The 288358-nt window shown below is 44.2% G+C and overlaps 4 protein-coding genes across 9 annotated transcripts; 3 read left to right on the forward strand and 1 right to left on the reverse strand.

Moving 5' to 3' along the window:
- The first annotated feature begins 30173 nt into the window (after positions 1–30173).
- On the forward strand, positions 30174–119026 carry CSNK1G1 (casein kinase 1 gamma 1). 3 transcript variants are annotated; one of them, XM_069765734.1, is made up of 13 exons: positions 30174–30547; positions 62560–62949; positions 68299–68339; positions 75094–75163; positions 77871–78022; positions 83762–83996; positions 102340–102425; positions 103877–103961; positions 105537–105685; positions 107729–107836; positions 112438–112548; positions 113587–113693; positions 117006–119026. In XM_069765734.1, the coding sequence occupies exons 2-13, from the start codon at positions 62769–62771 to the stop codon at positions 117061–117063; spliced, it is 1383 nt and encodes a 460-aa protein (XP_069621835.1). In that variant the 5' UTR covers positions 30174–30547; positions 62560–62768; the 3' UTR covers positions 117064–119026. The 3 variants fall into 3 exon arrangements, with proteins under 3 accessions (XP_069621835.1, XP_069621837.1, XP_069621836.1); XM_069765736.1 differs by lacking the exon at positions 112438–112548 and adding an exon at positions 52416–52539 and having other exon boundaries at positions 30177–30547; XM_069765735.1 differs by lacking the exon at positions 112438–112548 and having other exon boundaries at positions 30202–30547.
- Positions 119027–130535: 11509 nt separating this feature from the next.
- On the forward strand, positions 130536–158146 carry STOML1 (stomatin like 1). Of its 2 annotated transcripts, none has more exons than XM_069765738.1 (7): positions 130536–130753; positions 134156–134262; positions 136422–136571; positions 138488–138601; positions 140026–140236; positions 157134–157274; positions 157363–158146. In XM_069765738.1, exons 1-7 carry the CDS (start codon positions 130678–130680, stop codon positions 157560–157562), a joined length of 999 nt encoding a protein of 332 aa, XP_069621839.1. In that variant the 5' UTR covers positions 130536–130677; the 3' UTR covers positions 157563–158146. The 2 variants fall into 2 exon arrangements, with proteins under 2 accessions (XP_069621839.1, XP_069621838.1); XM_069765737.1 differs by having other exon boundaries at positions 130537–130753; positions 138398–138601.
- A 3031-nt stretch (positions 158147–161177) lies between these two features.
- On the forward strand, positions 161178–178768 carry PPIB (peptidylprolyl isomerase B). Its single transcript, XM_069765739.1, has 5 exons — positions 161178–161379; positions 173814–173927; positions 176488–176581; positions 177448–177632; positions 178335–178768. The coding sequence occupies exons 1-5, from the start codon at positions 161245–161247 to the stop codon at positions 178455–178457; spliced, it is 651 nt and encodes a 216-aa protein (XP_069621840.1). The 5' UTR covers positions 161178–161244; the 3' UTR covers positions 178458–178768.
- A 5584-nt stretch (positions 178769–184352) lies between these two features.
- SNX22 (sorting nexin 22) lies at positions 184353–228412 on the reverse strand. 3 transcript variants are annotated; one of them, XM_069765741.1, is made up of 7 exons: positions 228062–228412; positions 213381–213464; positions 211915–212019; positions 206621–206715; positions 192564–192593; positions 186833–186900; positions 184353–185154 (listed from the first exon to the last, which is right to left on the reverse strand). In XM_069765741.1, the coding sequence occupies exons 1-7, from the start codon at positions 228122–228124 to the stop codon at positions 185042–185044; spliced, it is 558 nt and encodes a 185-aa protein (XP_069621842.1). In that variant the 5' UTR covers positions 228125–228412; the 3' UTR covers positions 184353–185041. The 3 variants fall into 3 exon arrangements, with proteins under 3 accessions (XP_069621842.1, XP_069621843.1, XP_069621841.1); XM_069765740.1 differs by having other exon boundaries at positions 184899–185154; positions 192564–192596; positions 228062–228257; XM_069765742.1 differs by lacking the exon at positions 206621–206715 and having other exon boundaries at positions 192564–192596; positions 228062–228296.
- Positions 228413–288358: the final 59946 nt, after the last annotated feature.

The raw sequence follows: 288358 nt of genomic DNA on the forward strand, positions 1-288358 counted from the left end.
TTTTTTTCTTTAATGGTTGAAGGAAAGTACCATACATCCATAACTGGTCTGAGTTGGTGTAATATATAGATTTGCCTTTCATAAAAAGTTAAGTCAAAATAACCTCTGAACTCATGACATGCTGCCTGCATGGTGTTTCATGCATGTCTAGATTCAGCATAATCTGTGGTAGGGAAGGAGTAATCACCATATTAGCAGGAAAGAATCAGACAACCACTCAACCTTCAGTTTATATTATGTAGTGTCTTCCCTTCCCCAATGATGGCACACCTGAGGGAGGGGATCCGCCCAGTAAGGACAAAAAACCCTACTGAAAATTAAAAGGGTGGTACCTGTCGCTTCAGTTGGGTTTCCTGTCCTGACGGGGACCCTCGTGCTGAACATGGCGGTGATTCCACTTACCCAGCTCCCATCCCGACGTGGAAGAACAGGCAGCGCCTGTGCGTCGGAGTTAGGGTCCTGGATGCGCCGTCCTCCGGGTCTTTGCGTCCGAGCGGGCGTCGGTGCAGCATGGTTGGATAGCCGGGTTCCTTCCATGGCTGCCCTCTGCCGGTGTCCAGGTGCGGCGGCCACTTCTGGGTCGCCCGTCTGACGTCATGCGCAAGGTACGCTGGGAATGGGCGTGTCCGCGTCACATCAGAGGCGGGTGCCGGATCCAAGATTGCTGCGCCCATGAAGATGGCGCTGGCCAGTGGAAAAGGACTTTGGCGGGAGGGGCCACTATTGGGCACCGGAGGAGGCGGGGAGTGCAGTGGATCCCCCATAAAAGGGGGTGATAACCACAGAAGACGCACTCGTGCCCAGAAACTTCATTATGGAAGTGGGGCAGCTGCAGCAGGAGCTCGTCAGATGCCTTGCCGATCCACCAGCATACCAGGAGCAGCCGCTCAAGTGGTGGGACCAGCAGTCGTCCTGTCCGGCAAGACTCTTCGGCGTCCAGAAGGGATGCTACACGTGTATCTGTTGAGCCTCCAAAACCGGTACCCTTGACTGTTGGCGGTGGTGAGTGATCTACGTGAATGCCACCCTTATGGTAACGGGGTCTGTTTTATTTTATTTTTTTATTTTTTTTTTAAAATCACTAGGGGTCGAGGAAGTCTATAAAACAAAGAACGGAGAGTGTGCCCTTTGTAAAGTCCCGCTTGCAGTTCAGTGGCAGAAGGATCTCTGTGCTGACTGCATTAATAAGACCATTCAGGAAGTAACTCTTAATTTCGCCACTAGCATTAAAGCATAATACAGGCTGAAATAAGACTCCTTAAAAATGGCCCTTAATAAACAGGAGGAAAAGCCTCAAGGCATCTACTGAGTCGGATACCTCTCAAACAGGAGTCCTAAATCATCCCGGTCTCCCTCTACCTCCTCTGCCTCTATCCAGTCTTCAGATTCCTCCTCAGTGATTCAGGAGGTCGTCCATGTTTTCCAACCGAGGACGTAGACAAGTTAAAGCAGTTAGATCTGCATTGGGTCTAAAGAAGACACCTAGGTCACTAGAAGATGTCATGTTTGGTGGCTTAGAAGAGAACCGGAAACGTGCGTTTCCGGTCAATGCGAAAATCAAAGCATTAATTGAGAGAGAATGGAAAGAACTTGTACTTTGCCTTCATCCAAAAGGAGATATCCTTTTGAGGGAAAAGACTGAATCCTAAAATTGACGGTGCAGTGGCTAAATGTTTAAAAAGATCGTCCCTTCCATTAGAAGACTCGGGTGTTCTAAAAGACTCGCTTGATTAAAAAAGCAGATAATTTTCTGAGACACATCTGGGAAGCCTCAGCGGGGGGCCTAAAGCCAGCGATTGCTTGAACATGTACAGCCTGTGCTCTCATGGTGTGGCTACAGCAGATAGAGGATCAGCTAAGGGACAAGGTACCCAGAGACGACATTCTTGCAAACATATTCTTAGTGCAAGGAGCAGCAGCTTTTTTGGCAGACTTCCACAGATTCCGCAAGACTAACAGCCAGAGCAGCAAGCTTGTCCAACGCGGCAGGAAGGGCCCTTTGGCTCAAGGGTTGTCTGGAGGATTTGCCATCTAAACATAAGCTGTGCTCCATTCCATGTGACAGCTAACTCCTCTTTGGCAAAAAACTAGAAGAAATCCTGGAACATGCAGGGAATAAAGAAAGTCTTTCCTAATATCCCTAAAGATTCCAAAAAACCTTTCTTTCGGAGAAGGTTTATCAGAGGTCGCCCCCCTGGGGAGAGGAAAAATTGGGACTTTAAGGATAAAAGAGGATAAGGCTACCTGTTTAAAGGGCCCTCTACATCAGCAAAAAAATCCCCCCCCCCAATGACATTACACCAGAGGTGGGAAAAGGCTCTCCCTCTTCTTCCCGGTCTGGATAAACATCTCCCCCAATGCCTGGATCTTAAATATTATCAAAGACGGACTAAAAATAAAATTAATTTGTCCACCCAGGCAAAACTTCATGTACCTTGAAGAAGGTCTCTGCAGGAGCAATCGGCCCTGAAGACGGAGGTCTTGGGACTCATTCAAAAAAAAAAAAATGTTCTTCAGGAAGTTCTGGCTTGGGAAGAGAGAGGCGGCTTTTACTCCCCCCTCTTTTTAATCCAGAAATCGGATGGCTCTTGGAGAGCTATAGTCAACCTAAGGAAGCTCAACCAATTGGTAGAGAACTACTTCAAGATGGAGTCTATCAACACGACCACAAAACTTTTTTCTTTCAACACTGCTTCATGGCAGTAATAGATTTAAGAGATGCGTATTACCATATCCCAATACATCAGGAATATCTGAAATACTTGAGTAGCTCTAAATTCAAAATCAGATGAAGCATTACCAATATACAGCCCTTCCATTTGGCCTGGCTACAGCTCCCAGGGTCTTCACCAAAGTGATGGCAGTAATGTCATACCTCCGGTCCCGGGATGGAGTAATTGTCCCATACCTGGACGATTTCCTTGTAATAGGGAGATCAGAGTCCCACTGCAACAATCAGGTAACCGTGGTAACATCAACTTTAAAAGAGCTAGGTTGGAGAATAAATATCCCCAAATCAAGATTGGTACCAGTAAAACTACAGTCCTTCCTGGGGTTGATGCTGAACTCCGAGCATCAGCTCTGCCTCCTTCTAGAAAACAAAGTAGCCAAGATGATAAACCTGGCTGGTACAGCAATGCATTAACCAGCAATGACTAAGAAAGGCAATGTCCCTACTAGGCTTGTTAACATCGTGTATTCCAGCAGTAGGATGGGCACAATTCCATCTAAGACAACTGCAGTGGAAGGTTCTCTCAGCTCAAAGACTGTTAAGAGGGCATTTTGAAGGAAATCTCTCCCTGGGCGTAAGGGATTCCCTAGTCTGGTGGACGGTGGAAGACCATCTGACAATGGGGGTCCAGTGGCAAAAACCGGTCGATGACATCACGACCGACGCAAGTGGTACATGTTGGGGGGCTCACCTGAGGTCTCACTCAGTACACGGAACATGGTCCTTGCTAGAAAGGAACCATGGTTCAAACGAAAAAGAACTTTGAGCAGTGGAAAAAGCCCTAAGACATTTTCTCCCTTTGCTCTGGGGCAGTCATACTCGAATCATGACGGACAATCGAGCAGTGGTGGCGTATATCAATCATCGGGGGGACGAGGTCCAGAGGCCTCATGGAAATATCAAATCTACTGTCAGTTGGCAGAATAACACCTGTCATCCCTGATGGCACTACACATCAGGGGCCTAGAAAACACAAGCAGACTTCCTGAGTCGCAGAGGCCTGAAACGGAGAATGGTCCCTAAACCCTCAGGTAATCCATCAAATAGTTCAAGCCTGGGGCACACCAGAAATAGACTTGTTTGCCAACTCGCACAACAAAGTCAAAAGGTTCTGCTCCTTAAATCCAAGAGAACATCCTTTTGCAGTAGATGCCCTACTGATACCCTAGAAGTTCTCTCTGGCCTACGCATTTCCCCCGATAATGATGATTCCAGCTGTGGTCCGGAAGATCAGAGGATCGATTGAAAATTATCCTCATAGCTCCATTTGGACCAAGGAGACCATGGTTCTCCCTTCTAAGGCAGATGTCGTTAACAGACCCATGGATTCTGCCGGAAGTTCCGGACCTGCTAACCGAGGGCCCAGTGACCCACTCTCAGGTGAACGGCTTCTATCTGGCAGCCTGGAATTTGAGAGGGCGTTACTAAGACGGCAAGGATTCTCACCAGGGTTAATCTCCACCCTATTGAAAAGCAGAAAGCCTGTATCCTCTAGGATCTATGGTAGGACATGGAAAACATTTCTTAACTTCTTGGGTGAACCATTGGGGGAGGAGGCTCCTGTTGGTCCCATCCTAGAATTTCTGCAAGCAGGATTACATCTTGGGTTAGCAACCCGCACCCTTAGGGTTCAGGTTTTAGCCTTGGGGGCCCTATATAACTGTAATCTTCCCTCAAATAGATGGGTTTCACGGTTCATAAAATCTTGTAGATCTCGACCAGTCATTATGCCAAAAATCCCTCCTTGGGATCTAAATTTGGTCTTAGAAGCCATAACTAAAGACCCTTTTGAGCCTTTACAGGGGTTATCACCTAAGTTACTTACCCTACGCGCCAATGTTAAGGCTACCAGTAGAACTGTTTTAAAGGGAAGGTGCCACCAGTTTTCTTGTATTTTTTATTTTTTTTTGTGAAATGAAGCTTAAAATAGTAATTAAAATGTATTAATGCAATGTTTGCATTGTTTGCAAACATTTCTATATGAAAAATATTATATATTTTTCTACAAATATACATATTTACCACTAGGGGGAGCATTGCTGCTGCAATGTTACAGATGGGGTCTGCGCCTGTCTATTATCTCCTATGTCCATGGGGTGCCGTAATCTGACACTGATAGTGCCCTGCTACTGCTGCAAAACCAAGATGTCAGCCCCCAGTTCATTCTTTAAACTCATAGAACACATGAAATCTGTTTCACATGCATTTCAAACTTGCTTATAGCAGCATGTTATGCTACATTACAGTGATTTATTAATGACCTACAAACGCGGTACCTTCCTTTTAAGGGTAAGTGATTTACAGGCCCTGTCAATATGCCCTCCTTATACTTAGGTTTTTGATGACAGGACCGTTCTAAGATCAGATCCGGCGTATCTCCCCAAGGTGGTTCAAAAGTTCCATAGGAGTCAAGAGATTACTTTACCATCATTCTGTAGTAATCCTAGAAATCCAGGGGAACAAAAGTTCCACATGTTGGATGTAAGAAGATCTATGTTACAGTACATATCTTTGACTAGTCAGTGGAGGAAAGACCAAACCCTCTTCGAAGCCTTTCAGGGTAGCAAAAGAGGGTGTGGGGTAGCTAAAAGTACTATTGCTAGATGGAGCAGGGAGGCCATTAGTTTATCCTACTCTGCGGGTGGCACGCCGGTTCCTGAAGGCATCAAGGCTCACTCCACCAGAGCTGTGGCTACCTCCTGGGCAGAAAAGGCTGAGGTATCAATTGATCAAATTTGCAAGGCCGCTACCTGGTCCTCACCCTCAACTTTCTTCAAACCCTACCGGCTAGATCTATCCTCTGCTGACCTAACCTTTGGTAGAAGGGTGCTGCAAGCGGTGGTCCCTCCCTAAGGTTTCATTCTACAAAAGTCTCTCAGGTGTGCCATCATGGGGGAAGAGCAAACACCAAGGTTACTTACTGGTAGCCGGTTTTTCCGGCACCCATGACGGCACATGTGTATTTCCCTTTATCACCACTTCAGTGTGCACTATTGCAGGGGTGTCAAGCTGCATTCCTCGAGGGCGTCAAACCATGCGTGTTTTCAAGATTTCCTTAGCATTGCACAAGGTGCTGCAATCATTGTGTGTAGGTGATTAAATTATCACCTGTGCAGTACAAGGAAATCCTGAAAACATGACCTGATTGCAGCCCTCGAGGAATGCAGTTTGACACCCCTGCACTATTGTTTTTGGTGCTTTTTAGTTAATATGATGTGGTGATGGATTGCCATGTGTACTAACCAGGAGGGCCTCTCATGCTCTGAAAACCAACTGAAGCAACAGGGAGATACCGCCCTTTTATTTTCAGTAGGGTTTCCTGTCCTGAATGGGCAGATCCCCTCTCTCAGGTGTTCCTGAAAAACCGGCTACCGGTAAGTAACCTTGGTGTTTCCTCCCCTCCTTCCATGCAACAGTGCCATGGAGAGAGGAGCTGCTACCAAGCCCAGGAATCCTACAGCTTTAAAAGGCAGAGCCTCCCCTTTTTAATGGTTTCCTTCAGATAAAGTTCCTTAGTGTTTGTCGGAGGGATGGGAAGGCTTGCCTTATGCGTGACGTGGTGTGGTTCAGTGCAGCTGCGATTTAATTTCTGGTGAGGCACACAGCCTGATATGGCACAGTTTATCTCTTGGAGGAAACGGTACAGCATCATATATACCTGGTGGAATTCTGGAGAGGACAGCATGGCATGGTACTCACTGCAGCCTCTGAAGGCTGTAAAAGGATGTGGAAAGATCACTTCGGGAGTCCATGTGATAATAACTCGACAAAAAATAAAAATCCATCTAGTCATGGCAACTCATCCCAACTGCAGAAACATTCCAAAATGGGTGACTGCAATTAGCCAGGAGAGACTGGAAAAAGCTGTATGGTTGGCCTTTGTAGTTCATGTGTCCGGCAGGGTGAGTCCTTGGGTTCCCCTGCACAAACTATCCTAATGCCTTTATTTTTACTTATGTGTTATAGGACAGGCCTAGGAATGCAAAAGTTAAATGTGTAAAAGTTGTCAGCTGCATACAGTAAAAACTGTCAAAAGTTGTATTTGAACTCTTGCTGAGGAATCCCCCTACACTTATGGAAGGAATGAAAGACCTGATCAAGGATGAGATTAAAATGTCATTAGACTCTCAACCTGAAAATGAAGTTGAAGATTGGGAACGAGTGGGTTATAATCAGATTAGTTATCCTAGGATGAGATCTGGGATTAAGTTCCTAAAGTAGATGTTGCAGTCTCTAAAGTGTCTTGAAATACTACACTCACCTTTGCAGGTAAGGTTAACCCCTTCATGACATGAGCAGTACTATTACTGCGCATGTCGTGTCTCCCCCTTTTGATGTGGGCTCCGGCGGTGAGCCCACATCAAAGTCGCGACATGTCAACTGTTTTGTACAGCTGACATGTGCGCGCAATAGCGGCGGGTGAAATCGCGATTCACCCACCGCTATTAACCTGTTAAATGCCGCTGTCAAACGCTGACAGTGGCATTTAACGGCCGCGTGGCCGGAAATGAGCGCATCGCCGACCCCCGTCACATGATCGGGGGTCGGCGATGCGTCAGGATGGTAACCATAGAGGTCCTTGAGACCTCTATGGTTACTGATGCCTGCCTGCTGTGAGTGCCCCACTATGGTCAGCACTCATAGGACACCTGCAATTCAGCTACATAGCAGCGATCTGATGTTCGCTGCTATGTAGCTGAGCCGATCGTGTGGTGCCAGCTTCTAGCCTCCCATAGAGGCTATTGAAGCATGGCAAAAGTAAAAAAAAAAAAATGTTTTTAAAAATATGAAATAAAATATGAAAGTTTAAATCACCGCCCTTTCGCCCCATCCAAAATATAACAATAAAAAAAATCAAACCTACACATATTTGGTATCGCCGCGTTCAGAATCGCCCAATCTATCAGTAACAAAATGCATTAACCTGATCGCTAAACAGCGTAGCGAGAAAAAAATTTGAAACGCCAGAATTACGTTTTTTTGGGTCGCCGCGACATTGCATTCAAATGCAATAATGGGCGATCAAAAGAACATATCTGCACAAATGTATCATTAAAAACGTCAGCTCGGCACGCAAAAAACAAGCCCTCACATGGCCATATTGACGGAAAAATAAAAAAGTTATGGCTCTGGGAAGGAGGGGAGCGAAAAACAAAAACACAAAAATGAAAAAAGGGCCGCGGCATGAAGGGGGAGGACCCATTAGTTAGGAAAACAGAAGCTTTTCTAAATAAGGCTTGGGAATCTGGTTCAGCAGCCTTTATGCCCCAACATAACCTGTGCAGGAAGATTAGTGTGTGGTTTAACTACAATCCCAGATCAGGAACAAGTGTCCGAGGAACCAACTGCTAGCAAGCATCCCAACTATCGTGAAAGCAGATTTGTTTTCGCAGACTTGTCTGCAGTTAAGACTTATGGCTCACATATGCTCCTTTTCGAACATGGCCAGAAGGGCTCTTAGACTTAACTGGATGGGGGATTTTCATTCTAAATCCAGCCTCTGTGGTATCCCATGTGAGGGCAAGTTCCTATTCGTCAATGGTTGAGCCGAAATCCTGGGCAAGGCTTCAGACTCAAAAGTGGTTACCGCTGACCAGCGTTCCAGAATTCAAAAGGCCTTTTCAATCGTCAGAAGCAGAGAAGTTATAAACCTAAGACAAAAGGACCAGAAATGGTAGGGGTCCAGAAACAGGAAAGAATTCCCAAAGGAATATATATATATATATATATATATATTTTTTTTTAACTGGGTTCCGATGTCTTTGTCCCGATTAAAGTGGGGATACTAAAAGTACACTGCTCAAAAAAAAAAAAAAAGGAACACTTAAAGGGAACCGGTCACCCCCCACAGGCATTTGAAACTAAAAGAGCCAACTTGTGCAGCACTAATGCTGCATTCTGACAAGGTGGCTCTTTTAGTTATTGTTCGTTGCACTGCAGAAATAATCACTTTTGAATTTGGTCCCTCATACCTGTGAAATCACCAGGGAGGCAGGTCTTTCTCCCCTCATCCAAACGCCTCCCAGCCGTCATTCTGTGAGAAGGGTGCCGCCTCATCGGTGTTATTCAGTTGTCCAGGTGCCTGCGCAGTCATATTCTGCCTTGGGCATGCGCAGTTCGTGTTGCCTGACAACTGACATCACTTGATGTCTTGTTTACTGCTCCTGCGTTCACACGCGGCCCGAGATCCCAATCGCACTTCTGTGAAATCAGCCTGTCCAGTTATTAAGCAATACATGATTGTGAATCAATTTCTCCTGTTGTGCAAATGGAACAGACAACAGATAGAAATGATAGGCAATTAGCAAGACAACCTCTATAAAGGAGACCATTTCTCTGTTCTCCTTTTTGGCTGCTGTTTTGGTTACTTTTGCATTTTGCCATTGCCTTCACCCTTAGATGTACAGTAGCAACCCATAGAAGTTGCTCAGGTAGTGCATCTCATCCAGGATGGCACATCAATATGAGCTGTGGCAAGGAGGGTAATTGTCAGTACAGTGTCCAGAGCATGGAGCAGATACCAGGAGACGTGGAGAGGGCTGTAGGAGGGCAACAACCCAGCAGCAGGACCGCTACCTCCTTTGTGCAGGGAGGAATAGGAGGAGCAGCCCCACAGCCCTGCAAAATGACCTCCAGCAAGCCACTAACATCCATGTGTTTGCACAAACTGTCAGAAACTGACATCCCCAAGTGGGTGTTTAGCGATTGGCATTTGCCAGAGAACACCAAGATTGTCAGATTTTACATTAGCGTCCTGTGCTCTTCACGGGTGAGAACAGGTTCACAATGAGCACGTGTCAGACGTTACAGAGTCTGGAGATGGTGCGGAAAATGTTCTGCTGCGTGTAACATCCTCCAGCATGATCGGTTTGGAAGTGGGCCAGTAATGTGGGGAGGCATTTCTTTGGAGTGCTGAGATCCTCACACCCATTGTGTTACCATATACAGGTGCAATGGGCCCTGGGTTCTTTCTAGTGCATGACAATGCTAGGCCTATTGTGGCTGAAATGAGTTAGCAGTTACTGCATGATGAAGGCATTGATGGTACGGACTTGCTTGCCAGTTCACCAGACCTGAATCCAATCTAGCACATCTTGGGACAACATGTCTCTTTCCATCCACCAACGCCAGGTTGCACCACAGACTGTCCAGAAGTTGACTGATGCTTTAATCCGAGTCTGGGAGAAGATCCCTCAGGAGAACATCTTCCGCCTCATCAGGAGCATGCCCAGGCATTGTAGGGAGATCATACAGGCACGCGGAGGCCACACACACTACTGAGCATCATTTCCTTGTCTTGAGGCATTTCCACTGAAGTTCGATCGGCCTGTAATTTGATTTTCCACTTTGATTTTGAGTATAATTCCAAATCCAGACCTCCATGGGATATTCATTTTGATTTACATTGATCATTTTTATGTTTTACTAGATGGTGGCCCGATTCTAACGCATCAGGTATTCTAAAATAAGCATGTTCACGTAGTATATTGCCCAGCCACGTAGTATATTGCCCAGTCACGTAGTATATTGCCCAGCCAAGTAGTATATTGCACAGCGACGTAGTATATTGCCCAGTCACGTAATATATTGCCCAGTCACGTAGTATATTGCCCAGCCACGTAGTATATTGCCCAGTCACATAGTATATTGCACAGCCACATAGTATATTGCACAGCTGTCAAGGTGACAAGATATATCTTTATACACTTTTTGTACTTTTATATTCTTATGCTGTGAAACAATAAGTTTTCCCCTTTTGCTTGCTGATGCAAATGTAACTATTTAAGATGGCTGCCAGTATTCACCTTTGCCCTAGTTTTGTTTCTGTTGAGAAGCTAGTTTTGTTTTTGAGAAGCTAAGTATCATTTCTACTGAAATTGAAACCTGAGTGACGTGGAGAGAGGAGGATCCACCAGATGACGTCAGGACCAACCAGAAAGACTGGATACTAGACACATATTGCTTAACCCCGCCTATTGCACGCCTTCCCCTCATAGAGCATATAATGTTGTGTATCAGGAAATAAAGTCAGTGATTTTTACTCACTCTCTAGCCCCCACCGCAGCTTCAAGGAGCAGGAGCCGCAGCTTCAAGGACACAACTCCCTTCCTTATCAGTGGCCCAGACTCTAGCTCCTCCCACCTTACACAAATCCAGTCCCATACTCCAATATCCATTTTAACCCTATGTCTGGGAATCTCCCTCGCCATGTTAATTCTCAGATCAAGAGCTTGTTTTAATTAGAGTAGATGGCAGACCCAATAAATATACTCTCACAAAACCCATCCCTGTGGGACCTTTCCCTGAAGTTACTGCTAAGTTCGTAATCTCTCCCTCATGTCCGGTAAATTTACTGAGGGCAGATTTATTATCACAGTTCCGCTCCAGAATATAATTCCAAGATTATGGTCACATGGTCCTTACGTTATATAACCCCTATGCAGATGAACATAATGAGATGTATATCTTACATGCCCTTCCCACGGTTATGATGGCCCTGATAGGCCCAGATTCACCCCCAATAATGCCTGTAGAACCAGTAAAAGTGTTTCTCCCAGATTGCCAGTTTCTGTTTGCATTCACTTATCAGGGACGACAATTGATGTGGACAGTTAAGTCACAAGGGGCCCAAAACAGTCCCAATCAGTTTGCAAAAAAATATGGGCGAGTGTCTTTTACCCTGGCAGTTAGAATATCCTTATGTCACGCTGCTTCAGTATGTGGGTAACCTTTTGTTGTGTGCACGAACAGAGCGGGAAGCCATTGTTGCCACTGTTAGCCTCCTCAAGTATTTGGCAGATCTAAAATGTCGGGTTTCGGCCTCGAAACTTCGGTTCTGCCTTGGTCAAGTGATATTTTTGGGTCACTGTCTCCTTCAGGGTGCCAGACACCTCACAGAAGAAAGAAAAGTAGCCGTCAGCTCCTTTCCTTTCCCAAAAGATGAGACTGCACTCCAGCGTTTTCTTGGACTATGTACTTATTGTTGTCAGTGGATACCGGACGCATCCCGCATAATGCTACCTCTCTACAATGCCCTGAAAGACGGTTCAAGATATGATGAGTTTGGCAGACTCCACACAGGATACTCTGTTACTATGGAAGACACTGTAGTGCCCGGAGCTGCACTCCCTCCCTCCCTCCCTCACAGTCAGCACAAGAAGTAGAACTTCAGGCTCTGTCTACTGCATGTGTTCTGGCCAAAGACAGGCGGGCTAATATATACACGGACTCACAGTATGCATTTGGTATTGCTCATGGTTTCGGAGCCCTATGGGCCAATCGAGGGTTTGTTACTACTGCCGGAACTCCAGTGAAGAATGCTGAAGCTGTTAAAACCCTCATGGATTCAATCAAATTACCTACCAAGGTGGCCATTATCAAAGTTAAGGAGCACGGTCCTAGGAACAGTCCACAGACTGTTAGTAATACCTTTGCGGATATGCAAGCAAAAGCTGCTGCTCTCCTAACCGTTGAACTGACCATACCAACTATGGTGACCACACGCTCTCAGCGTAAACAGTTACAAGAAACACTGACTCTACAGGAACCTGATGATCTATGCCAGACTGAGGTTTTCTGTCGGACCCCACGAGACCTCTTAATGACGATGTAGAGAATGTCTCCAAAGGAAGAAGTGAAGCAGTGGAAAGCTGATGGAGCATGTATGGACAATGGTCTCAGGAAAAAGGACCAACTTGTGTGTTTCCCTAAGCGGATGTACCCTGCTATTGTCACGTGGGCACATGGGCCCACACATCGAGGAAAAAAAACAAAAAACAGGCCCTTGCCCTGGTACAAAAATTCTACTGGACTCCAGGTGTTTCTACAGTCCTGACAGCACTCAACCATGCATGTAACATCTGTCAGATCTGCAATCCCGGTCAACTTCAACGTGTACCCAAGAAGCACCTTGCTAAGCCCGACTATCCTTTCCAAAGGCTCCAGGTGGACCATATCACGTTGCCTAAGTCTGGAAGGTATGAAGGTATGAATATTGTCTGGTGGTTGTCGACATGTTCTCCAGTTGGCCAGAAGTATTCCCCGTTACCAACGTGACTGCAAAGACCACAGCAAAGAAACTGGTGATGGAAGTCAAATGCAGATATGGTGTTCCAGAAGTCATTGAAAGTGACCAAGGCCCGGCCTTTTCTTCTCATGTGTATCAGGAGGTTCTGACAATGCTTGGATCCACTGTAGCCCTCCATACTCTGTACCATCCACAATTTAGTGGGAAAGTTAAGAGGCTGAACGGCACACTGAAGGGACAATTGACCAAAATGATGCAGGAGACTACGGCTCCAAGGCCAGGGCTCTTACACATTCGTACTGCCCCTATTGCAAAACATGGCCTGTCCCCATATGAGATATTGTTTGGTGCTAGGTTCTCAGTTGCAAATTTCCAGTCTCAATAGTTATCAGGAGAAACTGACCGTGCTGTTCAATATGTTATTCAGCTTAGTAAAAATCTTGCTAACACCCATGTTTTAGTTTATTCCCTTCCAGATTCAGCAGAAACCGACACTTGTCACAACTTGAAGTCTGGTGATTTTGTGGTCGTGAAAAAGCTATGTCAGAAAACACGGACTAGAACCCTTGTATGACGGTCCCTACCAGGTCCTCCTCATCACTCCTATGTCAGTAAAGCTGGAAGGAAGGCCGATGTGGATCCACGCATCGCATTGCAAGCTGGTCAAACAGACTAGTAGCAAATAAGGGGACATAATGTTTTAGTTTTTCGTATTTCCATTTAATAATATTGGTAACCGCATGGGACAGCCTAAATTCTCCAATATCCTTGAATAATAAGTTTGTACAATATCATGAAAGATTAGTAGTAGAGATGGGTATAGCCAATAAAATTGTCAGTTACACAAATGTGGGATAAATTGGTTAGGGCCACAGATTATCCAGATGATCAAATCTGGGCTATATCGGATATACTTAATACTACTGTCGCTGTCCAAAACCAACTTATCATAGTCACTAATCAATACACTGTAGTACTGGACTACTTAACAGCAGCACAGGGTGGTATGTGTCAGGTTATTGGACCCACTAGAGTATGATGGCACTGATCCAGGTGAGATCCCCAAGTACGTCCCCCTCAAGAAATTAGACAATACCCTCTATTCTCAGATGACACTAAGAGATTTAGTCTAGGGACAGCGGGAGAACTTCATGTGAAGCTAGTGAAGGGTTCAGCTGCCTGGAGGCCTCTCGCAAGGGGAGAGCTTCTGAGGTGTCTGGATGAAGAAGTCCACCTCCCCTTTCCCCATCACATGGACAGTCTCGAAGGATCTTTTAAGGGAAAAACTTAGTGTTTAGGGGGGATTGTCAAGGTGAAAAGATATATCTTTATACACTTTTTGTACTTTTATATTCTTATGCTGTGAAACAATAAGTTTCCCCTTTTGCTTGCTGATGCAACTGTAACTGTATTTAAGATGGCTGCCAGTATTCACCTTTGCCATAGTTTTGTTTCTGTTGAGAAGCTAGTTTCGTTTTTGAGAAGCTAAGTATCATTTCTACTGAAATTGAAACCTGAGTGACGTGGAGAGAGGAGGATCCACCAGATGACGTCAGGACCAACCAGAAAGACTGGATACTAGACACATATTGCTTAACCCCGCCTATTGCACGCCTTCCCCTCATAGAGCATATAATGTTGTGTATCAGGAAATAAAGTCAGTTGCTGCGATCGTTGCTAAACTTGTAGAAGCACGAGCATGCACTGAGATTGAACCAGCACTTTGTCTGACTCATTCTTACCCGGTACCAATGCTCTTAGTCTAATTTGGAATGACTGGTGAAGGAAGGGTATTGTCGTGACGACCCCGACACAGCGACATAGTATACAGCACAGAGCCACGTAGTATACAGCACAGACACGTAGTATACTGCCCAGTCACATAGTATATTGGCCAGTCACGTAGTATATTGCCCAGCCATGTAGTATATTGCCCAGCTACGTATGTAACAGGTTAAAAAAGACTTAAAATAAACATATACTCACCTTCTGAAGGGCTCTTGTAGTCCTGGCGCCTGTGTGCGCTGCACGCGGCAGCTTCCGGTCCCAGGGTTGGTATGAGCGCAGGACCTGTGATGACATCGCGGTCACATGACCGTGACGTCATGGCAGGTCCTTCTCGCTTAGCATCCTTAGCACCGGAACCTGCCGGTTACACTGCCGAGGACAGCGCCACGTCGAAGGGTGAGAATAACGTTTTTTTTTGTAACCGATCTTTTTACTATTGATGCTGCATGCACAGCATCAATAGTAAAAACTTAGTCACACAGGGTTAAAAGCAGCGGTTATGGAGTGTGGTACCCACGGCCCCCTACTGCTGGCATTAACCCTGTGTGAGCGGTGAGTGGAGGGGAGTATGCGGGCGCCGGACACTGACTGCAGGGGAGTAGTGAGGGACTAATCGGACTGTGGCCGTCGCTGCTTGGTCATGGCAGCCATGACAGGCAGCTGGCGAGACCAATCAACGACGCGGGATTTCCGTGACGGAAGTTGCCGACAGACAGAAAGACAGACGGAAGTACCCCTTAGACAATTATATATATAGATTGTTCTCAACGCATTCCGCTATTTAATGAATGAAGATTTTCACCTGGAATATTTCACTCAGTGATGTCTAGGATGTGGGATTTTAGTGTCTTGCACACCATAGGCGAGGGGTAGAAGCTAGAGTTTGGTACCCTCTCCCCAGAAAGGTCCATGATCACGGAAGACCTGAGATCAAAGATAGGTCAACAAGCCTTAAGGTACCTTCACACTGAACGATATCGCTAGCGATCCGTGACGTTGCAGCGTCCTGGCTAGCGATATCGTTGAGTTTGACATGCAGCAGCGATCAGGATCCTGCTGTGCCATCGTTGGTCGGAGCAGAAAGTCCAGAACTTTATTTCGTCGCTGGACTCCCGCAGACATCGCTGAATCGGCGTGTGTGACGCCGATTCAGCGATGTCTTCACTGGTAACCAGGGTAAACATCGGGTTACTAAGCGCAGGGCCGCGCTTAGTAACCCGATGTTTACCCTGGTTACCAGGGGACTTCGCATAGTTGGTCGCTGGAGACCTGTCTGTGTGACAGCTCTCCAGCGACCACACAGCGACGCTGCAGCGATCGGGATCGTTGTCTAGATCGCTGCAGCGTCGCTGAAAGCGGCGGTACCTTTAGAATGGGAGGTTTTGGCACTAATGGAAATAGAAGTACTCCCTCGGTTCCCACAGGAACACATAGGGAAAAGTTTTTAAAGTCCTCTCATTTTAAGGAGAAAACCATACCTATAATTCAGGATGATTATAAACCTAAAAAATATAAACCAATTCTTAATAACATTTCAAAATGGCGACAATTGGGTTGGCAGTAAAACTCCTGTTTCTGGGACGTTTTATGACCACCATAGATATCCAGGATGCTTATTATCAATAGTTGAGAAACACCAAAAAATATCTGAGTGGAGATCAACTTTCAGGGACGTCTAATCCACCTGCAAACACCGGTGGGTGAATCTGGCCTTATGTCTAATTCACACGTCTGTTTTGCACTTACTGTACATCTTCTGTCATTGTTTTCCACTGATAGAACGCATATGCATTATAGTCTACGGGGCTGTTCACGTGTCTGTTTTTTTTTTCTGGACCATATGCCCACATTTATATCACGGCTACATGTCTGTTTTTGGGCAAACTGTCTCTTCACAGAGGGAGAGTACTGGAACTCTAGTGCCACCTACTGGAAGTTTGTGGGCAGCATGGTGATTTAGTAGTTAGCGTTGGGGTCCAAAGACATACTGATAACCCCAATGGGGACAGTAACGATGTCCATAAAGCGATGTGGAATTATTGTCGCTAAAGAAGTGAGTAAATTAATAGTGCATTTTGAGCCAAGTCATCAAAATCACCCACATAAGTCTATGGATCTGTGAAAATCACGCAGAGCAGCACATGGATGCCATCTGTGTCTTGCCTTTTTAACATAACAGAAAAAGTTTTCCATTTTTTCTTAGCGTACAAAAAAAATCATTGATGGTAAAAAAGACAGTGACAAAACAATAAAGAAAATTGATACGCTTTTTCCATGTACATGAAAAATACGAATATGTGAATGAGGTCTTAGGATGGGTCTGCACCGCAACATATTATGCTCAGAGCTCATTTAATATTACAGGGCATCCATTCCATGGAAGTGATATTTTAGCCAGCAGTAGAGGAGGGTATTCATACATAAAAAAACACCATAAAAAGACAGTTTTGAAGCAGTTAATGTGTAATATTTGTCTTCTAAGAAAATCTGTCCAATAACTTGGTGAACCTACTTTTAACCACTTAATGAGGGATTAATCCATAATTGGACGCCTCTCCCTGTTTGGTGCGGGCTCCGGCAGTGAGCCCGCACCTTTTCCAGCACATGTCAGCTGTTTTGAACAGCTGACATCTGCCGCTAACATCCGCAGGAGGAATCGCGATCCTAATGCTGCTGTTAACCCATTAAATGCCGCTGTGAAACGCTGCCAGCAATATTTAACATGCATTTCTGGCAATCATGCCAGAAATCCGCCCATCGGTGACCCCGTCACGTGATCGCAGGTCACTGATGTGTTGGCATGACAACCACAGGTCTCATGGAGACCTCTATGGTTGTCACCGCCGGATTGCTATGAGCGCCACCCGGTAGTCGGCGCTCATAGCTAGTGAGGTATTCTGCTACATGCAGGCGATCTGATCATTGCCTGTGTGTAGCAGAGCCGATCGGGTTATGGTAGCTTCTAGTCTCCCATAGAGACTATTGAAGCATGCCAAAAGTAAAAAAAAAACGTTTTTAAAAATATTAAAGTTCAAATCACCCCCTTTTGTCCCATTCAAAATAAAACAAAAAAATGAAACATACACATATTTGGTATTGCTACGTTCAGAATCGCCCGATCTATCAATAAAAAAAGGATTAACCTGATCGCTAAACAGCATAGCGAGAAAAAAGTCAAAATGCCAGAATTACTTTTTTTGGTTGCCATGACATTGCATTAAAATGTGATAACAGGCGATCAAAAGAACGTATCTGCACCAAAATGGTATTAAAACGTTTGTTCGGCAAGCAAAAAATAAGCCGTCACCTGACTCCAGATCACGAAAAATGGAGACGCTATGGGTATCGGAAAATGGCGCAATTTATTTATTTACTTTTTTAACAAAGTTTGGAACTTTTTTTCGCCACGTAGATAAAAAATAACCTAGACATGTTTGGTGTAAATGAACTCGTATTGACCTGGAGAATCATAATGGCAGGTCAGTTTTAGCATTTAGTGAACCTAGTAAAAATGCCAACCAAAAAACAGTTGTGGAATTGCTATTTTTTTTTGCAATTTCACTGCACATGGCCATATTGACGGAAAATTTAAAAAGTTATGGCTCTGGGGAGAAGGTTAGCAAAAAACGAAAACGCAAAACTAAAAATACCTCCGGTCATGAAGGGGTTAATGGTATATATAAATGCTGTGGTGCAGGCTACAGATAGTCCACCTACCACTGACTGTGAGCTTGAGTTTACAGTCCAGCAAATTCATTATTTTTTGGCAAAAATGTTTCAACCCTACTGTGATTGTGGAGAAAAAAAAAACTCCCAACACTTTTGCAAAGTGTGAATGCAGCCTTAGGGTGTGTGCACACAACTTATTTTTCAGGCAGACACCACCTATAAATCTAAAAGCATGATCATATGCATCTTTATGTAAAAAATGAATTGCTGTGCATATGTTCTGACTTTTGAGCGTCTTTTAACCACTTCAGGTTTCTAAAATTGCCAAGCGGTTAAAAGAAGTCCAATCATCTGGTGTTTTACACTCAGAAGACGTTCTGTAATTTACAATACAAATCAATGTGAAAGCTCGGACTTCTTTTCGAGTGGTTTACCTTCGCTTTTGCTTAAAAACACACGTTTTTTTTTTCATTAAATAAAATGAAAAAAAATCATGGACAATGACTGTAAAAAAAAGACGTCATATAAACCATGGAAAAAACTGTAGGAAAAAGGTCAGTAAATTACAGTATAGCAATACAAAAGAGGCTTTAGGAAAAAAAACTGTAATTTCTCTATCGCCTCTCATTGGGGGACACAGGAACCATGGGTGTATGCTGCTGCCACTAGGAGGCTGACACTATGTACAAAAAAAGTTAGCTCCTCCTCTGCAGTGTACTGGCATTATGCATTATGCGACTGGCATTATGCACTTCAGTTTAGCTTAGTGTCAGTAGGAGGTGGACATGAGTCTTTGATTAGACCCTTATATACCTCAATGTACGTCGTTTCTTTTCAGGTTTTTCCGGAAGGGATACAGGGTGAACAGTCACACCTGTATTCCCACAAGGCGGACTATGAGTACTGCCACCCCGTATCCTCATAGATCCCTCTCCAGGACCAAGAGCCTAGCACACAAGCGTGCTCAGAAGTCCGGTCCTGACTCCGTCCCTCACCCACTAGCCCACCAGAGCCTGTCGGTTGGAGGAGATGAGGACGTCCATCACCAGCTCCATGGACGTCTGATACCTTTCCCAAGGTTTGAAGTTAGTAACGGACGACGTGGGATGTTTTTAGGTGAGTATTCCTCTAGTCCTACAGTGTTCCAGGCCACCTTTAGGCCTGGTCGGCGAGGGGTCCCAGGAATCGGCAGGGGTCTTCGCTGCATTTGCAGCACTTTCTTCCCTGCACGGTGGCCCTGTCAGGCCGCCACGCTACCTTTCCTGCGACCGTGAGCACAGCGCCGTTTTTCCTAATTTAGACCCTGGCTTCCCCCGGGGCCTACGTCCGGCCACACACTGGCCTGTGGCAGCACTCCCCTCTTCTTTGCAGCGGCCTTGCAGGCTGCCACGCCGCTCACCTTGCAGCTGGGCAGCGCCAGCACCGCGGTTTTCTCTGGCGGTCTCCGGCTTCTAATTTAGGCCCCGGTTTTTCCCGGGGCCTACTTCCGGCGACGCCGCTCCGCCCACTTCTCCCCTTTACTCGGGTGGGCTTTTTTCCCGCTGACTATCCCCACAATATTGTACAGTTTCACCTGTCTTTCACTAGGGGGACTTGTCAGGGAGTCACAAAAACACTGAACTTTAGGAAGGCAAAGTTTGACCAGCTTAGAGATGCCCTTAATCTGGTAGACTGGGACAATATCCTCAGAAATAAGAATACAGATATTAAATGGAAAATGTTTAAGAACATCCTAAATAGGCACTGTAAGCGGTTTATACCTTGTGGGAATAAAAGGACTAGAAATAGGAAAAACCCAATGTGGCTAAACAAAGAAGTAAGGCTATAAAGGCACAGATGATTGGCCTCGGGGAGACCAAAACATCCAATACTGCGGAGACTCCATCACGTGTTTCTCAACGCAGTGATTCCAGAACACTGCCCCCATCCCTTATGGGAAATATGCAGATGCAGGTAAAGAAGCTGCGGAGACACCATCACGTGTTTCTCGACGCAAGTTGTTCCTTCCCGGGGAAAGGCCTGGCTATTCACTGCTTGCGTCGAGAAACACGTGATGATGTCTCCGCAGCTTCTTTACCTGCATAAACAAAGAAGTAAGACAGGCAATTAACAGTAAAAAGAAAGCATTTGCACTACTAAAGCAGGATGGCACCATTGAAGCTCTAAAAAGGGAGCAAAATACTTTATCTAAAAAACTAATTAAAGCTGCCAAAAAGGAAACAGAGAAGCACATTGCTAAGGAGAGTAAAACTAATCCCAAACTGTTCTTCAACTATATCAATAGTAAAAGAATAAAAACTGAAAATGTAGGCCCCTTAAAAAATAGTGAGGAAAGAATGGTTGTAGATGACGAGGAAAAAGCTAACATATTAAACACCTTCTTCTCCACGGTATTCACTGTGGAAAATGAAATGCTAGGTGAAATCCCAAGAAACAATGAAAACCCTATATTAAGGGTCACCAATCTAACCCAAGAAGAGGTGCGAAACCGGCTAAATAAGATCAAAATAGATAAATCTCCGGGTCCGGATGGCATACACCCACGAGTACTAAGAGAACTAAGTAATGTAATAGATAAACCATTATTTCTTATTTTTAGGGACTCTATAGCAACGGGGTCTGTTCCGCAGGACTGGGGCATAGCAAATGTGGTGCCAATATTCAAAAAGGGCTCTAAAAGTGAACCTGGAAATTATAAGCCAGTAAGTCTAACCTCTATTGTTGGTAAATATTTGAAGGGTTTCTGAGGGATGTTATTCTGGATTATCTCAATGAGAATAACTGTTTAACTCCATATCAGCATGGGTTTATGAGAAATCGCTCCTGTCAAACCAATCTAATCAGTTTTTATGAAGAGGTAAGCTATAGGCTGGACCACGGTGAGTCATTGGACGTGGTATATCTCGATTTTTCCAAAACGTTTGATACCGTGCCGCACAAGAGGTTGGTACACAAAATGAGAATGCTTGGTCTGGGGGAAAATGTGTGTAAATGGGTTAGTAACTGGCTTAGTGATAGAAAGCAGAGGGTGGTTATAAATGGTATAGTCTCTAACTGGGTCGCTGTGACCAGTGGGGTACCGCAGGGGTCGGTATTGGGACCTGTTCTCTTCAACATATTCATTAATGATCTGGTAGAAGGTTTACACAGTAAAATATCGATATTTGCAGATGATACAAAACTATGTAAAGCAGTTAATACAAGAGAAGATAGTATTCTGCTACAGATGGATCTGGATAGATTGGAAACTTGGGCTGAAAGGTGGCAGATGAGGTTTAACAATGATAAATGTAAGGTTATACACATGGGAAGAAGGAATCAATATCACCATTACACACTGAACGGGAAACCACTGGGTAAATCTGACAGGGAGAAGGACTTGGGGATCCTAGTTAATGATAAACTTACCTGGAGCAGCCAGTGCCAGGCAGCAGCTGCCAAGGCAAACAGGCTCATGGGGTGCATTAAAAGAGGTCTGGATACACATGATGAGAGCATTATACTGCCTCTGTACAAATCCCTAGTTAGACCGCACATGGAGTACTGTGTCCAGTTTTGGGCACCGGTGCTCAGGAAGGATATAATGGAACTAGAGAGAGTACAAAGGAGGGCAACAAAATTAATAAAGGGGATGGGAGAACTACAATACCCAGATAGATTAGCGAAATTAGGATTATTTAGTCTAGAAAAAAGACGACTGAGGGGCGATCTAATAACCATGTATAAGTATATAAGGGGACAATACAAATATCTCGCTGAGGATTTGTTTATACCAAGGAAGGTGACGGGCACAAGGGGGCATTCTTTGCGTCTGGAGGAGGGAAGGTTTTTCCACCAACATAGAAGAGGATTCTTTACTGTTAGGGCAGTGAGAATCTGGAATTGCTTGCCTGAGGAGGTGGTGATGGCGAACTCAGTCGAGGGGTTCAAGAGAGGCCTGGATGTCTTCCTGGAGCAGAACAATATTGTATCATACAATTATTAGGTTCTGTAGAAGGACGTAAATCTGGGGATTTACTATGATGGAATAGAGGCTGAACTGGATGGACAAATGTCTTTTTTCAGCCTTACTAACTATGTTACTAGTAGAATGTTACTATGTTACCTCGGCATGAGGTGTTGCTCCGCCCACCGGCGCCATCTTAGTACTCCTGGCCACGCACGTCCCTTATATCCGTGCGCTGCAGGGGATGACTAGGGTTTCATATTCCCCTGGCTGGACTGCTGCAGGGGAGTCTACAACTTGGGCTGCGTCTTCTGTCTGGAATTTCATCGGCCGTGAGTAGCTCTGCACTGCAGACTGACATCCCCCCCCCTCTCTGCTCCCCTGTCCATGACCCCGGGATCGTTTCTTCGAATCCCCTTCCTCCAAGAGATCCCGCTCTAGTTCCGGGTTTCTTCACAGCTATCGCTTCTCTCCTCAAAGCCGGGGTAATCGTTCCCGTTCCAGAGAAAGAACGGTTCACAGGTTTCTATTCAAACCTTTTTGTGGTACCGAAAAAAGATGGCAAGGTTCGTCCCATTCTGGACCTCAAATTACTGAACAAGAGAGTTCGTCTGAAGTACTTCAGGATGGAATCCCTTCGTTCAGTAATTGCTTCCATGGAGGCTCAGGAATTTGTGTTCCATAGATATTCAGGACGCCTACCTCCATGTCCCGATATTCCCCGGACATCACCGATTCCCGCGCTTTGCGGTGCTCCAGGAACATTTTCAGTTCGTCGCCCTGCCGTTCGGTCTTGCAACCGCCCCAAGAGTTTTCACGAAGGTCATGGCAGCGCTGATGACCTTCTTGAGGGTCAGAGGCCTGGTTCTGTTTCCATACCTCGACGACATCCTCATCAAGGCTCCGTCCATTTCTCAGGCTCACGAAAGTCTGTCCATCGTTCTCGACACCCTAGCCCGTTTCGGGTGGCTGGTCAACCGGAAGAAGTCCTGCCTTATTCCTTCTCAGCGCATCATCTTTCTGGGCATGCTCTTCGACACTCGTCAGACCAAAGTCTTCCTTCCCAAAGACAAGAGATCCATCCTTCGTCGGGACATACGCTTGCTCCAGTGTCCTCGGCTTCCCTCCCTCTGATCGACCATGAAGGTTCTGGGGAGGATGGCAACAACATTAGAAGCGATTCCCTTCGCCCAATTTCATTCGCGACCCCTTCAGCAAGCCATTCTCTCTCAGTGGGACAGGTCTGTCTTCTCCCTGGATCGTCCGATCCGACTCTCTTCTCGGGTCAAACGGTCTCTCAACTGGTGGCTGATGTCACCCCTCATCTCCCAGGGCAGGTCCTTCCTCCCAGTTCACTGGCAAGTGGTGACGACGGACGCCAGCCTGCTCGGCTGGGGTGCGGTTTTTCATCACCTGACGGTTCAGGGCCGTTGGTCGGCGCAGGAGTCAACCCTGCTGATCAATGTCCTCGAGATTCAGGCCATCTTTCTGTCTCTCCACCACTGGGAAAGGATTCTCAGGGACCTACCAATTCAAATCCAGACGGACAACGCCACGGCTGTGGCATATGTCAATCATCAGAGGGGACTCGGAGCTCCTTGGCCCTGGCCGAGGTATCCAAGATCCTCCTTTGGGCAGAGGCAACGGTTCCGGTGATATCCGCAGTGCATATCCCCAGCGTGGACAATTGGGCCGCTGACTTCCTCAGCCGCGAGGGCCTCGCGGCAGGAGAATGGGCCTTGCACCAGGAAGTCTTCCATCAGATTTGTCTTCGATGGGGAACTCCGGACGTGGACCTCACGGCGTTTCGAATGAACAGGAAGGTTCCGCAGTTCGTCTCCAGGTCTCGCGATCCTCTTGCAGTGGGCGTCGACGCTCTGGCCATTCCTTGGTCACAGTTCGTGCTACCCTACCTGTTCCCACCCCTTACATTGCTTCCCAAACTGTTGAAAAAGATCAAAGCGGAAGGGGTGCCGGTCATTCTGATCGCCCCGGATTGGCCCAGGAGAGCTTGGTTTGCAGAGCTCGTCAACCTTCTCGCGGATGCTCCCTGGCACCTTCCAGACAGGCCGGATCTGCTGTCTCAGGATTCGATCTGCCACCCAAATTCTCAGTCGCTCAGTTTAACGGCGTGGCTGTTGAGACTGCAGTTCTAAGAGCGTCTGGCCTTTCGGACCGGGTGATTCACACCATGATCCCGGCATGGAAGCCTTCGTCTTCCAGGATCTACTATCGTACCTGGAAGGCTTACTTCCGTTGGTGCGAGTCCAACCGTGTTTCATCTATGTCCTTTTCCCTGCCTTCCATCTTGGCCTTCCTTCAGGCAGGACTGGATTTGGGCCTTGCTCTGAGTTCCCTAAAGGGCCAGGTTTCTGTGCTTTCCATCCTTTTCCAGAAGACTTTAGCTTCTTGGCCACAGGTTAAGACCTTCCTTCAAGGAGCAGCCCATGCTGTCCCTCCGTATAGGGCCCCGGTGGATTCATGGGATTTAAATCTGGTACTGGATGTTCTGATGGTTTCCCCCTTTGAGCCTCTCAGGGAGATTCCCCTGTCAGTTCTATCTTGGAAGGTGGCCTTTCTTGTGGCCATCACTTCTATCCGCCGCGTTTCCGAGTCGGCGGCCCTGTCTTGCCGACCTCCGTTCTTGGTCATTCACCAGGACAAGGTGGTCCTCAGGCCTCCGCCTTCATTCCTTCCTAAGGTGGTTTCCACCTTCCACCTCAACAATGACATCGTTCTACCTTCCTTTTGTCCAGCTCCAACTCATCCTCTGGAGCGATCGATGAACAAGCTGGACCTCGTCAGGGCAGTGAGGATCTACCTGGATAGAACGTCCGCTTTCCGGAAGACGGATTCTTTTTTCGTCATTCCTGATGGCACGCGCAGAGGCCTACCGGCTTCTAAGGTGACTATTGCTCGCTTTATCAGAACGGCAATTCTGGAGGCTTACCGGGTCAAGAACAGAGTGCCCCCTCCTGGGATAAAGGCTCATTCTACCCGGGCAGTCGGTGCCTCCTGGACGGTGCACCACAGGGCTTCCGCCCTACAGCTTTGCAAAGCGGCAACCTGGTCTTCCATCCACACGTTCGCCAAATTTTACAAGGTCCATACCTACGCTTCGGTGGACGCCAGCCTAGGCAGAAGGATCTTGCAGGCGGCAGTGGTGAGTCCTCTGGCCTGATGGAAGTCTGTTTTTCCCACCCCAGGGACTGCTTTGGGACGTCCCATGGTTCCTGTGTCCCCCAATGAGAGGCGATAGAGAAAACAGGATTTTTGGTTGCTTACCGTAAAATCTGTTTCTCAGAGCCTCCATTGGGGGACACAGCACCCTCCCAATGTTTCTCAGTTTTTGTTGTTCTATAACTGTTCTCACGTTTACAGTTTTCATGTTTGTGGTTATGTTTTCAACCTTGTTGTTTTTTCTCCTACTGCTTTTCCACTAACTGAAGTGCATAATGCCAGTCGGTGGGGTGTACACTGCAGAGGAGAAGTTAACTTTTTTTGTGCATAGTGTCAGCCTCCTAGTGGCAGCAGCATACACCCATGGTTCCTATGTCCCCCAATGGAGGCTCCGAGAAACAGATTTTACGGTAAGCAACCAAAAATCCTGTTTTCCTGAAGTGTCTTCTGCATTGAAAACCCGGCAATTTCACAGGCTTGTAAAAGATGTTGTATGCACATAGTCGTAATGTTACTTATCATGAGAGCGTGATATTTCTTTCAATGGGATGTGTCTATATGGCTGTCTGGATAATATGGAGCGGATTTAAGCCTATGTATAGGGCATATGTGAAAATCAAGCAAAAGGTTTGTTACCAGATAAAATTAAAGTCAGTGGCTGACATATGCAACTGTATTGATGTATCAGAAGCATAACAGAAAAAGAAACATAGCAAACCTTCCTACCGTACAGGATTCAGCGGGACATGTCTAAACTTGGGGAGCTGTCTCATGAAGTCGGGGCTATGTTCTGACCCCAGGACACAGATAGAGTTAAATACATGGGTAAAGCATTTAGCTGTCAGTTGTCTACTGAAGGAAGTCTGCAAGGAATTGAAGATCATGTGACAGGCAGCAGACACCAACTAGGTAGAGAAGCAGGATCCACAGGTGAGCATCAGATTGTGTTGGAGGCACTGGGAGCATCATACTGTGTGTGGGTGACACTGGGGGCATCATACTGTGTGTGTGGGTTACACTGGGGGCATCATACAGTGTGTGGGTGACACTGGGGCATCATACTTTGTGTGGGTGACGCTGGGGGCATCATACTGTGTGTGGGTGACACTGGGGGCATCATACTGTGTGCGTGGGTGACACTGGGAGCATCATACTGTGTGCATGGGTGACACTGGGGGCTTCTGTCATGATTCCAATGGCAGGGAATCACAAAAGGACAAGCACCAACGAGCTCTAGGGTGATGGAACCTGAGCTGACCGCGACCCTAAACCTGAACACACAAATAACAATAGCCGGGGAACGTGCCTACGTTGATCCTAGACGTCTCGCACCAGCCGAAGATCTAACTTCCCCTATTAGAAGAAACACAGACCTCTCTTGCCTCCAGAGAAATACCCCACAGAAATAGCAGCCCCCCACATATAATGACGGTGAAATGAGAGGAAGGCACATACACAGTATGAAATCAGATTCAGCAAAATGAGGCCCGCTAAAACTAGATAGCAGAGGATACAAAAGTAAACTGCGCGGTCAGCAAAAAACCCTTCAAAAAACCATCCTGTAATTACTTGAACTCATGTTCCAACTCATGGAACATGAGGAGCAATTACAGCCCGCTAGAGCAACCAGCAGCAAAGAAACAATTATATGCAAGCTGGACAAGACAAAAATAAATCAAAACGTGGAACAAGAAAATCAAAAACTTAGCTTGTCCTGAAGATTACTGAAGCCAGAAGCTGAGGTAACAAAACACTCTGATAACCTTGATAGCCGGCGGGGAAATGACAAGAAAGCCCGGTTAAATAGGAAACTCCCAAATCCTAATAGAACAGGCGGACACCAGAGACAGCAGAACACAAATCACCCAGTACCATCAGTAACCACCAGAGGGAGCCCAAAAACAGAACTCACAACAGGCTTCATACTATGTGCGTGGGTGACACTGGGAGCATCATACTGTGTGTGTGGGTGTCACTGGGGGCATCATACTGTGTGTGGGTGACACTGAGGGCATCATACTGTGTGTGTGGGTGACACTGGGGGCATCATACAGTGTGTGTGGGTGATACTGGGGGCATCATACTGTGTGTGTGGGTGACACTGGGGGCATCATACAGTGTGTGGGTGACACTGGGGGCATCATACTTTGTGTGGGTGACGCTGGGCGCATCATACTGTGTGTGGTTGACACTGGGGGCATCATACTGTGTGCGTGGGTGACACTGGGAGCATCATACTGTGTGCGTGGGTGACACTGGGGGCATCATACTGTGTGCGTGGGTGACACTGTGAGCATCATACTGTGTGTGTGGGTGTCACTGGGGGCATCATACTGTGTGTGGGTGACACTGGGGGCATCATACAGTGTGTGGGTGACACTGGGGGCATCATACTGTGTGCAGGTATAATACTTTATGTGGTGGCATCATGACTTTGCGACCTTACCCAAAGTGACCGTTAAGGCCTGGTCGTGGCTTGAAGTCCTGGCCAATAGTGAAGAACAGGCAGATGAGGTGCCAGAAGGCTAAAATAAGAGGCCCTGAAGAGTGGGTGATGGAGTTAGGCTGGTGTCCCACTTGCAACTGCAATGCGAGAAACTCGCCGCCGGCAGTTTGGAGCGGAGTGCTCAGCTGCATAGAAATACAGGCAGCCGCACACTCTGGTCACGAGTGTCGTGTATTGAGCAAGACATTAGTGTGAGTTTCTCGCATTGCAGTTGCAAGTGGGACACCGGCCTTAAGCAAAGTAGTTGGTTTTTTACCATTTACCAGCCCTTTAAGGTGCATCAAAATGGTAGCTGGGCTTATTTTTTTTTTTTTAAATCATTGCAAGCTTCATGAATCGAATCGCAAATTGTTCACATTCACTTTGAATCAAGAATTTCAAAATAGATCCTCTCATCTCTAATGTGTGCACATTCCAAAATGGTGTCACTTATGGGGGGTTTCAATGTTTAGGCACATCAGTGGCTCTCCAAACGCGACATGGCGTCCGATCTCAATTCCAGTCAATTTTGCAATGAAAAGTCAAATGGTGCTCCTTCCCTTCCGAGCTCTCCCATGCGCCCAAACAGTGGTTTACCCCCACATATGGGGTATCGGTGTACTCAGGATAAATTGTACAACAACTTTTGGGGTCCATTTTCTCCTGTTACCCTTGGTAAAATAAAACAAATTGGAGCTGAAGTAAATTTTTTGTGAAAAAAGTTAAATGTTCATTTTTATTTAAACATTCCAAAAATTCCTGTGAAGCACCAGAAGGGTTAATAAACTTCTTGAATGTGGTTTTGAGCACCTTGAGGGGTGCAGTTTTAGAATGGTGTCACACTTGGGTATTTTCTATCATATAGACCCCTCAAAATGACTTCAAATATGACGTTTCCCTAAAAAAAAATGGTTTTGTAAAAATGAGAAATTGCTGGTCAACTTTTAACCCTTATAACTCCCTAACAAAAAAAATGTTGTTTCCAAAATTGTGCTGACGTAAAGTAGACATGTGGGAAATGTTAATTATTAAGTATTTTGTGTGACATATCTCTGTGATTTAATTGCATAAAAATTCAAAGTTGGAAAATTGCAAAATTTTCTCCATATTTCCGTTTTTTTCACAAATAAATGCAGGTAATATCAAAGAAATTTTACCACTATCATGAAGTACAATACGTCACGAGAAAACAATGTCAGAATCACCAGGATCCGTTGAAGCGTTCCAGAGTTATAACCTCATAAAGGGACAGTGGTCAGAATTGTAAAAATTGGCCCGATCATTAAGGCTATGTGCACACGTTGCGGATTCGCAGCAGTTTTCCATGCGTTGTACCTTACCATGTAAACCTAAGGAAAACAAAATCCACAGTGCACATGCTGCGGAAAAAACGCGTGGAAACGTAGTGGTGTTATTCTGCAGAATGTCAATTCTTTGTGCAGATTCCGCAGCGGTTTACACCTGCTCCTCAATAGGAATCCGCACAAAAACCGCAATAAATCCGCTGTAATTCCGCAGTGTGGAATAATCCGCACACCATTCCGCAACGTGTGCGCATAGCCTAACGTGCAAACCACCCTTGGGGGTAAAGCGGTTGGGGTTCACCAAAATGGTAGCTGGGCTTTTTTTTTATCATTGCAAGCTTCATGAATCGAATCGCGAAGTGTTCACATTCGCTTTGAATCAAGAATTTCAAACTAGATCCTCTCATCGCTGACATGTGCACGTTGTCACTGCGGGGGAAGCACGGGTACAGCTCCTTGTGTGGTTTGGAGTGAAATCTTCCCCCAAGAGACTGAGATGTGGCCGAGACTCAGCCCACCTAATAGCTGCAGTCCCCCAGACCAGCCCTACTAGCACAGGACTCCTAATTACCGGGGGCTTATAGTGTCCGACATGAGGCATGCCGGGTGTAATCAGCGTTTAGTAGCTGTCCTGTAATTCTCCAGCAGGAACACAAGGTGGCACTGCGCTATTAGAGCTCACACTTCCGCATAGCAACCATAGAAGCGGTCGCTAAGGAAAAGGCCGGACGTGTACGTGGTTCTGACACAACACTACGTAATGTGTGCAGTAAGCTGTCTCGCCATCTTCCGTGCTGGCAGCCCACTCTGCAACTAAAACAAATGCACGTTTCTAGGAGCATGTTGTCAGCGCTGCTGTCTACGGGGCTGTGAGTACGGACGTCACCGATAGCTCCGTGTACGGACACACAGGTGAAGCGCGCAGACCGGCTCCGCACACAACGTGCGTAGCACACAGGAGCGCCCGCACCCGAGACACTGACCAGCGGAGCGCGTCGCGTGACGTCACGCCGTCTCCCCATGTGACCACGCCCCCTTCCCTTGTTGTGCGGGCGGTAGGGCGGAGCTGGCAGCCGAGTTTCCGGTTCGGCCCCGTTGTGTGTGGGGAAAGAAACCGGGACACCGGGGCGGAGCGAGTAACCGGAAACAGCGGAGTTTGGGATTGTGTTTAGGCACCTGTCTAGTTAGTAGCTTCCGGGGCCATTGGCTGCCGTAGGATGTTGTAGCCCCGGCATCCGCCACCGCCCTGTGTGCTGGAGACGGACAGAGCCAGGAAGTGCGGAGCCAGCGCCGGTGTGGAGGCCCGGGCTCTGACTGCGGACATCTATGAGCGCTGCACGGGAGACATAGCAGGCAGCCGAGCCATTGTCCCCGGACACTCCCCATCCAGCCCTGGACTGACACCGCAGGAGACGAGGTGAGCGCTGTGTGAGCCGCCATCTATTGTCTGTGCCACCTGGGTGCGAGGTTCAGCGGCTGTGGGCATCGGGGTACCCTACATGCCAGCTGTGGGCATCTGGGTAAGCGGGGTACCCTACGTGTCACCTGTGGGCATCTGGGTAAGTGGGGTACGGTGTACCCTCCATGTCAGCTGTGGGCATCTGGGTAAGCGGGGTACCCTACGTGTCAGCTGTGGGCATCTGGGTAAGCGGGGTACCCTGTGTGTCAGCTGTGGGCATCTGGGTAAGCGGGGTACCCTACGTGTCAGCTGTGGGCATCTGGGTAAGCGGGGTACCCTACGTGTCAGCTGTGGGCATCTGGGTAAGCGGGGTACCCTGTGTGTCAGCTGTGGGCATCTGGGTAAGCGGGGTACCCTGTGTGTCAGCTGTGGGCATCTGGGTAAGCGGGGTACCCTGTGTGTCAGCTGTGGGCATCTGGGTAAGCGGGGTACCCTGTGTGTCAGCTGTGGGCATCTGGGTAAGCGGGGTACCCTACGTGTCAGCTGTGGGCATCTGGGTAAGCGGGGTACCCTACGTGTCAGCTGTGGGCATCTGGGTAAGCGGGGTACCCTACGTGTCAGCTGTGGGCATCTGGGTAAGCGGGGTACCCTACGTGTCAGCTGTGGGCATCTGGGTAAGCGGGGTACCCTACGTGTCAGCTGTGGGCATCTGGGTAAGCGGGGTACCCTGTGTGTCAGCTGTGGGCATCTGGGTAAGTGGGGTACCTCACGTGTCAGCTGTGGGCATCACAGCCGGGGTAAGCAGAGTACCCCACTTGTCATCCCTAATATTGTAGTGGTCAGTTGCTGTCATCTCTGGTCACACCAGGGTTAATATTTCACCAGAGCTTGGATAACCCGGTTACCCCACATGTGGTCCCTAATATACAGGGCAGCGGCTGTCACCTGTGGTCTCAGAGGGGGTACTGGCACATCACAGCCTGGATGACGCTGTTACCACCCATGTGAGCGGCCATCCTGACTCCCCCTGATGTGCACTGATCAGACGCTCCTACCACTGCAGGGAGTTCTGTGTCTCCCAGAGTTTGGCTATGTAGCCAGGTCTGTAAACCACAGGGGGCCCAGTGTATGGCCCGTCATCAGTTTCTGAACCGCGGAGCTCAGGACTGGCTGCAGCCATGGGGTCGTGCTTCCTAGTCATTGGGGATATACTACACCATCAACACCTCTCACTGTGGCAATAAGAAAGATAAACCGCAAAGCAGAGAAGCGCTGTGATGCTTTTCAATAAGACGGAGCTCTACCTGCTCTACAACAACCTTCTTTTGCAGGGCTGGCAGTGGGATTTGTGCCTATTTCAGGTGTTTCACAGTAATGTTTGGGTTTGGTCCAGGCCCCTGAGGAGCTACATCAGAAATTGCCTTTGTTAGGCTGCTGTCACACTAGCAGTATTTGGTCAGTATTTTACCTCAGTATTTGTAAGTGAAAACCAGGAGTGGAACAATTAGAGGAAAAGTATAATAGAAACATTTGCACCACGTCTGTATTTATCACCCACTCCTGGTTTTGGCTTACAAATACTGATGTAAAATACTGACCAAATACTGCTAGTGTGACGGCAGCCTTAGGCTACTTTCACACTGGCGTTTTTTGCAATACGTCGCAATGCGTCGTTTAGGGGAAAAAACGCATCCTGCAAAGTTGTTTGCAGGATGTGTTTTTGCCCCATAGATTAACATTAGCGACGCATTGACACACATTGCAACCGTCGTGCGACGGTTGCGCCGTGTTGTGGCGGACCGCCGGGAGCAAAAAATGTTACATGTAACGTTTTTTGCTGCCGACGGACCACTTTTTCCGACCGCGCATGCACGGCCGGAACTCCGCCCCCACCTCCCCGCACCTTGCAATGGGGCAGCAGATGCGCAGGAAAAATGCATCGCTGCCTCTGTTGTGCCTCCGTTTCACTGCTAGCGTCGGAACCTCGGCCCGACGCACTGCGACGGGCCGAGTCCGACGCTAATGTGAAAGTAGCCTTAGAAGTATACATAGTGGGGAGCTTTCTATAGAAGTTGCATGGGATCTTCAGGCTGAGTCTGGGTTGGGTGATCATCCATGTATGTCTCTTGACAGTGTGACCTTGAATTTCAACATTTTTATTTTTAGCCAAACTGATGAACCAAGTTTTCCGAGTTCTTGGTTGAGTTTATAATTTTTTTCTGTAATCTACCTGGGCTGTTACGTCGCAGCTGTGCATGCAAATAATGGATGACCTCAGCGATCCTCAGTCACGCCATGTGATCACCTGGCACTGGGGTCCTCCAGATCATGTAGATGATGAGCAATCTCTGCTGTAGTCCTATATTTTCCACCTTCTGGTGGAGTCTTCCGCTCTGCTTATGCCCTGCCCTCCTGATTCACCCTCACGATCTGGAGAATGAAGGCACGACAGTGCTGAATCATAAAGTGATGGCCTATCCTATCAATCTGCCATCACTTGGAGATGGGAATACCCTTATGTGCTGCCTACAAGCAGTGTGTAGACATAAGGTTGATTGCTTTGGAGCAGTATGCTGCTGCAGAAAGGAGGCTCTCGCTCTGTAGGGCTCAATGCAAACATTTACCTAGTCACCCATTGGCTTTAGTAGGGAGCCATTTGCTACTACAAAGGTGTAGGCATTGATTTTTTTTTTTTTTTTCTGTAGCATCAGCAGATACAGACCCTTTATTTTTGGGATAAAGGGAAGTGATGGCATATCTCAGTGCCTTGTGTTCTTGTAATACCCTCCTAGGGCATGGCAGTACTCTGATTAGTTAGGCTACGTTCACATTAGCGTCGCGTCGCTGTTGCGTCGGCGACGCAGCGGCGACGCACGGAAAAACGCGCGCAAAAACGCGCGCGTTTTGCGATGCGTGCGTCGTTTTTTGACGAAATCGGACGCAAGAAAAATGCAACTTGTAGCGTTTTCTTGCGTCCGACGCTAGCGTCTAAAACAACGCACGTGTCGGATAACGCGTGCAAAAAGACGCACGCGTCCCCTATGTTAAACATAGGGGCGCGTCGCCGACGCAACAGCGACGCTAATGTGAACGTAGCCTAACAAACACCAGTGATGTCAGTGCTTCCATTCTAGTTTCTCTCTGTAGTTCCACCTCCAGTTTTGGTTTACAAATATAGAAGCACATTGCTGATCAAATCACAAAAGTGACCTAACGGGTTCTTCCATTAGGCAATTATATTGTGTATGGATTTGATAAGACATAAATGAGTGATCGATTGTGGTCAGACGGGTAGAGCAGAGCGTGTTACTAGAGACTGTGATTTTTCACTTTGTTTTGTGCTTCTGAATGTGGTGTATTCAGGCCGGGCTTGTTGGCCAACCTCTTACAGAACATGCTCTCCTACATCCATCTCTGCTGGACATTTCTGTGCATTCGTGGCGGGGACCAATGGAGGGTCTTGCTCTCCTTTTGTTTCTCAGGCTGACCAGTTTTATTAAAAGCGTCCTCTGGAGCTTCTCCTTGGATTGATCTACTGTAGCTAGCACTGTACCTGCTATTATAGCTCAGCACCTTCACTGGATGAATCCATAATACCAGGCACACACACTGCTAAAAGTACAAAACTGTGGCTGGTGAGCGTTGAAATGAACACCCTCTGTGGAGAAGTGGGGGTGCCCAGTGTCAGAGCCCCCACTGATGGAATAATAATGACCCATCCTATAGATAAGTCCTAGGTAACCCCTGTTATCCGTTTGCAGGTACTAGACATATCCATGCAGGAAATGGCTTGCCTGGATTAGCCCTAAGGGCTAGTTCGGATGAAAACTTAAGCTGTCTTTAGCAGCAACATGCTTACACAGGGATCCTGGGGAACATATTAGCTCACACTCCAGAGGAGATGAAAATCAGTAGGTTCATGGACCTCCGCTGTTCTCCATATTAATACGTTTACCAGAAGTGCCATTGTCAGCATGTCCTCTTCCAACATATCTACTGGCCCGAGGCCATAATATCAATGAGTGGAGTCTGTAATCACTTTCCATTTACTCCTAGTCAGTACAGATCGTTCCTGGTCATGTCATATTATCGGTCCTGCATCTGGGGCTCCTCCAAGTATTTTATAGAATTGTACAATGTTTCCTTATATCAAAAGTATGATATATTTGCAGTAAATGGAATACTCCTGTAAAGAGGACCTTTCACCTGTTTGAGCATATTATACTGGCTACATCATGGAATAGTGGCAGCGTGGCTGAGAAAAACATATATATATATTTTTTTCTCTTCTGTTGCGGATATATTGGTTTGTAACATCTTAAAGTACTATAAAGTGGTTGTCCACTACTCGGGACAACCTCCTTCTGAATCACTGTCTACCCCAATAAAAAATTAGCATCCACAAATTGGACATGCTACAGCTCTCACTTCCTGCAGATATCTGTTACATTCAAAGTAGGGGAGATATGAAGCTGCCGCTGATTATGTCACACAATCACTGCAGCCAATGTTATGTGAGCCCCGGGAGAGCCAGTGCCGACACTGCAGGAACGGCGCCACCACCGGAGAGGAGTATATGTGTTCTTATTTTACTTGGGGGAATCATAGTGATTGAGAGGAGTTGTCTGAATAGTGGACAGTCCCTTTGAAGTCAACTTGGTGTTAGAAGATATTAGTCTCTGGGGGGGTGTACTTCTTCCTCTGCGTGTGGTTGACCAGTCATAATCAGGCAGCTACACATAAGGGAGAAAAGAACATGCCTTCCTTTCTCTGCTGTTCTGTGTAGCTACTGGGTAGAGATACGTGAGACCTGAGTTGTGTAGGCCACAGGGGTTGGGTGTTGCAGCTGTAGTATGGGTGTGATCACACAGCCTGGGGCCTTGTGTGTGCTGGCATACAATGGACACCCTGTGAGCCGCATACTATGCTCTGTACTGATAGTAATGTCCTTCACCTTGCCATAATATAACCAGATTTTAATATCTGTAGCATAGCCAGAATCCGTATTCAGGTTCTTGGTTCTAAGGTGTGTAGCCTCCAGCAAGTTTCGGTGCTCACAGCCAATGGTGTCCCACTTCAGGATTTCCATTTCTGTGGGACATTTGTCAGTAGCTGCTTTGGCATTCCAGTAACCTTTCCTAGTTAATAGCGGACACGTGTCCTCTCTTTTGATACTCCCCACGAAATATCCATTCTGGAGAAGCTTGTGCTGTTCCTTTGCCATTTTTCCTGTAAGAATAAATTGACGTCTGTTAACGTTTCCTTTGTCAGTATGGCGTGAATATACAGTGTGACAACGTAGAACAGATCGGTGATTGTCAGCTCTGTATTGACGAGGGAAATTGTGATTCCCAGTCGTCCTTTTATTGATGCAGTTTCAGGAGTAATAAAGGGTGAATATTGTGTTGTAAGGAAAAATGCCCCAGAACTGTAATTTTATGAGAAATAATAAGTATTTATTAGAGCAGACATGTAGGGGGGTGACAGATCGCTCTTGAATTGTTTGTCCATTCCGAGCTTTGCTATAAGAACATGCGTTACAGCAACCATTTATGTTGTGGCCTGTCTAGTATGTATCCAGTCGGCATTGCTGCTGTTCTCCCCTTGAAGAAATACTTGTAGGGGGAACAAATAAGTCTTACGGCATCAGACTGTCATTTTCTGTGCACAGGGGTTGGGTATACCACCAATTTCTAATTGGTGGGATTCTGAGCCCCCACTATACAGGCGGGCAGTTATTCTTGTTCTCTACAGTGTGGTCTTGCCAGGCAGGGGGTGAATGTATGGCGCTGGAGGGTGCTCAGACGTCAGCAGTCGTGCATGAGTTAAGGCTGTAGTTACATTGCAGAACAGGAGAAGGTGACTCACAAAGGGGAGCTTTTTGTTTCCTCCATTCTCTGCCCACACCCATGTGTTAATGTAAAACAAACCATCATGTCGAAGATGAAATTGTTTTATTCATTTTCATGTCACAAATGACTTTTTTTTTCTTCTCTAAAAATTGTCAAAGAATATAGCCAGCTACCTTTTCCTATTAACCTTTACTGTGGATTGTCCACTGCTGCGTGGTCCCATTAAAGTTGTAGTCTATCCTATGAGGGTCCGACCGCTGGAACCCGCACTGATCAGCTGACTGTGGCACTTTACCCCCCTTACCGCCACTTGGGGGTACAGGCAGGAATGCTTCTTCATTTAGTGTCTATGGGGCTTTTGGTTCTGCGCTCAGTTTTTTTCTGGCAACTTCCTACAGAATGAACGGAGAAGCAGTCAGACATATGCACTGCTCTGCACTCCAAATGGTGGGTTACCTGAGTAAAGGTGCTCAGGAGTCGGACCCCCGCCAATCTATACGTCATCACTAGTGATGAGCGAGCGCGCCGACGATCCTCTGTGTGAGTCCCCGCGTCTGTGCGACAGCCGCCTGGTTGTTAGACCATCCCTGCATATGTTGGGGCTGTTAAATAGCTGTGAGACATAAAGCCATGCTGAAGATGCTTTATTAGCACACAAATGTGCCCTCATAACCTTACCCAAGCACTCCGCTCATCACTAGTTATCACCCTTCTTCATTGGGTAACTTGTTTAAAGGGGTTGTCCAGTCTTGACTCTTACCATGCTGTGTGATTGCAGACTTGTGAATCCTCTGTGTGCACTAGATTCTCCAGCATCGGGGCTGGTGGTCATGTGACTGCAAGTATACAATTTGCTTTCTTCCAGCCACATTAAGACTAGACGTGTCCAGCCTCGTTAAATTCACTTGTATTGCGCAAGGCTGTGCATGTCTAGTGGGCACATGAACGCATGCATGCAAGTATCATACTTAACCAAACCGAAGGGAAAACAGTCAAAAGTCCAAATAATAATAATAATAATAATACCAGATAAAAACATAACAAGAGAAAGCAATCCCCGTGCTATCCATGGCATGCACCTGAAAAGGGCAGGGGAGGGGGTAAGTGCCTCTAATATATAAAGGTCCACGCACCAACCGTACAGAAAAATCAGTAATCATGTAGAACAAATAAAATATCGCTGCATGTCAGAAGTAATAGAGTTTACAATTTAGCAGCAAAGTCCACTCACAATATTAGTAATAGTGCAGTAGTATCACTTGTGCAAACAGGCACCTCACCCCTGTCCACCCCGACGCGCGTTTCGCCTGATGCCTTTCTCAAGGGGATATATATATATATATATATATATATATATATATATATATATATATATATATATATATATATATATATATATATATATATATATATATATATATATATATATATAATATAATGAATTGCGCAGGACACCAAGAAAAAAAAAAGTCCACGGAGAATGCCTTGGGTAAAAATCAAAAGCTCATCATCTTTGGATACTGTACCTGGACCTGGAGGTCTGTCATTCACATACAAGCATGGTCTGTGTTTCATGGACCTGTGAAATCTGCATCAGGAGTTTTCCCACAATACACATTTATTGCCTGTTCACAGCATAGGTGACAAATGCATGATCACGGCGATCCCTCCCAATCCTCAGTAAATGAGCTCCTGAGCCTCCATTCCTCCGCTCTGCACCACCACAGTGGAGGAGGCATGGAAAGGGGCAGCAGTAGAGCATGCTGATGGGGCTGGGTCATTTAAAGGGAATCTGCCAATATGGGCATGCAGGTCCCACCTTTTATATCTTCTACTTGCTGCTGCATCCCCCAGTAATTAGTGGTTTTACTGATATGCAAATGATGTGTTAAGTGCTTTGAATGTCAAAGGTCGCCTAACAAGGTTGTTTTCCCGCCCAGCACCAGTTGCTTTAGCTGGATTGATGGCTCACTGGCAAGGCTGGTGCTGGGCACAGATACAACCACAGGGAGGCAGTGGCTCCTTAAGTGCTCTCTCACACCCAGAGCATTTACCACCTCCTGTGAATGAAAATGCTAATTACTGAGGAATGCAGCAACTGATATAAAAGGTGCTGATGAATTTACATACATATGCGGAGGTGGGCCGGGGGTGTTGATCTTACTGACAGAGAAACCACTTGCAATTACCAGGAAATCTATTACTCTGCCTGTATCATATTGTAAAATATCTTTTTAGCCTTCCTGCTATAGAGATGACTAAATTGGTGGAATAAATACAGGCTTTTCCAGGATTCTGGTGATGCACTAATGTCGGCAGAAGTGAAATTGTACATGTCAGATAAGTTTTATATGCGGCGGCGGCTGCCAAACACCGATATTTACTAGGGGCGAGACATGCACGGTAGTAATATTCAGGCTGTATTGAACGCTGCTGCTTTTGGCATAATCTATTGATTTCTGGCTAGGCTTGAGTTTGAGTATTTGTGTTCATAGCCGACCTGCTTTAAAAGAAATACATCTCTTTAAAATTGGATAAAAAAGTGATTTTTCCTGGGTGTCACCAACACAAATTACAAAAGGTTTAGGAGCCACAGGATCAAACATTCATGTGAAGGATGAAACGTTAGAAAGTGCTGTGTAATGAAGTTGGGGGAGGGGATGTTTCTGAATTGAGAGTATTCTATACCTTTGCTGTCTTGCTTTATTTCTCTCTTATGGCGCCCGGCTGGCGTTCTGCGCTGTGGGCACCGTGTGTGGTGTCAGTTGGCAGCAGGATGGTAACGTACCTGTAAGGAGCGCTGCGTCTGATCTTCCTTCCATACTTTAATCTTTGGGCCAGGCCATGTAAATGTGTAGTAATCTTCCCTAATTATGTTATTGCCGTGCCTCGGCGGCTCGTGAATCATCACATTTTTTTGATGATATAGGAAAGTATAGCAGTGTGCAGTTTTCTACATAGAGGGCGAATGTGATCAATGTAGCGTGCCGCAGACGGGGGATCAGCATGGCGGTGGGACCTCGGCCACACATAGGGGGAGGCTGGTCAAACCTTGTGCACGGAAAGCATGAAAATGAGTCCGCGGCTCATAGCGGTTTATTTTGTTGCTTTTATTTTTCCAAGAAAATACAAGGTTCCAGCAGTCTGATTTCTGTGTGGCCACTCCGAATATCTATTCTAAGACTCGCATGTCCTGACTTGTTCTTGTACACAGCTTACATTTTTTTTAAAGGGGCAGTCCACTTTGTTTTTGGGGGGCATAATTCAGTATCCCTTCCATGTGCTCCTGCGTTGAGGCGCCGGCTGCTTGTTAATGCAGCTTTCTCTCTTCAGTTACAAGGACCTTTCTACCAAAACTGACATCGGAAGTGCAGCCATATTGGTTGTCACCTGGATCTGGCATTTCTGTAAGTTGTCTCGCTGGTATAGCTTGTGCATTAGTGACGGGTGGGTATCTGTTTTGGGGAAGTAAATTCAGCCGTGATAACCAGTATGTACCGTACTTCCTTCTTTTATGCATGTTGACATTAAAGGGAATCCGTCAGCAGGAGTGATGGGTGAACGTGCTGGGATAAGGTGCTCTCTGAGCATGCTCGGGTGCTAAGTGTCTCCAAAGTCTCCGCGCCTGCATGTCTCGCGGCAGTCCAGCACGTTAGCTCATCACTAGTGAGCAGGTTTTTGCTATTTAATCTAAGGGCACCAGGGCAGAGAGCCTAATTCCAGCGATGTGCCACTTTTTAGGCTATGTACGCTAGATTCAGTACAATCAGTGTTTTATCAGCTGAAGATTATTACTACAGGACTAGGTCTCCTGTGCAGGACAGTCTGGCTAATCTGTGTCACCCCACCCCAGCACTGGTTGGCAGCCTGCTGACAATTCACACTTGGCACAGGAAGCTGCCAATCAGGGGTGTGGGTGGGGTTATGCAGGCTTAAAGGGCACCTGTCGGCTGATGCATGCTGCTTAGTCTGTGGGCAGCATGCATTGGGCACTGGCTGCATTTTCTCAGCCCGGTGTGTTTGACCCTGAAATGCTGTGGTGATTTAGAGAAAAATATACTTTAAAAGCCTTGGGGGGGGGGGGGGGGGGCTCTAGTGACTTCTCTATGGCTGCAATGACAGGCCTCTTCTTACACTCTCACGTAGGCAGCGACCTGTCGGCCACTAGCAGCGGGCAGGAAGTGACCCCGGGGACCACCTGTCCAATTAGTCTACAGTCCTGTTTTGGTCTCTGTTGGCATTTATAGTACTTCTTTCCCTGAAAGGCTGCAGCGGTTTTTGTAAAAAAAGTTTTTTTATTTTTGCAGAACTGAGTTTATAGTGGCCAAGTACTCCATATGGGTATGTCCTCAGTTTAAAATGTTTTTTTTTTTTTAATGTTGACAGACTCCTTTTTAATGGGAGCTGCACCTTAAAAAAAAAAAAAATAAATTTTTTTTTAAAAAAAGCAAAAAAAAAAAACCACGCTCTGTACCTGCATAGATGGTGATAATCTGCAGGTAATGATGCAACTATGTCTGGTGGGCTTACAGGAGCAGCAGCTACAGGGAGAAAATGATCTGTTCTCCCTGCCGGCAATCTTGGGGCGGTGCAGAGAGCCGTCACAGTCACCGCTCACCACACAGTGAGGGCGCTATACTGTCACAGTATGGCAGGTTATTACAGTGTGCTCACGGTATAGCGACTGACCAACTGATCCGAGCCCCAAAGACAAAGTGAGGGGTTTCAGGGAGAATAGACTTTCATTTTCAAGCCTGCCATACATGACCAACAGTATTTACCTGTAGATTACTACTATATCTTCGGGTATCTTGCGTCTTTACAGGTGACAAGTTCCCTTTTAGATGGATCATTAATATCTATGTACTTAACAATCTTACGTCAGACTTTCATTTTATTTATTTTTTAATAACTATCGCTGTCTGAAATAGCTTTTATGGTAAACATGATTAGCAAACGTGATGTGAGCCCAGCCTATATTTTACACAGTAAACTTTCACTTAGGTAGGAGAAAAAAGGATCATCCCCGCGCTGCCGCAAGAATTCCAAAAATTGTAGAGGTTTCAACGTGGTTTATTCTACGCGTTTCAGGGTTCAGGTGACCCCTTCATCAGGTACAATATTTGTGGTATGTCCTGATGAAGGGGTCACCTGAACCCTGAAACGTGTAGAATAAACCACGTTGAAACCTCTACAATTTTTGGAATTCTTCTTGCGGCAGCGCGGGGATGATCCTTTTTTCTCCTACCTAAGTGTGTGTTTCAATCAGGTCCTGCACTGACCTGTGGATCTGCGGCAGCCGCCATTAATAAATATATGTCCTTCCTTCACGCTCACTAGGTGAGTAGTTTTCTTGGTGGGCAACTTTGTGTAACGTTTGATAAGACCCTATTTGCGCTTTTGTGTCTCCCTCTTTTCTCTGACACAGTAAACTTTGCAATATTCTTATTTAAGAGAATCGGTCACTGGTTTTTTGCCACCTAATTTGAGAGCAGCATATTGTAGCGGCAGAGATCCTCATACTAGTGATAACACTTACCGTATGTGGCTGCATGCTGTAGTTTATAAACTTCCTGCCTGGTAGACCTCCATATTGATGAGATCGGAGTAACCCGGCCCCCACCTATGATAGGTAATTTTCTGCCTATGTACAGTATTCAGAGAACTGGGAGATCTGCAGCAGATAAAACAGGGATTTTATCAAAATTGCGGCAAGCAGCCCAGTAAATGACACATCGCTGGGATCTGGGTCTCGGCCCCTACATCATCCTGCTCTCAGATGGGTAGTAAAAACTTAATCACAAGTTTCTTATTAAAGAAATGAAAAATGGCTTCCCATCTAAGACACCCAATGAACTAAGCAGAGCTAAGCCCTCGTTACCTGGCAAGAGTCTTTCCCTGATTATTTTAATTTCTTTTTCTCTAGTAACCCCCCACGACAGCACACCTGGAGGATGTTACCCCTTTCCTAATAGGGACAGGAAATGACAAGAGGTTAAATAACCCCTCCCTCATCCTCCCCTCAGTGTTCTTTCCTGTCCCTACTAGGGATGAAGAGGTCATCCCAGGTGCACTGTGCCGGCAGCGGTCACCGGGGGGAATACAGATAATCTGGGCGGGCAGCTGGGATCAGACTTACGTCCATTCCCTGTCGCTGCTCCCGTCTCCTCCGACTCGGGACTCCTTCGCCACCATTCCGCGCCTGCGGGTAAGGTCTGGGGCGTTCTTCGGCTGGAGGCCTCTCGGAGCTCTCCAGCCCTTCTCCTCCTCCGCACCGCGCGCGCGTGTGTGGGTACTTCCGGTCTGAAGCCGGCGGCCGGATGTGAGAATAAGGGGAAGAAGACTTCCAGATCCACAATTGCAAATTGGATCAAAAGAGCAATCCTGGAGGCTTATCAAATTCAAGGCCTTCCACCACCAGGAAAGCTTACAGCCCATTCTACTAGAGCAACAGCTGTCTCCTGGGCCGAGAAAGCCAGTGCTTCCATCGAGCAAATATGCAGAGCGGCCACGTGGTCCTCGGTCCATACGTTCTCCAAACATTACAGGCTTGACCTGATGTCAAAAGAAGACTTAGCCTTCGGAGAAAAAGTCCTTAGTGCTGTAGTCCCTCCCTAAAAATTACTCCTGGGTACTGCTCCAGGTGTGCTGTCGTGGGGGGTTACTAGAGAAAATAGAATTATTCTTACCGTTAATTCGGTTTCTAGTAACCCACCACGACAGCAGGAGTAATCCCTCCCTTTGCTTAATATACGTTCTGAAAAGAATAAATATAATTTGAAGCATTCATTCTCCTGTGGTCCTTTATAATAACACTGAGGGGAGGATGAGGGAGGGGTTATTTAACCTCTTGTCATTTCCTGTCCCTATTAGGAAAGGGGTAACATCCTCCAGGTGCGCTGTCGTGGTGGGTTACTAGAAACCGAATTAACGGTAAGAATAATTCTATTTTTTGTATAAAGAAAAAGCTTCATAAAGTACTACTCCAGTGTTGTTTTTTAAATTTTTATTATAATTACCATTCTGGTCCCACAACGCCATCTTACGACTGCAACTCTGGACTGACCAGAAGTCAGAGGTGAGGGTCACAAGCTCTAAGTGTAAGGGCTTGTTTCCACTTGCGAGAAACACGTCCGTGTCTCGCATGTGGAAACGAAGCTCTGGCGCCAGCACTCCGGAGCAGAACGTGCGGCTGCATGTGTTGCTATGAGGCCGCACGCTCCGCTCCGGAGTGCCGGCGCCAGAGCTTCGTTTCCACATGCGAGACACGGACGTGTTTCTCGCAAGTGGCAAATAGGCCTAAGTCTGAGGGTCTCGGTCTGCCTCTCATAGACTTGCCAATGTAAGTTGTGACTTCCCGATTAGCCAGCAAACACTGGAGCCATCAGACAGGTCACAACCTACAGAGGAGCGCCAGAGCGGCACTGGTGACAGGTAAAGACAGCGGCTGGTAAGTATAAGGGTATGTTCACACGTTCAGGATTTCCATCCTTTTTTTTTCCTGACTGTTTTTTAAAAAACTGCAGCTCTTGGCAGAAAACGCAGGTCCTTTTTTTGGTCCTTTTTTGGTCCGTTTTTGATGCGTTTTTTGATGCGTTTTTTTGATGCAGTTTTCTAGCCAGAGTCTGTGTGTTTTCTAGGAATTTTTTTAGGGTTAAAATGGCTGAAAATACCCTAACCCTAACCCTAACCCTACCCCTAACCCTAACCCTACCCCTACCCCTAACCCTAACCCTACCCCTAACCCTACCCCTAACCCTACCCCTACCCCTATTCTAACCTTAGTGAAAAAAAAAAAAAAAAAATTCTTTATTTTTTTTATTGTCCCTACCTATGGGGGTGACAAAGGGGGGGGGGTGTCATTTACTATTTTTTTATTTTGATCACTGAGATAGGTTATATCTCAGTGATCAAGATGCACTTTGGAACGAATCTGCCGGCCGGCAGATTCGGCGGGCGCACTGCGCATGCGCCCGCCATTTTGCAAGATGGCGGCGCCCAGGGAGAAGACGGCCGGACGGACACCGGGACGCCGGGTGAGTATAAGGGGGGGAGATTAGGGCACGGGGGGGGGGCATCGGAGCACTGGGGGGGGCATCGGAGCACTGGGGGGGGCATCGGAGCACGGGGGGGCGGGATCGGAGCACGGGGGGGCAGCCACACTCCGCCCACGCACTTCCGCCCGCTCCCCGCACTTCCTGCTGCAGCGGTTCTGCACATCAAATCGCAGTAAAACCAGCAGATATATTTTTGATCTGCGGGTTTTACTGCGGTTTGGACCTCACAATGGAGGTCTATGGGTGCAGAACCGCTGCGGCTCCGGAAAAAGAATTGACATGCTCCTTCTTTTTTCCGGGAGCTATTCAGCGCATCTTTTTTTTAACAATTTCCGGACCATGTGCACAGTGTGTCCTGTTTTCCATAGGGTACAGTGTACTGTACCCTGCATGGAAAACAGCTGCGGAACCGCAGCGGCAAAACCGCCGCGGTTCCGCGGTAAAAAACGCACTGTGTGAACATGGCCTTAGACTTGGCTCAGAGAACTTATGTTTGTGGCAACACTCCAGCTGTAAAATAACAATACAAAAAAATTGTGTAAGTTCTGCAGCTCTAGTAAAGACTTTCAGTTCCATCAGTCAATAGGGGGAAAACAATTCTTGTTTTGATTTCGACACCCATGCCAAGTCGCGACCTAGTTCTGCTGGGGGGCACAGTCTGCAGTCTTCTGCACTAGCACAGTCCTCTTCTATACTGACAGGCTGCAGCGAAGCAGGTGAGTAAAATGCGTCAGTCGGGGTCGCAGCTTTGTTCTCAGTCACTGGCTGCATGGAAGAGCTTGAAAATGGTTTTCTGTAAGATTTTAATAACTGATTCAGGATCTGCTCAGTCTGTCCAGCCCTCTTATTTACTAGCGGAAGTATGGTGTAACTTCTGCATATGGTTTGGGCATGAAGCCCCATGCATTTCACATAAATATCTGATGCTGAGTTTTAGCTCGTCTCTTGCCTGGTTAGTCCACGGTGCACTGTCATGTTATACAGTCTTGTAATATTAATGAGGGCCAGTCCTAGCGAGTTAAAAATGGTTGTATTGATTGTGTCATGTGTGCACACTAGGCCTTTTCTCCTCCGCTTTGCTTTCTGCAGGGTGGGGGTGCTTTGTTCCAGGCAGGGAGCTCGTGCTGCGCTTTCTGCGCTCGTCACAATGTTCCTCCTCTCCTGAATTCATGTGGGTAACATAATTGCTTGACACCCACTCATGTAAGCTTTTCCTTGCTTGCCTCTACCCAGTAATGAGCATGGGAGGTAATTCCACTGTCTTCTGGATGTATGGATGCAGTCTAAGACTCGCCAGCATACCTGTGTTATTCTGCACCCCGCTAGCTTCCTTTCATGTATATTGATTACACAATGCATTAGTGGTTATCAACAAAATGACATCATCGCTTTTGTATCACGTGACTGGTGGGTTACGCCAAGGTCACATTTCCAAAGTGATATCATCAAAGCTGTAATAGTAATCATTGCAGTTTATGGGTCACTAGCACATTCTGCAGCCGCTGCCCTTTAAATCACTGGTGTTCTGTTATTTCCAAGCCGATCAGCAGTCGTTTAATGGCCTGGTTAAGCAGATCGCATGGGATTGTTTGCTTAAAATGATCATTAATACAATCCTTCTGTGCACATAAAATATTGTAATCAGCAGTACATTTCCTGTTCACAGGATGATGAGCTGCTGCTAATTTACTATTTTAATGTGGATGATCGGCTCGTGTAAACATGCTGGCAGTGAGTATTATGCTTGTTCCTGATTATCAGCTCTTCTAAACGGACCTTTATTCTGATTGTCTGGGGTAATGCATTCTGCAAAGCTGGTGCAGCACAAATATTTTTAAAAAGGGGAATGGAAGATATGAGGGAGAAGATATAAGGAGGTGTAGTGTTGAGTACTATTTAGACTAGCTCACAATTTAGAACGAGCATTCATTAGAATGCTGATTTGACAGTTAACTTGTATAAACATGTCGGCAATCGCCCATTTATTGGGTGAATGAATGTGCATTGTTCATGCTGGCATTAAAATCATTGTCCTCGGCAGCACATGGTCCCGTTTATACAGGTGATGTTCTGCTGATCACGTGTCCACACATAATTGTGGACGACCTGTCTATACAGACCATCAACTGCCAATGGGCTATATTCATGCCAATCTGCAGTCGTTAATGACCGTAGTCGGCGGGTGTAAACGAGCCTTTACAGGCAACAGTTTAGATCAGAACTTCTCACTTGGTGTTTCCAAACCAGCACCATTAGTGTTCTGCATGGCATTGGATCTATCTGCCTGTCTCATTACAAATTGTGCATTGTTTATAGAACACGTATAGAGCGTGCTAATTACCCCTCAAGTCATTAGCTGATAAGTAAAAATATCAAAAATCTCTGCTGTCCTAAAACACATTGTTAATTTTATGTTGCACTTTGGAATAATTATAAGTTTATCCACATTGTTTTGATTTCTTTCTATGTGTGTGCGTCAAGTAAATCCTTTTTGGCAGTGTTCTAGTGCAGTGTCTGTCCGTCTGCTTCGTGATGTCCAGTCTCCTTAATGCGCTACTTAATCACTCATCTGTCCTTTTAGGCTGTTCAATAATAAATGGGCCGATTACTGTATGAGCTCATTTCTACACAGTGGCGCTGGATGAAAGGGTCTTCTCGCCATCATCTGGTACAATTGATTTTCAAACCAAAGCTTTGACTTGGAAATCTGCCCTATGCTATTTACTGATGATACCTTACTGGACAACAAATAGGCTCATTGACCATTTCTGTAGGAAAGTGTTGTGTAATTTAGCATCTTCCTTTATTGGTGTTGTAGCAGAACAATTCAGACTTTGTTGTTGCTGCCCATACAATCTCTAATAATAGAGAGATAATAGAGAGATAGCCCATAGTTTGTAAGCTTGCGAGCAGGGCCCTCACTCCTCCTGGTATCTGTTTTGAACTGTATTTCTGTTATGCTGTAATGTCTATTGTCTGTACAAGTCCCCTCTATAATTTGTAAAGCGCTGCGGAATATGTTGGCGCTATATAAATAAAATTATTATTATTATTATAATAAAATGTGTGTGTGTGTGTTTTAAAATAAAGGGAACACTTAAACAACAGAATATAACTCCAGGTAAATCAAACTTCTGTGAAATCAAATTGTCCACTTAGGAAGCAAATATATATATATATATATATATATATATATATATATATATATATATATATATATATATATATATATATATATATATATATATATATATATATTTATTTATTTTTTATATAAATAATCTGTGTATGTGTGTGTGTATATATATACACACACACACACACACACACACACACACAATGGTGACCCAATTCTAACGCATCGGGTATTCTAGAATATGTATGTCCACGTAGTATATTGCACAGCCACGTAGTATACAGCACAGAGCCACGCAGTATATTGCCTATATATAGCAGCCATGTAGTATATAGTACTGCCCACGTAGTATATAGCAGCCATGTAGTATATAGCAGCCATGTAGCCCACGCAATATTAAGCAGTGTGGGCACATATCCCTGTTAAAAAAAAAAAAAAATAGTTATATACTCACCCCCTGGAATCCAACAGCGCTGTGGCGATGGGCGCGAGGCTGCCGCCATCTTCCGTTCCCAGGATGCATTGCGAAATTACCCAGAAGACTTAGCGGTCTCGCGAGACCGCTAAGTCTTTTGGGTAATTTCGCAATGCATTGCTGGGAACAGGAGATGGAGGCAGGCGCGAGCGACTCGGCGGACTACGGAGGGTGAGTATAGCAGGTTTTTTGTTTTTTTATTATTTTTAACATTACATTTTTTTTACTATTGATGCCGCATAGGCAGCATCAATAGTAAAAAGTTGGGGACACACAGTGTTAATAGCGGCGTTAACTGAGTGCGTTACCCGCGGCATAACGCGGTCCGTTACCGCCAGCATTAACCCTGTGTGAGCGGTGACCGGAGGGGGAGTATGCGGGCGCCGGGCACTGACTTCGGGGAGTAAGGAGCGTCCATTTTCTTCCGGACTGTGCCCGTCGCTGATTGGTCGTGGCAAAATCAGTGACTTGGATTTCCATGACAGACAGAGGCCACGACCAATGAATATCCGTGAAAGACGGACAGAAAGACGGAAGTGACCCTTAGACAATTATATAGTAGATGTATGTGTATATATACGGTATGTGTATGTATATATACATACATAGTCAGTCAGTCAGTTGTGGCCAAAAGTATTGACACCCCTGCAATTCTGTCAAATGCTCAGTTTCTTCCTGAAAATTACTGCATTCACAAATTCTTTATTATCTTCATTTAATTTGTCTTAAATGAAAAAACACAAAAAGAATTGTCCTAAAGCCAAATTGGATATAATTCCACACCAAACATAAAAAAGGGGGTGGACAAAAGTAATGGCACTGTTCGAAAAATCATGTGATGCTTCTCTAATTTGTGTAATTAACAGCACCTGTAACTTACCTGTGGCACCTAATAGGTGTTGGCAATAACTAAATCACACTTGCAGCCAGTTGACATGGATTAAAGTTCTCAACCTCTGTCCTGTGTCCTTGTGTGTACCACATTGAGCATGGAGAAAAGAAAGACGACCAAAGAACTGTCTGAGGACTTGAGAAACCAAATTGGGAGTAAGCATGAGCAATCTCAAGGCTACAAGTCCATCTCCAAAGACTTCAATGTTCCTGTGTCTACCATGCGCAGTGTCATCAAGAAGTTTAAAGCCCATGGCACTGTGGCTAACCTCCCTAGATGTGGACGGAAAAGAAAAATTGACGAGATTTCAGCGCAAGATTGTGCGGATGTTGGATAAAGAACCTCGACTAACATCCAAACAAGTTCAAGCTGCCCTGCAGTCCGAGGGTACAACAGTGTCAACCCGTACTATTCGTCGGCGTCTGAATGAAAAGGGACTGTATGGTAGGAGACCCAGGAAGACCCCACTTCTTACCCCGAGACATAAAAAAGCCAGACTGAAGTTTGCCAAAACTTACCTGAAAAAGCCTAAAATGTTTTGGAACAATGTTCTCTAGTCAGATGAGACAAAAGTAGAGCTTTTTGGGCAAAGGCATCACCATAGAGTTAAAGGGACTCTGTCACCTGAATTTGGCGGGACTGGTTTTGGGTCATATGGGCGGAGTTTTCGGGTGTTTGATTCACCCTTTCCTTACCTGCTGGTTGCATGCTGGCTGCAATATTGGATTGAAGTTCATTCTATGTTCTCCGTAGTACATGCCTGCGCAAAGCAATCTTGCCTTGTGCAGGCATGTACTACGGAGGACAGAGAATGAACTTCAATCCAATATTGCAGCCAGCATGCAGCCAGCGAGTAAGGAAAGGGTGAATCAAACACCCGAAAACTCCGCCCATATGACCCAAAACCAGTCCCGCCAAATTCAGGTGACAGGTTCCCTTTTAACAGGAGATAAAAAAGAGGCATTCAAAGAAAAGAACACGGTCCCTACAGTCAAACATGGCGGAGGTTCCCTGATGTTTTGGGGTTGCTTTGCTGCCTCTGGCACTGGACTGCTTGACCGTGTGCATGGCATTATGAAGTCTGAAGACTACCAACAAATTTTGCAGCATAATGTAGGTCCCAGTGTGAGAAAGCTGGGTCTCCCTCAGAGGTCATGGGTTTTCCAGCAGGACAATGACCCAAAACACACTTCAAAAAGCACTAGAAAATGGTTTGAGAGAAAGCACTGGAGACTTCTAAGGTGGCCAGCAATGAGTCCAGACCTGAATCCCATAGAACACCTGTGGAGAGATCTAAAAATGGCAGTTTGGAGAAGGCACCCTTTAAATATCAGGGACCTGGAGCAGTTTGCCAAAGAAGAATGGTCTAAAATTCCAGCAGAGCATTGTAAGAAACTCATTGATGGTTACCGGAAGCGGTTGGTCGCAGTTATTTTGGCTAAAGGTTGTGCAACCAAGTATTAGGCTGAGGGTGCCAATACTTTTGTCTGGCCCATTTTTGGAGTTTTGTGTGAAATGATCAATGTTTTGCTTTTTGCTTCATTCTCTTTTGTGTTTTTTCATTTAAGACAAATTAAATGAAGATAATAATACCAAAGAATTTGTGATTGCAATCATTTTCAGGAAGAAACTGAGTATTATCTGACAGAATTGCAGGGGTGTCAATACTTTAGGCCACAACTGTATTTAATTTGACATATATATATACGGTATGTTTTTAAAATTTAAATGGAACCTGTTGCTATGAAATTACAGTTCAATCTCCAAGGCATCATGATGTAGAACAGTGGATGGAGCTGCGTGGCTTGATGTGAGTTTTGCTGTCAGTCACTGTTAGGACCACACACTGCAATGCAAATCTCAGAGCAGAGGTTTAGATGATGAAATACGGTTTATACTGCATGTTTTCTCATAAAACTATGTATCAATCTTGACAGGTTTCCTTTAATCTTTACAGGAGACTTGCACCCGCAATTGTTGGATCGCTTGTCCTATGTAATACAAAACTAATGTATTAGGCTGTGTGCAGACGTTCAGGATTTCTTGCAGAAATTTCCTGAGAAAAAACCTGAAATTTTCTGCAAGAAATCTGCATGCGTTTTTTGCGTGGGTTTTTTTTGCCGATTTTTCCGGACATTTCCCAATGCATTATATAGTGGGAAATCCGCAAAATTAATGAACATGCTGTGTTTTTTACCGCGATGTGTTTTTTTTTTTTTGCGGAAAAAAACGCATCATGTGCACAAAAATTGTGGAATTCATTCTAAATGATGGGATGCATAATGTAGGCTGTTTTTTTCGGTTTTATAGCGAAAAAACGCGAAAAATCGGCAACGTGTGCACACAGCCTTACAGTAAATAGTGACTTCACAGGAGTACCAAGATAGTAGTGTTGGCGGCCTTCAGCTGCCATGGGAAATCATTAGTGTCCCACGATCATGTGGTGTGATGGCCAAGGGCGAGCCAGTGAACTTTAGCACTGAAATTCGCTCCATTTAAACGTAGCTGTCAGAGATCAAAAGTGGAATCTAAATGGTTAAGAGCAGCAATAGGAACACCGCTCCAGCCTCTTCTTTTGTATGCAGATGCCAGTTACGTAACGTAACCTGCCATCACCCGGGTGGAGGGAGCTCAGCTCTTGAGCGTCCTCTACATGTGGTCTCCTACGCAATCACATACATGTATGTGATTTTGTGTTAAAGGGGTTGTCCACATTTGAACATCCCCATTAAAATCCCTATGTTTGCCCCCCAGTAAAATACAACACTATCACCACCTATGGTGCCAGCGCTCTTCCATCAGTGTCTGCTCTTCCTCTCTGCGGCAGTCAGCGCTGGCCTCACTGTCCTCCTTCAGACAAGTTGAGACATCAGGAGAAAGTGGAGCTTCAGCTGCTTTCACTTCTTCCAAATGTCCATTCTGTCCGTAGGAGAGTGAGGCCAGAGGTGATTGGCCGAAGAGGGACCGTGCCGACACTGATGGAAGAGCGCTGGCACTGTAGAGCGTGGACAGTTTGGTGGAAGGTCCAGATGATTAGAAGCATACAGGAAAATCCAACACATCTGACTCATGGTTCGTTTACCCCACTAATGACTGCTTGATTTTTATGTATCGTCAGTGTTCCTGGGCTGAAGACTGGAAGCCTTTTTTTTTCTTATTTTCTCTTATCTTTTGCTGCGAAAAGTCTTTTCAATTGTACGTATAAAGCGTTGTTCATTTCTTACCAATATTTTTATTGATTTTAATAATTTGCGTGTTAATGCTCTTCCTTCACATATGTGTTAAATCGGAACATTTTAGCATTTTGCCATCCTGCGGTTTAGTATCCTCCACCCTGCCCTTCTGGTCTGTTGTAATAGGTTGCTGCTACTGTTGTGGCTGGTTAATATGTAAAGTAGAACAGGATTTTCAAGAAATCCATGACGTACTGCACATGTCTGATTTTATGCTAATGAGAACTTTTTTTGGCTCTAGAATTATCTGCCCTGCGACATTTAGAATTTGCACCAGAAGTTTGTTTATAAAGCTACAAATGAGGAAAGTGCGCCACTCTTAATGGAGTAGAAAAGGGAACACCGCACTCAAATACTGCTGCAAGGTGCTCACATAGGGTCCTTATGTCATAGTAAAAAGAATTCTGCACTTATTTCCTTTTTTTTTTTTTTTTGGTAAATTTCCAACTTGTGATCATACAACCACTCACTGCCCTTCTCATTTACATTCTGAGTAGCTCATGCATTCTGGTGTTGGGAGAAAAGACGTGTAATCCGTCTGAAATGTCACTATTTTGGATTGCTTAACCCAGTAAAAACACCTAAAATTATATTATTTTTTTCTTTGTGCAACTACTGCTTGCTCAAAATTCACCATTTTTTCAAACTGATAAATTAGCTGCATGGTTCCAGCATTTTTGCCTTTCTAAAACCGAATAGCGAGTTATCGCTGGATGCTCCTTGTTTGATAAACTTATCTCCATTATTTATGTCCATAAATTAGCTGAACGTTTTGTGGTTGTGTATGTTAGTACCAAATATAAAAATACATTGATCTTCTGCGCATGCAAGGCTTTGCTTTTGAGCAGTGACTCGCCTGCGCAGAAGATTGATGAAGTGGACAGCGCATGCGCGGATGTACATGTAACAACCCTGCTGGCATCACTGCATGGCCTCCCATCCCCCACCTGCATTACACTCAAACTCACTTATTTCTCTGGGCCTTGTTGTGACTTCTCTCTGCAGCCAGCTCCATGCTGTGTGCCTCAGGTCTGCTGCTTGCTCTGTGCATGCTCTCTGTGTGCATAGGGGGGCGGCGCCTGCAATTCCTGTGTCTTATTGAGTCTGTGTGCACCTTGCTAAGGTGTCCCCGGCCAATAGCCATGAGGCTTCCTGTATTTAAGAGATCCCCACCCATTGGTGGGGCCTGTGCAACTTACTCCCTCAGTCAGTTCTTAGCTGCTGAGGTGCCAGGCCATGTCTCTGTTACTCCTGTGTCCGTCATCCAGTGGGGCGTTGTACCCTTGTCTCTGTCCTGTGTTTGCCACCCAGTGGGGCTTAGTACCCTGGCTTGTGTCCTTGTGTAGCCACCCATTGGGGCTTCGTACCCTGGCCTATGTCCGCCACCCAGAGGGGCGTTGTACCCTGGCTTGTGTCCGTGTTTCTGTGCCTTGCTCATTCCTGACTCTCTTAGTCTAGTCCTGTTCCTGTGTTTGTTTATATCCGTGTCTTGGTTTGCTTCCTCTGCTGTGCGCACTGTCTTGCTTTGCTCTGCTCTGCACTCTGTATCTAGCTTTGCTCTGCTCTGCACTCTGTATCTAGCTTTGCTCTGCACTCTGTATCTAGCTTTGCTCTGCTCTGCACTCTGTATCTAGCTTTGCTCTGCTTTCAGCTCTACTCTCTGCGACCTTGCTTTGCTCCTTACTCTGCACTCTGGCTTTGCTCTGCTTTCAGCTCTGCACTCTGTCTTGCTTTGCTCTGCTTTCGGCTCTGCTCTCTGTGACCTTGCTCTGCACTCTGTGGTTTTGCACTCAGCTCTGCACTCTGACTTTGCTCTGCTCTCAGCTCTGCACTCTGTGGCTTTGCTCTGTAGCTCCGCTCCTTGCAGTTCAACCTTGCTCCACTTCTTGCCGGTGTTCTCTGTTCTGCCTCCTGCGTCTCTGCACTTGGCTCCACCTCCTGCTCTTGGCTCCGCCTCCTGCGTTTCTGTGATTGTCTCTAGCTCCTGTGCTTCCGCTTTGCATCCGCTCTTGCAGTCTTTCTCTACCTATTCATAAGTCCTCTTACCGGTTTTACATACCTGCCTGCAGATGGTCCCTACCGGTTCTTCCAGTGTACCAGCCTTGTCTGCCTGTCCTGCCAGAGAGCCAGCCGTACCTGCCTGCCAACCAGAGAGCCAGCCGTGCCCGCCTGCCTGCCAGTGTCTGTTGCACCCGTCCGCTTGCCTGTGTCCCAGCCGTGTCTGCCAGAGTGCCAGCCGTGCCCGCTTGCCTGTCTATGTTCCGTTCCCCGGTGGGATCAGCAGCCACAGCCAGACACCACCCTGGAGTGGTACCTGGTAGCTTCCTGCCGCACAAGTCTGACCTCACCATCTGAGGCTCTAGCGAACACCAAGGAAGCTACTTAGTTACACCCCTTCCAGGGTAGTCTGGTCTGTGGCACAGTGGGGCCACATGCCCACGCCAACCAGTCTGGGCGCGATCGTGACAGTACAGCACTGCAACTGCACATAACATGTCAGTGTGACATGCATGGGAGAAGGGTGTCATTATAATGAAGAGGAGGCAGAGATTTCTTCAAGGCACTGGAGCCTGGAAGAAATCATTAGCATATAACATTAGAAATGAATTTCTCAAGCTATGAGGCATACAGGTAAGACTAGCTGAACCATCCTATTACCTGTATGCCAATAGTAATTGCTCAAGATCATCCAGGGGGTGACGGTGACTTGTGGGGAAAGTCTGCAGTTTCTCTGTGACTGCAGGCTTCTAAATCCTTACAACGTGCGCACCACCGCACGCTGTTCAGATGTCAATGAGCGCAGGTGGTCATGTGACGGCAAGTATAATATTTCCATTTTGAGTCACATGCCGACAATAGAATTGAATTGAGCGAGGCGAGCACATCTAGTCGGAATGTGGCCGGAATTATGCAAATTGCAGTCTCTTGCCTGCAACACTGAAGAATCCTGGCAGTGTCTGGTATTATTATTATTGTGCCATGTATTCCATGGCGTTTTACATGTGAGGAGGGTATACATAATAAAGTACAGTTAACTTACACAATACAAGTCACAACTGGTACAGGAGGAGAGCGGATCCTGCCCGTATTCGACTCTGCAAGGGATGGGTGAGGATACAGTAGGTGAGGGTAGAGCTGGTCGTGCAGTGGTTTGCTGAATCGGTTACTGCAGGTTGTAGGCTTGTTGATAGAGGTAGGTCTTCAGGTTCCTTTTGAAGGATTCCACGGTAGACAAGAGTCTATGTTTGGGTAGAGAGTTCCAGAGTAGGGGAGGATGCGTGGGAGAAAGCTTGTATGCAATTGTGGGAAGAGGAGAGAAGATGGGAGTAGAAGAGGAGATCTTGTGAGGATCGGAGGTGGAGTGCAGGTAAGTACCAGGAGACAAGGTCATAGATGTATGGAGGAGACAGGTTGTGGATGGCTATGTATGCCATGGTTAGGGTAGGCAGAATTAAGGATAGATTGGAGAGGCGTGAGTGTTGGAGGGGAGGCCACAAAGTAGGAGGTTGCAGTAGTCAAGGCGGGATAATGAGGGCACGCACTACAGTTTTTGCAGATTCTAGGTTGAGGAATGTACGGATCCGGGAAATATTTTTGTGTTTGAAGTCGTCAGGAAGTGGAAAGGGCTTGGATATGTGGTTTGAAGGAGAGATCAGAGTTAAGGATTACCCCGAGGCTGCGAGCTTGTGGGACTGGGGAGAGTGAGCGGCCATTTACTGTAATGGATGAGCTGTCCCAGGCCAAAGGTGTAAATGGAGAAGAGCAGGGGCTCTAGGACTGAACCTTGCAGGACTCTGACAGATAGGGGCGAGGTGAGGACGTGGTGTGTAAGTGGGAGACGCTGATTGTCCGGTCTGTTAGGTATGACACAATCCAAGATGGGGCCAAGTCAGTGATGCCAAGAGATTAGAGGGTCTGTAGTTATAGGGAGTGGTCCGCTGTGTCAAAGGCAGAGAACAGGTCCAGCAGGAGGAGGACAGAGTGGTGTTTCTTGGCTTTGGCAGTCAGTAGTTCATTGGTGACTTTTGTTAGAGCAGTTTCAGTGGAGTGACGCCGTCGGAAGATTGTAAGTGGTCGAAGAGGGAGCAGGAAGAGCGGTGGAAGGACATTTTGAGATGGACATATTGCTCCGGTAGTTTTGAGGCATAGGGGAGAAGTGATGTGGGGTGATAACTAGATACAGATGGGTCAAGCAAGTGCTTTTTAAGGATGGCTGTGATTGAGGCATGTTTGAAGCATGAGGGGAAAACACCAGTTGTTCGTGATAGGTTGAAAAGATGGGTTTGGGCTGGGATGAAGACTGTGGTGAGGTTTGGGATGAAATGGGATCAGGTCAAGTGCACAGGTGGTGAGATGTGAGCTCAAGAGTAGGGCGTAAAGTTGGTCTTCTGTAATGGTGGAGAATCTTGTTTTGGAGGAGGGCTGAGTAGTTAGGAGGAGAGACTGGGTTTTGTAGGCCAAAGTTTTTTCTGATGTTATCCATATACTGTTTGAAGAATGAGGCAAAGTCTTCAGCTGAGATAAATGGAGAGGGAGGAGGTGCTGGGGGACGGAGGAGAGAATTGAAGGTGTTGACTAGCTGTTTAGGGTTTTGAGATAGGGAGGATATGAGAGATGAGAAGTAGGTTTGTTTTTCTGTGGGCAGTGTGGCTTGAAAGTAGTGAGGGACAGTTTGAATGCGATGAAGTCCTCGTTGGAGTGTGATCTTTTCCATCTCCGCTCAACAACCGTGGAAGCCCACCTTAGTTCTTTGGTCAGGCTGGTGTGCCAGGGTTGTCTGTTGATTTTGCGCCCTTTGGTATGTGTGAGAGGGGCGACCGATTCAAGAGCTGCAGCTGTATAAAGCGGCAGCGTCATCCACATTGTGTAGGGAGCTTATATCTGCAAGAGGGAGAAGGGATTCAGAGAGGGAGTGAAGATCGAGGTGTTTGAGATTTCTGCCAGCGTGTACAAGTTTGTGTGGTGGGGATTGAGGACCTAGAGAGGAAAGGGAAGAGAAGAAGTAGGGAGCAGAGGTAGGTGAAGAAGAGGTCCAGTGTGTGTCCATCTTTGCGAGTGGCTGAAGGAGGAAGTGAGAGATAGAAGTTTAGTCTCAGCTGAGTGGGCTGTGTCAATGGGGATGTTGAAGTCACCCATGATGATAGTGGGGATATCAGCGGAGAGAAAATGAAGTAGCCCATGTGGTGAAGTGGTCGTACAAAGGATTCAGAATACTGCTGTCACCTAAAGTTTTTGCAGGCTTTCACTACAAGACTCGACTTGAAAATTCTAATGGCCAGAGCACTGAATCTGCTCTTAAAGATATCTGTGTACAAGAAGACAGATTTAATAAACTTCTACAATGGTTTTTCTTGTCTTTCTAGTATTTATGATGATCTGAACAATGCTGGAAATAACAGAATTCTTGCCATCAGAAATACCCAAAACACTTTGGAGAAAATATCCTTTAAAGGGAACCTGTCACCCCGTTTTTTCAGATTGAGATAAAAATACTGTTAAATAGGACCTGCGCTGTGCGTTACAATAGTGTATGTAGTGTACCCTGATTCCCCACCTATGCTGCGAAATACATTACCAAAGTCGCCGTTTTCGCCTGTCAATCAGGCTGGTCAGGTCAGGTGGGCGTGGTGACATCGCTCTTTTCTTCCCCAGCTTTCCGTTTTTGGCGTAGTGGTGTGCGCATGTCCAAGTGCCGAATCCACTGCGCGCACGTGAAGAAACAGCGCGCGATCTGCGCTATTACCCCTGTCATCGGTGGGGGCGGCCATTTTCCTGGGGCCGCGCGTGCGCAGATGGAGTGCTCTGCTGCACGGGGCTTCAGGAAAATGGCCGCGGGATGCCGCGCGTGCGCAGATGGAGATCGCGGCGGCCATTTTCCTGAAGCCGAGATGCAAACTCGGCTTTGGGAAAATGGCCGCCACGATCTCCATCTGCGCACGTGCGGCATCCCGCAGCCATTTTCCTGAAGCCCCGTGGAGCAGAGCACTCCATCTGCGCACGCGCGGCCCCAGGAAGATGGCCGCCCCCACCGATGACAGGGGTAAAAGCGCAGATCGCGCGCTGTTTCTTCACGTGCGCGCAGTGGATTCGGCACTTGGACATGCGCACACCACTACGCCACCAACGGAAAGCTGGGGAAGAAAAGAGCGATGTCACCACGCCCACCTGACCTGACCAGCCTGATTGACAGGCGAAAACGGCGACTTTGGTAATGTATTTCGCAGCATATGTGGGGAATCAGGGTACACTACATACAAGTCCTTCTCAAAAAATTAGCATATAGTGTTAAATTTCATTATTTACCATAATGTAATGATTACAATTAAACTTTCATATATTATAGATTCATTATCCACCAACTGAAATTTGTCAGGTCTTTTATTGTTTTAATACTGATGATTTTGGCATACAACTCCTGATAACCCAAAAAACCTCTCCCAATAAATTAGCATATCAAGAAAAGGTTCTCTAAACGACCTATTACCCTAATCTTCTGAATCAACTAATTAACTCTAAACACATGCAAAAGATACCTGAGGCTTTTATAAACTCCCTGCCTGGTTCATTACTCAAAACCCCCATCATGGTTAAAGGCCCCTTCACATTTAGCGACGCTGCAGCGATACCGACAACGATCCGGATCGCTGCAGCGTCGCTGTTTGGTCGCTGGAGAGCTGTCACACAGACCGCTCTCCAGCGACCAACGATGCCGGTAACCAGGGTAAACATCGGGTAACTAAGCGCAGGGCCGCGCTTAGTAACCCGATGTTTACCCTGGTTACCATGCTAAAAGTAAAAAAAAACAAACACTAGATACTTACCTACCGCTGTCTGTCCTCCAGCGCTGCGCTCTGCTTCTCTGCTCTCCTCTTGTACTGTCTGGGAGCCGGAAAGCAGAGCGGTGACGTCACCGCTCTGCTTTCCGGCTGACCGACGCTCACAGCCAGTACAGGAGGAGTGCAGAGCGCAGCGCTGGAGGACAGACAGCGGTAGGTAAGTATGTAGTGTTTGTTTTTTTTTACTTTTAGCATGGTAACCAGGGTAAACATCGGGTTACTAAGCGCGGCCCTGCGCTTAGTTACCCGATGTTTACCCTGGTTACCAGTGAAGACATCGCTGGATCGGTGTCACACACGCCGATCCAGCGATGTCAGCAGGAGTCCAGCGACGAAATAAAGTTCTGGACTTTCCTCAGCGACCAACGATCTCCCAGCAGGGGCCTGATCGTTGGTCGCTGTCACACATAACGATTTCATTAACGATATCGTTGCTACGTCACAAATAGCAACGATATCGTTAACAATATCGTTATGTGTGAAGGTACCTTAAGACTAGCGACCTGACAGATGTCAAGAAGGCCATCATTGCACCCTCAAGCAAGAGGGTAAGACCCAGAAAGAAATTTCTCAACAAATAGGCTGTTCCCAGAGTGCTGTATCAAGGCACCTCAATGGTAAGTCTGTTGGAAGGAAACAATGTGGCAGAAAACGCTGTACAACGAGAAGAGGAGACCGGACCCTGAGGAAGATTGTGGAGAAGGACCGATTCCAGACCTTGGGGAACCTGAGGAAGCAGTGGACTGAGTCTGGTGTGGAAACATCCAGAGCCACCGTGCACAGGCGTGTGCAGGAAATGGGCTACAGGTGCCGCATTCCCCAGGTAAAGCCACTTTTGAACCATAAACAGCGGCAGAGGCGCCTGACCTGGGCTACAGAGAAGCAGCACTGGACTGTTGCTAAGTGGTCCCAAGTACTTTTTTCTGATGAAAGCAAATTTTGCATGTCATTCGGAAATCAAGGTGCCAGAGTCTGGAGGAAGACTGGGGAGAAGGAAATGCCAAAATGCCTGAAGTCCAGTGTCAAGTACCCACAGTCAGTGATGGTGTGGGGTGCCATGTCAGCTGCTGGTGTTGGTCCACTGTGTTTCATCAAGGGCAGGGTCAATGCAGCTAGCTATCAGGAGATTTTGGAGCACTTCATGCTTCCATCGGCTGAAATGCTTTATGGAGATGAAGATTTCATTTTTCAGCACGACCTGGCACCTGCTCACAGTGCCAAAACCACTGGTAAATGGTTTACTGACCATGGTATTACTGTGCTCAATTGGCCTGCCAACTCTCCTGACCTGAACCCCATAGAGAATCTGTGGGATATTGTGAAGAGAAAGTTGAGAGACGCAAGACCCAACACTCTGGATGAGCTTAAGGCCGCTATTGAAGCATCCTGGGCCTCCATAACATCTCAGCAGTGTCACAGGCTGATTGCCTCCATGCCACGCCGCATTGAAGCAGTCATTTCTGCCAAAGGATTCCCGACCAAGTATTGAGTGCATAACTGAACATTATTATTTGATGGTTTTTTTGTTTGTTATTAAAAAACACTTTTATTTGATTGGATGGGTGAAATATGCTAATTTATTGAGACAGGTTTTTTGGGTTATCAGGAGTTGTATGCCAAAATCATCAGTATTAAAACAATAAAAGACCTGACAAATTTCAATTGGTGGATAATGAATCTATAATATATGAAAGTTTAATTGTAATCATTACATTATGGTAAATAATGAAATTTAACACTATATGCTAATTTTTTGAGAAGGACCTGTACACTATTGTAACGCACAGCGCAGGCCCTATTTAACAATATTTTTATCTCAATCTGAAAAAAACGGGGTGGCAGGTTCCCTTTAACCACAGTGTTGCTCTTTTCTTACTAAGCTGTGAAGTGCCCTTCTATCCCCAAGGGTGGCAGATCGGAGACTGCAGCGTGTTCTTTCTGTGCTTTGCCTGTTGGGTTCCCGTTTTGTGTTTGCCTCTCCTGCCTTTTTCCTTGTATTCTGGGCTGGCATCTTCTTGTACATTTTTTTTTTTTGTGTTGTCAGCAGTGAATGCTGGCTGTGGGTCGGTACAGGGTTGAGACATTCATCAAGGAAATGGATAGATCTGGGAAACCACCACCCAGGTTAATAAGTGCTTTGATGTGTGGAGTCGGCCAGCAGCAGGCAGGGGTAGGATGCAGGCGATATTTATAGCAGCACACGGGGAGGAAGCTTTCCTCTGGAACAGGCATTGATATATGACAGTGTACACCCACCAGGCTGATTAATACTATGCCTTAAGATTTTATCATTTCAGATTTTAAGATTTCAGCCTAAAGAACGATCGAAGGCTACAAAACAATTTTGTTTCTTATTTTGCATAGTAACTAAATGTAAAGTACACACGAGTCAAAAACGGCAATGAAACATTTTCCAGAATGTTTGTAAACATGGAAGCTAGTTTACTGAATGCCGAAAACATGGATGATACATCACAAGTTAACCTTGCAGAATAAGGTGTGCACACGTCAGGATTTCTTGCAGAAATTTTCCTGACAAAAAACAGACATTTCTGCCAGAAATCCGCATGCGTTTTGTTTCGCGTTTTTTCGTGCGTTTTTTGTGCGTTTTTTCCCAAATGCATAGAATAGCGTGAAAAACACAGAAAATCCGCAAAATTAATGAACATGCTGCTTTTTTTTACCGCGTGCATCATGTGCACAAAACATGCAGAATGCATTCTAAATGATAGGATGCATAATGTATGCGTTTTTAATGAGTTTTTATAGCGTTTTTACCGTGAAAAAAACCCTGAGCATGTGCACATAGCCTAACTGTAATTGCAATGTTTGGATTTTTTTCCCTGTTTTTTTTTATTTTTTTTTTTATACCAATGTTATGATCCCCTTATCCGATTTAATCCATTATATTGTGAGATGCCTCATAAATCTCTCATAAAAGGGGTTTCTCATGTTATTACATGGGTACAATTACAAAGTCCTTGTAAGATAAAGAAAGTTTGCTGTTTTACCTCTCTTTAAAAATGGTCTCAAGAGCAAAGGGATTTTTTTAATTCTGTTGTATGTTGCCTAGGTTACCTGCCCCTGCTGGAGTCTGTGGCTGCCCCCTTTCTAGGCTAGGAAGAATGGCTTGTATGCTTTGTTAGTGCTTGCAAGCAGTTCTCTGAAGTCTGAAGTGGGATATAGCCAGTTTGTGTATCTAAGCTTTTCCATTGTTGCAGAGGCAAAGCTGCCTCTGCTTGCGGTATTGGAGAGCGCTCCGTTTGGAACGGCGGTGCACCATGCCCCCCGGTCAGAACTGTCTGTCTCCAGAAGGTTCACTACCACCCTGGCAAGCAGGCATCTGGGCGGCAGGGGAGTAGTGCTCTCCAGAAGAAAGATGTGTCCAATCAGTGTGACTCACATAAACTATTAAGAATATGCTGGTGTAATTTTAATGGAGTTTCGTGGAAGGTAGTCTTTACTTTTCCGTCCACTCTCTTTAAAACAATTGATGTTATTAAAAATGGGTGGGTATACTAACAGTTTATGTTTTCTTTCTTCCCAAAGGATACAATGAGAAGCCTCCATCATGAAGTTGCTGTGTGGATGTGAGATGGTACCTTGGCAGATCTGTGCTGTGATGTGATCAGCTTCTTTGGCCCTGGGGATACTCTGCGGGGTCATTTTTGGTCCACCATTGTTTTTCTGCTTCTGTGGATTGGCAGTCTCCTAGCATCAGCTGGGATTTAGAGGAATAGCTCTTATGGTATATTAACATGGACCATAGCAACAGGGAGAAGGATGACCGACCACGAGCAACTAAAGCTTTGCCAGTACGGACTGGTCATAGCTCCCGGCCGTCCAGCTCGACCACCTCCTCAGGAGTTCTTATGGTGGGACCCAACTTTAGGGTGGGAAAGAAGATTGGCTGTGGAAACTTCGGGGAACTACGGTTAGGTAAGGTGACATGAACCCTAGGCACATTATTCTTGTAGCCCTCTTCTTCTTCTGCTATACTTGAAATCATTGAACTACCAGGTCTAGCTTGGATGGAGCTATATATGTGTATATACAGTATTGTGTAAAAGTTTTGGACAGGTGTTGAAAAAATGTTGCAAAATAAGCTTTAAAAAAAGTAATATGTTTATTATCAATTGACAAAACACAAAAGTGCATTAAGAAACAAAAACCCTAAGGGTATGTGCACACGTTCAGGATTTCTTGCAGAAATTTCCTGACAAAAAACGGACATTTCTGCCAGGAATCCGCATGCTTTTTTTTCCGCATTTTTCCCAATGCATTAAATAGCGGGAAAAACGCAAAAAATCTGCAAAATTAATGAACATGCTGCTTTTTTTATCGCGATGCGTTTTTTTTCGCAGAAAAAAATGCATCATGTGCACAAAAATTGCAGAATGCATTCTAAATGATAGGATGCATATGTATGCGGTTTTTATCGCGAAAAAACCTGAACGTGTGCACATAGCCCTTATCAAGTCAGTTTGGCGTTTCCACCTTTTGCCTTCAAAACATCATGAGAAGATTAAGGGTAAGTTCACACAGGGCGTTTTTGCTCCATTTTTTTTATGCTAATTTTCAGCTGCTTTTTAGAGTACCAGCAAAGCCTATAAGATTTCAGAAATCTCATGCACACACATTGGTTTTTGTGTGATCAGTATTTTGTGCTTTGCTGCGTTTTTTGGACATAGAGCATGTCACTTCTTTCAGCGGTTTTGCTGTGTTTTTCACCCATTGACTTGAATGGATGGTGAAAAAACGCTGCAAATACGCTAGGTTGACTTTTCTTGCAGCGTATTTGCTGCAGAAAAGTCAAGCAGAGTCGGATGTGATGTCACTCGGCTCTGTTACATCTAGATGGCAGGCTGCATGATGCGTCCTTGCATCCTGTCATTCAGCAGAGCGGGCCCGATCCCCATTCACTTGAATGGGGGGTCCGACAATACAGTGTTTGACACGGTCATATACCTGACAGCACAGCAAACACCGCTTCTGATCGGAGGGGAAATCATCCCCGCTGGTCAGAGAGCCGCGGTTCCCACGCTGTCGGAAGACAGCGGGAGCGCTCAGCTGTGATCAGAGGTATAAACTTCACCTCCAATCACTGGTGTCAGCTGATGGGACTACTGCTCCCATCATCTGATACCTACCCGCTAATTACAGTGAGAGCAGGAAGGGTGGATGGGAGTTTTCATCTGCCGCTCCGGCGCTATAAAGAAATAATTGAAAAAAAAAACTGTGTGGGCCCCCCCCCCCACCCCCACCCCCCTAATTTTGACAAAACTCACAGTTGGGGGCTGCAACCCCCAGCTATCAGTTTCAGCAAGGCTAGTTATTTTAACAACCAGCCTTGCTAAAGCTCACAGCTGGGGGCTGGTATTCTCAGGCTGGTAAGGGGCCATTGATATAGGCCCCCCAGCCTAAAAATAGCAGCTCCCCAGAAAAGGTGCAACTATTAGATGCGCCAATTCTGGCGCTTTGCCCAGCATTTCCCACCTGCCCTGTAGTGGTGGCAAGCGGGGTAATGAGGGGTTAATGTCACCTTCCTATTGAAAGGAGACATTAAGCTGGCTTCATAATGGAGAGGCGTCAATAAGACACCTATCCATTACTAATCCTATAGTAATTAAAGGGTTAAATAAACACACACACACACAGTATGAAAAAAAGTCTTTTAATGAAATAAAATGCCACAGTTTTGCAATCTTTTTATTGTTCTGCCATTCCAAAGCGAAGCCATTGATCTTAAGTAATAAAAATAAAAAAGCAAAAGTATACTCCCTGACCATCGTAGTCCAATATACTGAGTGTCCCACGCAGTATCTGGGGGAGATAAAGCTTACAACAGGGAGCGCTGCTAATGCGACCGCTCCCGGCTGTAAACAACTGGGGAATGAAGGAGCCGGAGCCGGCGCAGGCTCAGTAACTAGCAGTGACGTCACCGAGCCTGTGCTCCCTCACAGCCTGACCGGAGGTAACCTCTGCACTGTGGGAAAATGCCGGGGAAGAAGTTACCGCAGGTAATGTATCTGTTCTATCAATGTATCTATTCTATCAATGTATCTATTCTATCAATCTATCTGCTCTATCAATCTGCTCTATCTGCTCTATCAATATATGTGTTCTACCTATCTATTCTATCTATCTATCTACAGGAAGTTTTTTTTTTTCTCTGTGTGAACTCAACTTTATTGGCATTCACTAAGCAAAAAAAAAAAAACACGACAAAAAAGCACACCTAAACCTGCATTCTTGGCGCAGCTTCTTTCCTGCCAAGATGACCAGGTTTTGCTGCAGAAAAAAAAAAACGCCCTGTGTAACCTTACCCTATTTCTTCTAGGTACACTTGCACACAGTTTTTGAAGGAACTCAGCAGAGCTGTTGTCCCAAACCTCTTAGAGAAGTGACCACAGATTTGTGGATGTAGACGTGAGCAAATCCATGTAATTCCAAACTGACTTGATGACGTCAAGATCAGGGCATTGTGGAGGCCATATCCCTTCTCTGATTTTTATTTAATTTTTCACCTTTTGCAAACATGTTGAAGGCCATAAAAAATGAATAAAAGAACAGTCTGTAAACAAACAATACATTTTATTTATGAAACTAGCTGTCCCTCCATCAGGATACAAATTTTAGGACAAGGCTCTCTTTAGCTTTGACTGTTTCATGTCTTATTATTTTTTCTTTTTAATAAAACAAGTGTGCTTTTGTCACCCTCCCTGGGTCCAGCGATGAGTCTCTGCCACTGCTCTTGGCTGCTTTTGTCTGTGCTGATGTCCCGCCGACAGCGCTGCAGCCAGTAAGTGAGCTCCGCGGCTCTGCCGGCGTAGACAGCAGAGCTCACTAGGCCGAGACGATGTGACCCTTACAGTGCAGACAGGAACAGACCGGGGGCAGCGGTCAAGACTCGCACCGGACCTTAGAAGGGTGAGGGAAGGGCTGTTTGTATATTTTTATTTTTTTATTTTAACCATTCTCCAGTGGTGGAACAGTGATTTATGTAACCAGAATACACCTTTTAATGTTTAGAGAGAATATTTCTGTCAATTTCAGCAGCCAGAAGTTATCTTTTGTTTTATTCTGGAGATTTTTTTTTTTTTCCCCGTTATGATAAAACTATTAACGAGTCAATCTAAATAACCTATGGAATGTTCCTTCTGCTTATCATGGTCATGTGGATATCTCACATATATACATATACATATACATATATATATATATATATATATATATATATATATATATATATATATATATATATATATATATTATATATTATATATATATATATATATATATATATATATATATATATATATATATATATATATTATATGTGTATATGTATGTTTTTGTTTTGTAGTAACTCAATGAAATGTTTCAGAAGAAATATTGTCATTTTAATTTCATAGAGTTGTATTTTTGTTTTTGATTTTTTTTTTTATAATATTTATTTTTTATTTTTTTGCCTATGTTTACATTTTACTTACATTTGTGTTATATATTCCCCAAAACATTACTGGGGGATATTAAAATGTTTTTATTTCTGTTTCTTACTGTAGCTGGGGCATTCAGAGGTTCCCCAGTCACAGGAAAAATGACAACCTGATGTGCCACACCTCACTGGCACAGGTTATCTAGGCCTACTAAACACAACCCTTTGCCCTCAAGGAACCCGGCAGTCATGTGGTTGTTGCGTCTTATGGGCACATTGGCATTCCTGGTGCTTCTATTCACTAGATAGCGCTAATTAAACTTTGTAGCCTTTAAACAGAAATGGCAGAAGTGGTAAGAAACTGTCTTCTCCCCAAGGTCATCAGATATCTGAGAGAATTGATTTTTCGAGATGAGCGAATTTGCTTGGGTCCCTGCTTATTCGGCAAGCTATAAGCTGCAGAGAGGACCTGGATACATGGAGCGCGCCGGCTGATCAGTGCTGCAGCTGCATGTGTCGCGGCTGTGTGACAGGCACAGCACAAGCAGCTGTCTTATGGATAGCCTACATTGTGACCAAGCAGGGGTGTCGCTGAATACGATGTCCCAATGGACGAAGTATAGAAACAGCAGGGATTTAAAGGGTTAAGCCCCCTCGCCAAAATACTAAAATATAGGGGATGACTCACTGATTTGTTGGGTTCTAATCGCTGTGACCTCCAGCCTTCCCCAGAACCCCAAGAACAGTACACCACGGGGAGCTGAGGTGTTTGATATGCCTCTGATCTATTCATTGTCTATTGGAGTAGCCAAGTGCTGCTCTCAGCTGTCCCATAGACAATGGAGCAGAGGCCATGCTTGGGCACCTCCACTCCATTCAGGATGGGTTGGCAGAACACTGTTCTTGGGCTTCTAAAGCCCTAATTTCAGGATTGCTGTGGGATCCCCAACAATCAAGTGATCTCTAAGGCTACTTTCACACATCAGTTTTTTTCCGTCAGGCACAATCCGGCGAACTTTGAAAAAAAAAAAAATGAATCTGGCAAAAGTCGCCGCCGGATCCGGTTTTTCCTCATAGACTTGTATTAGCGCCGCATTGTGACGGATGGCCTCATGTTTCATGTTTTTTTTGACGGATCCATCGAAAATTCTTTTTCTGGCGGCCAGAAAAAACGGACATAGTAACGCTTTTTAATGTCCGGCGAAAAAATGCACAGCGACGGATCCCGCGTGGTAAAAAAATTAAAAAATCCATCGCATCCATTTTTCACAATTTGCGCTGGATCTGTTTTTTTTTTTTTTTTCACAATTCGCCGGATTGTGCCTGATGGCAAAATCCTGATGTGTGAAAGTAGCCTAACTTGCTATAGTAAAAAGAATTTGTAAAGTGTAGTTTGACTTTGCCCTTTAAAGCGATAATAAATCTAATGACTCCTCTGCTATGCTATTCCTTTATTTTACGTTGTGATTCCTTTAAGACCCCAATGCAGTGGCTAGGTTTAGTGCCCCTGTAAATGGATCTATGGTATAGCCGTTACGACCCGGGCCTGTACTGCTTTATTCTACTGTTACATTGTCTGTGCTTGTAAAACGTGACAAGCGGCATGAGAATTCCCAGTGCCGAGGATGGCTCCACTGCCAGCGCCCGTGACCTTCAGGGAAGAATCCACCACGCTTTCTGGAATTCATGTCAGTGCTTTCTGTTTTTGGTTTTGTGCTTTTCATCATTTTATACTTTTTTTCTGAACTTTATAAAATCCTCATTGTATCTTCTATAATTTGCAAGTAGCAAGACTGGAGGGGTGACTGAGTTTCTGCAAACTTGTAACTCTTCTGTTCTCCCTCCTTCAGGCAAGAACCTCTACACAAATGAGTATGTGGCGATTAAACTGGTGAGTATCTTTCCAGTTTCCTGACTTAAACCCTGTCTTCCTTCCTTTTCCTACTGCTACGCGCGTGTATAAACTATGGCTGGCTTCCTGGTTCAGCGTGTCTGGGTTCACAGGTGACTGGCTCCGACACCTGTGAATTAATTTGGATTAATTAAATCATGCCTTTTTTTTTTATTTATTTATTTTTTTAATAGACATTTGCTACCTGACCCCTTAAAGGGGTTGTCCAGTCAAAACCGATAAGTCTGCAGTCAATCTGTGTGATTACAGACCTATGAATCCCCCCGTACACAAGTTATACATACTCCCGGCCAGTGAGTACAGCCTTGCCCTCCGTACACTTGAATCGAGCTGAGGCCGCGCCCCGTGTAGTAATGCTGCCGGCCAGGGGGGCATATGCGACCAGAGGGCACAACCTAGCTACATAAGTGTATGGCGAGCGAGGCTGCGCCCACTGGCCGGGGGTATGTTTATCTCGTACATACCCTCCAGTCCCAGGTCTGAGACCCATGAACCCCTACAGCGCACAGTGCATGCACTGGGGGGGGGGGGGCACGTAAGTCTGCAATCACACAGATTAACTGCAGACTTAATGGTTTTGACTGGACAACCCCTTTAAAGCTGTGCTACGTATTCTTTAAATAGAGACCACGTAAAAGTCCGTGATTGAAAACCTGAGCAAGAATATTCCACATAATTATGCCTGCCTAAGAAAACCTAGTGCGCCAGCGCAAACACTTTTCTCCTTTTTTAGGTGGGGGGATTTTTGGCATAAGACAAAAAATTATTCAACCCAAACAATAGTAAAGCAGAAAGCTTGGAAGTATTGTAGTGATAGAGGAAACTCCACCCATGTCTTTAATGCCAGCCAGCGGATTTGCTACGAAGAAGCTAAAAGGAAGTCGTTAACTTTGTGCTTTGTTTACCTGACCTTGATTCCTTCATTCCATTTACTATAGAGTAGTTATCATGTGTTAGCCAGCAGCGGGGGCTGCTTTTGTGCACATTTTATTCACTGCATGCCCTGTTGTAACAGAGAAACCTGCATTTTGAGATTTTGTTGTTTTGTTCTTTTTTAAGTTAAGTGCAATGGGAGATTATTGGTTTTGTCTTGCTCAGATGATCTATCACTAGGTTTTTTGCTACCCTATCTGAGAGCAGCATGATCTAGAGGCAGAGACCCTGATTCTAATGATGTGTTAGTTCTTTTACTGGGTGCTGCAGTTTTTATTCTGCTGCAAAGCTCGGAATGTTGAGCCCTGGTTGCTCCGCCCACATGACTGATCAGCAGCTTTCTGTGTGCACTGAGAGAAAGATGCTAATCAGTGCTGGGGTGGAGTTAGTCCTCTACTGATCAAACTGATTGTATTGGACCTATTGCAAACAGCCCATTAAGTGACACACAGCAAACACCTGCTAACAGATTCTCATTAATTTCATTTTCGAATGTTACTGTGGTTTCTAAGCTGCGGATTATCCCTTTTAACTAAAGGCCCCTTCACATTAAAGGTACTGTCACACTAGACGATATCGCTAGCGATCCGTGACGTTGCAGCGTCCTCGCTAGCGATATCGTCCAGTGTGACAGGCAGCAGTGATCAGGCCCCTGCTGGGAGATCGCTGGTCGGGGAAGAAAGTCCAGAACTTTATTTCGTCGCTGGACTCCCCGTAGACATCGCTGAATCGGCGTGTGTGACACCGATTCAGCGATGTCTTCGCTGGTAACCAGGGTAAACATCGGGTAACTAAGCGCAGGGCCGCGCTTAGTAACCCGATGTTTACCCTGGTTACCATCCTAAAAGTAAAAAAACAAACACTACATACTTACCTACCGCTCTCTGTCCTCTAGCGCTGTGCTCTGCACTCCTGCTCTGGCTGTGAGCGTCGGTCAGCCGGAAAGCAGAGCGGTGACGTCACCGCTCTGCTTTCTGGCTGCCCGGCGCTCACAGCCAGACCAGAGAAGCAGAGCGCCGAGGACAGACGGCTGTAGGTAAGTGTGTAGCGTTTGTTTTTTTACTTTTTAGGATGGTAACCAGGGTAAACATCGGGTTACTAAGCGCGGCCCTGCGCTTAGTTACCCGATGTTTACCCTGGTTACCGGGGACCTCGGGATCGTTGGTCGCTGGAGAGCTGTCTGTGTGACAGCTCTCCAGCGACCAAACAGCGGCGCTGCAGCGATCCGGATCGTTGTCGGTATCGCTGCAGCGTCGCTATGTGTGACGGTACCTTAAGCGACGCTGCAGCGATACCGACAACGATCCGGATCGCTGCAGCGTCGCTGTTTGGTCGCTGGAGAGCTGTCACACAGACCGCTCTCCAGCGACCAACGATGCCGGTAACCAGGGTAAACATCGGGTAACTAAGCGCAGGGCCGCGCTTAGTAACCCGATGTTTACCCTGGATACCATGCTAAAAGTAAAAAAAAACAAACACTAGATACTTACCTGCCGCTGTCTGTCCTCCAGCGCTGCGCTCTGCTTCTCTGCTCTCCTCCTGTACTGTCTGTGAGCCGGAAAGCAGAGCGGTGACGTCACCGCTCTGCTTTCCGGCTCACAGCCAGTACAGGAGGAGGACAGACGGCTGTAGGTAAGTATCTAGTGTTTGTTTTTTTTTTACTTTTAGCATGGTAACCAGGGTAAACATCGGGTTACTAAGCGCGGCCCTGCGCTTATTTACCCGATGTTTACCCTGGTTACCAGTGAAGACATCGCTGGATCGGTGTCACACACGCCGATCCAGCGATGTCTCCAGGGAGTCCAGCGACGAAATAAAGTTCTGGACTTTGTTCAGCGACCAACGATCTCCCAGCAGGGGCCTGATCGTTGGTCGCTGTCACACATAACGATTTCATTAACGATATCGTTGCTACGTCACAAATAGCAACGATATCGTTAACAATATCGTTATGTGTGAAGGTACCTTAGAGGAATTGCCTGGTGAAGATAAGTAATCTATCCATTCCATAGGTGATAACTTGCTGATTAGTGGGGAGGGACACACCAATTGGCGGAATGGGGAACTTTCATCTTAGAATGGAGTGGCATTACGCAGGTTCGACCAGTGCTCCTTTCATCCCCTATGCAGCTGCACAGCACTGTGTTCGGCTTTTTCCAGCCGCCCCATTGAGAATCAATAGACCAACGGTCAGACGTTCATCCCGCCACGCCATTTTGCAATAGGTATAACATTTCCCTGATCAGTGTGGGATACCCATCTATCAGTAAGTTATCACTTTTCCAAGGAATAGGTTGTAACATGACTTAATGGAACAACCCCCTTTAAGAATTTATTTAGTAAATAAATGTCCGCTTCCAAAAACATACAGAACAAACTCCAACCCACCCTTCTTCCCATAGAAAACCGAAAAATACTCTCCTCCCGTATAAAAAAAACAAACAGGGTGCATATTGTTCATGGTCAAATTGGAAAACATTAGACTGTAAAATGAATTGGGTTATGTCGACGTTGACATTTCCTCCACAGGTCCATCCTCCACTCCCAAGACACTGTATGCCTCGATTTACCGCAGGATATAGAGTATCGCTCTTAGTCTTGGTCTCTGAAGGCAATTAGGAGTGAAGTCCTATATATGCGGAAGTCCTTACTAGTATTCTCCTGCTGTAACAGCTCCAGACGGAATCTAGTTGGCACTCTAAATGCCATAATATCATTTTCCTCTTGCTGTATGTGGCAAAACAACAATCATGAAATCAAAATAAAGTCGTGTCCACATACAGTGGCATGTAAAAGTTTGGGCACCCCTAGTCAAAATGACTGTTATTGTGAACAATTAAGCAAGTCGAAGATGGAATGATCTCTAAATGGGCTAAAGTTTAAGATTACATTTTCTTTGTATTTTGGGCAGAAAATTAATATTGCACATATTTTACATTTTTAAAAATTACAAAAAAGGAAAATGTGCCTATGCAAAAATTTGCAAGGTGTGAAAGAACGCGGTCCAAGGAGCGCTAGGAGATATCGCAGAAATTAACTCTTTATTCCACAACGCGTTTTGACGGCCAAATGCCGTCTTCATCAGGTGGCACCTGAAGATGCCGGTTGGCCATCGAAACGCGTTGTGGAATAAATAATTTCTGCAATATCTCCTAGCGCTCCTTGGACCCGCGTTCTTTTGCACCTTGTAAGTTCTATCCCTCTCAGAGGGCTCACGGCTGGTGCGGCCACGGATATATTTCTTCTTCAATCAACTTGCTCTCTGTGGCTCTATGCTCAGCGCTCCCCAGAGACAACTTATCTCCTTCCTATGCAAAAATTTGAGCACCCTTGGGGATTTGTGTGCCAAGAATTTTGACCAAGGTGTCAAGATTAGCCTGTTAGTTATGGCTTGTTCACGATCATTAGGAAAGGCCAAGTGATGCAAATATCCCAGCTTTATAAAAGTCCTGCCTTCTCTAACCTTTTGCCAAAGAACAGCATCCATGGGTTCTTCTAAGCAGCTGCCTAGCACTCTGAAAATTTTGGAGGCCCCAGAAAGCAGGAGAAGGCTATAAGAAGATAACAAAGTATTTTAAGTTACCCTTTCCTCAGTTAGAAATGTATTTAGGAAATGGCAGATAACATGAAAAGTGGAGGTCAAGATAAGGTCTGGAAGACCAAGCAAAGTTTGTCAGAGCAACTTGTAGGATTCCTTAGAGAGGCAAATCAAAATCTCCACTTGACTGCAAAAGACCTTCAGAAAGATTTAGCAGACTCTGGAGTTGTGTACATTGTTCTACTGTACAGAGACACCTGCATAAATGTGGCCTTCATTGAAGAATCATCAGAAGAAAGCCTCTCCTGCATCCTCACCATAAAATTCAGTGCCAGAAGTATACAAAAGAACATCTAAACAAGCGTGATGCATTTTGGAAACAAGTCCTGTGGAGCGATGAGGTTAAAATAGTATTCTTTTTCGACACTGATCAAAAGATGTGTGGCAAAAAAAGGGCATAGAATTTCAGGAAGGGCAGTCCCACATGTCCAGATAATTCCGGTACCGGAAAAATCGATACCGGAATTATCCGTGTCCGTGTGCCCGTGCGTTTCTATGGCGCCCGTGTGCCCACTGGGTACCACACGCACTAGCATCTGGTGCTGAAGCCGCCATTGATATCTTCCCTGCAGCAGCGTTTGCTGTAGAGAAGATATGAATATTCAATTTTTTTTTTTTTAAGTTTCTCGTGTTTAAAATAAAGCTCCATGTCCCCACCCCCCTCCCACCCCCTGTGCGCCCCCCCGCTGTTCTTAAAATATTCACCCGGCTCGCTCCCTCGCTGGCGCTGCTTCCTGTCCTGGCCGCACCTTCTACTGTATGCGGTCACATGGGGCCGCTCATTTACAGTAATGAATATGCGGCTCCATCTCTATGGGAGGTGGAGCCGCATATTCATGACTGTAATCGGCGGCCCCACGTGACCGCTCATACAGTAGAAGGTGCGGCCAGGACAGGAAGCAGCGCCAGCGAAGGAGCGAGCCGGGTGAATATTTTAAGAACAGCGGGGGGCGCACAGGGGGTGGGAGGGGGGTGGGGACATGGAGCTTTATTTTAAACACGAGAAACTTAAAAAAAAAATTGAATATTCATATCTTCTCTACAGCAAACGCTGCTGCAGAGAAGATATCAATGGCGGCTTCAGCACCAGTGGGGGGGACAGCGCTTACTGCAGCGCTGTCTCCTGCACGGCACTCGGACTGCACGCGGACAAAGTCCGTGTGCGGTACGTGTTATACACGGACCCATTGACTTTAATGGGTCCGTGTAATCCGTTTGCTCCCACAAACACTGACATGTCTCCGTGTTTGGCACACGGAGACACGGTCCGCAAAAAAATCAATGACATCTGCACAGATGCATTGATTTTAATGTCTACGTGTGTCAGTGGCTCCGGTACGTGAGGAAACTGTCACCTCACGTACCGGAGCCACTGACGTGTGAAACCGGCCGAATAGAACATCTTGCCAACCATTAAGCATGGTGGTGGATCAATCATGCTTTGGTGTTGTGTTGAAACCCATGGCACAGGGAACATTTCACAGGTAGAGGGAAGAATGGATTCAATGAAACTTCAACAAATTCTTGATGCAAACAAAACACCCTCTAAAAGAGGTGAAGTTGAAAAAAGGATGGCTTCTATTAATGGTAATGATCCTAAGCACATGAGAGGCGCAAGCTGAAGGTATTACAATGGCCCTCACTGTCACCTGATCAGAGCATCATTGAAATTCTGTGGCTAAACCTCAAAATTGCAGTGCATGCAAGAATGGATGAAAATCCCTCAAACAAGAATTGAAAGACTCTCTTGTCTGGCTGCAAAAAGCATTTCCAAGCTGTGATACTTGCAAAAGGCTGTGCTACAATTTACTAACCATGCAGGGTGCCCAAACTTTTGATAGGCCCATTTTCACTTTTGTAATTTTTAAAATTTAAAAGATGATACATTGTTTTGCCTAAAATAAAAAGGAAATGTCACCTTTTAGGTCTTTTAGAGATCATTTCATCTTCAACTTGCTTAACTGTTCACAACAACAGTAATTTTGACCAGGGGTGCCCAAACTTTCACATTTCAGTGTACATGATTTTAAGTGGCTGAGACCCTGTCCTCTCTGCAGTGTCTTGTGGTAAGGTTTGTGAGTGCAGTCTGTTGTGAAGCTTCTTTGGGTGACTGGTGTCGGGTCTTGTGACTGCATATCCTCCTCTCATGTGCACATCCCAAAATATCATTTTAAAGCACTATTTTTCTTTTTTTATTATTAGGAACCAATTAAGTCTCGTGCTCCTCAGCTTCATCTGGAATATCGGTTTTACAAGCAACTTGGGAGTACAGGTAATAAAATATGTATGCCAATCTAGGGTTCCTGGAAGTTATTAGCGTAGCAAAAAACAAACAAACACACAAACCCTTTAAGGGGTTGTCCCACTAATAAAGTACATTTTAATTAATAGGTCTTGGAATAATAATAAGGTAAGTTCCACAACTGGATATGTTAAAAAAAAAAAAAATGTCCCTGTGCTGAGGTAACCTTATAAATGTGCCCCTGCTGTGTACTGTGTAATGGCTGTGTCTGACCGTGCAGGGACATGGTCTGATCATTCCACATGTCCTGGGCAGGGGAGGAAGCAAAAGAATTAATACAGACAGACAGGACAGCACGGGATCATATAATTCCTTCTGTGAGGTAATATTTCTCTGCCTGTTTAAAAAAAAACAAACAATGTTTTACCTCAGGGAGAATCACTTGCAATCTCGTGCTGTCCTGTCTGGAGCTGAGGTATGATCAGACCATGTCTCTGCATGGTGAGACACAGACATTACACAGTTCACAGCAGGGCCACATTTATAAGATTACCTCAGCACAGGAACATTTTATTTAACACATCCAATTGTGGAAATTATTATTATTCCAAGATCTATTGATTAAAATATACTTTGTAGGACAATTCCTTCTAAGGCCCCATACGCGTAACACTAACATCAGCCGAACCTCCCGATTATCGCCGGGGTAGGCCAACAGTCTAATGTTTATAGGGGCCCTGACTCTTCCTACCAATGATGTAAGGGGAAATAAGAGAATAAAAGCATCGGGAGTATGAAATCCGAAATGTCCGATCCTTAAGCGATAAGTTAGCGGACGCCCGAGATACCCGCTAGTGGCTGTATCATACAGAATACAGGAGCGCTTAGTACTGCGATTGCTTCATTTGTATGGGAAAGTCAAGTTAGCTGCTGGCCGAACCATCATTCGGTCAATGGCCATATAAAGTTTATGGGGGTCTGTAGGTTAATATTTGGGAACAGTGGTTACTCCACATACAGTATCCTGTGGTGGTCTCTGCATCTGAGGTTGTCCCCGTATCATACAATACGTAATCCTACAATGTAAAGGACTATTCTTGAGTTCAGTCTTGATTAGGTTAATGGGAACCTGTCGGCAGGATCCCCAAACTGACACCTTTCAGGACAGTGACGGGTTCATAATGACTATCCTCTTTGGGAACATTCATATTAAGGGAGAAAAATAACTTTTATAGCATTATTCATAAACACTGATAAAACCCCTTGGAGGTGGATATCCCTACCAAATAGTCCTGCTGTTCTGGCCATACCCTGTAGGCTCAGCGCCACTGTGGTGGGTTTACACACTGGCCCTTTGGGACTTCAATTAAGCCATAAGGGGGACTAGGACACTTTATTATTTCGGAGAGCCGCTAAACCCCTGTGAAATGAAAGAACATCTGTGTGAACCTGTCGGTGGTCTGGAGTACAGGCTGGTGGCGTTCTGGGACTTAAATCCTGCCAGGTTCCTTTTTAAAGACTGCTGCAGACTATCACAAACATGGAGAGGGGGTTGAAATACCATATTATACTACCAAAAGTGTCATTTGTGCTAAATACAGCCAGTATCTTATTCTATAAAATGGCTCCAACGAATGAAATTCCTTTTTAATAATGGATCTAAACACAATAGTCATTTACTCCTTGTGTTTCCTCAGCTGTTCAGGAACCATTTTGGGAAATGGTGACCTTATGGTGGTATATCTCTGTATTGTTGTCCGTGTATATACTAGCATAGTTAGTGCATGTAAATCAGTGGTCCCAATTCTTGCTTTTGTGCTAGTTTACTTGCTGTTGATTAGGTATTTTGTAATTACTATACCTTTTAGTAAATTGAATCTGTTTTCTGGACTGTTCTATGTTATTGTGGTGCTGGTTTCTCAACGTTTCTACATGAATATTCAGTATTGCATATTCGTATGATAACCAGGCGTTTTAGATATTCATGTATTTGCGTTCAGCCTACAGCTTAGTTAACGAACCAGAGACTAAAACATAAAGTCCCTATAAAGTGGATTTGTAACCAGATTGTGTATCCTACGCCGTATATAGTATTGACTGAATCTCCGACCTGGTGAGGCTGGTGTACTGGCTGGTTCATAGAATGCGCATCTTGGTATTTGAAGGACCGTATAATCCTTTTGAAAAGTTTTCCTTCCTGGTATCAGTGTAACTACACCATCCTCATAAGGTCTAAAAAATGTTTTGGGGTTGAATATATAGCCAAAAGTAGATCTCCTCCTGTTTTTGACCTGCGCTTGTGAAGTTATACTTGTATAATGCAACCTTATACCAGTATGATTGTCTTTCTAATTCACTCTATTCGAGGTTTTTGCTGTAAACCCACAGCACGGACCGCCCAAAGCCTGCACTGTGGGCTACAACAAATAAGGCAGCGTCCTTCTGCTTCTAGGAGGCACCAACTCCATTGGATTTTACAGTGCTCACTCCCGCGCCGAAAACAGAGGCAGAACGCTGCTCAGTGGTCTTCGGGTGGTCCGCGCTGCGGGTTCACACAAGAGACTCTGAGTAATTTACAAAGACAATTCAACTGCATCGGAATAGATTCTTCTTGAGTGGAGCTATGCTTTAAACCGGTGTTCTCATCAGTTACTGCAAATATCTGTATGAATAGAACACATGATATATTGATGGGATCTGCACTTTCCTGCCTCTGATTTACATATCTGTTTTCCAGCTGATGGACTTCCCCAGGTTTTTTACTTTGGCCCATGTGGAAAATACAATGCCATGGTACTGGAGCTTCTAGGTCCAAGCTTAGAAGACCTGTTTGACCTGTGTGACCGGACTTTTACCTTGAAGACTGTGCTTATGATAGCAATTCAGCTGGTGAGCAGACCGTTTGCTTTTTGTTTGTCTTTCTAATTGCCATTTTGTCCAACACAGCTTTTTCATATTGCATGATATAGTATTAGCGATCAAAAGATCCCATGTCAGGGGACTAAAAATAATGTGTATATATTTATGTAAAAAAAAAAAAAAACAAAATATATAGCAAAGGAAAAGCTAAACCTGTTTGGTATCGCAGCGTCTGAATATACCGGACTCTTTGAGACAGAAAATTTAATTTAACCCTTTGGTAAACACTGTTAAGAATAAAATATGCCAGACTTGTGCTTTTATTGCTTTTTGACATGGGTGAAGGTGGGTCGCCTCATCTTCCTTGAAGTGAACCTGTCAGCAGGATTGTGCACAGTAACCTACAGACAGTGTCAGGTCGGCGCCGTTATACTGAATAAAAGGATGAAATCCGTCTTGTGGTTGTTAAATAATCATTTTGTTCATTTCTGACCGACCCCGATTGTATGGCAAAGTGAATATTTTTATTCAGAACCTCGGCTTGTCCCAGAAAAACAAGCTCTCAGCGTCTGCTGGCTCTAAAATAAGTTATGCCTGGAGGGAAAAAAAAGTGAAAGTGTAAAATAAAACCTGAAAAATTCCCTTGTATAGGGTTAAACAGGATGTTATTTTACAGCAAATGTAAATAAGATCTAAACTGTGTTCTGATTTTTTTTTTTTCTTTTTTTTTTCTATTGTGTAACTCCATTTTCACGCTTTGGTTCTTTGTCGTATCCATTGCACTTATATGACCAGTAGCAAAGTGTTAAAGGGAAGATGCCGGAAGGTCACATGGCCCTAACCACGAGCGGCATGGTTTAGTTTCTTCAGCCAGCGCTGTCTGATTTCCAGGCCTTTTGCTGGTTTATTGGTTGGCTCGGCTGCCTTTCTTTCATTCTGATTAAAGGGAATCTGTCAGGTAATTTTTATGTAGTATGATAATAGTATGCTGAGATGGGGCTTAGGCTGGCCTTTCAGGTTATGTAATTTTTATTTCTGTACATTTCCCCCTTGTGTTGCTGTAGGCCCAGGTAAATGTATTGTCTCGCGCTGGCAAGTCAAGCATATGTAAATGTTAAATGAATATTCTCCCTTTCCCCCACCCATAATCCCGCCCAGCCCTCTGTGTGTGTGCCACGGATTCAGTCAGACTGCGGAGTTACTCCCCCGAGGATCACATCGCAGACCTCGGACTGGCCGTCTGCTTTCCTGAACCGAGCATGACAGCTGCTTAGAAATACATCAACACCAATAAGCGAACCTAATGATAAATACCAACGTAAGGCAAAAACTACAAAAACTACCGCCCACAATGCTGGTTTAAAAAATATAAACTTTATTATCAAATATATAACAATAAAAGCACAAAATACAAAAAATTAAAAAAACAAGAATCAAGTACAGGAAAAAGACCGGTGGGTATGGCTACAAAATGGCTAAATTTATATCAAATACATAACGGGACTAAACAATTGATTGTTCACACGATTATAAATTGATATATATTGTATCAGTTCAAGTTGCGGCAGCAGCACTCAAGCATATAATAAATATAAAGTGCATTATCATAGTATACGTAGTCAAACTACAAACTGTAGTATAAGAGTATAAGTAAGAAAGTGCCAGAATGCAACTGCCCGCAGTATTTAACATATATCACCAAGAAAGCCCATATGTAAAATATATAGCATATGCTTACCAAGTAAGAGCCAGGAGCCAGGGACTCACCACACCCGACGCGCGTTTCGCTATGGAAAGCTTCGTCCAGGGGTGGTGGGTAGCTGAAAACGAGGCAATTTATATTAGTCATTGGCCAATGACTGAGAGGCGCATTGACTCTCACGTTAGAATTAACATGTTCAATACACGAGCAAAGTCCCTAATACTAGATCAGTACCTAACGCTTATAAATAATCACCATACATAGAAAAAGAAGAGAACATAAAATATATCAGCCGCGATATTAATTCCTGCAACCGGAAGAACATCTCCCAGATCGCACAAAGAACATCCGGATAGCGCGCTCAGACAATAGATGCAGGCTCTTCTGTGTCCATGGTAACAAACAACGTCCGCGCATCCCGCAACCGGAAGTGCATCTCCTGGAGCGCACAAAAGAACTACCGGGTAGTGCGCTTGAGGAATAAACGCAGACTCCGCTGTGTCCATGGCAACCAACAACATCCAAACCAAAGAGGTTACGTAGATCAGTTCCAGGCTGATAAAATCATGAGCACTTCCCAATTATGGTAATCAAAACAGCAAACGCAGTTTCCGATTATATTGTATTTTGAAATAGAGGGACTTCTCTAAAGCGCAGATACATTTCCAAAAGCACGAGTCTGACATTCAGGCTCATCACATGACCCCACAGGGATAGCCGTAGTCTATGAAAAAATGTTGTAAAGAGACCCAAAGAAATATACATATGCGCATAAAAAACATGTGTATACATATAAAAAGTGCAAATATTCACAAATAGCGATATTAACTATTACTATTACCATTACAAATTACTATTATTATTAATAAAAAAGTGTATATGACAATCTTAATAATAAGAAATATGAAAAATTGAACTTATAATATGTAAATAAGTGAGAAACAAAATCTAAATGTGTGCACAAACCATGTGTACAAAAAGTGTAACGATGAATATACAATACTACTTGTAGTACTATGAAATAAAAAAAATAATGAAAAATAAAAACAGAAAAGAAAATAATAATAATCATAATAGTAATAATAATAATGGAAAAAAATAGAAAATAATAATAATGAATAAACAATAAAAAAAAATAAACAAACAAATAAGGTCACTCCAGTCTCGGATGCAAAACGGCTCCCATGGTAGGATCAGAATAAGAAGAATTAAGGCCTAAGGCAACAAAACCTCTGTAAAAAGAAAAAAGTATAAAATAAATATACCACATAAACACTAAGAACTACCCAACGAACAGAAGACAGGCAAATAAAATCACAACCATTTATTTATATACATACTTATTCTTTTTTTTTTCCAAACTGTTTTTATTAAACATTTTCAATTAAACATTTTCAACATTAGTATATTAACATGCAAACATAGGTACAAGGAATTACCTCCCTCTTTCCGGTATTACAGAAGCCCATTATTAAAGACGGTAACTATTTTAGCGTTCCAATTTGCAAATTAAGGCAAAGTACCTCTCAATCAAGATAAACATAAGGCTAAAAACATAGAATTCAACATGGAAATACAATACGAGTGGACTACCACTCTGTAACTAGATAACCCCAAATGATGAGAGAGGGGAAGTTATAGCTAGAGAAAAAATGAAAAACAAAAAAGAGGGGGGAGGGGTCAACATACATACTTATTCTAATATTAAAATATTAAAACTCATCGCATCATGGTAAATGGAACAGGACCAGCTCAAGAAAAGCAACCGCCAAAAGGTCAGAGTAAATCAATTTGGAAGAAACTGTACAAAACTATTACGATCATTTAGACCATTTGGAGCAATTGTATTTAGTTTGAATATCCATAAGGATTCTTTTTGCGCTAGGAGCCTTTTCCAATTACCACCACGTATTCCTGGGAAAACTCTATCAATACCCCGAATTTGAAATTTTGAGGAATCACAGCCGTGATGGACCTAAAAATGGCGTGCGATTGCTTTTTAAAGTGTTTGTCATCTACTTTACTAGCAGCTTCGATATCCAAAACGTGCTCACGCACACGGTGGCGTAACTCCCTTGATGTCATACCAATATAAATAAGGTTACAGGGACAGGTACCATAATAAATGACACCCTTTGTAGTGCAATTGATAGAATGTGTAATAATATATTTCTTGTCATCGGAGGAATTGGTAAAATCTTTTGCCAGGCAGGTATTTTTACATGCAACACATTTACCACATGTTGTACACCCCCAAAGGCGTCCTTTAGAATTGAATAGATATTTTTCTTTATCCTTCTTGTGCTAACTGTGTACAAATTTGTCGCGGAGGTTACTAGACCTCCTATAAGTCACACATGGGGTTTTATCAACTATTTTTGCAATGGTTTTATCCAATCGTAAAACCATCAAATGTTTCTCTAATATTTTATACACTTCATAGCTCCTAGAATGAAAATCTGCAATAAACCTCACCTTGGGATCCAAATTTGATCTATTGGTTCTGTTCTTTAGTAGTTCAGTCCGACTGCTCGTTTGTGCACGCTTATAGGCCCGACGGATACAGTGTGTCCCATACCCACGATCAGAGAAGCGTTGTCGAAGATCTGTGGCTTGTTTTTCAAAATTAGATTCACTAGAACATATCCTCCTAGCTCTTAGAAATTGTCCTGTTGGAATATTCCGGATTAGATGTCTTGGATGTTGTGATGAAGCATGTATCAGGGTATTTGTGGAAGTGGGTTTTCGATAAAGATCTGTTTGTAAGTATCCGTTTTCATCAACCTGAATGAGTCCTACTCAATTTATGTGTCAGTCTGAGATTGATGCTATTGCAATTTAGATCCACATAAAAAATCCTCCAACTTGTTTTGGGACCCGTGCCATATCATCACTACATGTATCTTCCCCAAAAAATTGCCTTATCACATAAGGCAACCGGGTCTGTTTTGGAAGATGGCCCTCTCCCACAGCCCCAGGAAAAGATTAGCATACGAGGGCGTACAAGGCGCCCCCATAGCTGTTCCCTGGAGCTGTAGGTAGAGGGCCTCCCTAAACATAAAAAAGTTATGGGTCAGAATGAAATTCAATGCGGGTAAAATAGTCACATAGACCACCATCCAATCCACTAGTGTCCAAGTAAAATTTAACTGCATGAAGGCCATCTTCATGGTGAATGGATGTGTAGAGCGACTCTACGTCACAGGTCACCAGATACATATCAGGTTCCAGCTGAATACCATCCAGTCTTTTTAACACATCGGTTGTATCCCGGAGGTATGATGGCAAAGTATCCACTAGTGGTCTTAAATAATGATAAACCAATTTACATAAGGGATCACAGATGCTATTGATCCCTGCAACTATCGGCCTACCTGGTGGTGTGTATAAATCCTTATGGATCTTCGGGAGAAGATAGATAGTTGCAATGGTAGGTTCATCAATCCATAAGCTATTTCTTTGTTCACTCGTTAATATGCCATTCTTAACAGCCTCTGATAAGATTATTTGCAGTTCTGTCCTGAATTTAGACAGAGGATTGAATGTAAGCTTACGGTAACAATCAGTCTTCAATTGTCTGTTCATCTCCCTTTCGTACATACTCGTCGGCCAAATAACGATATTCCCACCTTTATCCGACGATTTGATGGTCACTTAGAAATACATGTCACACTAAGGTCAGGAGAGCAGGCGGCCAGTCCGAGGATTGCAGTGTGATCCTTCAGCATGAAGCAGACACCGGGGGGGGGGAAAGGGTGTATATTCATTTACCATTTACATATGCTTGACTTGCTTGTGTGAGACAATAAATTTGTTCGGGGCTTACAGCAAGACAAAGGCGCAACGTTGAGAAATAAGAATGACACAACCTGAAATTACTTGGGCGACACTATTTCTGGATTTTATTAGTATACTACAAAGAAATGACAGAGAAAGTTCAGATTTTTTTGCTTGTTTGTATTTTAGGAGACAATTTAGGTTTCTTACAGTTTGGCTTTATTTTATTTTTTTTTGCCTTAATATATTTTAATTGCATTATCTTTTTTTTTTTTTTTTTTTTTTTCCAGATCTCAAGAATGGAATATGTTCATTCGAAGAACCTCATTTACAGAGATGTAAAGCCGGAGAACTTCTTAATTGGTCGCCAAGGAAATAAGAAAGAACATGTCATCCACATCATTGACTTTGGCCTGGCCAAGGAATATATAGACCCAGAAACCAAAAAGCACATACCTTATCGGGAACACAAGAGTTTAACTGGAACAGCCAGATACATGTCCATAAATACCCACTTGGGAAAAGGTTGGCATGCTTGTCTCCTTCTTATTTTGTTTGGTGCATAGATCTTTGCAAATATCTCATTTGTGTGAATGAGATTTGCTGAAATCCATATGTTCTGCAGGAGTTTTTTAGTAGCAGAGCTTTCTTCGCAGATTCCGCATATAAATATACGCTGCTAATGTGCAAGTAAAACTCTTCATTACATCAAGTGCCAATACTCTTCTGATTTATGTCTGGGATTTAATGGCATGAAGTCTCGCCACTATAGAGATTTAAAGCTGCATGTCTATGGCAAGCAGTATGTCTGGGATTGGTCTTAAAGGTAATAGGTCATCAGTAAACGACTGCTTGTTTTCCTGCTGTGGTCTGATGACAGGGCGGGACTACCAATGTCATGCTGATTGACAGCAGGCTCCCCAGCGGGGATCAGGCAATCAATCAAAATGATATCAGCGTTCATGCCCTGTCGACGGAGCAGGGCGGAAATGAATCTGCTGCTCTGTCGACGTGATGTCAGCAGAGGCCACTGAATCGTTGGCAGGACTGGTCTGTGACCGCTCTACGCCAGTGAAGAATGGCGCTGGGCAAAACACAGGTTGGTATCAACTACTTGCCGGTTAGTGCTTAGGCACATGTTATAATTTTTTTTTTTACTTTTACAAAGTCCTAGATATCCCTTTTAAATGCTTCTGTCAAGCTCTACAGCTTCATTTGAAGGGTTAAACAGATGCAATCAGAGTTCGCTCCATTTGCATCAGTTACTGTGGGGTGCTGGCTGTATAACACAGCTGTCATCCATGCTGCATGGAGTAGGCTTAACTCCTGAGCTCACTGTATACAGTGATAGCGCAACAGCACAAAGGACAGCTGTCGTTGCCAAGGTATTAATGGGCATTGCCACGTGGTTTAGGCTAGAAGGCTAAGCCAGAAACTGCATTTGCATACCTGGGTTTGGGGTTCTTTTTGCCCTTCATCTGTGCAAAGCTGGATAACTGCTTGGCAGTCTCCATAATGGGGAACTTTACAGTTTAGAAACCCTGTCAAAAGCCTCTCCCTCAGCCAACCTTTTCTCCGGATTTGCACTGATGAGGGGCTAAGGCACCGAAACACTTGTGGACATTTACTTTTATAGAGCTTTTTTAATATATCAGAATGTCTCGATTTTTGCTCAGATTGTATGCACACACTCTGCTTAGTCTCAGTTAGTTTACAGGATCCTGCTACAGAATAGAGTGTTGTGCTTGCAGTGGGTTTTCAGATTCGCAGCGTGTCTGTAGGGCTGCGTTCAGACATCCGTTTGCTGTTCATGGTTTAAGCCAACGGCGCAGGGACCTATAGCATGTCATTGATGCGTTCACTCCGTGTAAAAACTGATTCGTACACCAGATCCATTCGGAGCATGTTCTGTTCTCCATTTTTCGGATCCGATTCTGCCAATAAAGTCTTTGAAGATCAATATAAAACGGGCGACTCATGGAAACCATACTTTGTAGTTCAGAGTTTTACCATTTTTCTTTAACTGATTCGCTATTAAGGCTTTGTGCACACCACATCTTTACACTTGGCAGAACCAAGTTTATCAAGCAGAAGACGCTGAAGGAAAACGGTCATTATATTTCCTGAAGCGTCTTTGCAGCTGTTTTTGTTTTTTGGTGGATCTGTTATTTACGTTTTTTTTGTGTATGTATAAAAGGTTGAGTGGCCTCACCAGGTTAGCGTACCTTTTTCCTGCTTCAGTTTTTAAAAATGAACTAAACTAAGGCAAAATGGCTGACCCAAGGGTCGCTTTTACACACCTTTATAAATGGATATGGATGGGTGAATGTAGCCCTGTAGTAGGAATTTTGTCGTTTTCAATGAAGTGACTGAAAAATTAATTTCTCCAGATTTAAGGCAAAAAAATCCTGTTAAATGCATAGTGATTGCATAGGAGCATTTACGCCGGCATATACCTAGCTCTGCAGAAGTGCCGAGTCTTGTATGAATACAGACTGAGAACGCATTACAAGGGGGCTGCACTCGCAGTGATAAAGGATATTACAGTCGAGCCGTACCCTCTTACCCTGTTACTGGCATCCTCAGTGGGATGTCAACCCAAAATGCATACCGTTCCCAGAGAACTTTCAATGGCCATTGTCCACTTTCCAGAGTGTACCTAGTGGAAACCAATGGGAGCAATATTTTCTTCTACTGTGTGCATTTAGCTCCTTAGTTTTTGAGTATGGAGATGTTCGTGTGGACCCTCCTAAATGGCTGTGCTTTACAGACTAAGCATGTGGTCACCCATTACCCAGAACTGACACAGGAGGGATCTTTTAGGATTTGATGGGTGTTTGGTGTCTTTCACATCTGCATCTTGAAGAGTATGGTCCTGAAGTCACTGCCCCATACACCTGCAGGGGTAAGAGGGCGCCTCCTCCCAATCGTGCAGGTATGTGGGGCACAGCGTTATCCTTGCCAGCCTCCTGTTGATACAGAAGTAAATGGCTCAGACCAACCTCAGCCCAGACGACCTCTCTGCTCTGTATACCACTTTTGGGGCAGCGGTTAACCTTACACTTGTCAAGTTTAAAAAGGGAGATCTTCTGGTGTGAAAGCCAGAGTAGTTCTTCAGGTTTATGCTGTATTTCTGGAAACCAGTAGTGTTACTTTGTTGTAGGTTACCGCTGTGGTTCAGAAGGCTGTTGAACCTTTGCATAGTCCATCAATGTTTTATTGGCTGGGACGTCTGTTCCCTGAATGAAGAGGCTGTAGCACTGAATAGACCCTTTTAAACAAAAAAAACAACAAAACCTTTCATTTTCCTTTTTTTTAATGCAATACCAATATTAACAGCAATTATTAGAATCCTATACGTATCTTGAATGTCCACGGAAGCCACATCAATAAGGAGATGGAAGATCATTGAAACACTTCAATACTGGAGAATAATATTATCAGTAACTTACTCCTCTGAATAGACTCCTTTTAATCACCTTGGTTGCCAGGGGTCGTATTCCATTGACCAAACATTAATAGTCTTTCCTAAGGTTACAATGGCTGCTTTAAAGTTCTGGGAAAAACGCTATTACCAAATATAAGTTGGGGAAGGGGGTTGCCTTTAAAGTGGAAACCTGTCTTGTTTAGTTAGCTGCCATATGCAGATGATGGGACCTAAGGAGTTGCATTTTTTTCTATTATTAAATAGTCCAGTGTAACTTGCATTCTGTGTCAGTCTTTGCTCATTGTGGGATTAGTGGGGGGGCGGGGCTGGTCTTGTTTGGGGGGTGGCTGGTCCTGTTTGGGAGGGGCTGGTCTTGTTTGGGGGGTGGCTGGTCCTGTTTGGGGGAGGGGCTGGTCCTGTTTGGGGGAGGGGCTGGTCCTGTTTGGGGGAGGGGCTGGTCCTGTTTGGGGGGGGGGTGCTGGCCCTGTTTGGGGGGGGGGTGCTGGCCCTGTTTGGGGGGGGTTGGCCCTGTTTGGGGGGGGGCTGGTCCTGTTTGGGGGGGCTGGTCCGGTTTGGGGGGGGGCCGGTTCTGTTTGGGGTGCTTTCAACTCTCTAACTATGCGCACTAATACATTAAAGCCTGTAAATTGTTGACACCACCCCCTGGACTCCTAAGCTTAGAGTGAGCAAGCTGGACTGAATCTTTCCCAATAACACTGTATTTATCTGTTTGACACTTTCTTTATTACATTCAGTATCTTCACATTGACTGGTTCACTATAAGGACGTTAACGAATTCATCATTATTTATTTGTTTTGGTGCAATGAGGAATAAACAAGCGATATATTGCTTTGCTGCTTTAGTAGAAAGCTACAGAGAAGATCAATTGCTGGATTTAATAATGCTCCCTGCACACAAGGACATCCACTATGCTCATACATTATTCATCCCTGGACATTATTAGCTTGACAAGTGCTGGGTTATGGGCATTTTCTATTCCATGCCTGAGCTGAAAGCTTCCTTTAGGCTTTACTTTATCTAGTTTCATAATAAGGCAAAACGTTTGGTGTTTTTTGGACAACTGCTGCACTTGTCTCACTGCCCAGTGAGGAAGAGCTTTGGTCTTTATTTAATCATCATAAGTGTTCACGTTACATGGGGGGAAAAGAGCTAATCTGACCCTTGTCATGGGAACAATATGTGCTGTTCTAATCTTCTACTCACCAAATTAAGGTTATTTACTAATCAGTTATACATTCTCCCAATATTTCCATAAGATTGATACTGCACAATGTTTAAGATCTGTGCTTGTAGTCCTGTCTCTTATCAACAAATTTGGCACCTTTATGGTCCTGTCGTGAGCAGTACTGGAAGTGATGGAAGTTTATAATATTTCCTTAAGGCCGTGTTCCATTTTCGTAAACTCTGCATTTTTCTTACCACGGTTTACACAGATGTCTAGCGACAAAATATGCTCTAGCAATTTGTTCTGTTTGTTTTTTTTAGTGTGGATTTGACACAGCATTTTCTAGTGTTACTTTAATATGTCTTTCCCCAGTCTATGGGGAACAACAGAGTTCTGAATCTATTGCCAGGTTTTTAGTTTTTTGTTGTGTTATCTGAGAGCACCGTAATGTAGTGGAAGAGACCCCAATTCCAGCAATGTGTCACTTACTGAGCTTTGTGTTGCTATTTCAATACAATCAGTGTTTTAACAGCAGGACATTATCATTACAGGACAACTGGCCTCGTGCATCCTAGTCCAACCACGCCCCGACACTGATCAGCAGCTTGCTGTCACTATACAGAAAGCTGTGGTGTAGCTGAGCCCTGCTAGATCTGCAGCACTGAAAACTATGACTCGATCATAAAAGCTGCACCTGGTAAACTAAGTAATGCATCGCTGGATTCCAGGTCTCTGTCCCTACCTCATGCTGCTGTCGGATTACATATCATAAGCCTGCTGACAGATTCCCTTTACATGCACATTGTGTATAAGTTTTCCTGAATATGCATCTGATCTGCAGGAACTCTTAGGTCTTGTTCCCATGTAATGTAAACGGTGTTTTTTTTTCTGTAGATGTATACACCGAACACACAATAGCAATCTGCCTATTTTTTGTGGTTTTTGGATTGGATTTTACGCAGACATTTAATGCATTTTTAGTGCAGATACTACATGAGTCCAGGCTGAAATCATGTCAATGATTGAGTTCAGATAAGTCTATCAATATTGTTAGTTTTATATTTTTTGATCTACTTTGGGCATGGTGCAGTAGTTGACTATTTTGTGCGTACTGCTTCTTGCTTGATCCCGGTTTGGGTGCTTCACTTGGGCAGTGGTTGGTGTTTAGTGACATGCTATTGGGCACTAGAACCAAGCCTTCAAAAGATATGAACACATCGAGCTGCTATATTTTTGCTTGCTTTTTGATAAAGTTGTGATTATAATGTGTATTGGAGCACCTTTTTTTTGCTGATCAATTTCTGGAGTCTCGTGATCCTTTAACTCCAGATTCTCTTTAAATTGGTTTCTGAGGAATGAAATCAATTCCTGATCAGTTCCAACAAGGGACATCCCAATGTTCCACCTCTCCACCTCTCTGGTACCCCTTGTGTAGGCACTTCTTGTAGGGAATGATTTAAGGGTCAGTGAGGGAGAGTCTTCGGTGAGCGGGGGTGCCACTTGCGTTCTATTTAGGGTGCCAACCTCTGCAGCAAGGAAGAGACCCCTTTAATAGGGATTCCAGATGGTGAGTTATCGTTAACATCTCTCCACCTGCTTTAAAACCAAAAAGGTAAATCAAGTATCTTTTCTTTGGACAATTTTATAATTGTGATGTGGTTTTTGGACCTGGTAGTACATTCTTCTTGTTTGGTTGGCATTTGATCGTTGGCTGCTTTTATATAAAGTCCCACCACAGTCCCTTATTTATGTTGGAGCGCTCGTCCAGGCCCGAATACGTATCATTGGTCTGCTAACGGGTGTCTTGCATTTATTGTGTTAAGTCTGGTCCTACAAGTTACTCCTGGGGATATCCGGGCGAGCAGGGGTGCCATCCTCCGCTGGGTGAGTTACACCCAGCCCCCTTCCCCTCCTACTACTGTGTGTCCATTTACGTTTTGTTGCCTGGTAGGCGTTTTATGTTTTGTTGGTCGTTTAATAACATTCTAATAAAAGTAATTTTTAATGGTATTAGTCTTTTTGGTGAGCACTTTCTAATCTAATCCAATCCCATGAATCAAAATATTCTACCTTTTCTGAGCTTTTACTATAAGAGTCCACCCTTAAATAAGCAATAGAAATTTAGAGATGGCAGTGAAGATTTTTCATGCATTTTATTATTTATCATAGAAATTTAAGGGAAAAAAGGTCTAACAAAAAAAGTCCAGCGACTTCATTAAAGGGGTTGTCCACCTCATACTAAAATGCCCCCAGTGATTTAAACCTTGTACAGGGCGCTCTCCCTTTCTCCTCTGCTTTCATTAGCCACAAGCGTGCCCTGGGTACTGGGCTGTGACGTGCGGTGACACTTCACCCACTGACCAGTCACTCAGGAGGGGTGCACGCGACTGGGTCACATCCGGGGGATGCAAGGGATTCTGGAACTTGGTGTGACATTAGCGGTTGTCGGCTGCAGCCGGGGTCACGTGGTGCCTGTGAGCGGTCAGATAATAGCGCCTCTCACAGGCACAGATGGCAACAAGAGGCATTTACGAAAATACTTCTGTACAAAGTTTAAAACAGTGGGGGTGTTATAGAATGTAGTGGACAGCCGTCCCATATGTAACCTTCCCGAACGCTTGGCACTGTGGTTTTTCGGTGAAGGCATGGCTGCCGTCCCATATGGGTCTTTAGGCTCGGAGCAGTGGTCTTCTCCCGGCTTCTAGTCTCCTCTGCAGTCTGTGAGGTTCTATGGCGGCTGTTAATAAGCATTAGCCATTGATTATAGTGTGAGGCTGTGATTGGCTGTTGGTTATGGAGATTGCATTGTTAAACCTCTTATTATTCTCTGTTGCTAGCAGTTTGACACTCTGTACAGGAACATTGCATAATGGCATGATTTCTATGGCAACTCCAGTGTAAAATGTTATTATATCCATGCTCTGCGTTCTTCTCGCCTCCACACATTTGCATTTACATAGATCCATCTATAAAGTGGGTCTCTCTGGCATATGCCGGCCGTATAGTCGTCAGTGCATGAAGGGGCAGAGTCCTGCCAGGCCCACATGTAATAACTCTCCTGCCGGCAGGCTATAATGCACTGTCCCACATGTAAGAACTCTCCTGCCGGCAGGCTTTAATACACTGTCCCACATGTAATAACTCTCCTGCCGGCAGGCTATAATGCACTGTCCCACATGTAAGAACTCTCCTGCCGGCAGGCTTTAATACACTGTCCCACATGTAAGAACTCTCCTGCCGGCAGGCTTTAATACACTGTCCCACATGTAATAACTCTCCTGCCGGCAGGCTTTAATACACTGTCCCACATGTAATAACTCTCCTGCCGGCAGGCTATAATGCACTGTCCCACATGTAATAACTCTCCTGCCGGCAGGCTATAATGCACTGTCCCACATGTAATAACTCTCCTGCCGGCAGGCTATAATGCACTGTCCCACATGTAATAACTCTCCTGCCGGCAGGCTATAATGCACTGTCCCACATGTAAGAACTCTCCTGCCGGCAGGCTATAATGCACTGTCCCACATGTAATAACTCTCCTGCCGGCAGGCTATAATGCACTGTCCCACATGTAATAACTCTCCTGCCGGCAGGCTATAATGCACTGTCCCACATGTAATAACTCTCCTGCCGGCAGGCTATAATGCACTGTCCCACATGTAATAACTCTCCTGCCGGCAGGCTATAATGCACTGTCCCACATGTAATACCTCTCCTGCCGGCAGGCTATAATACACTGTTTCACATGAAATAACTCTCCTGCCGGCAGGCTATAATACACTGTCCCACATGCAATAACTCTCCTGCCGGCAGGCTATAATGCACTGTCCCACATGTAATAACTCTCCTGCTGGCAGGCTATAATACTGTCCCACATGTAATAACTCTCCTGCCGGCAGGCTATAATGCACTGTCCCACATGTAATAACTCTCCTGCCGGCAGGCTATAATGCACTGTCCAACATGCAATAACTCTCCTGCCGGCAGGCTATAATGCACTCTTTCACATGTAATAACTCTCCTGCCGGCAGGCTATAATACATTGTCCCACATGTAATAACTCTCCTGCCGGCAGGTTATAATACACTGTCCCACATGCAATAACTCTCCTGCCGGCAGGCTATAATGCACTGTCCCACATGTAATAACTCTCCTGCCGGCAGGCTATAATGCACTGTCCCACATGTAATAACTCTCCTGCCGGCAGGCTATAATGCACTGTCCAACATGCAATAACTCTCCTGCCGGCAGGCTATAATGCACTCTTTCACATGTAATAACTCTCCTGCCGGCAGGCTATAATACATTGTCCCACATGTAATAACTCTCCTGCCGGCAGGTTATAATACACTGTCCCACATGCAATAACTCTCCTGCCGGCAGGCTATAATGCACTGTCCCACATGTAATAACTCTCCTGCTGGCAGGCTATAATACTGTCCCACATGTAATAACTCTCCTGCCGGCAGGCTATGATACACTGTCCCACATGTAATAACTCTCCTGCCAGCATGCTATAATACTGTCCCACATGCAATAACTCTCCTGCCGGCAGGCTATGATACTGTCCCACATGTAATAACTCTCCTGCTAGCAGGCTATAATACTGTCCCACATGTAATAACTCTCCTGCCAACAGGCTATAATGCACTGTCCCACATGTAACAATTCTCCTGCCGGCAGGATATAATGCACTGTCCCACATGTAATAACTCTCCTGCCAACAGGCTATAATACATTGTCCCACATGTAATAACTCTCCTGCCGGCAGGCTATAATGCACTGTCCCACATGTAATAACTCTCCTGCCGGCAGGCTATAATGCACTGTCCCACATGTAATAACTCTCCTGCCGGCAGGCTATAATGCACTGTCCCACATGCAATAACTCTCCTGCTACAGGCTATAATGCACTGTCCCACATGGAATAACTCTCCTGCCGGCAGGCTATAATACACTGTTTCACATGTAATAACTCTCCTGCCGGCAGGCTATAATGCACTGTCCCACATGTAATAACTCTCCTGCTGGCAGGCTATAATACTGTCCCACATGTAATAACTCTCCTGCCGACAGGCTATAATGCACTGTCCCACATGTAATAACTCTCCTGCCGGCAGGCTTTAATACACTGTCCCACATGTAATAACTCTCCTGCCGGCAGGCTATAATGCACTGTCCCACATGTAATAACTCTCCTGCCGGCAGGCTATAATGCACTGTCCCACATGTAATGACTCTCCTGCCGGCAGGCTATAATGCACTGTCCCACATGTAATAACTCTCCTGCCGACAGGCTATAATGCACTGTCCCACATGTAATAACTCTCCTGCCGGCAGGCTATAATGCACTGTCCCACATGTAAGAACTCTCCTGCCGGCAGGCTTTAATACACTGTCCCACATGTAATAACTCTCCTGCCGGCAGGCTATAATGCACTGTCCCACATGTAATAACTCTCCTGCCGGCAGGCTATAATGCACTGTCCCACATGTAATAACTCTCCTGCCGGCAGGCTATAATGCACTGTCCCACATGTAAGAACTCTCCTGCCGGCAGGCTATAATGCACTGTCCCACATGTAATAACTCTCCTGCCGGCAGGCTATAATGCACTGTCCCACATGTAATAACTCTCCTGCCGGCAGGCTATAATGCACTGTCCCACATGTAATAACTCTCCTGCCGGCAGGCTATAATGCACTGTCCCACATGTAATAACTCTCCTGCCGGCAGGCTATAATGCACTGTCCCACATGTAATACCTCTCCTGCCGGCAGGCTATAATACACTGTTTCACATGAAATAACTCTCCTGCCGGCAGGCTATAATACACTGTCCCACATGCAATAACTCTCCTGCCGGCAGGCTATAATGCACTGTCCCACATGTAATAACTCTCCTGCTGGCAGGCTATAATACTGTCCCACATGTAATAACTCTCCTGCCGGCAGGCTATAATGCACTGTCCCACATGTAATAACTCTCCTGCCGGCAGGCTATAATGCACTGTCCAACATGCAATAACTCTCCTGCCGGCAGGCTATAATGCACTCTTTCACATGTAATAACTCTCCTGCCGGCAGGCTATAATACATTGTCCCACATGTAATAACTCTCCTGCCGGCAGGTTATAATACACTGTCCCACATGCAATAACTCTCCTGCCGGCAGGCTATAATGCACTGTCCCACATGTAATAACTCTCCTGCCGGCAGGCTATAATGCACTGTCCCACATGTAATAACTCTCCTGCCGGCAGGCTATAATGCACTGTCCAACATGCAATAACTCTCCTGCCGGCAGGCTATAATGCACTCTTTCACATGTAATAACTCTCCTGCCGGCAGGCTATAATACATTGTCCCACATGTAATAACTCTCCTGCCGGCAGGTTATAATACACTGTCCCACATGCAATAACTCTCCTGCCGGCAGGCTATAATGCACTGTCCCACATGTAATAACTCTCCTGCTGGCAGGCTATAATACTGTCCCACATGTAATAACTCTCCTGCCGGCAGGCTATGATACACTGTCCCACATGTAATAACTCTCCTGCCAGCATGCTATAATACTGTCCCACATGCAATAACTCTCCTGCCGGCAGGCTATGATACTGTCCCACATGTAATAACTCTCCTGCTAGCAGGCTATAATACTGTCCCACATGTAATAACTCTCCTGCCAACAGGCTATAATGCACTGTCCCACATGTAACAATTCTCCTGCCGGCAGGATATAATGCACTGTCCCACATGTAATAACTCTCCTGCCAACAGGCTATAATACATTGTCCCACATGTAATAACTCTCCTGCCGGCAGGCTATAATGCACTGTCCCACATGTAATAACTCTCCTGCCGGCAGGCTATAATGCACTGTCCCACATGTAATAACTCTCCTGCCGGCAGGCTATAATGCACTGTCCCACATGCAATAACTCTCCTGCTACAGGCTATAATGCACTGTCCCACATGGAATAACTCTCCTGCCGGCAGGCTATAATACACTGTTTCACATGTAATAACTCTCCTGCCGGCAGGCTATAATGCACTGTCCCACATGTAATAACTCTCCTGCTGGCAGGCTATAATACTGTCCCACATGTAATAACTCTCCTGCCGACAGGCTATAATGCACTGTCCCACATGTAATAACTCTCCTGCCGGCAGGCTTTAATACACTGTCCCACATGTAATAACTCTCCTGCCGGCAGGCTATAATGCACTGTCCCACATGTAATAACTCTCCTGCCGGCAGGCTATAATGCACTGTCCCACATGTAATGACTCTCCTGCCGGCAGGCTATAATGCACTGTCCCACATGTAATAACTCTCCTGCCGACAGGCTATAATGCACTGTCCCACATGTAATAACTCTCCTGCCGGCAGGCTTTAATACACTGTCCCACATGTAATAACTCTCCTGCCGGCAGGCTATAATGCACTGTCCCACATGTAATAACTCTCCTGCCGGCAGGCTATAATGCACTGTCCCACATGTAATAACTCTCCTGCCGGCAGGCTATAATGCACTGTCCCACATGTAATAACTCTCCTGCCAGCAGGCTATAATGCACTGTCCCACATGTAATAACTCTCCTGCCGGCAGGCTATAATACACTGTTTCACATGAAATAACTCTCCTGCCGGCAGGCTATAATACACTGTCCCACATGCAATAACTCTCCTGCCGGCAGGCTATAATGCACTGTCCCACATGTAATAACTCTCCTGCTGGCAGGCTATAATACTGTCCCACATGTAATAACTCTCCTGCCGGCAGGCTATAATGCACTGTCCCACATGTAATAACTCTCCTGCCGGCAGGCTATAATGCACTGTCCCACATGTAATAACTCTCCTGCCGGCAGGCTATAATGCACTGTCCCACATGTAATAACTCTCCTGCCGGCAGGCTATAATGCACTGTCCAACATGCAATAACTCTCCTGCCGGCAGGCTATAATGCACTCTTTCACATGTAATAACTCTCCTGCCGGCAGGCTATAATACATTGTCCCACATGTAATAACTCTCCTGCCGGCAGGTTATAATACACTGTCCCACATGCAATAACTCTCCTGCCGGCAGGCTATAATGCACTGTCCCACATGTAATAACTCTCCTGCTAGCAGGCTATAATACTGTCCCACATGTAATAACTCTCCTGCCGGCAGGCTATGATACACTGTCCCACATGCAATAACTCTCCTGCCGGCAGGCTATGATACACTGTCCCACATGTAATAACTCTCCTGCTAGCAGGCTATAATACTGTCCCACATGTAATAACTCTCCTGCCAACAGGCTATAATACACTGTCCCACATGTAACAACTCTCCTGCCGGCAGGATATAATGCACTGTCCCACATGTAATAACTCTCCTGCCAACAGGCTATAATACATTGTCCCACATGTAATAACTCTCCTGCCGGCAGGCTATAATGCACTGTCCCACATGTAATAACTTTCCTGCCGGCAGGCTATAATGCACTGTCCCACATGTAATAACTCTCCTGCCGGCAGGCTATAATGCACTGTCCCACATGCAATAACTCTCCTGCTACAGGCTATAATGCACTGTCCCACATGGAATAACTCTCCTGCCGGCAGGCTATAATACACTGTTTCACATGTAATAACTCTCCTGCCGGCAGGCTATAATACACTGTCCCACATGCAATAACTCTCCTGCCGGCAGGCTATAATGCACTGTCCCACATGTAATAACTCTCCTGCTGGCAGGCTATAATACTGTCCCACATGTAATAACTCTCCTGCCGACAGGCTATAATGCACTGTTTCACATGTAATAACTCTCCTGCCGGCAGGCTATAATACACTGTCCCACATGCAATAACTCTCCTGCCGGCAGGCTATAATGCACTGTCCCACATGTAATAACTCTCCTGCTGGCAGGCTATAATACTGTCCCACATGTAATAACTCTCCTGCCGACAGGCTATAATGCACTGTCCCACATGTAATAACTCTCCTGCCGGCAGGCTTTAATACACTGTCCCACATGTAATAACTCTCCTGCCGGCAGGCTATAATGCACTGTCCCACATGTAATAACTCTCCTGCCGGCAGGCTATAATGCACTGTCCCACATGTAATAACTCTCCTGCCGGCAGGCTATAATGCACTGTCCCACATGTAATAACTCTCCTGCCGGCAGGCTATAATACACTGTTTCACATGTAACAACTCTCCTGCCGGCAGGCTATAATACACTGTCCCACATGCAACAACTCTCCTGCCGGCAGGCTATAATGCACTGTCCCACATGTAATAACTCTCCTGCTGGCAGGCTATAATACTGTCCCACATGTAATAATTCTCCTGCCGGCAGGCTATAATGCACTGTCCCACATGCAATAACTCTCCTGCCGGCAGGCTATAATGCACTGTCCCACATGTAATAACTCTCCTGCCGGCAGGCTATAATGCACTGTCCCACATGCAATAACTCTCCTGCCGGCAGGCTATAATGCACTGTCCCACATGTAATAACTCTCCTGCCGGCAGGCTATAATGCACTCTTTCACATGTAATAACTCTCCTGCCGGCAGGCTATAATACATTGTCCCACATGTAATAACTCTCCTGCCGGCAGGTTATAATACACTGTCCTACATGCAATAACTCTCCTGCCGGCAGGCTATAATGCACTGTCCCACATGTAATAACTCTCCTGCTGGCAGGCTATAATACTGTCCCACATGTAATAACTCTCCTGCCGGCAGGATATAATGCACTGTCCCACATGTAATAACTCTCCTGCCAACAGGCTATAATACATTGTCCCACATGTAATAACTCTCCTGCCGGCAGGCTATAATGCACTGTCCCACATGTAATAACTCTCCTGCCGGCAGGCTATAATGCACTGTCCCACATGTAATAACTCTCCTGCCGGCAGGCTATAATGCACTGTCCCACATGCAATAACTCTCCTGCTACAGGCTATAATGCACTGTCCCACATGTAATAACTCTCCTGCCGGCAGGCTATAATGCACTGTCCCACATGCAATAACTCTCCTGCTACAGGCTATAATACATTGTCCCACATGTAATAACTCTCCTGCCGGCAGGCTATAATACACTGTCCCACATGCAATAACTCTCCTGCCGGCAGGCTATAATGCACTGTCCCACATGTAATAACTCTCCTGCTGGCAGGCTATAATACTGTCCCACATGTAATAACTCTCCTGCCGGCAGGCTATGATACACTGTCCCACATGTAATAACTCTCCTGCCGGCATGCTATAATACTGTCCCACATGTAATAACTCTCCTGCCGGCAGGCTATGATACTGTCCCACATGTAATAACTCTCCTGCCAACAGGCTATAATACATTGTCCCACATGTAATAACTCTCCTGCCGGCAGGCTATAATGCACTGTCCCACATGTAATAACTCTCCTGCCGGCAGGCTATAATGCACTGTCCCACATGTAATAACTCTCCTGCCGGCAGGCTATAATGCACTGTCCCACATGCAATAACTCTCCTGCTACAGGCTATAATGCACTGTCCCACATGGAATAACTCTCCTGCCGGCAGGCTATAATACACTGTTTCACATGTAATAACTCTCCTGCCGGCAGGCTATAATGCACTGTCCCACATGTAATAACTCTCCTGCTGGCAGGCTATAATACTGTCCCACATGTAATAACTCTCCTGCCGACAGGCTATAATGCACTGTCCCACATGTAATAACTCTCCTGCCGGCAGGCTTTAATACACTGTCCCACATGTAATAACTCTCCTGCCGGCAGGCTATAATGCACTGTCCCACATGTAATAACTCTCCTGCCGGCAGGCTATAATGCACTGTCCCACATGTAATGACTCTCCTGCCGGCAGGCTATAATGCACTGTCCCACATGTAATAACTCTCCTGCCGACAGGCTATAATGCACTGTCCCACATGTAATAACTCTCCTGCCGGCAGGCTTTAATACACTGTCCCACATGTAATAACTCTCCTGCCGGCAGGCTATAATGCACTGTCCCACATGTAATAACTCTCCTGCCGGCAGGCTATAATGCACTGTCCCACATGTAATAACTCTCCTGCCGGCAGGCTATAATGCACTGTCCCACATGTAATAACTCTCCTGCCGGCAGGCTATAATGCACTGTCCCACATGTAATAACTCTCCTGCCGGCAGGCTATAATACACTGTTTCACATGAAATAACTCTCCTGCCGGCAGGCTATAATACACTGTCCCACATGCAATAACTCTCCTGCCGGCAGGCTATAATGCACTGTCCCACATGTAATAACTCTCCTGCTGGCAGGCTATAATACTGTCCCACATGTAATAACTCTCCTGCCGGCAGGCTATAATGCACTGTCCCACATGTAATAACTCTCCTGCCGGCAGGCTATAATGCACTGTCCCACATGTAATAACTCTCCTGCCGGCAGGCTATAATGCACTGTCCCACATGTAATAACTCTCCTGCCGGCAGGCTATAATGCACTGTCCAACATGCAATAACTCTCCTGCCGGCAGGCTATAATGCACTCTTTCACATGTAATAACTCTCCTGCCGGCAGGCTATAATACATTGTCCCACATGTAATAACTCTCCTGCCGGCAGGTTATAATACACTGTCCCACATGCAATAACTCTCCTGCCGGCAGGCTATAATGCACTGTCCCACATGTAATAACTCTCCTGCTAGCAGGCTATAATACTGTCCCACATGTAATAACTCTCCTGCCGGCAGGCTATGATACACTGTCCCACATGCAATAACTCTCCTGCCGGCAGGCTATGATACACTGTCCCACATGTAATAACTCTCCTGCTAGCAGGCTATAATACTGTCCCACATGTAATAACTCTCCTGCCAACAGGCTATAATACACTGTCCCACATGTAACAACTCTCCTGCCGGCAGGATATAATGCACTGTCCCACATGTAATAACTCTCCTGCCAACAGGCTATAATACATTGTCCCACATGTAATAACTCTCCTGCCGGCAGGCTATAATGCACTGTCCCACATGTAATAACTCTCCTGCCGGCAGGCTATAATGCACTGTCCCACATGTAATAACTCTCCTGCCGGCAGGCTATAATGCACTGTCCCACATGCAATAACTCTCCTGCTACAGGCTATAATGCACTGTCCCACATGGAATAACTCTCCTGCCGGCAGGCTATAATACACTGTTTCACATGTAATAACTCTCCTGCCGGCAGGCTATAATACACTGTCCCACATGCAATAACTCTCCTGCCGGCAGGCTATAATGCACTGTCCCACATGTAATAACTCTCCTGCTGGCAGGCTATAATACTGTCCCACATGTAATAACTCTCCTGCCGACAGGCTATAATGCACTGTTTCACATGTAATAACTCTCCTGCCGGCAGGCTATAATACACTGTCCCACATGTAATAACTCTCCTGCCGGCAGGCTATAATGCACTGTCCCACATGTAATAACTCTCCTGCTGGCAGGCTATAATACTGTCCCACATGTAATAACTCTCCTGCCGACAGGCTATAATGCACTGTCCCACATGTAATAACTCTCCTGCCGGCAGGCTTTAATACACTGTCCCACATGTAATAACTCTCCTGCCGGCAGGCTATAATGCACTGTCCCACATGTAATAACTCTCCTGCCGGCAGGCTATAATGCACTGTCCCACATGTAATAACTCTCCTGCCGGCAGGCTATAATGCACTGTCCCACATGTAATAACTCTCCTGCCGGCAGGCTATAATACACTGTTTCACATGTAACAACTCTCCTGCCGGCAGGCTATAATACACTGTCCCACATGCAACAACTCTCCTGCCGGCAGGCTATAATGCACTGTCCCACATGTAATAACTCTCCTGCTGGCAGGCTATAATACTGTCCCACATGTAATAATTCTCCTGCCGGCAGGCTATAATGCACTGTCCCACATGCAATAACTCTCCTGCCGGCAGGCTATAATGCACTGTCCCACATGTAATAACTCTCCTGCCGGCAGGCTATAATGCACTGTCCCACATGCAATAACTCTCCTGCCGGCAGGCTATAATGCACTGTCCCACATGTAATAACTCTCCTGCCGGCAGGCTATAATGCACTCTTTCACATGTAATAACTCTCCTGCCGGCAGGCTATAATACATTGTCCCACATGTAATAACTCTCCTGCCGGCAGGTTATAATACACTGTCCTACATGCAATAACTCTCCTGCCGGCAGGCTATAATGCACTGTCCCACATGTAATAACTCTCCTGCTGGCAGGCTATAATACTGTCCCACATGTAATAACTCTCCTGCCGGCAGGATATAATGCACTGTCCCACATGTAATAACTCTCCTGCCAACAGGCTATAATACATTGTCCCACATGTAATAACTCTCCTGCCGGCAGGCTATAATGCACTGTCCCACATGTAATAACTCTCCTGCCGGCAGGCTATAATGCACTGTCCCACATGTAATAACTCTCCTGCCGGCAGGCTATAATGCACTGTCCCACATGCAATAACTCTCCTGCTACAGGCTATAATGCACTGTCCCACATGTAATAACTCTCCTGCCGGCAGGCTATAATGCACTGTCCCACATGCAATAACTCTCCTGCTACAGGCTATAATACATTGTCCCACATGTAATAACTCTCCTGCCGGCAGGCTATAATACACTGTCCCACATGCAATAACTCTCCTGCCGGCAGGCTATAATGCACTGTCCCACATGTAATAACTCTCCTGCTGGCAGGCTATAATACTGTCCCACATGTAATAACTCTCCTGCCGGCAGGCTATGATACACTGTCCCACATGTAATAACTCTCCTGCCGGCATGCTATAATACTGTCCCACATGTAATAACTCTCCTGCCGGCAGGCTATGATACTGTCCCACATGTAATAACTCTCCTGCTGGCAGGCTATGATACTGTCCCACATGTAATAACTCTCCTGCCGGCAGGCTATAATGCACTGTCCCACATGTTAGTAGGAAGGAAGTGCTTTATCTGCTCTGTAGAAATCTCATCTGTGTAACTTTACCCTATAAAATATGGCTTTTTTTATGGTTATTGATTGGATCCTAAAGCAGCAGGGTCGTAGTGTTCTGCTAGGATGTTGAATAGTTTATGACTACAGTCGAGGCGCCCGGCTTTATTTAATGTACGGTGCAGTTAACGTCGATATGTTTTTTAACTAAATGTAATTTTTCTTTTACCTGCTAAGAGCAAAGTCGAAGAGATGACCTGGAGGCCTTGGGACATATGTTTATGTATTTTTTACGGGGAAGCCTTCCATGGCAAGGCCTAAAGGTAAGACCTTTTTTGTTGCAGCTCCTATAATTTTCATTAAAATGCTTTGAGGAATAGTTTGGATAATCCGCAGCAGAAACATCCTGTGCGGATAGAAGTGGGAAATGTGCAGCGAGTTGTCGTGTGGGTTTGGCTGCAGATTTACTGTGGCAGATATAAACCAACTGCTGGTGACAAAGCCGAAGCGTAAACTTTCCCCCACAATGGTGATTATTTACTACACATTGGATCCCAAATGGTTATTGGCCCCCATACAGATAGGGTTGTGCATCTACACTGTGGGGCTCGCAACCATTGCCTAACATAAAAAAATCCATTATCCCCATCCAGGCCCATAGTTAAGTAATGTACAGAAATGATCCTTACGCTATGCCCTACCACCTGTGTAATGTGCAGGACTAGAGATTTGTTTGGTTGGCTCCATGACGTTTTTGTAGTGATTACAGCTGAAACTCGTGGTGTATTGAGCTATCACTGTAATCGCTTTCTGCACCACCCTAATACCTGTACGCCCGCAGCTACAGGGATGATGTAAGATAATTTTCTACCTGTGGCCGCTGCTCTAATAACGCAAGCAAGGCATCATTTCAATACTATTTACCTGTAGATTAACCCTATATATGCAGCTAGATGGGAGTTTCTGGACATGAAAGTCAGTGTGTCAGTTTGCCTTTAACTTATCTGTGATCGATGATTGAGAATCTAGAAACGATTCTTGGCTTTCTCCAGTCTTCGGTGACCTCTAACATGTTTTCACTCGACAGGTGCCATAGCACGATAACATTATGAATGTGTCAGGTTCTACATGTTTTAAATGTCAGCCTATGGCAACTCTCCAGATTCTATTCATGTATTCCGAGGCGACTGGAATTGTTCCCTGTGTTCTTTGAAATGCTGTAGAGTCACAGCCCAAAATAAAGAGGCACTGCAGTCATCTGACTTTGTTAGAAAAGATGAATATTTCGGTTGGATTTTTTTTTTTTCATAATACAGACCTCATAATATATTTGTACTGAGTATTTATCATGGAAACTCAGAGCATGTTTTTTACAGAACGAAATAATGCATGTTTTTTTTCTTTATCTTTTTAGAGCCAATGTGCTGGTCATGAGAAATGTAACATAAAATCCATTTGTAAATCGGGCTGGGGGAAAGGGGCTGTGTAGCCCAAATGTAGTCTGATCGGCTCGTGGGTTCTACACTAGATTTCTCATGACACAAATATCAGATTCCCCTCCCTCCCCCCGAAAAAAAAAAAATGGGGAGAAGTGCCTACATGACCAATTCCTGTTTGTGTTTATATATTGTGCAGGTTATTTTAGTTTTTTTGCTCTTCCAGTTAGCAAAACTGAATTTGAACCAAATTTGCCTATGCATCTGAACATTTTTTTTTTCTTTTGTGTAATACATTTTTGCCTTTTTCATTATATATTACCCTTTGACACTTGCAGGCGGATACACTTAAGGAGCGCTACCAGAAGATCGGAGACACAAAACGTAACACTCCCGTAGAAGTCCTCTGTGAGAATTTCCCAGGTAGGAGCATCACGTCCCTACATGCTGGCTACCTGCTGAGTAATGCAACTTCTCGGGAACAGATTAAGGCAATGTCCTCAAATCAGAGCATTCATGTTTATTGTTTTACAGCAGCTCTTATTAATAATTTACAAGATTATTTCAAGACCACTTACAGTTTCTTATGTTAAGAATTGTAAGGTATCCATAAGAAAACAGATGCAAAACTGATGTTCAGTATGAGATGTTTTTTTTTCTGCACACCCATAAACTTGAATGGGCCATTATGACCGGACATGCAGAAATAACTAGTGCAGGCTGTTATTTTTTTTTCTTGTGCTTTTTTTTCACATGCAGAGTCAGCCAGTGGGGAAAAAAATCCATTCTAACACCCCAATTAAATAAAATTGGTCTTAGCCCTTGTTGTTTTTTTTTTTTGTTTTTTTCCATGGACAGCACTTGAACTGGAAATACACTTGTGTGAACTAATCCTCAAAGTGAATTCTGCAAATGAATATTGCATATGTCCAGGGCTGTAGATTCAGTATAATCCTCGGATTGCCCAGTGTATAAATGAAACCTAGGAAAAAAGTCATGAACTGATCTCGAAACATGTATAAAATCAGATTTCTTTGTGATAACTGATGGCATTTATGTACGAATGGATAATGGCTCACATTCACCTGCTGCGATGGACAGACCATGCATATTAAAGGGGTTGTCCGGTCAAAACAGATAAGTCTGAAGTCACTGTGTAGCTGCACATTATTAGGAATCCCCCTTCAGGGCATGCATTGTCCGCTGCAGGGATTCACCTGTTTCAGACTGGGGACCGGTGAGTACATATGAGTTATACATATCCCCGGCCAGTGGGCGCAGCTTTGTTCCCCATACACTGGTATAGAGTGAGGATGCGCCCTGCAGTCACCCACACCCACTGGCCGGCTGTGTCACTAGATGAGGCGCAGCCTCGGCTCAATATAAGTCTATGGAGGATGCGCCCACATGCCGGGGTAAGTATAACTCATACATACCCTCCATTCCCCGGTCTGAAACCGGCGAGTCCCTGCAGCGCACAGTGCGCTGATAAGTCTGCAGTCACATAGAGTAACTGCAGACTTATCTTTTTTGACCATCCAACCCTTTAAAGACTCACTCCCATTAAGTTTTTGTGTTTTAATATACTCACCCTTCCGTCATCTTTTCCAGTATCCAGCACCATTCTGCTTCTCTTCTCACTGACTTCACTGCACTTCAGACTCCCTGGATTTCCCTATGCGTGAGCCGGGCGTCTTTTACAATGTAAGCCTATGGAGCTTCATTATGATGCTTTCTAGACTTACATTGTAAAAGTCCCTCAGAACGCAGTGTGACCCGGAGGGTCTGAAGAGCGGCGATGTCACTGAGAAGAGGACTGGCGTGGTGCTGGATACTGGAGATGACTGGTGCTAATGTAAACACTCAGCCAGTACTCGACATCCGCACATACACCTGTTTTGTGGAGAAAAAAGAAAGTTTCAAGTAGGGCTTCGTTAATGGCCCTGTTAGGTAGCGCTGAAGACCACACATTGTAATTGTTGTTTTTGCTCTCTTCAGAGGAGATGGCAACTTACTTAAGATACGTAAGAAGATTGGATTTCTTTGAGAAGCCAGATTATGATTACTTGCGGACACTATTTTCCGAGCTATTCGAACGGAAAGGATACACTTTTGACTATGTTTACGACTGGGTTGGCAGGCCAATTGTAAGTAATTGGGTCCTTTCATCATTTCTCATAGTGAGAACTCACAAAACCTGCCTGATTCTAGACACAGATGAAGAGGTTTCTAAAGCTGCTCATACAACTTGGCTTGGTGGTTGGCCTCTCGAAGAGCCAACGTCTATCTCCTGACTCCCCCACAAAGACCAACACTACACTTTGCCAGCCATTCTTGTCTTCAATGAGGAGAGTGGATTAAGCCGCTGCTAGATATCAATGTCAGACGTTTAGCGCCTAAAGTAACAAAACAATTGAGAGTAGTTACCCGTCAAGTTCTTTTAAAATCTGCCTTGTTGTCGGACTTAAATCTGATATGGACAGGACCTTAAATGTTTATGGTGTCATTTATGTTACACTCTAGTGGGCACACTTCTTTATCAAAAAGATCTGCAGGACCCTGGTCCAGTGGCTGCGTTGGAAGTCCATGGCTGCTGGACCAGGACCCTGCGACCTTCTAGCATCCCCAGCACCTCTTTGGATTAGTAGGTCCTGCGCTATGTCAGGCATGCGTCACACCACAATGCTGAACCAACGCCAGGCCTAGTTAGCAAATGAGGTGTTGGGGATGCTGGCAGGTAGGTGGAGGTTTGCAGGTCCAGCAGCCTCAGCTACCTACTGACGTGGCCACTGGACCATTGTCCGGCAAATCTTTTTGATCATTTCTAATGCCATGCAAAAAGTATTGTCCTTCAGCATTAAGGAGGAACGTTGGGATCGCCCCTTGTTGACTTGTGTAGAGATGTGCGTGTGACAATTCCCTGATGGCCTGTTCCTCATTGGGAGTGCAGCTACTTGTAGTTTAGTCCTCGTATGTGGTATAATCAGGCGCCATACACTGGCATATTGGAAGCAGTTTTAATAATAATAATAATAATAATAATCTTTATTTTTATATAGCTCTAACATATTCCGCAGCGCTTTACAGGTTGCACACATTATCATCGCTGTCCCCGTCGGGGCTCACAATCTACATTCCCTATCAGTATGTCTTTGGAATGTGGGAGTAAACCGGAGTGCCCGGAGGAAACCCACGCAAACACGGAGAGAACATACAAACTCTTTGCAGATGTTGTCCTGGGTGGGATTAGAACCCAGGACTCCAGTGCTGCAAGGCTGCAGTGCTAACCACTGCGCCACCGTGCTGCCCATGTGCAGTGTTGCAGTGGGTTTCCATTAATAACAGCAAATAAAGGCATACAGTCATGGAATAAAACAAAGAACACTGAATGCTATGGTTTTACGTGTTAGGTTTTGTAAAAAAAAAAACAAAGAACAATTCTGGTCCTCAGAAGGTCTTCAGTTGGGTAAATGCAACCTCTGATGTAGAACAACACATAACTTATGGGGTGTACTAACCTTGTCATACACCGCTTCTGCATTTTTATTTAGTTTTTATTAAATAATAACAATGTGCAGTTTAATAGCTTGTTGGACCAACCTAGTGGTTAGAGAGTGGCTACACGACACGATTTAAGCCAGATATATTTTTCTTTGAAATGCTCTGGCACTAAAGAGAAAATATAGGTTGAAAATCCTGCCGAGAAGCATAGCCAGGGAAGAGTGTAGCCCGGCGCTGCCCTTGGCTTCTCCCCACACCGGGAGATGGACAGTTCTCTCCCATGTGCGTGCTTAGGGAGAAACCTGTCATTCATCTGGAGCGGAGTTGGGAGACGCTGGCCACTAGATTAGTGCCCAGCTATAATTCCCAGCCAGACAACACTGGAGTGTGCTGTGAGAAACTCGCGCATCAATACCCGGCACTGCGACCGGAGCATGCGGCTGCATGTATTTCTATGCGCCATGTATTTCTATGCAGTCGCACACTCCGGTCCCGAGTGCCGGCGGCAGTGCCGGGTATTGATGCGCGAGTTTCTCACATCACACTCGCAAGTGTGACCCCGGCCTTTGGGGCATGCTGCCTGCGGTTTGAGCAGAATCAATCAGACGACACGTTCTCTTTAATTAAATTTAAAGTTCATGAATGACTCCCTTTTTATTGTCAAGTAATCTGTACTTTTCCTCCTGCAGCCTACTCCTGTGGGATCCATCCATGTAGATTCTGGAACCTCTGCGATAACGAGGGACAGCCATGCCCACCGGGAGCGACCGTCGCAGACCCAGCCCCTGAGAAACCAGGTGAGCTTCCTTACTTTTGGACTAAGGGATTAGCTTTAGCAACATGTACTTTTTTGATTGTTGTACAAGATTTTGATGTTTTACTGCAAATTAACTCTTTTTAATTTGTTACAATATTACATTAAGATATTGCATTTGTTCAGTGATTATTTTTATCCTAAAGTATCTTCCCTGTATAAATTCTTGAATCATGCTGCCCTTTTTATTTTTCATTCTGTATTTCCTTAACTCCATAAGCATCAGTCCAAAGGTCATATGATAATACGTCAGGCTTACTGTGAGAACTGAAAGTCCATAAATGAAAACACTGTTGGCCTATTTCTAAGTGCTCATTTAATGAATACTCTCAGTTGATTTTTTTACATAGTAGTCCTTTTAATGTATTTTATGTATTTAGCAAGAACATCCTATGTATTTTTCAACCATGTGGGTGTAAAAAACAAACTTAAATAGCACTGTAGCGCCATCTAGTGACCAAATAATAGAACTGATATGAGTAGTTGCTAAAACTAAGCAGAGTCCTTCTGATCATCTCAATAACCTCAAAATAAGGATGGCATCAGAAGAGCGTATGAAAGACGTCTGCTTTTCATCCAGAAAACGGATGATTTTCATATGTATTGTCATCTGTATGCCCTCTTGTGTGTCCGTATTTACCTATTTTTGGTATCAGTATTTCTACAACTTTTTCTAATGTATTTGAGTCCTGTGTTAATAATGGCAGTGTCGGTTTCTAAACAGTTGACTTGTATCGTTTTTTTTTTTTTGTTTGTTTTTGCACACTCATAGACTCAAATATGTGGGTCTCATCCAAAATACAGAAAAGAATGGTGCTGACTTTTTTTTTTTCTTTATACGGACACTTGTTTCTTGTGTAGTTAAAAAAAAAAAAAAAAAAAAAAAATCTTAACAGCTCTAGTCAATGATGTTGGCCAGTGTGCCATCTGACTTTTTACTTTGACAGCACTCATCCATATAATATGTTCTTTTGAACAAGCCCTAAGCTGCAAATTTATTTAAAAGTTGCATATTCTTTCTGTGAAAATCCCTATTACACCTCCTGGGGCATGTGTAGAATTCACCCGAAGATTTGATTGCCATTATACCTATATACAAAAACCTAGTTTGGGTCTGTGTAACCGGACGGTAGGTATCAGGAGACTTATCTGTAAGGAACGCTAAGGAATGGAAAGGCCGGCAGGCCAAGCTGAATTGCTTTATCTAATCGCAAGGTCTTAGTTATGTTCTCCTTTATTTTTACTATAGATCAAAATTGCTGGTTTTATAGTATTTTTCAATGTAATCTAAAAAGTGCATCTATAAAGTGTACTCTTATTTTCCTTTTACTTTATCCCATCCCTTTATCCAAAATGTCACTAATTTCTACAATGTGCCTCTGGTGAGTGCAGAACATCTCGGCAAATGTTCTCGCCATTTCCGAAGGCAGCTTCCATGGCCACATCCTAAGTGATGGGTCCGGGGAAAGCGAGTGGAGCTAGACTCATCTGCAGGGGGCATTGGCATTTTTCTGTTCTTTAAAAAAAAATTCACTTAGATCAAATTATTCTAATAAAAAAAAAAATTGTGATTTATTTGAACGGATTTCCACATAAGATCTAAACATGGTATTTTCACATGGGCAGGGATTGTCTTTATGAGGTTCTCCATTGTTTGTTTGTTTTTTTTGTTTAGTTTTTTTTTTTTCATCCATAATCTTTTGAGAGCAAAACATAGCTGTACACTAAATGCATAGTCGCAGATTTACAACACATCAAATTAAAACCACGGAAATGTGAGCTAAGCAGTTTGACCTGCAACAACTTGCCGAGTCGAGGTTCTCCATTGTTAAAACTCACATTGGCGTAATACTAGTACATGCAAAGGGAAGTGGGGGTACACGTTTTTCCAAGTCATCCTTGCTGCAGGGAAGTAGCGCAGTCACTATGCCATTCCCCATTCGTATTCCCAAGAGGATTCAGATTTTTTTTTTTTAAATACATTTGATTGGAGATTCTGTTTTCTCACCACAGACATACCTTTTTAATATGGATGCAGCCATAGTGATCTGCCTGTTTTTGCACGACTGGACCATTTCCTCTGCAATAATTACAAGGGATGTGTAGTATTAAACGTAGTGACCATGGAAGCCAGCAGTCTAGCAGGGGGAGAGCCGCTGCTTGTTAGCACCTCTTGTGCTCCGAGGGGTCTCCTTTATCTGTGTCATCCTTAGGCCCTAAAGCCCTAATTAGAAATTGATATCCTCTCTGTTGGCCTTGTTACCGTTTCACTCTTGATCCACCATTAAAGAAGCACTCCTCCTCCCATCCAAGGTTTTATCTTCCTACTTTATTGCACTCATCATATTCTACACCACTCTGTACTAACTATTGCTTATTTTATCTTTTTACCCAGTTAATGTTTTTACATAGTTACATAGAGCAGAGAAAAGCGAAGTCTCTCTTCCCTGCAAAAACTTTCCCCATTTCAATTCCTGACCCAGCTGCTCAACCTTTCCCTGTCAGGGACTTTTGCAGTGAACTTTTGCAGTGACTCATGACTCATGCAGGGAAAATAGACCTCCTGTTTCTACATAGAGCTTAAAAGGATACAAGTAGTCTGTTTTTAATCTCGTGATGTCATAGACCTAATGGAAAAGAGAAGAATTAATTGGTAGAAAGAAAAATGAGGAATTGTAGGTACACAGTGCTGTATAATATGCTGACTGCAATATATTAAGACCAAAACTTTGATGGGAGGAGGCATCCTCCTTTAATAGACTACATTGCAAAGAAATGATTTTAACTTTATGTCCTAGTAATAGAATGAATTCAACACGTCCTAATATTCAATAATTCCAACAAATGACCCAGGTGTGAGTGACCACATAGGTAACAAAAAGAGTTACTAAAAACGTAAGCACAATAAAAGAATCCTTTTATTAGAAATTCAAAAAATTTTGTAAAAAGAAAGGTGCAGAAAAAGATAAAGAAAGAGGTACCGGAATTTGTAGGATAATTTTAGCCTTGAGGTAAATTATAAACAATCATAAATTGTACATAAATACATTTAAATGGGACAAAGGTTCATGATAAAGGAATTTCATTAAATACCGGAGTCCACAATAGAATAAGAAATCTATGTAAAAACAAATAGTTCCTGATCAATAATGACTATTGCATAGAATCCTAAGAACAAGTCTATATCATGATAGTGTTGTCCGTTAATTTCCTTTCAGTTCATGCCACTGATTTATCATTCTATTGTGGACTCCAATATTTAATGAAATTCCTTTATGTACCTTTGTCCCATATAAATATATTAAGCTATATGCACACTTTCAGGAAAGTGTGCAGAGTTTTCCTGAGAAAATCCGGACTTTTTCTGCAAGAAATCCGCATGCGTTTTTTCATGTTTTTACCGCGTTGTTTGCTAGTTTTTTTTTTTTTTTTTGCAGATTTTTCGCGTTTTTTCCCCGGAGCTTCTCAATGCAATAATATAGCGACAAAACCACGAAAAATCCGCAAAATTAATAAACATGCTGCTGTTTTTACCACGATGCGGTTTTTGTTTTGCGGAAAAAGCGGCAGCATGTGCACAAAAATTGCGGAATGCATTAAAAATGGTGGGATGCTTATGTATGCGTTTTTTTAGCGTTTTTTTTCTGCAGACAACGGTCGGAAAAACGCGAAAAATCCTGAACGTGTGCACATAGCCTTAATGTACAATTTATGATAGTTTACAATTTACCTCAAGGCCAAAATTATCCTACAAATTTTTCTGCACCTTTCTTTTGACAAAAAAATACTTTTTGAATATCTAATTTAATAAACGGCTTCTTTTATTGGACTTATTTTAGTAACACTTTTTTTTGTTCCCTATGGTCCACTCACACCTGGGTCATTCGTTGTACTTGTAAAGAAATGGTAAGAATGCAGTGCTGGCTTCTGCTGGATACGGTGACCCGCTAAAAAACTAGACCTACTGAAACTGAATGGTTCCCGACAAATTGGAGAATGAACTTCTTTAACATGTAGAATAAGGTAACATGCTCCTGTAATTACTATAATACCACAAATGGCATCTCTGAAGATCTGTCTTTAGTACTGATGCTGATGGGCACATTGTTTTCGGAATCGGTGGGTTCTTACTAATGCAGAGTTGTCTCACTTTTGGACTGATGCCTTGGAGTTCTGTTAAACAAATGCATCTCTCTGTTTTAAGTAAAATTTATACTTGGCTTGGACTGCATTGCCAGCCCTCTCTTGTAGGAAAAAGGGCAAGCTGGCCTAGATGGCGTTGGGGCAGACTGACTGGTGCAGACATGGCAACCAGACCCTTTTTTCCCCACATAATCTGCTTGCTGTGTAGGCACCACATTGTCTTTTGTAGTTCTCCTTCTTGAGGCCACTTGCATTTTTCCGTACAGAGAAGTGCTGAGTATTTAGCTCTGCTTGCAGCACGCGACCATAGCTTGGCTTTCTACTCACCTTCACTAACACAGTGATCTGTTTCCATTGCTTTGGCGTGGCTGATCTCCTTCTCCCCAAATACCCCTCTCCTCCACACCTCGCAATCGCATGCTTCCTAACGCCTCTGCGCAGACGGGCGCTCCAGACCGCCGAGGAGCCTGGGAGTTACAGGCCAGCCGACAGGCTCATCCCGCTTACCTGGCACCTCACCTGGCATCAGACCGGCATGGGGGATCTGTGCAGGTATTAGAGCATGTTGGGCTGACGTTTATGATTGAGAACATGTTTAGTGCACAGATGTTGTGAATGTCGTCATTTTCTCAGCTTTTAGACCATGAATTCTTATGTGAGCCCTCCGAATTTTTAACGTTTAGCAAACATTGGCCCATGTTTGTCACGTATCGTAACTCTAGTAGATTTATGACTGCATTGTTCTATTTGCTACACTTCTCACATTATACTTCACCGACATTACCATGCACCCTGCCGGGGTGGAGGTGTGACTGTCTCATCTCATAAGGGTTTGCCCAATAGTAAACCACACCAAATTTTTACTCCACTTTTACAGTTTGGAACAGATGGCTGGTACAAATGCTTATTAATTATGAAAGGGCAGATAAGGAGTAAAATGCACCCAAAAAAGTCTCACTTCTAATTGTAAGCATGCATAAGCCATCCTCGCCACCTTCTGTGCCGAAAACAGCACCATAGCTCCTGTCAAGTAAACGGGATCACTCTGTAGAGCCCCCAATTATCTGCTGTCACCGGAACTTGGAAAGGGGCCCCGTGCTGCAGGCTTTCATTGTCACACCTCTACAGATCACAGAATGTGATGTTAATAACCCTTTAAGGCCATATTCAGACGTGATGGTGGAAAAGCCACTTCACATGTAGAGGAAACATTTGGATCAGCCGTTAGAGCATTCTGTAGGTTATGACATGCACCAGTTCTCGAAGATGTCACAGATTTTGGCTGCAATTCTCCCAAAATCTGCAGCATCTGAACTTGGTTTTTAAAACACTAGCTGGGCTTGACAAAATAGTTAACCTTTACTCAGTTTTTTTTCCATTATTTCATCTGTATAAAAGTGTCCATCAAGCCCAATTCTCTATATTAGTGTATTTAGATTGACCTGAGTTTGTCTTTTCCATGACTGATGGGTAGACAGCTGTATGTTAGTGCTTCATATATTGGGAGTCCAGAGACTGCAGTACTGTGTCCTAGTTTCTAGTTCACTATTACTAATATATCTACATTTGTTAAATCTATTTTTGCCATAGGTGATGAGTTCAACAAATGGGCAGCTGAATGCTGATGACCAAACGGGTGGTCACTCCAATGCACCAATCACAGCGCAGGCCGACGTGGATGTTATTGAAGAAGCTAAGTATGTGTCCGACCTTTGTACCCATCCACAATCCTACCCCAGCACGTATGCCCACTTAATCCGTTCTCATGTGCCTCATCTACTTTCTTGTCTTCCATATTGTGCCCTATTTCAATACTGCTGCTACAGCACAAATCACAGCCCTCATTGCCGCCACTCCTGCATGCAGTCAGTGTTCAGAGACCACCCCGTCACCACTGTCCTTGCCCAGCACTACATTCTGCCACCTGTTCTGCTTTAGGCTATGGGCACACGTTGTGGAATGGGGTGCAGAATTTTCTGCACAAAATCCGCATCTCCTGGCAGAAACCACAGGTGCAGATTTGCTGTGGATTTTGTGCGGATTTTCTACGTTTTTTAGCACTGCTGATTTCTATAATGGAAGGGTGCAGAAACGCTGCAGATCCGCACAAAAGAAGTGACATGCACTTCTTTTAAATCTGCAGCGTTTCTGGGCGGATTTTTCCGCACCATCTGCACAACTTTTTTTTTTCCAATTGATTTACATTGTGAAAAATCCGCTGCGGATCCGCACTAAATCCGCATCATGTGCACATAGCCTTAACATCATTGTGTGTTAAAGGGAACCTGTCACCCCGAAAATCGCGGGTGAGGTAAGCCCACCGGCATCAGGGGCTTATCTACAGCATTCTGTAATGCTGTAGATAAGCCCCCGATGTTACCTGAAAGAGGAGAAAAAGACGTTATATTATACTCACCCAGGGGCGGTCCCGATGCTGGTCAAGTCGGATGGGCGTCTCCGGTCCGCTCCGGCGCCTCCCATCTTCATTACAAGACGTCCTCTTCTGATCTTCAGCCACGGCTCCGGCGCAGGCGTACTTTGCTCTGCCCTGTTGAGGGCAGAGGATAGTACTGCAGTGCGCAGGTGCCGGAAAGGTCAGAGGCCTGGCGCCTGCGCACTGCAGTACTTTGTCTGCCCTCAACAGGGCAGAGCAAAGTACGCCTGCGCCGGAGCCGTGGCTGAAGATCAGAAGAGGACGTCTTGTAATGAAGATGGGAGGCGCCGCAGCGGACCGGAGACGCCCATCCGACCTGACCAGCAGCGGGACCGCCCCTGGGTGAGTATAATATAACGTCTTTTTCTCCTCTTTCAGGTAACATCGGGGGCTTATCTACAGCATTACAGAATGCTGCAGATAAGCCCCTGATGCCGGTGGGCTTACCTCACCCGCGATTTTGGGGGTGACAGGTTCCCTTTAAGAACTGAACTGCCCATTTCTGGGTTGTGGACTTTGTAGAGCAGATCTATGTTACAAGTATATTCACATCACAGATTAATAGACGTTCAGCTTTTTCTCCATCATACGTGTTTGGTCTGCGTAACATGTCTGCTCTTATTTGCATTCATATATTTTTTAATTATATCTAGCAAATTATCTCAATTTAAAAGACAAGTAAAGGAGCTTTTCTGCCTTTTGAAAGTTTTTGTTAAAATCTTAAAGTAGTAGATAATATGTAACCGAGTAATACTCCTCTTAGTTTGTTCACCTTTCCCATGGCAGCACGTGCCGGTCTCTGCATCGTGACCGCCACTGGTTGAGCGTGTGATCACTCCAGCCAAGCGGTGATATGTCATCACTGGAGGCCAGGATACAGAGACCTGGGACAACATGGCGGGGTCAGTAAGGGGCGTATTATTCAGTCATTCCAATCTTTTTGTAAAATATTTCAGGTGACTGAGCAAACCCCTTAACACAACATATGAGCATTTTATAGTTTCTGCTTCCAATCAATCAGCGGTAAAGCGCAAGGCTTTTGCTAGGAGACATCAACATTAGCGTTTTGATGATGCGTTTCTTTGCCTAAAACCACGTCAAGATTTACGATTATATATGATTTTGTCAGTGTCATGTATTTGACTTAAAAAAAAAAAAAAAATCAAATTAGGAAAGCCATCAATTTCCAAGTTTCAGTCACCACCTCTTTTGACGTTAATGTAATATTCCCATTCTTTAACCTGCTGGGCATGTTGTCTGCATGGCTGCATTCCCCATCCTCTCCCTAGTGTCTCTTGGGTGTATTAATATTTCTCTCTCTTTCTTTCTGTCTTTTAACACACTGTAGCTGCGTGAAAATGCTCAACTTGTGGTGAGTGTCTCTCTTTGAGGAGCGCACACCATGGAGAGGACCCCATGTTCAGTTACCCTCTGGGATTAGCTTGTGTCCCTCTTTAATTACCTGCAGAATAGACTGCTTATCTCAGTTATAAAAACCCTTTGGAAATGTATTAAGAAAGAAGTGGGACAGTCCACATTTTTTGCACTATAGTACACCGCAATATCTGCACATGTTCCAGTAGCCATCTCCTGAGGAACGCTGCTTCATAATTATCCCCAGTGTAAACATGATGGCAGCTACCCGACAAATGAGCAAAACTCCTGTTGGCAATTTTATTTTTTGCACACCTGAAAATAGTTACTGACTGCACAATGTCCCGTGTAAACAGGAGCTGTGCTGCCGATAACTTAATATACATGGGGACATCAGTGCTCGTCAAACTGTGTAAATGAGTGCCACTTGGCACTCGTTACTGGTCTTCCATCGGCCCATATAAAAGAAAGAAGTTATCTGTTTGGGTGCCATGCTCCACACTGATTCTCTTACATTGAGTTGGCTACAACTAATGTCCCTTGAGAAGAAAATCATCAGGCTTGTTGAAATCAAGGATTCTCAAAGATCTGCTATTGGGGAGAATCAAGACACCCCAATACATATTAGATGGTCAATTAGTCCCACTAATATTGTTGAGTTTGGTAGACCTTCAGCTAATGTGTGGGACCACGATATGGCACATCTAGGGTTTTTGGTAACGTATTGGCAGGGATGCCAATTTGCTCCTTTCAGAACTATGGCTGGCCACTCGAGGTCCTATCCTTTTACCCAAACTCCCACTTTGTCTGGCTCAGTTGTTGTCCACTTATCACCTTGTATATTGTCTGCATGCGACACACCAGTGCGTTTCTTGCTCCTCGTCATCCCTCAGATGTCTGTGACCACCCCATGGTGCATTCAGCCTCCACTTACCTTCTGGTTTAGACTTCTCGTCAGTTTAAGGGACAAGCACCTTTGCAGTGATACTAAAAAAGAAACTTGTTTAATGCCAATATCTCTCCTACAAAGCTGTCTGGCCCTTCTGCAGAATCCTCTCTGTGCATTTTGGTGTTTTGTACACTGCCTTTTATTTTAGCATCCCCCTTAATGTAGTTATTAAGCAGCATTTGGTGCACACATCTTTAGCAAATAGTGATCGCAAAATAATTGACCTCTTCTTTTTTTTTTTTTTCATGGCAGGTGCTGCTGTTTTTTTAAAAGAAAAAGGAAGAACCACTCTCAGAGACACCACAAGTGAACTCCATTATCCACTGGGGAGAAAATGATCAGATTAGCGTCTACAGTGTCGCTGTGTCAATGACTCTAGGGCATTGGGGGTGAGGATGTAGGTTCTCTATGGTATAAGTCTTCAGGGGGATATCACCAGAAATTGAATGTCATCGACTATATGTAAGGCCGGCCCAGAAGTGTTTCCTGAGTCCAGGTGCAATAATGCCGATCCTTCATGGCTAAGAGCCCCGAGACAAAGGGCCATGCCTACGGCTCAGAACAGGGACTGCCGGGGGACCACTCTTCCTCTTCCTCTTCCAGTTCATTTGTATTAACTGCATAGGTTACTGCACTCCCTCATTGCTTGAATGCAAAAAAGTCCTAACCACCAACAACCAATATCCCCCCTAAATAGCCATGGTTGGGGGTTGCATCTCACAGCTCCTTACATTTCCCTCATCCAAGTATTTTGGACTGGAGGGAATAGAAACTTGACTACATTTTATTTAGAAACAAAATGATCCCAATCCTTCTTCTTTTGTTCCCCTTCTACACTCCTCTTTTTTTAAATTTCCTTAGAAATAAAGTCTAGACGATTTAAAGCATTCCACAGTAGATGGGCCGCTTCCTGCATGGGTAAATGCCTCTCGGAGTCTGTGTTGCACTACTGGCTTTAAACTAAATATACCTTTTCTTTTCTTCTTTTATTGCTATGACGTGTACATTCTCTTGCTCTGCTGCACGTTCACCTCCGAGCGAGGCTTGGGCTCAGGTTTTAGAATGATGAAGCCTTGTCTCCCTGCTTAGCTTTATGTAAACAGCAGACCACAGCGGATTAAACTGAGGAGAAGTATTTAGTGTTGCTGCTTCAGGGGAAATAAATTCCGAACGGAACTGATAAATGGACTAAATACTATGGGAATACCTCTCTATGCTTGAATTCTTACTGTAGACCTTCTTGCAATGTTATACTTTTATTAGAAACCATCAAGAATCCATCAGTTTATTTTAGCATGGTATTTTAGACTTTACCTTTCCTACAAAACAATACTTTTGTGTTTTGGTTTTCAATTACTGTGGCAGGTAACCAATGTTCTCCTGTGTTCTAGCATACACTGATTTTGGCTGCAAAAAAACTGTGAATTCATTTTTTTTTTGTGCAACTATTTAATCTATATCATGGCTGATTCTATTTTTTTTTTTTATATGGACATGGTTTCATTTGTCAGTCCACGTTTTTTTTTTTTTTTTCTTCCGAAATCATGACATCTAGAACTTTGTATCAATGCAATGAGAAAGCAAGCTTCAATATGGCCATACACGATAATGCAGTAAGCCAACCATGCACAAGTCAGACATGCCACAGTGACTGGTTTCATCCCAAGGTCGGCCAATATGATTTCTGCATCCTATTTCTGTCGTCTCACCCCCCACCCCACTTAGATCCAGTAATGAATCATTTCTTTTCTGTTTTGAGATTGTGAATTATTGCTAATTCAGCGCTCTATAGTTTCTACTGCAGTTTTTTCCGGTTATTGGTGAGCCTTTGATTGCCAGAAGTGACGTTTTCTCATGCACTGATGAGACTGAGATACCTGCTGGTATACAAAACCAAGGTTTCCCTATTGCTCCAGTGCCTTTTATTTGATTCTGATCAGTCTTCATTTCAAGCTTCCAGACACTGAAAACCATTGCCACAAGGAAATGCTTTGTGTGGATGTTCTATTTTTTTTTTTTTGTTTTTGGAGGTAAACAAGGACTTAAGTTATTCCTCCTTCCGTTTCTTACACTTGTCCACATGGATGGATGAATCCCTTCCCCTCAGGAAACTTCAACATTATCCCTTCATTGTACAAAGATCACTTTTTTTTGTATTTTTAAAGGTATATTTAATTTAGAGTATTGCATTGCACTGTAGCTAAAGGGGAATTTTTTTAAGCTGTTTTGTGTTTCTTTTAAGAACTTTAATAAATGTTTGTCTGTTAAATGTTTCTGCCTGAGATGTGTGAATTTTCTATCCTGGAGGGATATGGGTTCGGGACACTGGATGATATCATTTAGTCATGGCTGTAATTAGGCTAGCAAAATACCTACAATGACTGCATTAAAAAAATGTTTTCCATAGATATATTTAATACACATCGGAATAAACTAAGCTAGGAAAAAAATTCTACATTTTTACTCTTTGGTTAAAAACATGTTTGCTGTTTCCTATTACTTGGTTGGTGCACATCTATCGGCTTGGGTGTTTTTCAGGGAAGAAAAGCTACTAATAAAATGTTAAATTATAAAACACAAACCTAATTCCAGATGACAATGCTCACAAATGTCCAAGATAGAACATTGTAGCTGAGCAAATAAATTTGAGTGTAATTGAATTTTACTAGAATTTTTAAAAAAATCCGCATCTGCCAAAATGCAGATTATTTTTTTATTTTATTTTTTATATTTCGCTTCCATAGATTCAGCAAAATAGCGGCCATTGCCACCATGTTTCTGAACCGTAAAAAGCAATTAAAAAAATCCTTATACTTTTAGCACTGCTCATTTCCCCTGCACTCTTCATATCTTCAGATTGCCGTAGGCCTTGGTGAAATCCCCAGCCTTCTCATGCTGGGCAGGGGCTTTTCGGTTTGATGAGCATAGAAGGGTTCCACAAGTGCCTGCAAAGGTCATGTCCCACTCCGAGACGCCAGGACGGTGACTTTTGCAGGTGCATGTGCTGACCCCTGCCAGGCCTAATGAGAATGGCCCTGGAACGTCAGCGCAGCAGACAGATATCTGTAGGCGCGATGAGGAGCGGAGATGCTTGAGAGGTAAGTGGTGAGGATTTTTTTCATATTTTACATATTACTTTTATTATGCTCTGTAGTCTGGAAACAAACCCTGGACATAATAAAAGGACATTGAATTTGGAGATAATAATTTCTCCACTAATCGATTTTCCAGGGAAAATCCACCCAAACAGGCAAATTTTAATTTTGCTTGATAAGCTCTAGAGTAAACATCTAAACTTTGTACTGCCAGTGGTTCAGGACAATTTTAACACTTTTTTTTGTTATAAGTTTTATTTGTATAAATTGAAAAGTTTGAAAACCCCTAACTGAGCAAGGATTAGAGTGGTGCTCCATTCTGAGACATTCATAGCATAGCCATAGGCTATACTGTAAATATTTGATAAATTCAGCACATTAACGAGATGACAAGATGAAGAGATGGCTGTAGATGCTAGCAACTCTCTATTAGACCACATTTAGTATTTGGTCAGTATTTTACATCTGTATTTGTTAGCCAAAATCACTGGAAAAGTATAATAGAAATACGTGTACCACTTTTGCAAAAAATTTTTTTTACCCCCTCCTGGTTGTGATTTACAAATACTGAACGTGTCAACGTGGCCTTATTGTGCATGGGAGTTATGAAATCAGCTGACAGGTTCTGCAAGTTGTGAACTCATGTGCATTTGGAGTTCCTGGCATGACCCCATCCTGCTGACTGGTTAGAGTCACAGAACTGGAACCTCTGTATACTGCTCACACTGCTGCCCACCCTGTCCTTCTGATCAAATACTAGAGATACCAGGGGTGATGAGGGAAGAAGCTGCTCACACTGCTGTCCACCCTGTCCTTCTGATCGAACGCTGGAGATACCAGGGGTGCTGAGATAAGAGGCTGCTCACACTGCTGTCCACCCTGTCGTTCTGATCGAACACTGGAGATACCAGGGGTGATGAGGTAAGAAGAGGCAGCTCACACTGCTGTTCACCCTGTCCTTCTGATCAAATACTAGAGATACCAGGGGTGCTAGGGTAAGTAGAGGCTGCTCACACTGTTGTTCACCTTATATCCTCTTATACTGAAGATATCGGGGGTCCTGAGGTAATGGGCTGCTCATACTGTAGTCTACCCGGCCTTTTTCATCCAATACCAGAGATATATCTGGTACACAGAGGTAAGAGCCTGTTCACATTGCTGTCCACCCTTTCTGATCTTACCTCAGCACCCCTGGTATCTTTATCAGGGAGAAACATTTGATTACAACAAAGACACATTCCCAACCTGCAGACACTCCTCATCCTGCTGTCACCACCAATGCACAGGCGCTGCTGCAGTTAGTGTCCCTATTACTGCACCTGCTGTTTGGCACAATATTAGTGCTCCTCTTAGTGCCACGCATAATAATGCCCACCACTCTACCCCTTACATAGCAATAATGCATCCTTTGTGCCCACTAGATGGTAAAAATGCCCTTAAAAATGAATGCCCTAATATAAGTGTCCACATTTCTCCCCTATGACGGCCACAATACTAAGTGCCCACTTAACCCCCATAGCTTTTTCGGTTTTGCGTTTTTGGCTCCCCTCCTTCCCAGAGCCATACTTTTTTATTTTTCCGTCAGTATGGCCATGTGAGGGATTATTTTTTGCGGGAAGAGTTGTACTTTTGAACGACACCATTGGTTTTACCATGTCGTGTACTAGAAAATGGGGAGACAAAATCCAAGTGCTGTGAAATTGCAAAAAAAAGTGCAATCCCACCCTTGTTTATTTATTTTTTTGCTAGGTTCATGAAATGCTCAAACTGACATACCATTATGATTCTCCAGGTCATTGCGAGTTCATAGACACCAAACATGTCTAGGTTCTTTTTTATTTAAGTAGTGAAAAAAATTGCGCAATTTTCCGTTACCCATAGCGTCTCCATTTCTCGTGATCTGGGGTCGGTTCAGGGCTTATTTTTTGCGTGCCGAGCTGACGTTTTTAGTGATACCTTTTTGGTGCAGATACGTTCTTTTGATCGCCCGTTATTGCATTTTAATGCAATGTCACAGCGACCAAAAAAAACTTGTTATAGGTAGCTTCTCTTTGGGTGGGCCCATCTGAGTGCGGAGCACAGGGGTGACAGCACCTTCTGCCCAATCGCTAGCAAAGCTACTGAGAGTAAAGGTACCGTCACATTTAGCGACGCTGCTGCGATCTAGACAACGATCCCGATCGCTGCAGCGTTGCTGTGTGGTCGCTGGAGAGCTGTCACACAGACAGGTCTCCAGCGACCATCTATGCGAAGTCCCCTGGTAACCAGGGTAAACATTGGGTTACTAAGCGCAGGGCCGCGCTTAGTAACCCGATGTTTACCCTGGTTACCAGCGTAAACGTAAAAAAAACAAGCACTACATACTTACATTCCGGTGTCTGTCCCCCGGCGCTGTGCTTCTCTGCACTGACTGTTAGCGCCGGCCGGAAAGCACAGCGGTGATGTCACCGCTGTGCTCTGCTTTCCGGCCGGCGCTTACACAGTGCAGAGAAGCACAGCGCCGGGGGACAGACACCGGAATGTAAGTATGTAGTGTTTGGTTTTTTTTACGTTTACGCTGGTAACCAGGGTAAACATCGGGTTACTAAGCGCGGCCCTGCGCTTAGTAACCCGATGTTTACCCTGGTTACCAGTGAAGACATCGCTGAATCGGCGTCGCACACGCCGATTCAGCGATGTCTGCGGGAGTCCAGCGACGAAATAAAGTTCTGGACTTTCTGCTCCGACCAACGATGGCACAGCAGGATCCTGATCGCTGCTGCCTAGGTCAAACTCAACTATATCGCTAGCCCGGACGCTGCAACGTCACGGATCGCTAGCGATATCGTTCAGTGTGAAGGTACCTTTAATGTTTTCTTGTCAGTAGATAGGTCTGTTGCAGTGTGGCATTCAGGCATACTCTTGTAGAGTCAGCTGGCAGCAGCCCAAGAAATCTAAAGTGAGATATACTGTTGGGAAAATAAATATTTGATACACTGTTGATTTAGCAAGTTTTCTCACTTACAAAGAATAGAGAGGTTCTATGCCAGCCTCATTGGTGTGCATTTTTTCTACTAGGCAGCCAACCCCTCCATAATCTCGTAGGTGTGGGGGTGGCTGTTTCTAGCAGTAGTTTGCACCTGTGCTGCCCCTGCCTTTATTAGTGGGGGCCTGCTGCATCCTGCTCATGCATTTGTCATCTGACAGGTTTTGGTAAGGCTTTTTCCTTACGGCATGTTTTTCTCAATTTTTCTATATTACCTGTTTTCGCCATCACTTCATCCAGCAAGGACTCGTCTCTGCAGAAAATAAGTTATCTAGAGCAGGGGTCCCCAACTCCAGTCCTCAAGGCCCACCAACATGTCATGTTTTCAGGATTTCCTTAGTTTTGCCCAGGTAATAATTGCACCACCTGTGCAATGCAAAGGAAATCCTGAAAACATGACCTGTTGGTGGGCCTTGAGGACTGGAGTTGGGGACCTCTGATCTAGAGCACATTCCCCAATTTCCCCCCCAACCTCTATACTATGCCAGATGAAAAAAAAAAAGCAACTGTCACCCTGCACAGTAACAGGACCTCTCCTCCCCCGCACTGAAAACCGTATCCTCAAAAATATCCTTTAATTAGCCCCTACAGTAATAATATCCCACATTCTGTACCCCATGGGTCCAGCCATTCTGCCTCATGTGTTTCCATACTGACCCATGTGCTCCATATTCCCATAGTCATCCATAATATAATGCATCCCATAGTCATAGCCCCATAGCGGTATAATGCCAAAAGTATTTAAAAAAAAAAAAAAGTTACTAAAAAAAAATTAAATCTCCCCCCTTTTGCCCCATTCAAAATGAAACAAAAAATATCAAACCTACACAAGTGGTATTGCTGAGTTCAGAATTGCCCAATCTATCTATAAAAAAAAAAAAAAGATTAACCTCATCACTAAACAGCGTAGCGAGGGAAAAAAGTCAAAATGCCAGAATTGTTTTTTTTTTGTTGCCGCGACATTGCATTAAAATGCAATAAAGGGCGATCAAAACAACATATCTGCACCAAAATGGTATAATTGAAAACGTAAGCTCGGCACGCAAAAAATAAGCCCTCACCCAACCCGAGATCACGAAAAATGGAGACGCTACGGGTATCGGAAAATGGCGCAATTTATTTTTATTTTATACAAAGTTTGGAATTTCTTTTTACCACTTAAATAAAAAAGAACCTACACATGTTAGGTGTCTATGAACTCGTAATGACCTGGAGAATCCTAATGGCAGGTCACTTTTAGCATTTGGTGAACATGGTAAATAGAAATCCAAAACAACTTTTGACATTGCACTTTTTTTTGCAATTTCACCGCACTTGGAATTTCTTTCTCGTTTTTGAGTAAATGATATAGTAAAACCAATGGTGTCGTTCAAAAGTACAACTCGTCCCGCAAAAAACAAGCCCTCACATGGCCATAGTGACGGAATAATAAAAAAGTTATGGCTCTGGGAAGAAGGGAAGCAAAAAATGAAAAAGGGCAAGGTCTTGATGGGGTTAATGGCCTATTTATGGTTTAACCCATTACCTTCCTGTGCCATGTTACATCAGACACCTGCTCCCTGAATGGACAGAGTCAAAACATGAAAACACAAGCTCTCATGTGACTGTGGATGGAAGATATAAAAGTTATGACTATTTGAGGGAAAAAAAGCACAAGTAAAAATGGAAATTGCAGCATAAATATTGTGCAAGTCATGAAAGACAGGTGTGGACAGATATTGGGCAAGAATTCTTAGCTTGCATGATATCGGCCACAGTTCATAAGCGTCTACAAGCCTAAGGGTACCGTCATACACTGCCATTTCGATCGCTACGACGGTACGATTCGTGACGTTCCATCGATATCGTTACGATATCGCTGTGTCTGACACGCAGCAGCGATCAGGGATCCTGCTGAGAATCATACGTCGTAGCAGATCGTTTAGAACTTTCTTTCGTCGCTGGATCTCCCGCTGTCATCGCTAGATCGGTGTGTGTGACACCGATCTAGCGATGCGTTCGCTTGTAACCAGGGTAAACATCGGGTTATTAAGCGAAGGGCCGCGCTTAGTAACCCGATGTTTACCCTGGTTACAAGCGTAAAACTAAAAAAAAAAAAACAGCACATACTTACATTCCGGTGTCCGTCAGGTCCCTTGCCGTCTGCTTCCCGCACTCAGTGACTGCCGGCCGTAAAGTGAAAGTAGAGCACAGCGGTGACGTCACCGCTGTGCTTTCACTTTCACTTTACGGCCGACAGTCACTGAGTGCGGGAAGCAGACGGCAAGGGACCTGACGGACACCGGAATGTAAGTATGTGCTGTTTGTTTTTTTTTACGCTGGTAACCAGGGTAAACATCGGGTTACTAAGCGCGGTCCTGCGCTTAGTAACCCGATGTTTACCCTGGTTACCCAGGGACCTCGGCATCGTTGGTCGCTGGAGAGCTGTCTGTGTGACAGCTCCCCAGCGACCACACTACGATTTACCTACGATCACGGCCAGGTCATTTCGCTGGTCGTGATCGTAGGTAAATCGTATAGTGTGACGGTACCCTAAGGATGGAGTCACACTAGTGTATGCCATCGGATGCGATATGCTAATGACCCTCGGCTCCTGCTCTGCTGTCAGCGGGAGCCGAGTGTTATGTGTCTGTGCTCCGAGCCTCTCGCACAGAAAGGATCGGAGCACAGCTGTGGAGGAGGCAGAGAAAGTCATTTCTCAATCTCCTCCATTGCCAGGGTCCGCCTATAACGCACAGCACTCAAGTGATATCCGAGTGCTGTGCGTTGTCACTCGCACCCATATAAGGGCTCCTTCTCGCGTGAAATACGGCCGAGTCTCGCAGGTTAAAACCCGGCTCTGCCGCCGGCACTCCAGAGCGGAACGTGCAGCTCCGTGTATTGCTGCACGCTCCGCTCTGGAGTGCCGGCAGCAGAGCCGGGTTTTAACCTGCGAGACTCGGCCGTATTTCATGCAAGTGAGGAGCCTTAAGCCTATGGGTGCGAGTGAGACATTTCTCGTGAGTGTTGGTGACAATTGCTGCATGCTGTGATTTCACTCGCACACTGAAAACGGCTGAGAAAAAAAACGGTGATGTGAGCTGCCCCATAGCAGAATACTGGTCCGAGTGCTATGTGATTTTTTTTATTTTTTATCACATAGCACTCGTCCGTATTGCGGTCTAGTGTGACTCCGGCCTTATGCAGGTGTCTTCTAGACATGGAGTCCGTGTGTCGCCATAACGGCTCTTTTCCACTTGCAAGATATACAGTACGTCCGAGCAGGGCCGGCGTCAGCACCCGGGCAAGTGCCGAGGCCCTGAGCAGGCAGGGGGCCCACTCGCCGTCAGGGACACTGGTGCGCTATGGCGCCGGCCCCCGTGAGTGGACCCCCCGCCTGCTCCAAGCCCCGGCACTTGCGATACTTACCTCTCCCGGTTCCAGCACTGCAGCGTCTTCCATCCCCTGACTGTGACGTTCAGGTCAGAGGGCGCGATGACGTCACCAGTGCGCGCCCTCTGCCTGAGCAGTCGCAGCACTGAGAGCAGGAAGACGCCGACAGTGAGGAGTCCGGAGCAGAGCAGCGACACGCAACGAGAGGTGAGTATTTCTTTTTTTTTTTTTTTTTTGTATTTGGAGCAATTTATGGGGACCATCAGAAGGGGCCCATATATTGAGCATTATATGGGGCTAATTTAATATGGAGCATCTTATGGGGCCAATTTAATAGGGAGCATCTTATGGGGCCAATTACATAAGGAGCAGTATATGGGGCCAATAATATATGAAGCATCTTATGGGACTAATTATATATGGAGCATTATATGGGGCCCATTATACATGGAGCAACTTTTGGGGCAAATTATTTTTGGAGCATTACGATATGGGACCCATTCTGTATGGAGCAATATATGGGACTCTATACTGTATGGGGCCAATCATATACTGTATGGAGCATTATATGCGGCTCGTTATATATGGAGCAATAGATGGCGCTCATCATATACTGTATGGAGAATTATATGTGGCTCAATATACTGTATGGAGCATTATATGGGGTCAATTCTGTATGGAGCAATATACAGGTCCTTCTCAAAAAATTAGCATATAGTGTTAAATTTCATTATTTACCATAATGTAATGATTACAATTAAACTTTCATATATTATAGATTCATTATCCACCAACTGAAATTTGTCAGGTCTTTTATTGTTTTAATACTGATGATTTTGGCATACAACTCCTGATAACCCAAAAAACCTGTCTCAATAAATTAGCATATTTCACCCATCCAATCAAATAAAAGTGTTTTTTAATAACAAACAAAAAAAAACATCAAATAATAATGTTCAGTTATGCACTCAATACTTGGTCGGGAATCCTTTGGCAGAAATGACTGCTTCAATGCGGCGTGGCATGGAGGCAATCAGCCTGTGACACTGCTGAGATGTTATGGAGGCCCAGGATGCTTCAATAGCGGCCTTAAGCTCATCCAGAGTGTTGGGTCTTGCGTCTCTCAACTTTCTCTTCACAATATCCCACTGATTCTCTATGGGGTTCAGGTCAGGAGAGTTGGCAGGCCAATTGAGCACAGTAATACCATGGTCAGTAAACCATTTACCAGTGGTTTTGGCACTGTGAGCAGGTGCCAGGTCGTGCTGAAAAATGAAATCTTCATCTCCATAAAGCATTTCAGCCGATGGAAGCATGAAGTGCTCCAAAATCTCCTGATAGCTAGCTGCATTGACCCTGCCCTTGATGAAACACAGTGGACCAACACCAGCAGCTGACATGGCACCCCACACCATCACTGACTGTGGGTACTTGACACTGGACTTCAGGCATTTTTGCATTTCCTTCTCCCCAGTCTTCCTCCAGACTCTGGCACCTTGATTTCCGAATGACATGCAAAATTTGCTTTCATCAGAAAAAAGTACTTGGGACCACTTAGCAACAGTCCAGTGCTGCTTCTCTGTAGCCCAGGTCAGGCGCCTCTGCCGCTGTTTATGGTTCAAAAGTGGCTTTACCTGGGGAATGCGGCACCTGTAGCCCATTTCCTGCACACGCCTGTGCACGGTGGCTCTGGATGTTTCCACACCAGACTCAGTCCACTGCTTCCTCAGGTTCCCCAAGGTCTGGAATCGGTCCTTCTCCACAATCTTCCTCAGGGTCCGGTCTCCTCTTCTCGTTGTACAGCGTTTTCTGCCACATTGTTTCCTTCCAACAGACTTACCATTGAGGTGCCTTGATACAGCACTCTGGGAACAGCCTATTTGTTGAGAAATTTCTTTCTGGGTCTTACCCTCTTGCTTGAGGGTGTCAATGATGGCCTTCTTGACATCTGTCAGGTCGCTAGTCTTACCCATGATGGGGGTTTTGAGTAATGAACCAGGCAGGGAGTTTATAAAAGCCTCAGGTATCTTTTGCATGTGTTTAGAGTTAATTAGTTGATTCAGAAGATTAGGGTAATAGGTCGTTTAGAGAACCTTTTCTTGATATGCTAATTTATTGAGACAGGTTTTTTGGGTTATCAGGAGTTGTATGCCAAAATCATCAGTATTAAAACAATCAGGGTATGTTCACACGGTGCGGTTTTTGCTGCGGATCCGCAGCGGATTTGCAGCCGTTTTCCATGTGGTGTACAGTACAATGTAACCCTATGGAAAACAAAACCCGCTGTGCACATGATCCTGAATTTCCCTTAAAAAAACGCGCGGAAACGCTGCGCAAAAAAAGAAGTACCATGTCAATTCTTTCTGCGGATTCTGCAGCGGTTTTCAGCCTGCACCAATAGGAAAGTGCAGTTGAAAACCCGCAGAGGAATCCGCAGAAGAAACCGCATGAAAATCCGCAGTGAAAACCGCACTGATTATTCACTGCGGATTTTCCAAAAAAGGTCCGGAAAAATCCGCAGGGAAATCAGGAACGTGTGAACATACCCTCAAAGACCTGACAAATTTCAGTTGGTGGATAATGAATCTATAATATATGAAAGTTTAATTGTAATCATTACATTATGGTAAATAATGAAATTTAACACTATATGCTAATTTTTTGAGAAGGACCTGTATGCGGCTCATTCTGTATGCAGCACTCTGTGGTGCCCATTATACTGTATGGAGCATTATATGGGGCTCATTATTCTGTATGGAGTACTACGTGCTGCCCATTATACTGTATGGAGCAATTTATGGGGCTAATTATTCTGTTTGGAGCAATGTATGGGGCTCATTATTCTGTATAGAGGACTATGTGGTGCCAATTATACTGTATTAGATGGTGGCCCGATTCTAACACATCGGGTATTCTAGAATATGCATGTCCACGTAGTATATTGCCGTCACATAGTACATTGCCCAGCCCACGTAGTATATAGCAATGTGGGCATCATATCCCTGTTAAAAAAAATAATTAAAATAAAAAATAGTTATATACTCACCCTCCGTTGGCCCCTGGATCCAGGAAACGTTTACCGGCGCTCCGGTCTCAAGAGTGCATTGCGGTCTCGCAAGACCGTTGTCATCATCTCACGAGATCGCAATGCATGGACCGGTCACCGGAGCGTCGCGAGCGGGAAAGGCGCCGGAAGGTGAGTATATTATTTTTTATTTTTAACATTAGATCTTTTTACTATTGAGGCTGCTCACGCAGCCTCAATAGTAAAAACTTGGTCACACAGGGTTAATAGCGGCGGTAATGGAGTGAGTTACCCGTGGCATAATGCGGTCCGTTACCGCTGGCATTAACCCTGTGTGAGCGTTGACTGGAGGGGAGTATGGAGCGGGCGCCAGGCACTGACTGCAGGGAGTACGGAGCGGGCGCCGGACACTGACTGCGGGGAGTACGGAGCGGGTGTCGGGCACTGACTGCAAGGGAGTAGGGAGGGACTAATCGGACTGTGGCCGTCGCTGATTGGTTGCGGCAGCCATTGACAGGCAGCTGGCGAGACCAATCAGCGACTTGGATTCCATGACAGACAAGAGGCCACGACCAATGAATATCCGTGACAGACAGACAGACAGACAGACGTAAGTGACCCTTAGACAATTATATAGTAGATGGAGCAATATATGGGGCTCATTATTCTGTATGGAGCAATATATGGGGCTCATTATTCTGTATAGAGGACTTTACTGTCTGCTTTCTGAGCTAATGTAGAATGTACACTAGATATCACTCATGTAATGTAAGAAGTGACATCTTTGGCAATGTACTATACCTGTATTTCTCTGCCGTATCGGTGCATTATGACTTGTGTTTTGTGGGGCCCACCGGGACTCTTTCGCCCAGGGCCCATGACAACTTGGAGCCGGTCCTGCGTCCGAGTCTCGCAGGATAAAACCCTCTTCTGGCGCCGGCGCTGTGGAGCGGAGCGTGCGGCCGTACAGCAATACATGGGGCCGCACGCTCCGCTCTGAAGTGCCGGCGCCAGAAGAGGGTTTTATCCTGCGAGACTCGGACGTATGTCTCGCAAGAGGAACCCTCGGCGCACCGGCAGGGTGCACTGCTCACACGGCCAGAGAGCCCGCCCGCCTCCTCACCTGCTCCGCCCACTAGCCGCCAGTGAACTAGTACTAGTAGCCACTGCCTGCGCGTACAGCTCTGCACGGTACACAAGCCTGTCTCAGGGAGTCCCGCCCACTCCAGTCACGTGTCTGTGTTGTCATTGGCTGCCCGTGCTGTCACTCCTCCTGTGCTCCCTACTAACTGACCAGGAAGAGCTGTCGTTTACGTTTACCGTCCTGGCCGCAGGATGGAGGGGCCTCCAGCTGTCATGGTTTCCGGTGCTGTCCCCGCACTACGCTGTGTGTAAGCAGCAGGCACCATGTGGGAGCAGTACAGGTACGCGGCCTTACCTCCCACAATAGAGGGACCCGCAGCATCGCAGTCTGCAAAGTCAGGTAATGTGTCCTGTGCCAGGAGTAATGGGCAGCTGGGAGGGAGCCATCCAGGAGCCCCGAGCGCCCACGGACGGGGCCACACCTGCACATTGCCCCTGTAGGGGCCTTATGTCTGGGGTGTCATTCTCTACTGTATCTGTAAGTGCAGGCCACAATGATTGCTCTCCTTCCTGGGTCCCTCTGCCACCTCTGACCGTTCAGGAGGTGGTCGGGGAGATTTGCTACAAATTCTAATCCATTCTAGAAACAAAAATAAACGTGTGTGAAGGCGGCCGAAGGCTGGAGGTGCATTCCTGTACAGCGTGTGCGCTAAATATCTGCTGGGTGTGGATCCCACCAACCTTAAGATGTCACCGTAATATCCCTTTTATTTCAAAAATCAATAGTTCACATGAAAATCAGCAACTTTGTAATAGATCTTATCAGAGAAGTTGGCTCCTTTCTCCTCCAGGACTGATCAGTCATTATCAATCTGCAGCCAGTGAAGACTCACCCATTACTGAGATAGGAGCTGGCGGCTGCTACTGGTGAGTCTATGTAGATGGGAGTCAGGAGCTCTGTCTCTACCGCCTCCTGTCATACATAGACTCATCAGTAGCAGCCGCCATCTCCTATGTAGATGGGAGTCAGGAGCTCTGTCTCTACCGCCTCCTGTCATACATGGACTCATCAGTAGCAGGCGCCATCTCCTATGTAGATGGGAGTCAGGAGCTCTGTCTCTACCGCCTCCTGTCATACATGGACTCATCAGTAGCAGGCGCCATCTCCTGTCGCCTCCTACTCATCAGTAGCAGCCGCCATCTCCTATGTAGATGGGAGTCAGGAGCTCTGTCTCTACCGCCTCCTGTCATACATAGACTCATCAGTAGCAGCCGCCATCTCCTATGTAGATGGGAGTCAGGAGCTCTGTCTCTACCGCCTCCCGTCTACATAGACTCATCAGTAGCAGCCGCCATCTCCTATCCGTAATGGGAGAGTCTTCACTGGCTGCAGATTGATAAAGAACAATCAGATTTCCCTGATAAGATATATTACAAAGTTGCTGATTTTCATGTGAACTATTGATTTTTGAAAAGAAAATTAAAATGACGGTGACTGTTTATATTGTACATTCCAGTGGATTGTGTCATTGTACCTGAGTGCTTCCTCCAAACGCCGCTGTTTTACTGATTCTGAAACTGCCTTTGCCTTCTAATAAGGGATCATGCAAACATCCGTGGATTTCAGTCCAATCACGACCGTAGCATGTATTTCTATGAGGCTGACACTCTTGGGTCGGGAGATTGGACCGATTTGCACTGATGTCTGAATGAGTCCATGTGGTGCAAATTTTCCCTTCAACCATATACCCCATAAATGATGTCATAGAGGACAAGGCCCACAGATAAGTCCCGTGGTATACACCCAGTTGATTGAAGGGGAAATTTGCATCTTTATTGCAGGGGAGCATAGCTTTGGAACAGAACTGTATGGAGGAACAAGAAGCACTGCTCCAGAATAAGGCCATGTTCACACGTTCCTGATTTCCCTGCTGTTTTTTCTGCACTAAAAACCGCAGCTCTTGGCAGAAAACGCAGGTGCGTTTTTTGATGCGGTTTTTTATGCAGTTTTCTCTGCAGAGTCTGTGTGTTTTTCTAGGAAGTTTTTTGTAGGTTTAAAATGGCTGAAAATACCCTACCCCTAACCCTAGTTCTAACTGTAGTGGGGGGGAAAAAAAAAAATAAATTCTTTATTTTATTATTGTTACTACCTATGGGGGTGATAAAGGGGGGGTCATTTACCTTTTTTTTTATTTTGATCACTGTGAGGTTATCACAGTGATCAAAATGTGCCTGGAACGAATCTGCCGGCCGGCAGATTCGGCGGGCGCACTGCGCATGCGCCCGCCATTTTGGAAGATGGCGGCGCCCAGGGAGAAGGCGGCCAGACGGACACCGGGAGGCCCGGTAAGTATAATGGGGGGCGTCGGAGCACGGGGGGGGGGTGGGATTGGAGCACGGGGGGGCAGCCACACTCCGCCCACGCACTTCCTGCTGCAGCGGTTCTGCACCACAAACCGCAGAAAACCCGCAGATATTTTTACTGCGGGTTTGACCTCACAATGGAGGTCTATGGGTGCAGAACCGCTGCAGTTCTGCACAAAGAAGTGACATGGTACTACTTTTTTACCGCAGCTATTCAGCGCGGCTTTTTTTTAGTGCATTTCCGCATCATGTGCACACTGGTTCCTGTTTTCCATAGGGTACATTGTACTGTACCCTGCATGGAAAACAGCTGCGGACCCACAGTGGCAAAATCGCGGCGGTTCCGCAGTTAAAAACGCACTGTGTGAACATGGCCTTAGAGAAATAGCGGCAGTAGGATTAGGTAGTTCCGTTAAAAAAAATGTGAAAGGACCATTTTATAGTGAATCTGTCTGTCTTAAAGACAAATACAGAAATACCTTTATCATGGCAGTACTGAGAAATCCACATTTGGGTTGATATGAAAATGAGGCAAAAGGGCTATAGTAGATCTGAAGTCTCTGTCACTCCAGCTCTATGCCACGTCCTGCACTGCCTCCTTCTGTTTGAGGCCGATGAGCTGTCAGTCAAGCAGGGGGAGGCAGAGCTGGGTAGAAAATAGAGCTGGAGTGACAGAGGCTTCAGATCCACACAGCCCTTCAGCCACACTTGCATGTCAGATCAATCACTGATTCCTCAGTAATGGAGGAGCAGACTGGCTATGTATAGTTACTGATGGATTTGTCTGTGAAATAGCTACACGTGCATTTAGTGTGAAATCCTGCTGACAGATTCCATATAAGAACTAGGCCTGTCATGCACTAATGTAAGGGACAAAGATAGCCGCACACATTCGCTCTATTTTCTGCTTCATTTGAATAGAGAGGGCTCACATACATGACAACCTCTTTTTTGCATTGGTGCGGGACAGGGACCATTTCTTGAAATACGAGCAGATTCCTGAGGTGCAAGTACATTTTAAGAATAAAAAGCTTTTAAATTGGGTACCCAAAAAAGAGGTTCTCCGCTGGGGCTGTCACATTGAATGACTTGAGCACAGTTTGGGATTCATTTTGTCTTCTCTTCTGGGTAAATCAGAAACAGACAGAAATGTTGCATGGGCATGTCGAATAAAAGGCATTTTCGTACTCGATACCATAAGACTCCTGCGTGGACGTAATTCCGTGGAGAAGAAATTGACTGCATGACTTACCGGTAATTGTCTTGCTGGCAAACCTCCTGTAATGTTTCGGCAGAGGCATGAACCCATTATAAGAGCCACAACTCGAGAAGCTCTTGCCGTTCGGTTTATTAATAGAGTTTCGGAGGCGTTAGTATGATGCAGATGCTCATTCTTGTGTAGATATAGGTGTAATTGGAACAACTTGCTTCTCCACAGATCCTTCTAACTCATGGTTGACGTGGTGCTGTCACATTTGGATTACCTGCCTTTCCTTTGTAGTTCTTCTCATCACCTTCCCCATATCCATCTGGTGGCTCCTTAAGGTAAAGCAAACCAGGATCTTACCCGGAGCAGAACTGCGTCTGTTCTATGCCGGCACCCTCAGTCTACACATCAGAAAGTGACATGTAGCAATATAAACTCAATTGTGTTATAATAATGTTATATTATGAAAATGTCAGCAATGTTATAGGCAATAGACTTCTAGCAATAAATCCTCATCATTTGTTGTGCTGCTTTCTGATAAAATTTGGTTACATTTCTCAAAATTTCTAATGTTGCGTTTGGATCACAGCAGTGGTCCGCGGAGTTGTGTTGAGCTCAGTTAAAGGGAATCTGTCACCCCATTTTAGGCCTATAAGCTAATCTGGGTCCGGCGCCTCCCGTCTTCATATGATGACGTCCCCTTCTTTGCTTCCTGTCGCGGCGCAGGCGTACTTTGTCTTCCCTGTTGCGGGCAGCGCAAAGTACTGACCTTTCCCGGCGCCTGCGCACTGCAGTACTTTGCACTGCCCTCAACAGGACAGGGCAGATAAAGTACACCTGCGCAGGAGCCGCGGCAGGAAGCAAAGAACAGGACGTCATCATATGAAGATGGGAGGCGCCAGCATGGACCTACGTCGCCCATCAGACCGGACAGCATCGGGACCGCCCCTGGGTGAGTATAATATAACCTCTTTTTCTTATCTTTTAGGTTACATCGGAGGCTTATCTACAGCATTACAGAATGCTGTAGATAAGCCCCTGATGGCGGTGGCCTTATTTAGCTTATAGGCCTAAAATGGGGTGACCGATTCCCTTTAAAGGGACTCTGCTTGAACAGATATTCTGTGCTGACAAAGTCCAGACACTCGGTGCATCACGGTGGGGTCAAACATTTAGGTGCACTTTCCCATCTGCTTGTTTTCCTTATCCCCCTTCTTTGATTTATAGTTCTGGCTTCATAGAGGCAGAGAGAGATGGAAAGTAGTAGATGGGATGATGCACTTAAATGATTGGCCCCGCAATGATGCACTGAGAGTCCGTACTTAGTTTGAACAGTCGTTCTGTGCTGTCCCTTTAAATTGTATAGACTGTAGCTGTCACTCAATCGGAAATTCACTCTAGAAAATGTCTCCTGTTACAGGTTCATCCTCTGAGTAGTCCTCACACATTCGGCCTCTACTGTAGATGTGGGCATTGAATTACATTCCCTGAACAGAATGTCCTTGGCAGCTTTCTGTTGTGGCCCCTCTGACAACCCTGTCAGCAACAATGGAGTGTCTGAGATCCGGAGAGAGACCCTGGCTGCCGTCTGAGCATCCTTCTCCGACAGGGACTGAATGTCAGATGCATTATGATAGAGGGTGCGGTGGTTCTAGGGATGACCATCCGGAGCCATGGATATGGAGGGAAGAGACCGGCCCTCTATGCCAACCGTGCCCACCAGAGCCCTCCCATGATTGCCTGGAAAGTATTACGTGCAGTCAAAAACCTAGCTAGGCCTCAATGACGCTTATAAGGTGTTTTTGTGCCCTCTGTCTTCTTGTAGCAATCCCTCCATATCATGCAAAGTATGAAAACGTGATGCAGATAATTAGCCACCACTGTTTTGTCTCTCCGACCCGCCATTCCTGCCTTTTAGCATTTAAAAATAAAAAATATTGTACGCAGCCATTTATGTATATTATATACTAGCTTATAATGAGGGCCAAGCTAGAGAACATATGGTCACATTTGTTCTGGGGCATTATAAAAAAAATCTATGTTGGGCAAAGGGTATATATTGGGTATGAATATACACAGTAAAGTGTGAGGATTATACTGTGCTACAAAGTTTGTGTTAGTTAAAGTAATATATATATATATATATATATATATATATATATATATATATATATATATATATATATATATTAGGAAAAAGTAGAAGTTAAGTTTTTAATTTTTTTAAAAATAGGTCTTGTTTTGGTACCACATTAAAGGGCTAGTCCCATTTTCTGTCTTCAGTAGGGCACGTTTTCCTAGCCTCCTGTCTTTCTCATTGCTGGGGGGTGTGGGTCTGCCTGTCTACAGGTGTATGGGAGAAAGTGGGGAAAATAGCTGTTGAACAAATGAGTGTTGAGCCAGCGACCTTCTACGATTGATGTGTATCTTAATAGCCACAATGGCATTCTATCCTAAGAATAGAGAACGTGAATTTAGCATAATTTTATATCAACAGATCGTTCCAGATTATGAGAGGGTAGTGACATTCCGCCTTGGTCGGGTACGACCACCCAAAGGTCCTGGACTTGTCCTGCTGCTCCCTCTCATTGACCAATTTCAGAGAATAGACATGAGAACAAGAGCATTCAGCATACAGCAGTGTAAGGTGAGAACTCCAGGATTATATCTGTTTGAATACCAATTTGTAGAATGTGGTCCCAATTCATCAAAGCTTTTACGCTAGGATTCTGGCATACAAAGTCTTAAAAAGTTGCAAACTTTCGTCGCAGTGTAAGATTGTATTCAAATTTTGTGACTTAATGGTCCCATGCAATTGCCGCTCAGATAATGCAGGTGGCACTGTATGAGGTGTGGCAACCCTTGCCCATCAAATTCATGACCAGCGTCCGCATTCCTTACTTTACAAATCTTACTCAAGTCCCCGAATGGAGTAAGATTTGTGGCAATGTGTACACTACTTTTTAGACGTTCCGGATTCATGAAGAGGCATGCCTCTTAATAAATTGGGAGCGTCTGGCTCCAGCACGCCTCCTTATCAAGACTGGCTGACAAAACACCAGTCTTTATCAATGGGACCATTATCTTTAAAATACTCATGGATGTACTCTTACAAGATATATTTTCTACTGGGCACATAGAAATAGGAAAAACAGATTAATTAAACCAAAAAAAAAAATTTCCCCAATGGGATCATGAAATGTTTTGGAAATTAGAAAGTAAAGGCAGTTGTATATAACCAAGAGGAAACCCCTAATAAGTGTTACTTAAACAGAGTGATGCATAATTTGTACAACTTTTCTGTACACAAACAATTATATACCGTATTTTTCGGACTATAAGACGCACCGGACCATAAGAAGGAAAATAAGAAAAAATATATATATATCATATCATACATACATACATGCATACATACATACATACATACATACATACATACATACATACATACATACATACATACATACAGGGGTCCGTCTTAGGCCGGGGTCACATTTGCAAGTGCCATGCGCGAAACTCGCGCATCAATACCCAGCACTGCCGTCGGCACTCGGAACAGGAGCGTTCAGCTGCATTGAAATACATTCAGCCGCACGCTCCGGTCCTGAGTGCCGGTGGCAGTGCTGGGTATTGATGCGAGAGACTCGCACAAGTTTCTCGCATGGCACTCACAAGTGTGACCCCGGCCTTATAGTCCGAATTTAAGGTACCTTACCTGGGGGGTGTGGTGAAGCTGGGTTACAGGAGGCATGGTCCCTACCTCAGGAACCCCGGCAGTGGAAGAAGTGGAGCAATGCTGTGGGCACTGAGTGGGAGAAGTGGGTGCCCCAGTGGTGCGATGCTGCAGGCCTGGTGTCGGCGGTGAGGCAGAGCAAAGTGCTTTGCTTTTCCGGCAGCCATTTTCTTGAAGCTGTGGGCCACTTATGGCGGCGCATGCACAGACTGGCATCTCTGCTCAGGGCAAGTGCAGACTCCATGGGCTTCAGGAAAATGACCGTCAGAGGCAGCACATGCGCAGACTGGGATCTCAGCTGGACCAAGATCCCAGTCTGCGTATGTGCCACCTCTGGCGGCCCATGGCTTCAGGAAAATGGCCACCTTGAAAGCAATTCACTCTGCTCTGCCTCACTGCCGACACCAGGCCCGCAGCATCGTACTGCTTCTGCCTCATCCGGCTTCTTGAGGAAGGGAGCCTGCCTACTGTGAACCCGCTCCACCACCAACACACCACCAATTATCCCCCCCAAAATTGGAAGGGGGGGGAGTGCGTCTTATAGTTTGAAAAATATGCTACTTAGAAAGGAGATGAAGAGAAAATGTGTTTAGCTTGTGTTGGTTATTTAAAAAATAAACAAAAAAAATGAGGATCAAATACAGAACTGTGAACACTTCAGGGTTCTCAGAAGGACGTGTTTTTAAAATTGTAGATTTGAATGACTTTAGATGATGCAGAGATTCTTATATTTTCAGGTAAAGTCTCGGGATGATGTGTCGGTATCTGTAGGAGCTGATGTCCAGTTTAGAGTGTGTGATCCTATACTGTCTGTGCTGTCTGTCCAGGACCTTAATGTTGTTATCCAAAACTCGGCAGAAAACCTGTTGGCGCAGAGCTTAGGCCGCAAGTATCTCAGAGAGATCTATGGTGACCGTATGAGACTTGGAGAACATTTTAAGGTTAGTTGATGTGAAAACTAAAATAAATTTATAATCCTTAAAGGAACCTGTCACCCCCCAAAATTGAAGGTGAGCTAAGCCCACCAGCATCAGGGGCTTAACTACAGCATTCTGGATCCCCGATGTATCCTAAAAGAGGTTAGATTATACTCACCCAGGGGCGGTCCCGCTGCGGTCCGGTCCGATGGGTGTCGCGGTCTGGTCCGGGGCCTCCCATCTTCATCAGATGACGTCCTCTTCTTGTCTTCACGCTCCGGCGCAGGCGTGCTTTGTCAGCCCTGTTGAGGGCAGAGCAAAGTACTGCAGTGTGCAGGTGCTGGGCCTCTCTGACCTTTCCCTGCGCACTTCAGTACTTTGCTCTGCCCTCAACAGGGCAGATAAAGTACGCCTACGTCGGAGCCGCAGCGTGAAGACAAGAAGAGGACGTCATCTGATGAAGATAGGAGGCACCGGACCTGGACCTCCCCTGGGTGCGTATAATCTAACCTCTTTCTCATCTTTTAGGATACATGAGGGGCTTATCTACAGCATTACAGAATACTGTAGATAAGCCTCTGATGCTGGTGGGCTTAGCTCTTCTTCGATTTTGGGGGTGACTGGTTCCCTTTAACAATCAAGAATTTGCTGCATATGCTAAATTTACAAGTTGCAGAACTTCCTCCAAATCAATAACTTAATTTAATTATAAATGTATATAGTGTATATGTGAAAGCAATGTAATCAGCATTAAGGCATTTGGTTCCCAAGGTGGCCATAGCCTTCACACTAAGGTCGGTCAAACTCACAGATTTTTTGGAGGGTGGGTCAATCATGTTTGGCCACTGTTGTGGGGTGATATGGATCATGTGGATGTTCCACATGCTAGATCCTTTGTTCTGAAGACAGATCAGCCATCAGTGGTGGTGTGCAGTAACTGCGTAGGTCCTCTCCCCATTATTAATATAAGCACACTCAGCCAAACCAAGCGTGCATGTGCATTGAAAGGTAAGAGGAGGGAGAACTGTTCTGCTGCAGTTTAATGCAAGTCTTAAATCTAAGCGAGCTGAGGGAAAACTTGTCCAGCATCAGTAGGATTAAGTGCAGTAAAAACCAAAAGCATTTTCCTATTCTCAGTCCTGACGTTGGCCACCTTTTTATTCTTCTTGCTTAATTGGACCCTGAACTGAAGTGTGGTGTGTGAATCTGAGAGCCATCTGATTGCCCTCCTATGTCAATGAAATCTAACCTAACCGCTCTCTTTCCCCTCACTGCTGTGCGAACATTGGAATGACAAGTGCGGCTGATTTTTAGCACCACTGTAAATCCACAGCTGTATGGAGCAGCCATGTTGCTAAACAACTTGTGCTCAGGAATTGCAAACACAATAATTTGTGCTTAAAAATATCCAGAATTTTTCTTCTGACGTCTGGTCCTGTGCTTTCTAGGAGGACATAAATGAGCAGGTGAAGCAGTTTGGAGTTTTTGTAGAGTGCGTGGACCTCCGAGTAGAAACTGTCCCACGACCTCAAGAAGAGCATGTGAATGTTCCCCTCTACCCCCAAGTTGTAAATCCCAATGGTGGATTTGAGCAACTGATCATGCAGGTTGTGTCAATGGCCAAGGAGGTTTCAGCTACAGATGAACAGCCATCTACAGGTGTGACGGTTCTTGGGTATTTCTATATGTTCTACTATAATCTATATATATAATTGTCTAAGGGGTACTTCCATCTTTCTGTCCTCAACTTCCGTAACGGAAATCCCGTGTCGCTGATTGGTCTCGGCAGCTGCCTGTCATGGCTGCCGCTACCAATCCGCAATGGGCACAGTCCGATTAGTCCCCCCCTACTCCCCTGCAGTCAGTGCCCGGCGCCCGCTCCATAATCCCCTCCAGTCACCGCTCACACAGGGTTAATGGCAGCGGTAACGGGCCGCGGTGTAACTCACTCCATTACTGCCGCTATTAACCCTGTGTGTCCCCAACTATTTACTATTGATAGCAGAAAAAAGAAAAAAATATATACCAGCTCACCTGTCGGCATGTATTGTGGGGAAGCACGGATAACGTGTAGTCATCACGTGAGCAAGCAATCCAAAAAAGAGAAAAAAATCCAGCTTCCAAAAACTTACAAATTTATTCAGGATAACAGGCAAAGTTCAGTCCAATCCAATAAATTACATAGTGAAGAGTAGCAAGCAACGCGTTTTGAACAATGGTATGTTCTTTCTCAAAGCTACTGCATACATGTGGCAGCAAGGTTAAATACCAGCTGTCACCAATGAGAATTACTCTGTCGATCACATGATAAACAGAGCAAATCATCTAGTTAAAAATCTTGTATTTACAAAAAAACAAAGAATAACTTGAACAACTTACAACAAAATAAACAAAGAAAAACGCAAGAAAAACATAATAGTAACATAGTTAGTAAGGCCGAAAAAAGACATTTGTCCATCCAGTTCAGCCTATATTCCATCATAATAAATCCCCAGATCTACGTCCTTCTACAGAACCTAATTGTATGATACAATATTGTTCTGCTCCAGGAAGACATCCAGGCCTCTCTTGAACCCCTCGACTGAGTTCGCCATCACCACCTCCTCAGGCAAGCAATTCCAGATTCTCACTGCCCTAACAGTAAAGAATCCTCTTCTATGTTGGTGGAAAAACCTTCTCTCCTCCAGACGCAAAGAATGCCCCCTTGTGCCCGTCACCTTCCTTGGTATAAACAGATCCTCAGCGAGATATTTGTATTGTCCCCTTATATACTTATACATGGTTATTAGATAGCCCCTCAGTCGTCTTTTTTCTAGACTAAATAATCCTAATTTCGCTAATCTATCTGGGTATTGTAGTTCTCCCATCCCCTTTATTAATTTTGTTGCCCTCCTTTGTACTCTCTCTAGTTCTATTATATCCTTCCTGAGCACCGGTGCCCAAAACTGGACACAGTACTCCATGTGCGGTCTAACTAGGGATTTGTACAGAGGCAGTATAATGCTCTCATCATGTGTATCCAGACCTCTTTTAATGCACCCCATGATCCTGTTTGCCTTGGCAGCTGCTGCCTGGCACTGGCTGCTCCAGGTAAGTTTATCATTAACTAGGATCCCCAAGTCCTTCTCCCTGTCAGATTTACCCAGTGGTTTCCCATTCAGTGTGTAATGGTGATATTGATTCCTTCTTCCCATGTGTATAACCTTACATTTATCATTGTTAAACCTCATCTGCCACCTTTCAGCCCAAGTTTCCAACTTATCCAGATCCATCTGTAGCAGAATACTATCTTCTCTTGTATTAACTGCTTTACATAGTTTTGTATCATCTGCAAATATCGATATTTTACTGTGTAAACCTTCTACCAGATCATTAATGAATATGTTGAAGAGAACAGGTCCCAATACTGACCCCTGCGGTACCCCACTGGTCACAGCGACCCAGTTAGAGACTATACCATTTATAACCAACCTCTGCTTTCTATCACTAAGCCAGTTACTAACCCATTTACACACATTTTCCCCCAGACCAAGCATTCTCATTTTGTGTACCAACCTCTTGTGTGGCACGGTATCAAACGCTTTGGAAAAATCGAGATATACCACGTCCAATGACTCACCGTGGTCCAGCCTATAGCTTACCTCTTCATAAAAACTGATTAGATTGGTTTGACAGGAGCGATTTCTCATAAACCCATGCTGATATGGAGTTAAACAGTTATTCTCATTGAGATAATCCAGAATAACATCCCTCAGAAACCCTTCAAATATTTTACCAACAATAGAGGTTAGACTTACTGGCCTATAATTTCCAGGTTCACTTTTAGAGCCCTTTTTGAATATTGGCACCACATTTGCTATGCGCCAATCCTGCGGAACAGACCCTGTCCCTATAGAGTCCCTAAAAATAAGAAATAATGGTTTATCTATTACATTACTTAGTTCTCTTAGTACTCGTGGGTGTATGCCATCCGGACCCGGAGATTTATCTATTTTAATCTTATTTAGCCGGTTTAATAATACATATTATAGTTGCAATTCAGTAGTGGAAGATGATCTCTCTCCGCGCATTCAGACCTGCAGGGTAGCAGGTATTCAGGCAGAACATCCAGTATGCTTCACGGGTCATTAAACGTCTCTTGAAATCTCCCCCTCTCGCTGATAGTTTAAGTTTCTCAATGCCGATGACTCGCAGAGATGCCGTGCTCCTCTGATGACAGGTAATAAAGTGCTTAGATGCAAATGACATAGGATTGATTATCATTAACAGAAGTAATAATATCTGTAATATGTTCAGAAATGCGAGTTTTGAGCATTCTTGTGGTGCATCCTATATAACTCAAATTACATTCTATACATTTAATCATGTAAATTAAATTTTTACTACTACAATTAATGAACTGTTGTATTTTAAATTGTTGTTTGTCTTCACTGTCGTAGAAAAAATGTGCAGTGTTAGAATGGGCACACGTCCTGCATCTAGAAGCACCACAGCGATAAAACCCACTGGAATGTAACCAGGTGCACAATGGGTTAACGGAGTTGAAAAAACTTGGAGAAAGAGTATCTGAAAGAGTGGTGGCTTTTTTTGCTACTACCTGACACCCTGACGATAAAATGGTAGAAAGTGTCTCATCTTCATACAGAATGGGAATATTTTTAAGAATCAATGATTTAATATTGTTGTATTGAGGGCTATATTGAATAGAGCAAATCACTTTTTGATTCTCAGTATTGCTACTATTTTTTTTCTTTTGGTCTTATATCACATCGTTTTTTCTTTTGAACAATTTTCCTAGCCCTATTTAGCGACCAATTAGGATATCCCCTCTTTTTAACTTTTCACAACATGTATCTATCTCTTGTCTTAAAGCCACAGCATCACTACAATTTCTGGTGATTCTATTTAATTCACCTACTGGTATTGACTTAATAGTGTGACTTGGGTGGCTACTAGAAGCATGTAAAATGCTGTTACCAGATAGAGGTTTGTAATACGTAGAAGTGGTGATGGTCTCATCAACAGTGCCACATAGTGCAAGATCCAAAAATGCAATCATATGGGGATCAGTACTGCATGTAAAACGAAGATTGAGCGCATTTGAATTAAAGTAGCTCAGAAGCTCTGGTATGGCAGATACATTACCACTCCAGATAAGGAGCGTATCATCTATGTATCTGCCATACCAGAACACATAAGACAGAAAAGGGTTGTCATCAGAATACAAAAACAGTTCCTCCCAGTAGGACATAACCAAATTGGCTATCGAAGGTGAGTGCTTACCGCCCATAGAGACTCCCTTACATTGAAGATAAAACTGTCGGTCAAAAGAAAAATAGTTATGATTCATCAGAAAAAATACAGCTTGCGTTATAAAATTACATAGATCATTAGTGTAATTACTGTATTTATCTAGATGGAATTCTAACGCCTGAATAATGACTTTCTGTGGTATGGACATGTAAAGAGAAATGACATCACACCCAATCCAATGAAAATTCTCCTTCCATGTAATATTAGAGAGTTGATATAAAACATCTTTAGAATCTCTCAAAAAACCTGGAACTCTCATAACTAAAGGCTGCAGCAACGAATCCACCCATTGACTAAGGTGCTCAGTCAGAGATCCTACACTAGAAATAATAGGACGCATTGGAGGGGGTACAATTTCCTTGTGGACTTTGGGTAAACCGTATATAGTGGGGATGACAGGATGGTTAACTTTTAAATATTCCATCTGTGTTTTAGTCAGCACACCCAGTGCTACACCATCATCCACCAAACAAAGCAGCTCTTTTTTAAAAGAGACTGTGGGATCTGTAGATAGTTTTTTTTTATATGTGGTTTTATCATTTAGTAAATCATTCATCTGATCTCTATATGTAGCAGTGTCCATCACCACAATTAAGCCACCTTTGTCTGCTTTTTTTACAACTATTTCTTTCATATTTTTGATCTCTTGAATAGCTTTGCGCTGCTTATAATTAAGATTGCCAGTATGCACCTTTTGTTTAACACACATGTCTAGAGATCTTAGTTCCCATTCAATAACAGTTTGAAATCTGTCCATGCACTCTACTCTTGATTGGACAGGATAAAACCTGGGATTTTTTGTGCATAATTGATCAGCTTGATGTACATCTTTATGATTGGATAAATTGATCATATTTAGCTCATTTAAATTTTTTAAAACACATTGTTCATTAAACCTCAAACCACGATATTCATTCTGAATGTTGGGATTCCATAGTTGTAGCTCCAGATTCACTATAAAAAAAATTTCTCTTAACAGTTAAATTGCAGATGAATCTATTAATATCCAACAGTGTGTGAAACAGATCAAATCGTCGATCCGGTGCAAATTTCAATACTAGAGAGAGAACTTGTAACTGTTCCACTGTGAGATTGCAACTTGAAATATTTAAAACATTAGAAAAATCACCTTGAGAAGATGGTATTATTTCCTGTTGCGGGTAGCCATTCTTGTGTTTACTGCTATGCTTGCGGCCCCCGCGCCTCTTGCGTTTTTTGAATGCTGTCTTGTTGATCTACGGTAATATGTATTGTTCTCAGTATAATAATAAATAATAATCTTTATTTTTATATAGCGCTAACATATTACGCAGCGCTTTACAGTTTGCACACATTATCATCGCTGTCCCCGATGGGGCTCACAATCTAAATTCCCTATCAGTATGTCTTTGGAATGTGGGAGGAAACCGGAGTGCCCGGAGGAAACCCACGCAAACACGGAGAGAACATACAAACTCTTTGCAGATGTTGTCCAAGGTGGGATTAGAACCCAGGACCCCAGCGCTGCAAGGCTGCTGTGCTAACCACTAAGCCACCGTGCTCAGTATTGTAACTTGTACTCACATCTTCATTAGCGCTCTTAACGGCAGAATCCATATCTGAGGAACTAAAAGAGACTCGACGCTCAGATGCATCGGAGGAGTAGTTAGTACGTTTGAGAATCGGGCGAGGGTTTTTAGATGATTTTTGCCACCTGCCCCACTCATACACCTGATCCATTTGATAGTCTCCCAGATCTCGCTGGAATTTACTCCCTTTGCTATTCATAATTGCATCTTCTAATTTGGAAACAGGCTTTTTTATATTTAAAAGTTCATCATTAAATTTCACATTATTTTCACTTTCCAAACTAGTTTTTAAGTCATTCATCTCTGATTGGATGTTTTTTAGTCTCAAGTCATCATGTTTCATAATTAGTTGCATGAGTTGAATGGAACAATTACCGTATATACTCGAGTATAAGCCGAGATTTTCAGCCCAAATTTTTGGGCTGAAAGTGCCCCCCTCGGCTTATACTCGAGTCACGGTAGTGGTGGGGTCGGCGGGTGAGGGGCTGAGGGCGCTGGGGTATACTTACCTAGTCCCAGCGATCCTCGCGCTGTCCCTGCCGTCCCACGGGCTTCGGCGCTGCAGTTTCTTCCTCTCTTCAGCGGTCACGTGGGACCGCTCATTACAGAAATGAATAAGCGGCTCCACCTCCCATAGGGGCGGAGCCGCTTATTCATTTCTCTAATCAGCGGTGCCGGTGACCGCTGATAGAGAAAGAAGCTGCAGCGCCGAAGACAGGAGGGGACAGCGCGAGGATCGCCAGGACTAGGTGAGTATAGCATATTCACCTGTCCACGTTCCAGCCGCCGGGCGCCGATCCATCTTCCCGGCCGGCGCCTCCATCTTCCCGGCGTCTCTGCTCTCTGACTGTTCAGGCAGAGGGCGCGATGACGCATATAGTGTGCGCGGCGCCCTCTGCCTGATCAGTCAGAGCAGAGACGCCGGGAAGATGGAGGCGCCGGAACGAGACGCCGGGAGCTGCAATCAAGGGAGGTGAGTATGTGTTTTTTTTTCTTTATTGCGGCAGCGGCGGCACAAATTTATGTGGAACATCTATGGGGCACAGTGAACGGTGCAGAGCACCGTATATGGCACAGCACAGCTATGGGGCACAGTGAACGGTGCAGAGCACCGTATAAGGCACAGCACAGCTATGGGGCACAGTGAACGGTGCAGAGCACCGTATATGGCACAGCACAGCTATGGGGCACAGTGAACGGTGCAGAGCACCGTATATGGCACATCTATGGAGCACAGTGAACGGTGCAGAGCACCGTATATGGCACAGCACAGCTATGGGGCACAGTGAACGGTGCAGAGCACCGTATATGGCACAGCACAGCTATGGGGCACAGTGAACGGTGCAGAGCACCGTATATGGCACAGCACAGCTATGGGGTACAGTGAACGGTGCAGAGCACCGTATATGGCACAGCACAGCTATGTATGGGGCACAGTGAACGGTGCAGAGCACCGTATAGGGCACAGCACAGCTATGGGGCACAGTGAACGGTGCAGAGCACCGTATATGGCACAGCTATGGGGCACAGTGAACGGTGCAGAGCACCGTATATGGCACAGCACAGCTATGGGGCACAGTGAACGGTGCAGAGCACCGTATATGGCACAGCACAGCTATGGGGCACAGTGAACGGTGCAGAGCACCGTATATGGCACAGCACAGCTATGGGGCACAGTGAACGGTGCAGAGCACCGTATATGGCACAGCACAGCTATGGGGCACAGTGAACGGTGCAGAGCACCGTATATGGCACAGCACAGCTATGGGGCACAGTGAACGGTGCAGAGCACCGTATATGGCACAGCACAGCTATGGGGCACAGTGAACGGTGCAGAGCACCGTATATGGCACAGCGCAGCTATGGGGCACAGTGAACGGTGCAGAGCACCGTATATGGCACAGCGCAGCTATGGGGCACAGTGAACGGTGCAGAGCACCGTATATGGCACAGCGCAGCTATGGGGCACAGTGAACGGTGCAGAGCACCGTATATGGCACAGCACAGCTATGGGGCACAGTGAACGGTGCAGAGCACCGTATATGGCACAGCAATGGGGCACAGTGAACGGTGCAGAGCACCGTATATGGCACAGCACAGCTATGGGGCACAGTGAACGGTGCAGAGCACCGTATATGGCACAGCTATGGGGCACAGTGAACGGTGCAGAGCACCGTATATGGCACAGCACAGCTATGGGGCATAGTGAACGGTGCAGAGCACCGTATATGGCACAGCACAGCTATGGGGCACAGTGAACGGTGCAGAGCACCGTATATGGCACAGCAATGGGGCACAGTGAACGGTGCAGAGCACCGTATATGGCACAGCAATGGGGCACAGTGAACGGTGCAGAGCACCGTATATGGCACATCTATGGGGCACAATGAACGGTGCAGAGCACCGTATATGGCACAGCTAGGGGGCACAATGAACGGTGCAGAGCACTATATGGGGCACACCTATGGGGAAATATGAACGGTGCAGAACACTATATGGCACAGCTATGGGGAAATAATGATCTATTTTTATTTTTGAAATTCACCGGTAAATGCTGCATTTCCACCCTAGGCTTATACTCGAGTCAATAAGTTTTCCCAGTTTTTTGTGGCAAAATTAGGGGGGTCGGCTTATACTCGGGTCGGCTTATACTCGAGTATATACGGTACTTAAAATTGAATTCCACTCTTTCACAAATTCCTGAGAAAATATAGTAGTGGGAATTTTCTTTAACCGCAATCCTCTTGGGATCATGTCTTTGCGTACATAGTTATCCAGTGTAGTAAAGTCCCACCATATTTTCATTTCATTAGTCATCAGTTTTTCCGGTTTCAAAATGTCCAAACTGAATGTATCTGATTCAGAATTTACAGCTGCAGAAGATGCATCTAATGTAAATAGTTGAGCAGCTTTACGTGCTCTTTCTGGACTTTCACTCATAATCTGGAGTGGTAATGTATCTGCCATACCAGAGCTTCTGAGCTACTTTAATTCAAATGCGCTCAATCTTCGTTTTACATGCAGTACTGATCCTCATATGATTGCATTTTTGGATCTTGCACTATGTGGTACTGTTGATGAGACCATCACCACTTCTACGTATTACAAACCTATATCTGGTAACAGCATTTCACATGCTTCTAGTAGCCACCCAAGTCACACTATTAAGTCAATACCAGTAGGTGAATTAAATAGAATCACCAGAAATTGTAGTGATGCTGTGGCTTTAACCCCTTCCCGACCCATGACGCCACGTAGGCGTCATGAAAGTCGGTGCCAATCCGACCCATGACGCCTATGTGGCGTCATGGAAAGATCGCGTCCCTGCAGATCGGGTGAAAGGGTTAACTCCCATTTCACCCGATCTGCAGGGACAGGGGGAGTGGTAGTTTAGCCCAGGGGGGTGGCTTCACCCCCTCGTGGCTACGATCGCTCTGATTGGCTGTTGAAAGTGAAACTGCCAATCAGAGCGATTTGTAATATTTCACCTATTATAACGGGTGAAATATTACAATCCAGCCATGGCCGATGCTGAAATATCATCGGCCATGGCTGGAAATACTAATGTGCCCCCACCCCACCCCACCGATCGCCCCCCCCAGCCCCCCGATCTGGCCGGTACACTGCTCCGGCTCCCCTCCGTCCAGTGCTCCGCTCCCCCCCCCCCGTGCTCTTGTCCGCTCCCCCCGTGCTCCAATCACCCCCCCGTGCTCCAATCACCCCCCCTGCACTCCGATCCACCCCCCCCGTGCTCCGTTCCACGCCCCCCGTGCTCCGTTCCACCCCTCCCGCGCTCCGATTTCCCCCCCCCCCCCCGTGCTCCGATTTCCCCCCCCGTGGTCCCCCCCCACCCCATCATACTTACCGATCCAGCCGGGGTCCCGTCCGTCTTCTCCCTGGGCGCCGCCATCTTCCAAAATGGCGGGCGCATGCGCAGTGCGCCCGCCGAATCTGCCGGCCGGCAGATTCGTTCCAAAGTGCATTTTGATCACTGAGAGAGATTATATCTCAGTGATCAAAATAAAAAAAATAATAAATGACCCCCCCCCCCCCCCCTTTGTCACCCCCATAGGTAGGGACAATAAAAAAATAAAGAAATTTTTTTTTTCCCACTAATGTTAGGGTTAGGGCTAGGGTTAGGGTACGGTATGTGCACACGTATTCTGGTCCTCTGCGGATTTTTCCGCTGCGGATTTGATAAATCTGCAGTGCTAAACTGCTGCGGATTTATGGCGGATTTACCGCGGTTTTTCTGCGCATTTCACTGCGGTTTTACAACTGCGATTTTCTATTGGAGCAGTTGTAAAACCGCTGCGGAATCCGCACAAAGAAGTGACATGCTGCGGAATGTAAACTGCTGCGTTTCCGTGCAGTTTTTCTGCAGCATGTGTACAGCGATTTTTGTTTCTCATAGGTTTACATTGAACTGTAAACTCATGGGAAACTGCTGCGGATCCGCAGCGTTTTCCACAGCGTGTGCACATACCTTTAGAATTAGGCTATGTGCACACGGTGCGGATTTGGCTGCGGATCCGCAGCGGATTGGCCGCTGCGGATTCGCAGCAGAGTTCCATCAGGTTTACAGTACCATGTAAACATATGAAAAACCAAATCCGCTGTGCCCATGGTGCGGAAAATACCGCGCGGAAACGCTGCGTTGTATTTTCCGCAGCATGTCAATTCTTTGTGCGGATTCCGCAGCATTTTACATCTGTTCCTCAATAGGAATCCGCAGGTGAAATCCGCACAAAAAACACTGGAAATCCGCGGAAAATCCGCAGGTAAAACGCAGTGCCTTTTACCCGCGGATTTTTCAAAAATGGTGCAGAAATATCTCACACGAATCCGCAACGTGGGCACATAGCCTTAGGGTTAGGGTTGGAATTAGGGTTGTGATTAGGGTTATGGCTACAGTTGGGATTAGGGTTAGGGGTGTGGGGGGGTTAGTGTTGGAGTTAGAATTGAGGGGTTTCCACTGTTTAGGCACATCAGGGGTCTCCAAACGCAACATGGCGCCACCATTGATTCCAGCCAATCTTGTATTCATAAAGTCAAATGGTGCTCCCTCACTTCCGAGCCCTGACGTGTGCCCAAACAGTGGTTTACTCCCACATATGGGGTATCAGTGTACTCAGGATAAACTGCGCAACAATTACTGGGGTCCAATTTCTCCTGATACCCTTGTGAATCTAAAAAAATGCTTGCTAAAACATAATTTTTGAGGAAAGAAAAATAGTAACATAGTAACATAGTTAGTAAGGCCGAAAAAAGACATTTGTCCATCCAGTTCAGCCTATATTCCATCATAATAAATACCCAGATCTACGTCCTTCTACAGAACCTAATAATTGTATGATACAATATTGTTCTGCTCCAGGAAGACATCCAGGCCTCTCTTGAACCCCTCGACTGAGTTCGCCATCACCACCTCCTCAGGCAAGCAATTCCAGATTCTCACTGCCCTAACAGTAAAGAATCCTCTTCTATGTTGGTGGAAAAACCTTCTCTCCTCCAGACGCAAAGAATGCCCCCTTGTGCCCGTCACCTTCCTTGGTATAAACAGATCCTCAGCGAGATATTTGTATTGTCCCCTTATATACTTATACATGGTTATTAGATCGCCCCTCAGTCGTCTTTTTTCTAGACTAAATAATCCTAATTTCGCTAATCTATCTGGGTATTGTAGTTCTCCCATCCCCTTTATTAATTTTGTTGCCCTCCTTTGTACTCTCTCTAGTTCCATTATATCCTTCCTGAGCACCGGTGCCCAAAACTGGACACAGTACTCCATGTGCGGTCTAACTAGGGATTTGTACAGAGGCCTGTACAAATGATTTTTTATTTTCACGGCTCTGCGTTGTAAACGTCTGTGAAGCACTTGGGGGTTCAAAGTGCTCACCACATATCTAGATAAGTTCCTTGGGGGGTCTAGTTTCTAAAATGGGGTCACTTGTGGGGGTTTCTACTGTTTAGGCACACCAGGGGCTCTGCAAACGCAACGTGACACCCGCAGACCATTCCATCAAAGTCTGCATTTCAAAAGTCACTACTTCCTTCTGAGCCCCGACGTGTGCCCAAACAGTGGTTTACCCCCACTCATGGGGTATCAGCGTACTCAGGAGAAACTGGACAACAACTTTTGGGGTCCAATTTCTCCTGTAACCCTTGGGAAAATAAAAAATTCTGGGCTAAATAATTATTTTTGAGGAAAGAAAACGTATTTATTATTTTCACGGCTCTGCATTATAAACTTCTGTGAAGCACTTGGGGGTTCAAAGTGCTCACCACACATCTAGATAAGTTCCTTTCGGGGTCTAGTTTCCAAAATGGGGTCACTTGTGGGGGGTTTCTACTGTTAAGCCACATCAGGGGCTCTGCAAACGCAACGTGACGCCCACAGAGCATTCCATCAAAGTCTGCATTTCAAAACGTCACTACTTCACTTCCGAGCCCCAGCATGTGCCTAAACAGTGGTTTACCCCCACATATGGGGTATCAGCGTACTCAGGAGAAACTGGACAACAACTTTTGGGGTCAAATTTCTCCTGTTTCCCTTGGGAAAATAAAAAATTGCAGGCTAAAAGATCATTTTTGAGAAAATAATTTTTATTTTTTTATTTTCATGGCTCTGCGTTATAAACTTCTGTGAAGCACTTGGGGGTTCAAAGTCCTCACCACACATCTAGATTAGTTCCTTTGGGGGTCTAGTTTCCAAAATGGTGTCATTTCTGGGGGATCTCCAATGTTTAGGCACACAGGGGCTCTCCAAACGTGACATGGTGTCCGCTAATGATTGGAGCTAATTTTCCATTTAAAAAGCTAAATGGCGTGCCATCCCTTCCGAGCCCTGCCGTGCGCCAAAACAGTGGTTTACCCCCACATATGGGGTATCAGCGTACTCAGGACAAACTGGACAACAATATTTGGGGTCCAATTTCTCCTATTATCCTTGGCAAAATAGGAAATTCCAGGCTAAAAAATCATTTTTGAGGAAAGAAAAATTATTTTTTATTTTCATGGCTCTGCGTTATAAACTTCTGTGAAGCACCTGGGGTTTAAAGTGCTCAATATGCATCTAGATAAGTTCCTTGGGGGGTCTAGTTTCCAAAATGGGGTCACTTGTGGGGGAGTGCCAATGTTTAGGCACACAGGAGCTATCCAAACGCGACATGGTGTCCGCTAAAGAGTGGAGCCAATTTTTGATTCAAAAAGTCAAATGGCGCTCCTTCCCTTCCAAGCCCTGCCGTGCGCCCAAACAGTGGTTTACCCCCACATATGAGGTATCAGCGTACTCAGGACAAATTGGACAACAACTTTCGTGGTTCAGTTTCTCCTTTTACCATTGGGAAAATAAAAAAATTGTTGCTAAAAGATAATTTTTGTGACTAAAAAGTTAAATGTTCATTTTTTCCTTCCATGTTGCTTCTGCTGCTGTGAAGCACCTGAAGGGTTAATAAACTTCTTGAATGTGGTTTTGAGTACCTTGAGGGGTGCAGTTTTTAGAATGGTGTCACTTTTGGGTATTTTCAGCCATATAGACCCCTCAAACGGACTTCAAATGTGAGGTGGTCCCTAAAAAAAATGGTTTTGTAAATTTCGTTGTAAAAATGACAAATCGCTGGTCAAATTTTAACCCTATAACTTCCTAACAAAAAAAAAATTTTGTTTCCAAAATTGTGCTGATGTAAAGTAAACATGTGGGAAATGTTATTTATTAACTATTTTGTGTCACATATCTCTCTGCTTTAACAGAATAAAAATTCAAAATGTGAAAATTGCGAAATTTTCAAAATTTTCGCCAAATTTCCGTTTTTATCACAAATAAACGCAGAATTTATTGACCTAAATTTACCACTAACATGAAGCCCAATATGTCACGAAAAAACAATCTCAGAACCGCTAGGATCCGTTGAAGCGTTCCTGAGTTATTACCTCATAAAGGGACACTGATCAGAATTGCAAAAAACGGCAAGGTCTTTAAGGTCAAAATAGGCTGGGTCATGAAGGGGTTAAGACAAGAGATAGATACATGTCCAAGTTTTTTCAACTCGGTTAACCCATTGTGCACCTGGTTACATTCCAGTGGGTTTTATCGCTGTGGTGCTTCTAGATGCAGGACGTGTGCCCATTCTAACACTGAAGACACAAAAGAGAATAGTAAAACCAAAAACACTCAGTTTGAAAAAAATGTTGCAGTAATCCGCAAGTGCTAGTAAAAGATGTAAAAAACAGGGTATTTGGTTGATACGTTTTTTGCAAAAAATGTATACTAAGCTGCTCTACCAATCTTCACGGTATACCCTTATCAGAGCAGTCCTAACTAATGTATGCAATCCCTATCTGATGTATTTAAAAACCTGATCATCTGTATATAACCTGTGTGAACAGGGTTCAGAGAGGAAAAATCCATGTGTGCATACAGGGTAGAACAGCTATTGTGCAGATAGCCCAAGAGGAGTGGTGGAACTCCCCAGTCTTGTAGACACGAGAACAATTATGGAAACATGAAAACATGTTTACCCTTATCGGGGTATACCGTGAAGATTGGTAGAGCAGCTTAGTATACATTTTTTGCAAAAAACGTATCAACCAAATACCCTGTTTTTTACATCTTTTACTAGCACTTGCGGATTACTGCAACATTTTTTTCAAACTGAGTGTTTTTGGTTTTACTATTCTCTTTTGTGTCTTCAGGTTTCTTGGTGGTGTGTGAACATGATCCTACAGACTTGTTCACTGTGCAAGTAGCCCATGTGTTCATGTTTCCATTCTAACACTGCACATTTTTTCTACGACAGTGAAGACAAACAACAATATAAAATACAACAGTTCATTAATTGTAGTAGTAAAAATGTAATTTACATGATTAAATGTATAGAATGTAATTTGAGTTATATAGGATGCACCACAAGAATGCTCAAAACTCGCATTTCTGAACATATTACAGATATTATTACTTCTGTTAATGATAATCAATCCTATGTCATTTGCATCTAAGCACTTTATTACCTGTCATCAGAGGAGCACGGCATCTCTGCGAGTCATCGGCATTGAGAAACTTAAGCCCCCGTCACACACAGCGAGATCGCTAGCGAGATCGCTGAGTTTTGTGACGCAACAGCGATCTCAGTAGCGATCTCGCTATGTGTGACACGTACCAGCGATCAGGCCCCTGCTGTGAGATCGCTGGTCGTGTCGGAATGGCCTGGGCCATTTTTTGATCGTTGAGGTCCCGCTGACATCGCTGAATCGGCGTGTGTGACGCCGATTCAGCGATGTCTTCGCTGGTAACCAGGGTAAACATCGGGTAACTAAGCGCAGGGCCGCGCTTAGTAACCCGATGTTTACCCTGGTTACCAGCGTAAAAAAACAAACAGTACATACTTACATTCAGCTGTCTGTCCCTTGCCGTCTGCTCCTGCACTGACTGCTGGCCGTAAAGTGAAAGTGAAAGCACAGCACAGCGGTGAGTCACACAGCGGTGAGTCACCGCTGTGGCTGTGCTCTGCTTTCACTTTACGGCCAGCAGTCAGTGCAGGAGCAGACGGCAAGGGACAGACAGCTGAATGTGAGTATGTACTGTTTGTTTTTTTACGCTGGTAACCAGGGTAAACATCGGGTTACTAAGCGCGGCCCTGCGCTTAGTTACCCGATGTTTACCCTGGTTACCAGCGTAAAAAAACAAACAGTACATACTTACATTCAGCTGTCTGTCCCTTGCCGTCTGCTCCTGCACTGACTGCTGGCCGTAAAGTGAAAGTGAAAGCACAGCACAGCGGTGAGTCACACAGCGGTGAGTCACCGCTGTGGCTGTGCTCTGCTTTCACTTTACGGCCAGCAGTCAGTGCAGGAGCAGACGGCAAGGGACAGACAGCTGAATGTGAGTATGTACTGTTTGTTTTTTTACGCTGGTAACCAGGGTAAACATCGGGTTACTAAGCGCGGCCCTGCGCTTAGTTACCCGATGTTTACCCTGGTTACCGGGGACCTCGGGATCGTTGGTCGCTGGAGAGCTGTCTGTGTGACAGCTCCCCAGCGACCAAACAGCAACGCTGCAGCGATCCGGATCGTTGTCGGTATCGCTGCAGCGTCGCTAAAGTGTGACGGTACCTTTAAACTATCAGCGAGAGGGGGAGATTTCAAGAGACGTTTAATGACCCGTGAAGCATACTGGATGTTCTGCCTGAATACCTGCTACCCTGCAGGTCTGAATGCGCGGAGAGAGATCATGTTCCACTACTGAATTGCAACTATAATATGTATTATGTTTTTCTTGCGTTTTTCTTTGTTTATTTTGTTGTAAGTTGTTCAAGTTATTCTTTGTATTTTTGTAAATACAAGATTTTTAACCAGATGATTTGCTCTGTTTATCATGTGATCGACAGAGTAATTCTCATTGGTGACAGCTGGTATTTAACCTTGCTGCCACATGTATGCAGTAGCTTTGAGAAAGAACATACCATTGTTCGAAATGCGTTGCTTGCTACTCTTCACTATGTAATTTATTGGATTGGACTGAACTTTGCCTTTTATCCTGAATAAATTTGTAAGTTTTTGGAAGCTGGATTTTTCTCTTTTTTGGATTTACTATTGATGCTGCCTATACTACGTGACTGGGCAATATACTACGTGGCTGGGCAATATACTACGTGGACATGCATATTCTAGAATACCCGATGCGTTAGAATCGGGCCACTATCTAGTGTGTGTCATAGATGTAATTCCGTGATCGAGGAATAAGCTAGATAAGAACATTGGGGTGATGTATAGAATCGGCACAGTTGTTTGGAAGCAAATCTTAGCTTACAAATTTGAGGAGAGAGTCCTCTGTAGTTAACCCCATCTTACTTGTCAATCCCATTCAATGTTGCAGCCTGACATTTCCTAATTTTCCAGCTGTTCATTCTAATTCTTCAGTTAAGTGCTTTCTATCATTCCTCTCTCTATATTATGTTCCTACTTTTCATCTCGTTGAGTCTTTGTACTCTCTGTACCTAATAGATATTTCTTTATTCTCCTTCTCCTCTGTTGAGAGCTCTGTGTTGGTCAAACCAAAAGATGGGTGATGAGCTGCGATCTCAGGACAACCACTTTTAGGATCTTTTATTAATTCACTATAAAACTGTAGTAATAACTCTATAAGGGTAGGTTCACACTAGGTGTTTTTTTTCAGCAGCAAAACCTGACCTCTTGGCAGGAAACAAGCTGCAGAAAAAAAGCATGTTTTCCTTGTTTTTTTCTGCTGCGTTTTTTGCTGTGGTTTTGGCATGTTAGATTTGTCTCTTGTGAATGCTAATAAAGTTTAGTGTTGGGGGAGAAGGGGGGGGGAGTCCTAGTCTATGGAATTAGTTTTTGGCACACAAAAAATCAGTTAAACCTGACAACTGCTTTTTTTGTGCATTTTTTTTTTCCAGCGTTTTTTAACCACCCATCCATTTCAGTGGGTGAAAAACGCTGAAAGAAGTGACATGCTCCATTGTGCAAAAAAAACATGCAAAGCACAAAATACTGATGACAAAAAAAAGTGTGTGTACATGAGGTTTCTGCAATCTCATAGACTTTGCTGGCACTGGAAAATGCAGCTGAAAATTTGCATTAAAAGAAACGCTGCAAAAACACTGCATAGTGTGAATTTAGCCTAAAGATTAATGCAAGTTGTTTTGTTGCTGTTCCAGATCTCTCGTTACAGGAGATGATGTCACGTTTGGAGGGAATCTTGTCCGAATCATTGGTATCTGACATCGGGTCTTCATATCAGCTGTATGTGATCGAAAAAGATGGCATGAGAACTGCATGTTTCCTTGATTTAACCACAGGTAGATACATTGACCGTCAGGAGGTTCTTCTGCCTGTGCAGACTGTTCTCTCGTTTCTACATCACTTTCCACCATTTCCTTCCTGCAGGGTCTGGGCTTTCTGGAATGGGAGTCCTCTCTAGTCCCCCTGATGTTACCTTAGAAGTTAAAGAAGCAGATCTCCTTTCTCTCATTAAGGGTGATTTAAGTCCCATGACTGCTTACACAACAGGTCGCTTACGTGTCACAGGAAATCTACAGACTGCTATGCAACTAGGGAAAGTCCTACCCAAAATAATGGGTTCCTGATGCAGTTTCAAAGTTTTTTGGTTTTTATAATTTTTTTTTTTAATGTGGAATAGTTACGGTATTTATGAAGTACTTTATTTATTATACTTGTATAGCGCCATTAATTAATCATCACTGTCCCATTAGGGCTCACAATGTAGGTCCCTATCAGTATATCCTTAGAGTGTGGGAGGAAACTACAGTAACCGGAGGAAACCCACACAAACTCTGGGAGAACATAAAAACGTTTTGCAGATTGATATATGGAACTTTAGCATTGATTTTTTATTTTGTCTTTTTTTAAGCACATAACATTGATATTGACAAGATATCAAGCAAATATATACATGCTCTCGATGTATATCTTTATATTTGTAAGGCTTTAGATTTGGCCCACACACTTCTAGATACTAGAAAAGTAATGACGCTTGAACAAATGCTGCAGCACAAAACTCCAATTCTTTTCATAGAAACTTTATGGTAAGGCAAACTAAATCACAAAACTGTTGAATTAGCAAATTATAATGTGTTTATATACATGTAATGATTTGTATCTGTTTATAACTTATTAATGAAAACAAATTAAAAGACAAATGTCAAGCAAAGTTTTACCATTTATTTAACTGTTCTTTTACATCAACAATGTAATTGTAGAGACAATAAATGTAAAGGAATTGGAACCTAATAGCATGAAAGAGATGAAAAATATTTCTGTTCATAGAGGCAAGCAAACTCTAAAAATTCATGTAGTGATCCTTAGGATCTTCCCCTCCAGATTACAGACTTTTGGGCAGGCTAACTTCCTGCTGGCAGGGAGATTGATTTTCATGCCGATAGCTACATGTAAATTTGGAGATGGGTAAAGCTTACACCTACGGTTTGCACATATAAGATATATAGAGCATGTTATGTTTGCATAAATTATCTGCAGCGTCTGAACGGCGTCTTATAAAACTCTAAAGAATTTACTCTCTAGCCATTGTAAAGAATTCATATTAGATAGGTTTTTCTGCATTTTCCTATGCAGATTTTGTGGCAAATTGTGCCACAGTTTTTGCTTACAGATTTGACCTTTTGCAGTGCTGTGGCTTTAAAGATCGGTGGAATTAACGAAAATTTACCATGAGGCACAAAGTATAAAAGGTATACTAAATATAACGTCACATGTTGGGAAGCGTTACACATCATCATTTTGCAATTTACACTAAATGCTGTTAGTACGGTTATTACACAAACTTGGAGATTGAAAGTGAAAACCTGTGCTACCGAGGATCCAATATACGATGGAACCGGATGCGGTTTTATTTATCAACACGTTTCGAGGTGATCATAACTCTTCATTAGGACAAACCACAATGAACATTGCTGAAAGTTGTTTTTGACAACCCTAAGCTCCCCTACAAGCCTTACGCTATGTTCACATTTTGTGCAAACAGAACCTGCAAATTGTCTCTTCAGAGAGGCAGAGGACTGGAACTCTAGCGCCACCTATTGGAAATAGCAATCCTATAAGTTCTTATCGAGCCTTGCAATATATCTTAAGATAAAGCCAAATTACAATCCCAATTTGCAGACCCGGTGTATTGCCCCTCGTCAGTACAAAGTATGAGATCTGATTTGGTTGGGTGAGAGGCTAAGGCCGGAGTCACACTACAGCGAGATACGGCCGAGTCTCGCAGGTTAAAACCAAGCTCTGGCACCGGCACTCCGGAGCGGAGCGTGCGGCTCCATGTATTGCTGTGCGGCCGCACGCTCTGCTCTGGAGTGCCGGTGCCAGAGCTTGGTTTTAACCTGCGAGACTCGGCCGTATCTCGCCGTGTGTGATCCCGGCCTAAGACTCAAAATTTACACCAAAAAAAGTGGTGTAACTTAGTACAGAAATGGAAGGCACTTTATATCTTGATGCGGCACAAGGCAGCCGAACGATGCGGCACAGTCATTAAGAAAGTCCCTTAGGCAAAATTTATTATCTCGCTCAGCGCACTCTACATCAAGAAGAGCGTGCGGAATGACAAACTTGATGAATCCGGGTCCATGTTTTCTTCTGCTCCATGAACACATGGGGCTGATTCATCAAGGCTTTAACAGTACAGTGGTGGTGTAAAAACTTCGGAAAGTTGCAGCATTTTTGTGCCTCTCTGACTTGCACAAAAATTGTGACATTTAGTGTTGACATGCCATTTTGCATTGGGGAGGAGCCGTGGTGGGAGTGTTGGTTTACTACTCGTGTAATTCATTAAATCTGCCAGAAATGCTACTCCATTAACTAAAGTAGCATTTCTGGCGCAGAATACAGTCACACCCGCCATTTTCTAGAGGCGCCAAATTCATTAAGTGGCCTACACAATCTGGACAGCCCCTGCTGAAGGGGACTGTGTCACCACAGGACTGTTCACACCAAGTCCACGCGCTTGGTGCACCTTCCCACCTACTGGTTTCCCCCTATCTCCACCTCCCTCCCCTCTTGACAGCTCTGGCTTTATAGAGCTGGAGAAGGGTGAAGATGGAAACGAGTAGGTGGGAAGGTGCACATAAACGATTAGCCCGCAGCGAAGCGCTCGGCTCCTGGTTTGGCGGTGATTCGGGGCTGACAGTCCCTTTTAAATGCTATATTTCCCTCTGGGCCTGGGGGCCCAGCAGTGGCCTCTAGGGCAGCACTTCTCCAACTTTCTAGTAGGATGTGAGTGCAGCTGCTTTCTTGTGACTCTGGAGACCCATCGCTGGCACAGTGACAGTTCCAAGGCGCGTATAAAGGCTTTTTAGTAGGACTATAGTGTTGGGGTGCGGTTACAGCCGGCGCGCACTGTTCTGTGACTGAATGCTGCCGGCACCTGAGCAGAATGAACTTCATTTTCTCCCAGTACCCTACAGTTTTATGACGATATTATCCTGCAGATTAACCCTGAATCTGCAGGTTGCGTTTGTGGACATGACAGGTTCCCTTTAAGAAAAGGGTTGTTCAGATAAAAGGACAACCCCTTTAATAAGGCCTGGTATGGCAGCTACAGTGGAGCTGGCTTCTCGTCTCCCTGGTGTTGGGATAACGGAGCCGCTCCGCTGCAGGCCTGAGCCCGCACGCACCGCTCATATCTCTGCCCGTGAGCCGCGCTGCAGCAGCTCTCCACACAGAGTCCACAGCCACAACCGTGTATGAGGCGACGGGTTATGTTACCACGCCCCGCCCATTCGCACGGCCACCATTCCTATTGGCTGAGTTGTCTGGCATGTCCACTTCTGATTGGCAGATTTTACACCCAATAATAAAATCGTAACGTGGCACACAACTCTGGAGCCTTAAGAGGGGTGGCCGAAATATGGTCGCGTCCTAGTCTAATGCCATTACTAATGCTGAAGAGAGGTGGAACGACACGTCAGAGCTGCTGGAATAATGGTGACCTTAGGCAAGAACCAGAGAAAACAATGTTGTACAATGAAGTAATTAGTTATAAGACATAAAGTAACCGTGGCTAAACATGCTGGTTGTGTTCTAATGCGCCTACTAAGCTTATAAGTGAGAGTGTAGAGTGTCCCTGAAAGGTAATAAGTAGTAATTACAGCCCTCCTCGAACACTCATTCATTGTGCGCGCTGAATCCCACACTGTACACCCCTCCACTTGGCGCTTGATGGGCTGCTCCGGTCCCGGTGACGTCACACGGCCGGAGCCCATTTCTCTTGCTCTCCGAGGCCTGCTCTCCTCTTTGATGCTGCGGCTGCTGGAGAGAAACATGAAGCTGCTCTTTGCGATTGCGCTCATCGCCGGCTCCATCATCTTCCTGCTCTTCCCTGGAGGCTCCGAGGCTGACGAGAAGAAGAAGGGGCCCAAGGTCACCGTGAAGGTAAAGGGCGAGCACGGCGTCCACAGACACTGCAGGCATTGCAGATGCGCGGGACGTCCCACGGACGTGACCAGACGTGGCGGGGCCGGAGGATGGCAGCGGGGTCTTTGTCCTGCCGGGGCTGCGGTGTGATGGCAGAGCTGAGAGCCCCTCATCCCCGTGTAGTGAGCGGCAGGAACTGTGTACATGTGTGTGTATATATATCTATATATATATATATATAATCTCCATGCACACTGTGCTCAGCCATGTATATATCCATACACATTGTATACTCAGCCATATATATAACCAAGAATCTGGAAAAACCCTAGTCCATGCCCTCATCATCTCCCGCCTCGCCTACTGCAACCTCCTGCTCTGTGGCCTCCCCTCTAACACTCTCGCACCCCTCCAATCTATTCTAAACTCAGCTGCCCAACTAATCCACCTGTCCCCCCACTATTCCCCGGCCTTTCCCCTCTGTCAATCCCTGCACTGGCTCCCCATTGCCCAGAGACTCCACTACAAAACCCTTACCATGACGTACAAAGCCATCCACAACCTGTCTCCTCCATACATCTGTGACCTCATCTCCCGGTACTTACCTACCCGCAACCTCCGATCCTCACAAGATCTCCTTCTCTACTCAGCTCTTATCTCCCCTACCCACAATCGTATACAAGATTTCTCTCGCGCATCACCCCTACTCTGGAACCCTCTACCACAACACATCAGACTCTCGCCTACCATCGAAACCTTCAAAAAGAACCTGAAGACCCACCTCTTCAGACAAGCCTACAACCTGCAGTAACCACCGATCGACCAAACCACTGCATGACCAGCTCTACCCTCACCTACTGCATCCTCACCCATCCCTTGTAGATTGTGAGCCCTCGCAGGCAGGGTCCTCTCTCCTCCTGTACCAGTTATGACTTGTATTGTTTAAGATTATTGTACTTGTTTTTATTATGTATACCCCTCCTCACATGTAAAGTGCCATGGAATAAATGGCGCTATAATAATAAATAATAATATATATATCCATACACACTGTATAGTCATATATATATATATATATATATATATATATATATATATACACTAGATGGTGGCCCGATTCTAACGCATCAGGTATTCTAGAATATGCATGTCCACGTAGTATATTGCCCAGTCACGTAGTATATTGCACAGCCCACGTAGTATATTGCACAGCCCACGTAGTATATTGGCCAGTCACGTAGTATATTGGCCAGTCACGTAGTATATTGGCCAGTCACGTAGTATATTGGCCAGTCACGTAGTATATTGGCCAGCCACGTAGTATATTGCACAGCCCACGTAGTATATTGCACAGCCCACGTAGTATATTGCCCAGTCACGTAGTATACAGCACAGAGCCACATAGTATATTGCCCAGCCACGTAGTATACAGCCCAGTCACGTAGTATATTGGCCAGTCGCGTAGTATGCACCATATCCCTGTTAAAAAAAGAATTAAAATAAAAAATATTTACATACTCACAGCCCGCGCAGTACATTGCACAGCCCGCGCAGTACATTGCACAGCCCGCGCAGTACATTGCACAGCCCGCGCAGTACATTGCACAGCCCGCGCAGTACATTGCACAGCCCGCGCAGTACATTGCACAGCCCGCACCATATCCCTGTTAAAAAAAAAGAATTAAAATAAAAAATAGTTATATACTCACCCTCCGTTGGCCCCCGGATCGAAGCGGTTACTGACGCTCCTCGCGCGCTCCGGTCTGAAGAGTGCATTGCGGTCTCGCGAGATGATGACGTAGCGGTCTCGGGAGACCGCAATGCATGGAGTGGTCACCGGGGCGTCGTGAGGAGCGGGAAAGGCCTGTTCCTGTCCGGGGGGCCGACGGACGGTGAGTATATAACTATTTTTTTTATTATTTTTAACATTAGATCTTTTTACTATTGATGCTGCATAATTTGGTCACACAGGGTTAATAACAGCGTTAACCGAGTGCGTTACACCGCGGTCAACGCTGCCATTAACCCTGTGTGAGTGCTGACTGGTGGGGATTATGGAGCGGGCACTGACTGCGGGGAGGAAGGAGCGGCCATTTTGCCGCCGGCCTGTGCCCGTCGCTGATTGGTCGTGGCTGTTTTGCCACGACCAATCAGCGACTTGGATTTCCATGACAGACAGAGGCCACGACCAATGAATATCCGTGACAGACAGACTGAAGTGACCCTTAGACAATTATATAGATTACCGTACACACTGTATGCTCAGCCATATCTACTATATAATTGTCTAAGGGTCACTTCCGTGTGTCTGTCGCAGATATTCATTGGTCACGGCTTCTGTCTGTCATGGAAATCCAAGTCGCTGATTGGTCGCGGTAAAACAGCCACGACCAATCAGCGACGGGCACAGTCCGGAAGAAAATAGCCGCAACTTACTCCCCGCAGTCAGTGCCCTGCTATAAAAACCTGCTATACTCACCCTCTGTAGTCCGGCGATACGTGCGTGGCTGCCCCCATCTTCTGTTCCCAGAGATGCATTGCGAAATTACCCATAAGACTTAGCGGTCTCGCGAGACCGCTAAGTCATCTGGGTAATTTTGCAATGCATCTCTGGGAACAGAAGATGGCGACAGCCACGCGCGTATCGCCGGACCTTCGGTGGATCCCAAGGGTGAGTATATAACTATTTTTTATTTTAATTATTTTTTTAACCGGTATATGGTGCCCACACTGCTAAATACTACGTGGGCTGTGTTAGATACCGCGTGGCTGCTATATACTACATAGGCAGTGTTATACAGTTAGGGCCAGAAATATTTGGACAGTGACACAATTTTCGCGAGTTGGGCTCTGCATGCCACCACATTGGATTTGAAATGAAACCTCTACAACAGAATTCAAGTGCAGATTGTAACGTTTAATTTGAAGGGTTGAACAAAAATATCTGATAGAAAATGTAGGAATTGTACACATTTCTTTACAAACACTCCACATTTTAGGAGGTCAAAAGTAATTGGACAAATAAACATAACCCAAACAAAATATTTTTATTTTCAATATTTTGTTGCAAATCCTTTGGAGGCAATCACTGCCTTAAGTCTGGAACCCATGGACATCACCAAACACTGGGTTTCCTCCTTCTTAATGCTTTGCCAGGCCTTTACAGCCGCAGCCTTCAGGTCTTGCTTGTTTGTGGGTCTTTCCGTCTTAAGTCTGGATTTGAGCAAGTGAAATGCATGCTCAATTGGGTTTAGATCTGGAGATTGACTTGGCCATTGCAGAATGTTCCACTTTTTGGCACTCATGAACTCCTGGGTAGCTTTGGCTGTATGCTTGGGGTCATTGTCCGTCTGTACTATGAAGCGCCGTCCAATCAACTTTGCAGCATTTGGCTGAATCTGGGCTGAAAGTATATCCCGGTACACTTCAGAATTCATCCGGCTACTCTTGTCTGCTCTTATGTCATCAATAAACACAAGTGACCCAGTGCCATTGAAAGCCATGCATGCCCATGCCATCACGTTGCCTCCACCATGTTTTACAGAGGATGTGGTGTGCCTTGGATCATGTGCCGTTCCCTTTCTTCTCCAAACTTTTTTCTTCCCATCATTCTGGTACAGGTTGATCTTTGTCTCATCTGTCCATAGAATACTTTTCCAGAACTGAGCTGGCTTCTTGAGGTGTTTTTCTGCAAATTTAACTCTGGCCTGTCTATTTTTGGTATTGATGAATGGTTTGCATCTAGATGTGAACCCTTTGTATTTACTGTCATGGAGTCTTCTCTTTACTGTTGACTTAGAGACAGATACACCTACTTCACTGAGAGTGTTCTGGACTTCAGTTGATGTTGTGAACGGGTTCTTCTTCACCAAATTAAGTATGCGGCGATCATCCACCACTGTTGTCATCCGTGGACGCCCAGGCCTTTTTGAGTTCCCAAGCTCACCAGTCAATTCCTTTTTTCTCAGAATGTATCCAACTGTTGATTTTGCTACTCCAAGCATGTCTGCTATCTCTCTGATGGATTTTTTCTTTTTTTTCAGCCTCAGGATGTTCTGCTTCACCTCAATTGAGAGTTCCTTTGACCGCATGTTGTCTGCTCACAGCAACAGCTTCCAAATGCAAAACCACACACCTGGAATCCACCCCTGACCTTTTAACTACTTCATTGATTACAGGTTAACGAGGGAGACGCCTTCAGAGTTAATTGCAGCCCTTAGAGTCCATTGTCCAATTACTTTTGGTCCCTTGAAAAAGAGGACGCTATGCATTACAGAGCTATGATTCCTAAACCCTTTCTCCGATTTGGATGTGGAAACTATCATATTGCAGCTGGGAGTGTGCACTTTCAGCCCATATTATATATATAATTGTATTTCTGAACATGTTTTTGTAAACAGCTAAAATAACAAAACTTGTGTCACTGTCCAAATATTTCTGGCCCTAACTGTATACTATGTGGGCTGTGTGATATACTCCGTGGGCTGTGCTATATATTACATGGCCACTGTTATATACGGCGTGGGCAGTGTTATATACTACGTGACTGGGCAATATACTACGTGACTGGACAATATACTACGTGGCTGGGCAATATACTACGTGGCTCTGTGCTGTATACTACGTGACTGGGCAATATACTACGTGGCTCTGTGCTGTATACTACGTGACTGGGCAATATACTACGTGGCTGGGCAATATACTACATGGCTGGGCAATATACTACGTAGCTGGGCAATATACTACGTGGCTGGACAATATACTACGTGGCTCTGTGCTGTATACTACGTGGTTGGGCAATATACTACGTGGCTGGGCAATATACTACGTGGCTCTGTGCTGTATACTACGTCGCTGTGCAATATACTACGTGGGCTGTGCAATATACTACGTGGACATGCATATTCTAGAATACCCGATGCATTAGGGCCACCATCTAGTATATGTGTGTGTGTGTGTGTGTGTGTGTGTATACACACACACACACACACACACACACACACACACACACACACACACACACACACACACACATATATATATATACACAGTGGGGCAAAAAAGTATTTAGTCAGTCAGCAATAGTGCAAGTTCCACCACTTAAAAAGATGAGAGGAGTCTGTAATTTACATCATAGGTAGACCTCAACTATGGGAGACAAACGGAGAAAAAAAAATCCAGAAAATCACATTGTCTGTTTTTTTAACATTTTATTTGCATATTATGGTGGAAAATAAGTATTTGGTCAGAAACAAACAATCAAGATTTCTGGCTCTCATAGACCTGTAACTTCTTCTTTAAGAGTCTCCTCTTTCCTCCACTCATTACCTGTAGTAATGACACCTGTTTAAACTTGTTATCAGTATAAAAAGACACCTGTGCACACCCTCAAACAGTCTGACTCCAAACTCCACTATGGTGAAGACCAAAGAGCTGTCAAAGGACACCAGAAACAAAATTGTAGCCCTGCACCAGGCAGGGAAGACTGAATCTGCAATAGCCAACCAGCTTGGAGTGAAGAAATCAACAGTGGGAGCAATAATTAGAAAATGGAAGACATACAAGACCACTGATAATCTCCCTCGATCTGGGGCTCCACGCAAAATCCCACCCCGTGGGGTCAGAATGATCACAAGAACGGTGAGCAAAAATCCCAGAACCACGCGGGGGGACCTAGTGAATGAACTGCAGAGAGCTGGGACCAATGTAACAAGGCCTACCATAAGTAACACACTACGCCACCATGGACTCAGATCATGCAGTGCCAGACATGTCCCACTGCTTAAGCCAGTACATGTCCGGGCCCGTCTGAAGTTTGCTAGAGAGCATTTGGATGATCCAGAGGAGTTTTGGGAGAATGTCCTATGGTCTGATGAAACCAAACTGGAACTGTTTGGTAGAAACACAACTTGTCGTGTTTGGAGGAAAAAGAATACTGAGTTGCATCCATCAAACACCATACCTACTGCAAAGCATGGTGGAGGAAACATCATGCTTTGGGGCTGTTTCTCTGCAAAGGGGCCAGGACGACTGATCCGGGTACATGAACGAATGAATGGGGCCATGTATCGTGAGATTTTGAGTGCAAACCTCCTTCCATCAGCAAGGGCATTGAAGATGAAACGTGGCTGGGTCTTTCAACATGACAATGATCCAAAGCACACCGCCAGGGCAACGAAGGAGTGGCTTCGAAAGAAGCATTTCAAGGTCCTGGAGTGGCCTAGCCAGTCTCCAGATCTCAACCCTATAGAAAACCTTTGGCGGGAGTTGAAAGTCCGTGTTGCCAAGCGAAAAGCCAAAAACATCACTGCTCTAGAGGAGATCTGCATGGAGGAATGGGCCAACATACCAACAACAGTGTGTGGCAACCTTGTGAAGACTTACAGAAAACGTTTGACCTCTGTCATTGCCAACAAAGGATATATTACAAAGTATTGAGATGAAATTTTGTTTCTGACCAAATACTTATTTTCCACCATAATGTGCAAATAAAATGTTAAAAAAACAGACAATGTGATTTTCTGGATTTTTTTTTCTCAGTTTGTCTCCCATAGTTGAGGTCTACCTATGATGTAAATTACAGACGCCTCTCATCTTTTTAAGTGGTGGAACTTGCACTATTGCTGACTGACTAAATACTTTTTTGCCCCACTGTATATATATATATATATATATATATATATATATATATATATATATATATATATATATATACACACAAATCGGCACTCCCAATGTGAACACGTGCAAACTGCAACACATAGAAAAGATCACAGCAGCACATGTACATGAATCGGCCATGTGATATTTGTCTGCGTTTTCACATGGTCGATTCATGTACATGTGCTGCTGTATGCTCAGCCATACATGGAAACAGGAACACATGGGCTACTCGAACAGTGAACAAGTCTGTAGGAACATGCTCACACACCACCAAGAAACTTGAAGACACAAAAGATCATAGTGGAACCAAAAACACTCAGTTTCAAAAAATCACAGTAATCCGCAAGTGCTAGTAAAAAGATGTAAAAAAAACAGGGTATTTGGTTGATATGTTTTTTGCAAAAAATGTATACTAAGCTGCTCTACCAAACTTCACGGTATACCCATATCAGAGCAGTCCTAACTGATGTATGCAATCCCTATCTGATGTATTTAAAAACCTGATCATCTGTATATTACCTGTGTGAACAGGGTTCAGAGAGGAAAAGTCCATGTGGACATGCTGAGTGGAACAGCTTTTGTGCAGATAGCCCAAGATATATGATAGCTTTGATATGGGTATACCGTGACGTTTGGTGGAGCAGCTTAGTACACATTTTTTGCAAAAAACGTATCAACCAAATACCCTGTTTTTTTACATCTTTTTACTAGCACTTGTGGATTACTGTGATTTTTTGAAACTGAGTGTTTTTGGTTCTACTATGACCTTTTGTGTCTTCAGCCATATATGTGTATCATGGTATCACAGCACACACTTTCCCTCTCTCTTCTGCTTTCATTAGCCACAAGCGCGCTGGGTACTGGGCTGTGACGTGCGGTGACGCTTTGCCCACTGACCAGTCACTCAGGAGGGGTGCACGTGACTGGGTCACACCCGGGGGATGCAATGGATTCTGGAACTTGACAATAGCGGATGTCTGCTGCGGCCGGGGTCACGTGGTGCCTGTGAGCGGTCAGAGACAGCGCCTCTCACCGGCACAGATGGCAACAAGAGGCATTTACAAAAATAATATACAAAGGTTAAATCAGTGGGGGCGTTATAGAATGTAGTGGACAGCCCCTTTAACCCTTGTATGCTTTACCAATAAAAAACAAATCCGGATGATTTTGCATCCAAGGTGAATCCGTTTGGTGTCTGTGCGTTCAGATCCATGGACTTGGGATGGGAGCGACTTAATCAGGAATGAGGCCAAAGTGCACGCTGCGACATTCTGCGGAAGCTCGTACATGTGAACTGGTCTAATAGCTGTAATGTGCCAGAACTACACGTGGACAGCATTCGCACATGAACATTGTGTATGAATCTGAGGGCAAGGTGCAAGATTTTGCTGACATTTTGGTAACAAAGCTGCTGCATGTAAATATACCCTAGGGATCCTGAGAGATGGCTCTGTGGTCCCTGCCTGGCATTACTGATGGTGGTGGACACAGATGCACGCATACTGGAAATTCTACACCTCTCCAAAAAGTTCTGGCATGTCAGGGCGTCTTCCACATAGCTGTAGTGTCTGGTTACCTGATGCCAGAGGACGGGCGTGCACACATCAAAACTCTAATTTCACACTTTTTTTTTTTTTTTTTTTTAACGTGGAATTTGAAGCGCATCAACCTCTAAACTGAGTGTGAACATTCCCTCAGTAAGCAGCCTGATTCCTGGCCAGCAATGAAGGCTATGGCGGGCATGTGTGACTGTGTGCGTGAGCTGGAGTGCCCAAGATGGATTCTCCATGTATCGCCCTATTCTCTATAATTGTGCCATCTACTCACATTATTAGCTTCATTATACGCAGTCAGGATGGGATAAAGCCGGCATAGACCTGAGACCAGTCCTTCTAAATGACGAGCGTCGGTAGACATCCCAATTCCTTTCTGGTTGTGTCCCACAACTTTTATTCCTGAGCTCCGTTACATTGGTCGGCCCTACAATTCAGGGCAGTGGATTTCACTGATCACTTTTCTCACCTTATCAAGCAGGATATCCTCAGAGTAGTGATATTAGTTAGTGGGTCTCTGAGTAGATCCATGGTTCTACCTTCTGAAAGAACAGTGCCACCCACATCCATTGGCTGTGTTTGGTACTGCAGCTTATTGAAAAAATAGGACTAAGCTGTAATATAAGTCGCAGCCAATGGACAAAAGTAGTGCTGTTTAATGTGTAAATTATTTTATTTTTTTTTTAGAATCTTAGAGACTCTTCTAATTCTTATCTACTTATTTCAAAGTGTCCGTATACCATGACTATTTTCCTATTTTAATAGCTGAGCTGGGAGGACATGGCATACAGCCTGAGCAGGGGTTAGGGGGTGTCTGGTTTAGGCAACTTATTGTATGCCTAGTCACATTCATGACAACTTTTTAGAATTAGTTTTGCTTCCCTTAGCCTAATTATCATTGAGCAGCTATGTTCACACGTTGCATTTTTACTGCAGGCAAACCCTGCTCTCTTGGCAATAATGCAGTTTTGCACAGTTTGTTTGTTTTTTAACTCACATTTTAAGCTACATTTTACGGTATCAGCAAAGTCTAAGGCCGGGTGCCTACAATCCGAAACTAGCAGCTTTTTAGTTGCAGCTCATGTTCGCTTTTTCCCAATGCATGGCCGTCTATTGAACACAGGTGAATCCGCATGTGATCACTGAACCATGCGCATTTACCGCATCCAATACATTCTATTGATGTAATTTCTCTTCCGGAGACTAGCGTTTGGAAATTTACATGATGTGGTGTGGAAAGACGCGCCGCATTTCCGTCTCCGCTGGTGATCCGGGGGCGTCTGTGGACGATGCTGTAACATCTGGCCGCTGAGGGTTGGATGCAGGATAAATACGCAGCACTAAACTCGCTGCCGTTCCTGAACGTGGCCAGGTACCCTAAGTTATCAGGAATCTCCTGCACATACATTGGTTTTATTTTCCTGACTGATTTTGAGAACTGCGTTTTTGCAAACTGCAGCCTATCACTTCTTTTAGCTTTTTTTTTCTGCATATCTGGAGCGTCTTTTCACTAATCTTTATCAACACGCACAAGAGACAACACAAAAACAGCAATAAAAACTCATGAAAACCTGTTTTCTGTAAGCAGCTTCTTTACAGACAAGATAGCCGAATTTGCCTGCGGAGAGTAAAAGGGCAATGTGTGAAAATAGCCTGAAAAGCTGCTCAAAAAAGCATTTTTTCATGCTGATACAGTTTAGTGCCTGTTGTTCCTGAGTTTTCTGCACCAGAAACATAGGAAAACCTGATACCTGCTGTTTTGCTGCTTTTGCACTTAATCATTGATTTGTATGGGTGAAAAATTGCTGAAAGTGCTGCAGTTTTAACCCCTTTCCGATGTTCGGCGTTATAATACGCCAGCGTCGGACTCCTTCCTTTGATGTGGGCTCTAGCAGCCACAGGTGGAATTTGATCTGTCTTTGACAGCTGCTTTTAACTTGCATTTTTTGGCAGTGCCTCGGAAGTCCCACCCATCGGTGACCCCGTCACGTGATTGAGGGTCACCGATGGGTTGACATGACAACCAGAGATTTCCAGCAGACCTCTATGATTGTCATAGCCGGATTGCTATGAGTGCCGCCCCGTGGTTGGCGCTTATAGCAAGTGAGTTTCTGCTACATGCAGGCGATCTGATCATCACCTGTGTAGCAGAGCCGATCAAAGTACTGCAGCTTCTAGTCTACCATTAAAACTATTGAAGCATGCAAAAAGTAAAAAAAAAAATGTTTTTAAAGAAATACAAAAGTTCAAATCAGCCCCCTTTTGCCCGATTCAAAATTTGGTCACCACTACATTGCAATAATGGGCGATCAAAAGATTGTGTGTACACCAAAATGGTATCAATAAAAACGTCAGCTCGGTCCACAAAATATGCCCTCACCCAACCCATGATCACAAAGAATGGAGACGCTACAGGTCTCGGAAAATGGCTCCTTTATTTTTATTTTTTTAAAACCAAAGTTTGGATTTCTTTCTTTCACTATTTAAATAAAAAAGAACCTAGACATGTTTGGTGTCTATGAACTCGTAATATACATAAAAAAGTTTCACTCTTTCACTGAGATTTCTGAAATCTCATAGCTTTTGCTGGTACTGTGAAAAGCAGCTTTTAATTTGCATAAAAGAATGCAGCAAAAATGCAACGTGTAAACATAACCTTAGTAGGGCTGCAAAAACTCCATGCTTCATTTTTGCTTCCAGGAGAGTTAGCAGAAGATTTCATAACAGCATTTATTCTGTAACGCGCTCTGCTAGGTAACTCAGGGGTTTGTGGGTTTGACGCAGCGGCCAGATGTTACAGCATAGTGGTTGTGATTTCTAGACCCGTGGATCACCCGCAGACACTGACATGCGTCGCGTCTTTCCAGACCTCAACATGTCAGTTTCTCTTGCGGAGACGCGAGTCTTTGCTACACAAATTACATCAATCAAATGTATTGAATGCAGTAAATGGACATATGGTTCAGTGGACACATGCGGATTTTCCTGCATTCAATAGATGGCAGCGCTTTGGGTGCAGCAAACATGTGATGTGTCCAAAGTGATCGTGGGCACCCGGCCTAAAGGGTGAATAAGGCCAGGATCACACATGCGAGTAACACGTCCGTGTCTCGCATGTGAAACCCAAGCTCTGGCGCCGACACTTGGGAGTGGAGCGTGCGGCTCCATGTGTTCCTATGCTGCCGCACGCTCCGCCCTGGAGTGGCGGCGCCAGAGCTTGGGTTTCACATGCGAGACACGGACGTGTTTCTTGCATGTGTGATCCCGGCCTTACACTAATAAATGCAGGGTGACTCGTATAACTGCGAACCTCCTGAGCCATTGGGCCTTTTCAACTAGACTTCTCTTACTGGTCAGCAACAAGAAAGTGGTGTTAAAACATAACCTTTAATTAGTAAAATGTTATGTCTTCACATTTTGCTTTGATCAGTAGAAAATAGCCAAAAACTTTTTCATAAGCTCAGCACTAAATATATCTACAGTCTCGGACTATGCCATTATATTAGGAAAGAGTTGAGTTACAAAATATTAGTTTTGAAGAGGCGCCTGTGTTTCATTAAGATATCCATTACGCAGGGCCTTCTGCTTCGGAGTATAAAAGATCAGAGCGGTTTAGTCCTCTATTAATTTAGGCTAAAGATCCTTTATTTACAACTGGACGACACATTTATTTGGGTTCTCCTATATCTATATTGAGACCTATCTATTACACATGTCACAAAGTGAGAAACATGAGCTCTGAGATGCCACTTGTGCCCGAGAAGGCTTCCCATGTTTTCATGCACAGCCTAATAATTGATTGGTTTTATTTTTGGCTTCTTGTATAGCTTTGATAAATGGAGGCCATTTAGGAGGTGGCACGATCTGACCTTTTATTTGTATCCTGTTTTATTTATTTAATGAACTGCTTTAATGTTAGGACTATTTTTATGGGCAGACCTGAATCACAGCGCACCGTCTAGAAAAAAATATTAACATGTCCTAAAGGTTAAGCTTGTATCACGAGCCTGGTCTTATTCACAGATTAGGATAAGAATGATGGAAGTGACCCTGATTGTTCTATACGTCACATTTTATCTGCCAATCATTACATGTGAAGAATGAACGCGGAGTACACTGAATTGTAGGCTGTAAATGTCATGCCCGGATCAATGTTATCAAGTGTCTTCCTTGCCCACCTCCTGGTAAATGTGTGATTTTGGACGCTGACTTGTTTTCTTGACCTTCTCTCTAAAGGTGTTCTTTGATATCAAAATCGGAGATGAAGAGGTTGGACGTGTAGTCTTTGGACTTTTTGGCAAAACTGTTCCCAAGACTGTCGATAACTTTGTTGCACTTGCAACTGGAGAGGTGAGAACTGAAGGAGAGTATACAGACGTGTCCTCGTGTAGTGTCCATGCTCCGTCCTAGACCGGCACAAGGTCTGCGATCACACAAAAATAATGTGGCCAGAAATCAGCCGATAAAATCTCAGGAAAAGATGAGCGTTGCACATCCTCCATAAGACTGTCCTAATAGGCTAAGGCATTCATAGATAACTCATTAGCTAGCAATATACTGTGCAACACATCTCCTATAGAAGAAGTCAATCAGTGCAAAAGCTTTAATGAAAACCAACAGCAAAAAATTATTATTTTTTTGCTTCGGTAACATGCAGTTTGGTTGGGGAGAAAACTGCCCCCAAAGGTGGAAAACCTTACCCATAGACTTGTATGGCTAATTTTGATATATGACTGAAAAATGGACATGTTTCAATGACTTTTTGTAGACCACACAAACACGGACATGTGAACAGCCCCATAGACTATAATAGGTACAAGTTCTAAGTGTGAGAAACCCAGAAAGAACATGCACACGATTCACAGACATCTGAATGAAGCCTTATTATGAATGCAGAAATACTGCAGAAAAGGTCTGAACTCCAAACTGCAGATGAACTTCTTAAAGGGAACCTGTCACCCCCCAGGCGTTGGTAACTAAAAGAGCCACCTTGTGCAGCAGTAATGCTGCATTCTGACAGGTTCCCTTTAAGAAGGTTTTCCCAGGCTTGAGGAAAATATTTGCAATTACTCTGTGACTGCAGATTGTCAGGTTCTGGCAGTGTGCATTACGTACACTGTTGGGATTCCTCTCAATTGCCAGATTGAGGGGGTGGTCTTGTGACTGCAAGTATATGATCGGCATACTTGCAGTAATATGACGACAAGATTCTCATAAACTTCTCTCACTAAGGAGAGCAATGTGGCCATGAGCTTTTTGCCTGCAGAGCATTGGAAGAGCCGCCAAATTTGGTGAGAAGTGCTAACTATCTCATGTGTGCAGCGGACATACACATTAAATGCAGATATTATTGAAAGAAAAGGTCTTGGATAATAATTTGCAGATAATCTCTTGCTTATGGCATTCTTAAAGTATGTCTATTATTCTGTGTCTGAAAGTGCAGACATCCCGGAGTTATTAGTTAGGATTGGCTCTGCTCCGGTCTAGTGATCAAGTAGCATCACAACACCTTGATCCCCACCAATCAAACTTCTGATTCTGAAATGATGGGTATCCTTTAAAAAGATTTGATGGGTTAGTTAGATAAGCTAAGCTTTTCCATTGGAAAATTGTGAAAGTTCCTTATGAATACTGCAAGCAGAGCTATTAAGCGCAATTAAAGGGGTGGTCAACAACTGGACAACCCCTTCTTAATTGCTGTATTCCTCCTCATGAAATATCAGCCTATACTTGCCTCAGGGCCCAAAGAGCAGCATCTCTTGCTTCTTCTGGGTGTCAGTTTAATCTGAAGAATACAAGACTAAAGTGGCTGCGAGACTCCCGCAACATAACGTCATGAGAGCCCCGGGAGAGCCAGTACTGTCATCACTGGAACGCCGCTGGCACCTAATCAGTATAGGCTGCTGCTATTTTATAAGGGGGAACATGGCAATTGAGAAAAGGTTGTTAGACAGCCCCTTTAATACAGAAAGGATTGGAATACTGTACTTTTTTTTGCATATTCAAGGAATAACATTTACTGATATCACACCATTTTTCTTTCCTGCAGCTGAAATAAATTTCTATTTACTCACTTGGACAATGAAGTTGTTCATTTTTATTCACCTTCTCTCTTAAAGGGATGCAGGATTGTGCACAGTAACCTACAGACAGTGTCAGGTCGGCGCTGTTAAACTGATTACACTGATATCTTGGTTGATGAAATCCGTCTTGTGGTTGTTGTATAATCTTAATTTTCAGTTAATTATATGCTCGTGCCGCGGGGTGGCCTGTCGGGGTCTTCATGTGGTGCTCTGATTGTATATTCATAATGCAGACTGCTGACAGGTCACTGATCCCTCACTGACCTGCCTCCTAGTTTACATACTGAAAAAAAAAAAAGTTGTCTCCACCAAGAGATGGCGGCGCTTGCGCAGTAGGCTCTATCGGATCGCCAATAGATGTTACTGCGCAGATGTAGCTGGTGCCATTTTGAGACTAAATAAAATTTATTCAGAAAAAAAAAATCACCAAATAAAATAATTAAATGGACATGGATTTTTTTTTCAAAACATATATTCAGTATGTAAACTAGGGGGCTGATCACTGAGGGATCAGTAACCTGTCAGAAGCCATACTGATGAATACCTAAACACACAGACACCCCTTCTACAGGCCGTCCCGGAGCATGGGCATATCATCAATCTTTATATTCAGTTTTGAGTTAAGCAATAACCACAAGACAGATTATCACCAAGGTATCATTGTAATCAGTATAACGACGCTGACCTGACAATGTCTGTAGGCTACTGTGCACAATCTGGCTGATGGGTTCACTTTAAGGAGTTGCCAAGAGTTAATAATATTTGCTATTCTTTTTTTTTGGATGCAGGGTCCAATGTATCTGAATGGCTTCTTTATTTTCTTACAGAAAGGGTTTGGCTATAAGAGCAGCATGTTCCACCGTGTGATCAAAGACTTCATGATTCAGGGAGGCGATTTCACACGAGGAGATGGAACTGGAGGTCAGTAAACAGGAAACAAATGTATAATACTTTTTTTTATCTATTTTCAATAAGGTATTCCCAGTTGATTTAAAGTAATACTTACAGTGCCAGACTATTTCTGCAGCCTCCTTACAGGTAAATGGTGAGAATCATGCACTTGCACAACTGCCTGTTGTTCATTCCCTGCATGGATGCAGTGGTCTCCTGTCCTCCATTTAGGTATGGTTTTGAAGAGTTAGGTCACGTTCAGTATTTTACCTCACTATGTGTAAGTCAAAACCAGGAGTGGAAAAAATCAGAGGAAAAGTGTAATAGAAACATGTCTCCACTTCTGTATTTATCACCCACTCCTCGTCTTGGCTTACAAATACTGATATAAAATACTGATCAGATACGAAATGTCTGAATGTGGCCTTAAAACCTTAAAAAGGCATAAAAGACATAAAAAGGAAATTTAGTTGGCACTCAGTGATTCATACAAAAAAAGACTACTTTAGTGTAAAATCCAGTGACGTGAGATTTAAAGGCTTGGAACGCCAGTGTATTTTGTGGCATAGACTGTGTACGGTCGTCATATCCGTTTGGCACATCAGACCAAGCCCAGCAGAAGATGTACACTTCCAAGTGTCCGCGAGGATTCACTGGGATTTTGGGACACTTTTATGTTTACTGCGAAAGGTGATCTAAAAAATATCTATCGGAAATTGGACTTGTAGTCTTTACCTTTAGGTACTTTACTAAGGGAGTAAATGCCAGTCAGGTATTTGAGACGCCACATCCAACCTGTATAGGTGTGTCTCTGTTTTGAATGCAATAAGTTCTGTTTTTCTCATCTTTGAGCTTTTTACAGTGGCTAGAACCTTCATCTTCTACTTCTAATATAGGAAAAAGCATTTATGGAGATAGATTCCCCGATGAAAACTTCAAGCTAAAACACTACGGTCCATTCTGGGTGAGCATGGCCAATGCTGGAAAGGACACAAACGGTTCCCAGTTTTTCATCACTACCGTTAAAACTACTTGGTTGGATGGAAGACATGTGGTATTTGGCAAAGTTCTGGAAGGAGAGGTAAGATGATTAAATACAGTTACATTTCTGAACAAATCAGTTACTAGGTGAGGATACTTTGCAATATTTGGAACAAAGTTTAGAATTCAATTCCTATACTTTTTTTTTCTTCCTTTGGAGTAAAACCAAAAATGTGAAAGCTCCTCAGATGGGTTCTAAATAAAAAGTCAAAATTCAACTCAATAATAATAACACCACCGAATTCCCTGCTGATTAAGAGGAGAGAGATTTTTCCAGTGGTCCTTCACTGCAGCCCTTGTTGTCACGTGCCACTGGCTCAGCCATGATAGATTGCTGAAGCGTCCACAATGGATATTCAAGTATATTTCCCTTGCTCAATATTTGCATAGTCCGAGCGCTGTGGAATGTGTTGGAGCGACATAAGCAACAAGAATTTAATAAGGAAACAAAAATACAACCTAGATCTTTTCTGAATGGTGGTGTTCCAGTACGACTACACCTATCCGTATAACCTAGTGTGGGACCCTCTACTATCAGACAGAGCAGCTGTAGTGTACTCGCCATGACTTTTTCTGTATTTTTTTGTATTTCAGTCCCTATTAATTTTCATAGCAATCATGTAACATGTGGAAACTGCAGTATATTATATCATGGTTCATTCACTAAGCTTACACCATTAAGTAGTACATTCCTTTTGTGAGCTTTAGGTTTTCATTTCTGTACGATCTTGTCTTATTTCAGGATGTGGTGAGGAAGATTGAAGCCACCAAAACAGATTCCCGAGACAAGCCTCTTAAAGATGTGGTTATTGCAAACTGTGGCAAGATTGATGTGGAAAAGCCATTTGGAATTGCTAAAGAGTAAACTTATTGCAGTGCCAACTATATCAGAAATCGCTCTTCCATCACTGGATCACTTGGAGCTCGAGGATATGTTTAACCAGTTGCCTTTATTCTGTGATGGGCAGAAAGCTCTTTGCCATCTATACAGGGACGTCTGCAGCTCAGAACTGATCTATAAGTGACCAAAACAATATGCTGCCCAACACGGTTGGAGCTCCCAGTATACCAACTTACACATTCCACCCACCTCCTGTTTATTGTGTCCAAATTGGGTTGGGGAACACATAAGAAATGTGTACAAGTCCTTGAAATAAACTGGTTTCTTAAAAAAAACTATTGGTTGGTTATGATTAATATTGCTATGCTTTGGTGGCTCAGTGGTAAAGAGCCCCATTGCAAAACTAATCTTATTCACTGCACACTGATGGGACAAATAAGCAGAGAAGATATTTCCCAGATCTGACACTATCAAACCAAGGCAGTCAGATTGCAGCAGATGTAATGGAATATGTCAATGGGCAGTTCCAATTTGTCTTGAGAATTGCTGATATGTTAATAGGAATGGGTTCTTGCCTGACAAACGCTTGAGCTTCATTTTTCCTATCGCCACGACAGCACCCATACGAGAGAGGGGATCCGCCCACCATCTGGACAGGAACCTACAGGATTTAAAGGGGCGGTCCCCCCCTCACCACTCCAGTTTGGGTTCCTGTCCGGATGGTAGGACCCTGCAGGATGTCTCTTACCCAGGTCCACCAGGCCTCTGCGCGGTATCCTTGAGAACGGCAGAATCGGGGACTCTGGAAGCAGCGTCGGGGGTGTTCTTTTTCAGACCCCTCCTCGTCTGGCCGTACGGATGCGATCCCAGGGGTCGGGCAGTGCCGCCCTGGGTCGCGTGAGCGCGCTCAGCGTCCCTTCATACCGATGACCCGGAAGTGGAAGGTAGGACTTCCGGGGGAGGCTGGGGGAGGAGGCGCGGCTGCGGGTATTAAGCGGCAGAGGCTGCAGAGCAACGTGCGGCAAAGAAATGTCCTCGGTTGCGGACACAGAGCACCTTCAGGTGGAGGTGCCTGACCAGCGCAAGAAGAGCGACAGCAGCCGCTCCAAAAGCAGCAGCAGTGTGGTACGGGGGCAGCAGCATGCGGGTGCCTCAACGTCACATACGGATTCCCCTCAGAGACCGGTACTGCGCAGTTCAGCCTTGGTGAGTGTCATGACGAAAATCACCTGGTAGCTGATATAGTCTGTCTGTCATTGTGCTTTGTTTTAGGCAAAGAAATCAGCCAAATCTAAGCACAGGCAATGTGCCCTATGTACAGTTCCCTTACCTGATAGTTATCAGAAAAGGCTCTGCCAAACTTGTATTTGCCAGACCTTAGAAGAAGAGGCTCCCCTTCGTGCATCAGATCTCAGAGCAGTTATAAGGGAGGAAATTGATTGTTCCCTTAGAAGCAGTCGGCATGAGAGATCCAGGGAAGTATCACCAGGATCCAGTCCGTTGTTGCAGGAAGGTGAATGCTCACGTTCATCATCACCGTCCTCTTCGGACGAAGAAGGGAGACCTTGTTTTTCAGTAGATGGAATGGACGTACTGGTTAAGGCAGTTCGCACAACCATGGGGGTTGTAGAGAACAAGGAGCCAAGGTCAACCCAGGACTTAATGTTTGCAGGGTTGTGCCAGAGAAGCCGTAAATCGTTTCCTGTGGTAGATACTGTGAAGGACCTTATTAAGCGTGAGTGGGACAAACAGGATAAGGGTTTCCTACCATCATCAGCAAAGAGAAGGTACCCTTTTGATGATAAAGTCCTAGCAGAGTGGGTGAAAATACCTAAAGTGGATGCGGCTGTGGCCTCCACATCTAAATCAGGCACCTTACCACTGGAGGATGTAGGTCTTCTGAAAGACCCTTCGGATAGGAAAGCAGACATGTTTCTTAAAAAAGTTTGGGAAGCATCGTCAGGTGCTTTTAAACCAGCAATCGCAGGTACCTGCACAGCCAGATCAGTTATGGTCTGGGTAGCCCAGCTGGAGGAGCAGCTTAAAACTAAAATACCTCGTGATAAGTTGCTGGATTCACTGTCCCAGATTCGGGATGGTGTGGCGTATTTGGCGGATGCCTCGGTGGATTCCTTGAAACTGGCGGCCAGATCAGCAGGACTTTCAAATGCTGCCCGGCGGGCTTTATGGCTTAAAACCTGGAAAGGAGACGCACAGGCTAGAGCTAAACTATGTACCATTCCATGCAGGGGTGAGTACTTATTTGGCCCGGTGCTAGATGACATCCTAGCTAAGGCTGAGGATAGGAATAGAGGTTTTCCTAAAGTGTTCAATCCCACCTTTAGGAATACCTTCAAGAGACGCTTCCCGTACCGGAGACCCTACTCAGCCCGAAATTGGGAGGCGCCAGAGCCGAAGAAGAGAAGTTCAGACTTCAATACATCATCTTCCTCAAGACGTAGGCGAAACTATCGTTAATTCAAATCTTCCTGTAGGGGGCAGACTAAAACATTTCTATACTCAGTGGGCCAGGATAACTTCCAGTAATTGGATCCTGGGTATAATTAGGTCAGGATTGAGATTAGAGTTCCGGGAAAAACCTTCAAATTATTATATATTGACTGCCCCTGGTTCCTTAGACCAACAGAAGGCCCTGGAAAAAGAGATTCAGACACTGAGACAGAAAGAAGTTATTGTAGAGGTTCCAAAAGAGCAGGAGGGGGAAGGATTCTATTCCCCTTTATTTTTAATCTCCAAACCTGATGGTTCCTTTCGAACCATCATAAATTTACGGAAACTGAACAAATTCCTACAATACCATGCTTTTAAGATGGAATCAATTAAATCAGCGACTAAACTTCTTTTTCCCAGGTGTTATATGACAGTCCTGGATCTAAAAGATGCGTACTACCATCTGCCCATTCACGAAGATCACCAACGGTTCCTCAGAATGGCGGTGTGCTTAAACAATCAGGTCAGGCACTTTCAGTTTACGGCAATGCCATTTGGATTATCTATGGTGCCAAGAGTGTTTACTAAAGTCATTGCGGAAGTAATGGCTCATATCAGAGAACAGGATACATTAGTTATACCCTACTTGGATGACTTCCTAGCAGTGGGTAATTCGTTTGTTCAGTGTAAAGATCGCCTAAACTGTATAATATCTTCCCTACAGGACCTAGGTTGGCTGGTCAACTTAGAGAAGTCAAAACTAAACCCATCAACAAATCAGATTTTCCTGGGTATTTTGCTAAATTCAGAACATCAGCTGTGTTTTCTTCCAGAGGAAAAAAAGCAGAAGATTATACACAAAGTCAGGACTGTGATAAAGAAACCGGATCTGACCTTAAGAGACGCAATGTCCCTATTGGGATCGTTAACATCATGCATACCGGCTGTTCAGTGGGCTCAATTCCACACTCGGATATTGCAAGCCCAGGTCCTGGATACAGAGAGGAGTCTTCAAGGTCACTTAAGCGGAAGACTCAAGCTATCTACCACCACTCTAAAGAGTCTAGAATGGTGGCTAAATATGGAACATCTGGCAAAAGGGGTACATTGGGAAATAGTTCCAGACAACACGGTCACAACCGATGCCAGTCCAATAGGATGGGGAGCTCACATAGGAGAGGTTTGGGCTCAAGGACAATGGTCTCGCTTAGAGGCCCAAAGATCCTCAAATTGGAAAGAGCTTATGGCAGTAAAAAATACCCTGCTCAGATGGCTACCGTTCCTGCGGGGCTCGCATGTAAGAGTTCAGTCGGACAACACGACAGTGGTCGCATATCTCAACCATCAGGGAGGAACGAGGTCAAAGTCTCTGATGATCACCACCGCAGACATATTCAACATAGCCGAAGCTCATTTTCATTCTCTTTCAGCGGTTCACATACGAGGAGAACACAACATAGAGGCAGATTACCTCAGCCGTCATTCTCTGCGTCAGGGAGAGAGGGTCCTAAATCGGCTAGTTTTCAAACAGATAGTGGGTCTCTGGGGGTTACCTGTTATAGATCTGTTTGCTACGAGGGAAAACAGACAAACCAAGAAGTTTGCATCCCTTCGGGTAGCGGACAAACCTTCTGTAGTAGACTCCCTTCAGATTCATTGGGATTTCCCTCTAGCCTACGCATTTCCCCCACTATGTCTGATCCCTCTAGTTCTCAGGAAGATCAGGAAGGAGGGGGCGAGAGTAATCCTAATTGCCCCCTTCTGGCCCAGAAGGGCATGGTTCTCCTTACTCAGGGCAATGTCAGTGACCGACCCCTGGGTGTTGCCGGTGAGTCCGGAACTCCTTTCTCAGGGTCCATTTCGTTATCCGAATGTGGAATCTCTGCATTTGACGGCATGGAATTTGAGAGGGAATTATTAAAAAGGAGGGGTTTTTCTGACGCTTTAATATCTACCCTTTTAAGTAGCCGGAAAGAAGTCACTACTAAAATTTACTGTAAAATCTGGAAAAAATTCCTTGCCTTTTATCAACAGCCCTTTACGGATAAAATTCCAATTCCGGCTATTCTGGAATTCTTGCAGAAAGGCCGAGAATTGGGTTTGGCGGTAAATACCCTTAGAGTTCAGGTATCTGCCCTGGGGGCATTATACAATAGCAATGTGGCAGGAAATAGATGGGTATCTAGATTCATGAGAGCTATGGAACGTAGTAACCCTGTACATATTGTTAGATTACCGCCATGGGATCTAAATTTGGTTTTGGATGCTTTAACAGAACCCCCCTTTGAGCCATTAGATTCTGTCTCCATTAAAAATTTAACTTTAAAGACGGCTCTGCTAGTGGCCTTGACTTCTGCTAGAAGAGTGAGTGATATGCAAGCGTTGTCGGTAGACCCTCCTTATCTAATGGTCTTTCAGGATAGGTTAGTTTTAAAACCGGATCCAGCATATCTGCCAAAGGTAGCTTCTAAATTCCATAGAAGTCAAGAAATATATTTACCATCATTTTGTGATAATCCAGTTTCAGCAGAGGAGCAGAAATGTCATATGCTAGACGTTAGAAGAGCAGTATTACAATACCTGCACAAAACAGAACCTTGGAGGCAGAGTAGGGCTCTGTTTGTTTCCTTTCAGAATCCAAGGAAGGGGGCGAGTGTAACAAAGGGCTCTATTGCCAGATGGATCAGAGATGCGATATGCCTTGCCTATACTGCCAAAGGTCAAATTCCACCAGAAGGCATCAAGGCCCACTCCACCCGAGCCATGGCCTCATCCTGGGCGGAGAGAACGGACGTCTCCATAGACGTGATATGTAAGGCGGCAACATGGTCATCTCCTTCCACCTTTTATAATCATTACCGTCTTGATCTATCATGTAAGGCCAATTTAGACTTTGGCCGTTCAGTACTTAGTGCTGTAGTCCCTCCCAGGTGATTGGTCTTTTAAAGTCTCTCGTATGGGTGCTGTCGTGGCGATAGGAAAACCGGTTTTTACGTACCGGTAATAGGATTTTACAGAGTCCACGACAGCACCCGCACATTCCCCCCCGTAGTTAATCACTGGTTTCCTGCACTCTATTGGAAGGGGTGCTTTTAATTGTCACTCTCTAGAAGGTGATGGTATTTAGTAATGTTTAAGTATTTATGATTGTGTACTAACTCAATGGCGGTGTCCCTTATACTCTGAAACACAAACTGGAGTGGTGAGGGGGGGACCGCCCCTTTAAATCCTGTAGGTTCCTGTCCAGATGGTGGGCGGATCCCCTCTCTCGTATGGGTGCTGTCGTGGACTCTGTAAAATCCTATTACCGGTACGTAAAAACCGGTTTCTATTAGTTGGAAATGGTTTTCTCTAGCATTATTGTACGTCACCTTTAAGCTTTCAGAAATATTTTACCCCAAACTTACAAGTACTTCTGTAGTTCATAGACTGTGTCAAGGGAAAATAAAGTGTAAACACATTGTAATTGGTCCACAAAAAATCTATTAAAATCCACATTACCATTTAAAGGTATATACGTGTTGTCAGTTTCACATTTTGGCCATAAACAAAAATCTGAACGTAAAATTCCTGCTTTACTATAGTGTTAGGATTTCTGCTACACAATCTGTGTAATCCATAGTACAGTACAGCGGTCATGGTGCAGTAGGATCTCAGACGTCCATACGCTGCACTTTATAGGTTCTCCACGTGATGGTGTCTTCTGGCGAAGCCGTGTCCGCTGTAAATTACTTTGCTTTCTGAAAAATGTCAAGTTACACTGCATCGTGTCATTACAATATGGTGCTTCACTTATACAGAATTAATTTGTCGTCTCCCCAGAGTCTGAAGATGTCACCATAATTGACATTGGCTTTCTGAAAATAGGAAGAATATCCTGAAACTAAATTCAGTCCACCAAGGTCACATACACTCAAGACTTTCTACTGTTTGTACAACATGGTGCTGAATATGGTTTCCATCTAATAATTAATCTGCTTCCCCAATGTTACAGGACATGATACCAGAGGGGGTAACATCCAGCTTTGCAGGTTCTTGTCTGAACATGATGTGCTTCCATCACTGAATCCATATTTCTCAATATGAGCATTATCCACTTATGTTACAGACAGAAAAAGTAGGCTTTACAGGTCCACGTGGAATGATGGTCTTATCGCTCATGGAACTCGGTGGCTTGTGGATAACACTTGCTTGGCTGCAGGAGGCTTCTTGTGAGTCTGCTGGTAAAGTCCTTGAATTACTCCCTGTAACACGACGTCCTCGAGCATATCTAACACATAAAAACAAATACATTCAAGTATGCCTTCTACACTCGAGCAGTTTTCAGATGTTTAAAAATAGACCCGCATGCTTTACAGGCTGCCAGGAAATTAGTTTAATACAGTAGTTTATAGAATATTGATAAGCGCATTTTTTAGTAAAAAATAAGGCTGAATTAAGACAAATGAGTAAAGAAATACAGTGGCTATAGAAAAAAGTTACATACCCCTGGTCAAATGCCACATTGCCATGTTAAAAAAAAAATGCCAACGATCCTCATTTTAGAACCTTTATCATCAACTAATATAAAATCGATTGAGAAACAAAGCAATTTGAGTGGAAAAATAAAAATGTTGCCTAAATATGCAAACCCTTAAGGGTATGTGCACACGCTGTGGATTACTCTGCAGATTTTTCTGGACTGATTTTGGTAAATCCGCGGGTAAACCGCATTGCAGATTTACCGTGGTTTTTGTGCGGTTTTACACCTGCGGATTCCTATTACGGAGCAGGTGTAAGCCGCTGCGGAATCCACACAAAGAAGTGACATGCTGCGGAATAAACAACGCTACGTTTCCTCATGTTTTTTCCGCAGCATGTACACTGCAGATTTTGTTTTCCATAGGTTTACTTGGTACTGTACACTCATGGAAAACTGCTGCAGATCCACTGCAGATCCGCCGCAAAATCTGCAGCGTGTGCACATAGCCTAATGGATACTTGAACAAAGTACTAGTTTGACAGCATTCAGTCTTTCTGGGTTGGAACCTATCAGCATGGCACATCTAGCATTGGCAATCTTTGCCCCCTCTTCCTTATAGCAGCACTCCAAAGTGGTCAGATCACCCGTGTACAGCGCCCTCTGCAGGACACGCAAAGATTTTCAGTTGGATTCAGGTCTGGGCTCTGGCTGAGCCATTCCAAAATGCTGATCTTCTGGCAAAACCATACTTGTATTGATTTGGAGGTATGCTTGGGGCCATTGTGGTGCTGAAAGGCGCAATTCATCTTTATTGCAATAATAGGGATAGACTGAATTATGCTACGCTGCTGGTCAGGAAGATTTCCGATGGAGAAGAGGTTATTGAATAAAGATTTGTTCAACTCTGAAATGCGTAGATAAAAAAAAAAAAAAAAGCTTTTCGTTCAATACCATAATCGCCACTGGAAGTGTTGACCAGCAGCGCAGCAGAAGTATCAGCCTAGCCCTTTCTACCATTGTATTTACTACTGGTTTCATTCCAGCATATGGAGCAGCCGGCAACTAGACTGGCATAGTAGTAGTAGTGCCTGGCACAGCCCGGCCAGGGGAGCAATGCCATACTATCTACTATGGTTGTTGCCCTGTTGTGCTACTTTTTACTTTAGTATGGCTCTATCCACATAGGAATCTCACTTTTTTTTTTGTTGTAGGTACAAGCCAGAAGATGGTTCTGATAGTGGTATGCTTTACAGGGTGGGCCAAATATTCTCAGTTTTAATAGTAAAAAAGTTAGCCCAGAAATTAGAGGTATTTTTGTGCATTTTCTTTGTTTAATATACTTTAAAGGGACACTAAAACAGGCAGTAAAATGAAGATCCCCTTTTTTGTTCGATGAAAATGTGCATTTGCTTTATACAGGGAATGAAAGGGTGTATATATACCGAATGATTTAACACAACAGCTTTATTAATGGTCCATTTCTTACCTGTATCTGGAGGAAAAATGTACAGATCCTTGTAAAATCCCACTACTGCCTTGTGTGCTAATTGGGTACTGCAAAGGAAGTGGGGGTAAATGTCAATATTGTGAAATTATGACTGGCTACTGACATTGGAGCTGTGGTATAGTTACTCCCCCCATTTCTAGTTTTCTCGTATCCTCTTTGAAGGGAATCTGACACAAGGTTTTTGCCATCTAATCTGAAAGCAGCATAATTATGAGGTAGAGACCCTGATTCTAGTGGTGTCATCCCTGGGCCGCTTACTGTAGTTTGGATAACATCACAGTTTTACCAGCAGAAGATTATCCCTAGAAGACTAGTAAACCTGCAGCCAGGTAGTCCTCCATATCCATGAGCTCTGTAGAATAGCTCTCCCACCACTAACTGGCAGCTGGTTTCGGTGTACACCACATACAGGCAATCGGTGCTGTGCGTTTCTGCTGCAGCACAAAGAAAAGGGATTTTAGGAAACTTGCAGCTAGCAGCTCATTGGGCGACAGGGTCTGTGCCCCTACAGCTTGCTGCTCTCAGATGGCATAGTACACACCTGCTGACAGATTTCCTTTTAAGTACAATAAACCTTCAATGTCATAATGAAAAGCAGTGTGTAAACTACCTGCCCCCGATTCTTAGGAATATTCAGTCTCACTATAGTGACCGCTGTATGAGACTTATGCTGAGGCCAGACAGCGTTTCCAGATTGCCTATTAAAAACAATTTTTTGATTTTTGCAGGGGAACAGCCGTTTCACCCACAAAAATCACATGATTCATAAGAGTTAGCTTTTTCTTTATCACCCAGAGCAATGGGTTCAATGTACTACCCTCACCCTGTATCCCCAGTCCAAGCGGCTTGTTTGTTTCCCCATTGGCTACATACCATCATAAAGAGTAAAGTGTCATAGGAGCAATGTATCTGGTGTATTTTTATTTAGCTTTACAGATTTAAAAACTGAAGTAGGCTCCTGTGCGCCACCAAATGCGAGGTGCCTTCATACCTTCAAAGGTTAACCGCTTTTGTTCTATTTGTTTTATGTTCTATTATGTTCTAATGGCAGAAAAGGCTCAAAGATGCATAAAACGCTCATCTGTGTGCTGCTTTTTTTTTTACCGGACTGAACAAGGAAATAAACTCTCCCATTCCATAACGTTAACTATAGGCGTCTCACTTTGGAGACAAGACTCTTGCTAAAATATGTTGGTTGAAATGACATGTGTGACCACTAGATGGCACACTGGATTAAGCAGATCACTGAACCACTAGACAAGTGATAATTCATACACATATTTACATGTAATCCCATAAAGCTGGAATTTATTACATAATGAATATATAATAATACCTCAATTAGGGAATTTAAAAAAGCAGATCTGATTTTACTATATGTGTCAATATGGGACATGTATCTGCAATACTAAATATGAGAGAGAAACTAATGCACATTAACCCCTTCACGACCTTGCCCTTTTCCGTTTTTTTTGCGTTCTCATTTTGCGCACCCCTCCTTCCCAGAGCTATAAAACTTTTTTATTTTTCCGTCAATATGGCCATTTGAGGGCTTGTTTTTTGCGGGACAAGTTGCACTTTTGAACGACACCATTGGTTTTAGCATGTCGTGTACTAGAAAACGGGAAAAAAATTCCAAGAGTGGTGAAATTGCAAAAAAAGTGCAATCCCACACTGGTTTTTTGTTTGGCTTTTTTTCTAGGTTCACTAAATGCTAAAAGTGACCTGCCATTATGATTCTCCAGGTCATTACGAGTTCATAGACACCAAACATGTCTAGGTTACAGTTTAAGTGGTAAAAAAAAAATTCCAAACTTTGCTAAAAAAAAAAAAAAATATTGCACAGTTTTCCAATACCTGTAGTGTCTCCATTTTTCGTGATCTTGGATTGGGTGAGAGCTTATTTTTTGCGTGCCGAGCTGACGTTTTTAATTACCATTTTGGTGCAGATACGTTCTTTCGATCGCCCGTTATTGCATTTTAATGCAATGTCGCGGCGACCAAAAAAAACATAATTCTGGCGTTTCGAGTTTTCTCACTACGCTGTTTAGCGATCAGGTTAATCCTTTTTTTTTTATTGATAGATCGGGCGATTCTGAACGCGGCAATACCAAATGTGTAGGTTTGATTTTTTTTTTTTTTTTTTTTTTTTTTTTTTTTTTTAAACAAAGCCATATGATACCAGTTTACGCCCTGCGGGCTGCCTCCCGGTATCCATGACTCTACTCTTGATTAGCCAGCCTGGCTCAACGCCATTGTTGTGACGTGACGCATATGTAAGTTTGACATGTCGGCTAATCAAAAGTAGAGCCACGAATGCCGGGAGGTGGTTTTCAGGGCACTAGTTCAAGGCAGTTCAAGACTTGACAATGGTGCAAACAGAGCCCTATCTATATACATAATTGTCTAAGGGTCACTTCCTTCTGTCTGTCCTTCTGTCACGGTTATTCATTCGCTGATTGGTCTCGGCAGCTGCCTGTCATGGCTGCCGCTACCAATCAGCGACGGCCACAGTCCGATTAGTCCCTCCCCTACTCCCCTGCACTCACTGCCCGGCGCCCGCTCCATAATCCCCTCCACTCACCTCTCACACAGGGTTAATGGCAGCGGTAACGGCCCGCGGTGTAACGCACTCAGTTACCGCTGCTATTAACCCTGTGTGTCCAAGTATTTACTATTGATGCTGCCTATGCAGCATCAATAGTAAAAATATGTCATGTTAAAAATAAAAACCTGCTATACTCGCCCTCCGCCGCCTTTCCCACTCCTCGCCACGCTCCCGGGACCGCTCCATTGCAAGCGGCAGCTTCCGGTCCCGTCCCAGGGCTGGTGTGCGACAAGGACCTGCCATGACGTCACTGTCATGTGACCGCGACGTCATCACAGGTCCTGCTCATACCAAGACTGGGACCGGAAGCTGCCGCTTGCAATGGAGCGATCCCGGGAATGTGGCGAGGAGTGGGAAAGGCGGCGGATGGTGAGTATAGCAGGACTGCAACAGGCCTTCAGAAGGTGAGTATATGTTTAAGTCTCTATACTACGTGGCTCTGTGCTGGACAATATAATACGTGGCTGGGCAATATACTACCTGACTGGGCAATATATTACGTGGCTCTGCTATATATTACGTGACTGGGCAATATACTACGTGACTGGCCAATACACCGTACTAAGTGGCTCTGCTATATACTATGTGGCTGGGCAATATACTACGTGGCTGGGCAATATACTACGTGGCTGGGCAATATACTACGTGGCTCTGCTATATACTATGTAGCTGGGCAATATACTACGTGGCTCTGCTATATACTATGTAGCTGGGCAATATACTACGTGGCTCTGCTATATACTATGTAGCTGGGCAATATACTATGTGGCTGGGCAATATACTACGTGGCTCTGCTATATACTATGTGACTGCAATATACTATGTGGCTCTGCTATATACTACGTGACTGGGCAATATACTATGTGTCTGGGCAACATACTACGTGACTGGGCAATATACTACGTGACTGGGCAATATACTACGTGACTGGGCAATATACCATGTAGCTGGGCAATATACTACGTGGCTGGGCAATATACTACGTGGCTGGGCAATATACTACGTGGCTGGGCAATATACTACATGGCTCTGCTATATACTATGTAGCTGGGCAATATACTACGTGGCTCTGCTATATACTACGTGGCTCTGCTATATACTACGTGGCTCTGCTATATACTATGTAGCTGGGCAATATACTACGTGGCTGGGCAATATACTACGTGGCTCTGCTATATACTATGTAGCTGGGCAATATACTACGTGGCTCTGCTATATACCATGTAGCTGGGCAATATACTACATGGCTCTGCTATATACTATGTAGCTGGGCAATATACTATGTGGCTGGGCAATATACTATGTGGCTGGGCAATATACTATGTGGCTGGGCAATATACTACGTGGCTGGGCAATATACTACGTGGCTGGGCAATATACTATGTAGCTGGGCAATATACTACGTGGCTGGGCAATATACTACGTGGCTCTGCTATATACCATGTAGCTGGGCAATATACTACGTGGCTGGGCAATATACTACGTGGCTGGGCAATATACTACATGGCTCTGCTATATACTATGTAGCTGGGCAATATACTACGTGGCTCTGCTATATACTATGTGGCTGGGCAATATACTACGTGGCTCTGCTATATACTATGTAGCTGGGCAATATACTATGTGGCTGGGCAATATACTACGTGGCTCTGCTATATACTATGTAGCTGGGCAATATACTATGTGGCTGGGCAATATACTACGTGGCTGGGCAATATACTACGTGGCTGGGCAATATACTACGTGGCTGGGCAATACACTATGTGGCTGGGCAATATACTACGTGGCTCTGCTATATACTATGTGACTCTGCAATATACTACGTGGCTGGGCAATATACTACGTGGCTGGGCAATATACTACATGGCTCTGCTATATACTATGTAGCCGGGCAATATACTACGTGGCTGGGCAATATACTACATGGCTCTGCTATATACTATGTGACTCTGCAATATACTATGTGACTGGGCAATATACTACGTGGCTCTGCTATATACTACGTGACTGGGCAATATACTATGTGTCTGGGCAACATACTACGTGACTGGGAAACATACTACGTAACTAGGCAATATACTACGTGGCTCTTCTATATACACTGTGGCTGGGCAATATACTACGTGGCTCTGCTATATACTACGTGACTGGGCAATATACTATGTGTCTGGGCAACATACTACGTGACTGGGCAATATACTACGTGGCTGGGCAATATACTACATGGCTCTGCTATATACTATGTAGCCGGGCAATATACTACGTGGCTGGGCAATATACTACATGGCTCTGCTATATACTATGTAGCTGGGCAATATACTACGTGGCTGGGCAATATACTATGTGGCTGGGCAATATACTACGTGGCTGGGCAATATACTACATGGCTCTGCTATATACTATGTAGCTGGGCAATATACTACGTGGCTGGGCAATATACTATGTAGCTGGGCAATATACTATGTGGCTGGGCAATATACTATGTGGCTGGGCAATATACTACGTGGCTCTGCTATATACTACGTGACTGGGCAATATACTACGTGGCTGGGCAATATACTACGTGGCTGGGCAATATACTACGTGGACATGCAGATTCTAGAATACCTGATGCGTTAGAATCGGGCCACCATCTAGTTAACTCCATAATGATCAGTGCGCAGGCGCCGGGCCCCTCTGACCTTTCCCAGCGCCTGCGCACTGCAGTACTTTCTCTAACCTCAACAGGGCAGACAAAGTACGCCTGTGCAGGAACGCGACGCCAGGGAGCTATGAAGAAGCAGGAGGGCGGCATTGCAAGAAGATGGGAGGCACCAGACCCGACCTGCGACACCCATCGGATTGGACTGCCCCAGGTGGGTGTAATTTAACTTATATTTCTTCATTTGTAGGTCGGACTGGGGGCTTATCTACAGCATTATAGAATGCCATAGATAAGCCCTGAAAGGCAGTGTCCGAAGCCTATGGCAGCAAAATCTGCTGACATGTTCCCTTTAAAGGAGTTTTATAATAATAAATGCAAAGTTACTGATATCAGAACGAAAACAACTACTTGAAAAATTGGTAAACCATTAAGTTGAATGATACAGAAGACGACCGTACCTGTTTTCTCCTGGAGTGTTCGTCAAGAGTCTGCTGGAAAGAAAAGTTGTAGATAACCATTTAGTAAACTGCATTCTCTTTCAGAGTTCAGAATATACACAATTTTGATTTGCAGCAAAAATAAGTAAAATTAAGATATTATTTAATTTCTCTTTCTAAGCTAATTATGCATCTTGCAGCAGAAGTGACAATATCTAAACCAAGTAACAACAATAGCGATTTGTACCTGCTAGTGACAATTACAAAGCCTTATAAACCACACTTTTCCGCTTTCTAAGATATGCACAGGCCAGCATGTACCTTTGTAATGTTTCCAGTTGATGATAAAAATCTCCCAATCATTGCCTTCCATTCCGGAATATGCAGAAGATTTGTTGTAGAAATTTCTACAACTAATCTAGTGCATGCGAATTCCCTTGGGCTCTTTTCACATCATGTTTTGCCTTTATGTTTGACCTATACTGTGTCTGAAAGTTCTTCTAACATATGCACCAACCCTAAAGACCCAACGTATGGATGCCCCCACTATTGGCAGCTGCTCTTAGTTGTTATTTGCACCAGAAGATGTCATGGCTTTACCAAACGAAGGCAGGACACGGCATTACTTTGGGTTTGTAGGATCTACCTGCTGGTTTAGCATTGTGTCCCCTTTAGTATTTCACCTGCATTATAACCTATGGTAATTTAGAATGGTTGGAATATACCATTTTCAGGTGTGGGTGCAGGGATTGCAGTTAAACCTGGTTCTCGGGGGCCCAATAGGTCATTTTCCCCATAAGAAAAGGCCAATACTAATAAATACCCATGTTAGTTGGGGGTCCTGCTGCAGTTTTGGATCTTTAAGTGTACAACAGAAATAGGCTATAAATGGACCAGAAGGTATGATTAACCACTGTTTATTAAATGAACGTAGCTTTTCCATTTCCCTCCCACTTACTCTTTCACCATGCTTACAAATGTCCTTAAAGTTTTTGCTCCACTAATCCTCACTCACCTTTGTTATCCCCAAACCCTAGCACCATCTAACCAAATCATCATCTCTCCTTTCCTCTTACCTCCCCACCTGACCTCATCTGCAGACCTGCTCCTCACCCTCAGATCTATCGTACTAAAACATAGAACAAGCCGCCCACTATACCTCTCCCACCTGCTTGCCCTCTCCTCCTCACTGCTGGCAAGATATCTTCCAATCCTGGACCCCACAGCTGATACTTCCCATTAATTTCCCCTCCTATCGCTCCCTACCTAATATAAATTACCTCAATCTCTCCTACATAAAACCTTGCCCGTGTGGAGATCAGACTGAACTAAAACAATCCATCTTGTCTTCTTCCTGAGAAATCTCGCTTACAACAAGATACATTTCTGCTGACTTGACATTTCCTTTTATGGAAGTAATCATGTGTGCATTCCTTCTTTCAATAGCAGCCTTTATTCACCTTCCAGATGATGTAACTTTCTACTGATAAAGACTGGTATAGATTGTTTATGTAAGAGATAGTGAAATATGAGCGCTTGTGCGCATGTCTGTAAAAGTATAATTCTTTTCTATATAAAGGGAGGGCAAAGCCCAGAGAGAGAGATGTGCTCCTGGGCTTCCCCTGTATATGATCACACAATACCTTGTTTGCGTGTCATTTACTCTGGATCCCTACCTCTAGTAAGCCAGGGACTGAGAAGGACTTAACATTTCTTTGGCGCACCGAACAGGGACCCGAGGCGAGAGTGTCTACTCGAGATTCACCTGCAGATACGGACAATGGAGATCTGGGATAATGGACGGCAAATGAACTGAAAAACCTGGCCAGGTAAGAGACATTATTAGTTCTCTTTTATCTGCCTTGTATTATCCGAAAGATCTCTATGAGCCGTGTCACGCTGGGTTAGTCTAGTAGTGAGTAGATACCTATAAAACTCGGGTTACTATATTGTATAGATTTATGAGTCCTGTCCCTGGCAGTGTGTGAACAGTGTGAAGGTTGTGGTATGTTGTGAAAGAAGAGCAAAAGTGCGTAGAAAAATAAGCCGAAATAGTTGGGGTATAAGCCTTATACACGGAAGTCAGCCTAACTGGGTCATGTGGTTGCGTCCTTTCGGGGAGACCTCCGCCCATGCTTGACTCTCATTTAAGTGCTTAACCTCCTTCATTTCTGGATAAGGTTTGATAGAATGAGCCCAGGACGCGGGTCCATGAGCCTGGGACAAGTATGCTAACTGACACAGAAAGTTTTGTGATCTGTATGGTGTTGCTGGGTCTGTTTGCGTGCATAATAGCACTTAAGTACATTCTGCACATTAGAAAGAATGGAGCAGATCAGCCCTTCAATATTTTAGCTCCCTAGGAGAGAAGGCAACGAGACATCACCTAGGATAAGTGATTGTCCAAACGTCACCTGGGGTAGAAATAGCTAATATTGAAAAAAAAAGAAAAATGGGAAATAAACAGACAAAAACCGTCTTAGGACAAGTGGAAGCAGCAGATATCATACAGGAAAGATGTGGGAAGACAGTCAGAAGTCAGATTAGAAGGGTAAGAGAAAAATTGGGAATTTCAGAAGCACTTATGTTTAGCACTGAATGGGAAAGACTGAGTAAAGAACGAGGTGGAATTATCAAAGACAATGGGTGGGAAGAAATCATACACTGTATGATAGAGGTCTCAAAAACAGCTAAAGAGGAGAATTGGAAGTATGATCCAGACACTTCCAAATGGATTATGGGGAAGGGAAAAAGTTGTGACATAATCCCACCACCTTACCTAGATCCAAAAGCCCAATCATTTGTACCATCTGGAGGAGCAGAAGGAGGAAAACAATTTCCAGCCTTGTATCCCAATCTTGGTGGGGTAGGAGGATGGGTATGTTCACACTGTGGACAACAAAATCCAGATTGGAGAAATGATTGCCTAGTCTGTGGTACACCTAGACATGGCGCTGTACTTGCCCCTGTTAGGGTAGTACCAAGACCCTTTAGGGAACCTGGTGCTGACGGGGTAATGGGAACTAGATATCACCAGACCCGACAGTATTTTCCTTGGTCCCCTGCTGAAGGTATGTCCCTCCTGCATAATGCGCCTGATCCCACTCAATATCCCATCCGATTTGCACAATACATACAACAAATCATGCAGACTCATGCTGGGGTCTGGGCGGACGGGGAAGAATTATGTAGAATGAAAATGTCCCCCGGACTTTTTCAGGAATTATTGACACACCTACAGCCCAATAGACCAGTGGCAGAAGGGGGTGCCTTACAGACAGAAGCATCAGGTACCCAGTTCACAGAGGCATTAATAATTTTCATGAGAGAAAAACAGAGGGAAAGGGGATCTACGGGTGTGATTATGCAGAAATTTGGGCAAAGTATTGAAGAATATAGTCAAGAATTAGAAAATAGCTTTAGGGATGAAGGATTGGATTTGACTGATGCTTCAGTAAGGAGACTTTTTACAAAACAATTAATAGAGGGGCTAGATCCGAAAATCAGAGAAAAATTCAAATCCTCTACTCCAGATTGGAGAACAATTGAACAACCAAATATTGTGAAACAACGATGTTTAGGAATAGTCATGGATATGAGAGAGAATCGTAAGCCTGTTAGAATAGCACAAGCTAATACAGGAGGAAGAGTGAGACACAACTTTCCTTGCCACTACTGTAAAAAGCCAGGTCATTTCCAAAGAGAGTGCAGGAAGAAGTTGGCAGATATAAAGTCAGGCAAATTTGTTCCCAGAAATAACCCTCCCCAAACGGACAACCAGCAGAAATCTACCATCATAGATGGTCCCATACCAGATTCAGATTGACTCGATGTGTTACAAACTTCCCTACCAGCTAGAAGACCTATGATACAGGTGAATGTGGGGGGGAGAGAGATTCCATTTTTGATAGATACAGGTGCAACTTCCTCAATTTTGAATCAAGATTTTCTTCCGAATCCGGAAGATATTTCAGAACAAACAACTTTTGCTGAGGGTTATGATGGGGTAATTCGAACACTGCCATATACTGTGCCCCTAGAGGTCTCATTAGGACCTAAATGTTTTGCATCCAGATTTTTGTATGCCAGAGGTGCCCCAACATGTTTGTTAGGAACTGATGTCCTAAAGAAATTAGAAGCTAACATCAATTTTAGGGAAGATGGCACAGTTATACTGACTATCCCTGATGATGCAGAAACATTAGAACAATATGTTAGAATTCAGGCTTTTGAGGATTATGCTGAAGAAAAAGAGTACACCACAGATCTAGACCTCTCAATGGTCCCAGAAACACTGTGGGCACAGGGTGACACCGATGTGGGACTATTGCATATCTCTCCTGTAAAACTATCTGTGCAACCAGGAACTGTTCTCCCACAGCTCAGACAATACCCTGTGAGTGCCCAGCAGGAACTAGCGATTACAAAACAGATAGAGGGATATAAAGAGAAAGGAGTTTTGGTAGAGATACAATCACCTGCTAACACTCCTCTGTATCCAGTCAAGAAGAGAACTCTTGATAAGAGTTCTATGCCCAAATATCGTATGGTACATGATTTAAGAGAAATAAACAAAGTTCTAGATCCAATCACCCCAGTTGTACCCAATCCTCATACGTTACTATCACAGATACCAGCCAGTTCTCAAGTATTTACTGTAATAGATCTTTCAAATGCATTTTTCTCGGTTCCTTTACACCAAGATAGTTGGCATTTGTTTGCATTTACATTCAAGGGCAAACAGTTGGCGTGGACACGCCTTCCACAGGGAATGATACACTCCCCTACTCTTTATTCAAATGCCCTACAAACAGTCCTTCAGAGGTTTGAACCCGAACCACAGGTAGTAATTTTGCAGTATGTGGATGACCTACTACTTTGCTGCCCAGATCTAGAAACTGCAGAAAGGTCCACTGTGAGTTTACTATGTTTTTTAGAAAAAGAAGGGTGTAAAGTGAATAGACAAAAGCTACAAGTTTGTCAGACCAAAGTGGTCTTTCTAGGTCATTGCATTTCTCAAGGTAAAAAGCATCTTACACCACAAAGAACTGAAGCAATAAGACAGATGAATGAGCCTAGAAATCATAAACAGCTACGAGCATTTTTAGGAATAGTGTCTCATTGTAGACAATGGATTATACATGCCAGTCAACTAATGCAACCACTGTATGACTGTGTAAAAAGTGAACCTTATTTGTTGACAAAAGAAGGTCAGATTTCGTTCCAACAATTAAAAGATGCCCTTGTTTCAGCTCCAGCGTTAGGGCTACCAGACTACACCAAACCGTTTCAGCTTATGGCTGCAGAAGTTGATTCCCATGCTACAGGAGTTCTTACCCAGAAGCATGCAGGGAAACAAAGACCAATTGCATATCTTTCAGCAAGGTTAGATCCCGTAGCTAGAGCAGCGCCAACCTGTGTACGTGTAGTTGTTGCTGTCTCACTATTGTTGGACAAAGCATCAGAAATTGTTCTAGAGTATCCACTCACAGTTCAAACTACACATGATGTTTATGGGATATTAAACCAGGTCCAACCAAAACACATTTCCATGGCCAGACATTTGCGGCTTCAGTGTTCTTTGCTGCTCCCCTCTACTATCACATTTGCTAGGCTTCAGACTCTCAATTTAGCTACACTGCTACCTCTCGAGTCTGAAGGGGGGAATAAGGACACTGATACACACACAAATTTTTTCCCTACAGACACACATGATTGTACAGAGCTCATTTTACAAGAAACGGTAGGCTTACCCAATGTATCCGAAACACCACTTCAAAATCCAGATTTAGAGCTGTTTATAGATGGTAGTAGGTTTGCAGATGACACAGGTAATTTCCATACAGGGTATGCAGTTGTGTCAGAATCTGAAACTCTCAAAGCAGAACCACTTCCACCGAAACAGTCTGCACAAGAAGCAGAACTAACAGCATTGATTGAAGCTCTTAAAATAGCTGAGAACCAGACAGCTAATATATACACTGATTCTAGGTATGCACATGGTATTGTGTTTGATTTTGGAGTAATCTGGAGAGCTAGAGGTTACATGACAGCGTCAGGACAACCTGTAAAACATGCTTCTCTGATCAAACAGATCTTAGAGGCTGCACAAGAAACAAAAGAAGTAGCAGTAATCAAGGTAGCTGCACATGTGAGACTCGACACTAGGGAATCTAGGGGAAATGATAGGGCTGATAAAGCAGCCAAAGCAGCAGCTGTCAAACCCTTACAACAGGTTCATACTGTAAACCCCACAGAAAATACTGAAGATAGACTGAGACAAGCACAGGAAGATGCAGGAGAAGAGGAGAGGGACAGGTGGAAAAAGGAAGGGGCAGAAGAACAAGCGGGAATTTGGAAGAAAGATGGACTAATATGTCTACCTAGAGCCTGGTATCCGATTGTAGTTGGTGGACTGCACCACCCTACTCATGTGTCTGCAAATGCAATGACACTACTGGCAAAGCAAGTCTGGTTGGCTCCAGGTTTTGGCAACTATGCAAGAGACTATTGTGCTGCATGCGCTATATGCCTGACACATAATCCCGGACAGACAGCAAAGACCCCTATGAAGCACCACGTCCGACCTCTCTACCCGTTTCAGCGATTACAAATAGACTTTATCCAGCTGCCAAAAAGTAATGGGTATGAGTATGTGTTGGTATGTGTGGACATGTTCTCGGGGTGGCCAGAGGCCTATCCAGTTCGGAAGGCTTCAGCTAAAAACACTGCTGTAAAGCTAGTTGCCGAACTGATACCCCGTTACGGTCTCCCTGAAGTGATCGAGTCAGATAGGGGTACTCATTTTACTGGAGAAATATTTCAAAATGTACTGAAAATGTTGGGTGTTGAAAGTCAGTTACACACTCCGTATCATCCTCAAAGTTCTGGTAAGGTGGAACGCATGAATGGAACTTTAAAATTAAAAATACAGAAAGCCATGGCTGAAACAGGAAAGCCTTGGACAGAATGCCTTTCACTGGCCCTTTACTCAATACGCAATACCCCAAGGGGTAAGACTAAACTGTCTCCATATGAAATTTTGTTTGGCAGGACTGCCAATTTAGGATGTTATTTTCCACAGCAACTTGTGTTAAATATTGAGTCATTGACTTCTTATGTGCAAAATCTTCAGAAACAATTAACTAAGGTGCATGCACAAGTTTTTGCTTCCCTTCCAGATCCTGACAACACAGAAGGAAGTCACAAGTTGGAACCAGGTGATCAAGTCTATGTAAAAAGACACACCAGAAAGGCTCTAGAACCAAGGTTTGACGGACCCTTCCAAGTCCTGTTGACAACACCTACATCAGTCAAGCTTGAAGGAAAGGCATCATGGATACATGCAAGCCATTGCAAGAAAAGCAGTATAAACTCATGATATTGATGTTAATAATGATAACCTCAACGGAGGCGTGGGATAGACTGAATTCTCTAGCCCCTTTGAACAATAGATTCGTACAACATCATAGAAAATTAGTGCATGACTTGTTAAACAATACACAAACCCTGACAGATTGTTGGATCTGTACCCATTCGCCGGTATCAGCCACAAGTATACCTTTTCTAGCAGTTCCCGTATTAGCAGAAGAAATATTCGCTTGGCCTAATTGTTCAGACAACCTGGCCAACAACCAAATTGGTAATGCTAGGCTATGGAATACTACAATCGCCATACCAATTGTGGGATGGGTAGAATTTCCTTGGTGGCAGGGTAATCTCTCAGGGAGTAACACACATCTACAATATTTAGCATTTAGGGGAGGAAAATGGGTACCTAGAAATAAGACTGGATTAACTAATTTAGGACAGGTCCCCACAGAAAATCTACAGCTTAGTTTCAGTACAACCGTCCCCCCCTCTGATGCTTTCAAACCTGTAGTATTGGAAAGATACATACATAATAGAAAATGGAAACATTCTAAATTGTTCCCCCAAGGTGATGCAAACAGTTGTACAAGTAAGCTGGGGAACCTGGTTTGTAATAAATCCGATGAGTATATCAAAGGAATGCCTGTATGTGGGAATCCCGCAGTCGGGTACTGTAGCCCCTTGGGACAAAAACCCTCTTGGTGTATGCTTCAGAATGTATCTAGTTTTGTGGACTTGGCTCACAGATTGGTATTGCAGCACTCAGCTCTATGGGATCTGCCTGAAGGTACATTTTGGATATGCGGAGAAGGAGCATATAAATGGCTTCCCGTAGGTATAAAGGGTACTTGTACATTAGGACGCCTAACCCCGGCTACATTCATAATTTCAAATAAACAAGTGAATATGCAAGCCGTGCCCAAGCACACACTGTATAAAAGAGCTGCAGATAACTCACCACGTCCCTCGGGGAGGCCACATATAGTACAAATGGGAATTCCTAACAAAATTGCTAGTACCATTTTTATTTATCCTATGTTAACACAGATGTGGGATAAATTAGTTAGAGCCACGGATTATCTAGATGATCAGATCTGGGATATATTGGACATATTAAATACTAGTATAGCTGTACAGAATCAGCTTATAATAGTCACTAACCAACATACCCTGGTATTGGATTACCTAACTGCCTCACAAGGGGGTATGTGTCAAATCATCAGACCCACCTGCTGTCATTATATAGACCCGAATAGTACTATGAGTATGACATTTAAATTAAAGGACGTACAACGACTCAGAGATCAGTATGACAAAGACAATGACCAGAATAAGGATAGCTGGTGGTCAGATACCTTTTCTTTTCTTAACCCAGCCAACTGGTTCAGAGGAATCGGTGGGTGGGTTGCTGGGATTATGCAGAGCATAATACATATAGTTATGATTATTGTAGTCATATACGTACTATTCCAGATTGTGCTCAAGAGTATCTCAGTATGCACAGATAAACTTTGTGTAATAGATGCAAGAGTATAAAGTTTTTTTTCCTTCTTCTCTTATGTTATCCTTTGCTAATACTGATTATTGCGCTTATTTTGCTATCCCTTTGTAATATCTGTACTTATTGCAAAACAAAGAAAAGGTTGCGAGAGTTAAACGGAAGAATTAATACTAGATTTGATTCTCTTATTGAATACAAGCATGTACATGTGTAATACCAAATAAAGGCTTTGTCTTTGGCCCTGTGGTAATAAAATAAATAAAAGAAAATGTCAAAGGGGGGAATTGTGGAGATCAGACTGAACTAAAACAATCCATCTTGTCTTCTTCCTGAGAAATCTCGCTTACAACAAGATACATTTCTGCTGACTTGACATTTCCTTTTATGGAAGTAATCATGTGTGCATTCCTTCTTTCAATAGCAGCCTTTATTCACCTTCCAGATGATGTAACTTTCTACTGATAAAGACTGGTATAGATTGTTTATGTAAGAGATAGTGAAATATGAGCGCTTGTGCGCATGTCTGTAAAAGTATAATTCTTTTCTATATAAAGGGAGGGCAAAGCCCAGAGAGAGAGATGTGCTCCTGGGCTTCCCCTGTATATGATCACACAATACCTTGTTTGCGTGTCATTTACTCTGGATCCCTACCTCTAGTAAGCCAGGGACTGAGAAGGACTTAACACCCGTAATGCCCACCCCCTGCTCCTTCACTCTGGGGCACTCTTGAACGCTGGCTATGTCTGCAATAAGCCCCTATTCTTCTCCATCTATACCCTTGTCCTGGGACAACTCAAAGTCCCATGGCTTCCAGTACCACCTTTATGCTGATGACACTCAGATCTACCTTTCTGGCCGAGACATCACCTCTCTGCTATCCAAAATCCCGGAGTGTCTATCAGCCATATCCTACTTCTTGTCTCACTTAAGCTTAATGTGGACAAATCTGAACTTATTTTATTCCTCTCACATATCTTCCCTACCCGATTTATTTATCACAATGAATGACATGCCGCTTTCCTCTATACCGGAAATCCGCTGCCTCGGATTAACCCTTGACTCTGTACTGTCCTTCAAAGCACATATCCAAGCTCCTGCCACCTCCAGCTCAAAAATATTTCTAGAATCCATCCTTTCCTCAATCTACTAAAATGCTTGTGCATGCTCTCACCATCTCCCACCTTGACTACTGCAACATACCTCTGTGGTCTACCTGCTAACATTCTCGCACCTCTCCAGTCCGTCCTTAACTCTGCCGCCCGACTAGTTCAACTCTCTCGTCCTCCACTTCCCCCTTCGCACATCTTCATTGATTCCCAATTCCCCAGTGTATCGAGTTCAAACTACTAACACTGACCTACAAAGCCATCTATAACTTTTCTCCTTGGTACATCTCCAAACTAATCTCCCTTTATCTTCCCTTACGTAATCTCCGGTCTTCTCAAGACCTCCTTCTCTCCTCCACACCCAATCGCCTCCAAGATATCTCCTATCCTCTGGAATTCTGTGCCCCAACATGTCCAATTACCCACCACATTCAGATCTTTCACACAGAACCTGAAAACCATCTCTTCAAGGAAGCTTACAACCTGCAATGACCACGCTGCCACCTCAAACTCCACCGAAGCTGCTGCAACCTCCGACCTACTGTCTCCTTCCTCATAGAATGTAAGCCTACAAGGGCAGGGTCCTCTCCCCTCTGTACCCGGCTATCATTGTTAGTCTGTTTACTGTAAGTGATATCTGTAATTTGTAGGTAACCCCTCCTCATGTACAGCACCATAGGATCAATGGTGCTATATAAATAAATAATATTGTGGTCTAGGAGCTTTATTTGGAAGGTTAGGAACTTCTGCCTAAATGTACCTTCACACATAACATAGTTACATAGTTACATAGTTATTAAGGTTGAAGGAAGACTATATGTCCATCTAGTTCAACCCATAGCCTAACCTAACATGCCCTAACATGTTGATCCAGAGGAAGGCAAAAAAACCCCATGTGCAAAGAGTAAGCTCCACATTGGGGAAAAAAATTCCTTCCCGACTCCACATACGGCAATCAGACTAGTTCCCTGGATCAACGCCCTATCAAGGAATCTAGTGTATATACCCTGTAACATTATACTTTTCCAGAAAGGTATCCAGTCCCCTCTTAAATTTAAGTAACGAATCACTCATTACAACATCACATGGCAGAGAGTTCCATAGTCTCACTGCTCTTACAGTAAAGAATCCATGTCTGTTATTATGCTTAAACCTTTTTTCCTCCAACCGCAGAGGATGCCCCCTTGTCCCTGTTTCAGGTCTATGATTAAAAAGATCATCAGAAAGGTCTTTGTACTGTCCCCTCATATATTTATACATTAAAATGAGATCACCCCTTAGTCTTCGTTTTTCCAAACTAAATAGCCCCAAGTGTAATAACCTATCTTGGTATTGCAGACCCCCCAGTCCTCTAATAACCTTGGTCGCTCTTCTCTGCACCCGCTCCAGTTCAGCTATGTCTTTCTTATACACCGGAGACCAGAACTGTGCACAGTATTCTAAGTGTGGTCGAACTAGTGACTTGTATAGAGGTAAAATTATATTCTCCTCATGAGCATCTATGCCTCTTTTAATGCATCCCATTATTTTATTTGCCTTTGTAGCAGCTGCCTGACACTGGCCACTGAATTTAAGTTTGTCATCCACCCATACACCCAGGTCTTTTTCATTGACGGTTTTGCCCAGAGTTTTAGAATTAAGCACATAATTATACATCTTATTACTTCTACCCAAGTGCATGACCTTACATTTATCCCCATTAAAGCTCATTTGCCATTTATCAGCCCAAGCTTCTAGTTTACATAAATCATCCTGTAGTATAAAATTGTCCTCCTCTGTATTGATTACCCTGCAGAGTTTAGTGTCATCTGCAAATATTGAAATTCTACTCTGAATGCCCCCTACAAGGTCATTAATAAATATGTTAAAAAGAAGAGGGCCCAATACTGACCCCTGTGGTACCCCACTGCTAACCGCTACCCAGTCCGAGTGTGCTCCATTAATAACCACCCTTTGTTTCCTATCCCTGAGCCAGCTCTCAACCCACTTGCACATATTTTCCCCTATCCCCATTATTCTCATTTTATGTATCAACCTTTTGTGTGGCACCGTATCAAAAGCTTTTGAAAAGTCCATATACACTACATCCACTGGGTTCCCTTGGTCCAATCCGGAACTTACCTCTTCATAGAAACTGATCAAATTAGTCTGACATGAACGGTCCCTGGTAAACCCGTGCTGATACTGGGTCATGAGGTTATTCCTCTTCAGATACTCCAGTATAGCGTCCCTTAGAATGCCCTCCAGGATTTTACCCACAGTAGAGGTTAAGCTTACTGGCCTATAGTTTCCGAGTTCAGTTTTTGTTCCCTTTTTGAATATTGGCACCACATTTGCTATACGCCAGTCCTGTGGCACAAACCCTGTTATTATGGAGTCTTTAAAGATTAAAAATAATGGTCTATCAATGACTGTACTTAATTCCTGCAGTACTCGAGGGTGTATCCCATCCGGGCCCGGAGATTTGTCAATTTTAGTGATTTTTAGACGCCGCCGCACTTCCTGCTGGGTTAAGCAGGTGACATTTAATTTTATCGTTAACGATATCGTTGCTTTTTGTGACGTAGCAACGATATCGTTAACGAAATCGTTATGCGTGACAGCGACCAATGATCAGGCCCCTGCTGGGAGATCGTTGGTCGCTGGGAATGATCAGGACCTTTTTTTGGTCGCTGATCACCCGCTGTCATCGCTGGATTGGCGTGTGTGACGCCGATCCAGCGATGTGTTCACTGGTAACCAGGGTAAATATCGGGTTACTAAGCGCAGGGCCACGCTTAGTAACCCGATGTTTACCCTGGTTACCATTGTAAAAGTAAAAAAACAAAAAACAAACAGTACATACTCACATTCCGGTGTCTGTCCCCCGGCGTCAGCTTCCCGCACTGACTGTCAGCGCCGGCCGGCCGTAAAGCAGAGCACAGCAGTGACATCACCGCTGTGCTCTGCTTTACGGCCGGCCGGCGCTGACACAGTGCAGGGAAGCTGACGCCGGGGGACAGACACCGGAATGTAAGTATGTACTGTTTGTTTTTTTTTACTTTTACAATGGTAACCAGGGTAAACATCGGGTTACTAAGCGCGGCCCTGTGCTTAGTAACCCAATGTTTACCCTGGTTACCCGGGGACTTCGGCATTGTTGGTCGCTGGAGAGCTGTCTGTGTGACCGCTCTCCAGCGACCACACAACGACCTAAACAGCGACGCTGCAGCGACCGGCATCGTTGTCTATATCGCTGCAGCGTCGCTAAATGTGACGGTACCTTAAGGTTATGTTCACACAATGCGTGTTACTATAGCAGCAAAATAAATGAAATTTTGGAAGTCTCATGCACACGCATTAATCTTTTCTTTGCAGATTTGAAGCAGCATGTTAATTCTCATTTTTTCAGTGTTTTTCACCCATTTAAATGAATGGATGAAGGAAAAAAAAAAAAAAAAAAAAACTCCTCCTAAAAAACACACATTTTACGCAGCATTTTTCCTGCCAACACCAGTATTTTTTTTGCAAATTCTGAACGTGTGCACCACATACCCCAAGAGTGTCATTAATAGTGATGAGCAAGTATACTCGTTGCTCGGGTTTTCCAGAGCATGCTCAGGTGTCCTCCGAGTATTTGGCATGCTCGGAGATTTAGTTTTCCTTGCCGGCAGCTGCATGATTTGCGGCTGCTAGACCGCCTGAATACATGTGGGGATTCCCTAACAGGCAACCCCCACATTTACTCAGGCTGACAAGCAGCCGTAGATCATGCAGCTGCGTCGACAAAAACTAAATCTCCGAGCACATCCAAATACCAAGTACTTGAAGACCACACGAGCGTGCTCAGGAAAACCTGAGCAACGAGTATACTCGCTCCACTAGTCATTAACAATATTTTATTTATAATATTGGTGTTAAAAGCCCATCCGCCTTCCGTAAAGAAAAGGCCCAGAGTAACCAATAATGTTCTCCTATTTTGTCTTTTAATCCAGATAAATACCACGGGCATCTTGTCCAATTTTCTTTTGCTCTGTCAATTTTATGTTCCTTAGCGTTAGTCGATTAGCCTTGCCATTGTGTTTGTCACATTGTAGAGCACCAAACACTGTAATACTCACCCTAAGCTGCAATTCTTTTTGCTCTGTGGAAAATGTTTCACTTTTAAAAAATCTAACAAATCCTTGGGAACTTCTTTGTTAAACCATAAGACTCCCTAAAACAGAATAAACAAAACATCAAAAGGTGGTACAAATATTACACCCTAAACTACCATGGCAATGCATGAATAACCCTGCAGTCGCTATGTGGAGTGCCTTCGGGCTGTCAGAGAAAGCCATTTGCCTCCCTGTTTCCTTAGATGCTGCAGTCATTAGTGACTGTATCTTCTAAGGGTATGTGTCCACGTTCAGGATTGCATCAGGATTTGGTCCGGATTTTATGTCAGTATTTGTAAGCCAAAACCAGGAGTGGAACAATTAGAGGAAAAGTATAATAGAAATATATGCACCACTTCTGTATTTATCAGCCACTCCTGGTTTTGGCTTACAAATACTGACATAAAATCCTGACCAAATCCTGAACGTGGACACATACCCTAACAAGTTAGGCTATGTGCACACGTGGCGGATTTCCTGCGGATCCGCAGAGGGTTTTTTTTGCACAGAAACGCTGCAGATCCGTAAGTGATTTACAGTACAATGTAAATCAATGGGAAAAAAAAATGCTGTGCTAATAGTGCGGAAAAATCTGCAGCAAAAATGCTGCAGATTAAAAAAAAAAAAAAAAAAGGACCATGTCAATTCTTTTTGCGGATCTGCAGCGTTTCTGCACCCATTGATTCAGTGAAATCTGCAGGATCTGCGGTTTTGCTGCTGAGTTGGGTGCAAGAAACGCAGTAGATCGGGAGGGGGGGTGGAGACACTGCGTGTGAGGGGAAGATGTGCGCGTGTGTGCGTGTAGGCAGGCATCGTTCGATGGGACTACAAGTCCCATCCTGCTATGCCTGCTACAGTAACAGCCAGCCGAATGATGGGACAGTACAGTCCCATTATCCGGCTACTGTGTTAAAGTGTAAAAAAAAAAAAGTACATACTCACCAATCGCCTAGTCCTCGATCACCTGTAAGAAATATAAAGATAATAAACCAACAATATACTCCCTGATCTGCAGTAATCCATGTAATAACGAGTGTCCCACGACGATCTCCGGCAATACACTGACGGAAGGTATCCTTCCACACTGTATCCCTCCGCCGCTGTAAGTACAGTATAGTTCATACTGTCACTTGCGGCACAGCTGTGTGGGAAAATTCTCAGGCAGCAGTGCCGTAAAGTGAGAGCAATGAACTCATTGAACCCTCAGTGATAACACTGCAGGAGCCATTGTCTCCTGTCAGTGTGTCACTGGAGGCCTATAGAGCTGTCACATCTCCTCACTAAAAAACATACAAAATGCAGCAAATCCACACCTGCGTTTTTTGGCAAGAGAGGGAAGAATTTGCACAGAAAATTCCACATGCAAATCTGCAATGTGTGCACATACCCTTAGACAGACGGAAGTTTCTCTGACCCGGGCGTTACCCGAGAAGCCCTATTGTCACTCACGGCCAGGCTCCTGATGGAAGTTGGGTTGGCACTAGTGATGAGAGAGTGTGCTCATGTCCTATTAGAGTGTCTTCTGTGTGCTCTAATACTATGTTCAAGTTGCTGTGGCTTCATGTCTCGTGGCTCTTCAATAGCCGCAACACATGCAGGGATTGCCTAACAAACAACCTAATCCCTGCATGTGATGCGGCTGTCAAACAGCTGCGGCGACACGAGCATAGTATTCAAGACACGAGCATGCTCAGATAATGTCTTATCACCTTGCTCATCGCTAGTTGGCACAGCGTCACTGTGGAGCATGCGTCAGGGTGCAGAGGACGCTGCATGATGCAGTTTTTTCTGCGCCAAAAACCATGCAAAAGTGAACGCATGCGTCACAAAACGCTGCGTTGTGCATGCGTTTACATTTGCGTTGTGCGCTGCGTCACCGACGCTGCACTGCACAACGCAAATGTGAACTTAGCCTTTGTCTGACAGCCGGTACAGAGAAGCTGCAGCGCGCCGGCTGCCAGTGTTCAATAGTACTCACGTCTAACAGATGCCAGTACAACTGAGGCTCTGACCACAGCGTGAGAGCGACATCAGCAGCATCATCAGGTCATGTGATCACGGTGCTGATGTCACTGGCCCGCGTTACAGAGGCGAACACTGGTGGTAAGTGCTCCAGTGGAGCTGAAGACACCGAAGATTAAGTGCACGGGGAGGGGGGAGAGGGGGGATTCTATCTGTGGTGGGAGATTTGGAGTGAGGATCTAATGTATGTGGGGAGATTTGGATTGGTGATGGGGGGGAGGGATTTAGGGCATGTATGAGGAAACAGTATGGGGGGCATTAACAAAGGAAGGAAAAATATTCCAGCACCAGGCGTCTCTTCATTAAAATTTTCAATATTTTATTTTCATGCCAAGAATAAAACATCCTACAGGAACATGGCCCCTAAACGCCTGACACGCTTCAAACAAAGTTCTTAATCATAGGTAGTTGGGTTGGCACTATGCCTATGATTAAGAACTTTGTTCGAAATGTGTTTTTTTTTTCCTTCCTTTGCTACTGCTAATGCGTGGTATCCAGCCACTTGTTCCTGGCACCTGTGTTCATCTAGATTCCAGTGAGGCACCACTAATCCCCTTCCCTGCTCCCAGTAAGATAGTAGTATGGGGGGCATGTATGAGTAAACAGTATGGGGGATAGATGCAGACACGGTATGGTGAGTGTGGTGACGGGTGCAGACAATAAGGTGGGTGAATGGGGGAATGTATGCGGACAGTATGAGTAGTGATAGGAAAAATGTATGCGGACACAGTATGGGGAGTGAGGGTGATGGGATGTGTGCAGACACAGTATAGAGAGTATGGGCACTGCGCACTGCACACTGTCAGGATTCTATTGTAACAGGGATTTACATACATGCGGTCATGTGCTGACGAGACATGCGTGGCCTCATTCAATGAAAATGAGCTGAGCGAGGCCGGGCACATCTAGTCGGAATGTGGCCAGAAGTATACAAATCGCATGCTTGTGATGACATGACTGTCCACTCTTGCCACCAGCAAGGGAGAATCCTAAAATTGTGCAGTGCATTAGTTGTGATAATTCAGAAGCCTGCGATGTCAGGATTCAGCTCTGCAGGTTCCAGTAGTCGTCACCCGTCACTCATATGCAATATTCACACTTATGGTCCCGTGACAACGAGCTTCTCTTCCTGCTTCTCTCAGTTTTTCACTGAACATTAGAGCATTAGGGAGAGGAGCTCATTGGCACGTGACTAAGTGTGCAAATCACATATGTGCTTGGGGGGTGGGAGGCCCGCCAAACTGAATTCTTGCCTCGGGTGCCAGAAAACCTAGATACACCCCTGCGTCGGACGAGTGCAGATGAGTATTTGTAGTGGTCCGAGTGCTGTCAGTTTTTTTCCAATGGCCGCACTCGGCCAGACTGTACGGGTGTGTGAATATAGTCTATGTAGCAGTCAAATGTAAACATTTTAAATGGGTTGTCCACCACTAGAACAACCCCTTCTTGATCAAAATGTTTGGCTCCCATAAAATAAAGCCTATGCACACCTCCTGTGCTGGCGCAGTTCCTGCGGTGTCAGCACCTGCTCTCCCGATGCTGTGGTGCGGTGTTGTGACACATGACCCCAACACCCAACCAGCACTGGTGTCACTGTTCCCACCTTTGGACAAATCAAACATGAAAAGGAAGTCCGGGCTGCAGTTGATCTTGGACTTCCTCTTCATGTTCTAATCGACAGGAGGTGGCGACATTGGGAGCCGGAGGTCACGTGTCACAACAACAGCACAGGAGCCCCGGGAGAGCGAGTATCGACACAGAGAACGGTGCCAGCACGGGAGGGGAGTATAGGCCTTTTTATTTTATGGGGGCCAAGCAAGGGGTATGACAAGAAGTTGTTCAAGCAGTGGACAACTTCAAGCTATAAGTCTGCTTCACTCTATGATCAGCTGATTGCAGTGGTGTCTGAATTTTGAAAGCGGTGGTCTGTGATGGGAAAACCCCATTAAAGGGACAGTTTTGATGAGTAACAGAGCTGTAGTGTTAGTAGAGCTATGAAGCTCAGCACAAGTTCTGCTGTAATACATTCAGCTTCAGTGGTTTGTTCTGCAGTATACACTGCCATCGCTTTATTTACACAAAGATAACAAGGTATATTAACAAGCACACAACTCAGGAAAGTGAGAGCCCTAATTAGGAGAACTGCTCTAAAAGCAGCAAATGGTGAAGGCTGATGATTATACAAGATTGTCAGGAGCTGAGAGGGAGGGCAGAAGCTAAATATTTAGTTAATTTTTAATTGGGTCAAATTCACGCAAAATGATTTATTTCTGCTTGTACTATGTAATTTTTATATTACAGGTAAGTCTCGTGTTTTTTTACATAGCTACTGAGATTGCTAAATATAAAAGCAAAAAGTACAATACCAATTCAAAATGCAAACAGTTGGGGTACTTTATTGACCTATATCTGTGCAAGATTTTGGCTCCAGACGTATAGTGAGCCTTTTTCAAAGGATCAAAGACTCATTGTTGGTCTGGAGTGGAAACGTTACATACAGTAGATATGAGTTAATGAAGAACACCTACTTTTTAGCATTTTGAATTGCAGTGCGGCCTGCTTTTGGTTTTTGTTTATTACGTTTATGTGGTCATAGCCAAGGGTCCTGCACCCACTTTTTTTCTAGGGTGCCATGGTTTTGCTATACTATACTAAGATCGTTATAAACATCCATATATGTTTACATTGAATGATAAAATGAAACATAATAGACAATCTTTTGTGCAGCCCAAAAACCAATGGCCCGATGTGCTAGAAAATGTTCCATTATCCATTACTGGAGATCTTCTACTGTAATTCTAATATTATGTTATGTCACTCATGTAATCTGGTGTTGTATTCATAGCTATTCATAATTATTTGGACCGTTTTTACATGATTTCTGTTATTTCCCACCGGTGACTGGTGGTTTGTGAATTCCAACCATTTCAGTTCCCTTCACGTACTTGCTTCTTCTTCCACATCTCCTTAGACAGAACATCACGAATCACTTTCAGTAAATTAGTTCTGAACTTCCTCAGACCTTTTTCTTTGTGCCTATATATATTTTATATACACTTGTTTATATTGTCGATTTTGGTAGAAGTTAATATCTATTGGGCTGCAAGCCAGATCCCTCATGGAAACCAGGTATCTAAAGGGATGGGTTTTTACTTTGGATCAGAAGGGTTTGGTTTTTATCACAGTCTCACAAAGCCAATTGCGAATTAATTACTGACTTAAAAATACTTTCTTACTTGGATGTATGCCTCAAGTCCATGCCGCCTTTGCTCTTGGACCTTGGACATCCAATTTGGAACCCGTTTAGGTGGAAAGTCAGGAACTTTGCATGTCTTCTTGAGCTGTGAAAACAATAAGAATTTCACCCACTTAGCATGACAACTTGGAAAGGGTAACTGTCTACAGACCCTGACAGGGGTAAGCAAGTGACATGGCTTCCAAGGTTTCCCTGTAGACAATGAAACAGAGTTATTATGAGGCCCAGTAGCCAATCTTGTAGGCACAACAGAATCATAGGCTCCAAGGGGCACGTGATGCCAGGGCATCCGTATGGGGATTTGGACCTAGCAATACATATAGTGGTACATCACAGAGCATTCCCTCATAAATCCCCCTTGTTGATCATTATTAACAAGGTGCTAGAATGCTGTGTACTAGTTTATTTTATGGTTTTCTTCAGTGTTTAATTACAATACATTCACATGTTTAGATCAGAATGAGCTGTGGACTAGTAAACTATGACCTAATCATTCCTGTGTTTGCAGAGACAGGGGAAATCTGTACATGCATTTCCATGACTGCAAGTACACGTCCCAGGAGATGGGACACAAACAATTATTGTTTACAACTGGAATACAAAGGGTTCCACAGAGCGTACCAGATGGTGACATTTCTCTAAAAGTTATATTGTATTTTCTAAATATTGAAGCAAAGTGGAATAGAAATGCTGCGTCATCAGTTCCCTCAGCCTCTGTGGACAACTGCGCTCTAGAGTAAAACATTTCTTCACAAATCCACAAAAGTCACTGTAGATTACCTAACAATAAAAAAAACACAACACCATCCATGCCTACCATGATGATCAGTGGTAAACCAAGCATTGTCATCACTGGAGGCCAAGTGTACAGTATGGTGGGGCACTAAAGAAGAGTGCCATGGGGACACCAGGTGGGGCGAGTATAGTAGGGTTTGTTTGTTTTTTACTGTAAGCGTTTTATGCAGATTTGGCTATGGATCTACAGGTATTCCTCAGAAATTGGGGTTTGCTAAAGTCAAATGAGAAAATCTGCAACTACTCAGTCACAAATATTCGCATTCTGCAGTCTCTCAAATCTGCACTTTCGGTCAATTTCTCAGTAGAAAAATTCTACAGCGATTGAATGAGATTTGAAGTTTCATCCATCTTGTTGGTCATCTCTGTGGATTGTTAATCTTAAAATCAGGACGAAAATTCTGTAAGTAAATGCTCTCCTAAACAGACCTGTTATTTATGCAATTTTTTTGAATAATGAAATAAGCATGCATGATCTTAAACATGTCTCCGATTAATAGCGCAGATTTATGCAAATAGAACTACAGTATGTAATCATCAATTTGCTTTTAGGAATTATAGATAGAAAAATCTATGAGCATTATGGTTACGCATCAGCTTCCATGCTTGAACGTGTACAAATAAATCTAAAGATGAAGAAATAATTCTTACCAGCTTATGGAGTGTATAAAATTCACTATATCGACGGTCCAGTGTATGTCGACGGCCATTGCATAAGACGTCTAATTTGAAGACCTAACAAGATTAAATTTATAGCTATTATACAAGCGCACACGATGAAATGTCACATTAAAGTAAACACAGAATAAAAAAAGAGAAAAGTATAGAAATCACCACGCTTATCCAAACCATGTGAAGCTAAGAATACTGCATCAACGGTTGCCAAATCCTGATGGTGTGGCATACCGAAGCAAAATGAAAATAGGAGGAAGTTTTTTGCAACACTTCCATCCAATAAAAAAAAAAAATATTTTATTGTAAATCCCTGAAAACGAGTAGATCCAAGTGCAGGTGAATACAAAAACTGACTAGTCCACATGAATTTGCTCATTTTGATTGATTTAACATAAAGTATTATTCATTGGATGGAAGTGCTGCAAAATTCCTCCATTTTCATTTTGTTTTTACATAGTAAACTAACTTCTAAGTCCACGAGAAATCAGATGGGCATCCAGGATGTACAATTTGAGATTCTTCACAATCCACATGATTAATTACTTTTGAAGGAGCCCTAGTCAAATTCGCCACTCATAAGTAATTTGATCCTTCAGCTGTGCACACAGATGTTGGCTTATACAGGAATTCATACGGTGAATTTTAAGATACCTGCAGCCCCATTTTCTATTACTCTTCTTAGAAGACAACCAGGTTAATCCGCTCTTCCCATTAGAATAAACGTGCATGCGTTAAAGGGACTCCGCCAGCACAGAATACGGTAATTGTTCAAACCAAGTACAGTCGCTTGGTACATCTTGGCACGGCCAAACATTTAAGTGCACCTTCCAATTTATTCATTTATTTATTTTACTCACTTATATACCGCCATGATGTACCGAGCACCTGTACTTGGTTTTAGTAGTCATTCTGTGCTGACAGTCCTTTTAATGGTTGGGTTTAAGAAAGAAAAAGTTGTTTCTCGGACAGCTATCTTATGTGTATAACCTGCTTTACAGAGAATGGGCTGAAAACTGAATAGCCATCTGCTGAAAATACAGTCATTCTAGTGACAAGTAATACATAACCTTTAGCTTAACTTCACTTTGATTGGTATGTAATAAAAAGCTTGGATTTCTGTAGTACTATCTACAAGGAAGACAAAAGGAGTTTTGCAGAATGAACATCATAATCTTTGCAGTATATGGACCGCAATAGATCTGCTCTTCAGGAAAAGTCTGCTGATATTAATGACTAGATGGTGGCCCGATTCTAACGCATCGGGTATTCTAGAATATGCATGTCCATGTAGTATATTGCACAGGCCACGTAGTATATTGCCCAGCCACATAGTATATTGCCCAACCACGTAGTATATTGCCCAACCACGTAGTATATTGCCCAACCACGTAGTATATTGCCCAACCACGTAGTGTATTGCACAGCCCGCGCAGTACCACAAACGCAGTATATAACACAGGCCACGTAGTGTATAACACAGCCCGCGCAGTACATTGCACAGCCACGTAGTAGTATATTGCCCAACCACGTAGTAGTATATAATACAGCCCACGTAATATATTGCACAGCCCACGCAGTATATAGCAATGTGGGCACCACATCCCTGTTAAAAAAATTATAATAATAAGTTATAGTAATAGTTATATACTCACCCTCCGTTGGCCGTTGGATCGAAGCAGTTACCGTCGCTCCTCACGCGCTCCGGTCTGAAGAGTGCATTGCGGTCTCACGAGATGATGATGTAGCGGTCTCGCGAGACCGCACGTCATCTCGCGAGACCGCAATGCATGGAGCGGTCACCGGGGCATCGCGAGGAGCGGGAAAGGCCTGTTCCTGATCCGACGGACGGTGAGTATATAACTATTTTTTTTTTTTTTATTATTATTTTTAACATTAGACCTTTTACTATTGATGCGGCATAGGCAGCATGAATAGTAAAAAGTTGGTCCCACAGGGTTAATAGCAGCATTAACCAAGTGCGTTACACCGCGGTCAACGCTGCCATTAACCCTGTGTGAGCGCTGACTGGAGGGGAGTATGGAGCGGGCACTGACTGCGGGGAGGAAGGAGCAGCCATTTTTCCACCGGACTGTGCCCGTCGCTGATTGGTCTTTGGCAAAACAGCCACAACCAATCAGCGACTTGGATTTCCATGACAGACAGAGGCCGCGACCAATGAATATCTGTGACAGACAGAAGTACCACGATGAGGAAGGTGCTCACTTAGATAGGAGGTGCTCAGGAGAAGACAATAAATATACGAGAAAAACTCCGGCACACTACAGTTCAAAAAAGATTTCTTATAATTTATTTCTTATATTCCAACAATGTATTGCAAGAGACAGAAGTGACCCTTAGACAATTATATAGTAGATGTGTGGACTCCCCCTGCCTTACCACCAGTGATTGATAGATTTCTCCCCATGTAGAAAGCTGACAATCAGCAGCTGCAGAGAGCCTGTATATCATGCATACATCAATAACTCGCTGGCCGAGCGCTGCTATGCTTTAAGATGTAAGATCTACAGCATAACACCAGACAGATTCTATGTAATAGGCAAATACAGTGAAGGAAATAAGTATTTGATCCCTTGCTGATTTTGTAAGTTTGCCCACTGACAGACATGAACAGTCTAAAATTTTAAAGGTAGGTTAATTGTAACAATGAAAGATAGAATATCAAAAATAAAAACCAGAAAATCACATTGTATAAATTATATAAATTTATTTGCATTTTGCAGTGAGAAATAAGTATTTGATCCCTCTGGCAAACAAGACTTAATACTTGGTGTCAAAACCCTTGTTGGCAAGCACAGCAGTCAGACATTTTTTTGTAGTTGATGATGAGGTTTGCGCACATGTCAGGAGGAATTTTGTTTCATTCCTCTTTGCAGATCATCTCTAAATCATTAAGATTATGAGGCTGTCGCTTGGCAACTCGGAGCTTCAACTCCCTCCATAAGTTTTCTATGGGATTAAGGTCTGGAGACTGGCTACGCCACCCCATGACCTTAATGTGCTTCCTTTTGTCCCACTCCTTTGCTGCCTTGGCTGTATGTTTTGGGTCATTGTCTTGCTGGAAGACCCAGCCATGACCCATTTTTAATGTCCTGGCGGAAGGAAGGAGGTTGTCACTCAGGATTTTATGGTACATGGCTCCATCCATCCATTCTCCCACTGATGCGGTGAAGTGGTCCTGTGCCCTTAGCAGAGAAACACCCCAAAACATAATGTTTCCACCACCATGCTTAACAGTGGGGATGGTGTTCTTTGGGTCATAGGCAGCATTTCTCTTCCTCCAAATATGGCAAGTTGAGGTAACGCCAAAGAGCTAAATTTTTGTCTCATCTGACCACAGCACCTTCTTCCCAATCACTCACAGTATCATCCAGGTGTTCATTGGCAAACTTCAGGCCTGCACATGTGCCTTCTTGATCAGGGGGACCTTGCGGGGGGCACAGCAGGATTTCAAACCTTTACAGTGTAATTTGTTACCAATGGTTTTCTTGGTGACTGTGGTCCCAGCTGCCTTGAGATCATTAACAAGTTCCCCCTGTGTAGTTTTAGGCTGATCTCTCACTTTCTTCATGATCAAGGATACCCCACGAGGTGACATTTTGCATGGTGCCCCAGATCGTTGTCGATTGACAGTCATTTTGTATTTCTTCCATTTTCTTACTATTGCACCAACAGTTGTCCTATTCTCACCCAGCATCTTACTTATGGTTTTGCAGCCCATTCAAGCTTTGTGCAGGTCTATGATCTTGTCCCCAACATCCTTATAAAGCTCTTTGGTCTTGCTCATGTTGTAGAGGTTAGAGTCTGACTGATTAAATGAGTCTGTGGACAGGAGTCTTTTATAAAAGGTGACTATGTAAGAGCTGTCTTTAATGCAGGTAACAAGATGATTGGGAGCATCTAACTGGTCTGGAACCAGAACTTTTAATGGTTGGTAGGGGATCAAATACTTATTTCTCACTGCAAAATGCAAATAAATTTATATAATTCATAAAATGTGATTTTCTGGATTTTATTTTTGATATTTTATCTCTCAATGTTAAAATTAACCTACCCTTAAAATTATAGACTGTCTTTGTCAGTGGGCAAACTTACAAAAATCAGCAAGGGATCACATACTTATTTCCCTCACCGTCTGTACCTCCACTCCAGTACTTTGCCAGTGACTTTGTCATGCTGTATACTAATAGACAACATCTAAGTTTATTAAGTAAAGGAGCAGTGTTAGTGTGCAAGGAATGTCACAGCCTAAGCAAAGCAATGACGAGCTAGAACTATATACACTACCATGTTGCCTTCATATAATCAGTTACTCAGTTTCTTAGTACTAAAACTGTAACTGTCCATACAGGGCCGGTTTTAGACAAAGTGGCGCCCCAAATGCTCACATATTGCACCATCACACAGAAACGCTACAGTTGTATTTACATGTACTGAGTTCAGGCCGTTAAATGAGCGTGATTGACAATATGGACATTGCTCAGCGCTTGTTTCCCGGCCTCTTTACACCGGATGACAAAGAATGATGGACACAGAGCAATCACTAATAGATCAATTTGTCCTTATACAGTATCATGTTATCAGCAGCATATCTGCAGTTTTCACTTGGTAATGTGCTGCTGAGAACAATTATTTTTGTTCCAGCATAAACAATCCAATCACTCGATTACCGTATTTTTCGGACTATAAGACGCACCGGACCATAAGACGCACCCCAAATTTGGGGTGAAAATTGCAGAAAAAAAGATTTTTTATAACATGGGGGTCCGTCTTATTGTCTGAATTTACAGTATCTTATGGCGGTGGCAGAGCAGGGTCACAGGAGGCAAGGTGGGGTGATGCTGGGATGAGGAGGTGCTGGGATGAGAAGGTGCTGGGATGAGAAGGTGCTGGGATGAGAAGGTGCTGGGATGAGAAGGTGCTGGGATGAGAAGGTGCTGGGATCAGGAGGTGCTGGGATCAGGAGGTGCTGGGATGAGAAGGTGCTGGGATCAGGAGGTGCTGGGATCAGGAGGTGCTGGGATCAGGAGGTGCTGGGATCAGGAGGTGCTGGGATCAGGAGGTGCTGGGATCAGGAGGTGCTGGGATCAGGAGGTGCAGTGAGAGGTATGGCGTGAGAGGGGTCCCTGGCATACCATGCAGGCTTACCTAGGTGGCAGAGGTGCGGTGGCAGAGGTGCGGTGGCGGGGGTGTGGCAGCAGAGGAGGCGCAGGAAGCGGGGTCCCTTTCCCCGGTATGGTGATGCAGCAGGCCCGGTATGCAGCAGAGCCGGGTGAATCCTCTTGTTATCGGTGGGCGCGGCCATCTTCCTGAGGCCGCGCGTGTGCAGATGAAGCGCTCTGCTCCCGGGGCTTCAGAAAAATGGCCGCGGGAGGCCGCGCGTGCGCAGATGGAGATCGCGGCGGCCATTTTCCTGAAGCCCCGGGAAGCAGAGCGCTCCATCTGCGCACGCGCGGCCTCCGGAAAATGGCCGCCACCACCGATAACAAGAGGATTCACCCGGCTCTGCTGCATACCGGGCCTGCTGCATCACCATACCGGGGAAAGGGACCCCGCTTACTGCGCCTCCTCTGCCGCCACACCCCCGCAACCGCACCTCTGCCACCGCACCTCTGCCACCTAGGTAAGCCTGCATTGCGACTATTAGACGCACCCCCCATTTTCCCCCCTTTTTTTGGGGGGAAAAAGTGCGTCTTTTAGTCCGAAAAATACGGTAATAGGCAGCATTTTGCTTGTTTAGTATAATACACCCCACAGTTCTACATAGTATGTGTCCTATGTATAGTATAATGTGCTACATAGTAGCATACACTCCCCATAGTCCTACATATAATATAATGTGCCCCATAGTCCTACATGTAGTATAATACACTCACGATAGTCCTCCATATAGTATAATAGAGACCCCATAGTCCTCAGAGTATAATGCACACCCATAGTCCTCCATACAGTATAATGCAGCCATAGTATAATGAAGTCCCCATATAGTCCATATAGTATAATACACAGCCTATAGTCATTGATAGAGTATAATGCAGCCACCATATAGCATAATGCAGCCCCATATGGTATAATACAGCCCCCATATATTGTGGTATAATGCACACCCCGTAGTCATCCAGTATTATGGCCACCATGTGATTTCTGATTTAAAAATAAATAAAATACTGACCACTCCCTGTTCCTCTGATGCTCCGGTCTGTACAGAGCATCTGTACAGCCCGGCACAAGTGACGTTATCGCACCCACTGTGTTAGAGGTCTGACACAGAGTGGGAATGATGGGAAAGGGTGCATCATCGACGTTTCCACCTCAATCATTGCTTTCAACTGTATCAGCCTCGGTCGATACCATTGAATGTGTAATGCCAGGAGTGGGGGGACTGAAGCCGGCGCTGGCACCAGGACCCCCTGACTCACGGGCCCCATTAGCGGCATGCCACTGGCTATGGGCCCTTAGGGGAGTGGGGACACTATGCAAATATCTTGTTTGTTCTAGCGCCGGTCCTGCATCTGTATTCTTCCTGGGTCAACCATTAAAAACATGACATCTTGAGTAAGCAATGGTGTGTGTGTGTGTGTGTGTGTGTGTGTGTGTGTGTGTGTGTGTGTGTGTGTGTGTGTGTGTGTGTGTGTGTGTGTGTGTGTGTGTGGTGTGGGGGGGGTTATCGGTGCCACTCAAATATTATGGGGCCGCCCATCTTAGGCATATTCCATCATGAACCTCACATACAAACTTTTAACAAAGGGTCAGAAATAGAAAAGCGGTGGCTTGTGCAGATATATCCCAATTCACTTGGGATATAGGAACAACCCTCCTTCCCTCTTGGTGCAGTCACTGCTAGGCAATATCAAATAAAATGGTGACCCTTTATGTTTATGATTTATATTATACTGTAAAATATAAGAGTGTAATAGGTAAAAGCATCACAAAAATCTCAGTATTCCACAGATGTGACGTGTATAAGTGACAAGCAAGATAATTGTGTAATTGACATGTTCTCGCCTGTTCTAACTTTTGACATCTGATCTAAGGTCAGATCATGTGACAGTCCTGAACTCAGATTCTTTGGCTCTCAGTGAACAAAAACATTCCCCACACCCAAATCCTGTACAATAAATCGTGTACGATTTCTGAAAACCAGACATCACAAATCCTGACCAAAAGAAAGTGACATCCAAGCAGAATCTTAAAAAAAAAAAAAAAAAAAAAGTCTAGTTTGGTCATCTCCAAGGCATAACAGAGCCACATTTCCTATAACTGCAATTCTGTCTTTTAGTAAAGCAGTAAAATATAGAGAGAATTTCTGGGAACCAGATTTATTGCGAGACGCATTTTACATACGGTATTTAGACAGGTTTATCTCTCTATCCTCAAAATGAAAGATAATAGTTAAAAAGGGCATCTGTCAGTAGGATCAACCCCCTAAGCTATCTATATTGGCATGTACTGGTAGGGCTTAGGAAGTTGACTAAAATGATACCTCGATATCTGCGATATCTAATCTTGGCATGCACAGATGGAGATCTTGGCACCAAGATCTCTGGAGAGGAGTTCTCAGCTCTGAAATCTCATCTCCTGAGATCTTGGTGCCGAGATCTCCATCTGTGCATGCGCCGTGCCCCCAGCAGCCATTTTCCCGGAGTCCACCGCATAGTAAACCATGAAAGTGCGGGGGCTCTGGGCTTTCACAAAATGTCGGCAGAGCCCCTGCACCACCGAACACCCGCAGCAGTACACATCCGAACACCCTCATCCCAGCCTGTGGCTTGCAGTAACACTTCACTCTTGCCTCCTCCAGCAGCAACCCTGGGACCCCGCTTCACCATAGCCACCACCCCCCGGTAAGCAATAAGTCGCATGGATTATAAGAAGCACCAACATTTTATTTAAAATAGTTTTTTTTTTTCCTATTTTTCGCCTCAAAATTTGGGGTGCATCTTATAATCCAATGCGTTTTATAATCCACAAAATACGGTAGTTTTCTTTTAAACACTTGTACCTGCTGATTCCAGGTCTTTTGCAGCTCTACACAGGTGGTTTTTGGCTCTTAGGCCGGCTTCACACTCAGCGTATGAAAATACGGTCCGTATATTACGGCCGTAATACGCTGAAATGTCCCGAAAATAGTGGTCCGTAGCTCCTCCGTAGGCAGGGTGTGTCAGCGTTTTTTGCGCATGGCATCCTCCGTATGTAATCCGTATGGCATCCGTACTGCGTGATTTTCTCGCAGGCTTGCAAAACCAACATACCGCTATAGAAATGATCCATGTGTCCCAAAAAGAAAAAAAAAAAAAATAAATTATATATATATATATATATATATATATATATATATATATATATATATATATATATATATATAATCATTAGACACATATGTATATATATATTAATATTTATTCCAGCGCTTTACAGCTTGAAAGCCGGTAATTCAATTACCGGCTTTTTCTTTCTCCTTCCTAAAACCCGACATGATTTGAGACATGGTTTACATACAGTAAACCATGTCTTCTCTCCATTTTTTTTGCAGATTCCACACTACTAATGTCAGTAGTGTGTATCTGCAAAATTTGGCCGTTCTAGCTTTTAAAATAAAGGGTTAAATGGCGGAAAAAATTGGCGTGGGCTCCCGCGCAATTTTCTCCGCCAGAGTAGTAAAGCCAGTGACTGAGGGCAGATATTAATAGCCTGGAGAGGGTCCATGGTTATTGGCCCCCCCCTGGCTAAAAATATCTGCCCCCAGCCACCCCAGAAAAGGCACATCTGGAAGATGCGCCTATTCTGGCACTTGGCCACTCTCTTCCCATTCCCGTGTAGCGGTGGGATATGGGGTAATGAAGGGTTAATGCCACCTTGCTATTGTAAGGTGACATTAAGCCTAATTAATAATGAAGAGGCGTCAATTATGACACCTATCCATTATTAATCCAATTGAATGAAAGGGTTAAATAAAACACAAACACATTATTTAAAATTATTTTAATGAAATAAAAACAATGGTTGTTGGAGTATTTTATTCTACGCCCAATCCAATCACTGAAGACCCTCGTTCTGTGAAAGAAAAAACATAATAAACCAACAATATACTTACCCTCCGCAGATCTGTAACGTCCAACGATGTAAATCCTTCTGAAGGGGTTAAAACATTTTGCAGCAAGGAGCTTTGCTAATGCAGGCTGCTCCTCGCTGCAAAACCCCGGGGAATGAGTCTAAATATAGATCAATGAGCTATATTTAGCTTCATTTGCGGTGAGGCGCCCTCTGCTGGATGTTCATAGATCGTGGGAAATTTCCTAGAAAGCTCCCAGACTTTCTAGGCAAGTTCCCACGATCTATAAACAACCGGCTTTTCTCTCTAACAGCGCTGCGTATTTCTCGCAAGTCACACTGCTTGTCCGTGTGAAATCCGTATTTTTCACGCTTCCATAGACTTTCATTGGCGTATTTGTTGCGCAGTACGGTGACAAACGCAGCATGCTGCGATTTTGTACGGCCGTAGAAAGCCGTATAATACTGATCAGTAAAATACGGCAGATAGGAGCAGGGGCATAGAGAATAATTGTGCCGTATTTTTTGCGAGTTTTACGGACGTAGTTTCTGCGCTCTTACGTCCGTAAAACTCGCAAGTGTGAAGCCGGCCTTAGAGTAGTGAAAATATCAGAAAAGTTGTCCGTCTGAAATCTTGCGAGGAGCACCAGGTCATGGCCAGTTTATGGTAAAATTATGTTCTTTCCATTTCCAGATTATGACCCCAACAATGCTCACTGAGAACTTAAGTAGTTTAGAGATTCTTCTATAACCAATGCCTTCAGTATGTTTTGCAACAATAAGGTTGTGAAGGTCTTGAGACAGCAAACTGCTTTTACACATCATGAAATATTTTTTGTGTGGCACCCTGGTAATGAGACACCTTTTCATAGGCCATCAGTTGAACCAGCGGATACACTGTTTGACACAGACAGAAAAGGGCCCCTGTGTAAGAACATTATATGGGCTCTTTGCAACCTAAGAGCTCCTAAAAATGCAAAAATTGCACCTGCTTTGGAGGTAGAAATGGGCCCCCTATCACTTGGGCCGCACAGGCTGCATCAATAATATGTCCACCCCTGAGCGGATGATATGATTTGCCACTAAGTGGAAGGATTGCGTTCTAGTTTCTGATAGATTTCAGCTGGTATCATGACTTTCCATGACTTTTTGCACCTCTCTTGCTTACCGTAATTTCTTCAATACTTTTTTCTCTCTGTAATTTCTCATTATTTCACATAACAATTTATGGACATCTATGGTTTGATTTCTTTGCCTGTGTGGATTGGATGGGTTGTTACCGATATCTGGTGAGAATTTCATGTCAATAGAACCTTTAGAAATATATTTACTTATAACAACTGGTGTCGCGTTCAATACTTATTTCTCCCACTATATGTTCTATTTTTGCAGTTTACCCTCTCTACTAAGTAAATTGCTCTAATCTTTTTATTAGTCTATTGCTGCATTTTGTCTTTATAATGATACATGATGTCTGGGGAGCATGCAAAGGAAACGTGGAGGTATTACCACAGCTACTAACTAGCAATAAGTGTATTTTAACTGAACTGCTTGAAGTCTATTGTTCCTTGCCTCTTGCATAAAAGAAAAAAAACCTCAATATTTATCACTGCCCTAAAGGGTAACCCGAAGTGGCTGACAGCTTCATCACAAGTGCTCTGTACATGACCAAGCACACTGCCAAGACACTAATATTGGTTTTATCACACAGTAAATAATGTGCATGTGACATAAGATAGAGAGACCTTACAGCAGGTAACCTGATCTGAACAAGGGTGGACCATACATAGCAAAATGGAAACAAAAGCTTTGTAAAGAAACAGTCAAGTTAATCTAGGGCAGACGTCATGTACCGTAGAGGTCCTTGCCAGGTCCAAGAATGAGCTTCACTGACCTAAAATGTGTTTTCTGGTTTGAGAAATGTGCAAGTGGAGACACTTCAGCAATCAGAGCAGAGGAACCATCTGATGTTTATATTGTTGTATTATATTATTATTATGTAATGTATTACAAATACATTTTTGGAGGCAGAAAAAGGGATTTGTGCCAAAGATCAAGTTACCCGTCAACACCCCCATTCTAACCTGAATGCTGATGTGGGTCACTACACTTGGCATGTCTGTGGTTTCCCATCCGTTTTGTTACAATAGTCAATCTCCTGGAAATGAAATTCATTAACATCAAAGTAATGTAAATGACTTATGTGCTTCCTTGCTGCAGTTAATGCAATAAGAGAAGAATAGGAAACTACAAAGTAAAAGCAATAGGATCTTCAGCAGCGTGGGTACAACCAGCAGAACTACAATCTGAACCAGTATATACCAGTACTTCAGTTGCACTCTTTCATTACCTCAATATATTCCCTGGGAGTTTTCTAAAATGGACAACTGGAAATGGCTGATAAAACAAGTTTTATAGCAGTGTAAAGAACATGGAAAGCAATTCCAATCACACTGACCTCCAATCAATGTGGGACTTTGGCAAGAATGGGCACTTAGGGCAGGTACAGGGTCACAGATGGGCTTTTCGTCCATTGCCCTAACCATTACCTAAATAGCCTGGCGTAGAATCTTGTTGGTGATTTCCTGCTGGCCCCCTGCTTTTTATTCCTCAGTGAGGTTTTAAAACCATTAACTATTGAATTACTTCTTATGATCTTGAATAAGATGTAAACTTATTTTCATAAAGACAATATTTGGCATGGTGTAAAAGTACATTTCCAAGGCAAATATGAATGAACCAGTGGCTTTTCTGGTAATAATCAACTAATCTTGAGGGGAACAATGTTGGGAGCTGTAACCTGTTTAACAGAAGAATTGTTTCACCAATTTGGAAGATCCAGGATCACATATTTAATAATGTAATACCAATCAGACACCTCTGGCAATAGATAATCTCTAACAAGAACAAAAGGTCGGGAATGGTAGTATCCAAGAGCCGACTGACCTCTGCTGTTGTGGAAAAGTTAGGATTCCTTCATACACAATAATCGTCAGCTGGTCTCGGTTTGGCCAACAACAATCTAATGTGTATGGCCAGCAGGTGACACTCTGTCTTAGGCTACATTCCCACATGTGCATGTTACCATCTGAGAGAAACGGACATTTTTTTCTCAGGTGTCAGCCTAAATGCAAAAGTTTTTATTTTCAGTTTGTTTTTTTTCACGGACACAGGCAAACTGTCCAGACTATTTGTCTCCATTGGCTCTTAAAGAGGTTGTCCACTACTTTGTCATTGATGACCGGTCCTTAGGATAGGTCATCAGGGTCTGACTGTTAAATCAATTGGAGGTGGATGTGCAGTATGCAGCCGCGTCATTCCCAGCCAGAGGAGGCTGCTGCCGACACAGAACAGCTGATCAGCGGGAGTACCGGATGTTGAACCCCAACCGATCAGACATTGATGGTCTATCCTAAGAATAGGTCATCAATGATAATGTAGTTGACAACCTCTTTATTGTATCAGTTCAAAATAGTTGAAACTCAGAATTCTGAAGAATAAAGTGTGTCTTCAAAGTCATCTGTTTTAGGCCAGTCTCACACGTCCAGATAATTCCAGTACCGGGAAAAAAAAAAAAAAAAAAAAAAAAAATCGGTACCGGAATTATCCGTGTCCGTGTGCCCCTACATTTCTGTGGCACATCAGTGTGACACATGTGCAGCACACGCACTGTGCTGGGTACCACACATACCAGCATCTGGTGCTGAAGCCCCATTCATATCTTCCCTGCATCAGCATTTGCTGTAGAGAAGATATGAATAATTGTGTTTAAAATAAAGATCTATGTGCCCAACCTGTGCGCCCAAACACACAATCCCCTCCCCCCCCCCCCCCCCCCCCGCTGTTCTGAAAATACTCACCCGGCTCCCTCGCCGGTGCTGCTTCCTGTTCTGGCCGCATCTTCTCCTGTATGTGGTCATGTGGGGCCGCTCATTTACAGTAATGAATATGCGCCTCCACCCCATGACTGTAATCGGCGGCCCCACGTGACCGCTGATACAGTAGAAGATGCGGCCAGAACAGGAAGCAGCGCCAGTGAGGGAGCCGGGTGAGTATTTTCAGAACAGCGGGGGGGGGGGGGGGGCGCATAGGTTGGGCACATAGATCTTTATTTTAAACACAATTATTCATATCTTCTCTACAGCAAACGCTGCTGCAGGGAAGATATGAATCGCGGCTTCAGCACCAGTGGGGGAGACAGCGCTTAGGCACACGGAGACACGGTCCGCAAAAAATCAATGACATCTGAACAGATGCATTGATTTGAATGTGTCTACGTGTGTCAGTGGCTCCGGTACGTGAGGAAACTGTCACCTCATGTACCGGAGCCACTGACGTGTGAAACCGGCCTTACACGAATAGACTTCAAATCACCACTCCAGCAGGTTGTTTGTGCAGTGCTGGGGTGGTGCTACTACTGTAAGATCCCTGCCCTTAGCCAGAAGATTTCGGACTATTGCGGGGAAATGTATCCTAGCCATAGGAAGAAAGCCTACCTATGGCATATGAGTAGAAAAGGGGAAGGTTTTTATCCACCTTCTCCAGAGGGAGAAAGAAAAAGGGTCCAGCTCCGAGAGAATCTATTACTGCTCTGTAGTGGAATTAAACCAGAACAAGAGTGAATCAGAGGAACTGACTCCAAACCACAGATCAAAGTCTAGACAGGGGACTATCCTCTGTAGGTAATACGCGGGGCAGGAAAACTGTCAGATACGCCAACATCCACAATACTACAGGTGGGACACAGGGACCCCTTATGCCAAGTGTGCCAGTCATTGTATAAGAAGGTAGGATGCATACATTTAGGCTTCTTTCACACTTCCGTCGGTACGAGGCCATCACAAAGCGTCGGCGCAACGTACCAACGGACAGTGGTGATTTTCTGCACAACATGGGCAGCGGACGCAGTGTTTCATTGCGTCCGCTGCCCATTGTAAACTCCCAGGGAGGAGGGGGTAGAGTTACGGCCGGGCATGCGCAGTTTAAAATGCAGGACACAACTTATGAAAAAATGTTCGCTTGAATGTTTTATCGCTGCGACGGTCCACCAAATACCGACGCAACCAGTGCACGATGGACACGACGAGTGGCCATACGTCGCGATCCGTCGGCAATACAAGTCTATGGGAAAAAACGCATCCTGCGGGCACATTTGCAGGATGCGTTTTTTCCCCAAAACGACGCATTGTGACGGATCTAAAAACACAGAAGTGTGAAAGTAGCCTTACTAGTAAAAATCATGTCATCCTTATGCCTCAGTTTTCAGAAGGGCCCAACCTGTGAGGGAACTTCATTTTTTTTTTTGCAACCTTCTTTCTTTAAACTTTGATTACTGGTAACGGTGCCATGCCCTGGCAGGAGGGCTGCCCGTCAGGCGGCACATTGCATGGTGACTACGGGACAATACAAGTCTTAATGTTAGGGGCAAAGTGACTTGGAGGGTAAAGCGCTGCCAGCGAGGGTCCTCCTCACATGTGGGCAGATGTGCCAGGTGAGGCTGTCCGGGCATATTGGCAGGGCACCATGCAGACAAAGCCGGGAGCAGCCCCTCACAGTGCCCGGCTGGATGGGCACAGGCTGGCACCTACCGTGTGGGTCTTGTCGGACTTGTTCACCTGGTGTCCCACTGACGGGATGTACACTTCTAGCATTCTCCCCCTCCGTGCAGCCAGGATGGAGCGGACAGGGTGCCGGGCTCAGGGTCTCGCCATGTCCCCGGGGATGTCTGTGCCCTGGCAGTGTGCGGGACCGCAGTGCCCAGGGCTACACACGACATCTGATGCGTCCGTGCCACCCCACCCCCATCTGTGCCTTCAGCTGTTTGAAACTCGGTAACACCGCCCTCCCCTCATATAACACTGCCCCTCCCCGGCTCCATTGATGGACCGCACAGAGCCGCCTCTCCCGCTCCCTCACCGGTCACCGCCCTCCTCCGCCTCTCAGCATGTCCGTCCCTCAGAGACATGGACGACATAAGAGGGGATGCCCGGCTCACGGTGTGGAGGAGGGTCATACATAGGATGTAACGCTCATGTTCACCCTGAGGTGCCCAGGCAGTGCCATGTGCTGAGGAAAATCTCATTACACCCCTTGGTCACACAGGACAATTATGAAAAATACAATATGTGTTTTTCGTCATTGAAGGCAATGCAAAATATGCAGAAAAATCACAATAAACTGGATATGAAGACAGTTCCATCAATATGCTCCATGTTTCATTCAAGTCCACTGTGTACATCGCTTACATCCGGAGCAAATAGCTGATGGGTCATGGTGGGACTGCCAGGTGTCAGACCCAGGCTCGGACTGGCCCACCGGAGAACCGGAGGATTCTCCGGTGGGCCCAGGCACTGACCCAGCAGCTGCCTAGACCCCACCAATCTCATATTGATTACCTATCATACAGAAAGATCATTAGTGTGATAGTCCGGGACAACCCCTGTAAATTAAAGGGATAATCCCACCTAATAGCTGCTTGCCAGTCTGCGTAACTCTCACAGAGTTCAGAGGAGGCAAACATGTAAGCACTAGTGTTGAGCGAATATACTCGTTACTCGAGATTACCCAAGCACGCTCGGGTGTCCTCCGAGTATTTATGACTGCTCGGAGATTTAGTTTTCTTTGCGGCAGCTGGATGATTTACAGCTACTAGCCAGGCTGAGTACATGTGGGGATTCCCTAGCAACCAGGCAACCCCCACATGTACTTAGCCTGGTTAGTAGCTGTAAATCATTCAGCTGAGGCAATGAAAACTAAATCTCAGAGCACTAAAAAATACTCGGAGGACACCCGAGCGTGCATGGGAAATCTCGTGTAATAAGAATATTAGCTCATCACTAATAAGCACGCCTTCTCTCCACTGAAATGCATGAAGATTGTCAGAGAGAGTCCTAGAGGTAGTTATGCCATAAATGCCTAGGATGGTTATACCTCTTTAACACCTGGACCCGGCACATTTTGTGAATAAACGTATCATGGAAACTCCAGGCCAAAGTTTTCCTTTGGGGCCTGTCATATAAAATATTAAGATGAACCCCCCTCTCTTTTCCAGTAGGAAAAAGAGCAGATATTCTAAACCTCTTAGATGTAGAATTACATATTTTCCATATACTTCACAAGAAAAAAGACAGCATCATAGAAATGGGATCACCACAAATCGAATTAACAAAAGTATAACAAAAATTTTTATTTAGACCACACCACACAAACAACTGTAGTAAAAACAATTAAAAACTCCCACAAACAATGGGAGATGAGAGTCCATACAATACAAAGTATAATATTATGAAAGCATTATAGAGTCTAATGACAAAAATATATAGTGCCGGCTTATGCAATCTTACAATGGGAGAAACATATATATGAAGCAAACCCCTATGTGCATGCTGTGTCACCTGTCATCATCTAGTTGGCCCCCCAACCTATGTTTCAGATATGTAGGACACAAGCTACCCATGCAAGCTTGTAAGGGTATGCTGAAAATCCAAAGGGACCTGGCTGAATGCGGCTGTAAGGTAGAGGAAAAGTCGCCCAGAATAAAGCCCCCCTTCCCACAGACAGAGCAGATAACCGGCTGGATAAATACCAAGACTCTAAAAATGCATGACCATTGCTGATGACAGGTGACACAGCATGCACATAGGGGTTTGCTTCATATATAGGTTTCTCCCATTGTAAGATTGCATAAGCCGACACTATATATTTTTTGTCATTAGACTCTATAATGCTTTCATAGTATTATACTTTGTATTGTATGGACCCTCATCTCCCATTGTTTTTGGGAGTTTTTAATTGTTTTTACTACAGTTGTTTGTGTGGTGTGGTCTAAATAAAAAATTTTGTTATACTTTTGTTAATTCGATTTGTGGTGATCCCATTTCTATGATGCTGTCTTTTTTCTTGTGAAGTGCTTGGTTACTTATACATGCATCAGGTGATCCCCTTTAAATATTGGTAGTGGATGGTGCCCGCTCAACCTATGCTGTTCTACATATTTACCATATGGTGTAGTGAGTATTCCTAATTAAAATCCAGGATGCTCCAACCTCAAACTTATTTTGAAGCAGGGGACCCCTGCGGTGTCAAATAGGATGTCTATTGTGAGGGAGACAGAGATTTATAGATTGGACAGGCAATTAAAATGGGATACCTATTGTGCTATCCACTATGAACTATTGTTCCTCCAGAATGAAGCTGCTATGGTTAAAGCGCTCCCCCCTCCAGACTTGGAGTCTCAGAGAAAAAGTTATGAATATTGGGGTTTGTATAGATCCGATAGTAATAGGGCATACATTTTCAACTTCAGGACTAATAGGGGAAGGAGATGCATATTTTTTCATAACTGCGACTCCTGCCTATAAGCCCCAAATCAATAGTGGCCAGATTGCTGACACCAGCCATGTCATGTTTACTATCTATGGAGAGGTAAAATCCTGATAAAAATATGGTGGCAATCTCAAACTTCTGCGATCATCAGGAGTGAAGTATTCGCATAAGTTGAGGACTTCATAAAATCCTGAACAGCTGAGAACATCCTGTAACAAAGCCCAAGTGAGGTCATCAAGTGGGTGGGTGTAACTCAGGTGCTGATAAAAGTTCAAGGCGAATTATGACCTGTGTTCAATGCTAAGGAAGATACATATCAGTGTAGGTTGAATCCTTTTAACCAGACGTTTCCAATCAAATTGGTTCCATCCGCTAGCTGAGTCATCTCTGTATCCAGCGTAGTAAGTTTCTCTGTTAATCCATTTTTATTTCATGCAACTATATATGCTGTATTGTTTTGTCCTCTTTGTAAAATGATTTGTATATTTTTTAGAAATACTGCCTATCATTCTGGATTAAATATAAAATTGAATAGTTCTGTTCCTTTTGTTCTGCACACCGGACCCCGAAGCCATACGCTAAAAGAACCAGGCGTCCAGTCAGCCTGTATTAAAACGGCTGGTGGTGGCAGCGAGTAGTTTTTGGGTTATCGTGGAGCTAGCAGTGATTGTACTGGGGGTATATACACAAATCTCAACCATGGCAATTCGATGTGTATAAACCATACCACTCACTTTTACTTTCCGAATAAGTGGCCTCTGTTAATCATCGGTCAATTGCATAATTGTCCGGATGATAGCAGTGATGATAATGAGGAGAACTCATTATATATTCTGATTAGCTGAATACTAATAACCAAACAATTCATCCTTTAGTTTACCGAACCATGAATTGACTATTCATTTTGTGCTTTGTTATGTCTTACTTTACCTTGTAGGGGTGGCAGGAACTGGGGGTTTGTGATTGTGTTTTCTTGTTTTGTTTTTAAACTGGAAAATCTTTTTCTCAATAAAAAACTTCAGATTTAAAAAAAAAAAGGAATTGTTCAAGCGCAACTGAGGAGGTTGTCTTGACAAATGATCGCCAAGTCATGTTGGTACATTGCAACTGACAATAGTAAATGAAGGTGTGTTGCAACATGTTTGTTAACATAGCAGTGATCGTCTAAAAGTACAAGCCTTCTGAATATCAACCTGAAATATACATATTAATAGGATTTGACTTTGCTTGCCAGTATGAGTGGTTGTCTATTGACTGCAAATATACGATTTTGTTATACATATGGTCACGTGCCCTCTAGCTTTTCCTTCTTCTTTCTCTATTATCATTTTCAAAAATCCAAAGCTTTTGCATTTCAATGTGTAATACACACACTGATTCAGCTCTGCTTGCGAGTTCAAGTAGCCGTCATGTGACTGTATTGCATATTTGCAGTCACATGTAATCTAGCTTCTCACTATGAAAATGCGAAAAGTTGACCTAGCCTGGAAGACCCCTTTAATGTTTTGCAGTTAAAGTCACCTTGTAGCTCTATCGTTGGGTATGCTCTCAATGTTGTATTTGTGAAGGCTGATCAATACTCTCCTCCTTACTAATTCAGAGAAAAAAAGGGCAACTCCAAAATGTATAACTGCAGAGAAGAAAATAATCGTCCTCTATTGTCTACTTATGGGCACAGTCAGACAGCCATATAACACGGTCGATGATCGCATCGCAGTGCAAGGACTGGCCGGTGGATTTTCTGAACAGAGTGTGACAGCTGCATAGAAATACATGCCGTCATGCTTGGGTCAGGAGAGCCGCCAGCCAGTCCGTGCACCGCGATGTTATCATCATCAGTGTTATGCGGCCGTCTGACTGCGCCCTTATCGGAAGACTACACAAGCTGGAGCAGGACCAGCACAAGCGTTAAGAGAAGCTAAGAACCCCGTTAGTGTGCCCACTCAACAATAAGCAGTGGGGAGCACTTATCGTAAAGAAATACAAAATTCTTGTGGTATTTGGCCACTTAACATTGTAAAAAGATGTTGCCATGCAAATATTGTAACCTGCTAAGGTAGCCCTTTACCCAGCAGTTAAGCTTTGGCCTCCTGTTCCAATACTACCCTTATACTGACGGAGGGGCTCATTAACCTATGCTCTGTGTGAGGCTATGTTCACACGTTCCTGATTTCCCTCCATTTTTTTCAGGACTAAAAACCGCAGCTCTTGGCAGAAAACGCAGGTCCTTTTTTTGGTGCTTTTTTGGTGCGTTTTTTGATGCGTTTTTTGATGCAGTTTTCTATGCAGAGTCTGTGTGTTTTCTAGGAAGTTTTTTAGGGTTAAAATGGCTGAAAATACCCTAACCCTACCCCTAACCCTACCCCTAACCCTAACCCTACCCCTACCCCTAACCCTATTCTAACCTTAGTGGAAAAAAAAAAAATCTTAATTTTTTTTATTGTCCCTAACTATGGGGGTGACAAAGGGGGGGGGGGATCATTTACTATTTTTTTTATTTTGATCACTGAGATAGGTTATATCTCAGTGATCAAAATGCACTTTGGAACGAATCTGCCGGCCGGCAGATTCGGCGGGCGCACTGCGCATGCGCTCGCCATTTTGCAAGATAGCGGCGCCCAGGGAGAAGACGGCCGGACGGACACCGGGAGGCCGGGTAAGTATAAGGGGGGGGGGGAGATGAGGGCACGGGGGGGGGCGTCGGAGCTCGGGGGGGTGGCATCGGAGCATGGGGGGTGGGATTGGGGCACGGGGGGGCAGCCACACTGCAGCGGTTCTGCACCACAAACCGCAGAAAACCCGCAGATATTTTTTTCATCTGCGGGTTTTACTGCGGGTTTGACCTCACAATGGAGGTCTATGGGTGCAGAACCGCTGCAGTTCCGCAAAAAGAAGTGACATGGTACTTCTTTTTTACCGTGGCTATTCAGTGCGGCTTTTTTCGCGATTTTCCGCAATGTGGGCACAGCAGTTCCTGTTTTCCATAGGGTACATTGTAATGTACCCTGCATGGAAAACAGCTGCGGACCCGCAGAGGGAAAATCGCGGCGATTCCGCATGTAAAAAAGGATGGTGTGAACATGGCCTGAGGAAGAAGGGACTTATTGCAGCAGGGTTCCATGGAGCAGTGAGCAGACACACAGCTAATCATTCTCTGGATCCTGATGAAGACTGGTGATGGTATAGCACAAATTCGCAAGAAAAAGTATAACCACAAACAAGAGAGGCTATAATTCAATGTACAATATAAATTGTTATTGTGCCTTTATTGATCAATTCTCCACCTGGCTTCTTCAATTCTTTCCACTGACATTCCCACCATCATCATGGGCGACTTCAACATCCCCACTGATACCCTTCAGTCAACAGCCTCCAAACTCATGTCTCTTACTTCATCCTTTGGACTTTCTCAGTGGTCCTCCTCAGCCACCCACACAGACGGATATACATTAGACCTAGTCTTCACCCGTCTCTGCTCTCTAACTTCACCACCTCCCCTCTCCCTCTATCCGATCACCATCTACTCACTTTTTCATCCCTGTCCTCCTCACCTGTCACCCATGTCCAGCAACATGCCCACCCCCACAGAAACCTTGTACACCCACAAACTCTCTGACTCTGTTCTACCATTGGCATCCATATCCTCACTCCACAACACAGACAGTGCCACTGCTTTCTACAGTGCCACTCTCGCATCAGCTATTGACACGGTCGCCCCTCTCATTCATGGCAGAGTGTGACGTATCAACAGACAACCATGGCACAATAACACCACTAAAAAGCTTTTAGAAAATGTCCAGGGTTGCAGAGCAGCGTTGGAAGAAAATACATTTGCAAGACGACTTCACTGAATTCAAACAGGCAATACTCCCTTTCAAATCTGCCCTCACCTCTGCTAAACAGGCCTACTTTACAACACTCGTATCTTCCCTATCTTACAACCCCAAACAGTTATTCAAAACTTTGAACTCCCTCCTCCGCCCACCACTGCCCCCTCCAACCTCCTTCATCTCTGCTGAGGACTTTGCCACACACTTTAAAAATAAGATCGACCAAACAAGGCAAGTCTTCATTGTTCAACCACCACGACCCCTTTGTATACAGACTAATGCCCAAACTCCATTATATCTCTATCAACATCACTGAAGGGGAGCTTAATTGTCTCCTCTCCAAATCGCACCTCACCACCTGTACGCTCGACCCCATCCCATCTCCTCCCCAACCTCATCACCACTCTTATCCCATCCCTAACCCATCTCTTCAGCCTATCGCTAACTTCTGGTGCCTTCCCTTCTGCTTTCAACATGTCACAATCACTCCTATCCTAAAAAAGGCCAACCCTCAACCCAAACTCTATGTCCAGCTATCGCCCAATATCGCTGCTCCCATTCGCTTCCAAACTCCTGGAGCAGCACATCCACGCTGAACTTTCCTCCCACCTCTCACCTAATTTGCTTTTTGACAAAGCCAAAGCTAATGGACAATACTCTATACTCCTCCTCCTAGACCTGTCCTCTGCTTTTGACACTGTTGACCACTGCCTCCTACTATAGATCCTCTCCTCATTTGGCATCAAAGACCTTGCCCTATCCTGTATCACCTCATACCTTTCCAACCGCATATTCAGCGTCTCCCTCTCCCACACTACCTCCTCATTCCACCCTCTCTCTGTTGGAGTCCCCCAAGGCTCTGTTCTAGGACCTCTACTGTTCTCAATCTATACACTTGGCCTGAGGCAACTCATAAAGTCCCATGGATTCCAGCACCACCTTTATGCTGATGATACTCAGATCTAGGTCTCTGGCCCAGATGTCACCTCTCTGCTATCCAGAATCCCGGAGTGTCTATCAGCCATATCCTCCTTCTTCTACTCTCGTTTCTTCAAACTCAATGTGGACAAATCTGATTTTATCATCTTTCCTCCATCTCACAGATCTTCCTTACCTGACCGATCTATCGCAATTAACGACATCACGCTTTCCCCCATACTAGAAGTCCTCTGCCTCGGAGTAACCCTCCCCTCTGCAAATCTGTTCACTGGCTCCCATTCCCTCTGCTTATCCAGTTCAGATTACTAATACTGACCTATAAGGCCATCTATAACCTGTCTCCTCCATACGTCTCTGAACTAATCTCCTGATATCTTCCCTCACGTAATCTCTGGTCCTCCCAAAACCTCATTCTCTCCTCCACACTTATTCGCTACTCACCCAACCGCCTCCAAGACTTCTCACAAATATCCCCCATCCTCTGAAATTCTTTGCCCCAACACTTTCCACTATCAACCACATTCGGATCCTTCAGACGGAACCTGAAAACCCACCTCTTCAGGAAAGCTTACAGCCTGCAATGACCTAGCTGCCTACTCACCACTACCGGAGCTACCGCCTTGCCAACACCGGAGCTGCTGCAACCCCCCAACCTACTGTCTCCTTCCCCACCATCCTGTAGAATGTAAGCCCGCAAGGGAAGGGTCCTCTCCTCTCTGTGATTGTTAGTTTGCTTACTGTAAGTGATATCTGTAATTTGTATGTAACCCCTCCTCATGTGCATCACCATGGAATGAATGGTGCTACATAAATTAATAATAACACAAGGTAGAGTCTTTAGTGTTATGACTGGTGATGGTGCAAGATGCAGAAGAGGACCAGGGAGCAACGACTAAATATGTGGAGGTATTCTGCGCCAGGGGCGGACACAGACTGCAGAGGGCCCCTGTGCAAGAAATCTTCCTGGGCCCCGCCCCATAGATGCTCCATATAACAATGTGCCACATATAATGCTCCATACAGGTCATTATTGCCCCATAGATGCTCCATATAAAGCTGTGCCACATATAATGCTCCATACAATTCATTATTACCCCATAGATGCTCCATATAAAGCTGTGCCGCCACATATAATGCTCCATACAATTCATTATTGCCCCATAGTTGCTCCATATTAAGCTGTGCCACATATAATGCTCCATACAATTCATTATTGAATATTGCCCCATAGATGCTCCATATAAGGCTGTGCCGCCACATATAATGCTCCATACAATTCATTATTGAATATTGCCCCATTGATGCTCCATATAAAGCTGTGCCGCCACATATAATGCTCCATACAATTCATTATTGATTATTGCCCCATAGATGCTCCATATAAAGCTGTGCCGCCACATATAATGCTCCATACAATTCATTATTGAATATTGCCCCATAGATGCTCCATATAAGGCTGTGCCGCCACATATAATGCTCCATACAATTATTGAATATTGCCCCATAGATGCTCCATATAAGGCTGTGCCGCCACATATAATGCTCCATACAATTCATTATTACCCCATAGATGCTCCATAAGATGGAGCATCTATGGGGTAATAATGAATTGTATGGAGCATTATATGTGGCGGCACAGCTTTATATTATAAAGCTGTGCCGCCACATATAATGCTCCATACAATTATTCATTATGGCCCCATAGATGCTCGCTCCATATAACGCTGTGCCCACATATAAATGCTGCTGCAGCTGCTGCAATAATAAAAAAAAAACATACCTCTCGTCTCTGCCCGCTGGTCCTCACCGTCCCGTCTCGCTGCACTGACTGACTGTTCAGGCAGAGGGCGGCACGCGGCGCACACTATACGTCATCGCGCCCTCTGACCTGCACAGTCACAGCAGAGGAGGGGAAGATGGCGCGGCGCCCGGCGGGTGGATCGTGGACAGGTAAATATACTCACCTGCTCCCGGCTTCCCGGCTCCTTCTCCCAGACTGTGGACAGATCGTCTCCGCAGACTCCGGGCACGGCAGCTTCTTCACCAGCGGTCACTGGGTACCACTGACCGCTCATTACACAGGATCCACAGCACAGCACAGCACACAGTAATAATGCCGTGTATGTCTGTCGCCGTCGGAGGCCCCCTCCCGCTCTGGGCCCCGGTGCGGTTGCAGCGGTTGAACCGGCGGTATGTTCGCCCCTGTTCTGCGCAAGATCTGAATTAACATAGTAACATAGTAACATAGTTAGTAAGGCCGAAAAAAGACATTTGTCCATCCAGTTCAGTCTATATTCTATCATAATAAATACCCAGATCTACGTCCTTCTACAGAACCTAATAATTGTATGATACAATATTGTTCTGCTCCAGGAAGACATCCAGGCCTCTCTTGAACCCCTCGACTGAGTTCGCCATCACCACCTCCTCAGGCAAGCAATTCCAGATTCTCACTGCCCTAACAGTAAAGAATCCTCTTCTATGTTGGTGGAAAAACCTTCTCTCCTCCAGACGCAAAGAATGCCCCCTTGTGCCCGTCACCTTCCTTGGTATAAACAGATCCTCAGCGAGATATTTGTATTGTCCCCTTATATACTTATACATGGTTATTAGATCGCCCCTCAGTCGTCTTTTTTCTAGACTAAATAATCCTAATTTCGCTAATCTATCTGGGTATTGTAGTTCTCCCATCCCCTTTATTAATTTTGTTGCCCTCCTTTGTACTCTCTCTAGTTCCATTATATCCTTCCTGAGCACCGGTGCCCAAAACTGGACACAGTACTCCATGTGCGGTCTAACTAGGGATTTGTACAGAGGCAGTATAATGCTCTCATCATGTGTATCCAGACCTCTTTTAATGCACCCCATGATCCTGTTTGCCTTGGCAGCTGCTGCCTGGCACTGGCTGCTCCAGGTAAGTTTATCATTAACTAGGATCCCCAAGTCCTTCTCCCTGTCAGATTTACCCAGTGGTTTCCCATTCAGTGTGTAATGGTGATATTGATTCCCTCTTCCCATGTGTATAACCTTACATTTATCATTGTTAAACCTCATCTGCCACCTTTCAGCCCAAGTTTCCAACTTATCCAGATCCATCTGTAGCAGAATACTATCTTCTCTTGTATTAACTGCTTTACATAGTTTTGTATCATCTGCAAATATCGATATTTTACTGTGTAAACCTTCTACCAGATCATTAATGAATATGTTGAAGAGAACAGGTCCCAATACTGACCCCTGCGGTACCCCACTGGTCACAGCGACCCAGTTAGAGACTATACCATTTATAACCACCCTCTGCTTTCTATCACTAAGCCAGTTACTAACCCATTTACACACATTTTCCCCCAGACCAAGCATTCTCATTTTGTGTACCAACCTCTTGTGCGGCACGGTATCAAACGCTTTGGAAAAATCGAGATATACCACGTCCAATGACTCACCGTGGTCCAGTCTATAGCTTACCTCTTCATAAAAACTGATTAGATTGGTTTGACAGGAGCGATTTCTCATAAATCCATGCTGATATGGAGTTAAACAGTTATTCTCATTGAGATAATCCAGAATAACATCCCTCAGAAACCCTTCAAATATTTTACCAACAATAGAGGTTAGACTTACTGGCCTATAATTTCCAGGTTCACTTTTAGAGCCCTTTTTGAATATTGGCACCACATTTGCTATGCGCCAGTCCTGCGGAACAGACCCTGTCGCTATAGAGTCACTAAAAATAAGAAATAATGGTTTATCTATTACATTACTTAGTTCTCTTAGTACTCGTGGGTGTATGCCATCCGGACCCGGAGATTTATCTATTTTAATCTTATTTAGCCGGTTTCGCACCTCTTCTTGGGTTAGATTGGTGACCCTTAATATAGGGTTTTCATTGTTTCTTGGGATTTCACCTAGCATTTCATTTTCCACCATGAATACCGTGGAGAAGAAGGTGTTTAATATGTTAGCTTTTTCCTCGTCATCTACAACCATTCTTTCCTCACTATTTTTTAAGGGGCCTACATTTTCAGTTTTTATTCTTTTACTATTGATATAGTTGAAGAACAGTTTGGGATTAGTTTTACTCTCCTTAGCAATGTGCTTCTCTGTTTCCTTTTTGGCAGCTTTAATTAGTTTTTTAGATAAAGTATTTTTCTCCCTATAGTTTTTTAGAGCTTCAATGGTGCCATCCTGCTTTAGTAGTGCAAATGCTTTCTTTTTACTGTTAATTGCCTGTCTTACTTCTTTGTTTAGCCACATTGGGTTTTTCCTATTTCTAGTCCTTTTATTCCCACAAGGTATAAACCGCTTACACTGCCTATTTAGGATGTTCTTAAACATTTCCCATTTATTATCTGTATTCTCATTTCTGAGGATATTGTCCCAGTCTACCAGATTAAGGGCATCTCTAAGCTGGTCAAACTTTGCCTTCCTAAAGTTCAATGTTTTTGTGACTCCCTGACAAGTCCCCTTAGTGAAAGACAGGTGAAACTGCACAATATTGTGGTCGCTATTTCCTAAATGCCCAACCACCTGCAGATTTGTTATTCTGTCAGGTCTATTAGATAGTATTAGGTCTAAAAGTGCTGCTCCTCTGGTTGGATTCTGCACCAATTGTGAAAGATAATTTTTCTTGGTTATTAGCAGAAACCTGTTGCCTTTATGGGTTTCACAGGTTTCTGTTTCCCAGTTAATATCCGGGTAGTTAAAGTCCCCCATAACCAGGACCTCATTATGGGTTGCAGCTTCATCTATCTGCTTTAGAAGTAGACTTTCCATGGTTTCTGTTATATTTGGGGGTTTGTAACAGACCCCAATGAGAATTTTGTTACCATTTTTCCCTCCATGAATTTCAACCCATATGGACTCGACATCCTCATTCCCTTCGCTAATATCCTCCCTTAAAGTGGACTTTAGACAAGACTTTACATAGAGACAAACCCCTCCTCCTCTCCGATTTTTACGATCCTTTCTAAACAGACTGTAACCCTGTTACAATTAATTTTGTAGAGTAAAACATTTTCTTTTTTTTTCAGCTTTCATCTGCATCCATCTCCTCAGGCACTATTATCTGGGTTGTATATTATCTGGGACCATTAAGAAGCATTTTACATGGCATAGGGGAAATAAGTTTTGTATGGTCAACCTCTGTTTCGCTCATTCGGGCTCCATTTTTTGGGATTGGTGGGGGTCCCAGCAGTTGGAACCTAAGTGATTGGGAAGTTGTCCCCTATCCTTTGGTATGGGATAACTCCCAAACTTGAAAATACCTAATTGAACACAGAATTGTGGGGCCTCAGACAACAGCAGTCACAAAACGATCACAGTATTGGTGGAGCAGCAGGATGGCAGTGGGAAAGGATAGTGGGAACGATTACAGAAGCAAGCGGTCAAATATGTCATATTGCCGAGATACAGCCACTCCTCGCTGTATCATGCTATAAAAATATAGACATCAACAGTATTTGTTTCTTCATTTTTATATTTCCTTTATATCAAATAATATATGCATACAGTATATCCATTTACATATTTGAAAAATAGAGCTTACATAGAGAATAAACCCCACATTGTATCAATTCCAAGAATAGTACGGTGTAGCCTAGGTGGAAGCTTAATTCCAAATAGGAACAGGCAGAAATTACGTGGCAGATCGAATCACCCACAACTGAGCAACTTTTCAACAGAAACTCTCGTTTTCAAGACCATCATATCCTCCATTAAAACCTTAATAACATGTGACGCCCAACACCAATTCTGAAGCAAGTATTACCAACATTATGGCTATGTGCACACGTTCAGGATTTCTCGCAGAAAATTCCTGAGAAAAACCTGAAATTTTCTGCAAGAAATCCGCAAGAAATCTGCAGGCGTTTTTGCTGCGTTTTTGCTGCGTTTTTTTTCCGGACATTTCCCAATGCATTTTGTAGTGGGAAATCCGCAAAAAAAACACAAAATTAATGAACATGCTGCGTCTTTTACCGCGATGCTTTTTTTTCGTGGAAAAAAAACGCATCATGTGCACAAAACATGCGGAATTCATTCTAAATGATGGGATGCTTATTGTATGCGTTTTTTTGTGGTTTTATAGCGTTTTTATCGGGAAAAACCATGAAAAAAACGCGAAAAAACAGCAACGTGTGCACACAGCCTATAAAAATAGTTGAAACATTACATACGTAGTGGCGATGGTAAAATTAACTTTTCAACATTAGCAGAATATTCCTCATTCATCTGTAAAATACACATACAGATTTTTATTCTTTATAAGAAAACACTAACCCTGACTGGGTTTTATCAGTACAGTTTTCACTTGTATAGTGTGCAGCATTGTAAACCTCCTGTGTAGAATGGACATTAGACCACTATATAGTCACTGTGCAGTGGTAGTATTGGCTATACTGGTATTTGTATGGTATTAAGGTACCTTCACACATAACGATATCGTTAACGATATCGTTGCTTTTTGTGACGTAGAAACGATATCGTTAAGGAAATCATTCTGTGTGACAGCGACCAACGATCAGGCCCCTGCTGGGAGATCGTTGATCGCTGAGGAAAGTCCAGAACTTTATTTCGTCGCAGGGCCGCGCTTAGTAACCCGGTGTTTACCCTGGTTACCAGCGTTACCTACCGCTGTCTGTCCCGGCGCTCAGCTTCTCTGCACTCCTCCTGCACTGGCTGTGAGCGTCGGTCAGCCGGAAAGCAGAGCGGTGACGTCACCGCTCTGCTTTCCAGCCGCTGCGCTCACAGCCAGTGCAGGAGGAGTGCAGAGAAGCAGAGCGCCGGGGACAGACAGCAGTAGGTAAGTATGTAGTGTTTGTTTTTTTTACTTTTACGCTGGTAACTAGGGTAAACATCGGGTTACTAAGCGCGGCCCTGCGCTTAGTAACCCGATGTTTACCCTGATTACCCGGGGACCTCGGGATCGTTGATCGCTGGAGAGCTGTCTGTGTGACAGCTCTCCAGCGACCAAACAGCGACGCTGCAGCGATCGACATCGTTGTCGGTATCGCTGCAGCGTCGCTGAGTGTGAAGGTACCTTTAGACAACACTTGTCTCTGAAATAGCATTGAATGTCTGTCCCTGATTGTGTGATTAGGTGTTTCTGTGTTCCCCTTTTTATGCAACCTTGAAAAATCCCCATAAAATGCTGTAAACATTTTTTTCTTCAACATTAAAAAGAAAACAAACAATTATTGCATGCGTTATTTTCCTCTCTGCACAACCCAACCCCCGATACTCCTGACATATGTTCCGCATATTTGGATCTGCAACATCCGATATTGGGGTGTGTCACAATTGTACTGGCATGCATAAGTGGGCATCCTAAAACGGTCTAGGACTGCGCATAACCCATGCAAGAGATTGGGAACGAAACAGCAAATATCATGTGTCTGGTGTACAGCACGCAATTTACAGTGCCGGCAGAAGTGAAGACATTGGGTCATGTAATTTGGACCTGATATGGTCAATCTGTAAGGGTTTTTTTCATCAGGAGTAAATTATAAGCTCATACAACAGCGATTTGTAAATTACTTCATATAGCATTTAGACAACATTTTTACTAGAATTTGCTTGTAATGTATATATACTATATATAATGGTTGTCCGGTGAAAACCTTGTTGACCTGTGATAGCCAGACCACTCCGACCCGCACTGATCAGCACAACAGTGAACTTTTATCCCCATTAGAATGGAGTGACAGTGAATATGCTCGCCCAGCGCTCCATACATTCCCTATGGGGCTGTGCTCTGCTTTTTCCGGAAGCCCCATAAAGAATGAATGGAGTGGGGTTGGGCATCTGACCTACCGTGCCATCTTGTAATGGGAATAAAAGTTTCCCATTAGGGATAAAATGTCTTTGATTAACTGATCAACAAGTTATCCTTCCCAAGGATAAGTGATACCTTGTTTTCATTGCAGAATCTAACTACTAGGACAACCCCTTCTCAATCTGAATTTTTGTCCCCGTTAAAACAATTATACTCACCTCAGGTGCCGACGCTGTTCCAGCTGTGTCGGCACTCGCTCTCTCGCGGCTCTTGTGCAGCTATTATGTCATATACGCCCTGAGCCCAATCGGAGCTGGCTTCACTGGCCCCCCTACAGATGAATAGGTAATCAAGAGGAAGTCAGATCTGCGGCTGGCCTCTCACTTCCTCTTGATTACATATACGTCTGAAGGTGGGGACAGTGAAGCCGTCTCTGATTGGGCTCAGGGCGTATGTGACATAACAATCGCACGTGAGCCTCGGGAAGGCAAGTTTCGACACCTCTGAATTGGCATCGGTCCTCGAAATGAGTATAAGTGTTTTTATTTTAACATGGGCAAACATTCAGATTGAGAAGGGGATGCCCTATTAGTGGACAACCTGTGTAACTCTTTTAGTGGCACATAAGGTAGTTTACGTTTAATTTTACCTGGTGGTGGGGAGAGGTGAGGTGCAATTTGCCTGATCTGCCCAGGGCACAAAAAAGCCTGTCTAGCCATACATTCCTTTTAATAGAAAATGAATGTGTTTTGACAAGAAGTTCCTCTAAGGTCACCAATCTGATATTAACCAACTCCTGGACAAGAACATCCAGCTGGTTTGGAATACTTACCGTAATATTAACATACCAAGCTGCAGGAAGTCTGTGTGGGAGTAAAATTCCCTGAAACCAGCAGACTACAATATTTTTAGTCAGGTGAACTAATTGAGGATTTTTTAAGCATTACGGTCCTGTGAAAAAGCATGTGCTATGCTCTCTCCCCAATTTCTTCTATTTTTGCAGATTTGTCACACTTGTTTCAGATCATCAATCTACTGTTAATATTTGACAAGAAGAAAATAATTATTAATTTATTGAAGGAAAAATGCTGTTCATTCCTACTATTTTAAAAATTAAATGCCCCTTGCTCTCCTAAATCAGATAGAGTTACAAAGCCACAACAAACCACAGTGTGAGCTATTATCCATTAATGGAGAAACTTTGGAACAGTAATGAGCCTTCCCAGAAGTGACTATTGTGTGTATTGATGACGTATTCAGGTCACAAAAGAACCCAGATGAACAAGTAAAGAACTGCAAACCTCACGGTCAATGTACATGATATCACAATTAGAAAGACACGAGTGATTGCCCTTCGGGCGCGCGCTGTGATTACGAACCACACAATGGGTTGTAATCACGCAGCAGACTGACCTCACAATGGGGTGTACCCATGCACCAGACTGGCGTATGTGCAGACTAATAGCAAACATAAATAACTTGTTTTACCTCTCCTGCCCCTCCTACCTTGTGTATGAAAAAGCTCTGTAGTTATTACTGTTCTGGTAGAGCTATCCGATAGCGCTATCCATGAGAAAAGTGAACGGGTAGAGCTATCCTATAACCCTATCCCTAAGGCTGTGTGCACACGTTGCTGATTTTTCGTGATTTTTTCGCGATAAAAACGCTACAAAACCGCAAAAAAAGCATACAATAAGCATCCCATCATTTAGAATGAATTCCGCATGTTTTGTGCACATGATGCGTTTTTTTCCGCAAAAAAAAACACATCGTGGTAAAAAACGCAGCATGTTCATTAATTTTGCGGATTTCCCACTATAAAATGCATTGGGAAATGCCCGGAAAAAAACGCGTCAAAAACGCGCAAAAAACGCATGCAGATTTCTTGCAGATTTCTTGCAGAAAATTTCAGGTTTTTCTCAGGAATTTTCTGCAAGAAATTCTGAACGTGTGCACATAGCCTAAAGGAAATGAATGGGTAGAGCTATCAGATAGCGCTATTCCTCAGTGTTCCTGAGCGTAAGCTATTTCACATGGTTGAGCACACTTGGGATCTGCCCCCAATGCCCTGCCCATGCCCAATGTTTGGTCAGTAGACCGCCACTAGGAGTTAAGGTACCTTCACACTAAACAACTTCACAACGATAACGATAGCGATCCGTGACGTTGCAGCGTCCTAGATAGCGATATCGTTCAGTTTGACACGCAGCAGCGATCTGGATCCTGCTGTGATGTCGTTGGTCGGAGCTAGAAGGCCAGAACTTTATTTCGTCGCGGGACTCCCTGCAGACATCGCTGAATCGGCGTGTGTGACACCGATTCAGCGATGTCTTCACTGGTAACCAGGGTAAACATCGGGTTACTAAGCGCAGGGCCACGCTTAGTAACCCGATGTTACCATCGTAAAAGTAAAAAAAAAAAACACTACATACTTACCTTCCGCTGTCTGTCCCCGGCGCTCTGCTTCTCTGCACTCCTCCTGCATCCTGTGTCAGCGCCGGTCAGCCGGAAAGCAGAGCGGTGACGTCACCGCTCTGCTTTCCGGCCGCTGTGCTCACAGTCAGTGCGGGAAGCAGGGCGCCAGGGACAGACAGCTGAAGATAAGTATGTAGTGTTTGTTTTTTTACTTTTACGATGGTAACCAGGGTAAACATCGGGTTACTAAGCGCGGCCTTGCACTTAGTAACCCGATGTTTACCCTGGTTACCGGGGACCTCGGCATCGTTGGTCGCTGGAGAGCTGTCTGTGTGACAGCTCTCCAGCGACCAAACAGCGACGCTGCAGCAATCGACATCGTTGTCGGTATCGCTGCAGCGTCGCTTAGTGTGAAGGTACCTTTAGTCCCGCTTTTGTGTACAACATTTTTTGGCTTTTACAATTGTTAAAAAGCTTAATAAAAGACTTCTTTGTACACACAGTTGACAGTAAACCATTTGTCAACATTAGGAATAAGTTTAGCTTGCCTCTGTGTGTCAAATATTTTGACCCTTATTTTTTGGCTTTTCCTTCCACTGGAGAAAGCCACATAATTTCCTATAATATCCAAGGACTGTCCCTGAGATTTATTGATGGTCATTGCAAAAGCCAATATGACAGGAAACTGACGCCGTCGCATCTGGACTGGCAAGTTTTTATCTTTGGAAATCAGGTCAATTCTTGGAATAAGAACTGTCTGACCCTTTGCTTTTCCATTTAAAGCAACGGCATGAATAACGTTTGCTTTTTAAGCTTTTCACATAAAGCCTTGTGCCATTACAAAGGCCACGCTTTCTGTTGAGATTACGCAGGAGCATAATTACAGCTCCTGGTTTCAGCTTTAGTTCATGCCGAGGCATCCCAGTGGGATTCAAAGAGTTAAGAAACTCTACAGGGTAATCTGTGATAATCACACCCTCCTCTTCCACAATTGTGTCGAGGGAGCGATATGTTGAGTGTTCACCTTGAACTTGACTAAGAATTTTGTCGTTCAAGTTGTGAACGTCATCAATCAATGGCGTAAGAATTGCTTTATTGGAAATTGCTTCTACCGTTGCATCGGTAATCTCAATTGAGTCGTCAAAAATAGCTGTAATTAAATCACCCTCTTCAATAAAAGAATTCGGGATTTCAATTGTGTCTTCTGGTAGACCATATACATTTGACAACTCTCCATTCCCAAGATTCAGTAACCATGAGTTGTACTCAACTTCGTCCTGAGACGTTCTCATATTCTGTTGTAACTGGAACCGTGAAAACTGATTCCAGGATTTTGAGTATTTAATGGTGGACTGTACAATTTGGGCTCTTTTTCCACCTTCCACTATTGGTAGGGTTTGACGAAAGTCACCACCGTTTATGAAAACTTTTCCACCAAATGGTCTTTTTTTCCCACATATGTCCTGGAACAAACTATCCACAGCGTTCATATTAAAACAGGGAGTCATTGTTACTTCGTCCCAAATTGTTATTTAGAGTGGATCGCGATTTTCTAATTCAGCAATCCTCTCTTCCTCTATTTCAAATTCCCTCATAATTGTGAAGGCTCTTGCGAGTGGGTTAATTACTTTAATTTTCTCTCCAAGAGATGATAGCAGTGCTGGGAGGCACTTTTTATTTGCTTGACTTCTTGTACTTAATGCTTCTTCACTGTCCAAGATATAAATCTGAGCAAACTTGGGAGTACTACCCACAGCGGGATGCAATGGGGCAGTTCTGTGGTAAATTTGTCCATGAATTCGAAAACAGTATGGACCATGACCAGGAGGTGGTGCTACTTGTGCTCCCATTGATGCCAAAGCAAGCAAGCAAGCTTTTGTACTGCCTTATATTAGCCATAAAGTTATTGGAGTGCTGATGCTTTCCTTTCATCAACTTGACTAATTGATCATCCATACGAATGGGACGTAGTTGGATGAACCCTCTCTTGCAACAGGAAGGGAATGTTTTGTCCTGCGCCATTTCGTCTTTGAAATTTTTAGATTGGCAGAACTGACATCGAAATGTCAGTTCGCCAGCATAGTGCTCTTCAATATGTGTCTCATCAATTTGATTGAGAAGTCTTCCAGCGGCAAATGTAACTTGCCGTCATCGAGTGGCTCTTGCATTTTGGACACGTATTCTATCTTGTTCTCTTTTTTGAGAAATATGTGTATCACTTTGCGCATTGCATGTTGGTCGTTGTCGAGCAGCATTAGATGCTCTATGTGATTCAGTTACTTCATTCGTTTCTCTTGCTCTGGACGCCCTCTGTCGGGCTGCATCAGCAGTTCTTTGACAATTTTGTTCGTCTTCTGTTTCATTAAGATGCAGGTTATGCATCCGCTACTCTACGTGCAGCAGCACACTCAATTTGATCTATCTTTGCAATGTTGCCTCACATTGTTGCCTCAGTGTTGCCTCACAATGTTGTCTCACAGTGTTGCCTCACAGGCTAACGTTCAAAAAAGGCTTATGCCTTAACTCGCCACCAGGGAGTGCTCCTGTCCTTAAGTATCCATGGTTACGCCCACGCAGTTAGCTGCTAGTGGTAGTAACTATTGATACCTAAGTTACTGTTCATCTGTGGATGACTCATTGTGCACAGACACACGATTGAGCTGTGGATGACCCATTGTGCACAGACACACGGACACGTCCTAATTAGGTATGTTGATTGAGCAAAAATGGCATCCACGGGAAAGGGGCAAGATGCAAACCTCTTTTGACCCCCAAAATTGAAAAGGCTCATCTAATATTTGCTAAAAAAAATCAACACTTTGGGGATAATATCTTGTGGACTTTTGATTTTGAAAGAGATGGATCCCATTACATCCAGTGTAAAATGTACCTAGTCTTGATATATATTTGTTTTTAGGTCCAGGCCATAATATTTTTTACTTGTTATTTTGATGTCATATTCCTTTACAAAAATAAATGTAATCATGTAAATGTTAAACAAAACTCCATGTACATTTGGAAATACCTGTAATATTTAAAATATTATACTGCAAAATAGCTGTACAGCATGTTTGTTAGTAACGACAGTATCACACGCACTCACACATACATACTGAATTCATTTTTCCAAGCTCCGCTTTATGTTTGCGCCAGAGCTGGTAATTGGGGGTAAGACACACACTGTGCTCTCTGTCCGTTAGCTGAGATGTTAGGGAAAAGAATAAGGCACTACTGTGTGCTTACGTCCGGCAGTGGAGTGGGTCAGGAAGGGAAGTGCTGCTACTGGCACACAGACACTGAACACTTGTCTGCAGGTGCGTATCTACATTGAGACTTATATTTCATGCATTTCAAGGAATATATACAGTATATATATATATAGTATATATATTATTGATATATAAACATTATTGATTACTATCCGTCTATATCATCATCTTGAAGATGTAGTGCTGACTTAACTGATCTGTAAAGACCCAAATTCTGGTACCTAAGGTAAGTTCTGTCTGCTAAAACATTTCAATATTTTGGGTTTTAATACCATATTCTATGAAAGGGAAATATTTAAAAGGGTACCTGTCCCCACATTTTCCATATATAAGCTACATACACCACATTTCAGGCATCTTTAATAGCCCTCCAACAACCCCCCAGGTCCCCTACATACCTAAGAAAATGCCTTTTAGCATTGTTTCTCTCCATATGCTAATCGCCTCCTCTGTCCCTGTAATCGCTGTCTGTCCAGCCTTTATTGACACGACTAAGGTCTCCTAAAGGTACCTTCACACTAAGCGACGCTGCAGCGATACCGACAACGATGTCGATCGCTGCAGCGTCGCTGTTTGGTCGCAGGAGAGCTGTCACACAGACAGCTCTCCAGCGACCAACGATGCCGGTAACCAGGGTAAACATCGGGTTACTAAGCGCAGGGCTGCGCTTAGTAACCCGATGTTTACCATGGTTACCATCGTAAAAGTAAAAAAAACAAACACTACATACTTACATTCCGCTGTCTGTCCCTGGCGCTCTGCTTTCCTGCACTGACTGTGAGCACAGCGGCCGGAAAGCAGAGCGTTGACGTCACCGCTGTGCTTTCCGGCTGGCCGACACTGACACAGGATGCAGGAGGAGTGCAGAGAAGCAGAGCGCCGGGGACAGACAGCAGAAGGTAAGTATGTAGTGTTTGTTTTTTTTACTTTTACGATGGTAACCAGGGTAAACATCGGGTTACTAAGCGCGGCCCTGCACTTAGTAACCCGATGTTTACCCTGGTTACAAGTGAAGACATCGCTGGATCGGTGTCACACACGCCGATTCAGCAATGTCAGCGGGTGATCCAGCGACGAAATAAAGTGCTGGCCTTCTAGCTCCGACCAACGACATCACAGCAGGATCCAAATCGCTGCTGCGTGTCAAACACAACGATCTCGCTAGCCAGGACGCTGCAACGTCACGGATCGCTAGCGATATCGTTGTGAAGTTGTTTAGTGTGAAGGTACCTTAAGTCATTGCACAGTACAAGAGCTGCACAGACGCATCAGGCATTGTGGATGATGTCAGCCACGTCAATCAAGGCGCTGGTGGTAACCAGTGGCGTAACTTGAGGCTGGTGGGCCCCAGTGCAAAAGGGGCCCCTAACTATTACAAGGCTTTAATAGTATTGTCCTTTTTATATACGCCAAAGGGACCTTTTGGGCCCCCTAAGCTCTAGGCCCAGGTGCGATTGCAACCCCTGCACCTAGTATTATAGTTATGCCCTTGCTGATAAGCATATGGCAAGGAACAGGGCTGCCATCAGAGCATTACTGCCCTTATTGGCGTATGGGGCCCGGAAAGAAGAGGGGCTCAGTCCGGGCCCTCCTCACCAGGCTGCAGGGGCAGGATTCAGCAGTTCGCTCAGTAACTGATCATGCATCCTCAGACGCACATTCAGTTGCAGTCTATTGCCGTGCAGGACCGCTTCCTGCACTGCAATAGGAGCCGCCAGCCAATCAGAGGCCAGCTGCTGAAGTCAACATGCACGTTGACGGTATATGATGTCACTGTCATGCTCCATCGTGTCCGCTCCTCAACTGGTTGAGGAAGAGGATGTCACTGGACTGAGGCCAGATAAGGAGAATGTTTTTATTTTTTTTACTGAAATCCGCAATATGGGAATACATATTGGGGGGGGAGGGGGACATGGTGAGAGGAAATACAGTATATGGGGTAGGAAGAGAGGACATATTTGGGGGCAGGATGGAGATGTATGGGGATACAGGATGGAGACATATGGTGGCAGCAGGGCCAGCTCCAAGTTTTCATGGGTCCCGGGCGAAAGAGTCTCAGTGGGCCCCTTTAACACATACCACAATTCTTAATGCACAGTTACAGCAGAGAAATATAGGTATAGTACATTGTCATAGATTTCACTTCTTACATTACATGAGTGATATGTATTGTAAATTCTTCAATAGGTCAGAAACCAGAAAGTATAGTCCTTCATACAGTATTATGGGCATCACATAATGCTCCATGCAGAATAAAGTGCCCCATATATTGCTCCATACAGTATTACGGGCACCACATAATGCTCCATATATAATAATGAGCCCCACATATTGCTCCATACAGAATAACGAGCAACATATATTGCTTCATACAGAATAATGGACCCCATGCAATGATTCATATAGTATAATGAGCCACATATAATGCTCCATACAGTACAATGAGCCACATATATTGCTCCGTACAGTATTATGGGCACCATATATTGCTCCATTCATGGCACGGATCCCTTACTCCGTGGTGTCACTAATTCGTCACGTGCCTGCTCTCACACGTGACTTGGGGTTGTGCCTGCAAGGGTTAATCTATCTCCCCACTCTCAGTCCAGCATTCAACCTCTGTCCTATGCTGTAATAGGAGCATAAATCACACACCGACCCAGGCCACACACCCGGTCATACGTGCTGCCACCACTCACCGAATACACGGGCGATGAGTCCCAGAAATAATAATACTAATAAAAATATGTCTATCACTCATAAGGCTCACACACCTAGGCTATGGATTCTTTTAGAACATTCAAGGTTCAACTTGTTAAAGTTTTATACTTTAATAACAAAGGGTCAGTGCTTACAATAAGAAAAGGTATAAAAATATGATAATAAAAAGACATACAACTTATGCAAAACAGTGTCAAAATAAACAGGAGAAAAACTTACAGAAATCATCTAACTGGTAATTTGCTTTCTGCTCCCTGAGGGGGGGGTGAATGGAGCTGGTGGAACACATCAGCTTCTCAGGCTGCCCTCACATGTGAACACAATTCTCTGTCTGCAGCCTAAATTTATAACTTTGGTCTGAGGTCAGGTTTCTAGACCGGCCCCTCAGGTTAATATCATAATTGCTGGCTTGTTGATTGGCCACGACCGCTCTACTAATGAATATATATTATTTTCCTCTTGAGACACTTGTGACCAGGTTCCCAGGAATAGATCACCTCAGGCCGCAATTTAGCATCTCTCCTCCAAGACCTCAGAGGTGCGAAATGTTACCTTCTTCTTGGCTCTAGCTAGACCTCCTGGTGTGATATGGAGACACAATTTGAACTAGTCCCAAGGAAGTACCTATTAACACCTAGGTGCGACTTGCCTTCAGGACAGGTGTTACATTATCACTAGTCACACATATAACCCTAGAAATATGTCACTACACACATATATATATATATATATATATTTATTTTTTTAACACAATTCAGAATAGGCCCCATATAATGCTCCATACAGAATAATGAGCCCCATATATTTATCCATACAGAATAATAGACCTCATATAGTGCTCCATACAGTATAATGAGCCACATATATTGCTCGATACAGAATAATGAGCCCCATATATTGCTCCATACAGTATATAATAGGCCCCATATATTGCCTTATACAATATAATGAGCCCCATGTATTACTCCGTACTGTATAATGGGCCCCATATATTGCTGCATACATAATGGGTCCCATATAATGTTCCATACAGTATATGATGGGCTCCATATAATGCTCCAGTATATGATGGGCCCTATATATTGCTGCATATATAGCGGGCCCCATATAATGCTCCATACAGTATTGGATGGGCCCCATAGAGTATAATGAGCCCCATATATTGCTCCATACAGTATAATGAGCCCCAAATCATGGTCCATACAGTATAATAAGCCTCACATAATTCTCCGTGCAGTATATAATGGGCCCCATATAATGCTCCATATAGAACAGTTCCCATATATTGCTCCATATATAATGGGCCCTATATATAATGCTCCAGTGTATGATGTGCCCATATCATGCTACATATATAATTGGCCCCATATATGATGCTCCAGAGTATGATGAGCCCGTATATGATACTCCAGTGTATAATGGGCTCCATAAATGATGCTCAGGTGTATAATGAGCCCCATACATGATGGGCCCCATATATGATGCTCCAGTGTATGATGGTCCCCATATATAATGCTCCAAACATTAAAAAAAATAAATACTCACCTCTCATCGCTGGCTGCAGCTCTGCTCCAGACTCCTCAGCATCGTTGTCTTCTAGCTCTCTGAACTGTGAATGCTCTGGCAGAGGGCGCACAGACGTGACGTCATCGCACCCTCTGAACTGAACGTCACAGTCATCAAACGTCGCAGCGGTGGAGCTGGGAGAGGTAAGCATCACAAGTGCCGGGACCCTGATCAAGCGGAGGGGCCCACTCGCGAGTGTCTGCACTAGCACAGACACCAGGCCCCCATAGTGCGCAGGTGTCGACGGCGAGTGGGCCCCCCCACCTGCTCAGGGCCCTGGCACTTGCCCGGGTATGCCAGGTGCTGACGCCGGCCCTGGGTGGCAGGATGAGAGGACATATATGGGGCAGGATGGAAACATATGGGGAACAGGATGAGAGGACATACATGAAGGCAGGATGTAGACATATGGACCTGGGATGAAAGGACAAATAAGGATAGAGACATATGGGGCAAGGATGGAGACATATTTGGCCAGGATGGAGACATATGTGGCCAGGATGAGAGGACATATATGGCAGACCTTTATATGGGGGGGGCAGGATGGAGACATATATGGGGGCAGGATGGAGATGTATAGGGCCAGGTTAAGATGACATACAGTATATGGGGGCAGGATGGAGACATATGGGGGCACCATGGAGATATATGGGGGGCAGGATGGAGACATATGGAGCCAGGATAGGAGGACATACAGGTGCTTCTCACAAAAGTAGAATATCATCAAAAAGTTAATTTACTTCCGTTCTTCAATACAAAAAGTGAAACTCATTATATAGAGTCATTACAAACAGAGTAATCTATTTCAAGTGTTTATTTCTGTTAATGTTGATGATTATGGCTTACAGCCAATGAAAACCCAAAAGTCATTATCTCAGTAAATTAGAATACTTTATAACACCAGCTTGAAAAATGATTTTAAGGCCTACTGAAATGTATGTTCAGTAAATGCACTCAATACTTTGTCGGGGCTCCTTTTGCATCAATTACTGTATAACTTTTTGCGTTGAAAAACTGAAATGAATTAACTTTTTGAAGATATTCTAATTTAGTGAGAAATACATGTATATAGGGACAGCATGGAGATATATGGGGGCAGGATGGAGACATATTGGGCTAGGTTGAGAGGACATATATGGGAGCAGGATGGAGACATATGGAGTAGCAGGATGGGAGAATATATGGATGGGGCAGGATGGAGGCATATGGGGGCAGGATGAGAGGACATATATGGGGGCAGGATGTAGACATATGGTGTCAGGATGAGAGGACATATATGGGGCAGCATAGAGACATATGGGGCAGCAGGATGGTGAGTCAGTGAGTAACCTGTACACTGACACTATACACTGTATATCTATGTACAGAGCTCTTATGTATAATGGCACTTATGGAAATATTAGGTTTTTTTTTTTATTAATGATGAGTATAGTAGTATTAAGTCACTATGTGGTGGTAATATGTGATCTGGTCATGGTGTGGTGGTATTTGTTCCTTGCATGTTATATTATTTGGTCACTATGTGGTGGTAATATGTGATCTGGTCATGGTGTGGTGGTATTTGTTAATTGTATGTAGCATTATTTGGTCACTGTGGTGTAATATGTGATCTGGTCATGATGTAGCAGTATTCCTTGCATTTGGTATTATTTGGTCACTATGTGGTGGTAATATGTGATCTGGTTATGGTGTGGCAGTATTTGTACCTTGTATGTTGTATTACTGGTCTTTTTTAAAAAATGTATGTGACACATTCCTTAAAGATAAAAACATAGAAATATACCTAAAAAGAGTAATGGATATTTTAAGAAATGTTTAATAGAATAGAGTAGAACAGGGCCCGGCCAGAAGAGTCTACATTGTCATGGTGATGGCTTAAAAAATCTTTTGGCCAAAGCAAAAGCTGATGGCTATATATATGATATGGTGTTCAATAGGAACTGCTAACATGTGGTTGATGAGGACATGATGCATAAGTGGAGTTTTTCCAAGAGTGGGAGGTGGGACTGTGGAAGGTTCGAGGGGTGGAGGCGAAGCTGGGATGGAGCCTGGGCGGAGTTTCAAGGGGGCCAAAAAAAATTCCCAGTTTGGGACTCTGAAGTTCCTAGAGACAGCCGTGGGGAGGAATAATGGTAATAGGCATTTTCTTACGTATGTTGAGGAGATGTGATCTTCTGAATGAGTTCCTGGACTGCAATTTAAGACACAGGTGGTGGATACAGTTTCTATAGGGGAAATTGGTGACAGATTCCCTTTGACATGTTTGTCATGAGTAAACATTTAAAAAAGCTACATTGTTAAGTAGAAATAAGAATTGTACTTGATGCAATGTGAACCTAGCCTAATAGGCTCACTGGTAATAAGCTTTCCATGAGTCCAGCATGTAGGCATCTCCTGCAGATTGACCCTTGACCTCTATAATAACAGGAACAGAGGGAGGTTAAAAGGTTTCTTCCCCCTCCTCCCACCAGTGTTTTCCTACCCTTGTAGAATACTGCAACTCTTCTTGCTTAGTATGTTACATTCGCAACAAGAATAAACCATGTGAGGTGAAATAATGTTTACCATAATGGTGGACTCACGGAAACAAAATTACCTGTGAGACTAATTCTCATTTTCCACAACATACTTCTTTATAACAATACGAAATAAATCACAGCAGAATTAGTGAAAAGCGGCACCAGTGTACTCTCAATACAATCCCTGTATTAGAGGATGATTCCCAAATCTAAGAGCTAGCAGCTGTAAATGCTAAGATCCATGGTGCTCAACATCTATGCAAACGTAATCATATAAAATATAAAAAATACGCGGCACTCACCAACAGCGTTCGTGACAAAAAAAGTTATATAATCCATAGAATAATTACAGGACATTAGAAATGAATAGACCCGTTGAAGCGTATACACGCAAAACAGCCTTCCTCCAGTTCACTCTCTCCCCGCATGCCTCCGCACCTAGCTATTCATTTCTAATGTCCTGTAATTATTCGATGGATTACTAAACTTTTTTTGTCACGAACACTATTGGAGAGTGCCGCATATTTTTTCTATTTTACTTCATTATAACAATACTTGAAGCCATGAGAGGAGTGGATTAGGGGGCACAATGTCCTAAAAAACAGTGGTGTAACTTGAAGCTTGTGGGCCCCAATGCAAAAACTCCAACAGTTACAGCAATAATCATGGTTCTTTAAAAGTACTGATTTTTTCATATGGGCCAATGGGAGCTTCTGGGCCCCTGAGCTCCAGGGCCTAGGTAGAGGTAGCTTCTGCATCCACAATATTACGCGTATAAGGAAAGATTTTCAATCGCGAGATGGAGCAGGAATTGAGCACGCACAAAACCACTCTGTTCATTGAGGGACTAATGGATAATGCCAGGTAAAGAACTTCACAGACAATGAGTATGTTCAGCAACCACTCAAATCAGACGGTCAGACACCCAGTGATCCTAAAGGTACTGTAACGTGGCTAAAGGTTGGATAGTCGACGGGAGGTATGTATCACAGAGAAGGCTTGTTGCTGTGATGTGACCCGAAGTGTTTTCTGTAATGCACATAAAGTAATAAGAAATTGTTTAGTATGTTTGGGTCCGGGTTACGGGTAGCTATGTCTAATCATGTGATGGGTTCCTGGGTGTGGTTACACCTATGTAAAGAGGTGTGTGTAGCACATGGAGTGAGAGTGTGTTTGGGAGTCTGCAAGAGTGGACAGACTTCCAGGTGTCCTGCCTGGACACTGCAGAGTGGCCTGTGTGTTGGACAGTTCCACGTGGGGACAGATGTCCTGAACAGCACACAGAGACCATCTTTAGGCTGGAGAGCCTACGTGCTGGACATAGCACAGCCTGTGTGCCTACAGGTCTGAGAGAGAGCGGAGCTCTACTATGGACACTGAGGACTTTTCCGTCTGATGTAAGACTGTTTACCCTTGTGTTGCTGACTTAAATGGTTTATGGAGTGAATAAACCTACATGAACGCTGAAGAGAATGTGCCTCCTGTTTCCTCCTATGCATCTGAGCGAGTAAAATCCCTACAATTGGTGTTTCGAATGCGGGCAGCGATCCAAGGAGCACATGTTGCAGTGATGGCTGGTCTGAGCCAGAAGAGTGGACGGTCTTGATAACCATGAGTAATGCTGATCGGGATCAGTGAGAACTGCAGTTTATGGATACCTCTGAGGAGAAGAGGGATCCGGGAACCTGTGTGGCCGGCAGGTAACAGACAGGTGTCTGTGGTATTCTGACCGGGGTCAGTAAGAATTGTTGTTTATGGGATACCTCTGAGGAGAAGAGGGATCCGGGAACCTGTGTGGCCGGCACCAACAGGTAACGGACAGGTGTCCGTGTGTACTGACTGGGTCAGAGTGGAAGAAAACAGAGACAGTGCGTCTGGGCATCTCTGAGGCTGAGGGGTGACGGTCTGAAAACCGTGTATTGTACTGACCGGGGTCAGTGGGAAAAACTGTTTTTGGGCTATGTTAAAGCCGGGTGTGTAACAGACCGTAGTCTGTGTTAATCTGACCAGGATCAGTGAGAGACTGTTTTTTTTTTCTATAAGCACGTGTGCAAGTGCTTGCTGTGGACCGGCGAGTCCATGTATTTCTTTTTTTTCTTCTGTGATTGACTTGCTGTGGCTCAGCGGGGCCACGAAAACTGAAGGCGTCTGGCGGTAACTCGGAAAAAAAAAAGACATTGCTGGTTTAGAGTGTGCAGACTCTTAAAGGTCCAGAGTCACATTGGTGTGCTGTGCAAACTGGGGCCTGAGAGTACTGTGGGAAGTCCACAGGGTGTACCCCAGAGTGGGGTGGTGTCCCAAAAAAGTGGGTGGAGTCCCAAAAACGGAGTGGTGCCCAAATAATTATGGTTGGCCAAAAAAGGGCTGCGTCTCAAAAGGGGGTGGAGTCCCTAAAAGGGGTGGTGGCCCTAAAGGAGAAAATGGTCCACAAAGGGGCGGTAGCCCAAAAGGGGGTGGAGTCCCTAAAAGGGCGGTGGCCTTAAAGGAGAAAATGGTCCACAAGGGGGCGGTAACCCAAAAGGGGTGGAGTCCAAAAGGGGCGGCAACCCAAATAGGGGTGGTGGCCCAAAAAGGGTGGCAGTGAATGCGCTGATGGACTGTTGCCAAGTTCAGTGTTCGAACAGCACATGTTCAGAATATTGTACTGACTTTTCATCTGGCAAGATGACACAGAGCTGTTCTGTAGAAGTCAATGGAGTGTGCGTGACTGGATCTCTGGACTCGGGGAGCCTGGTGACGCTGGTGAGCGCCACACTCCCTGTCTATCTGATTCCCGGAAGGAAGATGGAAGTTCACTGCATTCATGGGGTCGCTAGGGATTATCCGGTGTCCAGGGTAATCATTGAGACGCCCACGTTTATTGCCAGCCATGATGTACCTGTAGTCCCAGACTTACCATTCCCTGTTGTAATAGGCCAGGACTTTGAAAGGTTTTGGGACTTGTGGGAGGAAAGGGGAGTGTCTGATTGCTCAGAACGGAGTCGGAATGACTCTAAGGGAGCCCCACTACAACAGGCGGCTGTAGTGATTCCGGATTGTGTGATGTGTGAAAAGGAGATAGCGACATCTAAGGTTAATAGTCCAGAGTTACGGGTGACCGGAAGAAAGTGTGGGTCTGACACCTGTTTAAGTGGGGAATTGCTGTTCCAGGATGACAGAGTGAGAGGGGGTGACTCCTATTCAGACTGTGACTCGAGCACAAAGGGAAAGGAGTGCAGTAAGGAGGAGTCGAGTAAAAATCACAGATCTTCATCTCGTCGCGGGGGACGCAAAAAGGCGGGACAAGTTACACCCTCTGAGAAGAAAGATGATGAGGAAGAGACAGGGTCACGTGCAGATAACATTATTGTCCTTGATGAGGAGGTCACTTTATCTCTGACAAACCCTAGCACTGAGGTAGTTAGTGTCAGACTGGGGTTAGAACAGATCTGTAGTAGACCCACGTCTGCAATGCCCGGAAAGACTGAACTGGCTCAGTATGATGAAGTACCTGATGCTGAAGAGATGGAGAACTGTTATGATAAGGTAATTCAGTACCACAATGGACATAGAAGTCAGAGCACATACAGTGACCTGACAATAACCCAAAAACATAGAACGAGCTCTGAGACGTGGGAACTCTGCTGACCGCAATCCCTAATCCTCTCCAACCACACTAGAGGCAGCCGTGGATTGCGCCTAACGCTCCCTATGCAACTCGGCACAGCCTGAGAAACTAGCTAGCCTGAAGATAGAAAATAAGCCTACCTTGCCTCAGAGAAATACCCCAAAGGAAAAGGCAGCCCCCACATATAATGACTGTGAGTTAAGATGAAAAGACAAACGTAGAGATGAAATAGATTTAGCAAAGTGAGGCCCGACTTTCTGAACAGAGCGAGGATAGGAAAGGTAACTTTGCGGTCAACACAAAACCCTACAAAAAACCACGCAAAGGGGGCAAAAAGACCCTCCATACCGAACTAACGGCACGGAGGTACACCCTCTGCGTCCCAGAGCTTCCAGCAAGCAAGAAAAAACAAATAAGCAAGCTGGAAAGAAAAAACAGCAAACAAAATAGCAAAAGCGGAACTTAGCTATGCAGAGCAGCAGGCCACAGGAACGATCCAGGAGGAAACAGGTCCAATACTAGAACATTGACTGGAAGCCAGGATCAAAGCACTAGGTGGAGTTAAATAGAGCAGCACCTAACGACTTCACCACATCACCTGAGGAAGGAAACTCAGAAGCCGCAGTACCACTCTCCTCCACCAACGGAAGCTCACAGAGAGAATCAGCCGAAGTACCACTTGTGACCACAGGAGGGAGCTCTGCCACAGAATTCACAACAGAGAACTCTGAAGTTACCAAGAGTCCAGAGGTACCGAACAGTAAACAGACAGAAAGCCCAGGAGAGACCATAGAGGTGGTTGCGGAAACAGGTGGAACTCTGAAGAGGCAGAGTGTGGGTGGACAAGAGCCCCCGTTTGAAAGTTTAATTAAAGAACTGGTGGTGCGACATGTGCTGGCCAAAAGAGAGCAGGACCATAACATAGAGCTGCTTAAAGAAACTGTTGAACAAGAAAGGGCCCTGAGGCAAGCAATTGAGCACAAAGTGGGTGACCTAGAGAAGGAGGTCGTTCAACTCAGAGGTCACCTATCAGTGTGTCGGGCCATGAATAGGGCCATATTGAAAGATATGGATGTGCTCAGAATGGCTCAAGAAAAGCATCAGCAGGAGCTTCTCCAGAGAGAGGAGGAACGTCGCTGCCTGGCAGAGGAGTTGCCAATACCCATCTTGGCGAAGGCTCAAGCAGAAGAAAAGACTGGGGAAGAGTTAGTGCTTAAAGGGACACTGTCACCTGAATTTGGAGGGAACAATCTTCAGCCATGGAGGCGGGGTTTTTGGTTTTGGATTCACCCTTTCCTTACCCGCTGGCTGCATGCTGGCTGCAATATTGGATTGAAGTTCATTCTCTGTCCTCATAGTATACGCCTGCACAAAGCAAGATTGCCTTGTGCAGGCATGTACTATGGAGTAAAATTGTAATGTACTACATTGTAAAATTTAGTCTAGTGTACTCCCCCACTGGTATCGACTTAATGGTGTGTTTGGGGTGGCTACTTGTAGCATGCAGGACAGTATTCCCACTGATAGGTTTTATATGCGTTTTGCTAATAATGGTATGACCTTCTGTGCCTAGTAACTCCAGATCCAGGAATGAAATATGTTTTCTATCACACCTATGAGTGAATTTAATATTAAAATTGTTGTTATTCATGTATTTAACGAAGTCCGGTATGGCAGACACATCTCCCCCCCATATGATGAGCAGGTCATCGATGTATCTGCCATACCAGACCACACCCCTGGAATAAGGATTATCCACAGAATATATGTATTTGTACTCCCAAAAGGCCATAGTCAGATTGGCCAAAGATGGCGAATATTTAGCCCCCATCGGGACACCTGTCTTCTGTAGAAATACATCATCATCAAAAGAAAAAATATTGTTGGTTAGCAGAAAATAAAACAACCTGCAACAATTTTTTTTTTAAATCTTGTGAATATTCACTGTATTTTTCAATATGAAATTCCAAGGCTCTCATAGCCAGTCCGTGTGGTATGCATGTATAAAGCGATATAACATCGCAGCATAGCCATGTGCATTGGCTTTGCCACGTTTTTTTGGAAAAAGTTTTCAGGACTTCCCTGGAGTCTTTAATATATCCTGGTAGTCTTAAAACAAGTGGCTGCAGCAGTGTGTCGACCCATTCACACAAGTGCTCGTTCATGGATCCTAGACCTGAGACAATTGGTCTCATTGGTGGTATGCCGCTGGTGTTATGTACCTTTGGGAGTCCATACAGTATTGGCAATGTTGGATGCGGTACTAATAAATAGTCCGCATGTTTTTTATTTATGACTCCCAGGTTAAGACCTTCCTGGATAATTTGATTTATATCTTCATCAAATGTCTTGATGGAATTTCTCATTATTTTTTCATATGTTATTGTGTCTGATAGTAGTTCACACATTTTTTCTTTATAGTCTTCTGCATTGAGCACAACAATAGATCCTCCTTTATAACTTCTTTTAATTATTATATTTTTCATTTCTTTCAAGCTTTGTAGCGCTTCTCTTAATTTCCTTGACAAATTATTATTTTTGTTGTGATTATGTCGTTTCTGTCTATCTTTCAAGTCTTTTTCTAGTGCCTCTTGGAATTTGTCCACACTTTCAACTCTAGTTTGTATTGAATAAAAGTATGGATTTTTTGTAATGAATTTTTCTGATTGATTAATTTCATTTTTTCTCTCCTGAGAGGATAATTCTTGAAGGCACAAAAGTGCCATTTGTTCCTTATAATCCAAGTTTTCATATTCATTTATAACATCCTCATTCAATTTTGCTTCCTGAGTATCTTCTTCTGTTAGAACATTTTTTTGATGGTCAAATTGCTAATAAATTTGTTTATATCTAGTATGGTGTTGAACAAATTAAATTCCATATCTGGCACAAAATTAAGACCTAATGAAAAAACTTCTACTTGATCTGTTGTTAATTCCTGTGTAGACAGATTGATTACATTCAATACTTCAGTTTCTTTTTGTAGCGGGTTGTTACTCCCGATGGATTTCTTGTGTTTCCTCCCTCCTTGCCTTTGGTGTTTTTTGACCGCTTATGGCTTTTCTTTTTATTATCCATTGTTGTGTTGTTCAGGGATAAATCTAATGCAATGAAGTTTGCGTCTGAAGAGTCAGGATCAGACGATGTGAACCCCACCTGTGGTCTTTGAGTAGATTTTTTTGTGAGACTGGCTGTGTTTGAGTATAGATCTAGGGGTTTTGTATACATTTTCCCACTGACCCCAATCATAGACTTTATTTATTTGTGGAGTAATCCTTTAAGTCTCTTTCAAACTTGCATTTTTTTCTGCTCATTATATCCTCCTCTAATGTAGTTACATTCTCTTTCATTTTGGATAGAGAGGATTGAAATTGTGGCAAACTCTTATATTCCTTTATCAAACCGTTAGTTTCTTCAATACTTTTTTGAATTTCTGAAAGTTTTGCTTCATCATGTTTTATTAAGAGTTGCATTAAATTTATAGAGCAGTTTGTCAATATTTGGTTCCACTCTTTTATAAACTCTTCTGTATATATGATTGTGGGTACTTTTTTTTATCCTCAAGCCCCTTGGTATCCTGTCCTTCGCTACATAGTTTTTTAATGTGGTATAATTCCACCAAATTCTGGTTTCTTGTTTAGAGAGTTTTTCCAGCTCCATCATGTTATTAGTAAAGTCTATGGGGTCAATTGTATCCCCTGGGATACCTCCAAACACATGTGCGACCTTTTCAGATCTGTTTTTAGTGCACATAGTGGCCATCATAGAAAAAAAAAAAAAAAAGAGACAAAATTCGCTGCTTACATCCACATCTCTATTATAGACAGGATAACAATCGGGAGAACTTGGCTAGTCAGATGCACGGTATAGTAAAACAAAAGAAAAAGAGGCTAAGCCTCTGCCAGCTCACTGATACCACAGGAACTCGTCCTGACCCGACGTGCAGTGGATACAATATATGGAATGAAGTGGTAGTTCCAGCTCCTTAAAATTCAAAGTTTCATGCCCTTAAATCACGGAGATATGTTACACTAAATACTTAATAAGTAACATAACATTTCCCACATGTCTACTTTACATCAGCACAATGGAACCAACATAAAGGTTGGCCAGCGATTTCTCATTTTTACAACACCATTTTTTTTTTTTAGGGCCCACATCACATTTGAAGTCACTTTGAGGGGTCTATATGATAGAAAATACCCAAAAGTGACACCATTCTAAAAACTGCACCCCTCAAGGTTCTCAAAACCACATTTAAGAAGTTTATTAACCCTTAAGATGCTTCACAGGAATGTTTGGAATGTTTAAAAAAATGAACATTTAACTTTTTTTCACAAATAAATTACTTCAGATCTAATTTGCTTTATTTTACCAAGGGTAACAAGAGAAATTGGAATCCAAAACTTTTTGTAAAATTAGTCCTGAGTACGCTGATGTGGAGGTAAACCACAGACTGGGCGCATGGCAGAGCTCGGAAGGAAAGGAGCGCAGTTTGACTTTTCAATGCAAAATTGGCTGGAATTGAGATAGGACGCCATGTCGCATTTGGAGAGCCCCTGATGTGCCTAAACAGTGGAAACCCCCTATAAGTGACACTATTTTGGAAAGTAGACCCCAACTTATCTAGATGTGTGGTGAGCACTTTGAACCCCCAAGTGCTTCACAGAAGTTTATAATGTAGAGCCGTAAAAAATAAAAAATATTTTTTTTTTACAAAAATGATCTTTTTGCCCCCAATTTTTTATTTTCTCAAGGGTAGCAAAAGAAATTGGACCCCAAATGTTGTTGTGCAATTTGTCCTGAGTATGCTGATACCCCATATATGGAAGGAACCACAGTTTGGGCGCATGGCAGAGCTCGGAAGGGAAGGAGCGCCGTTTTGGAATGCAGACTTAGATGGGATGGTCTACGGGAGACACATTGCGTTTGCAGAACCCCTGATGTACCTAAACAGTAGAAACTCCCCACAAGTGACCCCATATTGGAAACTAGACCCCCCCAGGAACTTATCTAGATGTGTTGTGAGAACTTTGAACATCCAAGTGTTTCACTAAAGTTTATAACGCAGAGCTGTGAAAATAAAAAATCACTTTTTTCCACTAAAATGATTTTTTAGCCCCCAGTTTTATATTTTTCCAAAGGTAACAGGAGAAATTGGACCCCAAAAGTTGTTGTCCAATTTGTCCTGACTATGCTGATACCCCATATGTGGGAGAAAACTACTGTTTGGGCACATGTCGGGGCTCGGAAGGGAAGGAGTGGCGTTTTGGAATGCAGACTTTGATTGAATGGTCTGCGGGTGTGATGTTGCGTTTGCAGAGCCCCTGATGTACCTAAACAGTAGAAACCCCCACAAGTAACCCCATATTGCAAACTAGACCCCCCAAGGAACTTATCTAGATGTGTTGTGAGAACTTTGAACCCCAAAGGGTTTCACTAAAGTTTATAACGGAGAGCCGTGAAAATAAAAAAATAATTTTTTTCCCACAAATGATTTTTTTAGCCCCCAAATTTTTATTTTGACAAGGGTAACAGGAGAAATTGGACAGCAAAGTGTGTTGTCCAATTTGTCCTGAGTATGCTAATACCCCATATGTGGGGGTAAACCACTGTTTGAGCGCACAGCAGAGCTCGGAAGGGAAGGAGCACTGTTTTACTTTTTCAACGCAGAATTGGCTGGAATTGAGATCGGATGCCATGTCGCATTTGGAGAGCCCCTGATGTGCGTAAACAGTGGAAACCCCCAATTCTAACTCAACCCTAACCCCAACACATCCCTAACCCTAATCCCAACCCTAACCACACCCCTAACCCCAACACACCCCTAACTATACCCCTAACCCCAACACACCCCTAACCCTAACCCTAACCACACCCCTAACCCCAACATACCCCTAACCCTAAGCATAACCCTAACCACATCCCTAACCCGAACACACCCCTAACTCTAATTCCAACCCTAATCCCAATCCTAACCCCAACCGTAAATGTAATCCAAATCCTGACCCCAACTCTATCCCCAATCCTAACTTTGGCCCTAACACTAACCTTGACTTTAGCTCCAAACCTAACCCTAACTTTAGCCCCAACCCTAACCCTAACTTAAGCGCCAATCCTAACGTTAACTTTAGCCCTAACCCTAACAGGAAAATGAAAATAAATACATTTTTTTTATTTTATTATTTTTCCCTAACCAAGCGGGTGATAAAGGGGGTTTCATTTACTATTTATAGTCGGTTTTTATGTTTGGCAGCTGTCACACACTAAAAGACGCTTTTTATTGCAAAAAATAGTTTTTGCATCACCACATTTTGAGAGCTATAATTTTTCCATATTTTGGTCGACAGAGTCATGTGAGGCCTTGTTTTTTGCGGGACGAGTTGACGTTTTTATGTTAACATTTTTGGGCACATGACATTTTTTATCGCTTTTTATTCAGGTTTTTTTGTGAGGCAGAATAAGCAAAAACCAGCACATTTTGAATTTCTTTTGGGGTTGAGCGTTTATACCATTCCACGTTTAGTAAAATTGATAAAGCAGTTTTATTCTTCAGGTTAGTACAGTGACAGCGATACCTTATATATATTTTTTTATGTTTTGGAGCTTTAATACAATAAAAACTATTCTATATAAAAAATAATTTTTGTATCGCTTTATTCTGAGGGCTATAACTTTTTTATTTTTTTGCTGATGATGCTGTATGGTGGCTCATTTTTTGCCGGACAAGATGACGTTTTCAACGGTGCCCTGTTTATTTATATCCATTTTTTTGATTGTGTATTATTCCACTTTTTGTTCCTCGGTATGATGATAAAGCATTGTTTTTTGCCTCGTTTTTTATTTATTTTTTTGATGGTGTTCACTGAAGGGGTTAACTAGTGGGACAGTTTTATAGGTCGGGTCGGTGATACTAAATATGTGTACTTTTATTGTTTTTTTTTATTTACATAAAGAAATGTATTTATTGGAACAATATTTATTTTACTTTTTTCCCTATTTAGGAATTTAAAAAAATATATTTTTACACGGTATAATATATATATATTTTTTTTACTTTTTTACATTGTCCCAGGGTGGGACATCACTGTAAAAAGTCAGATCGCTGATCTGACACTTTGCAGAACACTGTGTCAGATCTGCGATCTGAGAGGCAGTGCAGGGGGCTTGCCGATGCCTGCTCCCAGCAGGCACTGACAAGCCACCTCCCTGCAGGACCCAGAAGGACCCCACGGCCATCTTGGATCCGGGGGCCTGCAGGGAGGAGAATGGAGGAGACACTCGGAACAACGTGACACTGGCATCCTGTGCTCTTCACAGATGAAAGCAAGTTCACACTGAGCACATGTGACAGACCTGACATAGTCTGGAGACGCCGTGGAGAGCGATCTGCTGCCTGCAACATTCTTCAGCATGACCAGTTTGGCAGTGGGTCAGTAATGGTGTGGGGCTGGCATTTCTTTGGAGGGCCGCACAGTCCTCCATGTGCTTGCCAGAGGTAGCCTAATTGCCATTAGGTACTGAGATGAGATCCTCAGACCACTTGTGAGATCATATGCTGGTGCTGTTGGCCCTGGGTTCCTCCTAATGCAGGACAATGCCAGACCTCATGTGGCTGGAGTGTGTCAGCAGTTCCTGCAAGATGAGGGCATTGAAGCTATGGACTGGCCCACCTGTTCCCCAGACCTGAATCCAATTGAGCACATCTGGGACATCATGTCTCACACCATCCACCATCGTCACGGTGCACCACAGACTGTCCAGGAATTGGCAGGTGCTTTAGTCCAGGTCTGGGAGGAGCTACCTCAGGAGACCATCCGCCGCCTCATCAGGAGCATCCCCAGCCGTTGTACAGTAGGGAGGTCATACAGACAAGTAGAGGCTACACACAATACTGAGCAACTTTTCATTGACATGAGGTATTTCCACTGAAGTTGGATCAGCCTGTAATTTGATTTTCCACTTTGATTTTGAGTATCATTCCAAATCCAGACCTCCATGGGATATTCATTTTGATTTACATTGATAATTGTTATGTTTTATTGCTCTGAACACATTCCACTATGCAATGAATAAAAAATTGCAACTGGAATATTTCATTCAGAGATATCTAAGACGTGGTATTTTAGTGTTTCCTTTGTTTTTTTGAGCAGTGTATATAAATGCTAAATAACACTAAAAAGAAGTTTATTGAAAAGTCTAATAAATCATTAACCCCTTACCGGCATCGGACGTACTATACCGTCCGATGCCGGCTCCCCTGCTTTGATGCAGGGCTCCGCGGTGAGCCCGCATCAAAGCCGGGACATGTCAGCTGTTTTGAACAGCTGACATGTGCCCGTAATAGGTGCGGGCAGAATCGCGATCTGCCCGCACCTATTAACTAGTTAAATGCCGCTGTCAAACGCAGACAGCGGCATTTAACTACCGCTTCCGGCCGGGCGGCCGGAAATGACGTCATCGCCGACCCCCGTCACATGATCGGGGGTCGGCGATGCGTCTCCATTGTAACCATAGAGGTCCTAGAGACCTCTATGGTTACTGATTGCCCGTCGCTGTGAGCGCCACCCTGTGGTCGGCGCTCACAGCACACGTGCAATTCTGCTACATAGCAGCGATCAGCAGATCGCTGCTATGTAGCAGAGCCGATCGTGCTGTGCCTGCTTCTAGCCTCCCATGGAGGCTATTGAAGCATGGCAAAAGTTAAAAAAAAAAAAGTTTAAAAAAATGTGAAAAAAATAAAAAAAACATAAAAGTTTAAATCACCCCCCTTTCGCCCCAATCAAAATAAATCAATAAAAAAAAATATCAAATCTACACATATTTGGTATCGCCGCGCTCAGAATCGCCCGATCTATCAATTAAAAAAAAGTATTAACCTGATCGCTAAACAGCGTAGCGGGAAAAAAATTCGAAACGCCAGAATTACGTTTTTTTGGTCGCCGCGACATTGCATTAAAATGCAATAACGGGCGATCAAAAGAACGTATCTGCACCGAAATGCTATCATTAAAAACGTCATCTCGGCACGCAAAAAATAAGCCCTCAACCGACCCCAGATCATGAAAAATGGAGACGCTACGAGTATCGGAAAATGGCGCAATTTTTTTTTTTTTAGCAAAGTTTGGAATTTTTTTTCACCACTTAGATAAAAAATAACCTAGTCATGTTTGGTGTCTATGAACTCGTAATGACCTGGAGAATCATAATGGCAGGTCATTTTTAGCATTTAGTGAACCTAGCAAAAAAGCCAAACAAAAAACAAGTGTGTGATTGCACTTTTTTTGCAATTTCACCGCACTTGGAATTTTTTTCCTGTTTTCTAGTACACGACATGCTAAAACCAATGATGTTGTTCAAAAGTACAACTCGTCCCGCAAAAAATAAGCCCTCACATGGCCAAATTGACAGAAAAATAAAAAAGTTATGGCTCTGGGAAGGAGGGGAGCGAAAAACGAACACGGAAAAACGAAAAATCCCCCGGTCATGAAGGGGTTAATAAAATACTCCAGGATATGTAACAAAACATTTACAGAAAAGCTATGGGACAAAAAAAATCCAATAAAACGTTGTTTCTACTTGAAAAATTTGTCATTTTTGACCTCCTGAAAAAAGATTGTGTGAACATACCTTTAGCGCTCATATGAACCACTGGCTGGACTTCATAGTAACAAATTATGATATCCTATATACTAAACTACTGAAGCACAGTATGTAGAACAAGCGATCAAATGATCGCAGGTTCAAAATCTACTAGAATGATGAAAAAATAAAATCAAAAGAAAACAAAAATCAGAAGAAAACAAACAGAAAAACATTGAATTCTTACTTCTTCCCCATCAAAATGATGAATAAATGAAACAAAACAAAGCATATTCGTTATTTCTGCATGACAAATCCATAAGAGTCCGTTTTTTAAATATATAAAATGATTTAACCCAAAAGGTTATGGCTGAAAAGAGAAAAAAAAATTAAAAACAGCCACTTATCACCTTTCTGCAACTCCTTTCTGAAATTAAATACAGATTAAAACATTGTATGTATCCTAAAACTATGCAAATAAAATCTACAGATCAGTACACAAAAGGCAAGCTCTCTAACAGCTTCATCGATGGAAAAATAAGAAAGTTATGGGTTTCAGAAAATGGTCACAAAAAAAGTTGTTTTTACGAAGTCCAGATTTTTTTTTTAAAAAGCTATTAATATGATAAAAATGTCTTAGATTTGGTATCGCCATAATTGTACAATTGTACTGACCTGGAAAATAATTTTGCCAGATCATTCTTCTCATATAATAAAACACTGTTAAAAATGAAACCCAAAAGACAATGAAGTATTTTTTTTTGTTTCTCAGGTTTTATTCATTTATTTTACTCACTTATATAGCGCCATAATGACACATGATACATGATGATATCAATGGTGTCATTCAAAACTAAAATTTGTCCTGTGAAAAATAAGCCTTCGTATAATGTTGATGATAGTGAAATTAAAAATTATGGCTCTTGTCATAAGGGGAGGAAATTTTTTTTCAAATATTAAAATTTGCATTATCCTAAAAGTAGTTGTCCAATACTAAGACAACAACTTATTAAATACTATATTCCACAATGTAAAATAATAAATATTTTATACTCCCCTCTCCCACCAGCTGCAGGGCTCACATGGCATAAGAATGTCACGGGAGCCCCGGGAGACCAACATCACGAGTACAGAAGGTGAGCACAGGGTATTTTCACTTTACATTGGGAATTATAATATTTAACCGCTTTACCCCGAGGGTGGTTTGCACATTAGTGGCAGCTCCAATTTTTACAATTCTGACCACTGTCCTTTTATGAGGTAATTGTTTCTGAGACTGTTTTCTTGTGACATATTGTACTTCATGCTACTGGTAACATTTCTTCGATATAACTTTCGATTATTTGTGTAAAAAAAAAAATGGAAATTTGGTGAAAATTTGGAAAATGTTGCAATTTTCAAACTTTTAATTTTTATGCCCTTAAAACAGAGAAATATGTCACGCAAAATAGTTATTAAATAACATTTCCCACATGTCTACTTTACATCAGCACAATTTTGGAACCAACATTTTTTTTAATTAGGAAGTTATAAGGGTTAAAAGTTAACCTGCGAAGAGAGACATTTCTAAATAAGAGAAAAGATTCCAAACCCATCATCCACGACTACTTAAAAGAAACTGGGATGAAGTCCCTTCGGGAATTATTCCCAGAGGAGGAATCACACTCTGTTGATTGGTTCTTCTATGAACAACTAAAAAGTTATATCCACTCAATCTCTAAACAAGCCAATATCAGCAGGCCGCTAACTCCCTTTGAGATGCTTTGCATATCAGCAAATCCCCCGGATCATACTGTCTCGCTGCTGTATAAAATCTTCCAAGAGGGGAGGGCTCCGCTGCAGGGTTGGCCATTGTTTTTCTCGAAATGGGAGGGCGATCTGGGAAGGCCCTTGTCATCTGAAGACAGGGGAAAAATTCTTCTCTTCTCGTCTAGATCGTCATTATGCGCGGTATCACAGGAGAGGAGCTATAAGATTCTAGCAAGATGGTATAGATGCCCCTCCATGGTGCATGCGGTGTTCCCCACGACCCCTGACACCTGCTGGAGATGTCTAAAGGAGATAGGCTCTTACATGCATATCTGGTGGGACTGCCCCCCCATAAAGGATTTGTGGTTGGCTGTCTTTGAACTTCATAATAGGTTGTCTATCACACAGATCCAACCTTCACCAAGTCTAGCATAGTTGTCTCTATGCGACTTGTCAATATCTAGGTTCAAGAGGGGTATCCTCAGACACTTTCTTACTGTAGTCAGAAATCTAATCCCTCGGTTTTGGAAACAAGAAAAATTTCCTTCCCGTACAGAATTTGTGGCAGAACTTAATAGCATTTATAGAATGGAGCAGCTGATAAACCAGTCACCAGGTAACGCAGAAAAAACCTACAACGTATGGGCACCCTGGATCACTTTTAGGGAAACTCCTGAACTAGATCTCTGGGTTTCCAGAACCCGACACACTGTATAGCCTATTTTCGTGTACTTCCGGGCCGTTTCTTGGCGTGCGTTCTGTCCACTGGGGTACGGAGGCAGCCACACTCCTTCCCTGAATTTCCCACACCCTCTTCCATCCCTCTCTTCTTCTTCCTGCCCTCCTTTCTTTCCCCTTTCTGACTTTCTATGTTTGTCCTCCCCATATCCAGTTTGATTATATATATATATATAGTATTTTAAATAAATACAAAGGAACCAATCAATGGTTACCAACTATCCCGGCTGTTTTCTATTGTTATTATCTCATAATCTCGGGACAGCCAATAGCATTATTAATCAGACAGTTAAAGTATAAGACTTAAATGATGTAACAATGCTCCTCTTGTTTGACTTGTAATTACTGCCTACCATCGCACAGATTTACCAGTTTGTACTGTTTACCTTTATTCTTTATTGCTGTGACCAATAAAAATGATTTATACAAAAAAGTTAACCTGCAATTTCTAATTTTTACAACAAAATTTACAAAACCGTTTTTTTAGGGACCACCTCATATTTGAAGTCACTTTGAGGGGTCTATATGGCAGAAATTACACAAAAGTGACACCATTCTAAAAACTGCACCCCCCTCAAGCTGATCAAAACCACATTCAAGAAGTGTATTAACCCTTCAGGTGTTTCACAGGAGCAGGAAGGAAAAAATGAATATTTAATTTTTTAGTCACAAAAATGATCTTTTAGCAACAATTTTTTAATTTTCACAAGGATAAAAGGAGAACATGAACAGACAAAGTTGTTATGCAATTTCTCCTGAGTATGCCAATACCCCATATGTGGGGGAAAACCACTGGTTGGGCGAACAGCAGGGCTTGGAAGGGAAGGAGTGCGGTTTAACTTTTTCAAACCAAATTTGGCTAGAATTGACATCGGATGCCATGTCCCGTTTGGCGAGCCCCTGATGTGCCTAAACGGTTGAAACCCCCACAAGGGACCTCATTTTGGAAACTAGACCCCCTAAGGAACTTATCTAGATGTGTGGTGAGCACTTTGAACCCCAAGTGTTTTACTAAAGTTTATAAGCCGGGCGTGAAAATAAAAAAAAATCATATTTTTTTCCACAAACATGATGGTTTAGTCCCCAATTTTTTATTTTCCCAAGGCAAACAGGAAAAATTGGACCCCAAAAGTTGTTGTCCAATTTGTCCTGAGTACGCTGATACCACATATGTGGGGGGAACCACTGTTTGGGCGCATGGCAGGGCTCGAAAGGGAAGGAGTGCTGTTTGACTTTTTCAAACTAAAATTGGCTGGAATTGAGATCGGACGCCATGTCGCGTTTGGTGAGCCCCTGATGTGCCTAAACGGTGGAAACCCCCCACAAGTGACACAATTTTGGAAACTAGACCCACTAAGGAACTTATCTAGATGTGTGGTGAGCACTTTGAACCCCCAAGTGTTTCACTAAAGTTTATAATGCTCGGGCGTGAAAATAAAAAGTCCTATTTTTTGCCCACAAAAATGATCTTTTAGTCCCCAATTTCTAATTTTCCTAAGGGTATCAGGAGAAATTGGACCCCAAAAGTTGTCCAATTTGTCCTGAGTACGCTGGTACCCCATATGTGGGAAAAACTGTTTGGGCACACGTCAGGGCTCGAAAGGGAAGTAGTGACGTTTTGGAATGCAAACTTTGATGGAATGGTCTGCAGGCGTCATGTTACGTTTGCAGAGCCCCTGATGTGCCTAAACAGAAAAAAAAAACACAAGTGACATCATTTTGGAACTTATCTAGATGTGCCCCCTTTTTGGAACTAATCTACTGTTTCCTGTAAATCTAAGTAAATTAGTAGTGCATGGAGGTGTGGTACAATTTGAAGCAATCTTGCATACACAGGCCAGGTTTGTCGGGGCAGGTGTCGCATTTATAAATGGTGCCCTTCTTAATTCCCTTTTATAACACACTCGGCACTTTTTTAGCGGCTTACCTTTTCTTTCAGTTGGCAGGACCACCCCCAGGAAATGCTGACAGGGTAGGATATGAGCACCTTCAGTTCCGGAAGTACTGGGGTCCACTCCTTCCTGAGTGCCAAATATCAGGGCCTTGACCGCAATCTTTCCAACATAAAACACGTGCCCGTGACGCCCACCCCCCTGCTCCCTCTCTGGAATGCCTGCTCAATCTGCAATAAGCTTCATGTGATTCATGACCTTTTTCTCTCTCACAATCTTGCCTTCCTCGGCCTCACAGAAACATGGCTAACACCCTCTGACACCACCTACCCTGCTGCGCTGTGTTACGGCGGCCTCCACTTCACCCACACCCCTAGCACTGGCAACAGACATGGTGGAGGAGTGGGTCTTCTCCTTTCTTAAAACTGCACCTTTAACCCAATACCACCTCTTCCCTCCCTTATCCTCCCCTCTTTTGAAGTCCACTCTGTCCACATCTACTCTCCCTCCAACCTCCAAGTGGCCGTCATATACAGACCTCCAGGCTCGGCCACAGCCTTTATTGACCAATTCTCCACCTGGCTTCTTCACTTTCTCTCTGCTGACATTGCCACCATCATCATGGGTGACTTCAACATCCCCAATGATACCCTTCAGTCAACAGCCTCCAAACTTCAGTCCCTTACTTCATCTTTTGGACTTACTCAGTGGTCCTCTGCAGCCACCCACGCAGACAGACACACACTAGACCTGGTCTTCACCCGTCTCTGCTCTCTATCTAACTTCACCACCTCCCCTCTCCCTCTATCCAACCACCATCTGCTCACCTTCTCATCCCTGTCCTCCTCACTGGTCACCCATGTCCAGCAACATGCGCACCCCCGCCGCAGAAACCTTGCACACCTAGACACTCTCTGACTCTATCCTACCACTGGCATCCATATTCTCACTCCACGACACAGACAGTGCTGCTGCTTTCTACAATGCCACTCTCCATCAGCTATTGACACAGTTGCCCCTCTCGTTCATGGCAGGGTGCGATGTATCAATAGACAACCTTGGCACAATAACACCACTAAAAAGCTCCGGCAAGTGTGCAGGGTTGCAGAGTGGCGTTGGAGGAAAACACACTCCCAAGTTGACTTCACTGCATTTAAACAGGCAACACTCGCTTTTAAATCTGCTCTCACCTCTGCTCAACAGGCCTACTTCACAGCCCTCATATCTTCCCTATCCTACAACCCCAAACAGTTATTCAAAACCTTTAACTCCCTCCTCCGACCCCCACTGCCCCCTCCAACCTCCCTCATCTCTGCTGAGGACTTTGCCACACACTTTAAAAATAAGATTGACCAAACAAGGCACATCTTCATTGTTAAACCACCACAACCCCTTTGTATACCAGGCCAATGCCCAAACCCCATAACCTCCCTTCCCTATCCAACATCACTGAAGGGGGGCTTAATTGTCTCCTTTCCAAATCGCACCTCACCACCTGTGCGCTCGACCCCATCCCATCCCACCTCCTCCCCAACCTCACCACCACACTTATCCCATCCCGAACTCACCTCTTCAACCTATCACTAACTTCTGGCACCTTCCCTTCTGCTTTCAAACATGCCACAATCACACCTATCCTTAAAAAGCCAACACTCAATCCAACTGCTATGTCCAGCTATCGCCCAATATTGCTGCTCCCATTTGCTTCTGAACTCCTGGACCAGCACGTCCACGCTGAACTTTCCTCCCACCTCTCATCTAACTTGCTCTTTGACAATCTACAATCTGGTTTCCACCCCATCACTCAACTGAGACAGCCCTGACCAAAATCACTACCGACCTACTTACAGCCAAATCTAACGGACAATACTATGTACTCCTCCTTCTAGACCTGTCCTCTGCTCTCGACACAGTTGACCACTGCCTCCTACTACAGATCCTCTCCTCCTTTGGCTTCAAAGACCTCACCCTATCCTGAATCTCCTCATACCTTTACAACCGCACATTCAGCGTCTCCCACTCCCACACTACCTCCTCATCCCACCTTCTCTCTGTTGGAGTCCCCCAAGGCTCTGTTCTAGAACCCCTACTCTTCTCAATTTATACACTTGGCCTGGGACAACTCATAAAGTCTCATGGTTTCAAGTACCACCTTTTTGCTGATGACACTCAGATCTACCTTTCTGGCCCAGATGTCACCACTTTGCTGTCCAGAATCCCAGAGTGTCTATCAGCCATATCCTCCTTCTCCTCTCACTTCCTCAAACTCAATGTGGACAAATCTGAACTCATCATCTTTCCTCCATCCCATAGATCTGAAAACCCACCTCTTCAGGAAAGCCTACAGCCTGCACTGACCCCGCTGCCTCCTCATCACTACCGGAGATATTACCTCACCAACACCAGAGCTCCTGCAACCCTAAACCTATTGTCTCCTTCCCCATAATCCAGAAGAATGTAAGCCCACAAGGGCAGGGTCCTCACCCCTCTGTATCAGTCTGTCATTGTTAGTTTGTTTACTGTAAGTGATATCTGTAATTTGTATGTAACCCCTTCTCATGTACAGCACCATGGATTCAATGGTGCTATATAAATAATAATAATAACCACTACCTCCTGGAACTGAAGGTACGACGTATCGGTGTGGCGTGCAAATCATGACAGCATGTGCATGGACAGCTTTTTGTACCACACCTTGGCCTTTCTGAAAGCACTGTATGGTTGGAGGAGTTGATCCTTGACCATCAGCAGGTGCTCTCTACATTGGGCTCTGCTGTCACCCTTTCTGAGCATCTGCCCAAGTAGCATTTTTGGGAGGACTCTCTGATTTTTGCAGACAGTACCACAAGCTGCGGTACCTCGCACAGAGAGGGATTTGAAGAGTGGGATGCTGGAATAAAAGTTATCGGTGTAGAGGTGATAACCTTTATCCAGCAGTGGGTGCACCAAATCCCACACAATTTTCCCACTGACTCCCAGGACAGGGAGACACTCAGGGGGATCAATCCTGATGTCCTTCCCTTTGTATACTCTAAAGCTGTAAGTGTACCCTGAGGTACTTTCACACAGCTTATAGAGTTTGATTCCGTACCTGGCCCTCTTGCTGGGCAGATACTGACGGAATCTGAGCCTTCTCTTAAAATAAACCAAGGACTCATCCACACGGAGTCCCTTTGGGGCACGTACACTTCAGCAAACTTTTTGTTGAAGTGTTCGATGACCGGCCGAACTTTGAACTGACGGTCAAAGTTGGGGTCATCTCGTTCGGGACCCTGTGCATTATCGGTGTAATGCAGGAATTTGTGGATGGCCTCAAAACGCGCCTGGGCCATGAAAATTCAGAACACTGGAGTGTTGTATAAAAGATCAACACTCCAATATTGCTGAAGTTCTCGCTTCTTCAGGATCCCCATATGAAGGACCAGGCCCTCAGACTGCATCATTTCAACTGCGTCTACAGGCAACCAGTTAGAAAATGATGAACCGGGGTTTTGCGCCAAAAATTGATGAGCATACAAATTAGTTTGGCCCACCGTGAGGTTAATAAACTCCTCAGAGAAAAAGGGTGCAGCTGGGCACTGTAAACTGTGGCCTCTGTTCACACAGGATGCATTATGGTTAGCCTGCTATATTGCGACATTAATAGGCATTGAACCATATGCTCTGCATTTCTGTGTGAACACGCCACATACAGATTATTTGTTTGCACAGGTGTACCAAGCGGCCAATTCCTGATTGTAGGCTGGCTGCCTAATCGGTATTATTACACCTGTGTATCTGCCATCTTAATTTGGGTCTGCTGCACCTTGTGTGAATTTATCCTCGAGCTTCTGCGCTATGTCCTTACCCACAATTTTTTTGTCTATAAAGATCACTTTTATTTACAGAAGCACGGCACAGCCATGGGCGCAGCCTGTGCACCTTCGTATGCTAATCTCTTCCTAAGTCACTGGGAGAGATTTCTTTTTGGTGACGGGGGCCCACAGGCCGCTTCCCATGTGCTGTGCTGGCATAGACAAATAGACGATATTTTCTTTTTGTGGGACGGGACGGCGCAGCAGCTCAGGGATTTTATGGGGACGCTGAATCAGAACTCTTTAAACATCCATCTTACATACACATATGATGTCAGGAAGGTCAACTTTTTGGACGTTAGTTTTGAGGTTGACCATGCTGGACATATTCAGACAGATGTATATCGTAAACCGACATCTGTGAATGCACTGATTCATGCGTCCTCTGCTCACAATTAGCACAATTAGGGCCGTCCCAGTCAGACAGTTCCTTAGGATGAGGCGGATCTGTTCATCTGATGCCAAATTTGCATAACAGGCCTCTGATTTAAAATCATGGTTTGCTGCACGTGGTTACTCTAACCTGTGCATCAAGCAGGGATATCAGAGAGTGAGGGCAACTCCATGGGGCGATCTTTTGAAACCTTCCAGAGCTCGACCAAGTATAGTGAAAAACGGACCCATAAGGTTTATATCTACATTCAACCATGAATGGGAGGATATGAGGCAGATCCTTAAAAAACATTGGCCTATTTTGAGTACTGAACCCTCCCTGAGAGTAACCCTTGGCGATTATCCCTCTATGACTGCAAGGAGATCGAAAAATCTCAAAGACCTCCTAGTGAGTAGTCATTATATTCCTACTTCTAACCATCCATTTGGCTCCAGAGGTCAAACACTTGGTTCCATACCATGCGGTCACTGTCTTGCCTGCACAAATGTCCTGCATTGTACCACGTTTAGCTCTTCCGATGATAAGAAACAATTTAATATCAGACATCGGATATCGTGCAGTAGCACGAATGTCATCTATTATGCGACTTGCGGGTGTTCTAAAATCTACATAGGACTTACATCGAGATAATTGAGAGTACGTGTGCGTGAGCATGTGCGGGACATTTGTGTGGCCAAGACAGCGACCGATATCACCCTCCTCAAAACGATCCCACGCCATTTTAGACAGCACCATAAGGCTGCCATCACACTAGCAGTATTTGGTCAGTATTTTACATCAGTATTTGTAAGCCAAAACCAGGAGTGAAACAAATAGAGGAAAGTATAATAGAAACATGTGCACCACTTCTGGGTTTATCACCCTCTCCTGGTTTTGGCTTACAAATACTGATGTAAAATACGGACCAAATACTGCTGGTGTGACGGCAGTCTAATAGTTAACCATCTTCGTTTAGGGTGAGAGGGATTGATATCATCAATTTAGGGATCGGGGGGTGGGTGGGGTGGAGGTTGTGATTATAAAAAAACTCTGGCCCAAGTAGAAGCTAAATGGATTGTGTTATTGGATACCATGACCCCTAGGGGTCTAAATGAGTCATTGTCATTTGCATCCTTTTTATGATTTATTGTAATATGGGTTTAACCCCTAATGTGTTTCTGTTCTCCTGGGATTCCTATTAAGTGTTTCCTTTTTTCCACATCCCCCCAATTATGGTGGTTGCTTTGTTTTTATTTTAGTAATATTTTAAATGTTTTTAATTTTTTTAATTTTGTTTATAATTTTTGCAGCCGGACTTATTTTGTGGTCCATTTTACATCTACTATGGACGTTGGAAGTATGGACTCACCATTTATCTGATCACCTATTCAACTGGCTGATGACGCTATCAACAATCGCATGCTTCCACCCATCCAAAAGCAGATGAGTGGAAGCATGTGACCAAAAGAAACAAGAAGACCATGGAGAAATCACCAACCACACAACTGAAGAACCGATATCAAATCTTTGTAGAGGATGAAGATGGCACACCTAAGGATGAAGCAATACCAGCAAGCAAAAAAGAAAAGGGCACACAGCAACAAGTGACAGCAAAAAGTACAGCCAAGAAGCAACGAAGAGTGGTGGTGGTGGGAGACTCACTACTGAGAGGCACAGAAGCAGCCATCTGCAGACCGGACATAACTGCAAGAGAAGTATGCTGCCTTCCAGGTGCGATGATCAAGGATGTGACCGATAGGATACCAAAGCTCTTCAGCTGCAAGGACGTCCACCCATTTCTTCTGATACATGTTGGCACCAATGACACGGCAAGGAAGGACCTACAGACAATCTGCAAGGACTTTGAAGAGTTGGGGAAGAAAGTAAAGGAACTGGATGCACAGGTAGTTTTTTCTTCTATCCTTCCAGTAGACGGGCATGGCACCAGGAGATGGAACAGGATCCTTGATGCAAACAACTGGCTAAGACGATGGTGCAGACAACAAGGTTTCGGATTCCTGGACCACGGTGTGAATTACTTGTACGATGGACTCCTCGCCAGAGACGGACTACACCTCAACAAACCTGGGAAACACACATTCGCCAGAAGACTCGCTACACTCATCAGGAGGGCGTTAAACTAGAAGAAGAGGGGACGGGAAGAAAAACATTAGACTTGAACAAAGAAGACCCAGGAAAACATACTCAGAAGGGCGGTAAGAACATTTCTAAAACAATCCACAGCGAGGAGATTGGAACAAAAAAAAATCCTCTAAACTGCATGCTCGCAAACGCCAGAAGCCTGACAAACAAGATGGAAGAACTAGAAGCAGAAATATCTACAGGTAACTTTGACATAGTGGGAATAACCGAGACATGGTTAGATTAAATCTATGACTGGGCAGTTAACTTACAGGGTTACAGTCTGTTTAGAAAGGATCGTAAAAATCGGAGAGGAGGAGGGGTTTGTCTCTATGTAAAGTCTTGTCTAAAGTCCACTTTAAGGGAGGATATTAGCGAAGGAAATGAGGATGTCGAGTCCATATGGGTCGAAATTCATGGAGGGAAAAATGGTAACAAAATTCTCATTGGGGTCTGTTACAAACCCCCAAATATAACAGAAACCATGGAAAGTCTACTTCTAAAGCAGATAGATGAAGCTGCAACCCATAATGAGGTCCTGGTTATGGGGGACTTTAACTACCCGGATATTAACTGGGAAACAGAAACCTGTGAAACCCATAAAGGCAACAGGTTTCTGCTAATAACCAAGAAAAATTATCTTTCACAATTGGTGCAGAATCCAACCAGAGGAGCAGCACTTTTAGACCTAATACTGTCTAATAGACCTGACAGAATAACAAATCTGCAGGTGGTTGGGCATCTAGGAAATAGCGACCACAATATTGTAGAGTTTCACCTGTCTTTCACTAGGGGGACTTGTCAGGGAGTCACAAAAACACTGAACTTTAGGAAGGCAAAGTTTGACCAGCTTAGAGATGCCCTTAATCTGGTAGACTGGGACAATATCCTCAGAAATAAGAATACAGATAATAAATGGGAAATGTTTAAGAACATCCTAAATAGGCAGTGTAAGCGGTTTATACCTTGTGGGAATAAAAGGACTAGAAATAGGAAAAACCCAATGTGGCTAAACAAAGAAGTAAGACAGGCAATTAACAGTAAAAAGAAAGCATTTGCACTACTAAAGCAGGATGGCACCATTGAAGCTCTAAAAAACTATAGGGAGAAAAATACTTTATCTAAAAAACTAATTAAAGCTGCCAAAAAGGAAACAGAGAAGCACATTGCTAAGGAGAGTAAAACTAATCCCAAACTGTTCTTCAACTATATCAATAGTAAAAGAATAAAAACTGAAAATGTAGGCCCCTTAAAAAATAGTGAGGAAAGAATGGTTGTAGATGACGAGGAAAAAGCTAACATATTAAACACCTTCTTCTCCACGGTATTCATGGTGGAAAATGAAATGCTAGGTGAAATCCCAAGAAACAATGAAAACCCTATATTAAGGGTCACCAATCTAACCCAAGAAGAGGTGCAAAACTGGCTAAATAAGATTAAAATAGATAAATCTCCGGGTCCGGATGGCATACACCCACGAGTACTAAGAGAACTAAGTAATGTAATAGATAAACCATTATTTCTTATTTTCTATTCGCCACGACAGCACCCACTAGAGAGAGGGGATCCGCCCCTAGGAACAGGAAACCTACAGAGAGATAAAAGGGGCGGCCCCCCCTCGCTCCTCAGTTGGTTTCCTGTTCCTAGAGGGGAACCCACAGAGAAGACTCTATGGCTAAGAAGAGGAAGACCTGCCTGGGTTACCGCCTGTTCGTCTCTGCTGAGCGTCAGGGGTCCCAGAGCAGGTGGACAGTGTCGGGGGAATGTTCCTGTGGGCTCCCCCCTCATCTGGTGCGGCTGGCATGCAGCCTGAAGGTAACCAACGGTCTCCCTGCTGGGACACCGTTGTGTGAGGAGCTGACTGCGGGGGTACCTTAATCTGGCCGGGCCGGGAGCAGGTACAGGACGCCCTCTTGATGTCATCTGAGCGGCGGGGTGATGATTCCGTGGTCCGGATTTCCCTCCTGTCCCTCCAGGTAAGAGGCGACATGATGTGAAGGGAAGGGCTTGCAGCGGCGTCCTCCGATGTACTGCAGGCGTGGGCGCATGCGCAGTAGCGTCGGCGTCCCGAAAATGGAGGACTGGTACTTCCGGGGTCACGAGGTTAGAGTTTCATTTCTGGGGGAACCGCCATATTGGATTCCTCTATGCGGTGCCATTACCCTGACGCCGGACCTGTGAGTTAAAAAAAAAAAAAAAAAAAAGGAAATGAGGTGTGTATAGGGAGTTACTGCACTATATAAAGGAAGTTAGTAGTGCAGTCTGTGTGCCATTATGTCGTCCCAAGAGGAGGTCAGTGTGCACCCTATGGAAGAGCCATTAGTTTCTAGTGGTGAAGCCAGGAAAAGGAATAGTGGACACTCTAAAATAAGTGACTCCACTGATAAATCAGGAAGAAAATCCTCCCGTTCCACACCCCAAGCTAAGACATCTCCGCAGCCGGTATAATTATTACGCTGGGTGAGTGCGTATATAGCTTCACTGAAGCTTATATTGATTCCTTTGCTTATATTATTTCTAGGCAAAGAGGACGGGGAAGAGTAAGCACAAACAATGTGCCATATGTACCGAACCCCTGCCTGACTCCTATCTTAAAAATCTGTGTCAGGCATGTATAGACAACACCTTACGGCAGGAGGAATCGGTTAAAATGAATGAGATACGTCTCATAATTCGGGAAGAACTTCAGTCGTTGGGAGGTGGTTCTACTTCTTCAGTAAATATGGAGAAACGAAGGAGAAAAATATCCTCTCCTAGAGCTGACACATCAGCGGAGAGTGGGGAGGTCGACTCTGATATTTCTCAGCAATCTAATTCCTCAGAGGAAGAGGACTTCGTCTGTTTTCCAACTGAGGGCATAAACAACCTAGTAAAATCAGTGAGAAATACGATGGGGGTATCTGAATCAAAAGAACCCCAGACACCACAAGAAGTTATGTTCGCTGGTCTTTCTCAGAAGAAAGGCCACGTATTTCCAATAAATCAGTCCATAAAAGATCTCGTTAAAAAAGAATGGAGTAGAGGTCAAAAGGGGTTGATCCCAATATCCTGTAAGAGACGCTACCCCTTTGATGATGAAGATTTGAATACCTGGGCCAAGATACCAAAAGTCGATGCAGCAGTTGCGTCTACATCTCGCCATTTCTCCTTACCAGTGGAGGATGCAGGTTCCTTATCAGATCCTATGGACCGGAAATCAGACGCACTCCTTAAAAAATCGTGGGAAGCCTGTGTCACGGCATTCAAGCCGGCTATTTCAGCCACATGTACTGGCAGATCAATGCTAGTCTGGCTGGATCAGCTGGATCAAAAGATTAAAAGTGGCGTATCCAGAGAAAAATTACGGGCATCTATCCCTTTGATTAAAGGTGCAGCGGCTTTTATATCAGATGCCTCAATTGATTCCCTCCGCCTGGCGGCCAGAACAGCTAATCTCGCTAATACGGCTTGGCGGGCTTTATGGTTAAAGAATTGGAAGGGGGATGCCCAGTCAAGATCCAAATTATGTTCCATACCCTGTCAGGGTGAGTACCTGTTTGGAACAGTCCTTGATGATATTCTCACTAAGGCGGGCGAGAGGAAGAAAGGATTCCCTAATCCCTTTATTCCGTCTTACAGAAGGGCGTTCAGGAAGCCACCATTCGGAAGAAAGGGAGGCTTCAGAGACAGGTGGAATAATAAAGATTTCAAACAAAAAGGAAATCTGTTTAATAAACGCCCCTTCAAGCCAACCGATAAATTCCATCAGTGATATTTCTCCGGTGGGTGGAAGACTAAAACAATTCAGTCATCAATGGAAAGAAATAACAACTAATCAGTGGGCTATTAAATTAACATCCTCAGGCCTCACACTAGACTTTATTAAAACTCCTCCGGATTCTTTCCTTCTTACCACCTTAAGATCCAAGCCTCAGCAAGAGGCACTTGAAACCGAGGTTAAATCCCTCCTACGCAAACATGTCCTAGTAGAGGTTCCATCTTCCCAGATAGGGAGAGGCTTTTACTCTCCCTTGTTTCTGATTAGTAAGCCGGATGGCTCTTTCAGAACTATAATCAATTTGAGGAAGCTGAATTCCTTTATAAAACCTAAAACATTCAAAATGGAATCCATTCGTTCAGCTATAAAAAATCTATTTCCAAATTGTTACATGGTAGTATTGGATCTTAAAGATGCTTACTACCATATTCCCATTCATAATTCACACCAACAATTTCTTCGGGTAGCAGTTTGTATAGAGGGGCAAATTCGTCATCTACAATATAGAGCAATGCCCTTCGGGTTATCTATGGCCCCAAGGATTTTTACTAAGTTACTATCAGAAGTAATGTCTTTTTTACGGGTAAAGGATACTTTGGTCATCCCATATCTAGATGACCTATTGATTGTAGGAAAGAGCCCCCTACAGTGTGAGCAGAGATTACGGGAAGTAGTGTTATCCTTACAATCCCTGGGTTGGCTAGTTAATTGGGAAAAATCTAGACTTCAGCCTGTAACGTGTCAGAAATTCCTTGGGCTCCTTCTAGATTCGGTCGACCAGATTTGTAAACTGCCTGAGGATAAGAAATTCTCCATAGTTGATAAGGTGTCCTCAGCAATAAAAAGACGTAGTATGTCACTAAGACAGGTCATGTCGTTGCTAGGCTCTCTAACATCGTGCATTCCTGCAGTACAGTGGGCACAGTTCCATACTAGGCAGCTACAAAAATTTGTATTGGAGGAGGACATTAAGAATAGAGGATGTCTGGATAGAACAGTTTTCCTAACATCGGAAGTATTACACTCCCTTAGGTGTTGGTTGGATCAGAATAATCTTTCAAAGGGGGTTCTATGGGTAATCACTCCTTCTAGTGTTGTGACCACAGATGCTAGTCCTGAAGGCTGGGGGGCACATTTTCAGGATCAATGGGTTCAGGATCTTTGGTCCAGCTCAGATCTTAATAATTCCTCGAATGTCAAGGAGTTGAGGGCGGTATATTACTCCCTTCTCCACTTTCTTCCCCTGCTCAGCGGCTCTCATACAAGAGTATTCTCCGACAACACCACTGCGGTGGCTTATCTGAACCATCAGGGAGGTACAAGGTCGGACGAACTCAGGGAGGTGGCATCAGACATCATGGAGTTAGCCGAAGGTCATCTACTATCACTATCGGCAGTACACATCAGAGGCACAGACAACTTTCGTGCCGATTTCCTGAGCCGTCATACTCTTCATCAAGGGGAATGGATGCTGAGCAGGAAGATTTTCAAATCAATAACAGCTCGATGGGGTGTTCCTCAAATAGACTTGTTTGCCACAAGAGCCAACCGTCAAGTCAAGATGTTTGCCTCTCTAAACAGGGAGGACAAGCCAGACATACTCGATGCCCTCCAAACGCCATGGACATTCGATCTGGCCTATGCTTTCCCTCCATGGAATCTATTACCTATAGTAATAAGAAAAATAAGGGAGGAGGGCGCAAAAGTTCTGTTGATAGCCCCATTCTGGCCCAAGAGGCCATGGTTCTCATGGCTGAGGGCGATGTCAGTGTCAGATCCATGGATTCTGCCTCAGTCCAAGGACCTGCTCTCTCAAGGTCCATTCCTCCATCCTCAGGCAAAGGGCATGAACTTAACTGCCTGGAGTTTGAGAGGCGGTTACTAAATCTCAGGGGGTTTTCTAATGGGTTAATCGATACTCTTATGAAGAGCAGAAAACCTTCAACTACCAGGATTTATGTTAGAATTTGGAGGAAATTCCTTCAATTTCATACTACACAATTTTCCTCTGAGATTCCTATATTTGCAATGTTAGAATTTCTACAAAAAGGGCTGGAATTAGGGCTCTCCGTGAGCACTCTGAAGGTGCAGGTTTCAGCATTAGGAGCTCTTTTTAATCATAACATTGCAGGAAATAAATGGATATCCCGGTTTATATCCGCTTGTGAAAGATCAAAACCAATTAACATTCCTCGGGTTCCTCAGTGGGATCTTTCGATAGTTTTAAATGCATTAACACAACCACCTTTTGAGCCTCTCCATACAGCCTCACTAAAGAATATTTCTTTGAAGACGGTTTTGTTAGTGGCGTTAGTCTTCCAGAAGAGTGAGCGATCTCCATGCATTATCTATAGATCCTCCCTTTTTAACGGTAACATCAGATAGGATACTTTTAAAAACAGATCCTTGTTATCTCCCTAAGGTGGCTTCTACCTTTCATAGATCCCAGGAGATCTTGTTACCCACCTTTTATGAGAACCACTCAACTCCAGAAGAAGAAAGACTTCACACCCTAGATGTAAAAAGGTCTGTCCTAGCCTATTTAGAGAGAACTAGGGACTGGAGGAAGAGTAGGGCTCTCTTTGTGTCTTTCCAGGGTAAAACCAAGGGTGCCGGAGTCACAAAGAACACATTATCTCGCTGGATCAGAGAGGCCATAATCTTGGCGTATAAAGCTGGAGGGAAAGATCCTCCAATGCATGTGGGAGCGCACTCTACAAGAGCCTTGTCGACTTCCTGGGCAGAAAGGGCGAATGTGCCAATAGACCTTATATGTAAGGCTGCAACTTGGTCTTCACCAAATACCTTCTATAAGCATTATAGATTAGATGTATCCTCTGCTTCTGATCTAACTTTTGGTGTATCGGTCCTTGACTCAGTAAACCCACCCAGTCTATAGTCTCTGCAATTCTCTCTAGTGGGTGCTGTCGTGGCGAATAGAAAATACCGGATTACGTACCGGTAATGCTCTTTTATAGAGCCCACGACAGCACCCGTTCACATCCCTCCCTTTTCTGTATATAGTTGCACATGGTGCTTGTTTGGTGAGATGTAAATATTAGAAAGATGTAGCATGAAGTTGTAAATATGTGTATATATATGTATATACTTGGACCTGTTAACTAAAACTTGGCGGCGGTTCCTCCTATTCTCTGTAAAACAACTGAGGAGCGAGGGGGGGCCGCCCCTTTTATCTCTCTGTAGGTTTCCTGTTCCTAGGGGCGGATCCCCTCTCTCTAGTGGGTGCTGTCGTGGGCTCTATAAAAGAGCATTACCGGTACGTAATCCGGTATTTTTAGGGACTCTATAGCGACAGGATCTGTTCCGCAGGACTGGCGCATAGCAAATGTGGTGCCAATATTCAAAAAGGGCTCTAAAAGTGAACCTGGAAATTATAGGCCAGTAAGTCTAACCTCTATTGTTGGTAAAATATTTGAAGGGTTTCTGAGGGATGTTATTCTGGATTATCTCAATGAGAATAACTGTTTAACTCCATATCAGCATGGGTTTATGAGAAATCACTCCTGTCAAACCAATCTAATCAGTTTTTATGAAGAGGTAAGCTATAGGCTGGACCACGGTGAGTCATTGGACGTGGTATATCTCGATTTTTCCAAAGCGTTTGATACCGTGCCGCACAAGAGGTTGGTACACAAAATGAGAATGCTTGGTCTGGGGGAAAATGTGTGTAAATGGGTTAGTAACTGGCTTAGTGATAGAAAGCAGAGGTTGGTTATAAATGGTATAGTCTCTAACTGGGTCGCTGTGACCAGTGGGGTACCGCAGGGGTCAGTATTGGGACCTGTTCTCTTCAACATATTCATTAATGATCTGGTAGAAGGTTTACACAGTAAAATATCGATATTTGCAGATGATACAAAACTATGTAAAGCAGTTAATACAAGAGAAGATAGTATTCTGCTACAGATGGATCTGGATAAGTTGGAAACTTGGGCTGAAAGGTGGCAGATGAGGTTTAACAATGATAAATGTAAGGTTATACACATGGGAAGAAGGAATCAATATCACCATTACACACTGAATGGGAAACCACTGGGTAAATCTGACAGGGAGAAGGACTTGGGGATCCTAGTTAATGATAAACTTACCTGGAGCAGCCAGTGCCAGGCAGCAGCTGCCAAGGCAAACAGGATCATGGGGTGCATTAAAAGAGGTCTGGATACACATGATGAGAGCATTATACTGCCTCTGTACAAATCCCTAGTTAGACCGCACATGGAGTACTGTGTCCAGTTTTGGGCACCGGTGCTCAGGAAGGATATAATGGAACTAGAGAGAGTACAAAGGAGGGCAACAAAATTAATAAAGGGGATGGGAGAACTACAATACCCAGATAGATTAGCGAAATTAGGATTATTTAGTCTAGAAAAAAGACGACTGAGGGGCGATCTAATAACCATGTATACGTATATAAGGGGACAATACAAATATCTCGCTGAGGATCTGTTTATACCAAGGAAGGTGACGGGCACAAGGGGGCATTCTTTGCGTCTGGAGGAGAGAAGGTTTTTCCACCAACATAGAAGAGGATTCTTTACTGTTAGGGCAGTGAGAATCTGGAATTGCTTGCCTGAGGAGGTGGTGATGGCGAACTCAGTCGAGGGGTTCAAGAGAGGCCTGGATGTCTTCCTGGAGCAGAACAATATTGTATCATACAATTATTAGGTTCTGTAGAAGGACGTAGATCTGGGGATTTATTATGATGGAATATAGGCTGAACTGGATGGACAAATGTCTTTTTTCGACCTTACTATGTTACTATAACTATATATGAGACTTACGTATTTTGTTATTATAATACTGTCCATCTACTTA

The sequence above is a fragment of the Ranitomeya imitator genome, chromosome 4, assembly GCF_032444005.1.
Source record: "Ranitomeya imitator isolate aRanImi1 chromosome 4, aRanImi1.pri, whole genome shotgun sequence".
NCBI lineage: Eukaryota > Metazoa > Chordata > Amphibia > Anura > Dendrobatidae > Ranitomeya > Ranitomeya imitator.

Coding starts and splice junctions, on each gene's coding strand:
- CSNK1G1 (XM_069765734.1), top strand. CDS start 62,769: ATGGACCATAGCAACAGGGAGAAGGATGACCGACCACGAGCAACTAAA. Junction 78,023..83,761: donor TTATGATAGCAATTCAGCTG/GTGAGCAGACCG, acceptor TTTTTTTTCCAG/ATCTCAAGAATGGAATATGT. Junction 113,694..117,005: donor GATGTTATTGAAGAAGCTAA/GTATGTGTCCGA, acceptor TTTTCATGGCAG/GTGCTGCTGTTTTTTTAAAA.
- STOML1 (XM_069765737.1), top strand. CDS start 130,678: ATGTGGGAGCAGTACAGGTACGCGGCCTTACCTCCCACAATAGAGGGA. Junction 134,263..136,421: donor CCATCTGGTGGCTCCTTAAG/GTAAAGCAAACC, acceptor TTATATCAACAG/ATCGTTCCAGATTATGAGAG. Junction 157,275..157,362: donor TTTCCTTGATTTAACCACAG/GTAGATACATTG, acceptor TCCTTCCTGCAG/GGTCTGGGCTTTCTGGAATG.
- PPIB (XM_069765739.1), top strand. CDS start 161,245: ATGCTGCGGCTGCTGGAGAGAAACATGAAGCTGCTCTTTGCGATTGCG. Junction 161,380..173,813: donor GGCCCAAGGTCACCGTGAAG/GTAAAGGGCGAG, acceptor TTCTCTCTAAAG/GTGTTCTTTGATATCAAAAT. Junction 177,633..178,334: donor GCAAAGTTCTGGAAGGAGAG/GTAAGATGATTA, acceptor GTCTTATTTCAG/GATGTGGTGAGGAAGATTGA.
- SNX22 (XM_069765740.1), bottom strand. CDS start 228,124: ATGCTAGAAGTGTACATCCCGTCAGTGGGACACCAGGTGAACAAGTCC. Junction 212,020..213,380: donor TTTATACACTCCATAAGCTG/GTAAGAATTATT, acceptor TTGTTTTCACAG/CTCAAGAAGACATGCAAAGT. Junction 185,155..186,832: donor CATTTTTCCTCCAGATACAG/GTAAGAAATGGA, acceptor TTTATGTGTTAG/ATATGCTCGAGGACGTCGTG.